The sequence below is a fragment of the Cyprinus carpio genome, chromosome B13, assembly GCF_018340385.1.
Source record: "Cyprinus carpio isolate SPL01 chromosome B13, ASM1834038v1, whole genome shotgun sequence".
Lineage (NCBI taxonomy): Eukaryota > Metazoa > Chordata > Actinopteri > Cypriniformes > Cyprinidae > Cyprinus > Cyprinus carpio.
This window is the reverse complement of record NC_056609.1, coordinates 24,281,968-24,519,310: the sequence shown is the minus strand read 5'-3', so window position 1 is coordinate 24,519,310 and position 237,343 is coordinate 24,281,968. Positions and strand designations below refer to the sequence as shown.

Here is a 237,343-nt window from a genome sequence, read left to right as displayed (position 1 = left end):
AACCTTTTTGCAGTGATTTTGTTGAGTACAATCTCACTTGTGTGTGAATGCTGCCAGTGAGGAAGTCAGTTCAACTGCCTTTGTGTGAGATCTCTCTCGGCTGTGGTCAAAAACAATATTTCAGCACTAATTTCAGCACTGTTACCACAGACTCAACGCACATCCTGTTTATTCACACCACAGTCAGTGTCGCATAGGACAGAACATTCCCATAGAGCTGTGATGCTGCTTAACCACTGATGTCAAATGGATTATGCCATCAATATAAAGGAGTCCAGATGCAAAGAGTTGGCATTTTTCACCCTGACTCAATCATGGATGATTCACATGGACGTAAATGTGTAAACCAGGCTCTGAGCTTTATCTAAATCTATGCCAAAATGACTGCCTGTAAAACCAGAGCTCAGTGCCTGCTGTTTTAAGAATGAATGCTCTTTTTTTTTTTTTTTTTTTTTTTTGCTTTTCTGATGTGGCATAAGTGGTGTTTTTCTTGTTATCTTAGAATAAATGGTAGCTACTAAACTAAAACAGACCTGAGGCCTCATTTATAAAGACATTTCCTAAATGTTCCTATGATTCCTAAAACTCCAAATCCATCTAATCCATCATGCTTTATTTCGGTATCCTACAAAAATCCCACAAATATCCTTATTTAGTAGGAGAGTGTCAGATTCATAAATTATCCCTGTTAGCATACGCATCATAATTTGATTCAAAATCATATTTTATATATATTAGCATTTGTCCAAAAACATAATTCATATTATAATATTAATGTGAATGTAAACGTTTTCACTCATTAATTTATTCAGGCAGTAACTCGTTTGCATCACTTAAAGTCATCAGAAAATTCAGCGTGAAAAAAAGACATTGATCAGATGGCGAATATTTTCACATTAGTTTCTGCCTTTATAAATGATAGTTTGTTCATGGGATTTAGTATCAAGCATGTGCATATCATAAATGAGGCCTTGGTCAGAAAAGTGTGACATTTATGCAAATCAGAGTATTACAGTAGCGACCAAGCCAGATGTTTTAACATGGTATGGTAAAGTAATGCAAAAAATATATATACAGTATATATTTTGTAAATAATCGATATACTGTACACAACAATATTGTTTAGTTTCACCCTTCAACTGCTAGTCCAGGATGATTATTGTGAAGTATCTACTTGACAAGGTTTTTGTGTGCTGTTTTCTGATCAATATGTGGTTGAACTGAAATCCTGAACACTTGGGCCTTTACAAAACATCTTTTAACAGCCATTGAAGACACAACATTTATGTCTAACCCCAAGGATGTCTCTGTTGAAAGAAGTAGCATGTCATTTACTGTGAGCTTGACTACTGAATGGCTGTTATTTGTATGTAATTTCTTGGTGTAAAGATGTCTAAACATCCTTACAAGATGAATTGACTTGAAAAGCAACTTTTGATATAGTATTTACTGGAAAACAAGATAAAAATAATTTTTTGCAGTGCTGTTGGCTACAGTGTAAAAGGACTCAGGATTACAGGAACCCGTTTGGACACGGTTTTGCGAATAATACCTGAAAGCTACTTCAGAAACACAAAGAATCAGGACAAAGGACATTACAGACACAAAATCGTGATTCATTTGATGTGAAGTGTGGAGTGGCGTAGATCTTTGAGAACAAACTCAGGCTGTTGAGATGTATCACTTTGTATCAGTTCTTGTTTCACCTCATCTCAGTCTTTAGCATTTTGGTGATCATGTAAAGTCAAATATCAGTCTTGCTGTCAATGAAATTGAATGCAATTTCAACTACAAATGGATTACAAAATATTTTATGGTCAATATATGCTGTGGGCTAGAAATGATATATTTATTATGAAAAAAAAAATATATTAAATGCAAACTATGAAAGCATATGTAAATTGAAAGAATTGTGAGTTTCCTGTGAAATAGTGAGAAATGAAGTCTGTACTGTGCACATTTGTAAATACACTTGATAATGACTATTTTCACTTTCAAACTATAAACGTGTTTCTGAGTATTATTTTTGTAACATAAAAATATTACAAGTCTGTACTGTATGTCCCTTGAATGAATGACTGACCGAACGACTGACCGAACAAAAGATAGATAACAGAATGCTGACGACCTCCCCAACAAAAGAATGAATGAAGATCCGAACGACTGACCGAACAAAAGATAGATAGATAGATAGATAGATAGATTAGATAGACAACAGAATAATATAACAATAGATAGAAGATAGATACAGATAGATAGATGAAGATAGACTAGATAGATAGATCCTCTCAGAGATGGCAGACAGCTGAAATTCGAACACAAGACATAACTGGATATTGTCAAGACAGTCACAATTACATTTAGAAGGATGCTGCTTTGGAGGAAAGGAAGATCACACACAAATTATTCAGCTTCCTATGAAATTAACAACATACTAAAACTTATTAGCACATGCTTACCAAATTCATTGCCATATTAAACTTACATTGTCTGCGTACAGTAAAACTGGAGATTCCCCCAGCTGCACTTTGTTGTATGTTCGGATCTTACTGAGGCTGGAAACAGTCTATTCTTTTTTTTTTTTTCTGGAGAACTGGAGATTGCAAAACCAGATTTAAAGATTAATAGTTCACATCAAATAAAAAAGTGGTCAAACTTTTTTTTTCCCCTTGAAAAAAATACTAATGGTCTAGTTTTACACTGTGACAGGCATTGCATTTGGAGCTCTAAAAAGTACAATTACTCATGGTAGTAATAAAGTCCATGAAGGCACATAAAATAAATTAACATAAAAATGTAAATTCTGTCATCATTTGGATATGTAGTACACTTGGATACATACAGTACATTCGCATAAAGTAGTTTTTACTACAGTATATAGAAATATATTTTTACAAAATGTTAACTTTGTTATCGCCCAACTACAATCTGGTAAATTACAAATAAAGTTAGAAAGATGAAAAACATAAAGGTATTATAAACATTAACATCACAAGTTTCTATAAAGTTGCTTGAGTATTATATTGTGAAAAGTACAACAACAAATAAAAAATAAATGAACTTAAAAAGATAACCAACATGAACAGCATACAGGTTTTCAACAACATTAGGGCCAAAAAAGCTGACAATTTTTATTTTGGGGTAAAGAATTTTTGTAACACTGAACAACATGCATATTAAATGTATATATCAATTCAAACTAAAGTAAAATATTTTAAGCATTTTTTTATTCTGTCTCTTACTATATGTTTCTTCCTCTGTATGTTCCTCTCCTTCACATTGTGCCACACTCAGAGGACGATGAGTTTTCAGAACGGCACCACTATAATCTAATTACCTGGGAAAATCAAATCACCTACTGGTAACAACCCGCTAAGGAAAATATTTCAAAGGCTCTCACAAGGGCAATGACCCGGACTCTTAAAACAGCTTGATTTAATTGACATTCATTTGAAATCCTGTGTCAAAGACGAAGACAGCCCTTCCATACATAAATAGGTCATTTTTTTCAGCAATAGTGAGCAGCCAATATTAATATTCCCCTTCTCTATGACATCAATAGAGGACAAACACTCACTTCAAACAAACACTCACAAAAACATTGTAGTCACAAGTGACATTCACGTTTACAATATTTGCCCCTTGGAATTGATTTTTGAGGGGCATTTTCTTTCTTCCCTCTCACCACACATAGTTTGCCTTCAACTTCTCTTAGCACTTCTATTGAAAGTAACAAATATAAAGGAACAGGATTAAATACTGCACAAGATATCATAACACAAACATTAACACACACTGCTAATGCATTTTAAATAATTAATCAACCACTATGTAACAGTAGACAACTCTGTATTGTCTAGTGTTCTTTTTTTTTAATCTATTATTTATATTTTTATTTTAGCTTTCTTTTAATTACTGAGAACTGGTACCATCACTTAGTTTTGGAGTTGCTGAGAAGTTTTTCATCACATTCAATGTTGAATGTGAAAACACTGAATGTGAGGAAAAAAATGTTTTTGATGAAATCCACTTCATCTTAGCTACACATTCAACAACACCATCATCTAAGACAGTGAATACTGAAATCTGACAGCTAGACATTGTCTACAGAGACATTAAATCTATAACTACAATGTTGTGACAATATCAGCTGTTAAATAACAAGGAAAAGGAATTTCATGAATGAATGAAACCACAACCCCTTGCATTTTAAATATGTGGGGCATTTTCATCACTTTCATTTTAAATACATTTCTGACCCTGGTATATTAGCACTTTATGGATTTGGAAGAGACACTAAATGTTCCTCTTCAACCTGTTTAGGGTGGAAGGTACTATAAGCAGTTCTACACATGAGATTTTCACTGAAAACCATGCGCTATGATTTCGCATCCTTTATCATACTGGAACACTGAATCACACTAGCAGAATAGAGAAGATTGCTGTTGACAAGAGCACATCGCATGAAGACAATCTGACAATCCCTTTTCTCACATAACAACTCACACTTTAGGTACCATTTTTGCAACTTTATTAGGAACTTTCTCATACCTGTTTTCTTTAGATTGGCTGTCAATGTACATCTGAGATTCATCTCCTTAAAGGAATAGTTCATCCAAAAATTTTAATTAGCTGAGAATATACTCACTCTCAAGCCATCCAAGATGTAGATGTATTTGTTTCTTAATCATAACAGATTTGGAGAAATTAGCATTACATCACATGCTCACAAATGGATCCACTGCAGTACAGTAAATGGGTGCCGTCAGAATGAGAGTCTAAACAGTTGATAAAAACATGTCAACATGAAAAGCTGATGACAACCTGTTTTACTTGTAAAGGATTACAAAAAAGCAAGATTTTTAATTATCAAAAACATGCACTTTTGAATTTCTCACAATAAGAAAGTTAAGAGAGTCAATTAGAACATGAGGTTTTCGATTCTCGCAACAGGTTTCTTGACTTTCATATTCAGCTGTTGACTGATTTGTTTAAAAGAAATCTGCACACTGCTGTCACAGATGAAAAAAAAAAATTAAATAAATAAATATAAAAAAATACAGTATTGCTGAAATACTGAAGTGAAGCCAACATGTGGGACACCAGGATGTTGACATAAAGAGTTTGTCACACAGGGGTAAAATGAACCGTGAAGCATCTTGCCTGCGGACATGTTTTCTTGCTCCCATAGAAGATAGTGCTTTTACACAATCATCTCAAAAAGCTTTTCTATGTTGTGCTTCCCATCTGGATGAAAATTATTTCATTAAAGTACAGATACACACACAGAGTGTCATCATTCAGGATGATCTCTATGCACGGTTTGTTAGCTTGAGATTTTGCATGATTAAATATCAATGAAAATTAAATTAAATATAATCATTTTATTCAAAAAGGATACATTAAACTGATCAGTGACAGCAGTCAACAAAACAACAACAACAACAACAACAACAACAACAAAAATCCCCCAAAAAATGCATCATGGTTTTGACAAAAATAATAAGCAGCACAAATGTTTTTAAACATTGATAATATGAAATGTTTCTTTAGCAGCAAATCGGAATATTAGAATGATTTCTGAAGGATCATCTGAGACTGAAGATTGGAGCAATGATGCTGAAAATTTAGCTTTGCCATAAAGAATAAGTTACATTTTAAAATAAATTAAAAAAGAAAACAGTCATATATATATATATTTATATATGGGGGATTTTTTTGTTGTTGTTGTGGAAAAAAATATATATATATATTTTTATAGTTTGCTATAAGGCATAGTTTGCTGTCACTGATCAGTTTAATGTATCCTTTTGTACTTTAATGAAATCATTTTCATGTATATATATTTTTTGTATTAATAAAAGCACCAGCGCCAAAATTTTAAACGGTAAAATGACAATAACTGGAACGGAACTTTGCTTTGGATAAAACATTTGACAAATTCATATATATTATATCAACCTCACATTAACACATTCTTTAAAACAATCATAGGTGCTGTTAGGTTTTTTTTGTTTGTTTGTTTGGTTTTTTTTTTTTTTTTTAAGAACCCTTTTATTTAATATTCAAGAAGAAAATATCCTAAATAAGAACAGAGCTCTTTCAAACCAAACGCAATTTATCAATCTGCCCATTTGTGTTAAATTTTCTATTTCCACGGTCAAGCTGCTGTTGTTTTTGCCATTTACTCACAAATCCTCAGTGCTAAATGGATCGCAGGCTCTTTGTAGACTGTCAATACACAGCAGATGTCCTGTCACTATGCACTAATCTGTGATGACAGTATTTGCATATCAAAATTAAAACATAAATATGTCCTAATGAATTACGGAATATATTTGAGAATTTATCTAATTACTATAACAAATTATTGTATTTTATGATTTACAGACAGTCTGCTCTGTCCGCATGCAATGTGGCATGGAATAAAAAAACTGATCCCATTATAAGTGCTTGTGGTGTAGACAGCGTTGTTGATTATAATTGGAGAATGTATAGTTTTGCTCACTCTCAGTGTAGACATGCGTTACAGCTGACACGCTCTCTTGCAGCACAGACAGCTTCATTTACTATACCGAGAGCTTTTTGATTTATCACGTCATTCTCTTGCAGTGCAGATACAGAATTTGCATGCAAATTGTCAAAAAATGTAAGCATTATGGCAGCAGGCTGGACTTTCAGTATCCCTATTCTACTCATTGGGCCAGAGGAATTAAAAATTTGTCCCAGGCATAAACAGACCTGATATAAATGCCCTAAAATCTATAAAATCAGAAGCTAAAATGTTGCACACCTTGACCCCAATAATATATTTCACGCAATTTATGGTTGACGATGAAATGCTAGCTGTCACTCAACATAATAAGATTTTTAGCAGTGATATTGGAATTGCCAGCGGTTGAATGATATTAATGTCAGCGCTGACTCTGGAGTATTTGCTGTCTAATAAGCTCACTTCCAGCAGACATCTGTATCATCTGTCACTGTCAGACGCATGCAGGCCTGCTTTCACACTGCTGTTCCTTCTCATATTGAAATCTCACAACCGGACACCACTGACATAACACTCACGTCAAATCTGACACATGCAAGACATTTCACACGCTATCAACATCTTCACATATACACGCTATTAAGTAAGGGCAGATAAACAATAACAGACAAGCAAAATCAAATTTTTTAATGATGTTCATTTATAAATTATTTGAGGGCAGTTGACAGAATTGCTGCGTTGTGTTCATTTGCATGTGTCATTTTAAACACTTAAGCGATTTTAATCCAGGAAAATGTCTCATTGCGCTTAAAAACTGATAAATATCCTATGACAATATCCTCATAAATATCCTTGTGAACACAGTTAGTTATGTCTTAAGTGAATGTAAGCAGCTGAGAAATAAATCAAATGTGTATCATTATACTGGACCCTTGCATTAGGTCTTAAAGTGACAGCAGCCTAAAACTCCTGCTGTTTAATATTAACAAAAGACAAAGAGAAAACCTCTCACAGCCCACAATATACACACACTATACACACACACACACAAAATCTATATTATTTAATTAATTATGTATATGTTTAAGACAGTTTTAGAAACTTATGTCACCCTCTAAGATGCCGCAAAACTGGCAAAATATCAAACCGAGTGGCAGATGTAAATAAATAATGCTACATCTTTTCTCAGAGCTAACGCCACTTGTGCAAAGAGTTTTAATTTTGCAATGACCAACTGGTTCCACTGTGATTTTAAACCTAAAAAATAAACTTAGATTCTGTAAAATGTTTTGCTTGAAAAATTGTGTTTGTGCTAACTGTATTTAAAAATAAATGCTTCTTGGTTTGATATTTTGTTATATAAGACAAGATATTCATACATTTTTAAGTCTGGCTTAAGTGGCCAAATTATTTTTGGACCCACTATATACAGGGTTCAAGAGAAGTGTTATTGGAAACCTGATAACATCCCTTAAAGTTCTCCTGCAGAACAAAACTTTACTCTTAACTTCAGGCTGAAACTATTTTAAAAATATTTTGACATGGTAAAATTAAGACAAGACACTGGTGATGATTTCAGGTGAAACCTGCTATATCCTATCACAATGTTTCTCAATCACAGGAGCCCCTGATTGTACCTGAGCACCACAGGCCAGCGAAAGTGTGAAGATAAGGTCACAAAATTTCAATTACCGATTTCAGCTGAGCAGAAAATTACATCTCAGGGACAAGGAGCAAATAAAACACTGGTAATAGGCAAGTGCAACACTACTGATATGTTTCCTCATTTATGTGGGCAGCAGCAGCTAGTGTGTCATAATACTGCACTGCTTCAAAGAAGTTAGTTAAGGGATACTGGACTTAACTGGTAATCTTACACTAAATGGAAAAAAACATTTATTCTTTCTTTTAAAGAGTTTTTGCTTTGTTAAACAACATATTTTGTGCTCTAAGATACCGTGTATAACAACTAGGAAAATTACTTTGCAAGTTTCTGTTGAACTTTCTTCAGTGTGGGCTGGATATAACCTCACGCTTATGAATCATCACTGACATTTACATGTGAGAAGCAGATAGAGGTTTCTTCATTATATATTTGGTCTCTGACGTTTCACTACACTTTAAAAATCTTTCTGACTATTATTATACTTATATTAAATGTGCCATATTAAGATGTTATTCATTAAGTGTTTTCGTATCAGTTTAATTTTAGATTGATAGAGAAATAGTATGACAGATAGAACAAAAGAACACCAGAGAGATAGACAGATCCGTTATGTCATGTCTTGACTAAGACAGTTTTTCCTCTACAATAAAATTGCAATAAAAAGCAACAGAATTAAATAATAGCTTTTACAAAGGAAAAGAAAGATGTGATGCATAGTGTGTAATTAAAGTTTCATTAGTCTAATTATTCAAACTATATTTTGATTTTGAAACTTTGCTGGAGCTCAAAGGGAAATAGAAAAGAATGTCAACAAACTACTTTATGATGCTGATTTATTTTTATGACTGAATTTTACATGAAAGGGGAAAAAAAATCTGATTCTTCTAAAAAAAATCAAGTTTCGTTAAGTTAAAAAAGCACACACACTAGGCTTAACTTCATAAAGGTAATTTTGTGATGATAAATTTAAGAGAAATTGGAAACTTAATGCAAAAAAGTCTTGTTTTATGTAAACAACTAAAAGCATTTCTGCCCCCTAATTAAATGAAAACATTTTACCTCTCTATAGAAAGTGTACCAAAATATCTGTACAAGTGACTGAAGCGCACACTGCAGACAGTGAAGAGTTAACAGAATCTAATACGGCTGTTACCCAGCACTTAACCCCGGATTGCTCCAGGGAGAATCAACCTGCAATCAGTAGCACTGGACTTAGAATAGCCTGTTAAGTGGCAACTAACTAGTCAACAAGTAACAGCTGAAGCGCTCAGCATAAAACTTAAGAGTTGACCTTTTGATTGCCAGATCAAACTTTCCTAGAGCTGCAGAATAGTCATTACCCTGCCACAGGGCTTAAAAAAAAAAAAAAAAAAAAAAAAAAAAAAAAAAAAAAAAAAACAGTTAGTTCACTCCAAGCAGAATCGATATTTTAACGTTTCTGTTCCAGTGTTCCTCTCATATTATTACTGTTCCGAAACTGGTTCGGGTAGAAGAAATACCGGTTAATAACTTTATTTTTTAAAAACAAATTTCTTTGCCTACAATTTGCCTAATAATAGCCAGCATCATCTTTTCTAGATTTTGGCCAAATGTAGGCTACTAAAAAAAAAAAAAAAAAAAAAAAAAAAAATCTATCAACACTTTAAAGACATCAAAGTATTTTTAAGATATTTAAAAATGTTTGCTGCATTGTTAAAAAAAAAAAAAAAAAAAAAAAAAAAAAAAAAACATTTGTATAAGATTGCGTTTTGAGAGTGAAAAAAATAAGTCGTGACTCACGTTGCACGTACATCACTCACGATGCACGTCGCAAATAATGAAGGCTAAAATGCCTGTCGGCTAAAGCAAAATGTTTACAAACATTATAAAAACAGTTATTAGTTTATCTACAAAACAAATCCTCTAAAATTTAGGCAATAAAAACGTCAATCCAAAAACAAATTAATTCAAGGTGAAGCTGATGCCTACCTCTCTCATTCGGCATGAATCCAAATGTTTTAATATTCCTAACGTATCTGGATGCTAAAATATTATTTATTATATAGTGTTTGTACTTTCATCGACATAAAACATCATCCTTCACATCGGCTATATCAGCACAGTGAGGCGCGGCCAAGCTGAACGCAACACATTTTGTACAACAGAGCAGTGTAACTTTTTATTTGTTTCTTTAACTGTATTTTATTTTAATAATGAACAGGCTTCAATATAGCAAAATTATGTTGTGTGTGCGTGCAAGGTGTTGGTGCGATGGTCATACCAACACTGTCTGGTTATACAGAAGCAAGACATTATTCAAAGTTGTCAAGCTTTTGCAAAATAATTAAAACTGTAAAGCTTTTGCAAAATAAAGAAAAATACTCTTTGCTGTTTCGTTTTCCTTTCCAAAAACTTTGGAACGTGTCACAATGAACCGCAATTTAGCAATTTTTTTCTTTCGTCTCGTTAATCTGTCAATATGATTTAAGTGAAAAATATTTAGTGTATATGCCTACATTCCTTTTTATGTAAGCCTGTAGTTTTTTTGTTTTATACATTCACAGAAGTGCTGCAGGTGCGTGTGATCTGTTGATTCATCTTACACTATCCTCGGTACTATGATGAGTTCACAGATGAGCGGACATTTCACTTGTTGGCTTCAGCGTCACATTTGCATAGGACGTACTACATGAATTCGTGATTGGTTGACAGCAAATTTCAAATATTAAATGGAACGATAAAATAACGTTATTAACCGGTTAATGACCATTTCAAATTTTTGATTCTGTTCGGAACTATAAAATTTGATTTTGTTTCTGGTTCTGTTCCTGTCAAAATTTTGTTCGTTTCCGGTTTTCGTTTTCATTTCTTGAACTGGTTCAGAGCCCTGGCCTGCCATTTGATCCCGTGCTGCTTTCATCTCTACAGGGTTCAGAAATTAGCATGATCAATTGCTGCTGTGGCAAAACAATCTTGTAAAATGTCCATTTATGAAACCATGATAGGTCAGTTCTATCTGTGATCGTGTTAGTATTGAGCTCAGCTCTGGTTTTGAAACACGTTTATTTGATTTTTTTGGACTGGTTTGTCTAAAGTGACATGCTAGCATCAGCTAGCAGAGTTTGAGGTTTAGCATTTAATTCAGTAAGATGACAAACACAGGAGGTCAGTACTAATGAAATCTAGTTTCATGCACTTTAACGAGCAGTTAAAGCAAAATGAGATCTGGTTGTTGTGAAAGGGACAGTCGACTCAAAAATTAAAATCCTTATTTACTAACCCTCCTGTTGCTCCAAAATTGTATGTACTGTATGACTGACTTGCTTCTGTGAAACACAAAAAATCTACTTTGAAAAATGTCTCTGTTATTTTGCAAACCATTCAGTTGTAGTCAATGAGATCTTATGTTATTTAGATCAAGAAATCCTTCAAAATATGTTCTTTTGTGTTCTGCAAGAAAGTCATAGTAAATTATAATGATTTTCTTTTCCTTTTTTATCCCTTTAAATCAGGAAGAAGATTTTATTGCTCAAATATTGCTTATTTCATAGTTCAGGAAATGTAATGAAGATCTAACTGTTTTCATATCAAGGTGTATTTAGCAGTTTTGGATGTTTACATTTGATAACTTGTGTGTTAAATTAAGATATTTACAAAATGAGTAGCCTACATTACTGCCTCCATAAACTCTGGACTTTCTTTAAACCAAGACCTTCTAAGCTGGTGACGTAATTAAAGAATAATAACGGAAACAAACTGATATTGATCATAAGCTTGTGTGCATTTGTATACCGTTACTGAATAGCAATGAAATTTCCAGAAAATACTACTCATTTAGATTTATGAGGAGACAGACTACATTTTCCATCATTCTCTGAAGCAGCATTATAATTATAAAAAATATTCAATTTTCTTCTAATCAAAATTATATAAACATACATAATATTATATGGGTATTTATGGAATTAGTCATAACTCTCTCTCAATACATGAAAAAAGAGAGAAAAATTAAATTAAGCATGTCAAACTTTCTTCCAATCAAAATTACATGCATTATTTTCTTAAAAAAAAAATGGAATTCCACTATTGAACCTAAATCCACTTTATGAAGAGACAGACTACATTTCCCATCATTCTCTGTAATAGCATTATACTGATAAAATACACAGCTTAAAAAAAAATCAATTACACACCAAATGGAGACCCTTTGCTCTTCATGTCTTGCATTAGTGCTACAAAACTCGTTCTATCTCAGTAAGTGAAAAAGAGAGAAGATTATTCAGCATGTAAAATTTTCATCCAATCAAAATGACTTTTTTATGTTTTCCAAACTAGCCATTAGAAACTTTTCAGGAAAGCTTGAATGCATACTCCTACAGGTCATTTTAGATAAATGAGATTTGCTTTTACTGCTAATTATTTAGTTCAAGTTTTTATTTCCTCTTGGAAAGAGGTTGGAAATGGAATCTAATGACGCATTTGTGTCGATTCAGATATTGCTTAGGTCTGGGATGATACACTAATCTGCCGATACTTGTGTGCTGATTAAATATATATATATAATTGAGTATTGTTTGCTTATTAAAGACTAGTCAATGGAAAATACTTGGCCATACCTTTAAAGAAACTGTATATGATGAGACATATTAAAAACAGCGCATCACATCTTTCTGAACTTTTATTTCAGGAGCATACACATACACAGTGTATATTTTAAAGTACCTTGAAACTTTCAAGTAGCCTACCAAAACCCTGAACTTGCACATGAATATAATAGTTAAATGTTCAACAAAATGATAAAACAAAGTGCTATGTTACTTTGCACACTGTTTTAGTCATATTTTGTCATGTTTTCCCAGCAGTGTGTAAAATCCGAAGTGTATTACTTGGGATTCAAAACGTGAAGGTGCAGAAAGAATTCTCAAAGAGGTTTGAGCCTGGTTTTGCTTTCTTGTGGCGGCTTGAAACTTATACAATGTCATCTAATACAGCAGCGCTGAGAAGATTGTTGTAGCTATGATTGATGTATGACAAAGCACCGTGAGAGCTAGAGAGAGCAGATGGCTCTGAATGCTTACTAATCACTTTCGCGGTACTTTGAAACCATACGCCGATCGGTCTGTGCGCTGCTGGCTATAGGTTACATTACGCCCTCTGTTGGAATAAACGCAGTCTCTTCTCCCCACCACCTCTTATGAAAAGTAAAATAATGAAATGTAAATTGATTCTGAGATAAACCAATCGATTTTTAAATCGTTTTAAAAAGAATAGTGATAGTTAGGTGAATCGATTTTTTCTCCCACCCTTACTAATGCTACAGAAAAACTAGTTCCCTTTCAAGGGAACTTCGAACTGCGTCCTCTAGGGGTCGCTATGGGGAACACCTCGTCGTGACCCGTGTCTGAAGCATACAAATGAAAAAACACCAACGAGTTGGCCGGCGACAGCCTCTGACGTCACTACCGGTGCGACTATAAAACAGGCACCGGGGAAAACACGTCATTCTCTTCTTCGTCTTCACTGACTGTTTTGTTTGAAGCGTGCATCTGAAAGAACCGGTAAGAGCGCTCTTTCTCTGTCTATCATGGCGACTACTAGCAAGCGTTTAGACAATGTATGCATCCGTGTCGGCGTTATTTGACACCCGATGACACACACGATCTTTACGTGATTTGTTTGGGTAAAGAGCACGCACACGATGTCTTTGAGGAGGCAATCTGCATGTATTGCGAGCGTTTTTTCAAGGAAAAAGCTCCGCTCTCGTTCGTCTCACTTTCCGAAAAAAAAAAAAAAAAAAAAAAAAAAAAATGCAGCCATCTGCTTCCCGCGGTTCAGGACCCGCCGCTGCTGAGGCACGAAGGAGAATGAGCTCGTGAGAATTTCAGGTGGATCTGTCTGAATGGTTTAAAGAGGGACTTTCCCTTTCGCGCTCAAAATGGCGGCGGACGAGAGAGAGCCCTCGGGAGGATGATGTTATATCTTTAACACTTTCTGATACTGAGGTTAGTGCTCTGCTGGGTTTTTTTTACCCAGGAAAAGCAGGAGATATTTGAGGATGGTGAAGAAGCTGAGGCTGAGCCTTCTCAATTCTCCTGCCCTGCGTATGTAGAGCTGTTGGAGTTTATGGATCGCGCCTCGATGAGCGTTATCTGTCCGACCCATAGCCCTCCAGCTCAGGTAAGCCTTCCATTTCTGCCTGATCTCCATACAGAGATCGAAAGGAAATGAAAGAGGCCGTTTTCTTCTCGCATCCATCGGTTTCAGCATAAGAGTTTTGCCGACATCGAGGCGATGCGCGGGGAAAACGGCTATGAGAGGATGCCCCCTGTAGAAAGAGCTTTCATTCTGCGGGGGAGACATCCTCTCTTAATCTCCCTCCTTGCCATCTAAGCCCCTTCAAGCAATGCATATTACTTAAATGGCAAGGCATACGCAGCAGCAGGTCAGGCTGTGGCTTTATTACAAAATAAATGCTTCAAGCATATCAGACTGATCTGCTAAGAGACCTGGATAGAGGGCGAAGGCCTTTTTCCTGATCAGGTAGCCGAGCTGCGCCGCACCACAGGCCTCTCTCCGGGCTACCAAGCAGGCCGCCTCTGCCAAGCGCAGGACTATGGCGGCCATGGTGGTGGCGGAGAGACATCTGTGGATGAACCTGGCAGACATCGGGAAGAAAGAAAAGGCTTTCTTCTCGATGCTCAGGTTTGGCTTCTGAACTTTTCGGTATTTCCGTTGAGACGGTGATCGAGAAGTTCGGGGAGACGAAGGCGCACTCCGCTGCTTTCAGATCCTTCGTTCCACGAAGGTCCAGGTCTGAGCCCGAACAACATAGGGGTCCTGGACTGTCTCGATCTGAGGATCAAAGACGGGCACAGAAGGCTCGTGTCACGACTCATGCTCCTCCCCCACCTGCGGGCAGGGTTAAGAGGAATTGTGGCGTCACAAGGGGGTAAGCAGAACCTAAGGGATGTGATCCAGACGAGGCAGCGTTCTCGTCTGAGTCAGAGTGATACTGAGGTATCTACTCGTTCCCTTTAGGGATTTTTAACTTCTGCTTTTATCCTCCCCTTCCTAATTCCCCTGTAACCACCAGCTCTCCACCTGATCGAGGTTAGGTGGAAACCTCTAACGCATAACAGTCTCCTATGCTGGACCTATAATGTTTTGGCTGGTTCTATGTTCATAGCAACCACCTTACTGATGGTCCGGACTAAAAGGAGGCGCCCCTTGAGCGGGGCTCCAGCGCAGGAGTGTGGGAGTATAAAAATAACCCTTTCTGTATATACTTATGTGTAAATTGCTGGTGGTTATGTGTCTACTAATAAACTCTGTGAGTTTCCTTTGCAGTGCTCAGTTACAGTGTTTACTAAACACTCGTCAGCACCAGCCATCCGGCTTCATGTTCCGGTATTAGGCGGCTGAGATCACAGGTTTCTGCGGGAGCCTCCTTGATCATCAGGCCTGGCACAGCACTGCAGGGAATTTCATGGATGTCCGGCCAGGTCACCCTGACGGGTCTCCTGGCCGCTTAGGTGCTGTCGCATCCAGCGGGAAGTGAAGGTGGCAGTTACAGAAGTCCTCTTGTATATGCTGCCTCAGGTGATGCTCCCCTCGCTAGAGGTTTATAAAATTCGAGCTTGCCTCTCCCGTGCGGTTCAGCGCCTCTGCGATGCTTAGGAACCTTTAGGTACACACGCTAAGCTCTGTGTACTTTCTGAAAACCACATGGTGGTCAGTGTGCACGTGAACACTTTACGCACTTTCTAAAAATCCACGTATTGGTAAGTGTGCACGCAAGACTCTGCGCACTTTCTGAAATCCTGTATGGTAAGGGTTACGCGCTCCGCCTCGTTCCCTTTCTTGAGATGATTAGACCTTGGTTCCTTGGGCTCCATTCAGCCAGTGTGTATTTGTTTATACACTTCAAGCATCGCTTCCCTCAACATGAGGGGCTATTCGGGCGATTCTCGTGGTAGTTTAGCAGCGCTCCCCTTTTCCAAGAAGGGTCGCCTATGAGCGTGCTACTCTGGATTCAGGAGTTCTCCTCTCATATGAGACTGAGTTCACTGTTTTTCCCAGAGCGCTCCAGCAAATTATTTCCACAGATCGAGTTGATGACTCTCAAACATACTTTTTTGAGATGCACCATTCCATCTATGAGCTGCTCTATCAGAGTGCCAAGACATCCCTAAATCAAAACAGTATTAAGTTCGCACGCTAGTTGGTAAGTGTGCACGTGAAGTCTTTGCACACTTTCTGAAATCCACACTGTGGTAAGTTCGCACGCTAGTACTCTGCGTTCTTTATAAAATCCTATATGGTGAGGGCTTCGCGCGGTTGCTTCGTGCCCTTTCTTGAGCTGGTAAAAGCCCCGTTCATCTTGGGCGCCACTCCACCCATGTATCCTCGGATACCTATCTAAACAGGGTGTTGCTACTGGAGATCTGTTGAGACAGCTCCTTCAGCAAGCTTTTGCGGAAGCAAGCTGTAGCCCCTGTGTGACAGGCTAGACTTAGTATAAAATGCTAGGTTCCTAGCTGTATCCCTTTAAAAGGAATCTTTCCTGATTCCAAGCCTTTAGCTCTACCACCGGGTCGAGGCCCTAATAATTAAGTTGGGTATGTAGCTTAGGCCTTTGGCCGTAAGGGGTATTGTCACAGACAGCCGTCTAAACGTCCCGGGGGCAACTCCCATTGAAATGGTAGAGTTGGTACTTAGTGTTCGCCATGATTTTGGCCTGCACTCCCCTCAGCATGGCAGCGTGGGTATACTGTTCCCCATAGCGACCCCTAGAGGGCGCAGTTCGAAGTTCCCTTGAAAGGAAACGTCTCAGGTTATGAATGTAACCATGGTTCCCTGAGTAGGGAACGAGACACTGCGTCCTCTAGCTCCCTGCCATGCTTCGGACGCAAGCTTCAGACGAAGAAGTGAATGACGTGTTTCCCCGGTGCCTGTTTTATAGTCGCACCGGTAGTGACGTCAGAGGCTGTCGCCGGCCAACTCGTTGGTGTTTTTTCATTTGTATGCTTCAGACACGGGTCACGACGAGGTGTTCCCCATAGCGACCCCTAGAGGACGCAGTGTCTCGTTCCCTACTCAGGGAACCATGGTTACATTCGTAACCTGAGACGTTTTTTGGTAAAACTATGAACGTCACAAACATGCTGTAGAGCTATATTCATTGACGAGTCAGAGAGTTTTGGGATTATCAAAAGCTTTGACTCAGAAAATCACCCCCACGCCCTCCTCAACCTTCCAAGTCACCCTGAGAGGACAAGACTCTTCAAAAGGAACTTCCTGTCTGGCTCCGTTACACACATTACATGCTTGAGTCTCTGCAGAGTGCAGATAGAGTTCTATCATCCTTCATGGGTTACCTTAAGCAGCAGCATGTATCGTGCATTACCCCACCACTGCCTCACGGAGGGAAAGAGAACACAGGTTACAGGCGAAACTGGGGCAGGTATTCTCATGAAACTCAAGTCCACTTCTCTTTAGGGACAAACGGGGGCTATGAGCTATTTTTACCATTTAGGTCTCTGCCTGCATCAGCGTTAGAAACTGCGGGTTTACTACCACCTATTTCATTTCTGCACCTGATGAGGGCTGATGGTAGGCTTTTAAAGTTTTCATATTTTAAGAAAATTCCTTTTTTCCTTTCTCTCTTAGTTTCACTTAATGACAAAGAAAGGAATATTTTGCTTTTTGCACTAATGTGACAAAATGAAGAGCAAAGGATGAGCATTAGTTGAGTAATTGGTACTTTACTTACATATTTTGACTAATTCTGATGCTAGTACGGAGATAGATAGATAGATAGATAGATAGATAGATAGATAGATAGATAGATAGATAGATAGATAGATAGATAGATAGATAGATAGATAGATAGATAGATAGATAGATAGATAGATAGATAGATTCTACAGAACAACAGTTAGACCAACAGACTGATAGAACAGACACGACAGACAGACAGATATTCTATCTGGGCTGTTTGGCATTAACAGTACACAAACTCAATTGTCCAGTCGGCGATCTCAGTTACAGACTCAGATAAGCACACAAACAGCTCATGGACTCTGCTGCTCCTCTATTTGGCAGCATCTGAATTTAAGCTGCCCTGAAGAATGACCCTGCGAGGCTGTCACAGAGGTGTCAACACTTCCCAAGTCATTTATCTCACATAATGTCACTGCTGTCAATCACAGAGCTGCTCAAATCTCCAGCAGCGTGATGTGGGAGCCGTGCTAATGAGAAATGCATTGTTATTCTATGACAAAATCACCCCAAACCATATTCTCCAACTGAGGACACCAAACACCACAGGACTGCTGCTATTTAAAACACACTCAGAACACTATGCGCTGAATTCTGTGAGCAAATGAGGATGTATAACTGCACATGCTATCATTTATTTATGTAGCTAGTATTGCATTTAGTGAATGTGTCCAATAGAAACTCAGGGGGTCTACTGAAATAGAGATAGCAGTATTCAGTCAGTCATGTGATCTTGACATGAGGCCACCCCTCAGTTAGCAGGCTACTTCATCTAATGTGTACTGTACAGAATTTGAAAAAAAATATTTTTTAAAAAGCACTATTAATATCTAACTGTAAAAGTTAATTATAATTAAGAAAAAAAAAAAGGTCACTGAAAAATGTAAATAAAAACAATTTAAATAATAAATGTGATTATTTAATAAATTATTACAAATTAAATAGAATGAATAATAATAAATAGCTAAATTTTATATATATATATATATATATATATATATATATATATATATATATATATATATATCTATATATATATATATATATATATATATATATATATATATAATTAAAATCAAATAAAAGTGTGACACTTACTCATGGTCTTCCATTCTTATTAACTGACTATCCTAAAAGCACACAGATATGAAGAAACCCAGCACAAATCACAGTTACATACGGATGAGAAGCCAGCAGCACAATAATCAATTTAAAGGAGTTATTGGTGACATACTTCTATCTGTCCCATGATTGCATTTATACAATCTCCTTCACCATGGAAGATTTATGGATATCAGGGGGAATCTGCATTCTTCATTTTGCTCTTCTGTGTGTCCTTTTTTATCACCACAATCACAGCATGCTTAATTTGATTGATCAAACATCTAATTCTCTTTCCATCCTCACAAAGGCCTCTTAAAGATTTTATTGACTGAAGACACTAGAGGGTCTGTCAGATTGAGTATTGCCTGTGAGGGACAGTCATTTCTATTAGCGGCCTATTTCAGCAGGCGTTTGACTGAAGGGGAGCGGGAGGTCAGATCTATCTGACCATTGAAAGCTCGACAATGGCACTGAAGACCCAATGGAATGCAAGATGTGTACAAATCGATACAAAAAGAGGAATTGACGTTTGCCCTAGTCCTTGGGGTCAACAACAGCCACTATAGTCTCAGCATGGAAGTCTGTAAATGTTCACCTTACAGTAGGACACACACAGTGAGCAATGAAGCTGAGAGCTACTGGCTAGAGAGATTGAGGTGAAAAGGTTCAGATGTACATAAAAGGTCTTCAGATACCAAATGACAAGAGATTTGTCGCATTTGTCTAGGAGTATCAGAAACTCATATGAGAACAGACCGGTTTGATGTCCCTTAATGTCCATCAACACATCAGCATGCTTCTCTGAGGGGATGGACGCCCGTTTACATACAAAAACAAGGTCGAGGGTGACAAGGTTTATAATTGACCATGACAACTGATTAGTGCTGCTAACCGCAGGCAAAAGCCCTCCACAGAGCTGGCTGCAGTTTATTTAAAAACAGCAATAACAATACAGCTGCATTTAGATATTAAAAGCAGCATCATCATATTCCACAAGGGTCAACATGGTCAAATCTCTCTGAGGATGCAAAAATAATATAATATAAAATATAAATTATTATTATTATTGTTGATGTTGTTGTTGTTGTTGCTGATGCTGCTGTTGTTGAATATGCTGTAATACTCAGAAATAAAATAAGTAAACCTCATTAATGAGCCACACAGCTCAGGTTTTTGTGTTCATATTGACATGCTCCAGTAGAGGGTATAATACCTAAACCAAATAATAAAGCACCATCCCATATTTAACTGAATCTATTTAGGGGGAAAAATATATATCAAGCAGACAGAAATTGAATTGCTTGAGTTTATTCTTATATACTGTTTATTTGAGTGTATAATGTAACATTTGCTAATTAGTTGTTTTGTCTGGCTTGAGCAAAAAAATAATGCATAGAAACCATCTGTTGGGGAAACATTTATGAAACGTAAATAATTTAGTTATAATGATCTGGCAATGAAATTGAATATTTTACTTTGTCATATAAAATGTGGAAACATCTCAAAGCTTCCAATTTTCAGTGCTTATATCAGTGCTTCATACAAATATATCTTCACTACATACTGGTTTATATATTTAATAATAATAATAATAATAATAATAATAAATCAATAAAAGTAATAGTACCATGTTAAAACATTATATATATATATATATATATATATATATATATATATATATATATATATATATATATATATATATATATATATATATACATACATTTGAATACTTAAACAATGTAAATTATATTCATCAAAACTGTGGAGTCCTAATAATAGCAAAGTAATTAAAATCCTAAAGGACATACATATTGATAATATGTATACCTTGTGATTGTGCACTATATATAATGTCTATAATGAAAAATGCTATTGTCAAATGAAATTATGCACACGCTGAATTAGTACCTCACTGCAAGTTCTGGGAAGCATGCAACGCAGGTGATTTTAAGTCAACACTGCAGAGCCTTGTCTCTGAACACCTTCATTTATCCACATGCCTTTTGGTGTAACGTTAAACACTCATACAACAATCTTCTCCAAGGGACTGAAATATCCAGGGGAACCTATTAAGAGCATATCCATGCATTTATAAATATGCAAGCAAAGAATTTGCATAGCATTCATACTGAAGACGTGATTACATTATGCTTGTCAGGATCAGCCAGCACTGCTAATGTAAAATTAATGTCTGCACATAAATCTGTTTTGATGACTTGATGAAGGTTAAAGGAGCATGTCAGGCAGACCGACTGACATAAATAAAACCAACACTAACCATGTTAGTGCAAAGAGTCAAATTATGAATATAAAGAGAATTACATTTGACTGAAATGCGTACATTCACCTTTTTTGCCTGGATTTTTTTTCACATGAAGTCTTTTTATCTGAAAATCCAGGAACTCTTTAATTAGGGGGTCTGAAGGTGGTGAATTACAACTTTTTTTTTTTCCGCATTTAGTTCTTTTTTCATATTAAAAATGATTTTCCATTAATACTCCTACTCTCATAGTGGGTCTTTTTTGCTATTTAGCAGGGTATTGTATGCCATATGCCTTCTAGAGTTTACCAAGACAATAAATCTGGTGAACATTCAAATGTTTTGTAGAAGTTTCGGTCCAGTGAAGTGGCAAAATGAAATTATGCAAACAGTTTGGATATCTTACCTATTACATTAGATATCTCAATACCTTTGGATAATATTAGCTTCTGAACAACACTGCAGTAACAGTTTTAAACAAGATTTACTATCTATATTTGCACCAGCAGTCAAAATGACAAATAAATCATAAAAAAAAACATAAAAAATATTACATTTTAAGAAGCTCATATGAAGTTCGAGAGATACATATACAGTATTTCAAAACTACCATAAATGTAAATAATGTACTGTGTTCTCTCAGTCTGTTGGATGTAATGAGTTTCCCTGGCAAACTATCATAAATTGCGTAATGCCTTCATACTGGACTTAAAAACTTCCTCTAGATTTAATGTGTCAAAGAGCTTGCAGGTTATAAGTTTGCATGCATAATACTGCATGCTAATAGACAATAACCAAAAATATTTTAAATAACCACTGGAACTACTGGTGCTGGAACCCAAATAATCTGCCACTGGTTCTCCAAAACTTTGGAGAGAAGAACAATACAAACTTACAAAATAAGGCCAAAATAATCAAGACATTCAAACATTCTAATGAGCTGTTTAGCATTTTAATGAGGAGCAGAAGTGTTGTTGTTCTAGAAAACTTGGGGGGTGGGGGGGGTGCAAGTATATCCAAACTCAGACCAACAAAATATGATGTTAGAGTTATGGTGACAATAAAAGTAATTCTCAACTTTCAAATGTGCATAATTTAAAATTTTAAATACTTTCTCCAGCTGTATATGCAGAAATAAACACAAAACATGCATTTATCACATTTGTGCATAACGGCATCAAAGGTGGCTTTTGTGAGCATCTTTCTTGAACTTAAAAAGACAAAGACATGACTTTAAGGATGCATGTGAATAAAGACCACAAGACTGCATGTCTATATCATAACAGATACTCACTGTACAGCCAAACTCAGTTTGGAGAGAATTGTTATTATTATTATTATTATTATTATTATTATTATTATTATTATTATTAAGAAATTAATTTATAATTATATTTACATTTAGAATATTTTTTAATAAAAAATACTGATCTTGCATTAAAAATAGCCTGATTATTATTATTTTTATCATCATCATCATTATTGTTATTATTTTTATTGTACAATTTTAATAGTGTGTGGGAACAGATTCTCTCAATATAAATATGATTATATAAAATACTGATCTTGCATTAAAAAAAATCTATTTAGAATTTTTTAATAGTCTGTGGCAACAGATTTTAGAATCAAATGAATTTAGAATCAAATGTAAATAAAAATAATGTTAATATAAAATAATACTACTATTGTTATTTAAAAAACAAATGCTTCTAAAACACAACTCCTAACAGTCCTATATATAAAAAAAATATATATAATAATAAAAAAGAAAAACTGAAAATAGCCTGGTTTTTTTAAGCACACGTTATTTTGTGTATTCTAGCTTTGGGAAGGCTGACAGGAAGACTATGAACAGGAGTTGCAGCTTATTTTTGTCTGTGTTCACTAGCGTGTCTCAGCACACTGCAAAGCATCCATATTTAGTTTGCGCCGTAAATGAGTGAGTGCGGCGGAGTTCTTCGTGTTTGTTTTGGTCTGTTTGTTTATTGAGTCAGCTGGCCTCTGGGGAAGAGGCAGGATCTGATGGAAATGCAGACGGGAGAACAGTGCTTAAAAGTGTGTAAAACGGGGGGAGGCGTGTTTTGGGAAGACCAGCAGTCATTTGGCTGCCGAGGCTGAAAAGAATCAAATCTCTGAAAGCATTAAGGGAGCTCAGAGCTCCAATTCTGTCTGATCCACGAGTGTCTGTGGGCAAACACTTGCATAGAGAGTAAAGCACAAGGTCAGCGGAAATCATGACAGAATGAGGATGTTTGAGTGCATGGGTCTGGGTTGAAATGCATTGGCCACTATGCTACTGATCCACAATCCCATGAGGCTGTGCACCTGGGCCCTTATAGCCACATGATTGTGAGCATAGAGCTGACAGCTCCCTGCAGAGAGTTCATTACACACATACATGCACAACATGCATTACCATGCAACTACACACAGCTGCTACATCAGGAGATGAGCGATTTCATCTGTTTACTGTACACACATCATGGTGGCAGCTATGATGCTAATCAGGCCCCAAGATATTCTGTCACTCTCCTATATTTTACTATTTATATTATACTGACCTAGTCTCACCTTTGACTAAAAACTGATCCACATTGAAGCTTATTTTGGCCAAAAACTGACAGGAAATTATCCCCTAACTGAGAATAAACAACAACAATTGAAATCTGAAAATGTATTTATAGACTATTGGACGATAAAATAATGACATGGGGAAAAAAAATATTTAAAAACTGGGATTCTCATGAAAGCTACAGAATAATAGCAACTACAACTAATGCTTATTTTGATCATTATCAATAATAATAATAAATACACATACAAATACATTAAAAAATGTCTGCTCATAGTTTGCAAGCAGAAGGAAATTACTACTAAATTACTAAAATAATAGGATACATTATACTACATTATGAATAATAATAAATAAAAATAAATGTAAAAATCAAAAGCACTCCTCTGATCATAGTAATGCATTACTATCACTTTTCTTGTAAATGTTACAGACCTCTTGCATTTTTTAATCCAATTACAGTTATAATCCTGTTACTGTTCTCATACAAATAATGCTACTTGCATTACATGCAAATTTTTTATTTAAAAGTAATGCCTGACAACAAACATTTCATCAAACTGAATATTTTTTTTTTAACATGAAATAGTTTTTTTCCTACTCCATCTAACTGAGACTCACTCAATTTTAGCATGGGTCTTTATAAAAGTTGGAAATACTGACTTATATTTATATATTATATGTTACATATATTATTACGTTAAATTTAAATATTATACAGGTTACCCATGTGAAACTATATGAGTGTCTTTGAAGTTTAATTAAGTTCTTTCCTGTTTTAAACAGGTTAGATTGTAAAAAAAAATGTCAAAATGTGCATATCTATATGCATTGTTATGCATTTTTAACTACTGTAAACTAAAGTCATGTAACTGACAGAGCACACGGACACAACTAATTAATAATGAGCTTTGCAGTCTATTATTTTCATTATACACTATTACTGATTTTATAGTTGCTGCAGCAGTAATACATTTCTAGTGTAACTACAAGTAATTGGAGGTAGTTTCCTCCAGATACTGACTGTTAAAATAGCTTTTCAGGTGGAAAAAACTTGACTGGACAGTCAGTTATCATTCTATGCACACTATAGGTGACCCAAACTACCAAGAACCAGAATTTAATTGCAGAGTTCTTAACACAGAAAACATCTCAGAATATTAGTTCATTTAATCGTTCTTCTGAATAATTCGTAAGGGATTTCAATGTGTTCCAGCACAGGAGGAAACGGAAGGAAAGGCCTGATGAAACATTGTACAGAACAGACCTGAATTCTGCTGAATGATCACTTGGTTAGGATGGCTGGTTGATTGACTGGAGACGGATGATGATGCAAGAAGAATGTAACATAGTTGATGTGTCTCTACAGGGTCGGCCTGTCAGTAATTCTTCCACTTACAGACTTGAAAAGCAAGATAAAAGACATCAGTCTGATCTAATGAGGAACAGTCTCCTCTGGCGTAACCACAGCCAGGGTTCAAAACTAACTTTTCGCCACATCTGCCAAATGTGAGCAAATTGAGAAAATGACTTGCCATGTTTATTTTTTACTGGTCATGGAAATGTGTTCAGTTTTATTTTTGTCCTTATGACAGTTGGATTATTTAGTCAGTATATAATTTCATTTTAAATTATGCAGTATATTGGTTAAATACAAAGTCCAACTGGCAAGTAAATTCTTAGCTGTGCTTGGCAATTAGAGAATGTTCATTTGGTCACTGCATATTTACTGCTTCACTGAATCTTGGTTGTTTCTCATTATTCAGCAATGGGATTAAATGACTTTTGTTTGTTTCTCCTGTGAAAAAGACTCGTACATGTCACATAACCTCCTGTGGAGTCCCTGAAAAGATCAAAAGTGTGTCTCTGAAAACAAAGTAATGAATTCAAACAGACATTCATATTCATTTGACAGATTTTTGAAATTATTTTAATGTGTTCATTGAGGTTGACCTATAACATAAATAAAAGTGTTTTGCATATATTCACAAATAAATAATATTTTCAACCCTCATTCATGACCCTCTGTCCGAAATCAATGTTTAATGCGTGGCTCCTTTAAGGATTGCCAGTAAACAGCCACTGTTATGACTGGCTAACATCGTTGCATAGGAAAATGTATCAACGTCTCCTCACTATTCCGCTTGAGCAAGTGTTTTGAAATCATTATCCATATAAATGATTGAATGACATTGGGTGGGGCTACATTTAAAAACTAAATCTGATGTAAGGTTTTTTTCTTGCTTTAAGACAGCTTATTTACCTGAGGTGATGTAAAACAATTCATCAATGTCTTGCTCTAGAGGCAGCCTTATGCAAATGTATTATCCCGTGTGAAGTCATTATTTCACAATATCCAAACAAGCCATTTTGGAGCTTGCTTAAATGCTTTTTTTGGTACTTGTTTTAAGATATGATGCTTGCAGGACACTTTAATGGTACAAAGACCACTTATATGTCAAGAGATTAATTGGATTTCTTATATCATGACCCCTATAAAGTGGAGTTAAAATAACCATGATGTCAAAACTGACTAAACTTTTACAAATAAAAGTGCCAAGCAAGACATTTTGGGTTACCCAAAGATTATTTCAGTGGACAATTCTTAAAGAACCATTTTGTCAAAGAAACTTCTGTGCAAAGAAAAGTTTTCATTGATGGTAAAGTTTCTTCATGGACCCATAGATGCCTATTTTTAAGAGTGTATTCTAATTTCTTATAAAATATTGCAGAGTTTATTATAAATGATTCATCCATGCACATCATTATTTTTTTTAATTCATGTGCTCTCGTAATCCCATAATCATAATCAAAATTCTCCTTTGAGATAGCTTTTCCCGCAGATATACGTCACAATAGAGAAAAGACGATCACACTTTTCCATTTAAACTTTAAATGAAGCAAAATTAAGAACTCCATGAAGTCTTCTGAGACATGAAAGAGTAATCTCAGTGCAATAAAATAATCCTTTGAGATTAGATAAATATACTGCATGTACAAAACTGCTTTATGTTTGATGTGTCAACTTCGAATTTGATTCTCCAAAATGTATGTTTGGGTGTATTTATAAGTCCTGAATCACTAGTGTTTTTGTTTTTGGTCCATGGGGAATATCAGTCAGAAAGCTGATTATATTGGGCAGATGGCATCATCAAGTGTTCTCTTGCTATCTTGGGAAGGACTTGATTAATTTAATTTGAAGACAGGACATTGCGCTTTGCCGGCAGGCTTAATATTTTATGACGGGTTACATTGGAGCTGTTGGCTGCACCTGTGAGCGGGTAAATAAGTTGGCTTAAAGGCAGAAAAAACCTTGCATCAAATTTAGCATGATGGATCAGTAAGACAGTAAAAGCAGTATCCCCATGATTACTTACAAGCTCACATTAAGTGTAAATCCCAGTTTCCACCACCTGTCAAAACAGAACTGCAGACCCACACACAGAATGCAAAGCACAAGGCGACAACTATTCACATGTCAGCTTTAGGGAAATCCTTACAGCCTATGAGATTCTTAGCATCATTACTTTGATGTGTTGGATATAATTTACCATATTAGTTGCTGTGGGATAGGCATGTTTTTTAAAGCATCAGAGTCTTATTCAGGTGCGAAGAGTTTCATTAAACTGAAATCCGATGGATGGTGGGAGGCCCGCTGTGCTCTCAGCTGGTGCCGTGTGTATGGAGACGGGCCCAGTAGAGCAGAGGGATTCAGAATCCAGCTGGCATCAGTCAATAATTCATTTCTGCCAAATCTCTTCCTGACCTTTTCCAGCGATGTGCATGACAATAGATGTGATGGAGCTCAGTGATGTCCATTAGATGGAAATAAGGAGGCTGTATTGTGTCGCTGTAGCATAGAAAAACTGTGTTCTGATTCACAGAGTGCTCACTATTCCCTACACACTCCGCAGGGGATATCTGTAGGAGTTAACTTCACTTGACAAAATTTGCTTATTTGGAAAGCTCTAGAAGATCACATACTGTAATATTAAGGTCATGTGGATTAGGGGATTTGATTATGATGTGTTTTGCTAATGTGCACATATATTACATGCACACATATTACAGTGTATATTTTTGTAAAAGAAAGGATGCATTAAACTGATCAAAAGTGACAGAATGTTTTGGTAAAATTATAAATTTATTTACTATTTAAATTGTGGCCAAATGCATCACAGTTTGGTAATAAATAAAAATAAGATTAAATTAACTGTTTTCAACATTCAAATTTCCTTTGAGCATGAAATTATCAAATTAGAATCATTTCTGAAGGATTAAGTGACACTGAAGTCTAGTTGCTGAAATTACAGCCATCACAGCAAAAAAAATTTTTAAATATATTAAAATAGTTTATTTCAGTTATAACAACATTCACAATATTACTGTTTTTACTGTATTTTTATCAAATTAATGCAGGCTTGATGAGCATAAGAGACTTGCTTCAAACACAACAACAACACAATTTTTAAAATAAAAATATAAAAATAAAAATAAAAATATTTAAAAATATTTTTGGTAATAAATTAATAACAAAGCATAAAAAATTAGTTTAAGTAAATTTAGGCATCAGAACATTACTCATCATATTTAAAATGTACTGTCTGAAAAAAATGGATATTATTTTAGGAACTGAAGGGGTAAATAAATACCATACATATACAGTACATACAAACATACACACATACATACGTATATATACACACACATACACATACTGTATATACTGTATCCTAATAATACACCAATATTACATTGTCACCCACACAACAATTTCAATCACTTAATCAATAATTTGACAGATTATGGAATTAGAGAAAATTTGTATCTATTCATCTTGCAGATTGGAACCCTATATCTCCTGTCTGAGGGTATTAGCTCATACTCCTTATGTAGAATAAGACTCTGCTTCCTAACAGACCTCTCAAAAATGTCCTGAAGAGAAAGTGGAGACAACATACCAATTATTTTTCCAACTCTGCTAACCACATTTTGAAGTTGTGACCTAAGTTTAACAGTCAAATTGCCAAACCATATTGTAAAACCATAACATATTATAGATTCAATAGCTGATCTGTCAAACAGTAGCATTATAGTTTTATCCACCCCATAAACCCTGAGCCTTCTCAGAAAATTCAAGCGCTGACAAGCTCGTGTACAAACATAGTCCACCTGATGACTCCATTGCAACTGAGAATCAAAGTAAATACCTAAATACTTATATGTTGTTACCTGCTTAACTTCCTCCTGTTTAACTAAAATTGGACTATGATCACCCACCAACCTCGGGTCAAAGATCATTTCTTTAGTTTTTTGACATTCAACATCAAGTTGTGTTCCTCACACCACTGCACAACCCCTTCTATAATCAATCTACAATTGCTTTTCTATTCTATTTGTGGTGCATACACACTCCCTATGATTCTTAAATGTTACTTAAGCTGGCCGAATAACCTGTGAAGTCCACTTTGTATGGACCTATCAGTGATTGGAACGTTCCCAGAGTGTCTGACAGAAGGTGCGTGAGTCAGATGGAGGGTGAGGACAGTCTCTGAAGATGGAGCAGTTGGTGAAGGCTGTTGTGCGATCTCTGTGTGGCAGAACACTGCTATGAGAGAAAGCCACTCTGACACTTTTAAAGCCATTATGTAACCGGCCGTCTGCGTGATTGAGACAGTTCCAGCCATTAAAACACCCAGAGACGAGTAGAACAAACTGGACAGGGTTATTCAGAAATTCTATGACACCTTCTCAGCCAAAAGCAGTGTGTAGAAGGCCAGTCCAAACTCTCCTCTCCATGAAGAAACATAACCACACTACAGAGTTACTGCACAAAAGAGGAGAAAAGAGGAGTAAAATATGAATGAACGAATGAATAAATCCACCAAAGCTGAAATCTCAGCTTCTTCTCCAGAGAGCGTGACAAAAGCAATCACATCATTCCTGTCCTGTTGCAGCCTGTCTGAGCATCACAGCACTTCCATATTTAATGTTGCTTCCTCTCATCTGTGAATATTGCGTGCTGCCTGACACCCTAGAAGCTCTCTTTCCTCTCTGCCACTGATCAGAGTGCATTCCTGCTCTCTTCTCCTCCCTCACGCTCTAGCAGTCAGCCCAGCTCATGGTCTGTCGAGTTTGTTCCCTCTAACACACGCTCAACACTAAGAGGGAGATTAGTCGAGGAAGCCTACTGCCCAGATCTATGCAAAATGGCATGCTAATCTCACATTCATGAATGCTTTTAATCAATAAGTCATCTACATCTGCTGATTGTCTGGGTCCTTCTGTGATGGCTGCTAAGTGGGACATTCATTCTGTTTAGTCTCATTGAAGTTAGACTTATAAAAAGAACTAGAAAACATAAAGAAGCTGCACTGATGCATGCAAACGACCTGCATTTTCTTGTTAGTCTATACTTTAATTGCTGAATTGTAAACAATTTCAGCACAATAGAATGTGCTAAAGTGGCAAAACAAAAAATTTTAATCAAGATCGATTGAGCCCTATTCGCAAAACTTGGTGCTTGGTGCATTTAACATTAACAAAAGTTAATTTATTAAATATGTTAAAATACATTCTGTCTATCTGTCCATCCATCTGTTTGTCCGCCTTTCTGTCCATCTGTCCATACGTAAGTCATAAGTAATGTCACAACATAAGTCATGTAAGGTTACCTTTCCTATAGAACAGGTCTATACCTTGTTGTTTTATTAAAAAAACTAAATAGCCTTGTGTTATTTATCTTATTTACACAACGCCATGTAATTTCTGTCTCTACATGGTCGCGCATTTACAATTCTCCTCTGCTTTCTGTATTGTGCATGGCGGAGTTCAGCCCCGATGTGCACAAAAAAACTGCACACAAAGGTAAGGCTCTATACAATATGAAATTGTATACGTTTCATGATTTTAATTAATTAGACATGCTTTTTGATTAATAAAATTTAATTTAACCATTAAAAAGGAGTCCAGAAAAAAGTGGAATCCAGAAAAATTAAAACGGAAAAAATGGAATTTGGAAGAAACATAAAATGGAATTTGGGTAAAAATAAAACAGATTTCATAGGGCCCTACACAGGTGAGCACACTCCCACCAGCGGAGAGAGAGTACGCTCGGAAAATATGTCATGTCAATCATCATTGAATTTCACTTCCTTATATTCAAATTGTGTTTTTTTTTTTTTTACTTCACTGTAATTTAAAAGACATTATCAGTTCAAATAATGGCACTCAAACAAACTGATTGCAATTCCATTTAGTGTCACTAGTGGTGTAGATATTACACACTTCACATTTAAACTCATCGTCAACCGCAGTATAATTCAGTAAGTATTTTATAATCCCAAAACAAGTACTACTGCCTCCAAGCGCTTCTGACAAAAGATGAGTCATTCATATTTTCATAGCAGTCTTGAAACACTTTAGTTTCGTAAATGTTTTAGTGTTTTGGAATAAAGTTTTGGGAAGGGAATGCTTAAGTGGATGTTTGTCTGCTATATTTTTAACTGCTGTGTCTTGGCTCTAAATGAGAGGCAGGTTTAGCCCATTAGCAGGCACATTTTAAAGGGTTTTGGCTGACCTGCGTAATCTAAAACGAGACACATTGCTTCTATGCATTGTTCGGTCCCATGTCTGTGTTCCTAATGCTTATGACGCAGAGCTGGTGGTTGTGCCATTATGTCAAGCAATTTTCAAGGCCACTTTTATTTAAAGTCAAAGTAATCTCTTGGCTGCTTCACGACACACAAACAACATTAATGACGGCAACAATACACCACAATTAAAGCAATAGGTCGTATACTTCCAGTTCTACATACACACACCAATTGAGCAAATGTACATAAGATGAAATGCTAATGGAGTTATTTGGTTTAAATGCAAAGCAAAAGATAGTGTGGCAATGAATGGATGCACGGATGAAAGGATAGATGGATATACTGGGGCACAGAAATGAGGAAGGTGGCTGGCACTTTATTTCATCACTGTGGTTGTGAAAACTGAAGGGCTCTTTTCCCTCCTCGAGCACCTTCTGCCCCGCTGATCCATTTTTCCTCTCGCTCTCATACATTGATTGGAACTCATGAATATTTCACTTCTTTTGTAAAAAAAAAAATAATTTTTAAAAAGTGGCCCGACATATTAACAGGAAACTCTCTTGTACTCTATTTTCAGAAAATATGAACTTGAAGAAAATGAACCTGGAAATGAAGTGCTGTACTATAAGCTGACTCAAGGATATGTTTACAACACATTTGTATGAATCTAGCTATCTAGTTTAACCTGCCACTAAATGCACTATAAAAAATTTTATCAAAAGTTACAGTAAAGGTTTTATGGCCTTTCGCACCGCTTTAGTTCCAGAACTGTTTCCCAGTACCATTTAAAGGGTTGCATTCACAGCGAGAGTGTGTACTAGGACGTGACGTAAGCCGGTCGACAGCGATGTCATTTGTGCATGGCTTTCAACAAAGAAAACAAAGAAGAACAACGTTAACCACAGGAGGATGGAGGACACTGTGATCAGAGCTTTGTTTTTGTTGTGTCTCACGGGTTTCACAATAATGGACATGGAATGTTGACGTGTACGTAAAGCGATTGAAAGAACGGAAAGGAGGACTAAGAATCTCCAACGACAACTGGCAGTGCTACATTTGCTACAAGTGCCTGCACTTCAGCGTTTATTGCTGTTCGTCATACTTGCGAAATAAGTTGACACAATGTTTACAGTATGTTACATGACTTTTTAAATCATGGCTGGTGAGGGCGTATTCGAACGTGTTTGGCCAATCAATGTCTACTTACGTCACGGGTAGTACCAGTTGTGCTGGTTAGACCCTGCTCCAGAGTAGGAGCTAATTTGGTTCTCGAAAAAAGCAGTCCGGTACTAAAACTAAAACGCCCAAAAGTGGGTAGTTTCACGATTACTTCTGGTACTATGAAAAGGTTTCTGCGGTGCGAAAGGCCCTAATGATAATGTTACAAAAACCTTTATTTCAAAAGCTTTTATTTCATATAAATACTGTTTTTTCAATTCATCAAAGAATCCTGGAAAAAAAAATGCATTACAGTTTCCACAAAAATAAAAAAATTGGTTTTATCAATGATAATAATAAGAAATGTTTTTTTGAGCACCAAATTAGCATTTTAGAATCATTTTTGAAGGATCATGTGACACTGAAGACTTTAGTAATGGGTGCTGAAAATTCAAGCTTTGAACCACAGGAATAAATAGTTTAAAAAATAAAATAAAATAAAATAGAAAACAGTTATTTTAAGTTATAATATTTCACACTATTTTTCCATTTTAGGTTAGACTTCTTTAATCTTACCGACCCCTAACTTTTGAATGATATTTTCTAAGCTACAATGTGCTGCAACAGAATATTTGTTCTTATTAAATTTACCCTTTAGTCTTTCAGTAAAGTCGAGGCTAGATCTGTAGGGCAAACAAGGGGTCAAAAATAGTGTCAACTCTCCAGTGTCACTTCAGAACACTGTTACTAGGCGGATTTGAAACTAGGTCATAACCACCGAAGAGAGGAGTTCAAGCAGGCTGTTGCTTTTCTGGAGTAAATGATGGAGTTATAATAGTCGTCTTGCTGACATGGGTACCAATATTAGGCACATGATGATAGAAACCTTCAGGAGCTGCTTATTGCTTTTAGAAAAGTATGAGAATCTGATATCACTGTACAGAAGAACTGCTGTAACACCTCCTCACAGGACTTTGAATAATTGTAAGTGGAACATTATTGGTCCTGACAAGCAGATGCCTCTGAACGCACACCTTCAGTGGTCTGGATAATTATGATTTCATAATGTTCGCAAAAATCTGAATAGAGCAAAGGTGCTGCTTTATGAAAGAGATCAAGTACTAACGCCCCGTGTTACAGAAGCTTTCTCCTTGAGTCTTCCATGTTTCTCTCTTCCTTTTCTTCAGAAGGTCCCAGGGACTGATCCATAAAACATCCAAAGCCTATCCTGTTCCTCAGCAGATGGTATATTTAATAAATGAAAACATCTGAAGTTCTAACACTTTGTAAAAAACAATTTTCTCAGAACAGCAGTGAAACTCTTTCTTACCTTGAAACTTTCTCTACCTAGAATGAAATTTTACTGTAATCTCAGTGTTAAACCTACTTACTAATTATCCAGTACCTCCAGTCCGTTTTTAGCTATTTGGCGATTATGGAACCCAACGCAAAATGAACAAAATATTGCATTCGTTGTAAAATGTAGTATTCAAGTACAAAATATTAAACATACCTGAACAAAAAATTGCACTCTTAATTTGATTTGTATCTTTTTTCCTGTTGTTTTTAATTTTCTTATTAAGTTTTCTAAATGTTTTCTTCAATTTACAAAATACTGTCAAAATTGAATTAATACAGTAATAATGAATCATGATATTTACGTACTTAGCAAAGTGACTTGATAAAATATATGATAATTACAATTGAGTATATTTAATTAAACTTGATTATCATGCCTGTTCTCATATTAAACTCACTAACAAAAAAAAAAAAAATCAATAATTGCATTGATATGAAAGACAATACAATGACTACAAATGCAAAAAAAAAAAAAAAAAAAAAAAAAAAAAAAACACCACACTCCTATTTTTGAAAATGTGGTGGCCTCATCTGACCTTGTCACCATATTTTGACCCATCGTCCCATAGCCTATGTGGGACTTCCCAGTTGGAGGGTGTTTGCTGTGAGGGAATTGTCAAATCTAATGAATTAGTTTCCTGACAGGAAGAGACAGAAACGTTTGGCCTGTGAAAGAGTCGTACTGATTGCTTTGAAGCCAGAGAGCCAAGTCAAATACGCGCTGCAGAAACACTTTGTCAAATCGGATGTGAAAGGTTAAGTTAAGCAGACCGTAGGACTAAACGCACCTCTCTGTCTGCATTATTTTCAGTGCTTCAATGAGTGGTGGAGCTGAAACTAACGCAGTGGACTGTTTTCAAATCACAGCTATAATCAAATCAGCACGTCTGACTTCACAGTTACACTGAGCTACTGAATGAGTCATTTCTATCACGTCCAGACTAGATTAGCTCAACAACAGAGCAAGGAAGCTGCAGACGTAAAGAAGTCATTTATCACGATTGGTACATAATATCACAGTAGGTTGTTAAAACCAGGTAACGAGGCAATATTTCAGCAGTTACACAGTGTGAACCTCACTGAGAATGTAATGCGGCTCATTTATCACACAAGGAGGCAATATCCTATTTTAATAATGGACATGAACACCTTTGTCCAAATCAGAATGTGCCCTAACAGCTAAATATTCAGTTGAGCTCATCAGTTAACAATATACTTTTTGCCTAAATATTCTAAAGCATTCTTCTCAGGCACAGTTGGTCACACATACCTGTCCAGATCTTGACACCTTGCACCCTACAGGGCAGCGCTAAGTTCACTGCTAATTGTAATTCACTAGATGTACTGTATCACTCTTTTATTCCACCAAATGATGTCAAAAGCCAAAAGAATGGAAGAAAAAATAAAGAATGAGGCCAAGTTCCTCCTCAAAGCTTAGAAGGTTACAACAGCCAAAACAAAATCAGAAATGGTATATATTGCTAAAAACTAAAATGTCACTATATTTTGACAACAAATACAGCTGTTTTATTACTGCTAAAACATTTTGGATGAGAAGGTGTTTGAATGTATTGTATTGAATGTGTATAAAACAATTATAAATGTAAATGAATAACTTACAGCTGCATTGTCACTACAAATAGTTGTCAGTAAGAACGTCCTTTACATACAGTACAGCCAAATATACAGTAGGCTATACGTGATAAGCAATTATAAGTAGGTTTTAGAAAATCAGATGAAACAGATGAGTAGTAAGAAATGAGCAATTTTATTCAATTTCAAACACTGTTTAATAATAAATTAAAGAATTGTGATAAAATGAGATGCAACATGCTATTCCTGCGAGGACATCTGAGCATGGAAACACACAGAGACTCATCTGTGTGACGAGATCTAAGCTGGCTACCCCATCATATGCAGCAACATCATGAATTTCATTTAAATATTCTCATGTGCAAAAAAAAAAAAAAAAAAAAGAAAAGAAAGAAAAAAAAACCCTCAGGTGTCAAAGTCTGAAAGAAAGATCTCAGCGAGAAAATCTTGAGGGTAATTCAATTTTGAGGTGTCACTGCCTTCTTTGACCTCTATGCAAATCCTTGGATATTTTTAACTGGATTCATATTTTCAAAATTTCCATTTTTTGTCTGCTAAGTGTTCAGGGAATACAACTGTGTAAAATAAAATAAAATAAAATAAAATAAAATAAAAAAAAATAAAATAATAAAATAAAATAAAATAAAATAAAATAAAATAAAATAAAATAATAAAATAAAATAAAATAAAATAAAATAAAATAAAATAAAATAAAATAAAACAAAACAAAACAAAACAAAACAAAACAAAACAAAACAAAACAAAACACAATACAATACAATACAATACAATACAATACAATACAATAAAATTAGAGAAATATATGTTTAATAATCCTTTAACAAAAAAATTGGCTAAAAGAGTTTGAGAAAGCAGAGCTGAGCTTGAGAAAGCAATGCATAATTTGTGTAACAACTGTGAGAAAAAAAAGAGATTTGTTTGTCCTACTGTACACAGAGTCCAAAGGATGTTATTTCTTCTGTGTCACAGTTTTAAAAAATGTTTTTGTAATAGGAAGAAGCCGTGCGATAGCTCTACCGCTGGTAATAAAGTAAGATGCTTGAAGCAAAACATTCTTTAATGTATATTTGTAGTTTTTAATGGTTTTTAGATATGAAAGTACTTTTGTGACTCATATCATCTAAAGATTCTTGCCCCTCAGGTCAGGTAATTGAGGTCAGTAACTGCTGAGCTACTAATTCAAACATTTTGAAATGTGCCTCAGATTGCAGCATGACACAGTTCCTCAAAAGTAATGAATAAATCATAAACAGCAATGACATGGTGGGAGGACTTCCCTGCTTCTCAGAAACCCCAGAGAATCAATTAATCCTGATTACCAGCTCAACCATTTCCATCATCGCTCTCCAAGAGCAGTATGTGAGCCAAAGCATCAGCTAGTCCAGTATGCAATATTTATCAGCTAGATTTCTACATTTCCAAATGAATATTGTGCATGATGCTTGCCCATGTGTGGTTGCTAAGGTATTCTGAGCATATCTAGCACATTTCTGAGCAGCCTTCCTTTCCTCCTAGCTAAAATTGTGTATACATTTTTGATTTATTATTCTGGCATGTAGCATTACATTAAATTCAAAATTAATGAAACGTAGTTCAAGAAAAGATGACGCCAAATGAACAACCTGTTTTTCATAATTTCCAATCAGCTTTGGTTCAGTGTCTGGCCACCGCATCTTTTGTGGTGTGGAATGGAGCTAAATTATTGAAGGGAAAGAAAAGATCCTTCTCAGAAGAAAGTGAAACTGCTATGGCAACCAGCAAAGTGCAACTCAAGAGAGCTTAAATCATAAAAGCTTTATTACATACTCCAAACAAGTATGCATCTGATGCGTTCCACAAATCAGTGCAAAATAAGGCCTGATTTATATGAATAAGGCCTCATTTTATATGCTTTGCAAATTTTGTACATCTTAATAAACTCTAAATATAGTTTTGGTAATAAACATGAACGGAATTTAAATTAAACCACTCCTTAGCAGAATGATTTATTCAAAAGAAACAATATAAATATAACAATAAGAGAAGTTCTCAGCATTTGAGTAATCACTTTTCTCTTACAAGACAGTCATGGGACCTCAGCAATATTCAGGATTTAGTGGTTGAAAACAGATTCTTTTTTTTTTTTTTTTTTGGCTGGTTATCTCCAGTTAAACCTTCACTATGATTAACTGCATCTGCAGGGTAAAGTTTCTTAGCAGTGTGGCATAGGCCAGCCCAAGTCCGATTCTGAGCTCAGAGGGTGGGCTTGCTGACTCCAGTCTGACCTGAGACAAGATATATAGAGCCCAACAACAACTGCTCCCTCTCTGCACCCTATAACATTATTAATAGCTTCCACTTTTGGCCTGAACATTTTTCAAAGGGCACAGCAGTACATATATAATACACTGACAATAGATTATTCTTATTGGTTTCATTTTATTAGAGAAAAAAAAATTAAACTTAAATATAATATATATATATATATATATATATATATATATATATATATATTATAGTATTTATAACACTATTATTAGTATCTCTATAATATGTGATCATTATATGTACAATTTATTTATAAATTAATATTTAAAGGTGGTATACAGGTAATCAGAACCATTAATCTTGCAGCTGAGTCTCTTTATTATCTTTAAGAACAAGGAAGATGCTACAATATGCAAATTGGCTATTTTGTAAAAGGTAGTTAAATTAGCCAAAATGACATTAAACTGTACAATTATGTTGTTTGATTACAAAGACAAAGCTGGATTTATTTTTCCTTTTTTTATTTGGAAATAAAATTTAAATCGGCAGAACGGACAGGGCTGTAAAAAAATAAAAAATCCAGTCTCCTGGCAAGCACAGGGTCTCGGCACACAGCCGCATATTTCAGTAGATGAATCCAGTGCTGGCAGCAGGCACTACGCAGGGCATCACATGCCTTCACAGATGCCACTCACACTCACATTCCTGCTGTTTGTTTCTCTCACAAGTCAGGGTTTGTTGTTTTTAAGTGCACCAACTGTGTGTGGTTTTATTAAATATGAACAGTAATACAAAATACAGTATGCTGGGAGAAATTCCATTCAAACCATTATCAGATCCTACAAACATTGCAAAACTGAATATTTATTGATCAGTACTTCTCTCATCAAAATGGTCTCATCTCTGTTCTTCTATCCTCATTTTATGGTTCCCTATCTTTCCTCTGCACTTAACACTTTAGATCTTTCCCCTGCAATCATTATCTACCTGTCACCATCAACAACCTCCCAGACCAGGAAGAAACAACACACCAATAGCAACCACTCTGAACACTTTAGCAACTCCATGGCAACACCCTAGTAATTTCCTGTCATTTTGACTATGTAAACCAATTTTTGGACCAGTTAGACTTGGACCAGGAAGAAACTATATAGCAACAACCCTGCACCCCCTCTGAAAATTTTAGGTTGTTGCTAGGGTGTTGCTAAGCAGCTGCTAAAGAAAGAAATGGCCAAGAAAACATTCTGAAAAGCCCAGCAGTGCCTTCAAATAGTTTTCAAAATATGATTTACATTTTAGTTCAAAACGTAACACCTTTGAACACAAGATGTCTTCAGTCTTGTTTAGACTGATTTTTCTGAATGCTCGGTAGACCAATCAGAACATGATTGCTGCTTCTCCACTCTCTCTGTTTTATACTGCTTCTGATGTAAGTCATTCTGGACATTTACACTGAATGCAATTTTCCTCTGCCTTGCAAGTAAACATAATCAGAACAGCCTAATCTGTAATTATCATATGAAGTATGGAAATTTCCCTTCTTCTTCTTTTTTTTTTTTTTTTTGGCCATACAGTGAAAGTTATTGGGCTCAAATTATGTTTAGATACCAAAATTGTTCAAAATGTCTTTTCCTATAAACACAGAGGAAAGAAAATCACACACGTTTAGAACAACTTAAAGGCATAGTTCACCCAAAAATGAAAATTCTGTCATTAATTACCTCACCCAGAGAGGTAGCAAGGACATCTGTAAAATAATCATGTGACATCAGTGGTTCAACTGTAATGTTACGAAGCTACGAGAATACTTTTTGTGCACAAATTCTTATCAAAATTTTAACAATGTCTTTACTATCTTTTTGGGCCTTGAACGTGGTAGCTCTGTTGCTGTCTATGCTGTCTATGGGTAAGAAAGCTCCCGGATTTCATCAAAAATATCTTATCTTGTGTTCTGAAGATGAACGAAGATGTTACAGGTTTGGAACGCCATGAGGGTGAGTAATTAATGCCAGAATTTACATTTTTGGGTGAACTATCCATTTAAGGGTGAGTAAATGATGGTTTTTGGGTGAAGATATTTTTTATCAGTTTTGAGTTAAGACTGCTTCATTTTGCAGCTTATTGTTGTCAATCTCAGCCCAAAAAGACAAAAAAAAAAAATAGAATCATAGCATCACAGCATGCAATACAACAAAAAAATAAATAAAAAAAAAAAAAAAAAACAGTAAACAGAAAAAAAACATTTGCAGCAACCCAATAACCAGTAGAAACAACAGTTGTACAATTAAAACTTTGAGAACATAGTTAATACAAGTCTTTGTTCACTCAGTGAGATACCTGTAATTTTAGCAAAAAAGTTGCAAGCCCTTCTGTTCAAACAGTAAAGCAGCAGCATGACAGTTAATTTTATGTTGTGTATGAAATTCCAGACAAAACATTGTTTTAAAGGCAAGTGATAAAATAAACCAGACAACTCTGTTCCTTTCATGTAGAGATGTGCACCATTTCTGAAGAACCCAGGAGTGAACTAGATACAGAGACCTTTGATATGTCTTCCTGTTTTCCCTCTGTCAGAGCCTCTATCTCAAACATAATGCTCTGTTTCGAGAGCTCACCGCTGAGAAAACATTTCTTCATGACTTTTTTCTACTCTGAATTTCTTTTATTTTTTTTTCATGCTGTGTGCCCTCAATTCCTAGCAGGATTTCAAACATTACTCTGTAAAAAAAAAAAAAAAATGTGCAAAAAAAATTCAAAATGTGCAGTTTGTACACTAAGGAATGATTTTTACCTGGCCTGACCCTTAATTTTTTTTATTTAGTCAACCAACCTAATATATTCAAGTTTATCAAATAATAATAAATAATTTATATGACTTAAATCAGGGTTATTATCAGTGTTATTTGGCCATTTAAAAAAAAAGGTTTAATTATTTAAAACAAAAAAAGTGAACTTAAATAAAATAAACTTTAACTTGAAGTACTAAAATATATATTTTTAAACTATATATAGATAAAGAAAACAACAATTACAAAAGTAAACCAAATAAAACTTTAAATTGAAGTGAAAACAGAAAATATAAAAACAAAATATAATTCAAAATATTAACAAAAAAAATCTAAGATACTAAAATACTGACTTGAATAAAACTTTATTTAGCTAATGTATTTGTTAGCTTTCCCATGGGAACATTTCAGCCTTCCAAAAATATAAAGGAATTGAGATTAATCTTGTTACAGTATGTATAGTACATAAAGTACAACAATATATAGTGATATTCTCAGTGTTACTCAGAAAACAGGATACAGGTTTAACTCATTCGAAATACTTCTGCTTAATGTTACACTGTCAGATATGCAAAAGAAATCTATCGTATCTCTTGCTCTGGCTACTGTGTATAGACCACCAGGGCCGTACAAAGAATTTGCAGATTTCCTCTCAGACCTATTGGTTACCATTAATAACCATGGGGGAAGTTGTGGCCTAATGGTAAAAGTGTTTGACTCCTAACCCTAAGGTTGTGGGTTCGAATCTCAGCCAGCAATACCACGACTGAGGTGCCCTTGAGCAAGGCACCAAACCCCAAACTGCTCCCCGGGTGCTGCAGCATAAATGGCTGCCCACTGCTCCGGGTGTGTGTTCACTGCTGTGTGTGTGCACTTTGGATGGATTAAATGCAGAGCACCAATTCTTTAGGTTTAATGATATCGCATGGAATTATTCTTACTGATATAGATATCACACCTCAAAGTGATGATGTATCTGACCATTTCCTTATATCGTGCATGCTGCGTATTACTGATATTAACTATATGGCTCCACGTTATTGTCCTGGCAGAACTATTGTTCCAGCCACCAAAGACAGATTCACAAATAACCTGCCTGATTTATCTCAGCTGCTCTGTGTACCCATAAATAGACATGAACTATAGACGAAATGACTAGTAACATGGGCACTATCTTCTCTAATACGTTAGAATCTGTTGCCCCCATCAAACTGAAAAAGGTTAGAGAAAAATGTACTGTGCCATGGTACAACAGTAATAACCATTCTCTCAAGAAAGATGAATGGAAGTTTTTATAATTGCGTGGAAAAACAGTATGTCCAGCTAAAGACAGGCTCTAAAAGCTGCCAGGACCGAGCATATCCACAAACTCATAGAAAATAACTAAAACAATCCAGTTTTTATTTAGCACAGTGGCTAGATTAACAAATAACCAGATGCCACCTGATCTAAATATCCCCTCATAGTTTAATAGTAATGACTTTATGAATTTCTTCACCGATAAAATAGATAACATCAGAAATACAATAACAAATGTAGATTCTACAGCGTCTAATACTTCAGCTTCTTTCATCGCACCCAAAGATAAACTGCAGTGCTTTACAACTATAGGACAGGATGAGCTAAATAAACTTATCACTGCATCTAAACCAACAACATCGTTATCTTTAGGTCACGTCCCAAAACTATTCAAGCTGGCGGTTATTAAGCCTCTTATTAAGAAACCACAACTACTGTAGATCCTAGTGAACTGGCAAATTACAGACCCATTTCAAATCTTCCGTTTAAGTCTAAAACTTTAGAAAAAGTTGTGTCTGCTCAATTGTGCTTCTTCCTGTAAAAAAAATCTCTATGAAGAATTTCAGGCGCCACTATAGCACAGAAACTCCACTTGTTAAAATTACAAATGACTTGCTTCTTGCGTCAGACTAAAGCAGCATCTCATTGCTAGTTTAACTTGATCTTAGTGCTGCGGTCGACACTATAGATCATGACATACTTATAGACCGATTACAAAAGTCGTGGAAGTCGTGGTCTAATGGTTAGAGAGTCGGAGTCATAACCCAGAAGTTACCGATTCGAGTCTCGTACCGGCAGGGATTGTAGGTGGGGGGAGTAAATGTACAGCACTCTCTCCCACCTTCAATACCACAACTGAGGTGCCCTTGAGCGAGGCACCAAACCCCAACTTCTCACCGGGTGCCGCAGCGAAAAATGGCTGCCCACTGCTCCGAGTGTGTGTTCACGGTGTGTGTGTGTTCACTGCTGTGTGTGTGCACTTTGGATGGGGTAAATGCAGAGCACTAATTCTGAGTATGGGTCACCATACATGGCCATATGGCATGTCACTTTCACTTTTTCACTTTCAGAACTATACAGGTATTCAAGGGCAGGCTTTAAAATGGTTTAGATCCAACCTGTCTGATCGCTACCACTTTGTTTATTTAAATGGGGAGTCATTTCAATTATCACCAGTAAAATGTGGAGTGCCACAAGGATCTGTCCTAGGTCCTCTGCTATTTACAATATACATGTTGCCCCTTGGTAATATTATTAGAAAATATGGGATTAGTTTCCACTGTTATGCTGATGATACTCTATACTCTATATATCTCAACAAGACCAGATGAAACTTCTAAATTATCTAAGCAAACAGAGTGTGTTAAAAATGTAAAAGATTGGATGACCAATAATTTCTCCTATTAAATACAGATAAGAAAGTGATATCACTTATTGGACCAAAAAACAGTATACAGAATCTCTTGGATTACAATATGCAACAAGATGAATGTACTGTTACTTTCTCTACAGTCAAAATTCTGGGTGTTATATTAGACCGCAACTTGTCATTTGGAAATCATATTTCCCATGTTAAAAAAACCAGCATAGAAACATTGCCAAACTACGAAACATGTTCCCTGTTTCCGATGCAAAAAAAATTGTTCATGCATTCATGACCTCTAGACTGGACTATTGTAATGCACTGCTATATGGTTGTCCTGCATCTTCAGTAAACAAGCTACAGGTAGTCCAAAATGCAGTCCTTACCAAGTCAAGAAAATATGATCATATTACCCCAATTTTACAGTTTTTGCACTGGCTACCTATTAAGTTCCGTATCAGTTACAAAATATTTTTACTTACCTACAAGGCCCTTAATGGTTTAACTCCTGCATACCTTACTAGTCTTCTACCACGCTACAATCCATCACGCTATCTAAGGTCGCAAAACTCTGGACTTTTGGTAGTAACTAGGATAGCAAAGTCCACTAAAGGAGGTAGAGCTTTTTCGCATGTGGCTCCCAAACTCTGGAATAGCCTTCCTGATAACGTTTGAGGTTCAGACACACTCTCTCTGTTTAAATTTAGATTAAAGACACATCTCTTTGGCCAAGCATTCAAATAATGCATCTTATAATCTTGTATTGCAGTACTTGTACTATATCTATCTTTAATAGTGACTTATCTTTAATATTTATATCTTTTGCCATCCTTTCATTAGTGACAATAATGCAGAAACTCTCATCCATGCTTTTGTTTCATCTCGTTTTAATAACTGTAATGCCCTTTTTATTGGTTTACCAGCTACCTCCATTGCTAAATTACAGTATATTCAAAATTCAGCGTGCTCTGCCCACATCACCCCTATTCTGGCTGATCTGCATTGGCTACCAGTGGCCTATCATATTAAGTTTAAAATTATCCTGCTTACTTTTAATGCTTTGCATGGTCTGGCTCCTAACTATCTCTGGGTGTCTGATGTTCTCTTTACTTTACTTTCTGTATTATTGTTTGATTGTTGTTTGATGTTATCATCACATTTCTGATGTTTATTGTAAAGTGTCCTTGAGCGCTGGAAAGGCGCTATATAAATAAAATGTATTATTATCTGATCAAATGCACATTATTATTCTTTATCTTGGTTTAAACAAATTCATTTGAACAAATTAACAAATTAATTAGCAGCTACGCTAATTATGTCTCTATTTGTTTCTCTGTTTCTGCCACGGGTAACTAGGATTTACACAAGCTTCAATCTGGAACCAGAATACCTGAGAAGAAATGATGCCAACCCCTCAGAGGACCTCAGATGATGCCAACCCTGAAACAACATGCAGAACTACCAAATGTTGCTCTAAGTTTGATTGCATCATAAAATAATTGCTGTTAAGAGTGCTCATCTTCTGTTTGATTACGCCTTTAATTGATTTTTCGATACATTTCTGCCATATGTACTTAAACTGACAGTCACAACTGATAAGCTACTAAATACTAAATATAGTAGAAACTTAATTTTCTGTAAAGTTGCTTTGCAACCATTTGTATCGTAAAAAGCGCTATACAAATAAACTTGAATTAAATCGAACTGAATTGAAACTGAATTGAATAAAGCTTTTTCATGTCAAAATATGATGTAAAAGTTTGATTCATCATGATATAACACCATATTATGTTTTCCATTTGGATGAATTACTGGTGTGGGTGTTGTTCTGTGGGTGAATACTCATTACATTCAATCATAAACTATATTAATGACTCCCAGAGATATAAACAAGATGTTCTCTGTGAGTTAAGCTGTTTACTTGATCATTCTGAGTGTTGTTTATCATTTATCATTAAACTCTATGTAGAAGCAACACCCACCGTATCTGAAGTATATGAGACAAATGTTAAGGCTTATCAGTCATCAAAATTCCCTTTAGGCATATGCATTTACATTGTCTTATTTAGTATAAAAAATGTATACCTCAAGATCCCTTTTCCTTAATGATGCAGTACAAAAAGATTTCTTTAAGCATTTTGTTGTTGTTGTTGTTGTTGTTTTTGTTTCTCCTATGGATACAAGTTTATTTAAAAAAGTGTTTAAAAAATGCATTTTGTGCATTTACTGTATGCATACTGTAACTGTACTTTTTTTACACATGCCATCTAATTATTTTCTAAACAATCAGCTCTCTCATGTGATTCCGGATAAAGCAATGATAAAAAGCAAAAGATAAACCTCCCCAGGTTGCTAAATCCCCGAAGGACCCAGCTGTACACTGAAGGCAGTATTTCCAGATATATAAATATGAATTTCCAGTGACAAAACAGAGAAATAGATAATTTTATCTTAAACCTGCGTGCAGCTTGTTCTCCTGCCAGATTGTATGGCTTTAGGGCTCGTTTTGCATCAGGACTTGATTTGCTTAAGCCCAGCACGTCATTAACTCTGACGGCTCTTTCCCAAACATCAAAGGTGCTTCTGCTGAAGGTGCTTTGCAAACACACACACATTCTGACATAGCACTTGTCTCCTTTGAATGCAAAATAACATCTCAACTTGCACATCATAGTTTGTCCATTCTTTAGGACATTCTGCCTCCTTTATACACAGCAGAAATGGAAAAACTGTAACCTTAAAGAGCTATTTTAGCCTGTCTTGATCCTGTAGGATATTAAGTGATGTTTCATTCAGTAATATTTTGTGACGTGCATAAAACCAGTTCATACAGATAATAGGGTTCAATGACACCATGTTGCTTTATTTTCTCCTAAAACACTAGTTTGCACGAAAACAGCACTAAATCTGAACACTCTCCTATTTTTCATTATACATTGTAATATTTTACTGAGCCATGAGGTCATTGCTTACAATTACAAAAGATTGAATTTTACATAATTTGATCCAATATTTAATATTTTTTTGAATGTCACATATTCAAAACATGTCAAAATATCACATATTTTAAGTTAAGTTTCATTACAGGTGATTAAATGCATAGTTTTTCAAATAAGTGAACATTTGATGGTAAAAATCAACCTATTTATCGGGACTAACTTGCATAATTAACGTGCATGCATATGATTTTTAAATATGCTTTTTATTGATACCATGATATGAAAATTCACAGTCTACTTTCTAAATGCATTCTATAATCCTCATTGTGAACAGTTCATCTGTGCATAGGATTCCTTTTTTTACCTTATTACATAACCTTTCAGTAAAAATTATGGTGATGTAGTCTGCTTTTTTAAGTGTTGCTACATGATTCTTTGTGACTTTTAGCAAAATATATTCCTTAGGGAGCAAGAAATTTAAGAAAAAAATTACAGATCAATAAAATTATTCTAAAAATAAAAAATAAGTACAATATTAAAAAAGTAAACATTTATGAAAATATAAATAGAAAATAACATATAGCCATCAATAATAAAAAAAAACATGCCCACTGTAAACATGTACAGTAGTTACAACACTGATCAACATGGTTTAACTGGATAGTGATAACAAGCCAAATCTAAACCTTAGTATAAAGATGCTCATCATTTGAGCCCCTAAAACACAAGTACAGTTCTCTTCTTTTAAACGAACAAGACATGGTGTAACAAGCTTAAACTAAATCATTTTTCTCCCCCTGCAGTGTGCAGTCAGTCCTGAGTCTGTTTTCAGCCATCATAATAACGTGCCCAGAAGCACAATGTCCAAATTTGTCAGGTCTATCCTCAGCAGTGTGTTTAATCTCACAGCTTTATCCCTGAACTTCAACCTAACAGCAGCCAGTCAGCAAATGAAGGTTAACTTTAGTCAGCATAAATCAAATGCCTGTGAGCAAGCTTTCATTTTTCTATTTATATGACCTTATGTCATGCTCACGTTAACCTGTGTGCGGTTTCTCTCACTCTGTCAACACTGCACAGACTCACACCACACATGCGCACAGTATAGTTTTGCTCCCATTTTAACTCCAGCTGTAGTTTTACTTTCTCTTGCATTTATCAATTATCTCAGTGCTCACTAAGGAAAATTTTCCTTTGTTTAAAATGCATGGCCCCATTTAGAAATCGTGTGCTTGTTAATTATTCAGACTGGTTTTCCTTCACTGTGCAAGCTAAATGGCACACATTAGCCGCACATTTGACAGTTCTGTTATAGTGACATTTACATGCAAAATAGGCTATCCAACAGAGAACAATTTTCTTTGTCGTTATTTTTTAACAGTTGTGGCATGGGGTATAAAAAGAACACTACGCTACAAAGTCTGCTGTCTGTGTCAAGTTGTGATCCGATTTGAAGTAAATCTGATTTGAATCAATGTTCTAAGTTCAATATGATAATCTTCATTTTGTTCAATCCTCACAACTCTTTCAGTCTTTAAAAAAAAAACATTTTCCCTGAGTTTTGAGTTTGCAAGAGAGTGATTATACACACAACAAGGCTATGAATGTGGTCTAGATGAGTTTACCTGTTCATTGTGTGATGACATTTAATGTCTTAGAAAACCTTTGTAGTACCATTTATCAACCTGTTAGCAGCTGCTTTTTTTCTAAGAAGTAAAAGCTTAAAACACACACACACAAGGGGCTATTACATGATCTTGAGCTTGTATTAAAGGAATAGTTCATAATCAATAATAGTGCTTTTGCTGATGAAAAAGTCATCTTGTCAGAATCAGGAGAGAAATATGCACAAATCAAGCACCGTTCACAAACTAAAGCAGTTTTAAACAAATGCATCAGTGGATTTTAATATGACAAGACAACAGGGGATTAACCTTTTCACAGAGGAAAGCATTGTTATGGATAATGGACTCATATTTAAACCAGAAATAGTTTTTAGTTAATTTCTTACAAATGCACAGATTTTTGCTGCACAAGATGTTATTTGATGGATTGGAGTTGTGTGGATTGGATTACGGTGATGGTTTTTAATCACTAAATGTTGTTTGTGATGTGATGTTTGGACTCTAATTCTGATGGCACCCATTCAGTGCAGAGGGAATCCATTGGCACCCATTCACTGCAGAGGATCCATTGGTGAGCAAGTTCATTTAGTACATTTTCAGCAAATTTTCATTTCTGGATAAACTATTACTTGAACCACATACATTATTTCAAGCATTTAACCAAATATGCATTCAAAAAAACTATTGGAAACTAATTTGGAACGACGAAACTGGGAGTGCTAAAATGCTGACACATTTCTGGGTTTGGCCTTCAGAAATGCATAATCCCTGTGCCACAAATGCTGTCAATAAAATTCAAGCAAATTTGTCCTTGAAACAAAAACACATAAAATAAATGTTAAACTTCAGCCAATCAGAGGACAGTGTGTCAGCAAGCACATTGTAATTTAATCATGGCCAGCTCCTCCCTGCTGCTCTTATTACTTTTTCATTTTGCCACTGATTGCTTTCTAATGAACAGAGGTTTGACTGTGTATTACAACCTCTGTTTATAATGATGACGCCCCCAGTCAGAGCACAGGCCCATACATTCAACCAGCTCGGAGCGGCCGGCAGGTGAGAGAACGCAGCATTAGTGTTTTCATGAGTGCCGATTCTGTTCATCAAGACGAAAGAAAATATTTTAATGAATGCATAATATGTTGCTCTGAGGTCAGCAGATTGAAGGTTTCATGTGTAATTACTGGTAAGCAGAGAAACGAGTTCATAAGCTCAGCGGTAGGAAACATAAATGCACCTAGTGATCCAATTTGCATAAAATACCAGATGCTGTGAGCGCTTTCACTCCGTCAAGCTAGTGTTTTCTTGTATTTTCTACAAGCGTGTTGACCATGAATGGTTCTTTATGTAGATAAAGTACCCAAGTGCTAATTACGAGAATGCAGTAGGGGTATGTGTAATCAATCATTAGTGTAATTTCAGGTCTGTAGTTTATTTATGTAATTAGCATAGTAACATAATTACAATATTATTCATACAATAATTACTTCGCTGCCAAAAAAAAAAAAAAAAAAAAAACTATCTCAAGTAGTTTAACAGTTGCAGAGTAAACTACAATGATAGGCAAACCCAAAAGTGAACATTGGGTGGTATACATTTTGTGTAGTTATAAAAATGTTTTATGAAAAAATTTGATTTGAAATTCTGCTTTTTCCCCCATACAAATAATATTGGACCACACTGACTTTCATTGTGTAGACAAAAACTCATGGAATATTTTTATAAATATCTTTTTTCACAGAAAAGAAAGTCAGTCATAGAGGTTTGGAATGATATTAGAATGTTCATTTATAGGCGAACCATCCCTTTGAACCAAACAGAAACCATGGCTCTTTCTGAAATAAAATAAACAAGGCAACTAAAAATAAACAAGGCAAAAACACAATACTTTAACTTACGGAACACAGGTTGAGAACATGATCTTGAATGGCTGCTCATGTACGAATCTTCACGATGACCCTCATGATAAATGAGTTTAAAACCTGGTTTAATACCTCTCATTCTATGTGCTTGTTTATTTCATTAAGAAACTATATATTTCTTTCTGTCATTAACATCATTCCTCATTATATGCACTTCATCCAAATGTCTCGTTCAGACAAGCGTAGGTTCTGCATGCTCTGAGCATAAACCCTTCAGATGAGGTTTCTCTCTTTAATCTATGGCAGGAGAATTTACCGACCTCAATCAATGAACCTTTGTACAACAGGGCAAAATTATTGCTTGTGACAAAAGAAGCAAATTAGTGGTTAATCTCCTCCATTGCTACCCCATGGGATTTTCATTAGCCTGACATTGTGCCCACAGCGGGAAGCAAATGAGATGTCATGCAACCTGGAGCATAAAGTCCTGAATGGTCCAGTGATAAACGAATCATTAAAGAAAAAAAAACCTGACTGAGCATTTCTGAACTGTAGTATGAAGAGTTTAAGGAATATTCTCCAGGGTAAACCAAGGACTCATTATTATGATGCTTGTTAAACCAAACATCACAATTATTGTTGCTCATATATGATTTGAACAACTCCCTAACCCTATCTATTAAACCCTGGTGAGTAACTTGCATATCATTTGTGTTCAGATTGCGCAGCTTGTTGAGAAGTGTGCTACTACATTTCAGGGTGAAAAGGTTTATGATTACCACCTGCCAGCCAATAAAAATTGGCAGACGCTATTTCTAGACACCAGAAGATCATAAAAACCTAGATTCTTTTGAATTGGACCTGTTACTGCCTACTGTAGTAACCAACAAATGTAGCAATACCCTAGCAAACACTCAGCACACTCTAGCATAGCAACACCAAAAACAAAACAAAACACTCTGAACAGTATAAATAAATGAATGAATGAATGAATAAATAAATAGACTTTTGTGACAAAGAAAAAAAAAAGAAAAAAAAAACTCGAAACACAACATAAACAAAAACAAAATAAAACAAACCACCCAAAAAAAGCTCTAAACAACTTTGTAACAAAACAAAATAATAATATCAAAACAAAGACACTCCAAAAAAGGTCTAAACACATTTGTAACATAATAACACCCTCAAAAAAGCTCTAAACACTTTTGCAACAACAACAAAAACAAATAAACAAAGAAATAAATAAAGAAACAAGAAAGAAAGAAAGAAAGCAAAACCAAAATAAAATCAGAACACCAAAGCAGTGCCCTAAAAACCACACACAACACCCTAGCAACAAAAAAACACCTCCAAAAAAACCCTAAACACTTTTACAAACAAACAAACAAGCAAGCAAAACCACAATAAATTCAGAACACCATAGCAGCACCTTGGAAATCGGCCACAACACCATAGCAACAACTGCCCTAAAGCCATTTTGAACAAATTAGCAACACCCTAACAAGTCAACTCTTGCCTCACTCACAATTTATCTAGTCTCATTATGCCGTTATTAATGAGGGTCATGTTTTAATCAAAAAGTACGGTATTTGCTAGGATGTTCATTACAAAGACTTTGAAACATCAGTCATGTGTTTGAAACAGCAGGCTGGTGATAACAGATGTGTGTCAGTGAACTAGTTCAAATCCCAGTACTGTACACAAGAATGAAAGAAGATTCCTCGCTGAGAGATGTTCATAAGCAAAATCCTACTGTGGCTACTTCTTATAAGCTACACTGCAGCGTGTCCTTTTCTATGACCTCAATCTCTTTGTGCCGCTCTGCATTACCATAGTAACAGTCTGAGAGAAAGATCAGGCCTGTATAAATACATTCATCCAAAGAATAATGAATCAGCCCGCCAAGCTTGTTAGTGTTACCAGACAATGCATTTGTCTTAGAAACTATCTGGCAAATTCTGTCATACAGACACACAATTATCAGAGAGCTGAGGACGGGGAAATTAAGGCAGTGGTTCTCAACCATGGGGCCAGGGCTGAAGCCAAATAGGAGGTCTTAGCATCTTCCAAGAAGGGCTGCAAGTTAAATAAAATAATCAAATTTAAATGATACCAAAGTATATTAGTAAAATATTAAACATATGATACTAAAAATAATCAAAAAGTGACATTTCAATAATAGTAAAATATATATAAAATGAATGCGATTAAAAAAAAATTGAAAATAGAATAAATCAATTCATTCATTTATACATCTTAGCCTATCTTGGACAATCTGGAGATATGGAGAGTCAAAAAGGCTGAGAAAAACTGGTTTACAGTGAATTACCCTGGGTTATTGTGGGTTATTTGATCTTCCTGGAGTTCAAAAGTCTCTTCATGGGCCGTGAGCTATAAAAAACTATTAACTTTTGCAGTAAATAAATCTCTTATGTCGACTAGCTTTTAATGGCTGACATTTGTTGTCGAGAAAAAAAAAAAAAAAAAACTCTCAATGATATCAAGTTCCTAAAGACCTTTAAAAAAAAAAAAAAAACATTTGATAGCATTTCAGTGACAAACACTTGATGTTAAGACAAGGTGATTCTACAGACCATTAAAACAAAACTTGAGATTCAAAACAATTAATTAGCATTTCATATTTAGAGCCTGTCAAGAATTTCTGCAGCAAACCTATAAATCTGTCCAAAAAAACAACAACAAAACACATCAAGAAAACATAAAACCTAAGATAAAACCTAAGATAAAAAGTTCATGAAGCAAAAAGGAGGAAGACATTTTACAACTGTTTTACTGCTACATAAAGTGGAACTGTTTTCCTGTTGATACTGCGGCTTTCAGCTGTATCCCTAGTGCCGTTTATCACTGCTGGCATTACAAACAGGTTGTGTAATGAAGCTGTTTTCAGTTTTGCTGTTTAAATGGGTCAGGAAAATATATAAATAAAAGTATAGAATACTTAAGGTTTTCTATCTGTATTATTACAAATGTAGACTTTATTGATTTATGCATTTACATATTTTACAATAAGTGACCAAAAAGTGAATAATAGACACATTTTTTTTTTCAATCTTTACTGCAGAAGTGCAATACCAGTGTCTTGACTCAATGCTTTAAAAACTTGAAGAAATATTGAACTTCTCAAAATCATTACTGTGTGACAGTGCTAATCATTCTCAGCTCACACAGATGAGCCAAACACCACCATTCTATAATCCTGTAAAGCTACAAATATCAAACTGAACATTGTGTGTGGATAATCTCAGTCTTTTTGCTGTCACTAGCAGCTGTTTTATGTAAGAGACAATCCTGACACCTAGAGGAAGACTTGAGAAATTACAGCTTCTCAGCAACAACCTAATTATTTAGTAGTATTACCTGACAGAAATCAAAGTCATCCTGTTCTTATTTAAAATAGTATTTTGTTCTTAAATTTACTGGATTCATGCGACTTTGGCTTATGAGTGTTAATAAGTATGGAGTGGTTTTGTCAAACAACCCAAGTAATATTCAAGAACAAATTTTAATCACAGTAGAATGATGTCTGATAAGGTTGAAGGTCTAGGAGGTCAAGGGGTCAAAATTTTACTACCCTCGTTAGACTTCAATACAGTCAAAAACAATCTTACAATATTTAAAGCTGCTTGGTTTGACATGTACAGTGAAGCTATCATTCATACGTTGTTCTTATACATGGCATAGGTAGGCTATATTATTATACCACATTAGCACAGAAAAAAATTAAAAATAAATAATGGCACAACAATCTCAAAAATGTAAATTTCTTTTAGAGATTTGCAACATGCAAAACCTCCAGTGATTACTTGACCTTCATACATAAATGTAAACCATTTTAATTTGTAAACCAGCCAATTAAAAAATTAACTATACAATAGCTGCTTTCTAGTTTTCTATGTAATATACATCAGATTTACGCATGCACTTACCCTGCTAGTAGATGTTGTATTACACATACTGTATCTTTGCATCTTTTTACAGCCATTCAAAAGTAGTTGTGTATTCTGACTAAATAAACCTTTTTGCTAGCAGCATATACTTACAGTATATATTATATATATATAAATATAATGTAGATACTCAACAGTGCCCAATTATTTTGTAATGCTTTTAAAAGCTGCTTTTCACGTCAAAGCTAGAGCTTGAGAGCAAGAAGGTCTATAATCGATGAGGAAAGTCATTCTTTAAAATTCCCCATTCATGTAAATTCCAGTTGCTACTGCCACTGTGATGAACGGATAACAATAACAGTTCTCTCCAAGATATTATAGACCTCCTTGGGAGTGAAAGCCAAATAGTCCCACCTGCTGGAGTTTTATTCAGTGTAGTTGTGTGTACAGGTATTAAAAGTTAAGAGAATTGTTGGACAATATGGAATCCTACTATTTTACATGATAAAAAAAGAAGAAAATAAGATACAATTACATTTTTCACTTCATGTCATTTTCAATCATTTTCAAGTGTGTGTGTGTGTGTGTGTGTGTGTGTGTGTGTGTGTGTGTGTGTGTGTGTGTGTGTGTGTGTGTGTGTGTGTGTGTGTGTGTGTTTGTGACCTATCAGGACACAACTTTGTATAATGACATGGGTATGACACAGGTATTACAAGGAGTGGGTGACTTATGAGGACATAACCCATGTCCCCATTTTTCAAAACGCTTATAAACCATACCGAATGAGTTTTTTTTTGAGAAAGTAAAAATTCACAAAGTTTCCTGTAAGGGGTAGGGTTAGGTGTAGGGCAACAGAATATACAGTTTGTACAGTACAAAAACCATTACGCCTATGGGATGTCCCCACTTTTCACAAAAATATGGTGTGTGTGTGTGTGTGTGTGTGTTTGTGTGTGTGCGTGTGTGTGTGTCTGTGTGTGCGTGTGTGTCTGTGTGTGTGTTTGTGTTTGTGTGTGTGTGTGTGTGTGTGTGTGTGTGTGTGTGTGTGTGTGTGTGTGTGTCAAGATGTTAAATGTGTAAAAAAACACAAAATGAGGGACTAATGATCAGAACTTTTTTTTCATTATAGCAACACATTTTTATCTCTGAAAATGAGTCTAGTCACACCGCTGAATGACACCAAGCTAACTTTGTTTATTGGAGCTGCATTTAGTCAAACAAAAGCTTAAATATATACCCAAAAGCCTGACACATCATCACAAATGTGGAAAAAGAGACTTTAAAAAATAATAGTTCTGTGGAAACCACAGCCGTCTTTTGCTAAATTAACACATTTGATTTGCTGGTTTAAGGCTCATAATATCCAGATACAGATCATGCCATGTCCTGCCCCAGGGTTTTCCTTCAAGTCCAGACAATTCTAGAAACTCTGAGAATAAACACATAAAAAGTTGTTTAAACCATGTTGTTTATGCACTTACTCTTACCAATGGAAATATGTGTGCCTTCTATGCACTGTTTATTATAAAAGTTAGTAATTAAGTTAATTCTAACAAAGTTAAAAGGATATAAATGTAAAGTAACATTTCAATTATATACTATTAAAATGAACTAAACGTCAGCTTTATTATATTTAAAACTGGATTACATCTATTGACAAAGCAGTCACCCTAGATCAACAGGGAAATGTTTGGTCATATGGGTGCAAATATTCTGTGAATGTGAGAGTATGTCTGGCCCTGTTCTGAACAAAGCGAGCTTGTTTGGCTTTCCATAACAAGCATGCCAAAGTCTAGAAGGGCTGTTTCCTTCTAAGGGCTTCAGAAAGCCTCCCTCTGCATTTATTGAACTAGACACGTCTGTTTGTTGTTTTCCCTCGCAAAGGGGTGCAGAGAGCTGTAGATCAAAACGCAGTAAAGCTAGCTGAAATATTGATGTACTGTACATGAGGAGAATTCTCCACAAATACAGCCAGCGTATTTGCAGCACTTGTGCTCCCCCGATTACAATTAGCAAAGTCTTAGTTAAAGCCGAGTTAATAACACATTCTTGCCATCTGCTATGGGCTGGCAGCAAAAAGGATGTATTGGTATTTCCAGAACTCTATAAATAGGCCTCACAACCCACAAGCCGCACTGCCCTCTGCCACAATCTGCTTGAACACAGCCCCAATTCAGACTGCTCCAAAACAGGATGTGACATCATTTCCTTTTGCCCATAATGTGATTCTGTCTCCTGGGATTCAGGTTGTAGGAAAATGTTATAGTTACAAGACTTGCACAAAAGATTACTCACTAAAACAAGAACATTACATGACATGGATTGTAAAACTGGGGGCAACAGCTTTAGGTAGACTTTGAGTAGATAGATTGATACATAATGTTCATAAGAAAGAAGGGGGAAAAAAAGATCTCTTTAAAAAAATCTATTTTTTTAATAGACAGCGGTGAGATTAAATGGAGAGCAAACTGTCTAAACAAAACATGAAACAAAAAAACAAACAAAAACAAAACAAAAAAACATAAAAGAAAAACAAAACTATGGAAGTCTGTTTCCGCCACTGAATAAAAAAAAATGATATAAACTCACAGTTTCCCAAAAAAAGTTAGAATTGCAAGTTTATAATCACACAATTCTGAACTTATAATTCCCAATTGCGAGTTACTATCATGTAATTGAGAAAAAAAAAACTCAGAATTGCCAAATTTCAACACACAATTGTGAGAAAAAAGTCAGTATTGTGAGAAAAAAATGGTCAGATTACCTTTTATTTTTTTATTCGGTGTCAAAAACAAGCTTCCATAAAAAATAAATAGATTGTAAAAAATAAAAAATAAAGTAAAAATTGCAAAATAAATCACAAAAATACTACATCTTTCTGGGGAAAAAAAAATTCAGAAATCACGAGATTAATTAAATTTTGTATTTGGAGTAATTTTTTTCCTGTTCAGGTTTACACATCTAAAGGTAATCTAATGCAGAGTAGACAAATAGTGTCAGGTTAATATTTCCCAACACAAATTTAGCTAATTCTACATTTTTTCCCCCCATTTTTCTTCAAAGAAGATCATGTTTGGAGTTCTGCGTCATCAAAAATAATCCTCCCTCAAGTTGTTCAAATCCTGCATTTTATTTTTTTTTTTTCTGTCGAACACAAAATATGATATTTTGAAAAATATGGGTAACCAAACAGTTGATGGTAACCATCATAATTTTTTCCAGTCTATGCGAGTCAATGTTTACCAGTTTGGTTTCCAACATTCAAAATGTCTTTTGTGTGTGTGTGTGTGTGTGTGTGTGTGTGTGTGTGTGTGTGTGTGTGTGTGTGTGTGTGTGTGTGTGTGTGTGTGTGTGTGTGTGTGTGTGTGTGTTTGTGTTTGACAGAAAGAAACCAATTAATATGATTTGGAACAACATGAGGGTGAGTAAATGATGACAACATTTCCATTTGTGGAGGAACTATCCACTTAAATAGAACATATATGGGAACTATGGGAGCTGTGAAAGAGCAAGCACTCAGCAAAACCTTTTCTTCTGGGTGGATTTAAAATAAGCTCTTGTTCCTTAAACACAGTTTCTCACTGTTCAGAAGTTCTGAATCACTTGCAACTAATAAATACAAAATCAGAGGAAATGACATCATGACGACATGAATGGTCCATCGCTAGCAACTGTCCCGAGCTGTGACGTCAAAAGCAGCAGACAAGAAAAAGTCATGCTTTTAAGAGCCATTATAAATAATCCATCAGGCACTGGTATAACATTTACTGTAACACAATGAAATATTACCCTTTCCTTACCATCATTTTGTCAAAGATCTTGCATAATACTTCTTTCCTTTTAGACTTAGTCTGTCGATTCACTGATTTACAGTTTTTTTTTTTTTTCTCGTGTGAAGCGTGTCACACAGGAATGTGCGTCTCAGCACTCTGCACAGAGCGTGTGGTTAACGATCCACATGTGCAGGTCTGCTCTCATTGAAGCTCTGATGGCTTATTCTGTGAATACAGGGCCCACATGGAGCAATTAAACAAACAACTCCTTTAGTCATGGGAGATAAAGCCAACAGCTTCAAAACACTAGAAGAGGTACCTTGATGATTTGCAAATGAGAATATACAATGAAGTCAGTCTCTATTCAGGTTTTTTTTGACAAAGTCATGACTTTACAGCCATTTTAGTTAAAGTCTTGGCATACATACAATAATGTGTTACATGGTTTTCATCAGTTAACGACATCCATGTGTTTCTGTCAGCATGTTTGAACCGGAGCACTTCCCCTGAATGCTGTACCCCCCTCGAAGCTCCTGAGGGAATTCCTGCTGCTTCCTGCTTCCAAGCTGGACAGCCAAACTGCGTAATTCCTGTGGAATGATCATTTGTTGACCTTACCTCTGGCCATATATGAGTCATTATACATTCATTTATTTATATAGCCTTGCTTCATAACCAGTGCTGGTAGTGAATGTTGGACAAATGTGTCCAAGCATTCTTAGTCTTTCATTATTTCATATAGTGAGTATGCGCCAATGGCCCATTCCAATAGATAAATTCAGTTCATATTGTTTGGCTCACTCTCTACCACCTTTTGCTCTGTTGCTAGAGTGATAAAAATAACAATTTCCAAAACATCTCTCGACACAACTATGTTCACTGAATGTCTAATGCATATTTCACACAAAAAAGTGCAAGTGCTGCCTGGAAATGAAAGCGTCACAAAATACTAGGTTGAAACAATGAACACTTCTGAAGAAGAACATGTTTGATTTACCAAAATTTGGGTTGGAGGCATCAGTTCATTTAAAGATACTGAGTTTTGCTTAAAAGTAAAGTAATCTATTATGTCTGAATTATATCTGTATTGAAATAATCTAGAATGATTGCTTTCAGATAGGAATATTTATATATTTATTTATTTTATTTATTTATGCATGCATGCTGTTGTTTACGCATAAATGCTGCAAATCAAAAGTTTGGCTCAAGACTAGGATGACATTAATGAGCAGAAAAAATCCTGCTTTGCCAGAGAGAAAGAGAATGCTTAAAGTGAAAGAGACACAGAGCTCTTCACCAGCAGGAAATGTCTTTCAAGTTCAACAGTTTGTGTAAACACTGATCCTCCAGCATTGAGAAATTTATAATAACTTCTTCTTTTTTCTTTCTTTTTTCAGGGACTGTGAACATACTGTTCTGTATTGCTAGAGGAAGCAATTACAATCACAGCACTCCATTTAAAGGAACAGGACAGTAGACAAAACATGCAAAAACAGGTTGAAGAAATGTTTGTGCAGCAATCTGTTCTGCTAGTGAAGTGTTTTATATTCAGATTTGTGTTTTTTGTTTGTTTTTGAAAGAATGCTCACCAAGGCTGTATTTATTTGATCAAAATATAAAACTGTCATTTCAATATATTTTAAAACGTAAGGAATTTTCAGCAGTCAGTCCTCAATGTCACATGATCCTTTAGAAAACATTCAAATGTGTGGATTTGGATTTTTGTTATTGGTGTTCAATTATTACTAATAGTTATTATCTTCGAAGTTGAAAGCTGCTGCTGTTATAATATAATATATTGTTGTGAAAACCATAATGCATTTCTTTCAGGATTCTTTGATGAAAGGTACAAAAGAACAGCAACTATTTGAAACAGAAATCTTTTTGTACTATTATAAATGTCTGTCACATTTGGTCTATTTAATGTGTAAAACTAAAAAGCAATTAATTTTTACTTGCGCCAAACTTGTGAATGTGTATCATGGTTTTCACAAAAACATTAACCCACAAAAACTATTTTCAACATTTATAAGAAGAAGAGTTTCTTGAGCACCAAATCAGCATATTATGTAATTTCTGAAGGATCACGTGACACTGAAGATTGGAGTAATGACTGCTCAAAAATACAAAATAAAAAAAGAAAAAACTTAAATAATAAATTATAATAACATTTCTCAATATTACTGTTTTCACTTATTTTTCATCCAATAAATACAGCATTGGTGAACATAAAAGACTTATTTAAAAACAGCTTAATAATTCCAATCTTTTGACCAGTACTGTATTAAACAAAGAACTGTATGTTATGACATAACATTCTGAAATGTAGAAACACATTCACACACAATTTGCGGTTTGGACTTGCACTGTATTTCTCCTAAAACTCATGACTGCATAAAAACTGATCACAGGCAGCTGTCCCAGCACCTCTGCACATTATATTGTGGTCTGGCTAATGTATTCCTAAATTTACCAAGCAAATTAGGAAACCATTTATTTAAACATCATACAAAACAAAGAAAAGAAGTTGCATTTACTTTCGTTCTTATTCATTCATTTTCTAACAGCCACATACAGTATAACACTTCATTCTAAAAAATTATTGTCTGCATTAAATATTTCTTCTCTTTAAAAGTGGATCAAGTGGAGATATTTGATGTGGTGCGATTCATTCTAGGATTGTCAAACAGTCAAGTACACACACATTTCATGAAAGACACTGACATGAAGCAGAGCCTTATTGTTTAATCGCTCAATGTCATATCAAAGGTTAAAAGAACAAAACATGAAGAATATGGTTTCGTCAAGCAACAAACCGCTCTTTGAGTTGTCAGTTATTTAATACAAAAAAAATAAAACTACTTGTATATAGAGCTCCGGCAACATAAACACAAGTGTAAAATAGACTTCATGTGTTACTGCAGTACAAAAGCTCTATAAATTACTGTATAAAAAGCAACAAACAAACCTGAAAGCCTGAGGCAAGAGGATCAACCCTCTACTTTGATAAAAAAAAAAAAGAGAGATTTTTAAGTCTCCAAAAAGCTTTCCAAAATGTCTCACAGTGGCAGGGTGTGAGGTTGAAGTCAGTTTTCAGATGACTGTCCGCTCACCTCGACATTTCCTGCAGCTGCCGTAGATGGCGGAGAGCAGATAGACGCCAGCGGTGAGGCAGGCAAAGACGGAGGCAGTGAGGTAGACCTTGTACAAGCAGTGATGTTTGTAGACGTCCAGGTTGCAGTAGGAGTTCTTTTGGGTTTTGTAGATCATGATCCCAATGGTGGACAGATACAGCAGAGTGGCGGCAACGTCATGGATGACGTTGCTTAACAACCACCGTTCTCCTCCGAGGACGGGAACGAGGTCCTGCTTGTCCAGAAGCGTGAGGATGAAGATGGCTAATGTGAGGAGCCAAAAAAGCACAGCCACAAACAGCACATAGTGAATGGAGCCCTCATACTTGTTGGCTGCGATGGTGACCCAAAGCCCGGCTCCCAGGAGGATCTGGAGGACCCGTACAATCCCGATAAAGCTCTTGAGGAATTCCAGGAAACTTCTCTTCACATGTGGCTGAGGGGGCATCTCCTCTTTTTGTTGAAGAGATCTTCTCCTGGAGGTCAGGGTGGGGGCTGGTTGCCACAAAAAGAGAAAGGAGGAGAAGAAGGAGCCAGTAGGAGAGGTAAGGAGCGGCTGATAAGGGTTTTGGAGGAGGAGAACCCTGCAAACGCAAACGGAGTGATTCTTCTACTCGGCCCCAGGGTTTTGAAATGACTTCTGTCTGTCGGTCTCTTCCGTTTCCTGTGGTAACTGTTGAATCGTGTCTCCTTCCCCCTCTTTCCAAGCAGAGAGCAGGAGGAGAAACAGAACAGAGGGCAGGACTTGAAACACTAAGCCCTTTCTCCTCCTCCCCTTCCTTGTCGTCCATCACTCTCTCAGTCGGCTAGTTAGAAAATTCCTGTGTCTGCATACAGTGGCCCCAAAAAGTGTTCGGATACTTTAGGTACACTAAAGATTGTGAATGCATTTAAATTAAAGTAAAAAAACAACTAACTTGGTGGCATTTATTTTAAACAAGACATTTTAGGATAAATAATTCATAAGAAATGGCTTTTAATAATAATAAAAATAAAAAAAAAAATATATATGTCAATTTTATTTCATATATATAGATATAGATAGATAGATAGATAGAGATAGATAGATAGATAGATAGATAGATATTATAACAGTAGAGTAAGTATTTGCTTACTTTCTACTTGTCATATCTGTTGGGAACTGATTTCATATTCACTTAAAGTTACCTTTTCTTAGCTGAAAATACCCTAGAAAAGTTCTGAGAAAACTTTAGCCTCATTTGCTTTTAGATGCCACTTTGTATAGGGTTATATTTCTAGATACATTACTTAAACACATTGAAAAACATATGTTTTACACTCTTGTTTCAAAGCCAGTACATTTTTTAATGTTAAGTTTCTTATATTTAACAAGGCTGCATTTATTATATCAAAAATACACTTAAAATACAGATGTTTTCTATTTGAATATATTTTAATTTACTCTTGTGATGACAAAGCTGAATTTTCGGCATTATTACTCTAGACTTCAAAGTCACATGGTCCTTCAGAAATCATTCTAATAAGCTGATTTGTTGCTCAAGAAACATTTCTTATTATCAATGGTGAAAACAGATGAATACGTTCAAAATAACAGCAAAAAAACAAGATTTATATTTCAAATCATGTAAAACTGTCACTTTTGATCAATTTAAAGCATCCTTGCTGCATAAAGTATGAATTTCTTTATGAATAAATAAATAAATAAATAATTTTGTTAACATCATACTATTGACTGAAATATGTCCTCAGGACAATAACATTTTTTCATAAATGTTAGGTTGGGCCAAGCAGTCATATTTTATAAAGTTTTATACAATTTAGAAATTATAATTTCTATTGGCAAAAACAAAACGTTTAATATAAAACATTGTACTTGTTTCCTGCAAATGTGGCTACAAAGCTTATAATTAATGTTTTAATGGCAGCTTTCCACTGTGACAACGTACCTCACATGTAGTGTAATGCGGTTAATCACAAAAGTTTTTTTTTTTTCATCATCTGTGAAATTATTCAAAACCTATGTACAAGAAATGGCTTTTGGATAAATTTATAAATTAACCTGAGAAATATTTACCAGAGTAAAAAGTGACATCTAGCCCCAGTTAAATCTAAAACAAAGCATTGTGGGGTCTCCAAGCTTATCATTTAAGTCTGCATCAAAGTGCGATTTGGCTCTCAATTTCTTGTTGTTGACAGTATTCTGCGTTTCCCAAACACACTCATCCAAAATAGACTTTCAGTCATAAGCCTCTTTTGCATGGTAATATATGTCTGGGGGATATCCATGAAATGCACTACATCATCCTTCACTATATTCAGGCTTTGTGACAAAGAAATATGCATCAAATTTAACTTGTGCACTCAGACCATGAAAGAAGCAAGAATGTGGGATCCTTTAGTCTTTTCCAAACTAAACAGTCTTATCACCACTGGTATGTTGCGTCCATGAAATCAGTGAGATAAGAGGCTGATGCCCTTACATCAGTGAATACAGACACACCCCTCAAACGTGGCCATGTTAGTGCGCCGCCCCTTTAAAGAATCTGGCCACAGAGAGACCCAGTGGGCGGGGTAAGTTTTAGATTTACATTCTCATTGGTTGATTTATTATGTTTCCAGCTTGGAGCAAAATTCTGCTGTACAGCCGAGTGTGAATTACTGTTAAGACAGTCCGCTGCAGACTGAGAAAAGATGTAGTGCAACTGATTCAATCCTCTAATGCTCACAATGCAATGAAACAATGATTAGAACACTAGTATTTTCACCAGCTAAAGATGGTTTTAAGTCAGTTATTTCTATCTTTTGCTGTAGTGTGTCAGTAGGAAATATCGGTTTACTTTTTTAAACATTAATTTTGCCATTAATTGTAATAACCCAATGAGATTTTTGTTTGCACAAAGGAGTCTGACAACAGCCAGCGCTCCACACAGAGCTCTGATCTCATCATCATCCAATATGTCTGGAATGTCATTCCAGACAGACTGGATGATAATGAGATCAGATCTCTGACTTAAAATTAATAACTGATTTAAAACCATCTTTAGCTAGTGAAAACACTAGTGTTGTAATCATTTTGGCCACCACTGTAATTTGTTTTGAAAACATCTGTCTGTATATAAATGAAAGCACTACTAAAACATCCTGCTAAAAGCAAAACATTTTCAATAACGTTCTACAATATACAGAAGTCAGATGAGGTTGCCTTATAACGCTCCTCTTGCACTTCCTGTGAGAAATAGCTCAGAGGACATTGCACCACACGAAGTATGCAAAAGTTCTGAGAGCATCACTGAATGTAAACCTTACATTACTGGAAGGTTATTCTTTCTAAAACATTAGAAGCTATTAAACGGAACCAAATACTGCAAGAAATTGTGCAAGTGCTTATAAGGTCCTGGATGGTGACTGGACCAGTTAATTTAAGTTCCAGTCCTGAATTTTTTGGAGAAAGTGGCCATTTTATCTTCTTCCTGCAGTTACAGGCCAATGTTTATGTCTCAAAAATAAAACAAAGTTAAACATGTCCTAGTCAGGGTGCTACAAATATAAGCAGCAAAATTTCAGTTTTAAAGTTTCTGTCTGGATTGTTGCAACATACTCTAATCTCTACAGTGTTATGTATTTTCAAACAGATATTATTCTCTTAATCGTGTATAACACAGACATAGAAGAAAAGAGCAATAAGGACTTAGCATTTGTGATCAGGTTTGTGTTGATGATGGATCGCTGGGGTGCTGTTTCCCACAATGTAATGTGATTAATGTCTATTTTACTGTACATGTGGAGGCTGTTCACACCGGGATGAATTTCGCCACGCGATATTTGCCGACGTTTAACGCCTCGTGACTAAACAAAGGGCGGCCAATGTGCGTGTGCACACCGACGCGAGCAACGCCACGCGTAAAAGCGTCATTTTTTAAAAAAACGCCTCGGGTTCGTTTTTTTGGTTTGACGCACCGCGTCAAAAACTACACGACCAATGAGAATGGCGCTTTTTCACACGTGTCCGGAGCTTCTGAAGTTACAGTAAAACACAACTTGGGGGCGCTCAAACACAAAACTGTCTTGCTGAGCACACATACGTAACGGCGAAGAAGATATACGCCAAGTAGCGTCTACACTGCCGGGAAGAAATAAGACGAAGAAGATGCAAGGCAAGATGAATGTAGAGTTGCTGGTCTCGTTGGTGTCGGAACACAAAGAACTATATGACAAACGCGACAGCGATTATAAAAATCTTGATAAAAGAGAACTAGTATTTCTAGTATTTCTGTTTTACATTAAGCGCCATCTAATGTCAGGGAAAGAATTTGCATGTTCACTCGGCTCATCGTCAGCGAAAATCGCTTGGGTGTGAACACAAAAAACGCGTTGAAAAACGCTGGCGAATAACAGCGCCGATATTCGTCCCGGTGTGTACGGCCCTTAAGGCTGGGGTGCTGTTTCCCACAATGTAATGTGATTAATGTCTATTTTACTGTACATGTGGCAAATGATCCAGGAGCAGCATCAGCCATGGTTTTGGGTCAAGGTTTGGCCCTCTGGCCCCTGGTGGGAGATGCCTACTAACACAAAACTTCTTCTGTACAGAATCTGCACACAAAAATATGGTTTTAACATCTTTTTCTTGATTGGACTTAACTGACAAATGTTTTTACACAAACCTGAGAAAAGAAAAAAAAAACTTGAATGCTATTTGCTGAATTAAAAGTGCAACATGATAAATGCAGTGCAAATAATCTAACACACAGCTCAATAATAAGAACAGACTACTAAAAATAGGAACTCAATCCCTTCAGCGATGTAAATTCTATGTACATTGATATACGCTCAGTGTTAAATAAGTAATAGAGAACAAGCTTGCAGCTCCATTCTGACTGGCCTGGCTTTTACTTATCCATTATAAAACAAAGTCGGGTTTAAAAAAAGTACTAGGCTGCTACAATAAACCCTTCTGGAAGAACGTAGGATGGCAATGTTTATTAGATTTAATACTTAAACAGCAAAGTACACAAAATATCCTCAAACCTATAAATTCTGCTTTGTGTGCACACATTTTCTACTTATGTCGTCAGTTTTGTCTGTACAAGTGCTTGATGAACCATTACTTCAACTACTTCAGTTATCAATAGTGGAAATGATTGCCTTTAAAATTATCTAATGAGGAGAGAAGGACCTCTAACGGTGAACTGGAGAAAGTGCAGGTGTTAATGTGATAAAGGAAGCTTCGGGCATCTGCTCTCACTTGAGTAGTTGATATATCCATGGGCTTGTAAACCAGTTGTGCTAATCAGGTCAATGGCCAAACTCTTCTTAAAATAACTAAAATGCTCCCTTTCTGTCATGGATGGAATCAGGATGCATAATTCATGTTTTTATATCTTTAAATGAACAGCCTAATTCATTTATACATTCATGAAGAATAATCCCTCTTTACCAGCACTGGGAATAAACAGAAACAGTAAAAATAGATAACGAATATACAAATAGAATCTTCAAGTGGAATAAAGATCTCTGAGGTGGAGCAGTATAATGTGAGGTGCATTGACTGGTGAATGTGTGACAGCTCCACATAAGTTTTATTACAGGTAAGCGTGAACAATACAGTATGAAATGTGTCACAAGCATTCTGATGCCTGTTTATTTTACCGTTCATTGCTAGCTCATAAACTGATACTGTACTATGTTAATATACCATTAAACTGTCCTCATTAAAGAGTTATGAGCCATAAACCAAACCAATCCAGCTGAGGTAAATCACATAACAAACTTTGATTTGAAGCAAAATAATAATAATAATAATAATAATAATTTTAAAAAGACAAAACGTACAAGACAGGTAGGCTTTGGGTAAGAACTACAATCCCATGAAGCACTGTGAATGACAATTATGTATGGTAACCATATATATCACATTTATTTCAAAATATGCACATATATGGAAATATTCAAGTAGTCTGAGAGCATAGAGAGACAGCGATTTGCAGTACTTTATGGGAGTGGGTGCTAAAGAGTTTACTGGTACAATTTTTGATAGGATTTCTTTGTAGAATTATTGGTAATTTGCTTTCTCACCAGGAATTTCACTGTTAAACACTATTCATTAAAAATGTATAAATAATGCAGACATTTTACTTCAGTCTTATCATCACTTCACTGGTTGCCAGTTCATTTTAGAGTTGATTTTAAAATCCTTTTTATTTGTTTACAAATGTTTCAACAATTTGGCGCCCCCTACCTCTGTACTTTATTAGTTTTACACAATCCTTCCAGAGCTCTGAGACAGGGACACAAAGCCTTCTATCGGCTCCTATTTTTCCCCCATTTACTTAAGTGAAGAATACAAAAAAAAAAATTTCTAACCCATTAGTCAGAATAATCTCCACTGCTATCTTAACATCTTTAGCAGGCCTCAAATTCCCGGTGACACGTGGGTTTGTATATGTGTGCAGAAAAATATATTGAATATGATGGAACCCTACATATCTTACAGATTCTCTGGAAACGCCATTAAATATTAACTCCACTGATGGTCTACTGATCTCTGATGCTGCCTTAACAAGGACTGGAGAGCAAAGATGCTGGTATAGACCCCATAAGGTCCTTTTTCTTTCTTTTTCTCTTTCTCTCTCTTTCTCCCTCCCTAACGGTCTGACTCTGCTGGTTCTAGAAGAGGTCTATATTTATCCCGAGAGAGTAAGAGAAGGAGTGAGAGAGAGCAGTGACTGCAGAAGGCCTGCAGTGCTAAATACATCCCTCCCATCACTTTATGCCAATGTCCTGATTTCCTCACAGGAACATCGAATGGGATGAACGTTTCATGTCATACCATTTAAATGTCTCATTTTCCTCCTGTGTGTAATAGTCTTTATTCCAGATATGTCCTCTAATACATGACCTTTGCTTTGGGAATGAAGCACGGATGAAAACAATCAACAAGAAATCTGCCAAGTCAAAATAAGCCTCTGTGGATTTATGGAGGCGTTTAGCTGGCGGGGTAAAAGACGCATTTACACGTGTGCATACATTCAAACCAGTACACACCCACGCAAAAACACACATACTACATACAGTACTTGTGCTTCTAGGTTTGAAGAACAGCTGAGACAAAGTGACAGCGGGGAGAATAGAAAAGGGAAGGAGAGGAGAACAGATAAAGACCTTCTGAGCTGGGTGTCATGTGATACAAGGCTGTACTATGAGCCTTCGAGGAAAAAAATACACTCTCTGTAACTGCTATCCAGGTTGCCATAGCAGCTACAGAAACTATCAAATCTCAGAAAGCAGATTTACAGTATTCCTTTAAAGTAATCTCAGTAATTGTGACTCTGATATGAGAGACTTGGGAAAAATTTTGCTGTAATGAGCGCCTCAATGCATCTTTACACAACAGTTAAGTCTGCTTAGTGTCTGCTCAAAATTCTGTGTAGGGACGTAATGCTGCATAAAAGTCACTAAATTATGCCAGCTCTGACCCACATCAGTCCCTAAGTATATGGATCATTGCTGTGTAAATGGATTTATGCACCTCTGAGCAGCATTAAACAGTCTGTGTAAAGACACCAAAATGCTACTTCAGAAGCACTTCTATGGCACCTTTGCAGTGACAATTCGGCATTATCCCGCTTATTGCATATGAACCAACCCAAATAAATAATGCCACACTTAGGCCTACATATGATAACAAATACCATTATATTAAGCAGTAGCTATAACACAACTGTTCACCTGCTCTGGTGAGTTTTATCAGTCTTTTCCATCATTCTTAGAGGTACTTCCTTCATCCATACTGCTTTTCTGACTAAAGTATACTAGACCTTGTCTCTAGACATCGTGGGAGACTAGACTATGTCTCTAGACATCGCAATGTAGGCCCATGCTTCAAAATATTCAGTGATTGGTAGGCGCAGTAAAGCTTTACACCATAATTTGTATACTCAACAGCTTCCTTGGCCAAGTTGTCCATGCAGTCCAGACGAAATAAAGCATCCAAGGCCTTCAAAAGATTTTCCAACCTATCTCATTCCAGTCAGGTGGATGCCAGCATCCCAAGAATATAAATTTGTTTATATCCAATACAATACGAAAGTAAAATTTATATTCTAGCACTAATATTCAACAGCAAATAATCATTTTAAGCTAATCCGTTTGAAGAAGCAATTAGAAAACCGTAAGTCTCAACCTGTTAAAAACACCTGTTAAGAGGCTGTCTGCCTGAATTGAACTAATCTGAGTGTGCAGTGAGCGATATATACAGTAGGTGGCAGGAGGGTGGAAAGATGAAAAGTCATTATATATACAGTCAAACCAAAAATTATTCAGACACCAGATATAAGGTTTCTATATATTTTTTTTTTTTTTTTTTTTTTTTTTTACTAGTGGGTGCAGGACACTATAGTTCAATTATGTAAGAAAGGATAGCAAAATTAATTAAAGTAAACCATGATTATTATTATTATACCCAAAATTCTTCAAATTCCAAATATCCAAATTTCATTCAGTGGACTACCAGTAAAATTGACCTGACCATGATTTGCTTAATTGTTTTTTTTTTTTTTAATTGCTAATGCAACCTTTTTACACCACAGACTAATAAAGAAAATTAAGCATTGCTTGGTAATTGGTTGACCTAAATTGGTATTATCTAATTGTGCACTTAAATTTAACAGCTGACAGTTTACAGCTATTCAAGCTAATTCATTACATACCTTTCTATCAAAGTTATCTGACATTATCAAGATGAATTTGTTCCGACACAATTTAACTCAGAGTTCTTGTCATATTTTATTACATTTTCTAAACTATAGTGAATAAACTGTGATAATGTGAGAAATGTTGACGGTGTCTGAATTAATTTTGGTTTGACTGTGTGTGTGTGTGTGTGTGTGTATATATATACAGTATGTATATATATATATATATATATATATATATATATATATATATATATATATATATATATATACAGAGCTGGAAGTTGACTGCCATTGAAATACACTATATCAATGTATATGGCAATGAAATATCACTATGGTCTCTGCAAAAGGCAATAAAACTGTAGCCTCCAAGTATCGAAACTGGTTTAAAAGTGGCCTGTTACTGACAGAAAGCTATTTCAGCTTGAAAGAGTCCTTGATCAACGTCAAAAATGAACCCACTCATCCATGACGAGAGAGTATGTATTGAGCTAAAAATGGCTTTTGCTACTTCCAGACCAAAAGAAAGCAGCTTATAATTTGACAGAACAAGTCAGAAAAAAAATAATAATGCATGGCCGCAAAGCAACAGATATATATATATATATATATTAGTTCACATTCAAGGCCCACACTGTGAAAATGCCCAGGAGACTTCACAGGTCATTTTCTCCTTTGAGAACTCCGGGCCTGATGCATTCTCACAAAAATGCCTAAGCACACACAGACATGCTTGTTTATTTTCCCACACACATATTTCTAGATACACACATCACCACAACTTTCTTTTCTCAGAGCACAGTCCACCTCTCACCTCTCCACACACACATTCAAACAAGAGTACGTAATATCTGCCAAAAGTACTGGCTGTGAAATTGGAAGATGTCTGCGTGCCACGAGCATTTGGACACAGAGCTCACGGCTCGGCCCTGGGAGTCCAATTATCCCCCAGCCTACCCTGACATATCAACACACAACACACTTTGTTTTATGCAAAACAAAGCTTTGTGATATTTTGGCTGAATTCCCACTGTTGAGGGCTCCAGATTGGCTCTTTTTGAATCTCTTTTTATCTTACTCAGATAGAGTTCCTAATGAACAGCATCAGTTAGATTTGTTAATTTATTTGTGAGGTTTCCATTTATTAAGCTTATACACAATTCATAACACTGTATGCACTTTTTAAAATAGTTTTATTAGTCTTATGAAAAGTTATTTAATCAAACATATTTGGCTTAATGTAAATATACTATATATAATAATAATTACTAATAGTATAATATTCAAGCCATGGCTTTAAAGCAGGAGTGTGTGGATAAAGCTATTTAATCATACACATCTGATTAAATATTAATATAATCATTATTACTTAATATTCAAAGCCAGGGTTAGAATCAGGGGTGTGTGGACCCCTGGAGGTTCATGAAGGTACTGCAGAAGTCAGATCATGTTCAGCATAATTTCATAATATTTGTTTGTGTTATATCTAAAACTTGTTACAGAGAATGATATATTCGTATTATTTATACCTAATTTTATTTTCATATATTGAGATTTTTTATTATTATTATTAAAAGTTTTAGTAAATTTATGTGCTTTTGTCATTTTATTTTACTATTTAGGTTCAATTTATTTTTATTTATATTTAATTTTGCTATCTAAAGTCACAAATCTAATTACCACAACCTCTCGCTCTCTACAGTATATATATATTATTATTATTATTTACTTTTCCTGATAATAACCCTGAGAACATGTACTCTATATATATATATATATATATATATTATATAATGATATACTTATAGTTTAAATATGATTAGATAATTATTATTTACTTTTCCTGATAATAACCCTGAGAACATGTAACATTTTTGTGACCAAAAAGAGAGAGAGAGACTTATATATATTCTAATTTTTAACATCAGCATTGTACTGCATGGAGTTCACAAAGAATCCGCAGATCTCCACTTAACACCACTTAAAATGTATCTCCATTCTACCTCTCTCTTCGTTTCTCTCTTCCTGACAGCATATCATCTGCTGCGCTCAGCTTTGTGTCACTTGTGAATCTCATCAGTGTTGCAGTGATACTCCAGGGCTCTGATACCCACCATCCTGCTCTTACAGTCTTACACTTCAGCCCAGAGAGTAGAGGCCTGTCACCATGCATACCGCCATGCATTAAATATTACATATTAAATATTTACACAAGCTCAGTGTTTACATTACGCTGTTGAATTATGTGATGGAGGAAGCAGATTTCTTAAAACATGCAATATGTTGTTTATACTGAATGTTTTGTGAGTGAAATTTGAGGGAAATCTTAGTGCTGGGGTTAAGTTAGTAATTTAAATATGATCGTTAGCCGCCTTCTCTCCCACAGCACTGATTGTATCCCTCCTTCTCCTAATGCTGTTTTGGTGGCCATAACTCGACCTGTGTCATGCCTTCATCTGCATCCCACTTTATCAGCTCTCTTCTCTCACCACCACTTAATTTGGTTCTCCATCTGTTACAAGCTTCATAGGCTGTCATCGATCTACTACCTGCCTTTAAATGCGTATTTCTGTATAAATTTCTGTTAAATCTGTATTTTTCTTTTGTATCTACTGTACCATATACAGTAGGCTAAATATTTCAGAAATTAATATATGAATGTTATATGAATGTTTTATATATATATATAAATATATATATATATATATATATATATGTGTGTGTGTTTGTGTGTGTGTGTAAGTATGAACTATCTATCTAGTGGAGCTTGTGAGCCATTTAGAATTTTGTATACTGGAAATTTTTTTCAAAGAGAACCCCGTCAAACAACTGATACACAAATGCTTTGTCATTTATTTTTCTGGAAAGTCATCCACTTTACACATCTGTGAGTGCCAAAAGAATGTGAATCTCTAGGAGATTCACTTATGAATTCACTTATGCTCGTCTTTTAGTACTTTACATATTGAATTCTTCTGTGCATATAACTCTATCTGCTGCATAAACAGTAGGGTGAAGAGTCTGAGACCGAAAAACTGTTTGTTCTCTTTGTTTCATTGGAACTTTGGATTAAACAGAGTAGAACACAGCACAAAAGTGCACATTTATGCACTTTTTTATAGGTCACTAATATAAAATAAGCTAATCTTTGGCTATGGTTATGTGAACTCATTTGTGCAGAAGCACAAGATGCTCTTCGGAGCATCTCAAATCATCCTGGTGAACAAACTTGGAGAGGTCATACAGCTTTAAAATAAAAAAAAAAAAAAAAAAATAAAATAAAAAAAAAAAAATAAAATAAAATAAAATAAAATAAAATAAAATAAAATAAAATAAAAAAAAAAAAAAAAAAAAAAAAACAAAAATAAAAAAAAAAAAAAAATAAAAAAAAAAAAAAATAAATAAATAAATAAAATAAAATAAAAATAAAATAAAATAAAATAAAATAAAATAAAATAAAATAAAATAAAATAAAATAAAAAATGAACAAAACAAACCAAATACTAAAACATTATTTAAAAATCTTTAAAAATCTCCAATTAATCCAGAATGTGGCTGCAAGATTAGTCTTTAACAGGCTGAAAAGAGTGCATGTCACACCTCTGATCATCAATTTGCACTGGCTACCAATAGCTGCTCGCATAAAATTTAAGGCATTAATGTTTGCCTACAAACCCACCATAAGCTCTGCACCCCTTTACCTCAATTCACTACTTCAGACTTATGTGCCCTCTAGATGCTGGTGTTCTGCAAGTGAATGATGCATTATATTGACATCCCAAAAATCCGAAAAATCACTTTCACAGACTTTTACATTAACTGTTCCCTCCTGGTGTAATGACCTGCCCAACTCAATCCAAGCAACAAGAAACAGTTTAAAACACATCTCTTCCATCTTCATTTGACCCTCTAACTCTAGCACTCTCTATTCTAATTCTATTTTATATATGTTTTCTTTTTTATTTATAAAAAAATAAATAAAAATAAAAACAACACTTGACCCTCACTTGCACTCTCTATATTTTTATTCTAACTACTTGTTTTCTGTTTATTTATTATAAAAATGACCCTCTAACACAAGCATTCTCTATTCTTTTTCTATTCTTTCGACTTGTTTTATTTTAATTTTAAAAAAGACCCTCAAACACCCTCTTTTTTTCCCCTTGTTTTCTTTTTATTTATTATATAAAAAACCCATACACACTGCATTAGGCTAACTGAGACTTGTCACAGCACTCACATACTATTGCTCTTTTGTTGATTTTGATTGCTTCTATTGTCCTCATTTAAGTTGCTTTGGATAGAAGTGTCTGCTAAAAATCTGTATTTTTCTTTTGTATCTACTGTACCATATACAGTAGGCTAAATATTTCAGAAATTAATATATGAATGTTATATGAATGTTTTATTTATATATTAAATATATTATATATATATATACATCTATATAATATATACATATATATATATATATACATATATATATATATATACATATATATATATATATATATATATATATAATATATATATATATATATATTCGAGTATATATATATATATATAATACATTATATATGATATATATAGTGTATATATTTTATTTGTATACTGGATATATAAATAAAACATTCAATAAACCTTCATATATTAATTTCTGAAATATTTAGCCTACTGTATATGGTACAGTAGATACAAAAGAAAAATACAGATTTTTAACCCATACAGACTGCATTAGTCTAACTGAGACTTGTCACAGCACTCACATACTATTGCTCTTTTGTTGATTTTGATTGCTTCTATTGTCCTCATTTAAGTTGCTTTGGATAAAAGTGTCTGCTAAATGACTAAATGTAAATATTAATCTGAAAAAAATACAATATATATTATATTTTTTATTTCAACTTGTGAATTTTTATGCATATAATGCATAGTTACATTTCAAAAGACTTTTGTGCCCCTACATATGCACATATATACTACATATTTCAATACTTCATATTTAATACTCTTAGTTCACCTCTTCTCCTCTTGGTCTATTTTTTTTTTTTTTTTTTTTTTTTTTTTTTTTTTTTTTTTTTGACCACTTCACTTCTGCTTTTCGCTTTTTGTACCCAGAGTCCTCTGATTCTGCCTGTCCTGGTTTCCTTTAATCTCTGTGTTCATGAAGAAGACCCTATTGAAGAAGGCCTCAATAAATTATAGCTGCTCTGGACTGTCTTTCTTTGGCACCGCAGGCCACCTCAATTTACTGTATAGTGCAGAAACATTGCCTGTTCTTCATTCAGGAGTTAAAAACTCAATGGTTTAAAAAGAAACACGTGAGCTTTGTACTAACCAGTATAGCTCTGTATATAGTCACAAATTTCATACCTGACTTTGACAAACCTAAGTCAAGATGAACACTGAACAACTGCACAGAGAGCTGCTTACACATTTCAAAAGAAAAGATTAGAACTTTTAGATTGCAAAAGTGTGACCACATGGTTACTGCCTATTAACCTGTTGCTGCATTCAGGTCATAAATTATTCATCTTTTAATATGGATGTGTAATTTAATACCAGATTGGCATCTTTTTGTGCTACAGTAGCTGCACATGCTACCATAAAAAAACACACAGAAATAAATAACGGATGGGTGAAAATTTGCATAATTCTTAGTTCAAGGTTAACTTGACAGCTCTCAGTGATTTCCACCAGCACTGAAGCACAACTCCCATTATATCTAGTCAGATTAGTTGTGTAGTTGTATATGTATGATGCATATTTCATTGCCTCAGAGCTGAACATTGATGCTGGGTTTTGGACTCAAGGGCCAGTCGAGAGCCCATCAGCAGGCAGCGTCTTCAGTTACATGGCAACAGGGAAAGTTGGTGACCTAAATACAATACCAGCCACATCAAGAAATTTAGGACGAAAACACAGCCACAAAAGATTAGCTTTAATTTATGTCTTTAAATATGGGTGTAAAGGGACTGCTGTGAACTCAACACACAAGCCAAACCTTTTCTAGCTCTCCTTACAACAAGCTGCCTTGGTAAACTAGACAACAGACAATAATATACAATAAACAAGCATAATATAACCCAAATTAAAAACAATAAATAGACCATAACCGCACCAAAGCAGGATGTTCTCTCTTCAGTTTTGATTCTAACAAGAATAGTCACCATGAAAACTGTTTGTGACGTAGATTGGATACTATACAGCCTTGTAGGTGGGTTTCTGTGGGAAACAGCAAGAACATTTCATCCTACCTTCTCACATAGTTTCAACAGTCATAAATCTGACCAGCTACAACAGACAAGCAACATCAGACTCATTTGACACGTGTTAACTATGGCTTTTTGGGTCTGAAAGACTGAAAGCTACCTTATTCTTTGAAATATTATTTGAGGGAGACTGTGGCAAACTCAAGATTTTTATCAAATTTGAATGACAGATCTTTTCTAATTTCTTTTATCCCTATATTACAACATTTGATTTGATACTATAATGGGGACGCTGTGTTTTTCTTGCTGGAAAACAGACATGAGCAGGATAAATTGCGAGCTCTTAAGATGTCATCTATTTTAGCCCCTAAAGAGTGCTTGTACCATATAATAAGGACACAGTGATTTTGGTGTGTAAACTGCTCAGTGGAAAAATAATAAGTTAGAGGTGTTCACTGAAAACAACACAGAGCACAGCAATATGATGAATTGTTCTTTCCAGCTGCTCATATTTTGTTTGGAGACTTTCTGAAACTTAGTTCCTCTGCATTTTCTACTGTGAGCCTTTACTTAGAGGACCAGCATATTGTTTTTCTATCTTCTGTATTTATACTGAGCTAATGCTATTTTTATAATCTACCTAACCCCCCAAAGAAACACTTTCATTAAGACATAGTTTAGCATAGTCATTAAGCTGTTTTCACAAAGTAGTTGATGGGTTTTTTTTAAAAAACATTTTGCTAGATCATTAAATTTAATAATACAGGTAATTTTCAAGGGACAGTCTGTAGACAAACAGTGCAACATAAACAGTAATTTGGTTAGAGAAACATATATTATCTAAAATACTTTAAACATCTAATATAATTTTTGGTAAAAACAAACAAACAAACAAACAAACAAACAAATGTAAAAAGCAAACAAACAAACAAACAAACAAACAAAACTAAAATTAATGTTTCAAGAACGTTATTATTTGGTTCCCAAATATAACCAAACAGGAACCAAATACTAACGTTAGGGGAAAGTTCTGTGTTTGGCTGATTATGGAAATATATTTTAGTGAAAGTGATATATTTACAGTATCAGCAGTCCTTTTCGACGCTTCTGACTAACTTTTATCATTAAAATGTTTGCAATCCAGTTAAAACCTACTGAGAAAAATAGCTTTGAAACAATTTTCACTTAGATTTACAAAGAAAAAAGTAACAGTGCATTAAACATGACTAAAAAGACTGAAACTGTAGCTATTTTCTTGTAAAAAGTACTCCTGTAAACTTTATTTACATCTTCGAAAAATTATTTTGTTACAGTATAGCTACACTACCAGTCAAAAGTTTTTGAACAGAAAGATTTTTAATGTTTTTTAAAGAATTCTCTTCTGCTTTTATTTGATCCAAAATACAGAAAAGGCAGTAAAATTGTGAAATATTTGTACAGTTTAAAATAATTGGTTTCTGTTTGAATATGCTTTAAAATGTAATTTATTCCTGTGATCAAAGCTAAATTTTCAGCATCGTGCTAAGAGGCCTACGAGTTTGGTAAAAAAAAAAAAAAAAAAAAAAAAAAAAACACTGAATAATATCTTAGATCATTTCGATTTGCTGTTACTGTGAACAAGTGGACTGTCTTTCTCCTCAAGTTGCAGCACGAAACTGCATCCACCGTCAGATGGCGCTGTGGTTCTGAGAAACCGCTGGAGGTGTGACAGCTGATACTATCTGAAAATCTGTAAATGCCACGGCTGGAGTGCGCGTGAGAGTGGGTGAGCGGACCATTCCAGTCCGTGTGTCTCTGTGCGTGTGAGCAGTGATCTGCTGTCATTCATGGGGATCATGTATGGAGATGGAGACCTGCTCGGACGGCCCCGGAGGGACTGCATGTGTTACCTGGGACCCCCGACCACCTTGATGCCCATGTAAGAATTTTAAAAAGCACCTATGCATGAGTAGAATACGTATTGTGTTGTGACATATGTAGTAGGTGTCTTTCTATTAAGGAACTGAGAAAAAAATAAGCTTCTAAAACAAAGCCCAGTTAGTCAGTCGTGATGACAGTATTAAACAAAAAAAAAAAAAAAAAAAACACCACTAAGCGCATTACGCACAAGTCTATAGATGGTGCTGTAAGTCTGATGCGCACCTGGGTTTTCTTAACGATTTCTATTCATTAGAATATTACAGTTCACAGTTATTTGAAAGTTAATGCCGTTTTATTTCATCAGAAGTATGTAGATTTCAAATGCTATTCATTTGAGACTATGTAATGCCAGTTTCCTTGCATGTACACTTTCATGCTAAAAGCGTAAGCAAACACTTTAAAAGGACTCACCATATTAAACTGTAAAATAAAGTTAGATTGTAAACACGGCATTTGTGAGAAGCACCAACAGTGGCGTTAATTGTTCCACACGTGAACGGAGCGTCAGTGGAGTTGGTGCGTAAAGCTGAATCGCGCACGCCTCCCTGTGGCCATATAGACTGCAGCATAAGAAACTACCCTAACTAATCTGCCATATGCTGTCAAGCACTTTTCCCCCCCTTTCTTTTCTTTTTTCATTAGTAAAAGCAAATTCACTCAGTTCTTATCTATCATATTGCGAATGTAACTGCCAGCCTAATCGAAGATCATGACCTGATAACCATGGTCCAAAAACAGCTTCTGGTTTGTTTGTTTGTTTGTTTGTTTATTTGTTTCTACCCAATATGTTATCTTACATATTTTAATTAAAAAATAATTATTTATTCTACCGCGAAATTATGTTTTGATGAATGATTTTAGTTTTGTTGTTATTATGTGATTACCCAATCGTTATTATCACTGTTATTTTTAGTAGCCTATTATTAATTTAACTTAAGAAATGGTCTACACTGGGGGAAAAAATGGTGTAGGATTTACTTTAAAACACTTTCACTCCTAAATTGCTTATGAATTAACAAGTATTTACGAATAAACGGCAAGTTACACATTGTATTAAATATAACATTTTAGAAAGGCTTGAAATAGTATTTTTCTTGTAATACGTACTCCAATAATTGTTGTTTTACAGATTCGAAAAATATTTTTAGTGCACTAAACATTACATATATGACATTTTATTTCAATTATTTGTGTATTTCACAGTTGCATTATCTATACTTTCCATCAAATGATTCGTGGCCTACTGTACCAGTAGAGTGTTACACTGTACGGAGCAGCAGTCATGTCTGGTTATCATCTCTCAGCCCCTCTGCCTCCTCCGCTCGCAGTGCCTGTTAGTGGAGGGTGAAGATTCGCGCACCCACCCTCTTACGCTCAGAAACAAAGCTGCGCGCTCGGAAGCCGTTTTACGCGGGGTGTTTGTGTTTGAGAAACACCCTATCCTCTGTTTAAAGAGGTGGACTATCCGAATCCCAATGTAATGAGAAGGTCTGTTCGTGTGCCACGCTCTCACTGGCACACCTCGCTGTCGGTGTCAAGCGCTCGAAGCCAACGCGATTCCAACTTTGTGCTCTTGTCTCCAGCGGAATGCGTAAATCCCCCGAGGTGAGTCCCAGAAGGCTGTCCGACATCAGCCCCCAACTCCGCCAGCTCAAGTACCTGGTGGTGGATGAATCGATTAAAGAGGACCTGAAGTCATCTCGATCAGTTGAGGACATCAACAGCGCGTCCATCGAGGAGAGGATCTTGAGAATCACGGGCTATTATGGCTACCAGCCGTGGAATGCCGTTTATAAGAGTAAGCAACTCGTTTTTACTAATGAATTGATTGCGTGGAACAGGTGTTGAGAGTCTCCCAGAGGAACATTTTATTGCTTAGATGTTTTTTCGGAGCTTAGCAGATGGAGTTTCAACGTTGTCTCAAGATGTTTGTCCTAAAAAAATCATTTGGAGAAATGTAAGAATAATCCAGAGCTACAAAATGAATGCCAGTAGATCAGATCATTTGGTCTTGGAAGAAATTGAGAATGTTTGAGTTCATAATGAGATCTCTGATTTTTTGCTTGCAAAGTTCAATTTGATAATTGTTGAGATTTCTTTGTATATTTCTGCTTACTAGTCGTTGATTGATTAAACATACAGTCACAATGAGCTATATAGACAGAGCCATGAAGTATTTCAGTTGATTGATTTGCACTAACACTAGGCCTATGGGTTGAGAACAAACAGAAGTTGAACTGAATTGAGCTGGGTGATGACCAGTGTTGGGTGTAATGCATTACAGAGTAATTAATTACTGTATTAATTACTTTCCCCTTGAAAAAGTACAGTAAGGGATTACTCTTCATTTTTCATTTTGAATTTCTGATGCAATGGCATTAAAGTGCCCCTATTATGGGTTATTAAAGGTTCATATTTTGGTTTTGGGAGTCCCCAACAATAGGTCGACATGCATGCAAGGTCAAAAAACACTTTCATTGTCTTATAATATGCATTTGTGATTGGTCCGATTGGTTCAGTTGGTCTCATTGTCATTTCATCATGCCTGTAATGCCTGATAAAGCAGCGTTGGTGAGCGCAGTGCTGCTTTGTGTACAGCGTTACAGGAGAAACCACTATTTTTACTGCTCCAAAAGCGCCACCTAGTGGCAAAGAATGAATTTGCATTTTCATTCAGACCAATGCGAAAAGACGCAGTGGGCTATGCTAATATTTCATGTGTCAACATGAAATGGCTTGGGGATTTAATATTAAAATTTTATTATATAATGTTATGGTTTTTAAATACCTTGGTTAGTTCAATTTATGCAATTATGTTTGCAATTTTGTATTATTTATTTGAAAGAAATACACTCCTTGTATTGTTCAAACTGGTCGAGGATGATATGGGATATAGAAAGAAATTAGTATTAAGTAATGCAATATTTTTGAGAGAGTGCCTAATTAGTACAAATCTAATTACACTGTTGAACATTTACATTTACATTTAATCATTTAGCAGACGCTTTTATCCAAAGCGACTTACAAATGAGAAAGATGTAATTAGTAGCTAGTAATTATTTACTTTTTAGAGTAATTTACCCCAAAATAAGGATGGCACTGTTGCTTTATAACTGAATCTAATCTGTTGATAATTGACCAGTTTTGGAACATCAGTAGTTACTGATCTGAATTTGAAACAAGGTTGTACTGACTCAAGCTCAATAATGACACTATTGTCTTCTATAGAGCTGCTTACAGCTGAAAGGACTTTGTTTTATTATTGATGAACTTTACACAGTTATTGAACCGAACCTGAATCAACATTGAACTGACTTCAAGTGAATAATGACACTATTGTTTTTGTAGAGCTGCTTTGCAGAGTAAAAAAAAATTTAAAAAAACTACACAACTTAAATCAAACAAAATTCACAAATTTTACAATATTCACAAAAAACATCAAAGAAAGCAACTCGACTTCTGAAATTTTACAAGAGGCACACATGGGTCTTTTTTCAGGAGAAACATCAAAGAAGCCTACGACTTAAACTCAGTCTTGATTTATGACAGCACACGTATGCAATCACGCTGTGGTTTTTGAATTTTGACACTTTCAGCTATTTGGTTCATAGAAATTGATTGATTGATTGATTGATTGATTGATTTATTGAGATGCAGAGAGTTATTGCAAATATTGCATGGAGCATTAAGACATTTGATGATGCCTAAATCCCTTAAAACAACCATAACGTTTAAGTACATGGACACAATCTTGGCACAGGTGAGGTGGGTGTTTATGCTTTACAGATATAAAGAAAAGAGCTTCCCATCCCAATCCTGTTTATCCTCTTTTGTGCAACTGTTCCCTCTAGATAAAGGAGCTGTCTGCATGTTTTGGGACCCACTGTGTGCTCAGAAACAGACACAGTAATGCGTGGTGAGGCTGTATTCTGACTCTTATAAAACACCATCCAATTGACCTTTCTTTGGGACACACCAAGAAATGCTTTTGTTACACGATGCATTGAAATTCTGTATTTAACTTTTCATTATTTATTCATCATCGCAGGAGTCTTAGCCACAATGAAAAAGGTTGTATTTTATATATAATATGTATTTATATATATATTATATATACACGATTAAACCATATAGATATATTAAAACCATTTAACAGATATATCAAACCATAGATATATTGTTCAAAAATAATACAAAATTATTGCATATACTGCATATCATTTTGATATTGGTTTATTTTTTGCTGTCATTTTTTTATCTAATGCATTAAATTCATATTTTTAAAGTTTGAAAATAGTTTTTAAGTCTACTGTACAAATAACGTATAGATGTTATAGGCGAACTGTAGTTGTCAAAGTTTTGATTGGGTTCCCAACGGTCACAGGTTCAACACATAGAAAGAGTGATGCATGAACAGTTCCATTGTCACTATTTTGCCCTCCAGCAAAACACTGAACCATAGTCTCTGAAGCAAGTTTACTGTACAGTAAGTCCCTTTGGATAACATTGCATAATGCATGATCAGTGTGTGTATTGAGTAGCACTACTGTTATTGCTGAATGTCAAATTTAGATGCAGAATTCAGAGTCCTCATTTTCTTGTGTAATCCTCAGTTTGCTTCCTGTGTTGTGTATTTACTGCCCAGGCATCCGTGAAATCAGTCCCCTGATTTAAGTGGAAGTGAAATTTGATTGGTAAGAGAAGCTTTCATACATTGGATGCTGATGCAGAGTCTATTTAGCAAAAAAAGAGATGAAGATTGTGTGTATATATATATGGAAACTCAGGAAAAGTCAAATGTTTGTCATATGTACAGTATAAGTTTGGGGTTGGTTTGATTTTTCAAATGTTTTTGAAAGAAGTCACTTATGCTTTTTAAATGCTGCATTTATTTGATCATGAATACAGTAACTGTAATACTGTGAAATTTTATTCTATTCCTATATTGGCAAAGCTGAATTTTCAGCATCATTACTCATTACTACTCTATATTACTCACTTGATCCTTCAGAAATCATTCTAATATGCTGATTTTCTGCTCAAGACAAATGTATTATTATCAATGTTGAAAACAGTTGTGCTGCTTAATATTTAAAAAATGTCTTTGATGATAGAAATATCAAAAGAGCAGCATTTGAAAAATATTTTGTAATATTTTAAATATCTTGACTCTCACTTTTGATTTTTGAATGATTGTTAATGCTGTTATAAAAGCATAAAACATATTTCTGCATCAGAAACAACAGAATCATGTTAGTGTCTGTTTGTCTGAATAAAAGAGACTCACTGTAAGAGACAGAGAGAGACATTTTCCTTGTAACCCTGGGCTTGTAATCACACTAGTTTCTTGCACAGCACTGAGCAAAAGCACACCGTTTTCTTGCCTGAGTTGATTTGATAAAGCGCTGAGGTTTCCATCACTGTCAGCATTACAAGATTGTGATAAATGCTTCTCAAACTTACAAAACATTGTCTGTTGCCTCTCAGCACTGTAGAGCTACACCCTCTCTGTGCTCCTAAATCAGTTTCTGTAAACACTTCGTGCCTGTGACTGTTATTTGTGTGCTGCAGGGTCTGAAGTTTATTGGAATATTGCCTGTAATGTGTATGGTCCCATCAGTGTAAACTGATTCCATTGCAATGATTATTTTTGACTGAGGAATCAAATTATGTTGGACTCCTATATTTTTAAACATGGGTTTAACTTCTGACTTTACTGAATTTACTAAATTTAAATTCCTTTCGTCTGCTGAACACAAAAGCTATTTGGAAGAATGTTGAAAACCAAACTGCTGGTAGCCATTCACTTAGTATTTTTTACATACTATTGAAGTCAATGGCTACCAGCAACTGTCCTATAAACACATTAGCAGTGGCTTTGCAGATACTTGCAAAGTTGTAAGGCAGCACATTGTGAGCTTTTGTTTCATACCTTTGTCAGTTTTGTTTACTTAAGCCTACATTTTGTGATTTTTATCTTATGCTCTGTTTTGCACATTGTGATTTGGGCTTTAATAATGGACTAGAAGTGATGTGTTTGAAAATATGACAGTATCTTTTACAGTTTTAGTTGTCGGTTATATCCTTGACCAACATCTGTCACATTTGTCATTCTCACCCTTCAATCAATCATGGACTGAGAATAAAATTGGACACCAGAAATTGGCTTCAGGGGAGAAAGGCCTGTCAGAGGGCCGTGGAGAATGGCAAAGACATATTTCTTTAATGGTCTTTATGTAGACTAGAGTGACGCATCTGGCAGCAAATAAGAGTGAATATATACACTCTAAATTCATATTTAATTCCGTTCCTGTCAGGGTTTGGTGAATATACAACACCCCAAGAAAACATCAAGCAGCTAATCGCAGTTAGGTCATGTAAGTCATGTAAGTTCGATTACTGTTTGAAAATCTGAATTAGCTCTAAGTAAGGCCTGACAAATAGCACTTTTCATCAGTTTTCAAGGCAACACGAGGCAGCTCACAGAGGTCCAAATAGGCCAAGCGGTCCGTGCCTGAACCGCTGGAGCATCAGTCAGCAGAAATAAAGAGAGTGTGTTTTGATGCTGGTTCAGAGCCAAGTGTAACCCACGAGAATCATTGCTTTCGTACTTTACAAGAGAGTTTGTTTAACTCCAGCAGAGTCAAGTTCTGCACTCTGTAATATTCTCTTTCACTGTAGTAAAGCCCTTGGGTTTGGCTCACACAGCTAAAAAGAACTGCTTGGCTTTGGAGAGCTCCCGGCACTTTCCACAAATAGAGTACAAAACAGGGCCTGAAACTGAAAAAAAAAAAAAAAAAAAAAATAATATATATATATATATATATATATATATATATATATATATATATATATATATATATATATATATATATATATATCTTTCATTTTCATGGCCAATGAAAGAATGTGCTTAACCTTCAAAAAATGTTGAGGTTACTTAATAATTACAGTATATGCATTATATAAAAAAGCCATTTTATTTTATTGCAATAATCATTTAACTTTACAAAGTTTGTTAGTTAAAAAATTTGATTTTCTAATGAGAAATATTAAAAGAAAAGCTAAATGTAGTATACAAAATGTAAAAAGATATTATTGCAATAATTTTGGACCTTGACACTGTTATTTTCTTGGGACAGCTTTTGTTAAAAAGAACATTATTTTGTGTATTTGGTGTAATGAAATGCGTTTATGTGGTTTAAGGTTAAAAAAAACACATTATTTTCCTCATACTGTACATTATTGTTGCTCCTCTATGCCCCGCCTTTCTGAAACACATCGATTTTTACAAAGCTCATAGGTCTAAAAAGCAAGGTGTGCTCTGATTGGCCAGCTATCCAATACACCCCTTAAGATACTGTGATGCCGTGTCCCGGTGCGACGAGACAAAACCAATAAAACCCATTACAAATAAGGCATTTGTTGCATCCAGTGAGGACATAATTACTGATTATAATGACTTATACTGTCTTTTTACGTGTTACATTGCGTATCGCGCCGTGTAAACATAAAGGCATGTCTGAATTTGTGATCGAAGAAATGACAAACAACCAGCGCTACTCTACACTGCTCAAAACTCGCATTTGAATCATGAGTGGCAAATTCTTTAAATATAAAAACGTACTTAGAGGCTGTGTGTCAGAAGCGCCAGACTGTCAAATTCCAAATTTTGGAATTCCCCCAGTTTATAGAAACAGCCTTTGTGCATGGCATTGTAGACTACTCTCCCAGAATCAAGAAACAGTCCTCCATAAAATGTGCTCTACACACTCAAATATTTGGGTTGAACTGTTCTGGAACAGTGTTGTAAATACAACTTAACCACTGATTTCTAGTTGAGTTCTTTTGGAAGACCAGATAAATTAGTTTCGCTTTCACAACGAAACACAGTGTCTCCACGACATGGCGGCGGCAACAATACTACATCGAGAATCAAATTTACACCTTCTTTCTTTTTTGCGTAAACATTTGGGCAGCGTTATGCAAATCTTCCCACACAGTGACATAGACGTGGGGGCGTGTTTAAACGAGGCAGTGAGTGCTCCACGAGTCCACTTTTTTCTTTTATAAAGGCGGGTTTCAAACTTTAGCTTTGCAACAGGGATCTTATCTATGCACAAACAGCAGAGAATCAAAGCCAAAGGGACACCTTTTTATTTCATATGACCCCTTTAGCGTAAAGCATTGCACAGAGAAGGTGTTATGCTCCAATCTTCCCACAAAAAGTGCACCCAGAGACTAAATAGATCGTCAGATATTCTACATGTGTTTTAAAGGTGGAAATGTTGCTTTAGAACAGTTGTCAGAGTGATTTATTTGCAGATTTTCTACCTGTGTTCTGCAGTCAGAGGTCCTGTAAGAAGATGAACACTGTTATTACCCTCAATACAGTTGCAGAGGAAGAGGAGCTATATATATATATTTTCTCTCTCTGTAACGGTGGGTTATGTAAGATGGGCTTAATGAATTATTTGTGACATGCATCTGCCACTTTGCATCATCCTATGCTGCATACAGGAGCCTTTGAACTTTTTATTAAAGTTCTACCGGTTGCTGCCTGATGAAACTCCCTTAATTTACTTTGGGAGAGATTATATATACTGAATTATTGTTCTTTTTTAATTTTAGTTAAACTAATGTAATTAAAAAGTGAATTCATTTAATTTAGTTTATTCCAAAAATGTAGAAAAGTAGCAATGACTTACTTTGTAGAAAAACATTATAATGTAGAAAAGCAGCTATAACTTACTGTTCTCACATATGAAGCATATTACAGTAATATTGTCACAGATGACATAACAGAGTTCCAAACTAAAGTTTAAAGGAATAGTTCACACCCAAAATAAGGGATCTCATCCTTTACCAAAGTGTTCCATTGTATGAACAAAAAACTCAAAATATCTCCTTTTTTGATCAGTAGAACATGTTTGGAACAACACTGGTGAGTAATTGATCCCAGATTTTTAATTTTCAGGTGAACTATCCTTTTAAAAGCGTATATTCCATATGTTTATTACAGCCCACAACAGAAGCCCGTCAGCCCTTTTGCACTCTTTTCACCCTTTTAACAGACTTTATTTACTCTGCAACTGAAACCAGTTATTGTGCTGCAAATAACGCTGTTTTTGATTACTGTCATCAGTTCTTGGTTTGATGGAGTGCATTAGCCTGTAGGTGAATTGGAGTGCTAATGTAATCACAGTCTTACTCTGTTGCTGTGGTGCTCTTGAGCACAGCAGCATCACTCCAGGCTACGCCAGGGGAAGCCATCCTTGCAATTAGTGTTCTGTGAGTCACTTTAGATAAAAAGCATTCACTCAGTAATAACTAACTAACAAGCTGATGAAAGTCTAAATGCAAAACTCCAATAAATGTGTCATTAGCAGTAATGTAAACAAATAGAGATGCTAACAGAAGTTTTACAAGTAGACAATTTAGTGCTTGTGTCCCCAGTATCACTGAAATGAGACACTGTAATGTTTTTTGCATGTATCTAATCACATACGAGTCTTGTGTGTAGGAGGATCACCAGAGCAATGTATGACTAATAACATGAATCATTCTGAAGTACAATACTAATCTGTTTATTCTGAAATTCCTATGTGTTTGAAAGTATGTAGTATGAAGTTTTTGTCTTGGTTTGCAGCTGACCTGAGTGATCAATTATAAACCGATTTATCTTATTGTTGTGCTCATTATAGGACTAGCTTATATCTCTCGGATATGATTAACTTGTACGTTCATGAATTATGTACTGAGGTCTGGAGGGGATAGACTGGGAAAAGATTATCGCATGACTTCATGTCTGTCAGCATCTTGGGGCATGATCTGCCTCAGTGTTTTATTTATTTATTTAAGTAAGAAAGAGACTTAAAACATTGTAGCTGAAATATAATCTTAATATAGTAAAACACACCTGCAGAAAACCAGAAAAACTAGACTGTGGAGAAATACGAAAGGAATAAATTAACAGGGTTGTGCTGTTATGTTCAAGCATAAGCTAGGTTAAGATGTTCATTTAATATTTATAAATTCTGAGTTTTAGCTATTTATAAAGTCATTTTAGTGCAAAGCTTGTTCAGTGGAAGTGATGGTTGCTCAGATGCTGGCAAAAATGTGAGAGACAGCAGATAAAATGCCTGCTTAAAATGATTATAAGAGAAACGTGTGACAGGAATTAATAGAACCACAGTGATTACAAAGTGACATTAACTTAAAACATTCTTTAAAGCTTAACCCTTGCATGGGTTACTTTTGATCCTCTTTTTATTTATTTTTTTCCAATAGCCAAATTTGAAATGCCAAAATGCATAATTCACCCAAATATAAAAAAAATTGTCATTTACTCAACCTCATGTTGTTCTAAAACTTAATGACTTGCTTTCTTTTGTGAAGCATTTAAGAATATATTTTGAAATATATTGAATATGTTAAAAAAAATCCAATATCAAAATCAAATCTGTAAAACAACATGAGTGTGAATAAACAATGACAGCTTTCATTTTTTGGGTGAACTATCCTTTTAACGTGACTGGATATCAAATAATATGAAAGATAAATCACCTGGAAATCAAAACAAGGAAAATACTACTGGTAACGGCAGAGACGAGCATGTAAACCATTGTAAACAATTTTGTTCTGTTTCCCTGTGGTCCACTTATCTTGGCTTTTACACCAAAAACAGCCATAATTTTGTTTTTCATGATCATTTTCCACTCTTTCTCTCTCTCTCTGACCCATTAAATAAAACTGGCAGACAATTACACGAGCTGTGACATGTAAGGCAGCAGCCAGGGAAAAACATTACTCTATTTCAAGCTTAAAAGAGCTCTTCAAAAGGTATGGCACTGGCAAAACATTATAATACAATTAAATAAATACTTGAAAAAGGTAAAAACTTTCTTAAGAATTTAATTATAATGATTTTTGAAGGATCATGTGACATTGGAGTAATGGCTGCTGAAAATTCAGCTTTGCCATCACAGGGATAAATTACATTTTAAGATATATATTAAAATAGAAAGCAGTTCTCTTAAACTGTAATAATATTACTGTTTTTACTGTAATTTTGATCAGATAAATGCAGTCTTGGTGAACATAACAGACTTTAAAAATAAAGAAATAAAGAAATAAATAACAATTTTTCCAAAACCTTTCACCATTTTTTCCCTCATTAATAGAAACCTTGAATTGCTGATGTTATGCCTAAAAGTGTAGTTACAACTTCTACCAGTAGGGGTTAACGGGTGAAGCTAATCAGTCAAACCTGGACTTTTCTCTTTTTTTCTCTTTTTTTCTTGTTTTGTAAGAAGAAGAACTGTGGAAATGTATACAGTAAGATTGTTGTGCATTGCTTTAATTTTAATTTCATAAAGACTTTTTTTTTTTTTAAGTTCTTGTATTAGTTTTTTTATAACAACCTTGGTTTTTCACTGTTGGTGATTGTCTCTCTCAGTGTGACCCACAGATTTGATTTGTTATTTTACAGTATCTCTCTCTCGCTCTCGCTCTTTGAACTCATGCTTGTATGGAGTGTTTTTCCATTGATTGGCCCCTCCAAAAGTTCCAGCTCTGCTCTAAACAAGGTCAGACTGAACTCCAATGAAACAGCCTCAGTCTCTCTCTCTCTCTCTCTCTCTCGTGCACACACACACACACACACACACACACACACAATCACACGTGCACTTCTCTCATCACTTTTTCACACTGTCTGTCAATCACTTAGTTTATCTTTTTTAGCAGCACAGTGTTAAAAAGAAGAGAAGGTCTCAGCATTCCTTGCTGCCACCTCTGTGAAAATCCAAGTGTTTGGTGTATGTCAACCAAGATTAATTTTAAGCAGAGCCTTGAATCTGAGAAAAGCATAAAAACAAACAAGAGCTGAAAAGATGCACAAAGTAATGGAAAAAACCCTTGTTTACCTCTTCTCAGGAGCTTTGTGTACTGTCACTGGGAAATGGGGTTATGCATATGCGCATATGGATCTTTTCCCAACAGAGGCTTTGGATCAAATAAAGGTCAAAGTCTTCAGCAGAGTGGGTTTGATCCCTGAGCTGTGGCAGTGAATCTTCTAAAACAATCTTTAACACTTGATTCACTTGAGTTGTCAAGATTAAAGCATTTGTTGTAATTATTCTTTGGATATTTTTTAAAGCTTGTGTAACGATTCTATTGTTTTCTTGCACTGATCTCGAAATTTGACTTGTACAGTAAATAATTAATTGTGTTAGCTTATAATCAATGTAACATGATAACATTTTCATTAATCATCAGTTAAAGGAGCTATAAGTTCTACTGTATATGCCAACTGCTCACCAAGGTTGCATTTATTTAACTAAAAATACAGTAAAAACTTTATATTGTAAAATATTACAAATTAAAATGCTAGTTAGCAAGTTTCGTGGCTAAATGCAGCTAAAGTAAACAGTATGGCTCGTCACCCCCACAAGGAAGAGAGGGGCAGGGTGAGCAGAGCTCAATAGCATTTAAAGAGACATGCAACAAAACGAGTTGCTGTGAAAAGAGCTGTTTTTGACAGGGTAAAAATGTTGTTGTTTTACACTACCATTGAGAAATTTTAACCAAAGTATGTTACAGACTTTTCCTTAAGACCCTAAAGAATCATATCAACTTGTGGAAAATGGGCATCTGATGACCCCTTTAAGAATTTTATACTGTCACTTCTGATCAATTTAATGCATTCTTGATGAACTCAGATGAACATGAACACAAAATCAATCTTTGTGGAAAACCGTTGCTAACACTGGCTCTCTGTGTCTTTTTGATTTATATCCTACCCTTAAAACACTCTCACATACTATGTGGGTGGTTAAACCCTCCTGCTGGGTCGTCTGTTTGATGGTTACCAGGAAAGAATGATAGTTATCCCAGAAAGGTCAACTAGGTGCTAGAAAACCCAAACCAATAGAAGTAAAGTCAGGATAAAGCAGTGGGAGAGATTTCAAAGAGAGGATGAGAAAGAGCTGCTTTATCTCTGAACTTTGTCTTCTGTCCCCAGTGAGTCTCTCCTCGCTTGATGTTCCCTTCAGCCTGGAGTGACAGAGAAACGCCTCACCTTGTGGCTTCTCTCTCACTCTTTTATATTCAGAATGACACTGTGTTTGGTGTCTTTGATCAATAGGTTGTAGCTGCACTGAATAAAATGACTGACTTTACCTCAAGGCTCAACAATTACTCACTTCAAAACGGAGCTATACGGTCAGAAACAACTGTCTGCTTGTGAAAAGAAATATATCAATCACTTACTCTTTTCAGAAAAACAATAAAATGCCTCATGAACAAACGTATGCAATGAATGTGCTTTCAAATGATAAATAACCATTTTCATATTATGAAAATATAGCAGGGCTGAGTAAAAATTTATTTTCCAATTAACTGTGATTTCAAGTTTACTTTTAACATAAATGTCCGCTTTCTTCAGTGTACGAATGGAAATTTTTGTTAAACAATATTACACCATGCACAAACTGGACAAACAATACACTTTTAAATGCTATTCAGTTGTATGCGAATGTGCCCTGTTTAAAGTCAAAAATATGTACATTTGGACCATTTTAGGCATTGAAATATTCTCTATATCTTCCTGAAGGGCTCTGTATGAAATTGAATCAGAAAATTTAAATCCGTACTGATTCCCAGCCTTAGCAGTTGATTCTATAGATATCAATATTCTTTATGCTCAAGTACAAGAAAAATGACATTCACTCAACTGAAATGCACAAGCATTACTGCTCCTTGCATTTAAGAAGCCAAAAATGAGCATTTTCATTTTGCGTAAAAATGAAATTGCTTCAGAAAGAATCAGAAATGAACACTTTGGTCTCTAATTACCAATTCTCTTTCTGATCAAAAAAAAATAAAAATAATTACATATATCTTATTTCTGATATCAAAAAATATATAATAATAATAATAATAATATATATATATATATATAATATATATATATTTTAAAAATAAAATGAGTGTTTCTAGAGAAGGTGTTGTGCAGATGGACCTTGAGTGGCTTTGGAACGTGGATTAACTTTAAATAAATGCCTGCTTTATTTTGAGCATCATTTTGTGTTTTCTTTCTGTCTGTTTCCATCTATTTCTTGCACTCATGGGACAATGAAGGGTGATTACTACTTGATTACCTATTACAGCTGAAACAAAGCTCAAAAGTTAACTAATAATATCAACGGAGGTTTCATTGAAAGAATTTTTAAATTTTGCAATAGACTAGTGGATTTAGTGATGCTCACAACAACAACAACTATACAACAACCAACTATATAACCAACTATCTATCTATCTATCTATCTATCTATCTATCATTTTCTATTCATCAAGCCACGTATTGAAAATAAAAAACCACAAATCGAATAAAAAATAAATTTACACTACAGGCTTTAAAATTTTTGACTCATATAAGTCTTTATCAAGCCACGTATTGAAAATCAAACATTGCTTTTCTATTCAAAATTACAGTTATATGAACTTAGTTTGTTGCTTCCTGTTTGCATCCTCTTTCAAATTCAATTCAAATTAATGGACAGCATTCTCAATTTAATTTTGATTGATTGATTGATTGATTGATTGATTGATTGATTGATTGATTGATTGATTGATTGTTATTATACTTCTTTTTTGTATCATAATAAAACTTGTTATTAGATTTTAAATCATCCTTACATATTTGTAGTTTTGTGAACCAGTTTAGTCACAGGCTATAGGTGAACACACGAAACCTCTTGCTAACTTATTTATTGAAATAACCTTGTTAATATTTTAGCCTGTCCTCTTAGTGGACTGAGACACTTGTCCTGTACATTTTTATCTTGAATTGTAACATTCATATTTCCATCGCCACCAGGCACATGGGCAGATGCTTGGGCCAAACTGATCACTGATTAGTAGAAGAAATTAGCAACGCTTTAAAACACAGATCAGAAGCCAGCCTGCCAGGACATGTCAGCGAGCTCTGACCAGCATGTCAGTGTGTGTAAATCAGTGCGGTCCCAGCGCGTGTAATACGCACCACAGCCCAGCTCCATGCACACTGGAAAAGCAGGCAATTAGAGCAATGCTGGTGACATATCCAACACGACAGACAATGGGGGAAGAGAGTAAGAAGAGGCAGAAACAAAACACCCCACCCCCTCCACAGCCCCTCTTGGCCAGGCCTGCCCCTGCCCACCCAGTCTCATTCTGCATTAGTACCATGACTTTCCATCATCTTTTTCATCATCATCCACACCAACTAGAAATTAACCCCATTTCTTAGACTGACTGCATGCTGTATGTCAATACAGATTTGAACAGCATATTTCCAGTGGCATTTTGAAAAAGACATTTGAAAAGCACATTTTTTATTGCCCTGTCTTTTCAGCATTGGAAAGGTCATCCGTTTACTTTCTGGACAGGTTGGCAGGTACCAGAATCATGACTCATGGAATTGCCACAATCGAGAAAACTTAGAAAATGGACTTGAAGGCAAGGTGTTTATTTATTTAAAATATTTTCTTGAGTCCAGTGTTTAGAGGAATTTGAAATTCGCCATTTATAGACTGTTTTCTTTGAAAATCATTATATTCAGTGACTTTGAATTGCACTCATGGATAGCACCATTTATTTGCATTTGTTTTAGTACCAGATACACTAAAGGAATCATGCAAACCAGCCAACAAAAACAGCAATAGTGGCTCAACCAATGGTTTGAGTTCGTCCGACCAGACAGGGAGGTGTGTTCTGGAAACAGACACTAGAGACACTTTGCTGACACTAGTAACAAAGAAATGACACATTTCACCTTTAATTAAGCATGAATACCACTGAAATGTGAATGCCGAATCAATGGAGTTTGAGAGTGGAGAAGGTTTAAACAACTGTGGTGAAAGATCTTCTTTTAAATCTTCACTGTTCATAGATTTTCACTCATTTTGAATGTACAATGAATAGTTTATGAATTTATAATGTTGACTTAAGATGTTGTCACCTTACATTTCTTCACCCCAAACCATAGAGACTCTTAGTCCAACAAAAACTGTCAAGAAAAGAAGTTGGAATGTCTTGATAATAATACATCAAAATCTCAGTGAAATGTTCTATAATTAATTCTTATATGAATAGACTTTTGGAGATGATTCCCAGAATACATAATTTTTAAGTCCTCATCATTGCTCATTTACTGCAAAGACTATAGAATACCCAAGACATGTCACTCGTATAGTTTTGAATGGGGGAAAATGCAACGCTCAATCACAGGAAGACCCACCTTCTGAATGAAGGAGCCAATCGCTAATCGCTAAAGTCAGCGCGTCACTACAGCTGCCGTTAGAAGTGTCCCGGTTGCTATAGAAACAGTCAGTGTTCTTAGGGGTGCGCTCAGGACTGCGCATGCGCACTGGCTGATCTAGCCCGAATAATAAGCTTTTATATCATTATTGGAGCAAAATAAACAACATTTATGACACAGTTGTTATCAGATTTCTTGAGTGATTTCAAATATTACATTTAATCGCAAGCCTAGTGAACAGTTTTGTAGAATTTGATGTTTCCCCATTCAAAGAGATAGGAGTTGCACTTGGATGCCAGAGAGGCGTTTCAAAGATGGCCGCCAGGTGACATGACTTGTCTTAAAGGGACTTTGTTTAATGTACAGTATCATGTCTGTATATGCAGTTTAAATAATACATACTGGTTATTACCCATCTCTGTGGGTTGCAACCCAAACATGCATTCTAGGTCTGATAGGATTGCAGACAGCAAGGGAAACTTGTGCATAGTTAGAATAACAGATTATAGGTTATTCCTTCATGTGCATATTCATAGCTCATTCATACTCAACAGTATTTGGGCTATAGAGATTGTTTCACGTGTTAGGCTGATATATCATTGTGCTGTTGTTTATGCATTTACAAAATTGACTTTTGTTCCATTCATTGCAATATTAATCAAATTCAATGTTGTATTTTAAGGGCAATTTGTTTACTTTTGTACAGCAAGCAAGTCTATAGTGCTGTTTGGTTGCTATTGATGTTCACTGTAAAATCTGGGTACTGAAGCAAAGCTTTAGTCTAGTTTCAGAGTCAGATTGATCTTGCCTTTATAGCTTGTTATTCAGCATGAGATGATGGATTGTAGCATCTTTCTGATTTTCTCCTCTTCAGCTTTCCAAGTGAGAGTATGGGTACACCTGCTCTGGTTCTTTTGAAAACAGGCCAAAAGCACCATCGTGATTAGACCCCTGCTTGATCATTGTTGAAAGCGCTCAGTCTGAACGACAAAATACAATCAGAGCACAGAGGGAGATCAAACGGCAATGGGACAGGCAAGATGCTAATGTATAAAACTCTAGTGAAAAAAGCTTCTCTTCCCAGCTAATATTTGTAAAGCTGATGAGCTGTAAACTTTTAGCACATCAGTAGATGAGATGTGACATCTCTATGATTCTGAGCTCTGTGTTACATATTCACCCTCATAATAATATTAATATTAATAATAATATTAAAAAATAAAAATTTGCTTAAAATGTACTCACCCTCAGGTCATCCAAGATGCAGATGAGTTTGTTTCTTCATCAGAACAGATTTGGAGAAATTTAGCATTACATCACTTGTTCCCCAGTGGATCCTTTGCGGTGAATGGGTGCCGTCAGAATTAGTGTCCAAAAAGCTGTTAAAACATCACAATTTGTATGTTATTTGATGACTTTTTTTTTTTTTTTTTTTTTTTAGAAAAAAGTAACCATGAAGGTCCCAACCTATTTTTAACCTAACTGTCAGTGGGGCGTAATTTTATAAAAATGTATGAATGCGATTACAAATTCATATGAATCAGCCTCCAAATCTGCAAAATTTTATATTCTTTATATTCAAAATTTGTTTAAAATTTTGTCACCCTCAGGCCATCCAAATTATAGATGAGTTTGTTTTCTACATCAGAAAAGATTTGGAGAAATTTAGCATTACATCACTTACTCACCAATGGATCCTCTGCAGTGAATGGGTGCCGTCAGAATGAGTGTCAAAACAGCTGATAAAAACATCACAATAATCCATAAGTAATCTACATGACGCCATTCTACAAATTAACATCTTATATAGTGAAAAGCATGCTTTTAAGAAATTAATCTATCAAGACGTTTAAACAAGTAAACCACATAACTCTAGTCCCTCAATTAATATCTTGCTGTTTTTATAATAATTCCATCAAGACAAAAATTGTTTAAACGTCTTGATGGATTAATAAAGATATTAATTTGAAGAATGGAGTCACATAGATTATTGTGATATTTTTATCAGCTGTTTTGTTTTATCGTCTCATTCTGATGGCACCCATTCACTGCAGAGGATCCATTGGTGAGTAAGTGATGTAATGCTAAATTTCTCCAAATCTTTTCTGATGTAGAAACGAACTTATCTATAATTTTGATGGCCTGAGGGTGACATAATTTTAAACAAATTTTGAATAATAAGAATATGAAATTTTGCTGAATGGGAGGCTTCATATGAATTTGTAATTGCATTCATACATTTTTATAAGTTCTGCTTACGCCCCTCTGACAGTTAGGTTTAAGACAGTTAGGACCTTCATGGTTCCTTTTTTTCTAAAAAAAAAAAAAATGTCATCAAATAACATCATACAAATTCATATGAAATCACCTCATAAAATACTTTTTTTTTTCTTCATAACATCGGGTTGTTTCAGTCCATTTAAAAGCGTTTCTCTTGAGGTCATTTTCAGTAAAAGACAAATTATTAAAGTACAAATATCTAAAGATTGAAAGTTGTTACCTGGATATTATTGCATTTACTACAGTATGTTGTACTTGACTTTACTGGAGTTACATAAGCAGGTTTCATTAGACTGAAGTTTATTCCTGCTTTAATTTTTAACCACGCTAAATGGAACATGTTCTGTATCTGTTCTGTTGAACTTGACCAACCTCAGTTTAAATGCAAGCCCTCCTCCGCATCACTCCGACTCTGTCAGATTTCATTCTGAGGCTTTCCAAGTCTTGCTATTTTATTTATTTTTTCTCTTTATCTGATGTGTCTGCATCGTTGCTTTAATTTCCTCATTTCCTCAGTGCCTTCTGATAATGCAGACATGACAAGAAAACTACATTTTATTTTCCTTTGTGATGGATGCCCACTAAAGTATTAGAATGACTCAAAGGAAAAGAAATGGAATTTTAGATCAGGACTTTAATTCACCATTATTAGTATTTCAGACTATTTAAATACAGTTTCTGGTCATGTCTGATTTCATCCTATATAGACTGGCTCTAAACTGCCAACACCAGATTACACGCAGCAGCACTGGCCCAGAAAACAGCCTTCTGGCTAATGTCACTCCATCAAATTGACCACGCTTTCATGTCTAAATGATGTCAGTGATCAAAAATTGTGTTATCTGCTGCACAGTTATTGGATTTAGCTCAAAGTGACTAATGAAGGTTTATAATTTATTTATATTTTGTATATGGGATGTGTAACGGAAGCTACAAAAACACAAGATGAAAGGAAGAAGAAGCATTATGTTTTGTTTTTAGTTTGGTTCCATGGGCTACTATAACTCATCACAAAGAATGAGTCAAAATATACAAAATCACTCTACAAAATCAAGACTTTGAATGAATATGTTATAAGAATGAATATACACTTAATCAAATTCCGATATGGACTAGTGTCTGTGAATATTAAACCGCAAAAGATTGCAATTAATATATATGTCTGCTTGTTCTTCATGTCAATCATTTCAACATTTCATTTGATAAAAACTGAAAGAACATATACAGTCATATACACACAGAAACTCAAAGGTCTTCACTAAACCGCAAAAATAAATGTTTGGTTTATTAAAGATATATTACTATTGTACAATAGAATGTATTTCTCAAAGTAACAATAACAACTAATCATTTTATTAAAACATTATTTTTTTAAGAATATCACACAATATTTCATCCATGTTTAAATTTAACAGGATGCAATGCACTTTATTTGCCAAAGGAATTGTTCAAGCAATTAATTTGATTGCATTTTAAAGGCATACAACTTTTTATGCATTCACTTGATGGCCACCATTTCTGATATTTATAGGACAATATTATTGTTAAAATTGCAACAACAAAAAAATTATAATTAAATTATTAACTTTTATGAATTTCATTGATTAGACATCCTTATTTGATTAATAAAATTAAATACAAATCCAGAAAAATTACATTTAGTACATTAGCTTGTGTATGTATAGTTTATAAATATAGTAATTATTATAATACAGATTAGCAGCTTGTAGACGGGTTTGCATGGTTTAAATTCAAAGTTCAAATGCATTTTTTTTTAGAGCAATGCCACTACACTTTGGCCATTATGTCTCGTGCTGTCTTTTGAACATCTTTTGAAGGGTTGATTATGATGTTCGAGTTAAAAATAGTTTTAAAAAACATCTTGAGACCCTTGCATTTGTTCCTGTGAACTGACATCTGAGGGGCGTAAACAGGTCTGGTTGATTGATTACACCCAGTGATTCTCCCACTGTGTGTGGTAATAGTGTGTCCCTGTGGAAAACCGCCACAGCAGCAGGATGTAGATAGCTGCTAATATCAGAACATGTGTGTCAGACTCTGATATGCAAGCAAACAGTGAATCCCACTGAAGAGCCCTATTGCTCTCTACCCGTCAGCCGCACAGCTACAAGATTTATCAGGGAGGAGAACGAGAGCATCCCTGGGAACAAGAAAGGAAAAACAGGGAGATGTACAAGAGGACTTCTCTAATGACTCTGTGAATTGTGTATGAGAGAAAGAAATAAGAGATGGGGAGAAACATGACAAAGCTGACAAATATATATTTTTAAAAGACTGTATATAATTAAGTGTTATGCCACTGTATTTCTGTTCCAGATGATTTGACAATGAAAAGCTAAGCTTATCTATCTATCTATCTTTCTTTCTTTCTGGCCAAATTGCATTGTTTTGGAAGTGACATTTGAATTTAAATGACTCAAATCGTCTAGATTATTGTTAGCATGTGCACAAAACAGAATACAAGAGTCACTCCCAAAAGATTTCCCGGTCTCTTTTTGTGCCGATTTGATTCGTGGCACTCTTTTTCTTTCTTCTTTCTTGTTTTTCATGTGAGAATTGTATGTGATGTGTGTGAAAACTGTATGACAGGATAAAAGAGAAAACATACAGCTCCTCTCCCAGGAGACCCCGTTATAAATATCCAGATCTCTATCTCTCTCTCTCTCACTCTCTGTCTCTCACTTTCTCTTATATCTTCCTATACTCTGTTTCTCAGAAGCTGCACTACACTATATCACCACACACTGAGACTCCTCTATCCTGTTAAATCAGAGATAGGTTTTTTTTTTCTATTTAATCCCTTAGTTCTTGTCTTTCTGCCTTCACAGTCATTGTTCTGGTGACTCAATACAGTAAGTCCACAGCGCCCCCTACTGCTCTGTCAGTCGATATGAAATCTAGTGGTGCTTCTTTGTGTGGAGCTTTTGTGTGTGTGTGTGTGTGTGTGTGTGTGTGTGTGTGTGTGTGTGTGTGTGTGTGTGTGTGTGTGTGTGTGTGTGTGTGTGATAGTGTGTGTGTGTGTGTGTGTGTGTGTTTGGGTTTAAACATTTGCTGATGGAAAATATAGGAAGAAAACTGATAACCATAGTTTTTCTGAGAGTAAAGTGATGCTACCATGGTTCAGCAGTGGTATCAGTTGGTAAGACTATGATATTTTGATATATACTATGGTACTGAATGATTACAATGTTCATGTACTTGCTGTGGTGCATACTGTTTTATGCTGAAATACATAAGAAAATAAAATTAAAATTTGAACATCGAACAACATCTAATATAAACTAAAAAGGAATAGTTCATCCAAAAATGAAAAACTGCAGAAGATTTACTCGCCCTCAGTATATGTAGATTAGATGTAGATGAGTTGTTCTCCTTCAGAACAAATTTGGAGAAATTTAGCATTACATCACTTGCTTTCCAATTGATCCTCTGCAGTGAAGGGGTGCTGTCAGAATAAGAGTCCAAAAAGCTGATAAAATATCACAAAATCCAACATATAGCCCAAAACCTTGTGAAGTGAAAAGCTGTGTGCTTGTAAGACATAAATCCATCAAGACGAATTTAAACCCCTGTTTCTGAGTACTCTATTAATGGCAATGTTTTTTCCAGTAACAAAGTCCATCCCCTGTTGTTCTCTCACATCATTGTCCCACTGACATATTTGTTAAGAATTGGTTTGATCTGTGCAAACTTCCTTCCTGATTTAAACAAGATGACTTTTCCCCCAGATAAAGCAATATTATGGATAGAGGATTCATATTTTACCCAGGAAGCTTTTCACTTCACAGAATGTTAACTGATGGACTGCAGTCATGTGGATTTGTGGATTATTGTGGAGATTTTATCAGCTGTTTGGACTCTCATTCTGACGGCACCCATTCACTGCAGAGGATTCGTTGGTGAAATATTCAAATTTACTGCATCTTTGAAGGCCTGAGTAAATTTTCAGAATATTTTCAGCATATTTACAAATAACTATTCCTTTAAATATCTGTTTGTAGTACATTTTCACATTGTTTTCTTGTGATTTATGACCTGAAATAGGACCTGGACATGTTCTTGATGGTTTTAAGCGATTCACTATCTCTTGTTTTAGTGTAGAATCACTTTACATGTCATAGCTATAGATACACCCACCAGATGTCCCCCTTGTCTTTAACCTGTCTTTATCTTCTGTGCATTGTGCTATATAATGTTGAACCCACTATGTTTCACATAAGGAAAGAATATAGGTATGCAAAGGAACAAAAGGAAAATATTATACCAGGAAAGGCTAATAAATAGAAATACAGTACCTATTATATTCTATTATACAGTATATATCCTATTATATATATACTGAGCATAACAGCAGTAATGGAGACAGTACGTTTATTATTCACCCCCTTCAATAGTTTTTATGCAATAAAAGATGACACATTTGCAAAGTAGCTTGTCAAATATTACTTAAAACTCTGTCTAGTTTTGTTGTGTTCGAAGAAAAGATGTAAAAGCAATTGCAAATGGTGAAATAGATTACGAGTTACAGGCCTTATCGATATCAATGGACAGGTCTTGTTTTTCTTTAAAGGGATAGTTCACACAAAAATGAACCTTCTCTCATAATTTACTAATGCTCATGTTGTTCCAAACCTACAGGAGTTTTTTTTTTTTTTTGAAGAAACAAGAACAAGCCACAATAAAAAAAACGAAGAAAAACTTAATAATAAAGTAACTAAACAACATCAACAATTTGGTTACCAACATTCTTCAAGGAAGTCAGTGGCTAACAGCAACTGTTTGGTTACCAACATTCTTCAAAATATCTTCTTTTGTGTTCAACAGACAAATGAACACATGCAGGTTTGGAACAACTTGAGGGTGAGTAAAAGATGACCTGATGAACTGTCTCTTTAAGTTAATTATCTAAGCTATGTGACTATTCATGCTGGAGCCAGGTTTTAGCAAATAATTATTCAAAATAATTAAATCATTATTAAATAATTGGCATTCATGGTGGTGCCATTGTCTTAAAGACAACATCTGGAAATGTCTGAAAAATATAGAATTTATTTTTTTTGTACGGTGCTTATGTACTGTATAAAGTTTATATACAACTTCCATTAAGATGAAAAAGGAGTGCTAACATTTGTTACCAATTTTATTACAAATAAATGAGCTGGATAGTGTTCCTAGTTGTCATTGTCTTACAGCAGATATATTTGCTCCGGTGTTGTTGTTTGTTATTATTATGAGTGAGATTATCTGGACATCAGTTATTGGACTTGCTCACTGAACTGTTTCATTCATCTTCCTGTTTAAATGTTTCAAGCATGACCTGAATATTTGAATATGAATATTTACTGAAGACCTTTGTTTGGTGAAGCATGCATCATCGAGCAGTTTGATGGAGTTTTGTTTCTCTATTGTTTTATTTAAGCCACCTGTCTTCTTCCAGGTTGGAAAATGTGAGTAGGACAAAGGAACTTCCTGTGCTGGAGTGTGTTTCCTGATGGGATAATTATAACACAGATCAGTGACAACTTCTGTATCATGTTAAATCTGGCAGAACATGGAGTCCAAGCAGCACCACATAGTTTCATATATTATCTGCTGTATTTGTATGCTCATTTTTATAGTCTGTCAGCTTTAGGGTGATGTTTAACAGGACTACCTGTGTCCTCAAAGAGTTATTGTTGCTGTATTTATATTGAACCTTTGTGATATGAAGGTCTTGTCATATGAAATAATGTTCACAGGTAGTGCTTTATTTTGGCAGCTTTTTACTTTCATTTAAAATTTGAAATGAGCTTGTCTTACCCAGTAACAGTCTTTTCTCATTAGTATTTTCACAATATAATATTTTGCACTACAGTTGATAACTCACAAAAATCCTGTCCCATTTTGGTAATTGGTTAGACAAACCATAATTTAAAAATACAATATTGCTTGTACAATTGCTGCCCCGAGGACTATTTTAGTCTTTTTTTATTTCACCTCAAATGTATATATAGAAGTATATGTTCACCAAGGCTGCATTTACTTGATCAAAAATACAGGAAAGTCAATAATATTTGTGAAATATCATTGATTTCAAATAACCATTTTTCTTATTTTAATATATTAAAATAATAATAAAAACATAAAAACATTTAAATATTTGTAATAATAAAACTAATACCTAATACGTAATTTATTCCTGTGATGGCAAAGTTGAATTTTTAGCATCATTACTCCAGTCTTCACAGTCACAAGATCCTTCAGAAATCATTCTAATATGCTGATTTGGTGCTCAAACAAACAAACAAAATCTTTATAGTATCAATGTTAAAACCACAATACTTTTTTTTAAAAGAGTTAGCCATAATTTAAAAATAAATAAATAAATAAAGTGTCATTCAGATCATGTTGTTCCGAGTATTTAAGTGCCATAAATGTTTGGAACAATATGAGGAAATTTTACTTTTAAGCTTTTTGTGAACTATTCCTTAGTAAGTGGATAAGAAAATCCACCGCCAACCATCACCAAACCAGTGAGATGACAGGGATGCAGATATTTATGCCCACACATTTGAGTTTAGGAGGGGTTTTGTGGGTACTGAAGTGTAGGAGATTGATGCTGTATGTTTGATGTTTTGCATACTCATCCATATTACACTCTCTGCTCTGTACGCTTCCCTTTCTCTTTCTCTCTCCTTCACTGGGTTCATTAGTTATGCTCAAGTGAATTTTCAAAGACTAGATTTTCAAAGTATTGGTTAAAGGCATCTGGACTGGTGAGAAAGGACCCCTATAACCTGCACATGCACGCTCATGAATTGAGTTGGTTCTTTTCTTTTCTGTGTAGTAAATAATAGATAAGCTGTCGTGACCAAGCGAGGCTTCCCTCCACCCACTCAAATAATGGTGGATTCTGCTGTGTGCTTCCCAGCAAGCAAATCCACTTCACACTGTCGCACACACACACAATTCCCACACAGTTTGCAAATGACTGTCAAAATAAGATTTTTTTTTTTTAAATGCACATCTACATATGTTCTAGTTTACATTATTCTTTTTAAATAATATTCATTTCCCATCTTTACCGCCCACAACTGACTAGTGACAGTAACAGCCAACGTCTATTGTTTCTGTTAACATGAGAAAAATGTTACCCATGTTGCATGTACTTACTACTATAATAACAATTTTATATATGTGTGTGTGTGTGTGTGTGTGTGTGTGTGTGTGTATTTTTCTTCAAATGTTAAGTTTTTATTAGAAATAGAATTTGCATTAATAGCTGGAAGAGGATGCATGTGGCAGAAAATGTCACTTTTCCTTGAATGTTCAGTTTTGCAATAGTTGCTGGAAATGATGCTTAGGTTTATTTTAAATCTATTCATACTGATTTAAAAATATTAATAAATCTTTAAAAAAAATATCATGGAGATGAACTACTATTGCTAACAAATATGCATACTGCATGTAAATAAATGCAGTGATGAATCTACACAAGATGCTGGGAGGAAGGTTGAAATACTGCTGCTGTCATTATATGTATCCATCAACCTTCATCGAACCACTCACACTCATCAACCTAAGGTTTAATATAAAGATGTTAACTTTATGATGCTAATTAAAACATAGCTTGAAGGAAGTAATTTTACATGACTTCTAGCTTCTCCAAGAAGGTTTTACATTAGACTTCTAGCTCTGCAAGATGGTTGATTAGGATGCTTGATTACCTATACAAAAACATTTTTGAAAAATTCTTATAATTAATGGAAAGGAAGAACTTATAAAAAAAGATGGACAAAAACATTTAAGCTTGACCTTATGAGTAAAGTGGCAGAATCTCTTTTATTTGATGGATCTGACTGGGTCAGAGAACAATATTGGCTCAAACATTGGTGTAAGTTTGTCTGTTTTTCCAAACAATGGCAGACAGAGATCTGAAAGTCAGTTTTTAAACAGTGGTGCAGAAATTACCCAATTCACCTTTAAGGCCCTGTCACATGATTTGTATCAACGTTCTCTAATGCACTGAACTCTGACCCAGTGTCAAGAGACCATATAACATAACATTCAGAGAAGGGGGGTGGGGGGGGTATATTGCAGAATGTCAAAATTGGAGTGCCTCATAAAAATCCCCATTCCATGATGCTAATTTTGCAGTATTTTTTATGTGGAGGCCAAAGTGGAGCATGACCTTTAGGTGACTCATGATAGATCAGATACAGTATATATTCCACTCCTGAAATCCTGTTCTGGTTTCCTTCATGATAGTCCATGTTCGTTTTAAATTATGTGTACAGTCATTCAGCTTTAAACACATGTCTAGCTGTGATGAAAACAGGAGTGGAGAATGGTCAGGAATCCAGTAAATGAAACAGAAGAGAGAGAGCAGAAAGGTGAATGGGAAGGTTAGCTCTTGGAGGAGTCTCTCGCCCCTGTTAAGGGCTGGATTAAATCTTCTTTTGAGGTTCTGGAAACTGAATAATTCAAGTGATTTCTCAGAGCAGGTAGGAAACACTCCCACACCGTCTCCTGATCTCTCTGATGATCTACTAAATCAATGAGACTATAAAGCAGTATATGCCTGCCAAGTTTTATAATGGAGGAGAATTTTACCTCAAAAGGAAACACTTTTAGACCTCAGTTTATTTAAAAATGATGCAAATATATGTTTGGGAAAATTATTTACAGTAAATTCAAAATTGATCTACCATTTCAACGTTGAGTAAATAGGAGCTGTACATCCCTAAAAATAGCTGTCCATAGGCATCACTAAGATAGCCAGTGAGTGAACCAACTTGCCTTAGATTGACCTCTGACCCCTGACTTCACAGACCCGATGTTATTTTTTGTGACAGATGCCAAACTGTTGAAATTAAATTTTAAAGCAGTATTTTGAAGAAATGTATTATTATTAATAATAATAATATCTAAAATAAACATATGTTTAGGTAACTCCCCATGTAATGGTTAACAAATTGCAGAGTAAATATAGAATAAAAGTTAGTTAACTTTATTATTATTGCTATTGAATTTGAAAATTAATTTTCAAAATTAAGGCATGTCCCTCCCATGAACTAATTGTTATTTTTTTGCAAAAGATAAATACTATTAAAATTGGAAATAAAAGCAGCATTAAAAGAAATGAATTATTTTATTAATTTTATTTTAATGAAATAATACAGTTGTAATAGTTATTAATAGTTATATGTAATAGTTATTATTATTATTATTATTAAAATTTAATTCTGAAAAATAATTTAAATATTGTGTAGGCTGTTTTATTTTAAAAGGTATATATATATATATCTTATCAGCCCACCATTTTTATGTTTCTCCTCGTGTAACTGTTAACACGTTGTGTTTGTTGTGTAGGCTGTTTTATTTTAAAAGGTTTTAGTTAGCATTTTCTTGGTTTAATATTCATTTTACTTTGGTTACATTTACAAATAAAGGGGTTAATGTCTTGGATTACAGCGACGCAGCTGGCAGAATCAACATCATTGCAGAGGTTTATTTACCTAAGCTTGAAAACTCGTGTGCAATTCTCTATAGGGCAAAAGAAATGAATTGCAGCACCGTGACTGTCCCGCGTGGAGAATGCAGGAGGATACCGCAGTGTTTAGTGGGAGGGGAGAGCACAGATCAGGGGGTGAGGAGGCGCACGAGACATTGACAGCAGTTCGGTCACAATCAGCTTTAGGGATGTAGTCGATGCAGCTTGAGCTCCGTCTGTCCGAGCTCGTCAATATGAAGAAACATTCGGCCCGGGTCGCGCCGCTGTCCGCCTGTAACAGTCCGGTGCTCACCCTGACCAAAGTGAGAGGTACGTCCGCAACACGATTCGTGATTTAACCTCATTCTGTACTGCGATCTGCTTTAATACACGTCTTAACGTGCAGTTGCGTGTGCTCTGTTGCTTTAAAACAGTCTTTGTAATTTAAATCGAACTGTAGTGCATGCGAAACATATCTAGCATAATAACACGGAGAAACACCTGTCTCCTTTACGCATCACCAGTGCAGATGTTAGGCTGTTCTCTGCGCCTTTTATGAATAGAATACCAATATAAGCAGACTATCGTTGAGGTTAAAATACATCAGACACAAAAACACCTGTCTGTGTTAAAATCCTAAAGGTATGCCTATAGAATTTTTGTCATAATTTGGACTCAATCCTAATAGTATAATTTCTCCAAAAGTATTTTAACATCTCTGCTTCCAAATTAATCTGCTTGTTATTGCAGACAAACTTCACAGTAGTCATTTAGATGCTGGCTTCTTTCCATTGGCTGAGACTGTTAAATTACTAGAAAACTGATATTATATACTTTTTTACACAATATTTGCAGTAAAATGAGTTGTAATTTTAAATACAGTATAATTTTCACTTTTTTTTGTGTGTGTGTGTGCATATTATTGTTATTATTTTAATTATTATTGATCAGATAGGTGCGACCTGATTTGATGGCAGTACAATCATGTGAGCAGTGAGCTGCTTGGTATCAGGTTGATTGCATGTCCCATACTTTCCCATTTCTGTGATGTATGAACCCTGTACATGCTGTTTCCCCAAAAGCTGAGTGTGTGTGCATTTGTGCTCCAAACCATTATTTATATTAATTCTTCTTGCATTAGCTTGTATTTTCTGGATGCCTACGAAGCATGATTTTTTTTTTTTTTTAAATCTAAAAAATAAAAAAGGACAGAAGACAGGTACTTTGAGCTCACATTTTCCTCAGGTTTTGTGGTCTGTATCAAACTTGTATGAGCAGCACAGACAGCAATATCAGCAGTTTTTGTGAAGGTTTCACTCAGAAAATTGTTGCAGGCAGTTTTATCATACCCTGACATCTCATTTATGCACACTTCATAGTATGAGTAACCATCTTCCCCAAGTGTCCAATCTGATGTGATGACCAGCACCAGCTGGAGAAATGAACTACAAATCGAGTCACTGATGAGCTCATGCTTTCGAGACCGATCCACACTTGTTATCGATAGTTGCTTTTTATTTGGCTAGTCTAATTGTTTTCTTTTGCATTTATATGTGTGCAGATATATGGTCTCTGGATCTTCAAAGGGTCTGGTTCAGAGGCTGAGGCAAAATGGACAGAAACTGCTATACTCTAGAGTATGTTTATGTGTAATATGGTGAATGAGGTGGGATGTTAAACACTCATTGATCTTTGGTTTCAGCTCTGGCTCAGACCCAGCGGTCTACTCTTTCTGTTGCAATGGTTTAGGCCTGCCTGCAGCCAAATTCTGGCAACTTCTATGATTATTAAAAGCTTTAAGTTGGCAGTTCAGAGATCTGTTGGGCCTTTTGAGCTTCCTTTGAGATGAGGTACAGAAAATATGAAAACGAGTCATTTTTAAGATGTTAATAATCTTTCTCATATCCCACATTGATACTTTACAAAGGTATCTTCAAGTAAACAACTGTAGGTTGATTTCCCTAAAAAGTACATGCTGCGGTGCTTTTATATTGGCTCAAAAATGGCATGAGTTTTTTTTTTTTATGCTATTTCTTTGTCCAGCCAATAGAAACCTGTTTGACATTTGGCCAAACCCCTTACAGGTGACTTGACATTACAATTGGACCTTGTTCGATAACATTTTTGTAAAATATCTTTTTACAACACTATCATTAATTTATAACACAAACTGTGAATGTTGTGAAAAGGTATCAACACATTTGATATTCACAACCAATCAGTAAATGGATGAAAGTAAGTCTAACAAACACAGTTCTCAGTTCATTTTCAATCAAACATTAAAAAAAATGACTTGCAGTTCAGTGAGGGAGTCATCTATGAACATTTGTGAGAGATTTACTGACTGACTGAGACAGTTCACAAACTACCTGAATAACCCATTAAACAGTGAATTCTTTTGACTGACTCGTTAGTGAGAAATGGAGTCATTTATTCGCAAATTGGACACTGAGTTTTTGTTTGCAGGAAACACTGGACACAAACAGATTTCCCGACTACATTTTTTCTTTTCATCTTCACATTTGGAGCCCTGTATATCCAGAAATCACCAACTACAGCTTTAATAAAAACAGAATATTTCTGTTTTACTTGTTAAACAACCACATTGCTATATGGAGATATGCAATGTTTAGTTATTAGCCTACTTATAAGTACTGAGATTCATTTCAGCTTGAATGTTAAGCCAGAGGAATCTGTAAACCTGAGCTGATCCTCCATCAGGCGCTAAATCTAATGCAGGGTGGCAGAAGTAAGAGTCTGTAATAAACCTGCAGTGAGTCATTACACTGATGTGACTCAAGCACCTTCACTGCCAAACTCTTTCTGTTGACATCTTGGCTTTCGTAAGAACTCTGCGTCCCTGTTTGGAAGCCAGTGGGCCGTTTTAACTTGGTTTTTGGTACATATCCAGCCATTTAATTGAAGCATTTTAATCAAATATATTTCACAGCAGTCAGCCGTGGCACAAAACATCTCTGTTTTTCTGTCTGACATCAATCAGTTTGATACAGAGCTTCAGTCTAAGAATAACTTTCGCATGTTGCTTGTTATATGTTTGTTTGGATGCACGTAATCCCGGCTAAGAGGCGTTTTGTGTGAGTGGAAACGGGTGCTCTTGTCTCTTGTTGAGTGCACAAGTGAGGGGGAGAGATTTCATCTGAGCTTTAATCCAGACGTTTTCTTGAGTGAATTACAGAACAAAGATATTTAGAAAGTCTTGGCAAAATTATTATTCATTATATATCATCAGACATTTTTATTCCATCAGTAATATATAGGCCTATGTATGTATACATTTAAATAAACGTTGTAATTGCAGACCATATATGTTTTGTATAACACTATAAAACTATATTAACCACAGCAGAATTAACCGCACATCTCAGAGTGACACCGATGTTTTTTTAACAAATTGTTTGAGTGAATGATTCAATGACTTACTAGAATGAATCTGTGTAGGCCTGTTTGAACAAATCGGTTTGATAATTCATTCAAAAAGACTTGTCACCAACTACTGAAGTTTTAATATATTTACTACACCTTGAGGCTTGTCTTTTTTTCTTTCTTTAAAATGCGTCCTTGTTTTGTTTGTTAATTTTGTTATTTTTTTCTTGCTCCACAAATTAATTCTCCTGAAGTGCTACTTATTTACATGAAGAGGACTTTATACATCTAGCAAGGCAGCATTTTATTGATGGGTTTTGGCACACTTGTCTCAGTGTTTACAGACTGAGTTGGATTAGTATTGTATAATTAAGTCGAAAACTGCAAGCTAACTGTCAGATTACTTGGGCACTTCACACTGTCAGGACATTAGTGTGGAAAGCTGTGTTTGGGGAGACACCTGCAGCGCAAGCTCATCAATTAGTTTCAGCAGGGGACTTACGGTCAATCTATTATGTATTGATCTAGAGCAGGAACTCTGGCATGACTCCAGTCTGTTAAACTGCAGTCCTTCTTCTGCAGGATCTATAGGCTGCAGTGGAGAAAGGGACAGAGAGGGGTTAGGATAGACTTTAAGATATATAGAGGCCTATATATATATATAATATATATATATATATATATATATTGTTGGTAAACGAACAGGTGAACAAACTGTCGAACAAAGTAATTCATGTTTTTTTTTTTTTTTATTAATCAGTTGACTGAATAATAGAATGACACTCAATTATAATATTTGGCCACCTGCTGGTGTAATGATGTAATGTACAGAAAGAGTCACTGAACGAATCAGTAAACAAGTCTTTTTGATAAACAGAAGAGATTCAATGAATCAAAAATCCACACTACTGCCCACTTAGATGCCTCTGATGCTCAGTGCTACAGTACACAGTTACACACACACACACACACACACACACACACACACACAAACAGTGGGCAACTGGCAGGGTTATGCTTCTCCCTGTGATGTCCGTGAGCTGTAAGCAGGGCACAACAGAGTGTGACATCCAGGGCATCTGTTCTTCTAGCTGGACACTTCAGGGTTCACTGACCTGCTGCACCAACACACACACACACACACACACACACACACACACACACACACACACACACACACACACACACACACACACACACACACAGTCTACGCATGCCACTTGTTTTCATAGACTTCTTCTGACACACACACGTAAATTTGGCAAGTAAATATCAAAGTGAACTGAAATATCTGCATACAGAGAGATATGGTCTGACCGTGATCAGAATGTTTGAACATACTGTAACAGTGTATTTAAGTGAGTGTAACTTTAAGCCATGTCTTGCTGTATATTGCTGAATAATGTTTTCCTTTATTTGCAAATGGAGAGATCGTCTTCTTTACAAACTAGGACCAGCACTGCTGCAGACCCTAAACAATGAATTAGAAAACATATGGGTGGTGTCAGCATAAATTAATGGTAATTTGTGAGGGCATTTATCATGCTACAGCAAAGCATCTGCCACTCTTAGCAGTTCTGGATGGCTGGAATGGAGAAATTTACACCCAATTACAAACATATGCAAAGTAGTACTTGCATTTTGATGTATAATGGGGGACAAAAGAGGCTAACTAATGATTAAAAAAATTATTAGAACATTAAAGAAATTATATTTTGTTAAATGCAGGTTAATGTGACACGGTTGATTCTGAAAAATATATATATACACACTATACCATTCAAACGTTTGTGGTTGGTAAGATTGAATCATTGTTTTAGTTTTTTTTTTTTTAATAAGTCTCTTAATCTTACCAAGGTTGTATTTATTTAAACAAAATACAGTAAAATAATAATAATCATATAAAAAAGTAATATTGCAAAAAAAATTTTTGAACAGTAGTGTACTTTTATATGAAATAGCTGAAGAACAAATATCTCTATATTTTTCAGCCATCTGACACTATTCAGTACAAATGTGGCCTATTTGCTCTGAATTAGTCAGAGGAACCATCACACCAACATTCATTAGTACATTTTTGAGTTAAACACAAATCAATGAATCAGTTTTAAACTGATTCACTGAACTGATCAATGGAAATAAATCAAACCATTCATCAAGACAACGCAAAATAAAAAGCCCACTAAAATCATAAAAATATTCAATGTTGCTCAGTTTGATATCCCCAAGTAAATCATTGCAAATACTGTATACTGTAAAAATTCCATATATATCAGCCAGAGTCAGTATTTCTGTAGTAATCGACAGCATGGCTCTAATTCTTTCACCAGAACTTAACTTGCATGTAACATGGTATATTCCTTCAAGGACATGTTACGCATCTAGGGAAATCCTCTAAAAACCGAGCTGTTCCCAGAATCCATGGGATGCTGCACTGCAGAGCTGTACCACCGTCACCCAGATGGCAACACATTCATATTTCATCTCCAACTGTTTGAAGTCATGTGCCGATGTCCCAGACACGCTCATGATGCCATTACAAAATAACATGGACCTGCTCCGTAGCACGTGTGAGAGAGGAGACTGTGCTCTTTCATGCTGCTTGAGCTCAGTGCAGAGTTGGCACTACAAAGAACTGGCAGTTACCAGCAAATGAGATCTGCACTGCAGAGACAAACATAGGAGGAAAAAGGCTACCAAAGGCTACAGATGAATTCAAAAAGAGGTAGAAATGGGCAAGGAAAATGGCTTTGGGTTTTTGTGCAATTTAGAGATATATATTTGCCATACGTGATTTCAAATTGACACAATTATAACAATTACATCTTTACTTTTGAGTTTAGCAGTGCACATGGGCACATTATCATGTTGGAATAGGGAATCATTAAGGGTAATCCTGTGCATTCTTTTACAATTTTTGTAAAAAAATGGTCGCAATTACCTTTTTTATGGTGGAAAGAAAAAACTGAATTGCGAGATATAAACTTGGAATCGTGAGGGGGAAAAAGTCTAAATTGTGAGATAAAAGGTCACAAGTACCTTTTTAATTCCTCAATTCCCAGAAACAGGCTTCCATAAATTTTATAATTTTTTCAGTTTCAGTTTTAGAACATCACCTTAAACTAAATGAAAATGAGAAATATTTCCTTGGCAACTAGTTAAAATACAATAAGTTTTTTTTTTAATATTTCATTTGATTACTTGTTTATTTTTTATGGTTCCAAAAGAAAATTTTTGCAATGATGCCATAGAAGAACCATGCTTGGCTCCCCAAATAACCTTTTAAGTGAACAGAATTATTTCTTTCTTAGCATGGAGAACATTTTAATTGTCTAAAGAACTTTTTTCCACTTCCACTAAAAAAAAAAAAAAAAAAAAAAAAAAGATGATGCTCACTGTGTCAGTTTTTGCTGAGTCTGGGTCGCAGAGGTTCTGATTCAAATCTGTCACATCTTTGAGGCTGAACTTCTGTGGCATTTTGAGACTTTGAGCTCTGACCACTGCCCTCATTGCCGATGCACTTTGTCTGAGCTCCACTTGACACATCGATTCATTTTGAAAAGCTTTTTGTGAGAAACACTCACTGGCCTGGTTCAGCATCAAGCCTCTGGCGCAGACAGATTTTAATCTTCCCTGTCAAAAAGAAGAACTGTTACTTGAAGCGGTGATGCCTTCAAAATAACCTCTTCAGAAGTGTTCAGGCATAAAGAAACAAATGGCGAATTAGGCACTCTATAGAGTCCAATAGTAATTGAGCTTGAAAACCTTTTGATACCAAGGACCCCCCAGAAATTAGTGATTCTTTCTGAAGAACCAGCATTTAAAGGTTAAAGATCAAAATATTTTTAAGGTCCATTTGAGAGAAATATTAAGTGACATCATAAAGACAATAAAAATCAATAAGTTAAATAAATTTAATAATTCTATCGTATTTGTACAATTTTGGAAGTATTTCCTGTTTTTCAAATCTTTTATATGAAATTTTCCACTGGCCTCCCAGTGCAGTGCACTCCCCTGCAGTCTGCTCTATGATCTCATTCTGATGGTAAAAAATGTAAATGGCCATTCACGTAATTTAGTCTTTTAGAAATTAAATCCAAAGATTTCTGTAAAATCCTTTTAATAATTTTAAATTGCTATGAAGGTCAAGTACTTAGTCATTAGCATTAAGTGACATTCAGACTCCATCAGTCCAGCTGAAGATGTTCTTCTGAAGTCAAGGACCTTCTCTTACTGGTAATTACACAGAATATTTTTGCAGAAACTGCATGCCACTTTTCTCTGGTGGAGAACACTTCATTGATGATAATAATAATAATAATAATATGATAAAAGAGTCATGTAAGCATCTCTTTGTTGCAGGCGAATCACATGCAGCATTGTTTTAATGGTGTGTTGATGGAAGAGTTAAAGGGGGGCTACAATGGTGTTTCATGTATTCAGAGTTGTTCACAGTGTTAAAGAGATGGATTCTCATGCTAAACATGGCCAAAGTTGTAAAAAATAATTTGGACGAATGACGGGGAATTTCTGTGCCGAAAATCTTACTTCCGGGATGGTACAAGTTTCGACTGTTTTTTTTCGATCGTGGATCTAATGACGTAGACAATGGTGGAACTCCTTATATGAGCATTTCTCTCTGAAAAGCGCGCCCGCGCACACGTAGACCAGAGGAGAGCGATACCACGCCCATCAACGCGCGTCATCGGGAAATCGTCGGCAGCGCTGCATAGGATTTGTTCGAGAATGTCTCCAAATAAGTGTGTTTTTGGATGAGAGGGAAAGTTTACCGTGTTCAGCTTCCCAAAGAATCCAGAGTTACACGAACAGTGGATGCAGTTTGTTCTTCCGGGGCTGCAACGGATTTTAGCAAGTGCGTTTGTGTGTTCTTGTCATTTCAGTGACGAATGTTTTATAAACAAGGCCCTGATCGTAACTGGATTTGCACATTGTTTGCTATTAAAACATGGAGCGGTCCCAATAATAATAGACCCCATTCATGTAAAGTACAACTGCATCAGATTTCTTTCCTTTGTTGGAATTCAGCACATAAGTGAATATATGTTAATGGAAACAACACGAAACATCAGTATTATAGCTCCGCCCACGTCACGCCTCCAGGAGCTCGGCTTTTTCCGGAGAGAATCGGAAAGCTGTATTTTTCTTTTATAAATATGATCAAACAAAAGACTTTTTGGAGATATAAAAGATGCAGTACTACTCTATAGGTACTCAAGATTAACATGAGATTAGGTGAAACTGTGTATGTTATGTACCCTTTAATGAATGTAGATCTGGTTTTGGCTGAAAAGTGCTTAGCTTGGTCTTGTTTGGTGTAGGAGTTGATCGGTCCTGCTTGCCAGAGTTTGATGATCTAGCTAGATGGCCAATGTCTGGAACAGTGGTCAGCAACATAAGAAAAAGCCTTCAAGGGATACTCCACCCCAAAATGAAAATTTTGTCATTATTCACTTACCCCCATGTCGTTCCAAACCCATAAAAGCTTTGCTTGTCTTCGGAACACAAGTTAAGATATTTTGGATGAAAACCGGGAGGCCTGTGACTGTCCCATAGACTGGGGTAAACCAAGGTCCATAAAAGGTATGAAAGTTGTCGTCAGAATACTCCATCTGCCATCAGATGTGCAATCTGGGTTATATAAGGCGACGGGAACAATTTTTGTAGGCGAAGAAAACAAAAATAACGACTTTATTCAACAATTCCTTTGCCAACAGTCTCCTCTGTGTCTCTCCATATCACCGTATGATGCGTGTGCTCTTCTGTACCACAAGGATGCACTGTTTTCTTTCAAAGCTAAATACACATAGAAACAGTGCAATGGTACAGAAGAGCATACGCAGCATATGGTGATAAGGTTTATAGGGTCAGAATCTGAAGGTGACACTGAGATCAGTTTCATCCGAGTTGAACTTGGATCCCCTAAACCAGTGGTTTTTAGAGTGTGGTATGCATTACACCCTCTGCTGGTGCAAAACAGAGACTTTTGACATTTATAATAATAATATTATTATTATTATTATTATTATTATTATTATACTTATGTATATATAATAATAATAATAATAATAATAATAATATGTATACTTGTGTAATTATACTAATATAATAATAATAATACTTTTTTATTATTGAGTATTTTTATTTTAGATTTTACATTGTGTATTTATTTATCTCTCGCTCTCTCCCACATTGAAAATGTATTATCTTTATAATAAAAAAAAATAATTTATCAATTAAATAATTAATTTTATTTTCTCTTCCACATTGCAAATTTATTTAATTATTCTTATTCTTAGAATAATAATAATTATTATTTATATTGCTATATATTTACTTCTTTATCTTTTCTTTCAATTTTTCACAGAGCAAATTTCTTTATGATTTCTGCTGAGCTTGTGTATCGAGTACCGTAAATATTTGTAAGCATGTGTCTCCAGAGTTTTCTGTCCGCATTATACTGATTATCAGTCTCTATGGTTACTACACACGTTCACTGCTTTTAGATAATCACCCACATGTTAAATACTCAGTGGTAGAACAGTTCATTATGAGGGGACAGGGAAACAGTGCGTAGGTTTGAATACATATACAGTGCTGGCAGAGTGCAGTGACAGCTAGCTTTTGTATTCAAGGGCAGCTTCAGACAGCCATGCACACACCTTTGAACGGTTTGCATTTCATGGGTCATTTAAAAGGGGTTTGAGATCGAGTCCCTTGAATAGTCTGACATGGAAAATACTCCTCATGGAAGTTTTGGCTCTTTGGGTTTCCCATAAAGATTCAGTGTTCTTACAATAAAAAAAAGAAGCTTGCTATCCTATTTAAAAAATATATATATAATGAAATAGTATTGCATTAAACCCAAATGTAAGGTTGAGCAAAAAATAACTAACTATCTTTGGCAGGAAAAGAATTAGACATTTACTGTGGTGTATGATATGACAAGATCCTCCACAGCGAGTGTGTGTAAAAACAGAATAGTGTACACTATAGTGTCGGTTTACACATACAACCTCATGTGGGTGGTGTTATTTGACTGCGGGTTATTTGATTCCTTCTGTATGGAAACTGTAACTTCTGTCAACAGAAACAGATCTACCGATGTGCAAACTGTGTTGAGCTTTGGATGTTGAAGGCTTCTCTAGGCACATCCCTATAGGGGTGCAGGTACATGAAGCCTACAAGTTTGCTTAAGAGGACTGATGAACTCTAGAAATATAATCAGGGCTCTGCAGAAAAAAAGAATCTTACATAACACCAGCAAATTATTGAGTTGGTTCAAAGAGTCTCAGAGTTTGGGATATGGATTCTAATACATTTTCTGTACTTCAGGAGAAAGCATTGTTTTGATCACTTAAACCAGTGTTTCCCAACCCTGCACATTTTCTTTGTCTCCCTAATCAAACACACCTGATTCAACTCATCAGCTCATTAACCCATGTGATAACGAGCTGATGAGTTGAATCAGGTGTGTTTGATTAGGGAGACAAAGAAACCGTGCAGTGTTGGGGGTCCTTCCGGAGCAGGGTTGGGAAACACTGACTTAAACTACCTAAAATACTTTTAAAAAGAATTGAGGATCACCTTAAACACTAGTTTATGCTGTATACAGTGTTGCTTCACGATAGATTTATTGTGTGGTGATAGGTGCTGTCTTACAGTCTTGACTCAGAATCTGTCTGTGTGAAATATCTCTAGGCTGTTGAGGGTCTCAAGAGAAAATCATCTTTTAGTTTGAATCACTTGCGAAAGATTAGGATTCAGGCTAGTTTGTGATATTATTAGACCTGTGCATGAATACATGATGATCAAGATCCTGTTTGAAATGGTACCTGCTTCTATTTTAAATAAATCCAAAGTTCTGTCATGAAACTCTAGGTGATGTAGTGCAATAGGTCTACCTCAATCTGATGTAATGACATCATCACAGGGCGCAGCTGATTGAGTCTTTTTGTATCTGCAGCCAATGAGTTTGCTTCTCAACATTCAAATACTTAGCTAGTTGCAGCACATTTCAGAAATCCTCCACCTTCTCTAGCTCCACCTGTATAGATCTGCTACGGGGTGATTCATATGCTATATATGGGGGTAATTTCATATATGCTTTAGCCTGTGGGCAGCAGCAGTATTTCTTACATGCTTACAGCAGCATGTTGTGGATGTATTGGCAGTAGTCTCAGTACTTGCTCTGCCATAGCAGATAGATCTATTCTTGATTCAGTGATTCAACCGTAACGTTATGACGAGAATGGTGCTAAGCTGATTTGGAGAGACACAGAGGAGAGGAATTGTTGAATAATGTTGTTATTTTTGTTTTCTTTGTGTACAAAAAGTATTCTCATTGCTTCATAACATTACGGTTGAATCACTGATGGCAGATGGACTATTCTGACGACGGTTTTTATACTTTCTTGGACCTTGACACTGTTGTTTATTTGGCAGTCTATGGGACAGTCTCAAGTTTTCATCCAAAATACTGTATCTTAAATTGTGTTCCGAAGACGAACAAAGATTTTACGGGTTTTGAACGACATGGGGGTAAATGAATAATGACAATTTTCATTCTGGGATGGAGTATCCCTTTAATATGCTATTGTCCGTATATATTTGAGTTTTTTTTTTTCTTTTGAACAGTGTTGGGTGTAACTTGTCACTAAGTAATTACTGTAATTTAATTACTTTTGCCTTGAAAAAGTAAAGTAAGGGATTACTCTATTTTTTCTGTAATTTAATTACAGATACTTCTTATGTAATTGAACTTAATACTGTTTATAGGCTGTAGAACATTTATATACAATACAATAGTGGATTTAACATCAAAAAGTCTAACCTTAAAATGCACTGAAATAGGATTATGAAAGTAATTAGTAAATTAGTATTTAAAGTTATTAAATACTTTTTGTAGAAAGTAATTTGTACAGTAATCTAACTACACTGCTGAAGATGTAATTAGTAACTAGTAACTAATAAAATTTTTTAGAGTAACTTACCCAACACTACTTCTGAATAGTTTTGCAAAAAAAAAAAAAATCTTTAAGTATGTTATTAGAGTACTCAGATGCTTCAGTACTAAGGATGCACCTCGTTCTCTTTATGGATAAACAGATCGAATCCTCCACCAGACGCTGGCAGGGTAATTACTCCACTCATTTATTCTGTGTGTGAATAGATGAAGGGCTACTAAGAGCCATTAAGAGCATTTTTGAATGAATGGTGGGCTTGCAATGTGCTTATCTGATCTGAACAATAGCACTGCAGTTCTTGAGAGACTGCAGACAGATTCCATTCAGAGTTTCTGTATTATAAAATATTCTTGGTTTTCAAGTATTTCCCCCGACACAGATTTACTGCGCTGAATGAATAAACCATGCTATTGATTTCCTCTTGGATGTTTCAGGGAACGCTGGTGAGAGGCATTGTTGGGAAGTCAATGGATTATACATCTATCATGTCATCTGAGGGAATTTTCAAACGACAGAACCCAAGGGTGGAGGAGTGTGTTCATTAACAAGAAATTCTTCTGGAACAAGAAAATACTCTAAAACACAAATTTTTAACTTAATTCTGGAACAAGAAAATACTCTTAAAGACAAAAATTTTAAAGGGGTCATATGATGTGATTTCAGGTTTTCCTTTCTTTTTTGAGTGTTACAAGCTGTTCGTGAATAGACAAGATCCCACCAAAAGAAAAAACCAAAATAAAAAACCAAAACACACAATCTTTATAAAAGTTAAGACTCGTCCTCATCCTAAACGCCTCATTTAGACACGCCCCCATGTGTCTGCATCACGATGTAGGAAGATTTGCATAACACCACCCAAATGTCCACGCAAAGAAAGAAAGCGTGACTTTTATTCTCGCTGTTGCTGCCAGCACCATGTTGTGGAGACGCTGTTTCATTGTGAAAGCGAAAATACTTAGTTTGGCCTTCCAAAAGAGGACACAATTAGAAATCAGTGGTTAAGTTACATTTACAACACTGTCCCAGAACAGTTCAAAACAAAAATTCAGATGTGTGTGGCACGTTTTATGGAGGATTGTTACCTGATCCTGGGAGAGTAGACTACAATGCCGGCTGTTCTGACTTACAGTCTGTAAGTACGTTTACATATGTAAAGGATTTGTCACTGATGATTCAAACACGAGTTTTGAGCAGTGGTTTTTTAATTCCAGTCCTTGCGCCCCCTGCTCTGTACTTTTTATATGTTTCTCTTATGGCTTCAGAAGTATGGCTTCAAACGTAAGTACCCTGCGAAGTGGACACCACAGGATAATCCACCATGATTCCATTTCAAAGCGAACATATATGTTCCATTCAAAGTGCACTGAAGTGTGCGAGACATGAATTTAAATTGTATTTATTCATAGAGGTATATGATGTCACACTTGTCCTTGTGTGAAGACATTGTGCAGCGCAAATGAGCTCTGTGCATGAACTGTGTTCCCATTGACATGGTCCCTACACAGTGTTCATTGCTCCCTACTCCCTGAATGAGGACCTTGAGGGGAAAATCTGTTGAAGTTTACCTCACTTGGGACACATTCAAATCACGGGGAATAAACACTGTTAATGGGAAAAATGACAGTTCATGCACGGAGCTCACTTCTAATTGCTCCCTTTGTTGTTTGACGTTTCTCCGATCACAGTCAACAAAGAGAGACATGCAAAATATGCAGAGCTCGGGAGCACAAGGACTGGAAATTAGAATCGCTGGTACTGAGTAGCGCTTGTTGTTTGACGTTTCTCCGATCACAAATGGAGACATGGTTTTATGTTTAAGTGGCGCGATACAATGCAACACGTAAAAAGACAGTACAAGTCATTATAATCCATAATTATGGCCCCACTGGATACAACAAATGCCTCGTTTGTAATGGGTTTTATTGTTTTTGTCTTGTGGCGCCGGTGTTCTGGCCAGGACACACATCACAGTATGGCAAAGGGTGTAACATTTCCGTCACACACTTGAGGACAATCAGAGCACACCTCACTTTTCAGACTAAAGAGCTTTGTAAAAAACGACGCATTTCAGAAAGGTGAGGCATAGAGGAGAAACAATAATCTACAGAAAACACTGTGTTTTTTAACCTTAAACCGCATAAACACATTTCATCACACCAAATACACAAAATAATGTTCTTTTTAGCAACATCGTATGACCCCTTTAAACGTGTTTAAAAGTTTTTGGTTTATATATATATATATATATATATATATTATATATATATATATATATAATATATTTATATATATATATATATATATATATATATATATATACACACACACACACACACACACACGCCCTAATTTGCACATAGCCTAATTTAATGCAAATATGTATATAAAATAAAGATATACAAATAAAAATCCAATTTTTAATCTTTTGAAGTTGAATCTTTTGAAACTGTCACATGCAAAAAAAATAAAAAAAATTAAGATGACCCAATTGAAAAGCATATAATGAGAGCCAAAAACGTGAAAATATGATATTTACAACAAGAGTAACTTCAGTTGTTAATACTGCATCCAAATGTGTACTGCATTGCTGAAAACATTCACTGTACATCTGTAATGGTGCAATCTGCTGTTTTACAGCAGTCATGGGGAGTATTTTTACAGTGTCAAGTGATTTGATTGACTCGTTTCACTGTTTGCTCAAAACCATAATAAAAAAAAATGCTAATAAATATCACAGGCTGATAGTGTAGCTTTTGCAACTCTACTGGCTAGGCGTCTTATTCATATGAATTGGAAGTCAGCAGCTCCCCCTCCTTATTGCCAATGGGTTTTTGATTTCTTACAAGCTCTCAGGATGGAAAAGATTCGGTTTGCAATAAAACAAAAGCCTAAACTTTTTTTAAAGTCTGGAGCCCTTTTCTGAAATATTTTAAGAGACAACTGTATCTTAATTTTATTTTGTCTATTTATTTTATTTATTAATTAATTTATTCTTTTTCTTTTCCTCTTCGTTTTGTCTCTTTCTTTATTTGATTGTATATCTATGATTGCCTGTTTCTTTTTTTCTCTTCATCTGAATTAATGTATGGTTGCATGTTTGTGGAAATGTGTATATCTATTATTTATAGCATATTACTATATTTACGTTATTGTTACTTTCTGTTTGACCCAAGATTAACCAAATAAAAGCTTAAAAAAATGCTAATAAAACAGTTCATAAATCAGCAACTGATGTCATTTTGTTTGCTTATAGGGGAGGACCGCCCGAGGGAGAACATTGTGGGCACTGCCGATGGACAGGCGATGGTGGGCGGAGCAGGGGCAGAGTCAGGGGCAGGAAGGCAGAGTTTAAACTGCTGTGTGCGAGTGACAGCCGTCCAAGTGCGAAAAGCAATATGGGGCGTGGCCATGGTGATGTGCGTGTGCTCGTCATGGGCAGGCTCCACCCAGCTGGCCAAGCTGACCTTCAAGCAGTACGACGCACCGTTCACTCTCACATGGTTCGCCACCACGTGGAACTGCCTCTTCTTTCCTCTGTATTACATCGGCCATCTGTGCAAGAGTCCTGAGAGACAGACACCAAAACAGAGGTTTAGGTAAGAATCTGGTCCCGTGAGATTTATCCAGCAGTGCACTCTGGGATTGCCTTCTTGGTGAAGAATACACAGCTTATTAGGTTCTGGAGCAGAGCGAAAGATTAAAATGTAGTACAGCTGAAATATGCAACTGTTTTGTGTGAGCATCACCGAAATCTGATGAATCTGTTCAGTGAAACCCCTTTCTCTTGAGGGGGACACTGAGGAAATTCCACGCTGTAGCATGATGCACGGACAGTTTGTCCTTTCTGGGTTTCTCCTTTAATCTTCTATGTGCTGAATACTAAGCAGGCTCATTGCTTATTTAAATGAAGTCGTTGATGAAAAATATCTTTTTGCTCTGTCTAGGAAGACCAATGTAGAGAGTGTTGGGAAGTAAAACAGTAGATTCTGGGGAAGTGATTCTTTTAATTTAATCACTTAGCAAATACTTTTGTGTAAAATGTGGGAAAAGCCCAAGCAATTTATCATACAGGAGAAAGCAATATTAGCCGCACTGCAGTACAGGATTTAAAGAGTAAACACCAGCTGTGGAGTACAAAGGCTGTGCAAAAATGGAGGGGAAAAAAGGCAGAAAGAGATTTTTGGTTACATGAAGTGCCTTTATTTATAGTTTCGCATTAATTATGATGCAGTTTAGCCAACTCAATTCATCCAAAGCCTAGTGTTATTAAAAATAGTAGAAGTGGATGATTTTCTTGACATGTAGCCCAGAGAACCAATTAACATTTTAGAGAATATCAGTGAAGAGGCAGTAATGGTCCTGCTGTACCCATAATCTTGCTCTCTTTCTGTGGGTATCAGCCAATATGCTGACCTTAAAAAGTGATTGTCAGCCAACCATGACATGTAGTAAACTATACAGAGACTTTGAAGTAAATGGACCTCTGACTGCATATTAGGGCTGTGTATTGCCAAGAATCTGGCGATACGATACGTACTGTATCACGATACAGGGGTTCCGATACGATATGTTGCAATACATTTCGATACTGTCAGCAAGGTGATATATTGGGATATTTCTTATTTTAGGAATAGAATAGAATTGCCTGATTTCATCTGGAAGCATGCACTGCAGTTACTTGTAACTCCAAGACACTGAAGATTGCAAAATATCATTGAACTGATGTGTTCAGACAGTCATATATTTGTCAAGCACAGAAACTGACGGGTGGGAAAATGCCATCTGACACAAGTTCTTTGAGATTTGAGAAATGGTTGATTTTCACTTATTGATGGCTTAGAAGCTAACAGACATGGGATCTTCAAGATACAATGCGTCACGTAAGGACACAGGTCAAGCAATTGAAAAGAAAGCTTGAGTAATTTCTTAATTTTACTTTTTACTCTCAGTTGTATTTACAGTTCATTATCCCGCATGGATGTGAATGCAGCACAGAGTTTAATGTAAAGACAAGAAAAGTACAAAAAAAAAAAGCACCTATTTTACATCACAACACAACACACCAAACACAAAACATAACAATTTAATTGAGGGAACAAAGCTTTAAAAAGAAAGTGAGAAAGGTTTTGAAAGTGCAGTAAAATAATATGTACTAATTTTGAGCCTGAGATCCATATAGCCAAGTACGAAGAAGCATTAACTGAATTTTATTTTTTTATTTTATTTTTTTGTAATACACTATCATTCAAAAGTTTCTTATCAGAGTTATAGAAAAACCCAAAAATGCATTAAAAACAATAATATTGTGAAATATTGCAATTTAATACAGCACTTTTCTGTTTGTATTTTAAAATGTAATTTATTTTTGTAATGCAAAGCTGAATGGCAGCAGCCATTACTCCAGTCTTCAGTGTCGCATGATCCGCAGAAATCATTCTAATACACTGACGTTGTGCTCATAAACTTTTCTTATTATATTAGAAACTGCTTAATTTTTTTATAGAAATGTATTTACTGTGTAGCCCTCTCACCAATGTTATGGCTTAAATTTATAAACACATCTGGGGAAAATTCAGAATAAATGATAACCTGGTGCGATCCACATCCCAAGTTTGATTTAGTTTGTAAAATGAATCACCAACCAAGTAAGCAGTAGTTACTAAATCCACATACATGCCTAGCTGCAGATCTTTTCTTTTTCTAGTTTTTCAGGATATAATTTAAATCAGGAAGTGAAATCCATACATGCCTAGCTGCGATCCTCAAAATGAATGCCCAATGCAAACGAAGATTTGCAAACCATACGAATTATTCAATCAAAAAATGAATCCAAAAACAAAACGAAGATTTGCAAACCATACGAATTATTCAAATCACATTAAACAGATTACCAAACTGGGATTTCAGTCTACTTAAGTGCGTTTTTTGAGCTTATACGTATCAATGTGAAACCTTATTGAATACTCACAGATTCCAAAGACACGATGTAACAGTGAAGAAAAAACCCTATCGTCAGGAGCACAATCCACGAGCCACCCACTGCGTCATCTTCTCACGCCGCATGCACGCGCTCACTTTGTTCACTCAACTCTCAAATTTAAATTCCCTTTACAAACTCAGTCTGTTCCTTACTCAGTTCATTTTTCGCAACATCTGGTCACTTTCTTTACTCACACTCAGAAATCTCTTCTTTTTAAAGTTTCTCGTAGTTCTAACATCAAGCTCTGAATGAGTAAAAACCGCATCATACACCAACAAAGTCCCCACCAAGACACAGTCACTGACAGCTTTCATTGGCCAAGGCCCGCCCATGAGGCCGTTTGACCGACATGTCAAACAACCAATCACAGTTTGTTTCGTTCATCGTCATGTTTCGGGGCGTGGAAATCGCCACAAGACCAGATGTTTAGCTGATCCTGATAAGCGCTCGTCGTCACAGTTGTAAACACGGCGAACATACTTTTGAAAATCCAGTGTTTAGCTGATCCTGATAAGCGCTCGTCGTCACAGTTGTAAACACGGCGGCTTTCTTCTTTCGTGAGTGGTTTTGGCGCCATAGTATCTTTGTTTCAAGGCAGAATGTTAAAAAACGCGACACACACGTCTCGCGGAAATCCTGTAGAATTCAACCAATCCGATGACGACTTCGACACTCCTGAAGTGTTTCCACTTTGGGGTCCCAGTTCAGCCAACGGTCCGTGGGCGTGGCGTCTAAAGGCTGAGACTAAACTGCACCCAAAGCGTCGCCACTTTTTCTGTAAGACCCCGCCCCTTAAACTCCAGTGGTTACACTAAAACAATTTTAAATAAAACGAAGACATTTTCTAACTACACTAAACTTAACAAAACCATTAAAAACATAAAAAAAATAAAATAAATAAAAGAAAAAAAAGAAAAAAATTACAAAAATAACATAAGAAACGTCAGTAACGATTCCAAAATATGAATCCATATTCCACATTTTTTATGTGAATATAGAAAATAGAAAATCTCAATTTGAAAAGGGCTCCACAACTGTCACTTTTTATGATTTTAATTTATTCTTGCTGAATAAGTGTGTTAATTTCCCTTTTAAAAAATGCACTGACCTATATAGTTTTTAATGGTTGCCTAATGTACATAAGGCAGATTGGATGTGCATTATGTGCGGAGGACAATTAATTAATTTTTTGTCTCTGTGGTATTTCAGAGAGTGCTGTCGGTTCTTCGGAGACGATGGACTGACGACAAAGGTGTTCTTCACTAAAGTGGCCCCTTTCGGCCTGCTGTGGATTATGACAAACTACCTTTACCTTCAGGCTCTAAGAAAGATCAACAGCACCGATGTATCGGCCCTCTTCTGCTGTAACAAGGCCTTTGTCTTTCTTTTGTCGTGGATCGTGCTGCGGGATCGCTTCATGGGGGTCAGGGTGAGTGAGTGAGTGGATGCATGGATGGATTGTTGGATAGATGAATAAAACTCTAGATATTGATTTGACAGGTTTTTTTTCATAATGATTAATCGCTGAAGTGTTGCTAAAAGAGTTTAATGATAGATAGATAGATAGATAGATAGATAGATAGATAGATAGATAGATAGATAGATAGATAGATAGATAGAAAGAAAGAAAGATAGATAGTGAGTGAAGTGACATACAGCCAAGTATGGTGACCCATACTCAGAATTTGTGCTCTGCATATAACCCATCCAAAGTGCACACACACAGCAGTAAACACACACACACCCAGCAGTGGGCAGCCATTTTTATGCTACGGCGCCCAGGGAGCAGTTGGGGGTTCGGTGCCTTGCTCAAGGGCATCTCAGTGGTGGTATTGCTGGCCCGAGACTCGAACCCACAACCTTAGGGTTAGGAGTTAAACTCTCTAACCATTAACACAACAATAATATAAAAAAAAAAAAAAAAAAAAAAAAAAAAAAAAAAAAAAAAAAAAAAATGTAATCCCATGAGTCAGCAGTGCCAGCACAATACTTTGCTTTTACAATCACCTTTTCCTGTCTTTTTCCTTTGTGTTCGTCCTTTCTCCTACTTCCTGTTCCCATTTTTTTTTCTCGGCTCAAAGGAACCAAAGTGCTGTGTAACAATTTCTTTGTCTCTTTGTTTTCCTGTTCCTTTCTCTCTCTCGCTCTCTCTTTCACACACACACACACACTGGCACTGCAGTGCTGGACAGATTTTGGTGAGTCAGGGTGTTTGGACGTCCATGGCGCAGTAGAAGTTAAGTGGGTTTCCATCTAGAGGACATGATAAGATGACAGAGAGACCATTAGCTCACGTGATTTAACGAGAGTGTTCAGTTCATGATACAGTTCAGATGTAAGGTGCTGCTAGCCCAACAGAAACTAAAATAGCTCAACATATTCACTTCTTTCTTTTAGCTATGGTTTTCCATATTTATATGAAACTATTTCTTATTTCTTGCTTGTGATTTTTATGGTGAAATATGCCCTGGAGATGTTTCAGGTTTCATGATGTTCACTCGTGTATTTCTGTTTTCCTGGTAAGATGATGGTACAGTAATATGAATATAGCAACATCCATGAGAATACAAAACCATAATCCTGCAAACAGAGGACACAGAACAGAGTCAGTTGGACCAAAACAAAAGGCAGAGCAGGAAAAGTGTGTTAGAGGAAAGCTGTTCAGGAGAGACGCTGGGTGGGAGTAATCGGTCTTTCTGACACCCTCATAATGTTTCTGTACTGCACTCAATTCAGCTACGCTCTGGAAACATTTTTCATTTGGGCACACATGTAAACATAAACGCGCATGCACACACACACACACACACACAGACACATACACACACACACACACACACACACACACAGTCTATAAAGCAGGCCTTTTTCTGTTTCTTCATACTTCCTTGAATTCTCATTATCTGTGTATGAAAAGAGAAATAACAAGAAAGGCCTATGATAAAAATGAAAGAGGTTGGTAATCAATCTCTTTTTACTTCAATCATCAATATTCTCTGAAGGATATGATCTGCTCTGATTCATATATGATTCATAAATGATTATATTGTTTATATACAGTCTATATCTAATAAAGTAGCTGTATTTATCAAATTCTAAAATAATTTCCCTAAACATGAGAAATTATTGTCTAGATCGCTTTGCTCTTGATCCACAATTTGTGTTTAAAATCATGTTTTGTACTAACCCTGTTATATTTAAAATGTCTCAAAACCTCTTTGTCTCTGTCTACAGGCCATATGTGTGCTGTTTGATATAACACATTGTGAATGCAATGACCTTTATTTTGTTCTGTTACAAGATTGTTGCTGCCATTCTGGCCATCGCTGGAATCGTGATGCTGACCTACGCTGATGGCTTTCACAGTCACTCTGTTATCGGCATAACGCTTGTAGTGGCCTCTGCATCTGCCTCTGCCCTCTATAAGGTAACCCTGCTTCAACAGTCATGACCCTTTAGCTATTCATCAGATGCTTTTCAGTTCACTCATGGCATTCGGTTTTGTGTCATTGAAACTATAGTTATCAATAACTGCATCTCTTCACATAGTCATGGAGTGATGTGTCCTGGAAGTTCTTTGTTTTCTGTAATTAAAATGACCTCACTAATTTATTTGTCTTGATTGATTTGCGATGTACTTTCAACTCCTGCGGTCATCTGAAAAGGACAGATCAATAAGGGAACTGGACAGAAAGATCAGTTTTAGCTCATCAGTTGGCTAACACTTCCAACATATCATGAGCTAAAAACCAGCCATGTTATACCCACATCTTCTGACATTTGAAAGATAAAACCATGTTCTTTTCTATATTTACTCTGGCCAATGTTGGGAAAGTTGCTTTGAATCTGTAGTTTGCTAATGTAGTTACATACGGTCATAAATAACTAATAAAACTAACACCAAATGAGCAGTATTTAACCAAATATGTATTTTGCTATAAAACAGAACAAGTAAAATATGCGTACTGTGATAATTCCATATGAATTTGCACACTATAATTAATTAATTAAATGAACCAATTCACAGATGAAGAAAAAGAATCTGACCTGGTCTTGTTTTTATTTCTCAGGTGCTTTTCAAGCTCGTCTTGGGCAGTGCCAAGTTTGGAGAGGCGGCTCTGTTTCTGACCATTGTAGGTGGTGCAAACTTTGTCTTTATGAGCTTTGTGCCAGTCATACTGTACTTCACACACGTCGAGTACTTCACATCCATAGCTGATCTTCCCTGGGCCTACCTGTGTGGAGTAGCTGGACTCTTACTAGGTAGCTAAAATACTGACAGAAAAAAAGGTGCAGTATATATGCACACAATTGTATTTGATATTAACTGTGCATTTTTTTTTCTTTGACAGCGTTCAATATTCTGGTGAATTTTGGCATTGCCATTACATACCCTACGCTGATTTCACTTGGCATTGTGCTGAGTGTCCCAGTCAATGCAAGTGAGTTGATTTTGTTCAAAGTAAAAAGCAAACTTGTTTACAGAAGTATATTTTGTGCTACTGACTGATTTAAAGGGATAGTTTGTGTCTCTTAAAAAAATATAAAAATTACACTTAAAAAAAAAAAAAAGATTATAACAACCTTAAAAAACTTTTCCTTGAACCAGTTGAAAGTGGAAAGTCATTGTAACTTCATCTAGACAGTTTGTGCTGGATGAAATTGGGTCTAAATGTGTGTTTGGTTCACGTTGCAGTGGTGGACCTGTACACCTGTGATATCCACTTCAACACAGTGCGACTCATCGCTGTGTTCATCATCTGTCTGGGCTTCCTGATGCTGCTGTTACCGGAGGACTGGGATCAGTGTTTGATTGAGCTCAGCACCAAACTCAGAAAGCGGGAACAACCTGTTGAGCCGGCTGAGACTGCAAACAGCTCAGGCCTCAACTGGACCCGACGGGCCAGGACCTCCATGTCCACATTTTCCCACTGACACACATTTAACTTTTCCATAAAATCCATAATATTTCTCATTCAACGAGGCTCCATATGCCATAATTCACCATCATGCACATTACAACAGAAGTTTTCCGAAAGCAAATAATGTTTTTCAGTTCTCCCAACTGTAAGTGAATTTGAACAATGATTTGGGTCTTTTATTTTGAAACTCAAGAGCGGGGGTCTCAAACTACTAATATATGAGCCACTGGGTTAATAGTTTATTTTTAAATGCAGCCCAAAAATCAGTTTATAGACTTTAGTTTTTTACATTTACTGTTTGTTTGTTTTTTTCAAATTAAAACTTTGATAAATTAATATTTATTACATTTAATATTTCAACTTTATTTTATATCTTAATTTAATGTATATTATATATTGTGATTTAATTATGTATAGCCTATTGCTTATTCTCCACATGGGTTTTACAAGCCTAAAACTTGAATGTAAATGAACAGAAAAGTTTGGGTTACATGCATCTATATAAAACTAGATGGCTCTTATTACAATCGATGTAGTGGTTTACACTGAGAGCGCTTGTTGTGGCACATCCACAACATATAAAATTCTATATTTTATACACAATATATACAACACCAAAACTTCTCTTTTTTTTTTTTATTATTCCCCCCTTCTGATATGCAGTATATATATTTATATATGTATATATATATATATAAATATTTTTAAATCATATATGTAGACTGATTGCTATCCATTTGTCATTTTATATTGAAAAATGTCTGATTGTTACGTCAATGCCAGGATGTGTTATTTCCAATGTGCTACCTGCCTGTGCAAGGAGAAAATTGCAGTTGTAGTAATGCAATTTCAGGCATCATTACTCCACTAAACATGAGCACCATGCTAGGTATGAAGGAAAGATGTATCCATGCCTCACTAACTGTATGTAGTTGAAATGTAAGGTCATAAAACATTTGTATTTGTTGTAACCGTTCAATTGGCCCAAATGGGAAAACATCAGGTAGTTTGAGTTTGAGACCTCTGCTCGAGAGACCCATCTAACAAATATTTCCACAATAAAGAGTCCCTGCTGGTCTTGAGATTGTTTAACTTCCCTTCAGAGCTCAGAGAAGTACGTCTGTCACTTTAAAGATTTCACTGGCACGAATCACTGCCAGTGTCCATTAGAACATGTGCCAAACATTAATATAGACATTAAGAACTGCAACTTGTGCCATCTTCTCGTACAACAAAGTTCTACCTTGCAAAAGGTGCATCTGAGGGATTTCCCCTGCCAAACTGTGACTGAAGATGTTTTGGATAATGGCAATCTCGATGGTTTTGGAGAAAAGGTGATCCAGGAATAGCCTCAGGATACAGTGGTGCAGAGGTTGGCTGGGATGCCGGAGGAGTGCAGACGTCCAGCTGGCCTCATACAAAGTGCATCTGAGGTCTAGAGGGATTTCATCTCCTAAACTGTGAACAAAGATATATGTGGGTAAACGACAGCATCCAGACTGTTTACACTGAAGCTATAATTGGTTTCCATCACATTTTTCTGAGTCACATATGCTAACCACTGTGAGGACATTTCAGGGGCAGTATTGGCAAACAGAAAAGGCAATCTTCCACAAGTTGTGTTAACGTAAAGGGTGCCATGTGTATCCTGTGAATGTATGACCATTTCTGAAAAGTGCACCCACGCTATGTGCTCCGCAAAAGGTGGTGACTGGAACTGAAACACCGTCTTTACATACACAAAACACATCCTGCACTTCATAAGACTCAAGTCGCTTTTCTTGAACACTGCATTGCATTTTTTTAATCTTACGGACTGTTCCATTGGAAGGGAATTAGTTCTACAGGAAAACGCATGCAGAAAATGCCAATAGATGCTAGATGACGGCTTCACTGCCTTTTCTTTGATTTGCAATTGAATCTCATCAGCACTGTCTCCCATTGTCATTGTTACAATGACAATAAATATAATATTGTATTCCTCTGGAATTATTGCTAGATATTATTGTAAACCTTTGTAAGGAATGATTTTTACACCGAAATGCATTCTGATCACATTTGAGGAAAATGACGATAAAAATAAATGAAAACATCCATTTAACAGATCTGCTTTGTCTGTTTTCACATGTACCATGTAAACCTTTACATTTTCTCCTGTTTAAAATGTCAGCAGGCTTAGACCCCTACAGACTGGTTTGTTTAAACATGATTCATTTCACTGAGAGCATTTGAAAGGGTTCAATAAAATTTGTGAAATGTTTTAGGAAATGGAATAAACATTGTCAAAATTTGTTGAGACAAGCCAATCATGTTGATAAAATCATTCAATATTTAGTCATTTTCTATAATATTACCTAGAATTAGATTCATCAGAGAAGACAAAGATCAGTTTAAAAACCTTGATGAAAAGAGATTCGTAAGAGAAGTTATTTAATTTGTTGACTTGAATGTCACAATTATGTAACATGAGTAAAACCGAGTAATCAAGACAAGAAGCCACAACCAACAGAAATCATGTCAGCAAAACAACCTCAAGTTCATCCACACAAAAAGGAGGACCACCTAAAAAAAAGAAAGTTAAAACTCAAATAAAAACAGGTTTTACTGAATAATTCATGTGCTTTAACAAAAAATATGACCTTCACTTATTCCGCTTTAGAACCCTCTGAAACACATAAGCAAAAAAACATTTGCTTCAAATGTACATAAAATGATCCATATAACAGTATACAGACTATATATAACATATAAAATCAATATAAACAAGTTTTAAAAACATTTATTTTATATAAAATACATATTATATACAGATTACTGGTCAAATGTTTGAAATAAGTTTTTAAATATTAAAAAAAAAGCATCTTACACCAAGGCTGCAATTATTTGGTTAAAAATGCAGTAAAAACAGCAATATTGTAAAATACTATTATGATTTAAAACATGTGATAAACTCAGCAAATATCATGTTCTACTCTTACTGTGATCTGTCCATAAAAGAACGTGGCTTGTTTCTTTTTAGTAGCAGCAGAGTAAGGAAGTCTGTTCCGCTCACACTGTTTGGAGGGAACCTGCAGGTGGTCCACCGTCCTAGAACCTTGTCCGCCACATTTATGACAAACAGGACGAGAAGAAGTGGCCACAGGAAGAACATTATTCAGCTGCTCCTTGAAGCTGTTGGGTAACTGAGAGCTGAGAGTGAAGACAGAAGGGTATGCTGGTTCCCCGTCGTTTCTGGAGTGTGCTGTGGAGCTGTGGGTCGTTCCATTAGTGGGGTCACTCTCACCTCCACCTCCACCTGTAGACCTCTCAGCTCCTCCTCCTCGTCCCACAACACTCCCCAACCTGGCCAGAATCTTCCATCTCAAACTCTGGAAAGCAACTTGGAAACGCTTGCTGAGGAGCGCATACAACAACGGGTTGATATCAGAATTTAACAGCACCAGCCAATAGGACAAAGTGACTGCAGATGGGGGAACGAGGCTGCTGGGTCGGGACAGGGCAGTTTCAGTGGCCTGCACCAGAGCTACACTAATGTAGGGCGTCCAGCACAAGAAGAAAGCGGCAATGACCAAGAACAACCTCAAGACTCCATGATGTTGAGTTTGGTTGGGATTCTGCAGGCTACTGCTATGGATTTGAGCCAAGAATGAGTGCAGACGTCCACCAGCTGACTTGGAAGACATCTCAGATGGTGCATCTGGAGAAATTTCACCAGGAACATCTAACTGATCCATCACAAACTTCCCACTCACATGGTACACCAGCTTGGATGGCGTGAAGGAGTCCATGAAAGAGTGTTGGAGATTCAAGACAGATGGGGTCCTGCTACGTTGGAGATGTTCTTCCAGACTGTGAATCCTCCTAGCGTGGTACCGTGCCACACGGACAATCTTCACATAGCAGAACAGGATGACTATAGCTGGTAGAAGAAATGTTAATGAGGCCATAATGATGGTGTAGCTTGGGCTGTTGGCCCAGTTCACTGCACAGCTGTACATGGGAGCCACAAAACTAATGTTGCTCCAGCCCAAGAGAGGAGGACAGCTGGTCACCATAGCTTGCAGCCAGATCCATAGCACTGCCAAACCTGTTCTCCAAATAGTGCAGCGGGAATCGTACCGCAGACAGTCCACAATGGCGAAATAACGGTCCAGGGCGATAGCAGCAAGTGTTAAGACTGATGCTGTGCAGTATACTGAAGATGTGTAGCCGACATATAGACATAGATCCTGAAAGAGCAACAAAGATTACAAAAACACCAAAAAAACCAATAAATGTAATTCATAAAACTAAAAAAAACAAAGTAAACTGTCGATCGTGACTAAACCATAAACATTTTTTTTCAAAATCAGTTAAGTCCAGGAACCTTTAGCCAATGGCACAAGTTTGGGGGTGGAATAATTGGTTTGGTCGACCAATGGTAAATAGTGGGGACTTGTTTGGAAACAGTGATTACTTTTGTGATTCTGTTTGGTGGTGCTAGGACTTGGGAAATTACACACTTCCCCTTTAAGGTATTCATGTTTGATGATGTTTAAAAGAAATATAATATTCAGTAATATTATCGATTGAACTTTATTGACACTATAAGGTGAAAATTAATGTTTGTATTGAATTGAGCTAGACACTAATTTTGAAACATCAAAACTGAAATTGAACTGAACTTAATCAACATTGCTTTCTGTAGTGCAGCTTATAGCTGAACTGAACTTGTTTCATAATTAATTGATTTTACAGCATTAACACTGATTTTCCTGTTTACTAACCCTGATTCTGCTTTGAAACCTTCTGTATTGTATAAAGCACTATGTAAACAAATGTGAAATGTAAAGAATTTCCTACTTACATTGCCTTTGACCCATCCGTTGTTCATAATGGAAACAGCCACAAATGGCATTACTCCTATTCCCACTAAGAAATCACTAATGGCCAGATTGATGATGAGGACAGAGGTCACAGTAAGGAATTTTTTGCTGCAACAAACAAAAAAAATAACCAGTATCCTTACAAAAAAGAAAAAAAAAAAAAAAAATAAAATAATAAATAATTTTTTTAAATTCAATTAAAAAAAAATACATATTTTTATATTATATTATATTATATTATATTATATTATATTATATTATATTATATTATATTATATTATATTATATTATATTATATTTGGACTGAGTAAAGTGTTCTCAGTTCTGAAATTCATAGCAAAGTATGTTTTAATTTATGTTTTTTATTTCATAAATGATATAGAATTACTGTTGGTAACAATTTATGTAAAAATATTAGTAGTTCATTAATTAAAACTCATCATCACTCACACTTGGACATTAACCAATAATCTAACCTACTATATAATTAATCATTCCTGTTATGCAATAAATAATGAGCTCTATATAAACAAACATAAAGCTCTACATTTACCACATTACATTTTGCTGCACAAAACAAGAAATTTCATGAAAAATAATCTTAGTTCAAGATACATTCTCTGAAAACCAGGCGTAAAAAAATCTTAGTTTTCTTTCACAAACACTTATTTCAAGTGTTTCAAATTATTTCATGTATTTTTTTTTTGTAATAAATCCTTTCAAATTCTAAAATTATCATACTAGTTTCTGTTATTTTAATCTAATAAAGGGGAATGTTTAAGGGAGACAAAACCTCATAACGCCACAAAGCATGACAAAATTCATCAAATTGTTTGCTAACACTTACTAATGTTTGTCATATCTCGATTTTGTTAGCATTATTTTAATTATCAATTAAAACAATATTCACAATGTATATTCTTTTTAAATATTCCCTTTTCTGTGTTACAACTAATAGAAATTAACTAATCATCTGAATTTACTTACACCCTATTAATTCCTCAGATATTGTTAGAAATCAAATGCAAAACTTTCTCACGTCCACATGACGACTCTAACATTCGCAGACATTAATGAATTGTGTTGTTGAGTAGAGTACTGCTCACCCGTCACTGCGCCCAGACTCATCAGCACCATCAGAGTCTCCAGCACCAGACGCGCCCGAGGCCACAAAACCGTCGCGTTCCTCACCGCCGTCCGCATCTGAAACTGAGCCTCATCTGAATCAAACCCCTCCTGAGCGGAGGACTCCATTTAAAAACATTCAGTCTGATATGGAAACTCTCTGAAGAGGGATCCTGATCTCATGTGCGTCACAAGCAACCTGGCCATTTACAGCTTTAAATAAACAAATCTTCCATCATGAAAAATTCCTGAGAATATATTAAAATATTCAATCAAAACAACTTATATACACTCAAAGCAGACAGTTTGCTTCTCACTGCTCTCTGGTTCTTCATCTGCCGTGTGAGCACCTGACTGCAGTTTAGTATCTCCAGGGTCCCTCCATCAACCATCGGTTTATCTACAGTGATGACAACATGGAAAATCAAACGCTTGACTTGCCAATTACACAGCAAGAGAAAACAGACCAGTTTAATAACTGGTTCATTTAAATAGTCTATTTACACAGACAGTTAGTTTGCAAGGGCTTACAATAATTACGGATGTAATTAATTGTCACTTTTGCATTGCATTTTTCCATAATAAATGTGTGGGAACAAATATGATTCATGCAAATATGTATTAAATATTAACAATACACTCATTCTGAGATAGAAATGTTTTAAAACTTTTTATTTAACCTAAATTCAAAGCAATATTAAAATATAAGATAATATACAAATTCATCAAACATCACTTTTAAATGTAATAGAGAGTAAAGAGAAGAGAAAAAGGAAGAACATATGTGTATAGATGTCATATTTAAACACGAATGCTGCGGTTTTCCAACTTTCTAATCAGATTTGGGAAGTCTTGTCAAGCAAAATGCCTCTTATGACTTACTTGATTTGCATAAACACACCTTTTCCTTAGAAAAAGTGGTGTGCAATGCAATCTCCCAAATACTGACGGATATTTTCTGCTAAAACACAGAAAACTGTTCTGCAGTTTTATGACCCAGTGTTCTGTCCTAGTGTATATTCCCACACCAGCAGGGCGGCGCTGACGTGCACATTGAGGGAGCGGGTGACACCGTGCTGAAGAATCTCCACACACACGTCCACCAGCTGCGGCAGGTTTGCAGGAATGCCTTCTCTTTCATTACTGTTCCGAGACAAACAAACACAAGCACCAGAGTCACGCACTAGGCTAACAATCTGGCTAATCTGATTATTCTACTACCAAAAAGAATACAGCAGTAACATTTGACCATGTTTAAAGGCCAGTACTTGTTTCAACAGAAATATGGAACACATAAACCATGAAAACTTTGAATACAACTCTGTGGACAAGATGAGTCAGCAGTATTTTTGGTTCATTTTCCTGGAAGAGAAAGATTGTACATTTTAAAATGTATATCTACAAAAAAAATCGTCAACTTTTAGAATTACGCTAGCATAAAATAAAAATAAAATTAAATTTCCTGAAAGAAAGGGACTGTATATTTTAATGTGTATATATAAGCTTAATTTGTTTACTTTTAGCATATTTACACTAGCATATGGATGACCAAAAAAAGCTTAAAAACTAAAATATTATTAAAATAATTATAATATTATATAATTTGTTATTTATATAATATTATTATAAAAAAAAAAAAAAATATATATATATATATATATATATATATATATATATATATATATATTAATGGGCTTTAAAATGGATTATGTAAAAAAAAAAAGCAGAAAATGTTACAAACTTTTAAATAATAAGTCTGACTCGCACTCTCATCCTGGAAGAAACATATATATCTAATATATACTAATATATCTACTAAAAAAAGTTTATTTTGTGACCTGTTATACATACACTACTATATAGCTGACTTAAAAGTTCAAATTAAAAACAAAATAAATTAAAGTAAAAAAAAAAAATAGTATTGGTTAGTACAGTGTATTAAATATATTCTGTAAAAATGCAGAAAATGTGAAAGTCAGTAGTGCTGTTAACGCCTGCCGCTCGGTGCACGGGTGCAGACTGAACTAATAAACAAAGCTTTTAAATAATAAGTCTGGTTTAAACTGCTGCTCAATAGCTTTGAATCAGTGGGATAATCAGGCATAATAATACAGTGATTCACACACCTGCTGCGTACAAAACATCAGGTGGCTTTACTGCCTCAAAGACAAATGACTCAGCAAGAGCAATGATGAAAACCACACACACATACACAATAATTGTGATTAATATACTGAATCAGTGCTGTTTCATAACAAACTGTATGACAAGTTGATCATGAACACAACATATGGTCAACAAAACAGCTCTCCTTGAGAAATATAAAATATATTTTTTATAACTTTATAAAAAAGAAACCATTTCAAAGAAGCTTGACATTAAATATTCAAGTATTCACTGCATTAACAGCTACTGTAAAATGTGAGATTCTGCTCCTTTATTGCTCGCTTGTAACAATCACTGCCAAAGCATCACTGATCTTAGACTGACTAATGGTTGATGCTTGTTATATTGTGCAAAACTACACTAAAATCAAATAAAATAACATTGAAGCTTCTACAGCATTGCTCTCAGACTGAATGATGCTTGATGCCTGTTGTAGGTGTAAATTGTGCATTTATGTTAGGTGGTTTTAATGATGAGCGCTCGGCATGTCAGGACATGCACGTCTCTATCTCCAGCAGTATTCTGAGGTGAGGAAGTCTCATGGGAAGAGACACATCAATTAACCTCACATCGTTAAACTGCACTGTCAGCCTACACTGAGAAGCTTCTATTTTCACATCCCTTCACAAAGACTATTCTGCCCTTCAAAACAAGTCATCAAATCAAAGACCACTTGTTTGTGTGCTGTATTCTAGTGTTAATTTCGTTAACGGAAACTATGACGAAAAATGTTCAAAAACCTCTTTTTATTTTAGTCAAAAGGAGACTAAATGTTATTGCGGACTGCTGTACATTCCTCTATGCGGGCTTTTATGTGTGTGATTGGCAGATATCAATAGTTCAAATCCCTGAATCAGAGCTTTGCTGTAACAAGGAGTCATTTTCTGCCCGGTGTTTTGCTTATTTTAAACAATCTGGCAACCATGCGCACGCGCTCGCTCCTCATTGAGGAAGCGCCGCGACGATGATCTGAAAACAGCAACAAAACAAGCTGGAGTTTAGCGATCTAAATTCTAAATGAAAGTGTCACTCAGCTGATCTGTGTTCTGTCATGAGATCTCGACTATATTGTTTGGGATTGTGGTGGCTGAATGAATGTATTTACTCAACTGCTGTTGTCTTAATAGAGAAATAGGCTACTGCAATTCGGAATTACTAGGAATTTCACAATTATAATATTTTCTGTTTGTTTTTACCAGTTTTCAGAATGTATACAGAGTGAGTGCAAAAGTCTTTGGTATTAGTTTATATAATAAAAAGCCTATAATTAAATCAGAACACTGGATGAGGTAAAATAAACCATGTACTGTAGGCCTATGAGTCCACATTCTATTGACATGCGCTTACTGGTGAAAGTGCAATACCTGGAATGCAAAAGTACATTTCTCAAATGACAACAAACATTACAAATATAATTTTAAGCAAAAATAATATTTTTTTTTTATCAGTTTAATCATTATACAGCATGACAAAAATGTGACTAAGATTTCATTGACTAAAATCTGACTAAAATGCTCATACATTTTGTTGACTTAACCTTGACTAAACAAAAACAAGACAAAGCTGACTAAATATGTTAACTAAAATACAAGTACATTTGAGTAAGACTAAGACTAAATTACAAATGGCTGTTAAAAAATACTGCTGTGGGTCTACGGTTAATTAATAATAATCTTATTGCTAAAATGTCAAGTTTCCATTGACTAAAACTAGACTAAAATACATTAGATTATCTTTGACTAAAATGTTAAGACTTTTAGTCGACTAAAGCTTGACTAAAACTAAATAGGATAAGGTTGGCTAAATATGATAAAAACTAACAAGGACATTCGATGCGGGACTAAGACTAAGACTAAAATTGAAAATAACTGATAAAATGAACGCTACTGCATTTATATAAAATGGCATCAAAAAGTATTTGAACAATTAAAGGTCAGTGATTTAAAATATATATATATATATATATATATATATAAAAACCAAATATGATATTTCTAAAAATCTGTTGTTTAAAATCAAGTTTTCTTTTTCATCATCTCAGTCAATGATCTTTAATGTATAAATATCTTTGCATTACATAAAGCATCAAGCCAAAAATTTGTCAAGCATTACTATAGTTACACTATTTAAAAATATCAGTAAAAACTCATTTTAAATTATTATTTAAAAACAAAAACAATTCATCAATTGTACAGCCAAATTTAATTATACTTCAAATTTAAGGCAGCGACTGATTTTTAACAGTGCACATTATCTAATATGATTGAAATGCATATACTTTCGTGTATATAGACAAAATCTGTTCAGTACGCTGGAGGTGTTGGTTTACTCTAGTGGTAGTAGGAGGCTTCTATCAGGAAACGTGTAATCTTGTAAACTCTGGCTGTTGGATGTTTGCTCCATGCCTATTACCCAGTATCCCTCTCTCTTCTTCAGCTGCAGGAAATCTGACAACTCAGCTGGCTTCACATGGAAAATGAAGGCATATAACGTGAAATTTCTGATCGGCTTCATTAATCTTGACAGATTCAATCAATGTACTGCTCATATTCTACATCTCGCTCCACAAAACCGGGCTAGAGCTTTTGACGGTTCTGTGTAGTGTGTATTTGGCTGATGTAATGCACGATTGCGACGAATAACATCTCTAGGCTTGTTTCAGCCCACACTCAGGAAATATGAAAATATGAGTATGTCTTTAAAGATGGAGTGTGTAATTTCTGCACTACTAGTGGCACCAAATGGAATTGCAATCTGTTTGTTTAAGCAACATGAATTTATGGTGTCAGTTTGTGGGCAGAGTTGCCAAGTAATGTATAGCACTGAAATTTGTGTGAAGGAAGTCACTATTTTTGCAATACTGATTGGTGTCAGATCTGATATTAAGCAACAGATATATTCGTTAGGTCAAAATAAACGGAATAGGACTGACCGTACAAATACAAAACACACACACACACACCTCCAGCATCAGCAGCCACAACTCTGAAGACACACTAAGGGCCTGGAACTGTTTGTCATTAACATGTCGCAGACTGTCCAAAACCAGAGCTTTGGCCCCAAAGATCTCACAAGTTTTGCAGAGACCTGGAACAGACACACAAACACTTGTAGTTAACAGTAACATATATTAAATTCATTAAAAAAATGGATGCCTTAAATTGATAAAAAGTGACAGCCAAGACATTTATAATGTTACAAAAGATTTCCATTTCAAATAAATGCTGTTCTTTTCAACTTTCCATTCAGCAAAGAATCATGGTTTCCACAAAAATTTTAAGCAGCACAAAGGTTTTCAACTTTAATAAGAAGAAATGTTTCATGAGCAGCAAATCAGCATATTAGAATGATTTCTGAAGGATCATGTAACATTGAAGACTGAAGTAAAGGCTACTGAAAATTCTGCTTTTCAGTCACAGGAATAAATTACATTATAAAATATATTAAAATAGAAAACAGTTATTTTAAATTGCAATAATATTTCACAATAATACAGTTTTTACTGTTTGATCAAATATATATATAGCCTTGGTGAGCATAAAAGACTTTTAAAAAACTAAAACAAAAAAGTGGTTTCTTCTATCATTAAATTAAAACCAAACTAATATCAACAAAACAATTAATGGAATGAACAATGTAAAAGAGAATAAAATGAATGAAATGTATAATATCAAACCAACAATAACCGGCTTGTGCAATGTTTGAATGAATGAGATGAATGAGCCTTTTATAATGAGCTTGTGTTAAAACTGATTTGTTTTGTGACTCAGAAGAGATGATGATTGAGTTGAATGTCTGTTGCAGCAGCTATGATGACATTCAGAATAAAATAAGACCAAATTTAATGTAAACAGAGTGAGGCACTTTAAAAATCCAGCACAGAAAGGAGAATGAAGGCCATCACATGATGTGTCCTTGTGTTAAAAATCAGTAGATGGAGCACAATGCAACTGAACAGAAGTGCATTTATAGGCATGTCCGGCACACACAATTAAAGTGACTAATAAAACTGCCACTCATTTTTATTGAAAGGTATAATAACAGTAACAATACTACTACTGCTGCTACTTTGTTAATATTACTTCCAAAAATAATAAAACATGTGCATTTTGAATGTTATTTTTAATTTTTTTGTGGCATTCAATGAAAGCCAACAATTGCCTCTTTGTTTATAATTTGATTATGGTTTAACGATCATAAAGCACCACCGGTAGGTTGCTGGTGAGTTTGCCCAGGCGTGCTGCTCTCTGCTGGGCCAAGAGCTCATGGCTCCTGCTCCTGGACTCTCAGCTTCCACGGGGTGATTTTCTTCTAAACTTCTGCCCAGCGCTCTTCCTGCTCCAAGTCACCTGTCAGACATAAAACTTGTGTTTGCTTAACATTTCAAATATTGTACTCTTAATAAACTGAACATGAGAGCTGACAAGACAGAGAAGACGGTCTTGTTCAGCCCCATCTCACTAATGTTTATTGAAACAAGGAGAACAACTCTAGACGTTTAGTTTCTCACTGTGGTGTGGTTCCAGAGCTCTGCTGCCCTCATGTGGTAATAACCTTTGTCCTGCTGGATCCAGTCACCAGGCTGGAGTTCACAGAGATCCGTCACAGGGTTCTTCAAGAGCAAGGTGGCACCCATCGGGAAGTCAACAAAACTCTCAAATTTCCACAGTGGAAGCCATCTTCTGCCAGCTCCAAGAGACGAGGAAAGATCTGGAGAAGCAGAGAATGTGAATTTAACAGCACAGATTGGATCAGATTACACACTGGAGATAGAGAAAAAAGAGAGAGAGAGAGAGAGAGAGAGAGAGAGAGAGAGAGTGAGAGAAAGTTCTCACCTCAACACTGTAGTCCCTGATTCAGTTGAAAGCACTAAAGAAGAAATGGTCCTGAATTCTAGACCAATTTTTCATTGCATTTCTGTGTGTATGTGTGTGTGTGTGGGGGGGGTCAGTCCACCCAGGTTTTCCTCTGGTAGAGAACGGGCGTCCTCCAGCTCCCAAACCCTCTTAAGGTCGAGCAGGGTATACAAACGGATGCTGATATTATAACTGAAACACTGCTGCAGGCTCACCTCCACCGCTCTGTGCCACTGCTCCTCCTGAGAAAAACACCAGCAATACAGATAATGCATAAAATGTTCATATTGTTCTCACAGAAATAAATATTACTGCCCTATCTTGCAGTTTTGGGAGGAGTATATTCAGGTGCACAAGGACAGAGAGAAAAGAGCAAATGCTTGTTTTTTGTCTTCTCATGATCCTGCAAAACAAAGAACCATATGGCTAACAAGAAAATGTCAGCCATGTCTACATAATTAAAACTGATGTTTCAGATGTTAAAATACTTTCTCCTGCCCTAGTTTAAACAAGTTTTTTTTTTATACCCTGTTTGATTAATAGGATACATTCAGGACCGGTTTTGTTCCATATATGCAGCATCTGTTTGTAGGTTACGGTTTGTGTGCTGATGAGTTCAGACTCACCAGGCTGAAGCAGTTCCACAGGTTCTGGATGCAAGACAGTTTCTGGTGGAGGACCAGGACCAGGGTCCACTCTATCAGATACTTGACAGATGCTTGGTTGCTGCAGAACCCAGCCTCACACACGTGTCTCAACACACACTCTGACACAAACTCCTGTGACAGATAATATCAAAATAGACATAAAAACACAAAAAAAATTAAACATAAATGACATTTTAAAAAACAATAATTATCGTTTCTATTTAAATAAATTCGAATTATTTATTCTATTTCAATGAATTAAATAAATAATTAGTTAAATTCAATAAATGCAACTTATTACATTTTACCAACAATGACATTTTAACAAACAATAAAATCTTTTTTTTTTATAAAATGGAGCTTTGGTGTACCAAATTAATACTTTTTCTGAATCAATTATCAATTAAAATAAAATATTAAAAACACTATAAAAGCAAAAATATAACATACAACATCAATAATCAATAAAAATAAAAAAATAAAACATTTTAGCAGCACAAATATAACAGCCACTATAAAAATAACATATAACATATTACATATCTATTTAATTATTATTAATTATTTATTAATAATATTAATTATTTGTCTTTTTATTGCATGTCTCACAATGTAGGCCTGTTACACATCCAACAGATTCAAATCGAAACGAGTTAATATAACTACCTCTTTAAATGAGTCATATTAGATTAAGGTTTATTTAATTATTATTTATTAATAATTATTATTATTGTTATTAACAAACAATATTACCTTTAACACATAACAAACTTGGCCTGTTACACAGATTAAAATCATAACTACCTCTATAAAATAGTCATATTAGATCAATATTTATTTAATAATTATTATTTATTCATAATAATTATTAATTTCCATCATTGCACTTTTTACAACGTAGGCCTGTTACACATCCAACAGATTCAAATCAGTGCCATTCAGTAGAAACAAGTTAATATAACTACCTCTTTGTAGGGTGTAATCACATAATGTTTATTTAAAAGCATAATTCAGAAGCAACACAGTCATATGACAATATCAGAATTTGAACTGACCAAAAATCCTGAAATCAGAGCATCTCTAGTACAAAGTGGATTAATATGCATGCGTGTGTTGGTGTAGAGATCTAACCAGTCTGAGTTTATGCAGCAGCAGCGTCAGCCACACGCTGTTCTTCACTCTGTGCTGGATGGAGTTGCTATAGTAACGCACTTTGGATTTCGAAATCTCGGCATCCTAAGGGAAAGGAAGAGAGACGAAGGAGGGAACTTTAATCAAAAACACATGCAAAAACCATGAGATGGGACATTCAAAACAAAATCGATTTCAAACAGGCTCATTGTTTTCAGGAAGTGCTTTCGTTAAGAATTGAACACCCAATTTCCAGTAAGAGCTGTGTTTAAGAATTAAACACAAACCTTCTTCCGTAATCGTTTCACGAGCTCTTCTATCAGATGCTGGTGTAGCTGATTAGATGGATTCAAGCGGCAGAGGAAAGCCAGAAACACTCATGGAAACTGATCATCCCCGTTATCACTAGAAACAAGATTCAGAATAACATACAGTATATTTGAACATGCTAAGGAAAACATATTCTGATTCATGTAGTTTGGTAGCACAAAAGTAGTCAATTTGCAAAAGTCCGCAATGCTTAGTCAATAGCCATGTTTCCATCCACCTATTTTATACACATTTTGGGATATTGCATAAAAAAAAAGGCTGGAAGGAAACACCAAGATGCACATAAATTCTAAAAATGTGCATAAAACAAAAACATATGCGCTCAACTTAGGATACATTTCTTATCCATTAGAAAACATGCGCATAAACTATGGAAACACCGAAAAAACTCCATAAATGCGCATCAAAAAACAGACATGTGACTGCGATGGGACAGCATAAAATTGGACTGACTGATCTCATTGCACAGCATCTGAAATGCTAGTTTTGTCATTTTAAAATGCTTGAGCAAAGTCTCGTCATAGTGCTTTATAATTAACTTGCGCGTTTTGTCTGCGCACTCTGAAGCTCGTAATTTATTGTGCACACAAATTATTATATGCCTTTTCCTGCTGCTGCAAATTTAGTTTTCTTCATGATATTTAGCGCAAGTTAATCAGGAAGTGACGATTTTGTCCGCATAAGTTTAATTCGTAATTGGATGGAAACATAGCAAATGTCAGCTTCAGCTGTATAGTCATATACCTGTTGGTTTCCTCAGCTACAATATTTTTTCAAGAAGGTTTTTTTTTGTTTGTTTTTTTTTTTTTTGCAAGTTTCCATTCTATTAGACTCATTACAAACGGTTAGTGTTGTGGTTTACCTGTTGATAGCTGTGTTTGCTGCACAACTATCACCAAGTTGCTCAACATAGCTTTGAACCTCTTGAACAAGCCTGAAAGCAAAAGAGAGAAAATCATCATCATCATCATCTAGTATCTTTTTCCTTAAAAATTCTTAACATCTATATATATAAATAAATAAATAACTGTAGCTATGGAAGGGTGTGTTATATTAGGCTAAGTTTTGTCCATGGTTACTTCATAACTAAAAATGAATATGAAAGGGTGTGTTATATTAGGCTAAGTTTTGTCATCAGGACAACAGATTTATATCAATGTAATTTTTTTGTAATTGAGGGTTTATATCAATGTAATTGAGGATGTAATAATATTATTTCTTATTTTGTTTTTAATAACTCAGTTTAGGAAAGGGAAATCTATCTATCTATCTATCTATCTATCTATCTATCTATCTATCCATGACAGGGTGGACATATCTTATGGTTTATGCGTTTAATAATGGCCCATAATTATCTAAAAAAAAATAATTAAAAAAACAAAAAAGTGTGGGAGCTCAGCTTATATGTTTCTATAGTACTTGAGTCTCTACTATTTACAGTGGTGTGAAAAAGCATTGGCCCTCTTCCTGATACCTCATTTTTTATTTAATTTTATATTTGTTTCTGAAGTTTCAGATTTTTAGTCAAAGATAACACAAGTATGTTTAAAGATCAAAACTACATTGCCCTGTGTGAATGTTAGTGTTAAACTGATAATCACAAGGTGCTCACAACACCCATGGTGGTGGTGTTCGAATCGATGGTCTCTTAAATAAGGCTTGCTGCAAAGTGACCAAAAGGAAGAAAAATTGCTGTGTGATAAATGGAAAAAGAACATCATGAAGTAAAATCCTGGTGGTGAGTGATGCTGGGGGCTGTTTTGCTGCTTCACCAAAAAATCCTGCTGTGAAAATGGAGAATTCTGCCGGCCCAAAAAAATCTGTGTCCAGCCATCTGTGACCTCAAGCTGAAGCAAACTTGGGTTCTGCAGCAGGACAATGATCCAAAACACACCAGCAAGTCCACCTCTGAATGGCTGAAGAAAAACAATGAAGACTTTGAAAGTGGCCTAGTCAAAGTCCTGACCTGAATCCTATTGAGATGCTGTGGCATGACCTTAAAAAGGCAGTTCATGCTCAAAACCCCTCCAATGCGGCTGAATTACAATTCTGCATAGATGAGTGGACCAAAATTCCTCCACAGCACTGTAACAGACTCATTGCAAGTTATCGCAAACGCTTGCTTGCAGTTGTTGCTGCTAAGGGTGGCCCAACCAGTTATTAGGTTTAGGGGGCAAACACTTTTTCCACACAGGGCCATGTAGTTTTGGATTTTTTTCCCTTATTAAAAACATTCATTTAAAAACTGCATGTTGTGTTCACTTGCATTCTCTTTTACTAATATTTAAATTTTTTGATGATCTGAAACCTTAAAGTGTGACAAACAAAAAAAAAAAATCAGGAAGGGGGCCAACAATTTTTCACACCACTGTATGGGAAAATAAATCCAACATTTGAGTATTGTGACGGTTAAAAGGCACTCCATGGTGATATTGACCCATTTATATTTAAATAGATTATTATTATTATTATTATGAACAAAAATATGAAGTACCTAAATAAACGCATTTTACTAGTTTGAATACAAAAATACTTTAACATCTGTTTTATTATGTGCACACTCACCTTTGGTCTCTTCTGAACACTGGGTCGTGCACAGAGGCCTCAGTCAGGATGTCGAGGTGTAAGAGAGCTGTACTTAACAGCGTCTGACTGGACACCCTCAGCTGCCCCAGAGGGAAGCCAAGCATCGCAGCAATGCTGGATCAGAACATTAAACACTCCGGTTCAGACTTGAGCCAATTCCATGATCTCACTCACAATCTGGCCAAAACCAGAAAGCTTTTAATATATACACCAAGCTATGCGTTTTTTGATCACAAATGGGCAAGTGGTCTTTCAGGCTTTTCCCTGACCTGTTGTATGCAGGCTGTGATTCTTGGGTTTTGTTCCTCCATGAGCTGCAGAAGGCCCTGGTGAAAAGCGGAGCACACAAATCCATGCAGTGTGCTCAGAGACTGAACCACCTTCCATGATGCACATATGCCCTCAGTGCACAGAGATTCACTCTGCACCACCTGGTGGAGAAAATAGACCCAACAACTAAACAAGTTCACATCACACAATGTCCACAAAAAAAATAACACATTTAGTAAATTTACCATTTAAAAATAAAATAGCTTAATTACAACTAGATAAAAAAAAAAAACCGTACCGTACCACAACGAGATACAGATCAGATCCTCTCCACATCACATAACTAGAGAAAGAGTAGGATTTAACTAAAGAATTCGGATTTAGTTAATAGATTTTCAGTATAACTACTCGCTGGTCATTAAACAGTCCACATTCAGTTTACCTCTTTCTATAGTTCTGTGCCCTGATATGCGGACACATCAGCTAGAAAACGTACATGAAATCCAAATCTCTCATCTAGAGACAGCGCTGACTGCCAAAAACAAGAAAATCAGTTAGAAATCCATTCTGTCTGATCATTAAATTAACCATTGTGACCATATATAATAACACAAGCGTAATAAACAGAATATGAACAATAAAATCTTTAATTCCACATAATGTCAGGGATCTAGAAGGAGGACCCAATTGCAGTGTGAGTAAAAAGGGTTTGACAACAGACTGATACAAGAGGGTAGTGAAGAGCACAAGTGATACCACAACAGGAACACAGTAAACGGAAACAGCTAGGGAAGGCCAATGGAACAGATTTTAAGACATCAAGACTGGCAACCAATACTACAAAGCAGCAGAGGGGGGCGGCAAAGACCCAGGCTGATGGAGAAAACCACACAAGGCACCATTGAGATGGACTCAGATACTGGTTGACTGCCGACTCTAAAACAGACCAAGAGCCAGGCAGGTAGAACCAGTGGCCTCACTCACAGGAAGTTCAGGTCAGGAACTCTAACACAAAGAGACAAGACAGGACAAGGCTCCATAGGAACACAAATTACTCACAAACAAGGGGATTCTAAAAAAAACAAAGATACTGGTTTGAGAGTAAAAGTAACAAATAGAAAAAATTTAGACCATAACACATACCTTAAAGAATAGTCAAACTAAAATAGATCAAAGATCAGGATAGAACAAAATAAATATTAAAAACTAAAGCAAAAAAAAAACAAGAACAGACAGAGGGGGTAAAACAAGGAGCAAGTCAAGAACATGGAACTACAAAGGACTAGATAAAACAAGGGCCCAAGACCAGCCAGGCAGGGAGACACGGACACATACTCAGCCACATCCACAGACAGAGACAAAGACAGTGACAGAAGGGGTGAGAATGACCACGAACTGGTAAAGACAATAGGGCAAGGGGCACTATAAATAGGGGAGGAACACACAAGAAACAGGTGAGCACAATTAGACCAACAAGGCTAACAAGAAGGTGTGGTAAAAAAAAAAGAGGGGCTAAAGCACATTGCTGAGAAAACAATCCACTAGGCCATGTGCTGACACGGGGAGAAAAAAAATGTTTCAGGCAAAACCCTGACACTACACCCCTCCCAAAGGACACCTCCTGGTGTCCAATTCTACCAAACAGATCATAATTGAAAGAGTAGAAAATGCAGGCAGCGGTAGGAGGGGGTGTGGGGTTGAAGTCAGAGTCATAAGCAGTTATCACTGGGCTGGAGCAGACTGTACAGGAACATCTTCTGAGGTCATGACAGGAAGCAGTATACTCGGGGACAGCCTCCACAGGTGGAACATGACTAGCCGGAACATCCTCTGAGGGACTCGTCAGAAACAGCCGAAAGCTGGTCTGGTATGATCTCAGTGGATACCACTTGACTAGCAGGAACAACCTCTGAGGGCTTGACAAGACAAACAGGAACACCTCTCCATGGCCATGACCCAACTGCCAAGGACGACCTCAGAGGACATAACAGGACAGACAGGAACATTTTATATGGCCATAACTTGACAGGCAGAAACACCGTCTCTGGCCATGACCCAACCGGCAGGAACGACCTCTGTAGGCCTGACGTGACAGACAGGAACACTTTGTATGGCCCAGACAAAATGGGTAGGGACAACCTCTGAAGGCATGACTTGACAGACAGGAATAGTCTCCATGAACCTGACTGGCAGGAACCACTTCTGTGGATCTGACATAACAGGCAAAAAACCATCTCCATGGACTGGACATGATGCCAGGAGTGACTTGACAACATCTTCTGTGGACATGACAGGAGAAAATTCAACGGGCATGGCTGACAGGATCGACTTCTGATGACATGTGAAAGGCTAGAACTGTCTCTGGTACTACTTCTGTAACAGTCAAAATAGTCAAGGAGAGTCTTCATCTTTAGAATACCGCTTTAAACAGAAAAAAAGATTGCATCAAAGCAACTGACCCAACATGTAACTTGAGGTTCTGACAACAAGGCCACCAAACTAGACTGTAACTTGAGGTTCTGACAACAAGGCCACCGAACTAGACACCTCTGGACTCACAGGGCTAGAGGGTTCTTGAATTGCATCCTCCTGGACCCATGAGTTGAGTGTTCAGAAGGAAGGCCCATAAGTTGATATGCATGTCCCCTTCTCCACATCTGGGTCAACAGGAATGACTTTACTGCAATTGGGATGGCCGCATTGGTCTGGATCAACTCGAAAGTCTGGAACAGACTTGGATAACTGTAATTGTCTCAGGAATGATTAGAACAGACTTGCTGATTCAGGCTACAGCTCAGGAGTATCTGGTATGGACTTGACTAGATCAGGGATAGCTGCAACAAACTTGGTCAAATCAAGGATGCCTGGAACAGGTTTGACTGGCCCAGGGATGCCTACAGCAGTCTCAGTCAACTCTGGGGTATCTGGAACTGACAAGACATTATTAATGAAAATCAGGGTAAAAATTCACTGGATAAAAGAAAAAAAAAATGGAGTAGTGAAGCTCATCTGCTGGGTCCTGACCTTGGCCAGTTCGTAATGTCAGGGGTCTAGAAGGAGGACCCAATTGCAGTGTGAGTAACAAGGGTTTGACAACAGACACATACAAGAATCAAAATAAAAGCAAAATAAATACCACAACAGGAACACAGTAAACAGAAACAGCTAGGGAAGGCCACTGGAACAGCGTCAGACATCAACTGGCAGAATACTACAGCAGCAGAGGGGGGCGGCAAGACCAGGCTGATGGAGAAGACCACACAAGGCACCATAGAGCAGGACTCAGATACTGGTTCACCGCCGACTCTGAAACAGACCATGTGCCAGGCAGGTAGAACCAGTGGCAGGACTCACAGGAACAGGTCAGGAACTCTAACACAAAGAGACAAGACAGGACAAAGCTCCACAGGAACACAAATTACTCACAAGACAAGGGGATAAATAAAACACAGAACTGGTAAAGAGTAAAGTAACAATCATTACCAATTTAACCAACACACTAACTAATGTAAAAGACTAACATTAACTAATATATAAGAAATACATGTAGCACTGAACCAGTCATAAGGGTCTTTTTTTTTAAATTTAGATTTATACATCAATAAATTCTAATAAATAAGCTTTCCAATTATGTACGGTTTGTTAGGATAGGACAATATTTGACCGAGATACAACTATTTAAAAGTTCTTAGCAACGCATATTACTAATCAAAAATTAAGTTTTGATATATTTACGGTAGGAAAATTACAAAATATCTTCATGTAACATGATCTTAATATCCTATTAATATCCTAATAAATTTGACCCATACAATGTATTGTTGGCTATAGTTAAAAATACACCCGTGCGACTTAAGACTGGTTCTGTGGTCCAGGGACACATATATACATTTAGATTTTTTACTATTATTTCATATGACAGGCTTTACAGGGGTAGCTACAGTACCACATCTGTCAGGCAGAGAGCAGCTTATTTCATATGACAGGCTTTACAGGTGTAGCTACAGTACCACATCTGTCAGGCAGAGAGCAGCATGGAGCAGAAAACACTGTGACGCTCCTCTCAGAAGAATATAATAATAATCAGAAGAATAGAATAGAATAATATGCTTTATTATAGATAAAGGAGTAGCATCTCTTCTTTAATTTGCACTTAACACTCATTACATTTCTTCAACTGAGGGATCATTTGATTCCAGCAGATAGTAGTTTGTACCTGAATGCATGAAGTCCATCAGATCCTAGTAAAGGACAGGGCCTGGGACAGAAAGAGCAGTGGGACTGCGCACAAGTGCCATGAACCCACCCGCTGAATGAGCTGCAGCAACACTGAACCTGATCGCAACAACAAAAACAACAGTATGAATTCTGCTGTGAAACTGCACATTTCAGACCAGCCTACAATATCCCGGAGCCTTGTTCACTGTTTTATTGAATAGCCTAAAACCCAGGGACCAAAACATGTCCACAGACATAAACTGGTTCTCTTTACTTCTGTTCTCTGGGAAACTGTTGAAGAAGTTCACCATAAACATTTGGAGTTTTACTCCAAGCTCTGGACGATCTCTGATGTTCTGCTGTGGTGTTCTGGGAAACAAACATTTTAAGATTGAGACCAAACAAACTATTATGTAATATGTAATAAAACCTTACCTAGTATGAAAATGAACTCCTGACAATAATTAACTGTGATAGAGAGAGCTCTCTGTAAGAACATCCATGAGAGGACCGATTACAAACTGACAACCAGAAGAACATTCATTATCAATAAGTGTATCTGCAAATTATTTTACTTTCATAATGTGACATATTTCTGGGTTTTTAGTTCCAGTATCTTATGAAGCATAACATGGATGGATGGATGCCTGTGAGAATGCCAAAGCAAATGCAGGACGATGCAGTGATTTCAGTTCTAACAGGTGATTAACTCCTTCTTTCATTACTGCCTTGTTTACAGTGAAACATGCGCTGATACACACACAGCAGCCAGGATGGAGGAAACAACCACCATGGTTCTTCTAGAGTCTCTAATACTAAAGCATAATCTTCCCAGAATTCCCTCAGTAACTGCTTTTTCGGGAGTCCATCTGAACAGGATTTCATCTGCAGAGATCCAAGAGATGTTTATGATTTCTTACACTGCTCACACACACATCTTACACACTGTGGGAAACACTGACCGTTGTCTTACCCATGTCAGGTTCCTCGCTGGTGAACACATCTTCTTTCTTGATTTCCGGCAGGGCAACACACCTGGTGAGCAGGTAAAGCGTCCGTTTGCGGGTCACACCGTCCTTGTGGGTCAATCCAGCCTGAAGCGTCCCAAGAAACCTTTGAGATCTTCTAGGGTCGGATCTGAGAGGTTTCCGATAGGTAGAGGTGGTCAGAGAGGGCAGTGAGACACAACAGAACCTGAGCTGATACTGATTCTGTTTGATCTCTCTGATGCCATGACAGTAAATCCTCCCATATCTGATGTAGGACCTCTGATTACAAAATGGAGTCAGTTACGTTACTTTTGAGTTTGATTTTTGAGAATATGGAGTCAGTTACGTTACTTTTGAGCTTGTTTGTTTTTCTTGTTTGTTTTTCTTATTTGTACAAAAGTTATTATTTTGGACCTAAAAAACCCTTTTCACAACAGAAGTGAAATGAATACGCCTCAGGCTGAAGGAAATGTAAATTCAGGTCTGTACAGTAGAGGGTGGAGCTCAAACAAATCGCATGAAGAATATGACGCAGGAGAAGAAGGTTCAACACTATACATCAATCACAAAAATTAAACACAAATGTGTCATTTTGACTTAGTAGTATGGTTGAATTAAATCATCGAAGTTAGCAGAGACATTTGTTAATAAAATGGGATTAAATACATATATGATATTTGTCTTATTTAACATAATTAAGGTTTATATTCCGAGTTTGCATGAAAAACACACACATATTGTACTACTGAATTTAACACCAGCTATGTTTATTCATACTATTCATTCTTATTGTTTTTCCTTTCACTGAAAGGAACACATATATGGGCATACTTTTAATAGGATGTGTGTTTACAATACATAGATAAAGAAATTACACCCACCATTATGTACACAACCTCTGAGGGCTTGATGTGTGTTTTGTAATTATCGAAATCAAAAGAGCTCCATGTATCCTGTACAAAACAAACATGATTTGTATAGAGCGAACAAGTCTTTGTTCTTATTTGTTCTTTTAAAAGTTCATCACAGTTTAACATACTTATGTAGTAAAGAACTATGTCATATTATATTAAACCAGTGGTTAGATCTCATAAAAAATTATTAAAAAAACATACATGGAATATTTTGGTTTGACCTTTTAACCTCGTTCCAATCCTGATTGCAGGTTTAAGTGAAATTTACACATGCTTTGTAACTTGGGAACAAGAGTACTGTCTGTACACAATTATAACAGGAGAACAGATGATGCATATTCAGTGTGTTTCATGACCAAAAATGACTCCAAAGACAGTGAACATGAATTTTTGTATCATATTTGATATGATTAACCACTGCGCTATTGTACGTGGCTGAATAAGTTGATGTACTGACATTAGTAATGTAACTGAGATGTCAGACATTAACTGGAACTCCAAGTTAAAAGTCTTTGTTTAAAGGAACGCTTGCCATTTTATTGCATGAGTACAAGACATGTTTTTGTCTTCTTAGTGGATTTTCTGGTAGCTTCTGTCTGTATTCATAATGTAATTCAGAGAGTGTTCCTCCAAGTTTGACATTCTCAAGCCATTTTAGAGAAAATATGAAATTTAGAGGTCCAACGTTTCCTTCCCTAAACAAACTTTGTAGCATAACATGTTACACCATGTCCTTACTAGGTGTGAACCAACAGGTAATTTGTCTGGCCACAAAGAATGTGAAAATGTTTCATTTTGATGTTTAATTTACAGTTCAGCCATGCAGAACAGGATTTGAACCAATGAAAGTTCACTGTGGGCGGAGCCTCTTGCTGACACAGTTTTAGCATAGTAATCCCTGATTCATCTAACTTTATTTATTAACATTCTGTAGAAAGTTCTACATGTTGTATAATCTGTAAAACAACCCACAATTGTTCATATTGTCCTGTTGTTGAACAGCATAGAAACACATCTGAGCGTTGGTTATGTTTTAACAAAATTCCTGATGAAAATGTGTCCTGTTAGCGCTTCAGACAACAGGAAGCTGTAGTCTTCTCAGTTTCTTAAAGGACAAGGTCAAGCGGCTGATTATCATCCAGCAGGTCCAGAGATAGGCAGTTCGAGGAGCGCTGGACACAAAATGAGGTATTGTCTGGACACAGGCTGGTTGGGGAATGCGGAAGCCCAAACGTGTAGCTGAGAGAGGTGTCTGGAACCGTTGACGTTCCCAGAGGGAGAAGAGGGGTATACAGTCGCACGTCATCCAGACTTAGACTGTAGCGGTCGGCTGGGTGACGAGACTTCTGATTTGAAACCTGTAATGGATAATGAGCAATTATTGACATGCTGAAGGAATCAAAAGGGAAAGACTGGAGAGGACAGAGATGGCAAACCTGTTTCATGCTGTCTGGATCACAATGGTCCACTTGATTGTTGACTGCAACTGAACTCATTTGTAGACCTAGAAACAGATGTTACAGTAAACAGGAGCAGATTTATATTCTCATCACAGTCTGCAGGCAAATATTGATTTACTGTATTTAAAATTTCCCCAAAAAAAGCATTTATGCTTTTAAGTCCTAATGCACTAACGCAATATTGTGACATGCTGATTTGTGGTCCCATTTGTTTACATTAAATTTTTACACTGCCATTTAAAAGTTTAGGAAATAAATTAATCATTTTATTGAGCAAATATGCATTAAAGTGATCAAAAGGGACAAAAAACAAACAAAAAAAAACATTTAAATTTAAATAAAATAACGGTTTCCACAAAAATATTAAGCAGCACACTTAGTTTCAATAAAAATGTAATTAATTTCTTTAGCAATCAGAATATTAGAATGACTTCTGTAGGATCACGTGACACTGAACACTTGAAGACTGAAGAAAATTCAGCTTTGCAATCACAGGACTAGATTACATTTTAAATATATTAAAATAGAAAACAGCTATTTTGAATTGTAATAATATTTCACAACATTACTGTTTTTACTGTAGTTTTGATTAGATGAACTCAGCCTCGCTGAACACTTGTTTTAGAACTCTTTCAAAAACATTAATAACAAATAAACATTAATTGTATGACAATGGCTAAAAAAAAAATCATATCAATCATATAATTAAAATATATAATATAATAATATAACATAAATATACAGAGCCCCGCACATGAATTGTGCGCACAATATACTAATTCGTTCCCTCCATGTACTAAAACGCTGACACGATTTACTATTTTGTTCCCTCGATTTATACATTGTGGGCACGATTTATTAATTTGTTTCCTCAATTTGCTAAATCGTGCACACATTTTACTAATTCGTTCTCTCGATTTATAAATTGTGTGCACGATTTAGCAAATCGAGGGAACAAATTAGTAAATCGTGCCACCAATTTATAAATCAAGGGAATGAAATAGTAAATTGTGCACACAATTTAGCCTACTATTTTTTCCTGCATGCCATGTGTGGGGCTCCGTATAAATATGATAATCATCATGATCATAATAAATTTTAATACCAGTAGTGGTATGCATGCACCTTCTTCATGATTTCACATTTAGTAACTTCATTTTTTTTATGCAACAATAATAAAAAAAAATAATTAAAGAATTAAAAACAAATGAATCAAAAACAGATTAAATAATGTAGATAAGGTTTGAACGTGCCCTAAATCAGATTGTTTTTTAAATCGTCATCACCTTTGAATTCAGTGTCTGATTGGATGGTGGGACAGTCGACTGACACGCCCTCCAGCAGCTCAGCTAATCGTAAGATATCCAAAGGATCGTCCACAGAGACCTCCCCAGGCTCCTTCACCACATCCTGCAAATCTACATTCAGATTCCATCACAATCTGTGCTTAACCTTGTCGTACATCTAACGTGTTGTGACAAAAGATTTTGTCTTTCACTGTCAGTGCGAACGTGACATTTTGCAAGTCAAGCTGGCTGAGTAAATAAACTAAATAACTTCCGAACAACCTCTACAATTTCATCTATGTCTTTTCAGCACTACATATGCAAGGAATCCTAGAAATCTGTCAGCAGACCATGTCAAATTGACGAGCGTGACATTTTATACTGTTGCGAAACAACTGCATAGGTATTAAAGCGCAGCAAATGATATGTGACTCTACAGCTGGCAGATGAGTTTAGAGAAATGTTGATTTTAAATATAGTTGTATATATTTTTTAATACTGATTATGACTAAAGTTGTTTGACTCTCACCTTCCTCCTGCCACTCATCTTCATCCATCCGAGCTTTGCTGCTCGTGTCGATGCCAGAGGTGTGTGAGGAGCCATGACTGACAGCAGAGATGAAGGACTTTTCCTTCTCCTCCATAGAAACCATCTCTACAGAGACGCTGTTTTGCCTGGTGTCCGCCTCAATGCCAGAGCTGCTGGTGGAGTGTCGCGACAGACGAGGACTGCCCTCGCTGCACGGTTGATCCATGTCTAGCTCATCACTGATATACGATTCACGGTACCTCCTCTTCTCTGGATCCGAAAAAAAAATATTTCAACAATGGCCTGACATGGCAGAATAATTATTTTACTAATAAGGGTGATTCTCACAAATACTTTAACATATTTAAGTCTTACTTTAACAAAAATGAAAGGAAAAAATAAATGATATTTTTCAATTTGGTAACCAGACGTCTTTGTTTTCATGGGAAACAGGGTGCCTAAAAAGGTAGTAATTTCTGTATACAGCATATTCACAGTTTGTGAAAATATTAAATCCAATCAGAAAATATACATTCAATACAATTTTATCTAATTAATTTTATTTTTGTGATATATTTGTAAAGTCAGAATTTTGTTAAAATACTGTTTTGAATGGTTTGCTCCAATATTTACTGTTTTTCATTGTGTGATTTGCCGTATTATATTAATGTAATTAAATATTACTTAATATTAATGAAGTTTTATAATCTAATAGGAGTCCAAAATGTAAAACTGTGTTGTCCCCATCTTTAGCTTTATAGGCAACAAGAAGTGAGATTTCAATGATATTTTGACCACTCATTATATTTCAGAAATCTAGTCACCTTATTTTTCCATTCAGTTCAGGTATATTTGTATAGCACTTTTCACAATACAAACCATTTCAAAGCATATTTATAAAAAATGCTTGATTCAAGTATTGCAATCAAAAAGCCGGAGGTGACTGTGTCAAAGAAAAAGAATATTAAAAAAAATAAAGTTTATTCTTTTAGAATCTATTTCCTTGACACTGTCACCTCCATTTAGTGTTAAAGAAAATTAAGTCTATTTTTTTTTTTTTTGAAGAAAACAAAAACCTAAATCATACTACAAAAGCAAGCATGAAGGGCCTGTAGATGAATATTACGTGGACACACACCCTCTGACTCCTCAAGCTGCCGCAGGTGTTTGAGCGCAGGTTGCAAACTGAGGTACAATCGGTGACAGGAACTTAAATGCAGCAAAAGGTGTCGGGAACGAAAAGCCGAACCCGTGTAGTACACCAGCTTCCTCGCTGAGGGCAAACCATCCGGCTGGATCTCAAACTTCTTCCCCTGTGCAGAGAGCAGAAGACAGAACCTCTGTATTTAAAAAAAATACTTTTAATGTTAGAGCAACACGTTTCAAATCACATCAAAGAGTTCAGATAAATCAACCAAAAATCACTTGAAATGAGGGAGAAACTGAGGTCTGGTGTGATCTAATAATGTAACAAGCAATAACATTAAATGTTACCAGAAAGGTGAGTCGTCCCACATGAAACCAGGGGAAGTCATACAGCAGATCACGCATATTGTTCACCTCCTGCAAATAAAAGAAACAAGGCCTGTCACATAAAAAAGGGTCAAATCAGAAGAATGAGATTTGTTAGAAAATTAAATGGCTCAGATTCCGATTCAACTAAATGGGTCAGGTTCCTTTACGATTCTATTACTGATTTTTTATTACTTTTAAGAAAGCCAAAAAAACTGGTCCTAATTATATTTCATAAAACTCTAAAAAACAATATTAGTTTTAATATTTTTAAGTTTTTATATTAATATTACAATAATATTTGTATTAGATAACAAATATTACTATTTATATAAGAAAAAAATAAGTATACATAACATTTTTATAGAATTTTATAATTTATTTTATTGCAAATACAGTTCATTCCAACCAAAATTATTCAGTTGAAGTAGTTTCTTGAAAATGGAACAAACATTTAGATCTCCTAACCCTACTTGCTACAAAACCCACTTCCACAGATAATTTGTTAATATAAGCTTATTTGGCAGTGTGAGAAAGGAGTAATATATAAATCCTGTTCTTTATCAAAGCAGAAAGGGAACCCATTTAAGGTTGGGGTCGGGGCCTTACCACACTGGGTCTTTGATCTCTTAGACACAGGGCCCTTGGTTTAATCCAACCCAGACGCTTTAATGGGCAGATCAGAGGACTCAAGGGAAAGGCATGCACTCCAAATCCCTGTTTATGGACTGGACCATCTAATATATGCATTCCAGTCAGGCCTATCTGGAGCGCTCTATCATTGTGATTTGCTCAAAGAGAAAGCACAGGAATGCACTGAATCACAGAATAATGCACAATGAAGTAGGCCATTCACGTGTGCTTTGCAGTGAAAAGTCCATAATTTTCAATGTTTCAGGTAATGTGCAACAACTACTGTTGCAATGTTGCTGTGTCCGATTTTTGCACTGCTACAATTTATATACAAGAAGTGTTTTCCCGTTTTTAGTGGCAAGAAAAGTGCTTCATGCATTCACAGACACACACCTGATACACTTGCATTCCTCGTAGAGTGAGTCCAAGGAGCGCTGAACCTTTTTCTTCTTTCTTGTCCTACAGGAAAGAGACACAGGCTTTAATGTATATCATATACATATAAAAAATCCTTAATTCCTTATTCAAATCTATATATTTATATAGTATTGTATTACATGCACATACAACACTGAAAGTTTAGGGTCAGAAAATTGTGTCTTCTTTTTTCAAAGAGGTCTCTTGCGCTCACAAAGGCTGCATTCATTTGATCAAATACAAAGTAAAACAGTAACATTGAAATATTGTTACAATGTATCCTGTAATGGAAGAACTAAATTTCCAGCAGACATTACTCCAGTCTTCAGTGTCACATGATCCTTCAGAGATCATTCTAGCATTGGCTGAGCTGCTGTTGTAATATTACTCAATCAAGCACACTGCAGTTCCATCAGGTGCCACTAGTAGTGCAGAAATTACTTCACCTTTAACTCCTACTTTGGTGAAAACATTTTCAAAATCTCCCTACATTCCACAGCTGAGAATGTGTTGACCTACAGCAAGACATTCTGATAACTGTGCGTGACCTCTGACCTTCTGTAGGCGATAAAAGGTGACTGGGACATCCTCCAGACGGCAGGATTCTCTGATAAAGAGCAGAATAGCATCACGCGAAGACATCCCCCACAGCTCTTTATGAACCTTGGGCCCATGACACAGCAGGTAGTCAATTCCACGCTTTGCAATTATCTATAAGAGAGCAGACACAGGTCATGAGTGATAATGAAAAGGAGTGTGGGCGCTCACCATGCTTTATAAGACTTTAATTAAACTTTAATCAAACCTTCAAAACTAAAGAATTTGCTGGTTTGGTGCTTTTCAAAAAATGCTTGTCTATCAGCATGGTCTTTCTGGTGTAGCTGGTTGTCCAAAAAGTCTTGTTAGTTAAAAACGTTGGTGAGGACATTAGTATACCAATGTCCAAATACCACAAATACTGGACTTTTCCATTTAAACCAAATCTTACTATGATTAAAAACAAAGTAAGCACCTCTTGCTTGGATGCAAATGTATGTGATTGTATTTCATACACTCTAATGAAGATTTACCCAGGGTGGAAAGTATTCTTTGGGTTGGAAATACGCAGGATGTCCCTGACTGTGGCTGTCCGAGGGGTGGTCAGAGTGATCGGCCTGTAGGGCGTATCCTGCCAGCTGGAAATACACTTCCTCCTGCTGTCGGCATTCTGAGCGCAGGACACGTTCTCGCAGATCATAGTAGTACAGTTTTCTCGCTTTACGCTCACTGAGAACACAGAAAAAAAAGAGTCAGAAAAAGAGCATGAGAAAAATAAACTAGACATCAAATATAAATGTTTTAGCAAGAATTCTTTTCTATTTATAATTCTATTTCCAATAAATCCTGTTCTTTTGAACTCTCCATTTATTAAAGGTTTAGTCCACTCAAATGAAGATTTTGGTCATTAATTACTCACCCTCATGCTGTTCCAGACCTGTAAGACCTTTGTTCATCTTCGGGACACAAATTAAGATATTTTTGATAAAATCCGAGAGCTTTCTGACCCTGCATAGAGAGCAGCAGCGCAACTGAAATGTTCCCAGACCCAGAAACCCAGTAAGGACATTAGTAAAATAGTCCATTGAGGGTTAGAAAGCTGTAAGATTTAATCAAAAATATCTTAATTTGTGTTCTGAAGATAAACAAAGGTCTTACTGGTTTGGAACGGCATGAGGGTGAGTAATTGATCACAGAAAATTAAATTATTTTTAAAACAACACACAAAAAAATACAAAAAAATCCTAATTACAAAAAAATATTAAGCAGCAAAAAAATTTACAACAAATAAAATGTTACAAAATGATTCTTGAGCAGCAAATAAGCATATTAGAATGATTTCTGAAGGATCATGTGACACTGAAGACTGGAGTAATGATGCTGAAAATTTAGCTTTACCATCACAAAAATAAATTACATTTAAAAAAAAAAAAAATAGAAAGTGTTATTTTTAAATTGTAATAATATTTAACATTATTACTGTTAAATAAATGCAGCCTTGGTGAATGTGACTTCTTTCAAAACCATTAAAACGGGCTCTAAACTGAAAAATTAAATGTTTAAAATGAAATTCACATCAAGCCTAATTTAAAATAGAACAAAATAAATTCTGCAATCATTTTCTAATTTAACTATATTAATCCTGCAGAACTAAATATATGACATAAAATCAATTCAAAAATAAATTGACTCTCCTCTGTCATTTCTTCAAAATCCTCCACTAATTTCCCACATTCAATAAAATCTAAAGTTAGGCTGAGTTTCATTATAAGCAGTTTTCAGTTACACCAAATTCTTCCTAATAAAAAGAGCTTTCAAACACAGGCCACATTAAAACCAGATCACATGCCCACTCAAACTGGCCTCACACCCTGGTGGATTAAAATTAATGAAGAGGCCAAGGAGAGGATTCCTCTCTTCAAACGTTCGGGAATCTCTGGCCTGTTTCTTACCAGATGAGTCTGCCATTCTCCACATAATACTGGACCTTCAGACAGAGCAGGGGAGGGATTGACCTCCTCTGTGAACCCTGCCGAGAGAAAGAACAGGCTTGACTAGGTTACTGTGGCAACCCCCTCATTATGACGTCACTCCCACATCCCGACCGGCCTACTAGTGTTTATCTGTATACTGTAACCGCCCTGATGACCACAGAGAACACTGAGCACATGGTACAGTGATACTGTGATGGAATCAGTAGAATCACAACACTATTTATATTTATATGATTATCACATTAATGAACCATGGTATTTTACAGATATTTAAAAGAACACCATGGTACTTTTGATAATGATGGAGGACTGTGTTAGCTCACCTTCCCTGAGTCCTGTTTCCACTCCTTAGGAAAGTACTGAGAAAGTTTCTCTTCCAAGTCCAGAAAGATGTGCTCATTGTCTAAAACAGCCCAGAAAGGACACACAGGAAACAAGCGTAAATGCTTTCGGCACGCAAACAATGGCATCATGAATTCATGCATGAAATCTGCCCAACAATGAGCTCAATTAGGGGGACGGCTGGAATGAAAAGACCCGTTGAGCCATTGGTGAACGCAGGGCCCGGTATGCAACAACCCCAACCGCAGACAAAACTTACCCCAGTAAAAACTAGCAGTCTCATGCCAGAGCGATTGTGATTGCAAAAGAATTCTAGCGCTTTGAGTAAATCGTGTAAACACTTCTAAAAAGGAGCTTGTGCAAGAATGGAATTAAGAAGGTTTAAATAAATGTCACAGTGGAAAAAATGAAAGAAGATTTAGCTAAGACCAATAAATAGATGTTATTTCCCAAATGTTTCAAGCACATCCTTTTCATTCAAGTGGTCCATGTGATTTATTTCATTTGCCAATGTGACCTCTTTAGTATTTGTATGCAAAGTAGTGATACACACATACATTATCATATGTTTGAACAGGCACTGACATGTACAATAGCAATGTACTGTCAGCATCAAAAATGCAAATCATTACACTAAAAATATTTTTATAATTTATACAAAGAACATTATTATTAGGGTTAGGATTATTATTTCTTCATATATTTTGGTAAAATAATCAATTAATAAAATTAAGTCATTTTATTTTTAAAATATGCACATATAACACATTGTTCATATTTATAGTCTATTATTTTCATAAATATAGTCTATATTCACTACTGGTCAAATGTCTGGAATGAATAAGATTATTTTATGTTTTTAAAAGAAGTCTCTTATGCTCACAAAGGCTGCATTTATTTGATTAAAAATATAGTAAAACCATAATATTGTGAAATATCAATGCAGTTGGAAATAAGTGTATTGTTTCTGAATATATTTTATAGTGTAATTTATTTCAGCAGTTTTATATTTCAGAGTTTTCAGCATCATTACCACAGCTTTACATTCACACTAAAACCCTCATAAACCACTCAAAAAACCACATCTTCTCATCAAGAAATTTGCGGATTTGCGGATCAAGAAACACTGCTTTTCATGCACACTTGAGTTTAGAAATAAATTTTTAAAAATGATTAAAAAAATAACTTTCTTTTTATTATTAATGTTGAAAACAGTTGTGCTGCTTAGTATTTTTGTGGGAACCATCATACATTTTTTCCAGGAATCATTTAATGAAATGAAAGTTCAAAAGAACAGAATTTATTGCAAATAAAAAATTTTAACATAGTTTTGATAACTTTTGATCAGTTTAATGTATTTCTGGATAAACATTTTTTTTTAAAAAAAGAAATCATATTTCCTCTTGACTTCTGAATGGTAGTGTATCACAGTTTACGCAAAAATATTAAGCAGCAAAAACTCTTTTAATCTGTCTTATATATACAGTAATTCATATTAAGTTTTAGATGCTGTCAGAATGTTTATATTGTATGTTTCACTATCTATACAAACACAGAAAAAATTTATGTGAACTTGTTAACTTGTTTTTACAAGCGCAAGTTCACATTCCATTCAGTTTATTCATCCTTTATCACTGCTAACTTCACATCACTACCTCCTTCACTAAATGACTCAAACTCTGACTCACTGTCTCTTTATCCAAGGTTCATGACGAGAAGGTTGTGACCCTACTAAATGCAAAGCCAATATCAATTGCTCTCTCCTGCTGCCTCTCTGCAGTGAAGTGGTGAATCATGGTGAATTCCATGCTTAAAGTTAATATAACTTGATTCCAAGCCTCAGGGGTCACCAGCCCTCAAATACACAAAAACAAAGATGCTCGTCCAAGAGGAGAGTGACACAAAATCGTAAAAATGTATTCAAGGGAAGAAGAAGCTGGAATGAGGCTTTTGAATGAGAGGTTGAAAATGAGAGCAAAAAGAGAAAAAACTCATCTTAATAGAGAGAGCCTGATTGGAATGGCAAAAGAGAAATATTCAATGCCACATTAGTTTTAAATGGATTTAATTAATATTTCCCTGGGAACAAATGCAAGTTTGTGTCTTTGCAGATTATGTCATTCAGGAGCAGTTCATACATTGCTTGAATTGGCAAACAACCTGAAGGCCTTGAGCTGTAAGCATTTGTATTTAAAAGTCTTCAGTGAACGACAAATAAAGCAACTCAAATGTGGTTACAATTTCTATTTACAGTAGATACAAAAACATACGTCCTTTAAGATTCACATACAGTACACTCTAAAAATAAAGGATCTTTTGCATCGATGGTTCCATGAAGAACCTTTTACATTCATGGAACCTTTCCATTGCACAAAAGGTTTTCATAGGGGAAAAAGTTCTATAGATTATTATAATGCCCTTTACACTAAGAAAACAATGGTTCTTTTAAGAAATGTTCACTGAAAGATTCTCTGGTGAACTAAAAAAAGATTCTGGTATGACATCACTGCCAATCCCCCTGTTGCAATCTTTAAAAGGGTACACTGTAATTGGGAAGAATCAATTCTTACTTTTGACTAAAGTCAATCCAAAGTAGTGCAGCTCTTTAACCCCGAGAAGCTCACAGACACGATGAAACACATCTTGACCCGTCGCTTTTAGCTTGGAGGAAACGAAAAACAGATTTGACAATTAATCAGGTACAAAAACATGATTTTTAAATGCATTCTGATTCTAAATGCTTGCATTCAACTCAATAAACACACATCTGCACATTTTATATACTGTATATTACAATATAAAGTACAGCCTTCCGTAGGTTATTACTTTTTTGTCATTTGTCATTGCTGCAAATCACAATATGAAATATTACAAGAGCTGAATATTTACCCCCACTGTGATGTCCAATGTCTCCTTGGTGGGAAGGAGGACACATACTGTCCTCTCTAGTTTGGTGGGGACAGACATGGCCTATGAAATCTCATCCACATACACGCATGCGTACACACACATACAGTCACACACTCACACTGGCCTCTTTCTCTTCAAGATGCTTTGCCTACAGGTATTGACTCCTTCATTTTGAATATCTGCAAAAGAACACAAACAAACCAGACTCTCCTTCAGTGTAAGTCTATAGAATTTTATGCCCATTTTATCATCTGCCAGGTGGAAAACATACGCTTGAAAAGTAATAGCACATCTCTCCTCAACAAACTTTATGATATATGATATCATCCACGTCAAAAATACAAATGTGTGGGACAGTTTATGAAATGACCTTAAGTGTAAGCCATTGTAATAGTGTTGCTTGCCAATATCTACTAATATCTTTTCTCATATTTCAAAACAAGGCAAAAAACAGAAACACTGGGGTAATTAAAATGTCTAGACTGTCCAGAAATGTTGATGACGTCTGTGGTGGAATATGAGGTTTTATCCTGCTCTCATATTTCATGCAAACATCATGCAATAAAAGCTTATTAGATTGCACAATCTGCCCAACTGAGTGAGTCTGATTATATAAACATCCAATTATGTAATACTGAAATTAATGCTAAACAATGAGTCTTGCAGATCCTGTGGTGAATTTTATTGGGTGATCTTATTGCGTTTGTGGAACTTCACTTTTCTTATAATGTAGATAAGCTCACCTGTGAAAACATCACAGGCAGCAGATGTATTCCCACATTTTTTGGCTAATTCCATCTGCTGTATGTTTTCACTGAACTGAAATACCTCAGCATTGTCCTGTTGATAACAAAACTAACCCTATAATTTGTTATTTTGCACCCATTATATAATGCTGTACAGTGAATGTATTTAGACACTTAAGTCACACTTAAAATGTATGACTGTAAATGCAATTTTTGTCATTACTTTTAACCAAAAATTATTTTCACACAGGTGTTCTAGCAAAGTACCCTCACCCTCAGGCTATCCAAGATGGTAACATATCTGGCGTATTTTAGCATTGCATCACTTGTTCACCAATGGATCCTCTGCAGTAAATGGGTGCCATCAGAATGAGAGTCCAAACAGCTGATAAAAACATCACAGTAGTCCACAATCAATCCATACGACTTGTGAAGCTAAAAGCTGCATGTTTGTAATCAGTGTTGGGAAGGTTACTTTGGAAATGTAATAGGTTACAGATTACAAGTTACTCTATGTAAAATGTAATAAGTAGTGTAACCTTTCAATTACTTTATTGAAGTAAAGTAACTGATTACATTTGATTACTTTTTGATTACTTTTCTACATTTCTAATGTTTTCAACTGTTAATTATTTTCAACCAGACAGGGTTAACCTTACTGTAGCACTCAACACTGATTACTGTCAGACTTTCAAAACCCTTTATCACTTGAATTAAGATTATAATACTTTAATTTTAATGGGGATATTGGATGCAAAATTCACTTTTACATGGTGTTTGCATATAAATGTGTCTTAGCAGGGTGTGAACATAACCACCCTACAATGACAAATATCAATTCACTTTTTTTATTTTATTTGGATGGTAATGTGCCACCAAGTACACCTAAATTTGTTATTGTCTTTATGTCTATGTTCTTTCTGAATGAGGGACATTCAAAGCAAGTTTTGCTAAAAAGTTAAAACTCAAGGATGGATCCACTGTTCATGATCCAGAGCTGCACCTGCAGAAGAATTAAATCTCACACTTTATATTTTTATGATTACTTGCAAATCACCTTTGTGGGTTGAGCAGCAGGTCATTATGTTGCAGACATTTCACGAAGACCCTAAAGAATCATACCAACTTGTGGAAAAGGGGCATCCAATGTCCCCTTTAAACATAGCCTCCACAAAACCATACTTACTTTGAGATCAATCTGAGGTTAATTACTTTCACACGCTTGGACGTTTGGTTGTGTTTTGATCCCCCATGTGTTCTGTGTGACCTAGCTGTCCCTCATGTTTGATTGTGTCATTTAGTTCAGGTGTGTTTGGTTAATGATTCTCATTGCTCAACTATACAGTATTAGTTGTGTTCCGTTCACTGTTTGTGGTCCGGTCTACTAAGTCCATACGCATGTTTCCTGCCTGTCTGTTTTGGAATTACCCACTTGTGGATTTATTAAAGACTATTTGCATTCATCTTCATCTTCTTTGTGCAATTATCTCACTGTAGTGTGACAATTACAGACCTAAAATCATAACAATAAATAGTTTAATAGCTGAAAATGATACTGTTTTTTTTTTTAAATATATATACATAAACCCAAATTAAACAGTTATCAAATAATCATGTGTCCTATTCTGTGTACTAAATTCCTGAAACATTGGCATCTCATATTTTAGAGCAGTCAATGCAATTTGGGAAAGAAATTGCGTGTGTGTGCGCGTCTGTGGTGTGTGTGTGTGTGTGTGTGTGTCAGATTTAACCCCCTTTTTATTCATTAACATTTTCATAAGCAACTTTTATAAAAAAAATTTCAGATGTAACCCCCTTTGTATTCATTAACATTTCATAAGTAACATTTATTACAATTATAATTACACATTTACTGTCTGTAACTGATTACAAATTCATTTATTTTGTAATTAAGTTTGTAATAAACAAAGATTTTAACTTTAAATCGTTGGCTCCATGAAAAACTACAGGTCCTCTATCTATGACATTGCTTTCTCCAATGAAAAAGTCTTATCTGAATCAGAGGACAAATATGCACAGATCATGCAATGTTTTGTTTCAAATTATACTACGGGGCCGTTGAATGCTTGAATCTAATTGGCTAATGAACTTTCTGATGTGTGCAATTATTTTCAGGGAAACGCCCGGCGAACGTAGTACCAGGCAGCTCTCTTGACCGCATTACAATTCTATATAACGTCACATAGTTAATTGTAATAACGGAAATTAGTATACAGTACCTATACAGCACACAGGACTAACAAAAACAACAACATGACAGACGACTTTCCGAAAGTAAATACACATGACATTTCTCACTAGCGAGGTAATAACAGCGCTGTTTAGAGACTCTGCTGCAGAACACTGTTGAGGGATGCACAGAGGTAGCCTAATTCACACAAGCTCGCTCTCTCTCTCTTTCTCTTTCTCTTTCTCTGTGTGTCTCTGTCTCTCTCGCTCGCTTTCTAATAACTTCATTAATAACTGAGTAGAATGCTATCAACAGCACAAGCCTCCATTACCAACTTTAAAATGATGTTTTGGATCTAGCAAAAGAGGCATTGGATGAGATGCAGAAGAAATTATCCTACTCACAATAGCGATTTAAGTACAAAAACCTGATGAATCCCTTTAAATATAGCATCTGATCTGATCGGTGTGGTAACCATAGTATAAGCAGATTAATTGACTCTGGGCCGTTGAATTGTTAGAAAAATAATGCACACCCGAGGTGTAACTCACCACCTGAGGTGTGCATTATTTTTCTAATAATTCAATGGCCCATCGTCAATTATTCCTTACATAGTTCTAAACAAATATGTTTGTGGATTTTGATGTGAGAGGACAACAGAGAACAGATATGTTTTCACTGGAGAAATATTATAGATTTTGGACAGTATATGGACAGTGTTTTGTTCAGAAGCAATGGTTTAAAGTTAAAAATGTCCTAATGATGGATTTGTTTATTACAAACATGCAGCTTTACACTTCATAAGAAGTTAATTGATGGACTGGAGTCGTGTGGATTATTTGTGGATTATTGTAATGTTTTTATCAGATGTTTGGTCTCTCGTTCTAACGGCATTCATTCTTCACTGCAGAGGATCCAATGGTGAGTATGATGCAATGCTAAATTTATCCAAATCTGTTCAGATGAAGAAATAAATTAATCTACATTTTGAATAGCCAGAGGGGGAGTAAACTATTTTGGGTGAACAATTTAACATTTAACAACCACAAAGTGGTGGGTTTAATCCCTTATAAACTGTAATGCGTTTCTTAAAGTCTGAACCTAAAAATGTTATTTACGTTCAAATACCATATGTATTTTAAATGTTTACATACATCTCTGTATATTAATTAGCTATTGGCTGTAATTATGCTGTTTCTCTCTCACATTCCGTTTACAGGGGTGTGTTTAATTTCAGGTGATTCAGAGCCATAGTGATGTCAGTCCACACCTGTGAATCAAGACAATATATATACTGTTAACCGCTGAAGCCCCAGGGGAATCCAGCTGCTAGCTGCTAGTTGAAGACTGAGATATGATGATAAAGGTATAGGCCTTAACCCCCAAAAAAATGAAGATTCTGTCATGTTGTTGCAAACCTGTTTAACTTAGTTTCTTCTATGGAACACTACAGGAGATATTAGGCAGGAAGTTAATGACAATCACATTTCCTTTTATTGCACATTTTTTCCATACAATGACAATGAAGGTTGACCAAAGTTGTCGTTCTGCCTTTTGTGCTCCACAGAAGAATCATCACTTACTGGGAACAACACCAGAAACAAACACTAAGTGAACTACACAACTCTAATGATGCCATTTTAAAGGTGTAATGAAGCAAAAAAAAAAACCCAAAAAACAGACAAGAACTGTATAAAGACCAACATATCATCCAAGCCAACAATTCAGCTAATGTCTGGTCGTTTTGAGATTATTTTGATCAGTTAACATCAGCATTATCTCTCCCTTCATACACACTTTTGTTGCATGGCATGCAGTGCAAAACATAACTTAGGCCTATTTGTTTGATGCTTCCAAGACTATCACAACTCTTCTCACATTTTTTTTAAAAAGCCAAATCTAAACTAGCCAACACACAGCTAGTTAACCATGGTGCTATTTTAAAATCAGAAAATGCAAAAACAATGTAAAATACTTCAAACAAAACCAATTATATAAGTCTGAATGCCATAAAACCCAAGCAGTCAACAGTTGTAAGTTGAAACAGTTGAAACTTAAATGTTTTTGCCCAAATCATCTGGGCATCCTTATTTTTGAGTAGGGATGCAACGATCCGATATTTATATTGGGTATCGGCTCTAATACTGCTATTTTTTGTCAGATCGGGTATCGGTCAGAGAGGGCCGATCCAAATCCGAGATTGTGTGTATTATTCTGTGTTACTTCTGAAGCTATATGATAGCTAAATGTGAGCTACATATGAATATTTAAGTCCTTACATTAAAGTTCACACAAACTCTTCAGTCAGTCATTTGCTCAGCCTTTAAACCCTGGTCGCGTTCGGTTACGACAGTCAGCTCGGTAATGTAAGTTTAGGTAAGTTTAATGTTGTTCTGTTACTTGCTAGCGGGTGTCTGTGAGAACAAAACATGGGCGTAGGAAAGACTATAAATAGTTTTTAACGTGCACAGTAACTGAAATTTAAAACTGTTGAAAGAAATGCTCAATAACTGTTGCACAGATATAACAGTGTTAAATGGACTTGGCAACACTGGCTGTGACTCTGTGTTGCTTCAAGCGCATCATTATGCACACTGGATGCGCATATTGTAAGCGCTTCGTGCCGCACTGTATTTGGTTTGTCCTATCATATCTATCATATGTTGTTGCCTTATTAAAAAATATGCTATCCACCTTTTTCCTCAACGCGGAAGTAAGCCTATGGGTGAGACTTCCGTTTCATTAGCCACTATAGGTAAATAACGAGGAGAATAACAACATGCAGTAAACGGTAAAACTGTTTGCAGTACAAACCAGTTTGTTCTTAATTAAGATAACAGATTCAAATAATATGATAGGACACATCGATTGTCAATATCAAGCAGTAAAACGAACTGTTTTGTACATCTAACAATAGCTGGACGCAAATGAGACCGGAAGCTAGACCCATAGAATTTACAAATGGCGGCGCCCATTTTTACGTCAGGAAAAAGGTGGATACATTTAAAAGAAATGTATTTTAACTTTATAGTACTTCATGAATGTTTTTAATGAATGGATTTTATAATAATACAAATAATAATGTGTAACATTTTACCATATATAGTGCAACACTTTTATTTGTTCCCCACAAAATATTGTTTTTTCACTAAATGTTTGGATTTCTAAAATTATTGTGCACTGATTTTTCTAGAATAACTTTCGTGCTGATTTATCCACTAACCTAGTTTATGGTAAATTTTTGTCATAGATTATGAATATACATAGGCCTATATTTTTTCATATTTAGGGCCCGAGCACCGATGGTGTGAGGACCCTATTGTATCTGCTTTGTTTATTATTATTATTAGGGCCCGAGCACCGATGGTGTGAGGACCCTCTTGTATCTGCTTCGTTTATTAGGGCCCGAGCACCGATGGTGTGAGGACCCTCTTGTATCTGCTTTGTTTATTATTATTATTATTATTCTTCTTCTTCTTCTTCTTCTTCTTCTTCTTCTTCTTCTCCAAAATGAATCGCATTTTTGAGGGCCTAAACATGCTCGAAAAGTCCTGAAACTTTGCACACGCGTCAGACCTGGTGAAAATTTACGTCTGATATAGGTTTCAGAAGAGGGTGTGGCAAAATGGCTCGACAGCGCCACCTATCGTAAAAAAATCAACAGCCCTCGAGCTGTGTTTCACGTACATGCACGAAAATTGGCACACATATGTAAAGCATCAGTACCTACAAAAAAGACTCTTGGAGCAATATCCGAAAACCAACAGGAAGTCGGTTATTTTTAATTTTATGAGCAAATTTTGCATCATTTTTTGTCATTTGCATGCCTTGTATTTTAACGAACTCCTCCTAGAGATTTATTCAGATCAAACACCAAATTTGGTATGCCTAATCTAAAGGCCCTTGCGATGTTAAATTGCGAAGATCTTGAGTTTTCGTTGACGGGCGTGTCCGTGGCGGCCTGACGAATTTCGATGATTCGCCATGAAAAATGAAGTTGCTATAACTCAGACATACAATGTCCAATCTGCCACAAACTTCTCAAGTTTGATAAGACTCCTGACCTGAACAGATTGATATGCCTATATTCAGTTAAAGTCATAGCGCCACCTACTGGCAACAGGAAGTGACATATTTTTACACTGTAACAAACTACCCCGAGAAATTTTATGACATAAATTTTTTTTTTTTCAGTCACTCTATTCTAAAGGCCTGTGCGATGTTAAATTGTGAAGATCTTGAGTTTTCGTTAATGGCCGTGTCCATGGCGCCGTCACAAAGTTCGATGTCTCGCCATGGGAATAAAAGTTATTGTAACTCAGGCATAAAATGTCCGATCTTGCCCAAACTTCACATGTTCGATAAGAGTCCTGGCCTGAACAAATCTGAAGGCCAATATTCCATTGGGTGTGGCAAAATGTCTCGATAGCGCCACCTATACATTTTCAACAGAGTACGCCTCGAGCTACGTTTCGCGTACATGTACAAAAATCGGTACACACATGTAACACACCAATACCTACAAAAAAGTCTCTTGGTACGAATTCAAATCCCAACAGGAAGTCAGTTATTTTGAATTTTCTCTGCAAAATTTGTGTCGTTTTTGCCATTTTCAGGGGTTGTACTTTAACGAACTCCTCCTAGAGATTTATTCAGATCAACACCAAACTTTGTCTGTGTAATATAAAGGCCTTTGCGATGTTAAATTGCGAAGATCTTGAGGTCTCGTTTAAGGGCGTGTCTGTGTCGCGGCCTTACAAATTTCGATGTTTCGCCATGAGAAAAGAAGTTGCTATAACTCAGACATACAATGTCCAATCTGCCCCAAACTTCACATGTTTGAGAAGACTCCTGACCTGAATATATCTACATGCCAATATTCAGAATATCGCTATAGCGGCCACCTGCTGTCAACAGGAAGTGACATGTTTTACGCCGTAACAAACTACTCCTACATATTTTATGACATTTTATCATTTTTTTTGGTCAGTCTAATGTAAAGGCCTTTGCGATGTTAAATTGTGAACATCTTGAGGTTTCATTAAAGGGTGTGGCCATGGCGCCGTGACAAAGTTTGATGTCTCGCCATGGGAATAGAATTTGTTGTAACTCAGGCATAAGATGTCCGATCTTCCCCAAACTTCACATGTTCGAAAAGAGTCTTGGCCTGAACACATCTGAAGGTCATTATTCCACTATAATCATAGCGCCACCTGCTGACAACAGAAAATGGCTTATTTTACACTAACTTAAACATGCAATCTGCACCAAACTTCAAATATTTGGAAAGAGTCATGGCCTGAAGATATCTAAAGGCCAATATTCAGTTATAATCATAGCGCCACCTGTTGTCAATAGGACACCTCATGCCTTATACTAACTCAAACATTCCATGTTCAATCTGCACTAAATTTCATATGCTTGATAAAAGTGCTGGACTGAAGAAATGTACATGCTGAAATCCAGTTATAATCATAGCGCCACCAGCTGGCAGCTGGAAGATTGGCACACATAAATGACTTTGATATATTTCTCTTATATTTACCACATTAAACGCATATATCTCGCCTTTCGCTGTTTTACAAAAGCCACCCGCTGGCGGTGAGCCCGGGTGCGAGGGCCCGTTCATCGCTGCTTGCAGCTTTAATTATTATTATTATTATTATTATTCTTCTTCTTCTCCAAAATGAATCACATTTTTGAGGGCCTAAACATGCTCGAAAAGTCCTGAAACTTTGCACACGAGTCAGACCTGGTGAAAATTTACGTCTGATATAGGTTTCAGAAGAGGGTGTGGCAAAATGGCTCGACAGCACCACCTATCGTAAAAAAATCAACAGCCCTCCCGCTGTGTTTCACGTACATGCACGAAAATTGGCACACATATGTAAAGCATCAGTACCTACAAAAAAGACTCTTGGAGCAATATCCCAAACCCAACAGGAAGTCGGTTATTTTTAATTTTATGAGCAAATTTTGCATCATTTTTGTCATTTGCATGCCTTGTATTTTAACGAACTCCTCCTAGAGATTTATTCAGATCAACACCACATTTGGTATGCCTAATCTAAAGGCCTTTGCGATGTTAAATTGCGAAGATCTTGAGTTTTCGTTGAAGGGCGTGTCCGTGGCGGCCTGACGAATTTCGATGTTTCGCCATGAAAAATGAAGTTGCTATAACTCAGACATACAATGTCCAATCTGCCCCAAACTTCACATGTTTGATAAGACTCCTGACCTGAACAGATTGACATGTCTATATTCAGTTATAGTCATAGCACCACCTACTGGCAACAGGAAGTGACATATTTTACGCTGTAACAAACTACTCCGAGAAATTTTACTACATCAATTTTTTTTTTCAGTCACTCTATTCTAAAGGCCTGTGCGATGTTAAATTGTGAAGATCTTGAGTTTTCGTTAAAGGGCGTGTCCATGGCGCCGTCACAAAGTTCGATGTCTCGCCATGGGACCAAAAGTTATTTGTAACTCAGGCATAAAATGTCCGATCTTGCCCAAACTTCACATGTTTGATAAGAGTCCTGGCCTGAACACATCTGAATACCAATATTCTATCGGGTGTGGCAAAATGCCTCGATAGCGCCACCTATACATTTTCAACGGAGTGCGCCTCGAGCTACGTTTCACGTACATGTACAAAAATCGGTACACACATGTAACACACCAATACCTACAATAAAGTCTCTTGGTGCGACATTCGAATCCCAACAGGAAGTCGGTTATTTTGAATTTTCTCCGCAAAATTTGTGTCGTTTTTGCCATTTTCAGGGGTTGTACTTTAACGAACTCCTCCTAGAGATTTATTCAGATCAACACCAAACTTTGTCAGTGTAATCTAAAGGCCTTTGCAATGTTAAATTGCGAAGATCTTGAGGTTTCGTTGAAGGGCGTGTCTCTGGCGGCCTTACAAATATCGATGTTGCGCCATGAGAAAGGAAGTTGTTATAACTCAGACATACAATATTCAATCTGCCCCAAACTTCACATGTTTGAGAAGACTCCTGACCTGAACATATCTACATGCCCAAATTCAGTTATAACCATAGCACCACCTGCTGGCAACAGGAAGTGACATGTTTTACGCTGTAACGAACTACTCCTAGAAATTTTATGACAGTTTCTAATTTTTTTTGGTCAGTCTAATCTAAAGGCCTTTGCGATGTTAAATTGTGAACATCTTGAGGTTTCATTAAAGGGTGTGTCCATGGCGCCTTGACAAAGTTCGATGTCTCGCCATGGGAATAGAAGTTGTTGTAACTCAGGCATAAAATGTCCGATCTTCCCCAAACTTCACATGTTTGAAAAGAGTCTTGACCTGAACACATCTGAAGGTCAATATTCTACTATAATCATAGCGCCACCTGCTGGCAACAAGAAATGGCTTGTTTTACACCAACTTAAACATGCAATGTCCAATGTGCACCAAACTTCAGATATTTGGAAAGAGTCCTGGCCTGAAGATATCTAAAGGCCAATTTTCAGTTATAATCATTGCGCCACCTGTTGGCAATAGGACACATCATGCTTTATACTAACTCAATCATTCCATGTTCAATCTGCACTAAATTTCATATGCTTGATAAAAGTGCTGGACTGAAGAAATCTACATGACAAAATCCAGTTATAGTTATAGCGCCACCAGCTGGCAGCAGCAAGATTGGCACATATAAATGCCTTTGAAATATTCCTCTTATATTTACCACATTAAACGCATATTTCTCACTGTTAGCTATTTTACTAAAGCCACACAATGGCGGTGAGCCCGGGTGCGAGGGCCCGTTCATCGCTGCTTGCAGCTTTAATTATTATTCTTCTTCTTCTTCTTCTCCAAACTGAATCGCATTTTTGAAGGCCTAAACATGCTCGAAAAGTCCTGAAACTTAGCACACGCGTCAGACCTGGTGAAAATTTACGTCTGATATAGGTTTCAGAAGAAGGTGTGGCAAAATGGCTCGACAGCGCCACCTATCGTAAAAAAATCAACAGCCCTCGAGCTGTGTTTCACGTACATGCACGAAAATTGGCACACATATGTAAAGCCTCAGTACCTACAAAAAAGACTCTTGGAGCAATATCCGAAACCCAACAGGAAGTCGGTTATTTTTAATTTTATGAGCAAATTTTGCCTCATTTTTGTCATTTGCATGCATTGTATTTTAACGAACTCCTCCTAGAGATTTATTCAGATCAACACCAAATTTGGTATGCCTAATCTAAAGGCCTTTGCGTTTTTAAATTGCGAAGATCTTGAGTTTTCGTTGAAGGGCGTGGCCGTGGCGGCCTGACGAATTTCGATGATTCGCCATGAAAAATGAAGTTGCTATAACTCAGACATACAATATCCAATCTGCCCCAAACTTCACATGATTGATAAGACTCCTGACCTGAACAGATTGATATGCCCATATTCAGTCATTGTCATAGCGCCACCTACTGGCAACAGGAAGTGACATATTTTACGCTGTGACAAACCCGCTACCCCGAGAAATTTTATGACATAAATTTATTTTTTTCAGTCACTCTATTCTAAAGGCCTGTACGATGTTAAATTGTGAAGATCTTGAGTTTTCGTTAAAGGGCGTGTCCATGGCGCCGTAACAAAGTTCGATGTCTCGCCATGGGAATAAAAGTTATTGTAACTCAGGCATAAAACGTCCGATCTTGCCCAAACTTCACATGTTTGATAAGAGTCCTGACCTGAACACATCTGAAGGCCAATATTCCATTGGGTGTGGCAAAATGCCTCGATAGCGCCACCTATACATTTTCAACAGAGTGCGCCCTGAGCTACGTTTCACGTACATGTACAAAAATCGGTACACACATGTAACACACCAATACCTACAAAAAAGTATCTTGGTATGAAATTCGAATCCCAACAGGAAGTCAGTTATTTTGAATTTTCTCTGCAAAACTTGTGTCGTTTTTGTCATTTTCAGGGGTTGTACTTTAACGAACTCCTCCTAGAGATTTATTCAGATCAACACCAAACTTTGTCAGTGTAATCTAAAGGCCTTTGCGATGTTAAATTGCGAAGATCTTGAGGTTTCGTTTAAGGTTGTGTCTGTGGTGGCCTTACAAATTTCGATGTTTCGCCATGAGAAAGGAAGTTGCTATAACTCAGACATACAATGTCCAATATGCCCCAAACTTCACATGTTTGAGAAGACTCCTGACCTGAATATATCTACATGCCAACATTCAGATATCGCTATAGCGCCACCTGCTGGCAACAGGAAGTGACATGTTTTACGCCGTAACAAATTACTCCTAGAAATTTTGACATTTTATAACTTTTTTTGGTCAGTCTAATCTAAAGGCCTTTGCGATGTTAAATTGTGAACATCTTGAGGTTTCATTAAAGGGTGTGGCCATGGCGCCGTGACAAAGTTCGATGTCTCGCCGTGGGAATAGAAGTTGTTGTAACTCAGGCATAAGATGTCCGATCTTCTCCAAACTTCACATGTTCGAAAAGAGTCTTGGCCTGAACACATCTGAAGGTCATTATTCCACTATAATCATAGCGCCACCTGCTGACAACAGAAAATGGCTTGTTTTACACTAACTTAAACATGCAATGTCCAATCTGCACCAAACTTCAAATATTTGATAAGAGTCTTGGCCTGAAGATATCTAAAGGCCAATGTTCAGTTATAATCATAGCGCCACCTGTTGGCAATAGGACACAACATGCTTTATACTAACTCAAACATTCCATATTCAATCTGCACTAAATTTCATATGCTTGATAAAAGTGCTGGACTGAAGAAATCTACATGACAAAATCCAGTTATAGTCATAGCGCCACCAGCTGGCAGCAGGAAGATTGGCACATATAAATGACTTTGACATATTCCTCTTATATTTACCAAATTAAACGCATATTTCGCACCGTTCGCTGTTTTACAAAAGCCACCCGGTGGTGGTGAGCCCGGGTGCGAGGGCTCGTTCATCGCTGCTTGCAGCTTTAATTATTGTTTATTTTATATTTCTATATTATGAATTAGTTTGTATCTAGTAGACTGTGAAAGAATGATTATCAGTTCCACACACAGAGATATATAAATTCTACATTTATTTAAATGGGGGAGGGGGGGGGGGCTTCACTGGTATCGGTATCGGTATCAGTATCGGAGGCGAAAAAGACAGATTGGAGCATCCCTATTTTTGAGCCCTGATATATTAACATCCCATTTGCTATAATTCTATTGTCAATAGCATACATATCAGCATGTTTTTACAGAGATATCAAGAAACTCATAAACAACAAGAAGCGAAAGAAATTTAATGGCTGTTTAACACTTCAAGCCAACTCAAAATCCACAGTCCTGTTTGTTCAACCTGAAAGTGAATGAGACATGAACACCTCCACAAACAGTCCCAGGAGGAAGTGTGTGAGGTCAGAGAGAGGGTTTGCCAATCTCCCAACAGAACTTTAGGTGGTACAACTCTCCGCCGGGTGGGATTTATGTTGGTTAATCTTTAAATCAATTAATCAGATTAAATCTGACCCGTCTGGAGACCTCTACGCTGGACCAGTCTTAGATTTGAGGGGGCAAGTGCAAGACCTCTTAAAGAAACAGTTCAGAAAAATGAAACTTCTGTCATCATTTACATACCCTCTTGTTGGGCAAAACCAAGGTTATTATCACGATTAAAACTAGAACTATTAAAACATTTTGTTAAACGAAAATTAGAAATGCCTTGGCAGCTAACTGAAATAAGTTTAAACTGAAGCACTAAAAATTACAGGCTAGAAATAAATAAAAACTGAAATGAAGTGAATTACTAAAATTAAAAAGAAAACTGAAAATATGTAAAATAATAATAATAATATTAATAATAGTAATAAACAATAATAGTATAATACCAAAATTGTAACACAAAAGAAGAAATTATATGGACTGCTTGTCACTGTTTTTAATTGACTTTTACATTACATTTACATTTAGTCATTTAGCAGACACTTTTATCCAAACGACTTACAAATGATGACAATAGAAGCAATCAAAACCAACACATTTCATTACAAGCTTCAATTTCAATCTTCATAAAAGGATGCAGAATCCCCATAAAGTATCATAACAACTAAAATATCGATTTTGTGTAAGACTCAGAATATTAAGTCATTATGCACTGATAAATTTTTCCCTCCAGTGCTGTTAGCCACTGTGATCAAATGACTGAATCAATGAGCTGAACACAAGTACCAAATCCATCAATCTGTGAATGAAATCATTCAGACATGGTTTGTGAACCAGGTGAAAAAAAAATGAAAAAGATTAATTGAAAATATCCAACTCAAAAGAGCGGTATTTCTTCTATTAACCAATGAAGTTTAGGTAATAGCTGTCTTTCCATCACACACACACACACACACACAAAAAAAACAGTCTTGGAACAACTGAGTGAATAAATAAAGAGAATTTTCTCTAACTTTTGATTTGATTCATTTTTTTGAACATTTAGTTCAGGCACACATGCCTTTCTGAGAACAATAATTGTAAATCAATCTTCTAGCATGCATTCTTCAGACTGGAAAAGCCACTTACTCTGCAAGGACAGATAAAGGAGGATCACTCAAGCCTTGAAGCAAGAACAAATCTTCAGCACAACAACACCAACAGACTGCGGCTATGTGCTTAAGGAGTTTTTCTTCCTATGTCACAATCCCAACACCTCTGAAGACATGCAAATTACACTGTGTGTGCCATTTATAGGACCATTCCAGTGAAAATAGATTCAGATAAGCCTCAGGGCAACAGGTACACGATGAGCTTGTTTGTTAAGGAAAAATTAGACCAATGATGGTGCAATGGTGCATCCAAGCATAAAGCAGGCACTTCAAGTGAAATGAGGTTCCTACTGGACAGCACCTTGAGTTATTGCACAATGCCATTCACAGGGCTTTACCAACTACTAAGATCTAAGAACAAGTCAAAAGCCGGTTTTCCAACTCACCTGTGGCTGTGAAAAAAAACACTCATCATCTTGTCATGAACCATCATACCTCTCTGCCCGTTGAATGTGCATTCATGTTTAGACCTGTCAGAGGGTGAGTCTGTTATATCCAATTGCTTTCCTTTCTGTACCATTCACACAGCCAAAAAGTTCAATTCAGCTATGTTTAATATGATCAAAGACTATATATTTTTTCATCTATGATACATTTTTTGTAGTCTTGTGCATTAAATCCAATGAATGACAATTTGACAATGACAATTTATTTATATAGCACAATTAATTACAACTTCAGCTGACCAATGTGCTTTCCAGCAAATCATAAAAACAGAAAAAACACAACAAACAAGCAGAAAAGTTATAAAATCATACAAATATCCCATCAGCCATATGCTTTAGAAAATATAAATGTCTTTAGTCTGGACTTAAATATATTTGCAAAAGAAGCTTGTCTAATGAATAGTGGCAAGGCGTTCCAAATCCAGTTCATTGTCTGAACTGGTGTCCTCATACACCATTATCTCACTATTTATATGAAGAAACAACCTGCAGAACAACTTCATGGGTGGGAAAGTAACTGTAGAAGTTTCAGTATCACTCATGAAAACACACAAATCAGCGTAATTTCCAGCTTTAGAATAGATATATCAGTCTTAAATCTGTAATGACCAATGAAAAGTTAACCAAAGGTTTTGCACTAGTTTTATACCGTCAACAACAGTGAAGTGGAAGTTCAACTGTAAAGACTGTACAAAGGGAAAATGTAAAAATGACTATGAAGAGAAAAGAATTGCAAAACGACCATGAATTAATTAATTACTTGGCAAAATATTGCAGAAGGAAAACAACAGCAACAAACCGAACCGAAGTGTGATCTGTTAAAATAGTCTTATAATTGTAGTTAAAATTATACCTACTAAACTACAATTAAGTTACCACTCTCCAGAACATATTAATACAACTACGAGTGCATTAGATTTTCATATATAAATAAATGCTCTTAAAAGGTGAAAAATGCACTTACCGCTAATTAAAATCCCAAGTGTGTGTTTGTTTTGAGGTTTGATGCTGTTGTACTAGAACTCAACTCACATAAACACAGACCCGCGCTCACTGACTGACTGACTGACTGATGAGAGACTCAAGCTGTGGATCGGACTGAACCAAATTATCACTGTGAGGGGGGAGGATTCATCACACCGCACTAACAACCAACACATTACTACTAATTTAAATACGTAGCATTTTCAGCGAGAGCAATTAATACACACTAATACTGAAATAGTGAGGGAAAACTGTAAAACTCTAGCTGTCCGTGGTAAAAACCTATATAAACAAAATCCCCCTCCATTAAAATTCATGAATATGTATGACCCTTCTTTAAACTGATACACAACAACAACAACGGTGTGTGTGAGAGATGTTTAAACTGTATGCATTGCATTTTGTTGCGGTGATGAAAGAATGCAGTAAAGATCTGTTCAAAGTGTATAAAGTGTAAAATGCATTAATTACTCTAGGTTTTACTACAAGCTTGTTTACTGGCCTTGTAAAACACGATGCTGAACTACAAAAATGTATCATGAATAAAACTCTTTTCGCCTAAAAACGTAGTTGATCGTCCGTCGTAATTCTTTTTATTCAGTGAAACTGTGGGAACATAGCCATCACTGTCAAATAAACAATTTCATAAAATATTTACAAGGATCATGAAACCTTTTCATAATTCTTATAGAAAGAAAGAAAGAAAAGAATGAGAGAGCTAACAAGGGTTGTGTTACCTTATTATAGTCATAAAAATAATAAATTTTTATGACTATAATAAGATTTTATGACTATTTTATGGGTGTAATCAGAAGTTACAACCTGGCAAGGATCCTGAAACCTTTCTACAGTCATAAAAAATAAGCAATTTCAAAGAACATGAAACCTACATAAAAATATAAATAAAAAGTTAACATAGATCTCAGCCATTGATTGTTGTTAGTTGCCTTAAACTAACTTACACTATACTAAAATATTTTTTGTTCATGACTGTAATAAGCTGACAATTCTGAAACCTTCTTACCACGATCATAAAAAATAAATAAAATCGAATACCATGAAACCTCTAACCATAATAAATAAATAAATAAAATTATGAAACTTTAATTGATTTAAGGAAAGCTCATAATTTTAAAACAGTAACAATATCTGTAGTAACCAAGGTCACAGAAGCTAGGGACATGTCCCTACCATGTTCATAGATTTGTGTTGGATGAATGAAAATATTTACATTTACATTTCTTCATTTAGCAGACGCTTTTATCCAAAGTGACTTACAATTGATGAATACAATAAGCGATTCATGATAAAGAGGCAAATAAATACAGGAAGTGCTTGCAATACACAAAGTTTCAGGCATTGTTCAGATTAGTACAAGCCAGACAACGAGAGATTAAGCAAAGAGAAAGCAAAGTTTTTTTTGTTGTTTAATTTTTTTTTAAGATGAAGTCAAATGGTGACAAAAGAGATGAGTTTTCAGGTGTAGTTTGAATATTGTCAGTGATTCAGCATTATGGATAGGGGTGGGAAGTTCATTCCACCAGCCAGGAACGGTGAACGAAAAAGTTCTGGAAAGTGATTTTGTGCTTCTCTGTGATGGTACGTCACTCACTAGCGGATCTCAGACTTCTGGAGGGGATGTAGATTTGTAATAGTGAGTGGAAGTGGGCGGGTGCTGAGGCTGTGGCTGTTCTATATGCAAGCATCAATGTCTTGAACTTGATGTGAGCTGCAACCGGGAGCCAGTGCAGGGAGATAAAGAGAGGTGTGACATGGGCCTTTTTGGGTTTGTTGAAGACCAGTCATGCCGCTGCATTCTGAATCATTTGTAAAGATTTGATTGTGCATGATGGAAGTCCAGCCAGAAGAGCATTGTAGTAGTCCAGTCTAGAAATGACAAGGGCCTGGACAAGAAGTTGTGCAGCATGCTCTGTTAGAAAGGGCCTGATCTTTCTGATGTTGTGCAATGCAAACCTGCAAGATCGAGCAGTCTTTGCAATGTGGTCTTTAAATGTCAGCTGGTCATCAAAGATTACACCAAGATTTCTGACTGAACTTGATGGAGTAATTGTAGAAGAACCTAGCAGGATGATGAAATCATGCTGTAAAGTTGGAGTGGCAGGGGAGACAAGAAGCTCAGTCTTTGCCAGTTTGAGCTGTAGCTGATGTTCTTTCATCCATGCCGAGATGTCTGCCAGGCAGCCTGAGATCCGTGTAGCTACCATTGGATCATTTGGTTGAAATGAAAGATAGAGCTGTGTGTCATCAGCATAGCAATGGTAGGGGAAGCATGTGTCTGTATGATGGGACCCACTGATGTAGTGTATATGGAGAAGAGGAGGGGTCCAAGAACTGATCCATGAGGAACCCCAGTAAGCAGTTGATGTGCTTTGGAAACCTCCCCTCCCCAGGTCACCTTGAAAGGCCAACTAGTGAGATAGGATTCAAACGAGCAAAGTGGAATCCCTGTGATTCCCAGTGATGAGAGGGTGGACAGAAGGATCTGATGATTCACAGTGTCAAAAGCAGCAGACAGATCCAGCAAAATGAGAACTGATGATTTGTAACCAGCTTTTTGAAATCTGCAAGGCTTCAGTGACTGACAGTAGCACAGTCTCAGTTGAATGTAAACTTCTGATACCTGATTGGTTAGCGTCTAATTTGCATTCTGTGAAAGAAATGATGATAAGGATATTTTACTTGTAAAATATGGATATTTTATTTGTAAACATCATTCTTGTTTTTACTTATTTCAGTTAATGACATAAAACTAGTAAGCTAAGCCAGTGTTAGTACTAACAGTGTCATGTAAACATTGCTGAAGATGCAGAAAGTGAGGAACAGACCGGATTTTTCTCTCAGTTTTATAAAAACCATGATTAAACTATGTTTAGTGGAAACAAAACCAAATTTGGTTATTTTGTGGTTACCATTGTTTAATGACAGTAACCAATTTTTTTTTTCACCTTAAGAGAACACATAAGATGAGGACACATACGATGGAGATGAAGGTTTCACTGCTTTAATTAGGATTAACAGAATTTTGGATATTTTCAATATACTTGTCTCAACTAGACTTGTTTTAATTTCTCATATTTATGTTACATTCAAATAATAATAATAATAAAAATATATATATATATATATATATATGATTTTCAAGGCCGTGTAGAATTTAGTAGGGACGTTGACATGTTCCTGCCAATATCCAGTGACTACTAAATTGACCCTAGCAATAATTTTGATCAAACAATTAAATGTTGGTTGTCTGCTGTTATGTCCCCAAATGCCAAAATCAAACCTACACCCTTGATAGTAGTAACTACATTATTTTGGTGGAAATTATTATTTTCCAGTTAAATACGAGGAGTGCGCTGCAGTATAGGCTCATGAATCAGCTGCCAGCTTTGTGCCAGTGTGTTGTTCAACATGCATGCAAAACTGTGCAGAAATTAGAGATCACCCTCATTTATTCTGTATTCCTTTTTCTTCACTTCTGCAGGGTTTCTTCTTCTTTGGGCAAAAACAATAAAGTCTCTGGACCTGTCTGGGTCAGATTAAATCCATAAAAATCAGATTACTAATCAAGATCAGCATTAACCTGTCTGAGATTACACTAATTCAGGGCAGTGGAGACCACCGCCATCCCACAATTAACCACTCAAACGTCTGATCATAGTGCAGAATTATCAAATCAAACAATTAAAGTTAGATCAAATGGTGATTTGGCAAATAAAATATTTAAATGTGTGTGACTGACATTGCAGCATGAAAACAGGAGTGTATGATAAGCTGTGCTGTTTGTGTGGGGTGATTAAGGGCTGGTTAGGGGTCATGACAGGCCATTAGGGATTATCTTCTGCTTCCAATGAGCAAAAAAGATGTCCGCTGTCTTGCCAATTTCAGCCTCTTAAGAGTCTCCAGGAAAATAGCTGTGTGTTGTTTTCAACCACTGACCCCTGCTGTGATCATATTCACATGATTTTCAATCCCTGGCTTTTTCCCTGCCTGGACCTCATGGCATCATCCCGCATCACCGTCCGGCACTCTGAGAGGGAGTCTGGAGAACTGGGGGTGGTGCTGCTCAACAGGCTGCTTTCATTTAGGTCTTTAAGGTTTCCATGGTGACCCCACATTCCAAAGATCAGCTGGTTTCAAGAGGCCATATGCAGCAAAACACTAGGAGCTAAACAGAGGGGGAAAACATTTCTATTATACAGGATCATTCCATGCACACAAAAAAAATGTTTTTAGTAGCAATGAAATTCAAAATTTTTAATTCCAAAATAAATAAACTAAGTACCAGAGTTTTTAATTTAGAGTTAGCTTAAAGTTAAATAAGAAAAATAAAATAAACATCAACTTATTTCAGCTAGATGTCAAGGCAACATTTCTCGTTTTCATTTCACAAATTTAAATTAATATTCAGTAAAAATTACATAAACTAAAACCCTAAAACAAATAAAAAAAGAACTAAATTATTATAACTAAAATAAACACATTAAAATTTCAATAAAAACATTAAAACTAGAAAATATAAAAATTTAAAATAATGGCGAAATATTACCAAAAACTATAATAGTATCGCAATGATACAAAAAATAACACTAAGTACAATATGAAATGCATCAAAAGTTTACCAGCATAAGATGTCTTTCATACCAAGATCTAGTAAACAGTGCCATCTAGAGAAGAAAATGTGTCAATGACCCAACATGCAACTCTTTTTCATACAAGGACAGTTTATAGAAAGACCAAAAATACCATAAAAGTGGTGTGTTTTATAAGTATAATATTACCTTGTATTAATGTGCCTTACGCAATGCTTTTGTATGACTTCAAAATACTCATGATATAGCACACAAGTCATCACCTGAAATCAAGTCACAAATGGAAGATATAAAATTACAAAATGGGACAACTAAATTTACAACTGTGAGATTGTAATTACCTACCATTATGGAAATAGCCTTCCACAGGTTTGGAACTATTCCTTTAATTTAAAATAAATACAGTAATCCATGAAAACAAAGTTTCTATTAAAAAAAAATAAAAAAATAAAGAGGACAAAAACATTTATTGCGAATACATTTAATGAAATGTGGAGTTCATGTTACAAAACCATTTTAACAAAAACAGGATAATTCCAATGTTTTATTTAAAGTATTTTGCACACAAGCATCCATAGGAAACTGAACATAAATATTTTCCCACAACTATGTGATCCGATTACTAGTAATTGTGCTGTTTTAAACTGACTAACCCTCTAGCCCATACACCTGGCCCATTGTTAATTTGTTACCTGTATCTCCTTTAATAAAAAGTAAATACTAACATGCTAAGCGTGCGTTTTCTCCACCCAACTCCAGGCTGGGTTGATATTGTGCATGAGAATGCAATGGGCACCAGAGACATCGTATAAAACCAACACGCGGTCCAAGGCTGCTTCGTTTCAGCTACAATCATGTTCGTCTAGGTTCAGGAAGCCTTTGACGTTGTAAAAAAAAAAAAAAAAGTAAAAAAATGTGTAGTCAAATGGCAATTTCTTAATAGAAAATATGTTTATGCAGTTCGGATGCAAGCCAAACCTAGATTCCAAAGTGTTCAAGTGAACATGCTTTTACCATGAAAACGACCTGGATTTCCACCCCGAATAAATAGTTCATTCTTTTTTAGCAGCTACACTTCCAGTTCACCATAAGATCGTTTCATAGAATGAATTGTTAAATGAAAATGGTAAAAATTAAAGTTGTACATAAATAACACTGAAAAAAAAAAATACCACAAGGAGGTTTGATTTTCTTAATGAATAGACGATTAAAAAAAAAGGCAGTAGAAAAGTAAAAACTGTAAGTTCCACATTCACAACAGACTAAATAGAAACGAAATCAACAACAAAAATAACACTGATATATTTTGCTTTACCTCCAAGAGCATACTTAAAACCGAGAGGAAAAAAGAACCAGAAAAACGTCCGTTTGCAGTGAGGTATTCACTTCCGATCTAGCAAAGCTACTGAAAAAACTTGAGCCCTGCCACCAGGAAGAACTTTTCCAGAAAAATCTCAGAGTCCAGGACGGCGATGTGGGCTGCCCGGCCAATCAGGGAGTTGGCGGTGTTGGGCAGCGCATGGATGACATCGTAACGCACCAGGTTGCAGTCTTTGTTCTGAAGCACAGGGAGTAGAAGGTTCTCGATCATCTCAGCATAGACTGGACCTGATCACACAAAAAGATAAAGGAGAGAAATATGTTGTTAGAAGCAGTAAAACAATCCTAAAACCTAAGATCTTTATCGTTGCCAAGTATTCATTTAAATTTCATTGACCCAAAACTTTTGGTAGTAAAAGTTACACGGGTTTGGAAAGATATGAGGGTAAATAAATGAGGAAAACTCTTCCTTTATTTCTCACCAGTCTGTTTGTCCTTTAAGGCTGTTTTACACATCTCTATTCGAGCAGAGTGATAGGGGACGTATCTGTCCTGAAGAGACCCCACCAACACCACGTTCTTAAAGAAGTGAAGACCTGAAACAGAGTTTAAGAGTTTCTATATGGAGAAAATCGAACTAACATCAACTTGGTGGAACCAAAATAACGTCACACTCACCTGCTTTCTTGCTTAGCTTATAGAGGAAGGTCTGGCGTGGGTCAGAGTGGTCGCGACAGGTCAGCTGCAGCAGAGAGCCCGATTTCTTCCACTTCTGCATAAACCACAACCCTGACACAGAGAAAAACGAGAGGAACAGTTTAAAAATGAATGGCTCGTAAAGGACTGTCTACAGAAAACTGCTGAGTTCATGAGGATGGGTTACCGGTATTGACGAGGGCTGAGCTGTTGTACAGCGTGCCAAGATGTGGTCCAGACAGAGATAGAAACGTGTGCAGTCTGCTGAGATAACACTTAAACCTGGGCCTCGTCAGCACTGAGCGCACGATCAGATTTCCCAGAGAATGACCCACAAAACTGAGAAAGACAACATGGTGATTCTGTCATCCTAAGGCTAGATGCGTTTTACTTTTGACAAGCTCATATTTTCAACCAGGTTAAAAGAAAATTCAATTTAAGGCCCAGTGCAAACTGGCATACTTGGATTGACCTCCATTTGCATGTTTGTAAAATTCATTTTAAATTCACGTTATTTGTCATTTTATAGTGCACAATAGTGCTCAAGTGCGCCCCCTATGAGGCCAGAATGTACCATGATGCACACTGGTTCAGACCTCATAGTCTTAGAAGAGAGGGGAGGGGTGAGGGATTCTTTTGGGCCAAAGCCAGAGTCAAAAATTTACCAAGGCTGAGGGCAAAAAGTTCCCCAGTATTTAAAATATGTCCCTGTGGTGAATTTGTGTATTTTTTTTAGTGTTTGTTTTTTTAGACTATTTTTTTGACCCCACAACAATATTTAATTTATTTAATAAAAATATGTAAGATAACTGGACAAAAGTGGGTGTCTAAAACCCTCAAAATCAATCGTTGTAAATTGTCACACTGGACAGGGATATTAAAGGCATACTCCATCCCAAAATGAAAATTTTAATCAATCACTTACCCCCATGTCATTCCAAACCCGTAAAAGCTTTGTTAGTCTTCAGAACACAATTAAAGATATTTTGGATGAAAACTTGTAGGCCTGTGACTGTCCCATATACTGCCGAATAAATAACAGTGTCAAGGTCCAGGAAAGTATGAAAAGCATCGTCAGAATAGTCCATCTGCCATCAGTGATTCAACCATAACGTTATGAAGCGACGAGAATATTTTTGTACACGAAGAAAACAAAAAAAACGACTTTATTCAAACAGAATAATTTTTTTTTTTTTTATTGAAAGCAAACAGCGCACCGGCCCAGCGAGGCTGACACAGAAGAGCGTACGCCACCTGCGTCCAGCTCAGAATTGCCAAAATGGCGCTACACTGATTTGGAGAGACACATAGGAGAGGAATTGTTGAATAAAGTCGTTATTTTTGTTTTATTCGTGTACAAAGAGTATTCTCGTCGCTTCATAACGATGAATCACTGATGGCAGATGGACTATTCTGACGATGCTTTTCATACTTTCCTGGACCTTGACACTGTTATTTATTTGGCAGTCTATGGGACAGTCTCAAGCCTCCCGGTTTTCATTAAAAATATCTTAAATTGTGTTCTGAAGACGAAAGAAGCTTTTACGGGTTTGCAACGACATGGGTGTAAGTGAATAATGACAAAATTTTCATTTTGCGGTGGAGTAACCCTTTAAAAATGTTGTCTGTAAAAATACTGTTATGCTTTCTCATATCTGAGTTTTACTTTCTCATATATTTGAGTTTGAGGAAAAGATCTTACCTTATCTTGGAAACTGTGAGGTTAAAGATTTGTATGTACTGCACAATTTCATCCAAAAGTCTGTCAGTCATGGATTCAAAATCAGCAAATGTGTCATTCTTGAATAACAACCAAATATAAAGAAGGTTAATATTTCTAAATATATCACATTTAAATTTCTTTTCCGAGCCTATTGAATTTTAATCAGTGATTAAACATACACTTTATACCTTTCAGAAGCACTTATTAATTATTTTTTCTTATTTGTATAATACATAATTTATTAATTCTAGAAACAGCCCAAACCAAGTGCTTGTTCTGCAGTTTACCTGATTGCGTTCTGACATTAGGAAATCTATACGAGCCCCAGGCAAACCAAGCTCCAAATAAGTCTTCACTAGACGCAAATCCGCACTGTTACCTAAAGAAATAGTTTTTATTTTAAGAAAAATTTGTCTGAATCTGTCAATGTAGACTCAGGTTTATATATAGGATTTACCAACATTAAGACTGTGACTGCTTACCATCCAGACCATGTACACAAACTATTAAGTGTATGCCCTCATCACTGTTTTCATCCTCATCCATGCTGAAATATGGCATAGTGGACGCCAGATGTGCCACCTCGCTGTACAGGAAGCCTGGCAACTTTAGTTGCTTCAACTCCTCTTTTGCTTGAGCAAACCTAAAGATTGAAACACACCATCAAACAGTGACACAATAAAAGGAACTATTAGTTCATGCATCTACAATCTGCAGCAACATGAACTCTTTTAATGCTTCTCCTTTTTATGTACTTCTAATAAATGTCTTAATGCAGTAACAGAATCCCAGCTTACAATCAATGTGAAAGAGCATTTAAAATATTTTTCAAATCTACAGTTATTTGCCATTATTTGTTGTAACATTTATTATAATAATTTGCATTAAATTACTGCAAAACATTTTGCAAAGATTATATAAAGATGGCATTACCTAGGAAAGTAGCCTAATATAATGCCTAAATAGCTAGCTGGTTATCATTAAAATTCACATTAACATATTAATATATTATAGTGTGACCTAGTTGATTTTAGGCAAAAAGGAAATGAGAAATGAAGCAAGTCATTTAAGTTTATTAAAAGACTATGAAGGCAAAGACACTTTATTGTTTGGAATAACATATACTGGTGTTCAATGGTTAGGGGCCAGTACTTTTATTGAGGAGGGATGTATTAAATTAATCAAAAGTGGCATTAAAGACATTTATTTAAAAATTTTAATTTACAAAAAACAGTTCTTTTGAACTTTCTATTCAAACAATCCTGAAAAATTGTCTCACAGTTTAAAAAAACATTGACCTCTGGCAATATATATATATATATATATATATATATATATATATATATATATATATATATATATATATATATATATATATATATATATATTGTGCATGGAAAACTCCAAAACTAAAGGGCTAGAAAAAAAAAAGAAAACTCACGCCATCATCTGAGCAGTGGGGGCGCTCTTGTACCAGCACAGGTCGTTGCTGGTTGGTGCTGGTCCAGAAGGCAGTGTATCCAGGCTTGCTGAGGGGATGTATGTTTCCTGGAGCTGTTCCAAACCCAGGTGATCATAAAAAAGGGTCCTTCCCTCTGCTCCCTCATCCTCACACTTTCCTTCATCCCCTGGGAGTCCATTAACATAAACCAGCCCATCTGTCTCCTCGTAGTAACCGTTCTCAATCATCTCATGTTCCTGCTCTTCCTCCTCGTCCTCTTCGTCATTAGCATTGGGGCAAGTCTGAATCCCCAGCGTTACAGCTGCAGTCTCCAATGGGCTGATCTCCGATACATCAGTGCTGGAACGGGAGCCAAAGTAGTTCTCCACAAAGCCTTTCTTCACCAGGTCCGTGCTGCTTGTGACCGATGTACTGGACTGGGCAGCCGTCTGAGGCTCACTACATGCTTCTGGCCCCGAAGGTGCACCACCTGGAACATCGGTCTCACTAGATCCTGTCGGCCTGTCAGGAGCATTAGTTTCACAGCGGGGCTGGAGAGCAGAGTCCTCATTGTAAGACACCAGCCTATCTCCATGACTGATAGAGGCTTTTTGTTGAGCCAAAACTCTAAAGCTCGATAACGGGAGGTTATGAGATTCTCCTGAAAATATGAGGCTCTGCTCCTGCAGCAGGATGCTGGACTTTCTGCTAGTGACTTCCGTCTCCACCTCATCATCCGAGGGGAGCGAATTAATGGAGGTGAGGGAAGACTGGACTCCGCTGATGCCGCTGGTGCTCTCTGGATTGAGACCCTCCAAGGTGGTGGCTCCTCTGGAGGCAGGGCTGAGCGGAGATGGTCTCTGGAGGGCACTCTGTAGAATGGGCTCTGTAGGTGCCTCCAGGCTAGTATTCGCAAAAGGAGATGGAGAAACCGGTGCTAACTGTGTTGCAGAGCTGGGCTCGCTCTCGATTCCGGAGTCTGAGAGCCTGGAGGAAGCTTGAGGAACACAATCACTTCTCAACGCGGCTCCACAAGCTCTGATTAATGTGGCACCATCCCCAACTCGACTCTTGAACTCAGAGAAATTGGTCTGTGTGATCTCTGAAACATCCCTCTTGGCGGTCGGATCTGAGTGGTGCGGTAAGAGAATGGTGACCTTATCGCCTTGGTAGGGGTCCTTGTCGCTCGGTTTGACATCAATATGTCTGAGCCCAGCGGGTGGATGTGTGGAATCAATTCTGGCAGCTGCGCTTTCTGCGGCTTCTGCTCCAGTACCTGCCTGGGGCCTAGCCTGCATATGCAAACTCAAAAGATTGGAAAAGCTGTCACTCTGGATACTGGCGTCCCCTTGAATGTCGCTTGTGGTGCAGTGTTTAGTATTCTGAGCACAATGCGTGGTTGCAGTTTCATTCTGGTGGATGTATTTGCCTACATCATCTAGCTCGTCTTTTGGATTGCACTGAGTGTCAACTTCTTTGGACTTGGTGGTCGGTTCACCATGAGGAACCTTTAAATTCTTGAAGCCTGTGAGGACCACAGAGTCTTTCGAGCTCTGCCTGATCAGCTTCTTTGAATTTTCAGTCTTGGCATTCTTCTTTAGCTTGATAGATTTGGCTTTGGATTTGAGGGGAGGCTCATTCTGTTCAGGCCAAGCCGTGGCAAGGGCAGCTTGCTGCTTATCTGGGTACAGGCTGAGGCCTCCCAATTCACTAGCAATACAATCCTTTGAGTTGGATCTGTCTGCTTTAGTGGACACAGAGCTGCTCCTGGTGTTGTGAAGACCAAGCCATGGACCATCGCGATCTCAGGGTAGAAGAAATATGGTAAGTAGTAATTTAGCAGACTATTTATCCTAAGTGAATAGTCCCTTAACTACAGGGACTGTTTCCATTGTGCAAACTAACATTAAAGGGATAGTTCATCAGAAAATAAAAATTCTGTCATTAATTACTCACCCTCATATCGTTCCAAACCTGTAAGACCTTCGTTCAACTTTGGAACACAAATTAAGATATCTTTGAATTCTGTGAGCTCTCTGACCCTCCCATAGACAGCAAGGATCCTTACATGAAGGTCCAGAAACGTAGTAAGGACATTGTTAAAATAATCCATGTGACACCAGTGGTTCAACCGTAATTTTACAAAGCTACAAAAATACTTTTTGTAAGCAAAGAAAACAAAAACAACAACTTTATTCAATAATTTGCTCAGATCAAACCATAAACAACTTATCCTTGTACATACATTGCATACGTTGTTTACGTATGTGATACACTCCAAAATGGTGCCAGAGAGATGTGGAGAACACAAATTGTTGAATAAAGTATTTTTTTTTTTTTTGTATTTTTTTTTTTTTTTTTACTATGTTTCTGGACCTTGCTTGTGATAGGATCCTTGTTGTCTATGGGAGGGGCAGAGAGTTCTCAGAATTCACCAAAAATATCTTAATTTGTGTTTCGAAGATGAACGAAGGTCTTACAGGTTTGACACGACATGAGGGTGAGTAATTAATGACAATTTTAATTTTTGGGTGAACTTTCCCTTTAAGGAAATAATGGTGAATTGCCTTATGAAGAGTCTGAACCTTTAAGCTTTTTATAACCAAACCTATTCACTAAATTTAGTTCATATGTTCAGCACTGCTCCTGGAGGGCCACAGTCCTGCAGAGTTAGACTCTAACCCTTATAAAACACATAACTGAACCAGATAGGTTGGAGTTAATCTATCTATGAAGGTGGTCCTGCAGAAGCAGGATCAAACACCACTGATTTATATTTATTATAATGTTATTGATCCAGAAGTGCTGTTACACATACCTTCAGTAACTGATTCCAAATATCTGTCCTCAAAGATGATTGGTAGGGAGTTCACATCCCCATCAAGATCAGCACATTCAACAGGAAGAGGTGGCAAGGACAAGAAGTAGGAGGAGTTCTTGATAGCTGTGGTCATCTGTTGGTGACTGTGAGCACTGTTGAATAAAGTAGTTCATTTGAATTATCATGATAATTCAAATCTTCACTGTGTGCTAAATAACTACATTACAGTAATGATATTTGAAGCCGTACTGCAGTTCCTGGTAGGCCAGTGCACTCTGTCTTGGGTGTTCAAGACAAAAAAAAGCTTCTGCAAATCTTTGCACCTAAAAATTGTAAATGCAACATAAGTAAAGCCAGAAATATACTGTGCACAAACACTCCTAACTATGCAACATCAATTTCATGCATCTTTGTGTTACAAAATGTGTCAGAATGCAACGCATAACACAATGAAAGTATGCGATTAGAATATGCATATGATAAAAATCTCAAACTCACCCGTAGTGTATGGTGCTCCTGTGCCAACAGCGCAGAGACCCGCTCATTCAGGGACACCAATTCCAGGAAATTCCCCCATAATGCCATGAGCAGAGAGCACAGCTGTGCCAAATTCATGTTCACCAGTTCAGCCAACTCATCTGGGCTCTCTGCCCTCTGCTACAAGATACATACACACAACCATAAATATAAAAGAGTGTAGTGCACCATCATGATACACCAGCCAAGCAACAACCACAGCGGTGAGAGGTATAACCTTAACTTATGGATTGAGTAATGTTATATTACAATAATGGTATTTCTCACAATGTATTTATTTTTGCTGGAAATTCAACAAAAATTATTTATACATTAAATTTCCAAGTTGTAATGCCTATGTTTGTACAATTCAGTGAATTAAGTACTTGAGAATTGATGGATGCAAAGCAAAACACATCATTATTCATATTCATTTTATCTGATTTGTTGATTCACATTCCAACCTTTTGGCCTATAACTTATAAATGAGCAACATTACTCATTAACTGTAAAATAACCAAATTCTGCTTTACAGATGTTGCCAGATGGTAACAAGACCCTTCAATAAAATTCTATAACATTCTATAAAGTTTAATAAAGATATTGACTTGTTTGGGACACATCCTGCTCTGTATTTTTTTGGTATTAAATGGTACTAACTTCCCTTGACATACCTTGACTTGTTCACAAAGCTCATTAAGTCGGGCCTCCACATCAAGTTCCTCTATAAAAAAAAATTAAAAAACACACAGCAGAGTGAAAATGTTGGTCCTACAGCAGCAGTATGGAGTGAATGAGAGAGAGAAGGGTCTGTCTGAAGAGCCAGTGATTGACAGCACATGAGAGGGATCTAGAGGATCAACAGCACAGGAAGTAGGAGTCAAAGGACAGAGAATACCAACAATGTTTCAGCAATAAGACTGATCCCAAGTCAGCCTGAGATCTGAGACACTACTAAAGGAAAGGAGGACTAAGTTAGAGCTCCCTCACTGAAGGACACTTGCCAAACAAGTGACAAACGTCCAAGTTACAGGGAACTGAAGAAAGACAGAAAGCTAAAAAAAAGACACGAATGAAAGGCAAGAGGCATGTGGAGCGATTTTGAGGGGCGGTTTTGGAGGGACATACCTATGTAGACGTGGCTTTGGCCTGGAGGGTAAGGTCTTCTGAGAACTCGTTCATAAAGGACCTGCATGCTGGGCTTGGCTAGTGGTGGGATTGCACATATAGGCACGTTTAAAACTTTCACTCTCCCCTATTGCTGTTTGAGCTTAAAATTAACCCTTAAATACATGCAGGTTCAGTCACTGTCAGAAGCAGCAAGGGGTGAGTAGTTTAGCTTTGACTGAGTGAGTGAGGGTGAATGTTCTGGAGGGAAAGACGTATTATAGACTAGATCTGAGGTCCAAACACACAAAAATGGGAGAATAAAGCATCCGCATGCTGACTCATACATAAGAGAGGGCAGAGGCATATACTACGCAGTTAAATAAACATTAAAACATAAAAGTCCAGAACAGCAGCTCTTCAAAAGTCTCTAAATAGATTTTCAAGTGAATGGTTACATTAGTGTAAGTGAGTATTCAGTGATCTGATGGGCTCTGATGAGATTAAAACATATATATTAATATGTGAAAGCAAATGATCTAAAGCATACACAACAAGACAGATTTACAGATATATATAAGGCAATAAGCATAAAATAAACATTAATATATAAAAGTTTAAATGTAATAAATATCATTTACACAATCACTTACAATGGAAAAAAACTATTTTATATATATATACATATATTATATATATATATACAGTATATACACACACATATATAATATATATATATATATATACACACACACAACACACATATATTATGGTGCACTGAAAATACAGCACACAACCAAATCAAATATTCCATGGTGCACTGAAAAATGTAATTGTCTTTTAGCCACAGGGTTTTCAATATTATATTATATTCTCTAAATGTACTTCCAATTAGGTATTATATATTATATTATATTATATTATATTATATATTTTTTCCCTAACAAGATCGTCTAAATATTCTCCCTAAATTTAAATTTCTACCACACTAATTTCTTAAGGTCTTCTGTTCAAAAGATTGGGTTGGAGGGATTTTTTTTACAATGTTTTAGATTTTTTTCCAAAATTTTTCTCTTTTGCCCAACAAGGATGCATTCATTTGGTCAAAGTTAAGTAATTATTGTAATACTGTGAAATGTAAAATTTTTATATATTTTCAAATATAATTTGTTCCTGTGATGGCCAATTTTCAGTAATAATTACTCCAGTCTTCGGTGTTACATGATTCTTCTGAAATCATTCTAAATTGCTTATTTAGTACTCAATAAACTTTTTTCCCCTTTATTTTAATCAATGTTAAAAACATTTGTGCTGCTTAATATTTTTTTTTTGTGGAAACCATGATACACTGTTGGATTTATATGAGAACTATAAAATATTTAAAACAGTTTTTTTGGTCACTTTTATGATCAATTTATTAAATCCTTTCTGATTAACAAAGCATAAAAAATTTACAGTCCCCAAATTTTTGGACAGTAGTGTATATTGCTCAACCCAGAACACATACTGAAGCTCAGCAATTAAACTGTCTTTAGTAATCAAAGTTTGTTGAAATTACACCCTGCATAGCAAATTAAAGCAAAACTTCATGACAACCAGCTACAAAAAAGCTTTATACAGGGTCAAAGATTGAAGTGCTGTGTAAAAATGTTTTAAAATAAATCATTTCAGTCTTGCAACTCAGGTTGGAAACAAGACTATTATTCTCTCAGCTCTGACAGACTACATACCTAGCTCTATGCGCTGGGATGCGGGAAGATTCTTGGTCAGGGAGGTTAAATAGCAGAACAGGCCCTGATATGCCCGCAGCAAGCTGGCACACATGTTCTGGTGCAGGCTCAAGGCGTGCTGTAGGCACTGATCCGACACCAGGAAGGTTTTGCCCTGCAAATCATGAAAGAGGACTTGATGAATCACTGAACGCTGCCTCAACAGCAGGAACATTAAAAGTTTTTGCATTATGATAATACCCAATTCCCTTTTGTGATAAAAATCTTTTGCATTTGAGAAAAGTTTCTTATTCAATGAAGGCAAAAAGATGATCTCAGCTAGAGCTCACTATGGTCCTTCAAAAACCTACATGACATCTTAATGTGACTGGGGTCTCAAGAGAATTGCCGTAATGTAAAAATCACATCATCTTATTTACAGCAACAGCTCAAGCCTTTCAGTTACATAATGATGTCTATTTATGGACACATTTAAAACTCTCACTGATATGAGAAAATCACTGCCTCTGTACTTTGCTTTGCAAATGTTAAGTAATAAAAGACTAAAACAAAAAAAAAACAAAACAAAAAAAACAACACCATCCCAAATAAACCTCATAAAAAAAAAACCAATAAAAAAAATACATAATATGGAAGTGCCAGTATATGTGTGTACGCATCACCACTGTGTGTGTGTGTGTGTGTGTACGCTTGTATTTTTACATCTGGGGACAGCTGCTTGACGTAGGTGGTCCCGAACACCACAGACTCCAGCGTTGGAATGAGAGAGTCTTTGCTCTGTGCCGGAGCATTACGATTCAACCAGGTGCTTTTGACTGGCCGTGGGAAACTGAGGGGACAAACACTGCAAGTCAAATACAGTATTACACATTTCGACTGCTTTTAAAATAAAGGCACAATTTTGATATAACACATTTATTTCACCACACCGAGTATTTTCTGTCCTGGGAAGCACAGCAGTCTACAGTCTCCACTGTTGTGACATATTCAAAATGACTACTATGACCTGCAGGTCCAGTTCTCAGTGTACTGCTGACCTGATTAGAGGCTGATGCAGGGCCACCAGTGATGCATGGATTGTGGCAGAGATGACAGACAGGTGGAAGTAGTCAAACATGACGTTGACGTGCTGGTGGATGCCTCTGTGGAGGCTAAAGTGCAAACGCAGCGTTCGACTGCTGATGCTCTGGAGAGAAGTTGGGTCCTCGGGCCTGGACACAGACAAAAACAAACACTGTTATATGTGAAACAACTGTTTTAGGTAATAGTGTTGTTCAAATCCCTAACTCTAAATATAAGCAACGGTAAAATCTTCAGGGTTGTTTTTTTTTTTTTTCAGTTATTCTTCTACATACGAGTAGTCGCCATCGGTAAAGAACAGGTCCAAAGACAGCTGAAAGTCCATTTCATTTAAGAACTCTTCCACCTGCAGGGGAAGAAAAGACTATCACCACCCACCAGTGACGCATACAGAGGCCGATTTTATCACTGAACTCTTATTGTGCGTGATGTTTGAGTCATGAGATTCGCTTACCTTCTTTACATCTAGCAGCATCATCACTTTGAATACGAGGACGTCGTTGACTACAATCTCCTCGTTTTTATAAAGGATCTGAAAGGTTTTGCTGCAGACCACATCATCTTGAACTGATGCTGGAAAAGCCAGATCCGAACCTGTGTGAAAACACACATTCGCAGGGCTTTACAAAGCTTAGAGATATGTTCTATTCATCCCCATAAAACTATATAAAAAAATTTATCAAACAGCCCATTGATTAATTATTAATTAGTTATTTTTTCCATTTTATATCATTCTGTTCTCTGTAAATCTTTCCACCTTATTTGTGTACATGCAAATATGGCGTGACAAAGTGCACCAACACAAGTTTGACATTAATGGAGTCAACGTCAAACTTATTTAGTGTTAGTACATCTGGCATCTGACTGTTATCAATGTCAATCAACATTACACATGCTTTTTAAACACAAAGCTAAAACACTGCCCTGATACTTGTATTAGGAAAGAATTTGAGGAATCACTGGACAGATAATGATGCTTCTCACCACATTTCACCACAGGGTGTAAGACATTACACACTCCAACAGACACAGAGCCTGTTAAAGCACAGGCAAATATTCTTTCAACCCACTGTGTCAATCACTGTAAGCCCTGAGGTGATTGTTGATGTAATGTTAAGAGAGCCAAAGGCTAAAGCTGTGAGAACTGTTAGAAAGGGAAGGCAAGACATTTAACCCTCATAACTGAAGATAAGCTGCATTCCTTTGAAATATACAGCCTAAAGACAGCTCTGTAGATATAAAAACTGATAATTTACCTGGTTGAAACATTTTATTTGTCTTTAGAAAATACAGCCTCAGCACATCCACATTAATGGCAAATTGGAATAACGTATCAGTACAAATAAATACTCCCAAACAATGATCCAGGAATGATACAGAACTCATACAATATATCCAAGACTGACATTGCAAAACTGGTAGCAGCATAGTTTCAAACTCAATTAATATTTTTCTTAAATGAATACACTTATATATTGTAAGTGTTATTATTATTATTTTTTTTTAAATTATTTTTACCAAATAACCAAAATCTCAAAAGTCAGCTTCAAACAACATTTTTAGACAAAAAATAAACCAAACACATATATAACATTTTATGAAGGTTAAATACCAACTCAGTTTGTTTTGTACGAACTAAGGAGTAGTTTTGGTTCCTTGTTTTATATTTCTGTGGTATCGTGACATGACAGGACATGTTCATCTGAGATGTAGAAGTGTTTTTACCTGTGGGATGCAGCAGACTGGCTTCCACCCTCTGCGGGATCCGTGGCGGCACTTTCATACTGGCTCGGATCTGATAGAACCTGTTATCACATACAAGAAAACAAGAGTGTTCATAATAAGCATAAGAATTCAAGACAAGAATTCAAGACTTCTTGCAGATGTAAAAATGTATGCCTGCTTTGTTACTATAAAACCCAACACCAGATTTTATTATGGATTGCTATCTAAACGACCCTTTTTGATTATATTTTTCTTCTTACTGAGTGCAGTCCATGTATGAAAAGCCTGAAGCCCAGTTCAGAGACTTACTTTCTTTGAAGGTACGGTAAGGGATTAGAATCTCAAAGAATTTAACTATACTGAGTCTAATTCTATTTAATTATTATTTTTTAGAGAGTTAGTTTGCAAAAGTCTTGTATTTCAAATAAATGCTGTTCTTTTGTACTTTTTCTATAAATAAAAATAATTTATTAATTCATCACAGTTTCCTTAAAAACATAACTTCAAAACTTTCTGTCATTGACAATAACAAGAAATGTTTCTTGAGCAGCAAATCAGCATATTTGAATGATTTCTAAAGACTCTATGTGACACTGAAGACTACTGGAAATTCAGCTTAGACAATATACAGAAATAAACCAAATAAAACTTCACAGACTTAAATATATATTTAAATTACAAACAAACATAATAAACCAAAATCATGCTAGACATTAGACAGAATTAGGCTAATGGTAACTGCTCAGACTGATTTATTTAGTGATTCAGTGAGTCATTTTAACCAGTGAGTTTGTTTGGTGAGTCACTTTGGAAGATTCCAAATTATTCATAACACATCATAACATTTAAAATTGAGTTGTCTATTTATTTTTTTATTTGAATTATTATTAATACCATATTCAGCACAGAAAAATTCAGTTTATGAACTAATAACACAAACAAACCTCTTGAAAAAAATAGTTTCTGCATTTTTTTTTTTTTTTTTTTTTTTTTTTTTTTTTTTAAGAAACTGGTCAGTTTTTCTCCTTACTGCGGTTCTTAGAAAGGAAGAAGCTGCTGTGACGGCAAATACATTTCACACCCTCTCAGTTCCTCATTTCTACTCATCAGAGCTTGGCTGAATAATCCGGACACACTGATCTCATCAGAGACGTCCAGCACATGGCTGTATCCAAACAGCTCGTGTTTACATCCTGTGCTCCATCCTCCTATACATTTGCACTGAAAGACGACGTTCAGGCAACCAAAATAGAGCTGCAATTTTCCTTCTGACAAGAATATCATGACATCAAAAGCACACAGAGGCACTTATGTGGGAGCGAGGAGATATGCAAGAATACAACCGGCTGGCCGGAACACAGATCTGGGAACAGGAACAAACAACTAGTCCCCCTGCAGGACCTGAAGAGGAGAATGATGGTTGCGTTGTGCTTCCTGTCGCACAGCTGAGCAAACTCAATGGCTCTGTGTTTTAGTTAGACCCGCGGTGACAATGTCAGCAGATGTGGAATGTTAACCTGAGAATGCAAACTGCTGTGTTGACACCAAACAACCCTACTGAGCACTGACCATAACCTAGTGTTTCTTCCTTTGCTTTGAAAACGGACTCTTTAGACATTTACATTGTGACATAGAAAGCGTAAAGCTGCATAAATGTATTACTAACTTAAAGGGATAGATCATCTAAAAATGAAAATAACTCAACTGTATAATCTTCTGCGGAACATAAAAAATATATTTTTAAAGAAATGTAGCATCCAAACAGTTTCAGTTCCCATTGACCTCCATTTTATTTTCTATCCACATAATGGAAGTAAATGGGAACTGAGGCCATTTGATTACCAACATTCTTCAATATATTTTCTTTTATGTTCTGCAGAAGATACAAGTTTGGAATGACATTAGGGTGAATAAATGATGACAGAAAACTATATTATACACATATTTTACCACACAACAACACATTTTTGATATGGATATCCAGCAAAAATAACTTTATATGCTAATAACGACCTGTTTTATACTCATAACACCCACCTCTAGTTATATCTAGTGACTGGTTTTGAAATGTGGGCAGCACTTGTAACTTAAATCTTACCTGTACCGAATAAAACTGTGGCTCTTCATAGCGCACAATGGCCTCTAGAGATCACATTACAGGAATGGGCCATTAGGCTCTCCTGTGTTGAAATGCCCATGTTTCCATGCTTAGGATAAGACTAGCTATGGAGTGTTCAAATACCTGTACCGCATGCTGGGTCATTTCAGGTTTCTGGCACATACTGAAACTGGTGCAATCTGCAGTTAACCTCAATTGTATTCTGAGACTGTCTGCTAATAGAAATGGCATCTTCATGTTAAATATGGAAATGCATTTATTTTGTCTATATCTATGATCTATGCATACTTAGCTGTTTAAACTGCTAACCCAAAGCTAACTTTGTGTCCTGCACCATAGACATGACTGAAAACTCAAATTGTACAGGCTCATAAAGGGACAGTTCACCCCAAAATGAAAATTCTGTCATTAATTACTCACTCTCATGTCATTCCAAACCCATAAGATCTTTGTTCATCTTGAGAACGCAAATAAGATATTTTTGGAGAAATCCAAGAGCTCTCTGACCCTGCATAAGCAGCAATGCAACTGAAATTATCGGCCCCCCTGCTTTCCAAGATATCAGCATCGGCTGTCAAAAAACAATATCAAGATTCAAGATTTTTTTATTTGTCACATACACAATTATGTAGAGCATATATAACCAGCAGTGAAATATCAGTTGACCACTATACAAAAACATCCACACCGTTTTCTGATTTTTAAACATGCAGTGCTCATGTTTATTCAATGAAGTCAAAGCCTTTTATAAAATCTATTTGTGGCGGTCAGTTTTTATATTGTGGGTGGGAAATATATTTTATATATATAAAATGCGTGGGATATATATATATATGTGTATATATATATATATATATATATATATATATATATATATATATATATATATATATATATATATATATATATAGACAAGCTTGTAGACAAGACAAGCTTGTACAAAATGTAGTTGTAGTTCATGCATCTTTTCTGCAAAGATACTTAAGTGATTTGTTTAACTTAATGTGTGGTGCACTTGGAATATAATTTTCTTTAAATAGAGGGGTAATGAAGAAAAAGTTACTTGAATCATGTTGTAGTTACATTTTCAAGTTGACTAGTTAAAAATCTTAAAAAAATTAAAATAAAAAAAATTTGAGAATCAGTCAAACATTCTGAAAAAAATAAATCCAGATGTAAATTTTTTTGACAAATCGCCGGCCCTAACTTGATTAACCACCATTATCAAGTTAGGGCCGGGCGATTTGTCAAAAAATTTTACATCAATTTACAATTTTTAGTCAACTAAAATTGGGGCTAAACCACTGATGTCACATGGACTGTTTTACCAATGTCCATATTTTGCAGCCTATGACTACATCAGAAAGCTCTGGGATTTCATCAAAAAAAATCTTAATTTGTGTTCTGAAGATGAACAAAGGTCTTACGGGTTTGGAAAGACATGAGGGTGAGTAATTAATGACAGAATTTAAATTTTTGGGGTAACTATCCCTTTAAAGAGAAGTATGCTACTACTTAGTAGGGGTGGGTGATATACCGGGTAGACAGATCTGCATGGGAAACTTTTTTTCCATCACACAAAACTCCCAACTGCACAGATTTCTATTGAAATGACTGGACTTTGTCCAATAAATTTCACCAAGCATCCAGCAACAGTACCTCTCTACTGCACCATAATGTACATATTGCAGTAACTCTGTTGAATTTACTCCCATTTGGGAATCAGATTAGGGTCGGTATTGGGCCGTGGCTATTAAAAAAAAAAAAAAAAAAAAAATACACTTTAGAAACAGCGAGGTATTTTGAGGTGTCCCTCTCTGCTAGCCAACTCAGGGAGAATAAAACTGTGCAACATTAAACACAACCGTACAAGCAGACATGTGTGACATGCCTGAACAAAAATAGTTGTGAGAAGACTCCTAAATTATGAATTCTAAGAAAAGCTCGTGCAGATTTAGATGGAGAAGCTGAGACTCGTGCCGGCAAGCAATGGCAGGAATGACAACGAGACTGTAAAGACTGTAAATGGGCACTGCATGTTATTAATATCAGTGAAGATGATCTCATATAGATTGCCTAAATGAAGATGAGAGCTGCAGGCTGCAAGTTTCTGTATTGCATTTTACAGTTAACAAAACAGTTTTATAACAAAACAGACGTCAAGAACAAAACAGGGTTTACCAATTAGGCTCAACATTAATACAAACTAAGACCAAAAAAGCAATATACAAAGGGATGTGAAACACATTTATACCCTTTTGCATGAATATCATTTAACTATTAACTTCCTTATGTATCTTACTACAAACACATGCCACCGTTACCACCATTTGTCTACATAAACTAGACAATCTTTGCTCATTCTACAGAAAAAGATTCATCTTGTTGAGGAGCAGGAGCCTGATAAAACATTGCAACACTTTAAAACATTTTCAAATGCAGTTCATTCCTATTCCTGTTGTTTTAGTCATGGCTTCTAACCAAGATCAACCTTGAAAATATTTTATTTGTGTATGCAACCCAACCTGGAATGACACTTTATCCGGGATAAGAACATGTTCTTACCCTCTTTGGAAGAGATCCACATTATAGAACTTGTGGAGCTCCACAGAGAACTCCACTGTGGCCTGGACCTCCGTCATGCTGGATTCAGGGCTGGAGGAGGGCCTGTCTCAAACGATCGGCAGCAAAACTGTGGAAAAACAGATAAACGGTTGAACAGTTGTGTCATAACGTGGAAGAACCGGAGAAGAAGTGGGAACATTTCTACACTGAAATATAATTTAAAAATGCATTAAAGTGAAATGTGTGAAAATGTTTAAGAAAATATACACACACATGTGCAACCAAAGCAGATGCCTGTCATGTTTTTAAAAGTCTTTTATGGCTGTATTTATTTGATCAGAAACACAGTCAAATACAGCAATATTGTGAAATGTGACTACACTTTAAAATAATTGTTTTCTTTTTTTAATATATTTTAAAATGTCATTTATTTATGTGACAGCAAAGCTGAAAATCATTCTAATAAGCTGATTTGCTGCTCAAGAAACATTTCTTGTTATCAATGTTGAAAACTGTTGTGCTGCTTAATATTTCTGTGGAAATCATGATAAATAAACAATATAAACTAAAAAATAAAAAAAAAAAAAAAAAAAAAAAACATTTATTAATAAAAAAAAATAAAAAAAAAAAAAAAAAAAAAAATATATTAAAAAATATAATATATATATATATATATATATATATATATATATATATATATATATATAAATATATAAATAAATAAAACAACTGACCCAAAACTTATGAATAGTAGTGCAAGTTAAGCAATAATCATAATAAAAAAATAAAAATAAAAACCTATACAGATTTGAAATAATTATTATTGTTTACTAACTATACCTAATAAATTACACTAAACATACCAATACAAAAAACAGAACATTTCATTACACAACACAAAATCATAAAAAAAAAACAAACATCACAAAAAAACAAAACATCACACAGTAACAAAAAATCAGAAAGTGGCTTGTAGGATTACTGTAAAGAAAACAGAAAAAAAAATGTTACAAAAGAAACCTCATGCACTTCCACTTCGCTAAGCATCTCTGACCAAAGTTCATAAGACAAGCCTGACTACCTCTTGACATTTAAGCCCCACAAATATAGCAATGGCATTCACATCTATTCCTACACATCTATTCCTTCGCAATGCTCTTCACCATAATATCGTTAAGCTTTGTTTTGAATTACCACAGAATGCTTTCACACACCCCACAGGTTTTCAGAATGATTCACCCTTATCTGCAAGTCACAGTTACAGTACTGAGGTGTGATGCAAGATCCTGACAAGTCCAGCACACTTCAGACGCTTCGATGCAAATACCTCCACTAACGCTGGCTAGACTGCCCGGCGGGGGTCTCTGGAGGATTTCTTGTGCTTTGTGGCATCATCAGGGATTTTAGCTTTCATTAATACAGATTAGCTACCTTAAATGAGAGGCAAGCTGCAGTCGCCTATCACATGCAAACCAGATCAACCACAGCAAGATTTTCCTTCCAAACATATGTTAAGCTGGTGATAAGAGCACAAGAGCCCCGTCCCACCATCTCAGCACTTCTTGCACAGATACGAATAACAAAAAAACAGGCCTTATTTGTTTAAGGGCAGCTACTTTCCATCCTCTGAGCAGTGCCTGTAAAAATTAAGTTATGATATCACTGTTGCCCTACTGCTTGGCATATGTTTATATTCTTTAAAGTCCTACTGTTTTATGCTTTCTTCTGCTCACTCTCTCTCAATGACACAAGAGTCAGGATCTGAAGTAACCTTTCATTTCCTTCATAGAGAAACTGTTTTTAGCAATAACAAATATTTCGAGATCTACCATGAGCTTAGTATGCCATATGTTTCTGTATATCCAAAAGCCTGTTATTTCATCCTAAATACTGTGCTTATCTGCCAAATTCTTAAGATCACAATACATAGGAATAATTTTTGTACACTCTACTGTACCTTTTTCAGACTTTTTGGTCATCAAATCAAATGGCTTCATTTAATCTACATTATTTATTTAAAGGGGTGGTGGACTGTATTTTTTCTAGGCTTGATTGTGTTTATGGGGTGCAGTCTAACATATGTTCATGCTTCGTTTTTTAAAAAACTGATTATTTTTTACATAATTTTCCTTTATTCCACACCGATCTGTCCCTTCTTTGACAAGCGCCTCGATTATTTCCTGTTTTTATGAAGCCCCTCCCTCAGAAATACGTGATGGGCTGAGATTGGTCAGCTGGCTCAGTGTGTTGTGATTCCCTAAACCGCCTCTAGAGCACATCTGAACATCCCGCCCCTCAAGCTCAGAATGTGCTCCGGTTGTATTGACTTCCTCTATATTGCTTATCAATTTGAGCTCGATTGAGACGCAGATATTAATGAAGAGGATCGCACAGAACCTGTGCAAGCATGGGTCTTAATGGTATGTTTTTTTGTTTGTTGTTGTCTCATACTTTTAGATACGCTGTTGTTTGTAAATGTTCCTGCTTCTGTTAGCTTTTAATATACGGTTTTATTCTGATTAAAGATGTAATACAGCACAGCATCCGTACGCGCGTCCATGTATAATGCTTCTCTTTGCTATGTGAAAATAAGTGTATAAATGGAAGAGTTTGTTGGAGCTGATCTGACGATCTGAATGAGAGAGAGAGAGAGAGAGAGATGCAGAGCAGGGGGACACGAGAAACAGGATTGAGAACCGCTGCTTTAGAACATTGGTTTTGAAACTTGTGAATCCATTAGAATCGTTAAAAGACGGAATCGCGATTCATATGAACAGATTTTTACATGCACCCCTAGTTTTCTCTTCCTCTTCTCTAAAGCAGCACAACATGGTCTAGCCCCCTTTGTTGCGTGTTCCTGGGGGCGGGGTTTTATTTGGGTTCGTGACGGGAAGAAGCTCGTTGTAGTCCCTTACCAGCCGTTTTTGTAGGAATTATACTGACAGAATTTTTAAAGATCAAACTTTCAGCGCTGCAACTTTGCAGATATTGTTTATGCTCAAACAGCAACATTACACACCAACTAAGGTTAAAAAAGTGAAATCGCAATCAACCACCCCTTTAAAAAGTTTAAGCAATCAAAACAATGACAGTTTAATGAAAGCTTTAATTTTTTCCTCATACATTAGAATGTGTCCTGTTTAATAAAAAAAAAATTCTGAGCAAAAATGAATGACTATCATATATTTTACCATGACTTACAGAAAAAAATTGTTATTTAGTGTAACTTTATAAAAAGAAATATTGTCAGGCATATTTAGAACAAGAATCATTAGATGACATTAAAAGGATCACAGTGCAGCCACAAAAAAACTAGTTGTAATTTTAAATCTTTTCCAATCTTTGCTTTAACCTTCAAACAACTAGGTTTTACCCATTTGTCAGTAAGAATTTGTGAGTCACTTGAAATATACTAAAATTTAGTATACAAGTACAGGGCAGAATGAGTATATTGTTTCGTTTTTTTATAGAAATATGTTTGTTACACAGTGGGGAGGGACCGTTAATTCACTAATACTTCGGTGTTTTATTTTCACAAAATTATAGCCTATACACACATTATTACATATTATAAGTGATTCGAGAATATTATTAGTATAAACGACTCACCCGTCCTGACTCGGTTTAGTATCTTCTCTCCTCATGTCAACTGATAAACACAACCCTATATAAAAAGACATAAAAACATATTAAACACATATAAGCCTGACTAATAACAATTAAATAAAGTTTCTCAAATAACACATTCGTACACGCATTTGATTACATTTGATAATGCAACTAAACGTTAGTAACGTTACCCATTTTATTATAAATTACATTTTTAAAAAACACACATTTAAACATGGTGTGTTGAAACAGCTTTTGTTTTTAATTCATGTCGTGTGAATTTACGTCCTAAAAGGCAGTTAGCTCTAGCGTTAGCCTGTTTTGCTTGTCAAATGACCAGCCTTCACAAACATAACACTATTTGCGTAGGTTAACGGATGCGTTATCAAACCTACAATATGAAACGCAAAAAAAGGAACTGTTATAGTTCACCAAATATCTGTCTGGTATATAATTAAAAAAAAAAAACCGTACATTTAACCGCTTCGGGAATTTAGGCCTCAATCCGCGGGTTGGATTTCAGAGCGATCCTGCTCTCGGCGCTCCGATCACCCGGCTGCTTAATTCTTCGGCATGCCGTTGAAAAATTCGCTTACGCTCCGTCTTCACAGCCGAGTTGAAACAACAGATCGGTCAGACTGGATGGGGGAAAAATGAATCACATCTCCATACGGTCAGCGGTGAGAGTCGTAGATCGTAAATATTGTCCAAACTTGTGTTTTGTGTGCTGTAAGAGTGAGTTCAAGGGAGGCGCTCACACAAGCCGGTACAACACCGGTTCCTATCACAGGCGATAGTAGGCTATATGATTCCTGCCCTTATTATTTATTGAAAATGTTGTTCACTCCCTTCCTTATCATATTGATTCACTTCAGACATTTTAGTTTTCAGAAGGTGCTGGAGAAGACAGGTATGTCGAATAAAGATAAATATTATATTAGAAACGATTATACTATATTGTTTACGAAACAAAACAGCAAAACTCATAATCCTAATAAGAGCCTAATTATATATATATATATATATATATATATATATATATATATATATATATATATATATATATATATACACACACACACACATATACAGGTGCATCTCAATAAATTAGAATGTCGTGGAAAAGTTCATTTAGTTCAGTAATTCAACTCAAATTGTGAAACTCGTGTATTAAATAAATTCAGTGCACACAGACTGAAGTAGTTTTAGTCTTTGGTTCTTTTAATTGTGACGATTTTGACTCACATTTAACAAAAACCCACCAATTCACTATCTCAACAAATTAGAATATGGTGACATGCCAATCTGCTAATCAACTCACAACACCTGCACAAACATTCATTGCCAAAGAAGCTGGCTGTTCACAGAGTGCTGTATCCAAGCATGTTAACAGAAAGTTGAGTGGAAGGACAAAGTGTGGAAGAAACAGAACAACCAACCGAGAGAACCGCAGCCTTATGAGGATTGTCAATAAAATCGATTCAAGAATTTGAGTGAACTTCACAAGGAATGGACTGAGGGTGGGGTCAAGGCATCAAGACCCACCACACACAGATGTGTCAAGGAATTTGGCTACAGTTGTCTTATTCCTCTTGTTAAGCCACTCCTGAAGCATCTTACCTGGGATAAGGAGAAGAAGAACTGGACTGTTGCCCAGTGGTCCAAAGTCCTCTTTTCAGATGAGAGCAAGTTTTGTATTTCATTTGGAAACCAAAGTCCTAGAGTCTGGAGGAATGGTGGAGAAGCTCATAGCGCAAGTTGCTTGAAGTAGAGTGTTAAGTTTCCACAGTCTGTGATGGTTTGGGGTGCAATGTCGTCTGCTGGTGTTGGTCCATTGTATTTTTTGAAAACCAAAGTCACTGCACCCGTTTACCAAGAAATTTTGGAGCACTTCATGCTTCCTTCTGCTGACCAGCTTTTTGAAGATGCTGATTTCATTTTCCAGCAGGATTTGGCACCCGTCCACACTGCCAAAAGCACCAAAAGTTGGTTAAATGACCATGGTGTTGGTGTGCTTGACTGGCCAGCAAACTCACTAGACCTGAAACCCATAGAGAATCTGTGGGGTATTGTCAAGAGGAAAATGAGAAACAAGAAACCAAAAAATACAGATGAGCTGAAGGCCACTGTCAAAGAAACCTGGGCTTCCATACCACCTCAGCAGTGCCACAAACTGATCACCTCCATGCCACGCCGAATTTATGGAGTAATTAAAGCAAAAGGAGCCCCTACCAAGTATTGAGTACATGTACAGTAAATGAACATACTTTCCAGAAGGCCATCAATTCACTAAAAATGTTTTTTTTTTTTTTTTTATGGTCTTATGAAGTATTCTAATTTGTTGAGATTGGTGGGTTTTTGTTAAATGTGAGCCAAAATCATCACAATTAAACGAACCAAAGACTTAAACTACTTCAGTCTGTGTGCATAGAATTTATTTAATACACCAGTTTCACAATTTGAGTTGAATTACTGAAATTAATGAACTTTTCCATGACATTCTAATTTATTGAGATGCACCTATACATAGTTTTTTGGTCCCTTGCTGGTCTCCCAGTCTGGTCAGTTGGGTCCTGGTTTAAAGTAGTTGTGCCACATTACAGCTGACCACCAGACTAATAATGACCATACTGGAAGACAATAAACCATGCTTAGACTAGCAAACCATCACTGGCTGTTTATTGATTGACTGATCGATCGATTGACTGAAGACCTGAAACTTTTTATTATATTATATTGTTAAATAAATAATAATAATTAGCTGTGGTGTTCTAAACAATAGATAAAACAGGATAACAAGAAACGAATCAAATGCATTTACCCAGAATATTTTGAAAGTATCAATATTATGTGCATTTCTTATTGTATATTAAGACTGAATCTGAAAGCATTTCTTTACATGTGAATTTGAGTCTTTGTCCAGTTTTAAACCACAGACAGGACACACGCATTGCATTATTTTAAGTCTTGGGGACAACGTTTCAGCAGTTCCTCTGCAGTGGTATTCAAATTACTTATCACCAACTGGTTTATCTGGTTTTAATTTAATATTATGCAGTTATCTCTTGTCACAAAGCTGATCCTCCTAGCAAAGCAAAGATCAAATTTACAGGTGATTAAACATACTAGTATAACCTAAATTAGCAGCTGGTTAAAAAGACTGTCATTAGGAGTAAGACAATCCTGTACTTTCTGTTGTGTTCTTACAAACCTTTTATTTAGATGCACGTTTAGCAGATGATTTTACTGGTGTGCTATCCCACATAAGAAGGAAGCAAATGTCATGAAGCATAAAAACTGCCAAAAAAAGAAAAGTCATAAGTTCTTGAAGGAGCCTGTGGGTACACCATATGTGCTGCCATATGACTCTCTCTCTCTCTCTCTCTCTCTCTCTCTCTCTCTCTCTGGTTAATGCAATAAGAACATTTCTGTAAGCACAGTCAGGTTTAATTTGAAATGCTGAAACAGAGCAAATCCTGTCGAATTTTGATCCTTCTAGTGTGTATTGTTAAAGTCTGTGGTGGCAATTACCAGCAACACTTGTAGGCAAACTTGCAGTTATGTATTCTGTAAAAGATGTTCTTTGGATGCCAGAGCAAAATATGGAACCCAGTGCAAAATTAATATTTAATTTTGTGTTCATAAATTATTGCACAGATCTCCTATTTTGCAAGTCATCAATTATGCATATTATTTAAAGTATTTATTGTCATTGCAATGTAGTGTTCCTAACCAAATGAAGACACAACATTTACTGGATAATATAACACAAACAGCCAGTCAGGTGTGGCGTCCATTTGTGTACCTCTGCAGGCAATTTGTGAAACTAGACCAACATGAAAATTTTCCATCCTCATCTGTGACATTGTATTCGCCCTGGATGTTACCAAGGGAACTGCTGTGTTTTAAAGCAATTAATTGTCAACTGGGTTTTCACAATTAAAATTCAAAATTCTAATCTTGTCTCAACCATTAGATGTTCATCAATAATTCTTAAAGTCCAAGATGTCACACTTTACCTTTGATTTTCATTAAAGGAACTAAATGACCAGTTCCCTCCTCCAGGACTAATGAGTAGCAGCATCATGTTTGGGGTTGTCAGCTGTTCCTCTCCTCACTGGACAGCAGCAGATCATGTTCAGTTAGTTGGATTGGTGACATCTGGGTGGGCTCCTCAGATCAGATGCCTCCTGTGTGAGACCAACATCTGTGGGAATTCGGAAAAATGATGTGGAGGTAATGCATAACATGCTTCTTCATTTTTGTATGTATTGGATATTTAAAGAGGTTCATTCAATTAACTTTAATTATAATTGGATACCTAAATGCACAAATTTATTTACATTATGTTTATATATTTGATGCATACTAAAAATATGTATTGTTCATTCACAAAGAATTCATATACTTTTATTTTCTAGGGAAGTTTGTCTCTACCTTTTGTGTAATGTGATCAAACAATGCTTCTGCACTGGTCTTCATGCACACAGTGAGTACCTTCAAGATTAATGATTTAGAACTATAAGTGATTTTGGTGGGTTTCTGGTTTGGTTTAAAATAAGAATTCAGAGCATTAAGATTTTAGCCAGACTTGGGGAAACAATAAAATGCTTGAACTCAAAGGAGACAAGGTGGCTCAGCTTTTCAAACACAGTGTGATTGTGTAGCTCACACAGTCAACAAAGGTCTCCCACAAGCAAAGTGTGTTCATCAAACTCACAAACACAGGGAGGAGGAGTAAAGAAACAAAAGGAAAGACTGAGCAAAGCAATAAAGGTCTCATTTGCTATTTAACAATAATGCAATTTTTTCAAAGTCATGCCATTTTCCAGTATGAGTCACCTGCAGACGCACCAAACTCTGTGTCCTCAAACTAAAGATGGGAATGGCCAATTTCCAGGTAAACATCTTAAAAACAGTACATACATTTGGACTAACTATGTTGTTCTTTAACTTGAGTTTCTCTAATATCCCATAGGATTTTACATAATGACTCAGTTCAACATTGCCGAGTTGGCCAGGAGAGGGACGGTGAAGAAGGTGCCCGGAACGACATCTCAGCATGTTGCATATATGATTGGCCCCGAGTTCAACTTCAGGATAAACACCAGGTAAACAACTTTGACAGAGACCCTCCTCCTAAGGGAGACTAAAGCTTATGCTCAAGAACAGTGAGATATCCCAAAAGGGAAACTACAAGCTGTTTTACCTGAATAGTGACCAGTTATGGAGATGTTAAACTGCTTTTTTGTGGTGACAGTAGTGTTTGCATGACATATTCATTTTAGATAGAGCTATATTTGGAGTCTGCTTCCAAGAATATATTTGCTTTATAAGAAAAGCCAAGTAAATATTGCAAAAGGTTTGATTAATTTAAGGAAAAGCTTTAAGTGTGACTGCGAGTGTGATTTATTTTCTTACAATAGTTCAAAGGACAAGAAGTTCATTTATATACAATACTGCCAGTTACACTACAATCAAAGTCAAAGAATAATCAATGTGTGTTACAATTGCTTTCCTGAATTAATAAGTGATGTTGAATGGATGAGCAAATGATTACTCACTCACAGACATTATATCAGCACTCTTTGAACACCTGCCTTGCTAATTAAATTTGAGAAATAGAACTGTTGTCGTAGACATGGAATAGTAAATAGAAAAAAAAAAAAAAAAAAAAAAAAATCCTGCAGCCAGAGTAGCTTATAAGACTTACCAAACTGATGGTTCAGTGTGGTTCACAACCTTTTTAGCTCCAGGGCTCCTCATTGGAGTGGCAATAGAGTAAAATAATTATATTAAAAGATTTAAAGATTATAAGTAATTTAAATAATTAAATTCCATAATTCCAATAAATGTCCTGCATGGTTTACAGTTTTTATTACCAACGACTTTACATGACTTTTCTAGACTGTGATAACATTATTATTTACTCACACATAGCAATTTTTTTCCTAATAAAATATTTTAGAGCTTGACTACATCTATATAAATACTTAAAAAAAATATATGTTCATTATAAAATAATTTAATGACTTGGCAGTGTCATGTCATTCATGTCAATTACTTTTCATGGTCTACAAACCAACATTTTTAAATTCCCTCATATCCAGGTTTTCCAAGATCATATGAACCCTGGAGCTTAAAAATGGCTGTTGTTACTGCAAAAATTTTAATTAAGAACTATGATTCCAGTTCATATTTTAATTTTAGTTGTGTTAGCTTATTTTAAATCTGGTGTTGTCTTTAAATAATTTTAAGCCATCTTGTGGCTTCTGTGGAAGTGTGCTGAGGCCCCCTAGTGGGCCTTGGGCCCCTGATTGAGGGCCACTGTTCTATTGCTTTCCCCAGTGATACATACTTGTGTTTGCAATTTCTCCCTTATCAGAAAATCTCTAACCCAGTAACCAGGGCAACGCTTGAAAATGACTTGTACTGTTGACATGTGGTGACATCTACTGGTCATTGATGGAACTTCCTCTGTCCATGGTGCTGAATTAGAAAACGAAATTACTGGCATAATTATTATTATTATTATATTTTAAATGAATTGATAACAAACCAATACAAAAATATTGCATCATTCCATGGAACAATTGCAGCAGTATTTTTCAAATTTAAAATTTTTTGAAGACTGAGACATAAATACTATGGTACATGATTACAATAATCATTCAGTGCCATGGTGTGATATTTCCATCTGATACCATTACAGTTCCATTATAACCACTACAATGTCTTTTTTGTAGATAGTAACCATGCTAATAATGTTCAGCTTAGTATGTTTCCATGTCATCTAAATATTGTAAAATATGTTATTGACTTCAATCAGTATAGTCGGATAAGTCCAGATATCATTTCTGTTCGTAATCTGGTCTAATTTAGTCTTGATATTGTTCCTTCAATCAGATCTGCATTTCCCATGGGGCTGCCTGAGGAATATGCATTTTCTGCAACCTATCGAATGAGTGGAAATACACAGAGTAAGATTTGGAATTTGTGGCAAATGCAAGATCTGAATGGAAACGAACAGCTTGCAGTCAGACTCAACGGGGAGGCCCTGTCTGTAGAGTTCTCCTACAGAACCCAAGAGAACAGACAGATGACGGCTTTATTCCCTTACCAAACCCTCCTCTTCAATTCTCAGTGGCACAAGATTGTATTGCTTGTCAAAAAAGCTTCTGTGAGCCTGATAACTGACTGTACAGCAACAGATTCACAGCAGCTGGCACCCAGAGGACAAGTAAACCTAGATGGATTTACGCATATTGGAAAACTGAAGGACAATTCAGCAATAGCTGTGCCGGTAAACTTTTCTTTCTTATCCATATTTACACATTTACAAGTCTATTTATGTGTTTCCATAAGGCCTTCAATTACTGTTTTAACACCCTGATAATTAAATGTTCCTCAAAGCCCTTTAAAATATACATTATGTCCAAAACAACATGTTATAAGTACATTTTCTTCTTGAGGTCACAATGATTTTGGAGTTTGGAGGCAGTTTGAAGGCTCAGCAGCAGACTGTCTCTTTAAATGGATTTGGATTTTGCCAAATACATTTCAGCAGATAGGTGGGAATTTTAGCAGTGAGGTTCTAGTCGGACAGCTGACCTGCTGTCAGAATTTTTCCTCGCAGCAATATAATTTGAATTCATTGAGTTAGATGGAAACCAAACATCTGCACTTCTCTTTCTTTTAGCCTAATAAGAATCTGTATGTCATAAAATCAATCAAATCATAAAGTCTTAAATGTCAATTTTTGTATAAATATACATTTTGCTCTATATGTCTGCAGAACTATTTATGTAGCTGTTTAGAAACTTCATAAGTTATAATTTTCAAGTTTGTGGGGAACTGGTGCATTAAAGCATATTATATTATCAACATTAAGTATGTACACTGCCATTCAAACTGTGTTTTTTAAAAGAATAAAGACTTCCACCAAGGCTGCATTTTATCTAAAATATAGTAAAAGCAGTATTATTGTGAAATATTCCTTATTATCCTATTATCCTTATTCCATATTCCTATGCTGGCAAAGCTGAATTTTCAGCAGCCATTGATTACACCAGTCTTCAGTGACATATGATCCTTCAGAAATCCTTCTAATTTCTTCTTATTATCTATTTTGAAAACAGATTTGCAGCTTAATATTTTTGTAGAAACCATGATACATTTTTTTTCTTGAGGATTCTTTGATAAACAGGAAGATTAAGAGAACAGCATTTATTTGTGAAATAAAAAGTTTTGTAAGAAATGTTTTTACTGCCACTTCTGATCAATTTAGTTCTTCCTTGCTGAATGAAAGTATTAATTTCTTTCAAAAAAAAAAAAAAAAAACTTTCTGACCACAAACTTTTAACAAGTAGTGTAAAAAACTTAGCGTGTATATTTATATTGACAGGCATGAGGTTTGTGTCTTCCGTAAAGTAATGATCGCAGTAACTTTTGTGTAGCTTTTAAATTAAGTGTCACTGAATGATATATTCACATATGAGCTCAATCTACCACTACCATCAACAAGAAAACTCATTTAAATTCATTGTTCTGCAAAAATAATTTTCAACTAAAAGAGCAGCACAAAAACATTCTTTTTTAACAAAAAAACTAATCAATCTCTTTTTGAACATTACACATTTTTGAACATAAGTCAATGATAAACGAGCCAATACACCCCACAGGCTCACATTATCATGATGCTTTTTGATGGTTGTTTGTCTGTTGTTTCAGTTTGAGCTGCAGTCAATGCTGATCCACTGCGACTTATTAAACATCCCGCAGAGAGACACATGCAGCGACCTTCCTGCAAAGAGAGAGGTGAGACATGTCTAACATCACAATTTTAATCTAAGAAACTAAAACCCAAAAACTGGAATGTAATGGTACAGCTCTACTATTTTCCAGCATTCCCACTCTGTCTCCCAAAGACCAGTTAATGTTTGTTAACAGAGGTCAAATGTCACCGTCTAGTAAAATTTCCCGCCGTCTATTCGAATGTCTGCCGGACTCCTCCTCTCACTGTGCCACTGTCCTCCAATCACAGACCCAGAACAAACCACCTCATGCATATGTATGAGCGCTCTGTGGTTATGGTCTCCCTTGAGTTCAGATAGTTGAAAGCGGATTTAGTTGGGTTTCTTGGTCGGGGGGTCTGTCAACCCAACTGATCCCAGAAAACAGGGGCTTTTGTGTCTTCGGGGAAATTATGGCTCGCGCTGCAGGAGTGCACGGGCCCTTTTTACTGATTTTGTTGGAGATAACCATCATTTGCACGGCACAGGTAAATGCAACCATTCTTTGTTCTTTTTCTTTTAGATATCCGAGGCAGAGTTTCAGGTGAGCGCTTTTTTTTAGCATATGTAAGAGAAAGAAACTATATGCATTCATAAATAGAATCACAAATGCTGTAAGATATTATAGGCTGCACTGCATTTTTGCATCTGTATGGTCCATATGTTGTAAGATGCAAATGCACACCTGTTGTACGGCAGGTGTTTGAACTGTTTTCTAAAACTTTTTTGCATGCTTAAACTTAAAAATGATTTGTAGTATATTTTTACATTTTAGTTTTCATATTGCATGAATGTTGTATTAATGCATATAAAACATGTGACCTCACTGTAGGAATATGACAGCATTGTTTACTTACTATTTTTGAACAGAGGGCTGGAGCCGGCCCTCCTGGTCCTCCCGGTGTGCCTGGAGTAGACGGTATTGATGTGAGTTGAATTTCACAAATGTGAATATAATTTAAAATATAAAGCAATTCAGTGACCAAAACATTATGGAACATGTTTTTCTTGCAGGGCGAGAGAGGTGACCCCGGTGAAGATGGTTCTGCTGTAAATATCAGTGTTCTTGTGTCATGCATTGATATTATAATTTGCTACATTTAGGATATTGTTGCATCTTACACACTGTCATTTGAAACCAAAGGGTCCTGATGGAGATCTTGGAAAACCAGGTTCTGCTGGACTTCCTGGACTACCTGGAGCTGATGTAAGGAAACACATTAAAACATCTTTTGGATTCTCTTCATAACGTTAAAACTGACATAGCCTTCTATGAGAAAACAAAACCTCAGTTTTGCAGAGTTCAGTCAATGGTGGGCAGCACTCTTAGACGGTTAAAAAAAAAAATGCAGGGAATTTCTCATGCTGGACTGAAGCAAAGTCCAACAGACAACAGGGTTTTTGTTTAAGCATGGACACCCGAAGCCTGGACTTAATTAAAGTGGATTCCCTGTGAAAATGGAACTAGGGGTCAAGAAAATATCCACACTGGTTTGAGACGGAAGGTCTTCTAAAGGTGCTGAATGACAGGTGTTTTTGTTTTGGCATCAAATTCTGTGGCTAATTGAGTAGTCATTGGTTGGTTAATGTTCGAAACTTCAGCTTGCAAAGTGACTAAACAAAGTTTCATGCAGCAAACCCTCCCCTAAAACATCCTTTTCAATTAAAGTCTGTCCTCGTTTGCTGTTGTAAGAGGTAATCATGTAATATTTCCCCTCTGTGTTCTTCAGGGATTGACTGGCCCCATAGGAGAACTAGGCCTCGATGGCCTACCAGGACAAAAGGTGAGCAACTAATGAGCTTCTCAGTTTTCTGCTTCAGTAGGGACCAGAGCTCAAATCAGTGTACTACTGACTGGCCTTGCAGAGGGAATTATAAGTATTTTCCCATGACCACAAGATCCTAATCCTGTCTGTGTGCTCACTGATCTGTGCAGCCAGAAGTCAGATTCAATCACTTAACGATGCTCAAGCATCCTACCTAACTCTGACTGTGAAAATTCTCTGGCTTTACAGTGTGTGACTTTCATAACAGGAATTGTGCAGCAATGTGATTTTCTGTGACTTTCAGAACAGTATTTGCATATATAAGTTGTGTCCCAAATTATGCAATATGTACTTTGTACTCAACTGTCTAGTGTGTGAATGTATAAGGTTATTTTGTCATACAACATCAGAGTCTGATAGCTCCACCCCCTCCAGTACGTAATTAAAGATGCGAGTGCATTAAGTGTCCAATGTTTCACACTTAGTTTTGGTTAATTAAGTGCATCATTGTTACATTGAAGTGTACTTTTTCTTTTTGTCACACTAATCACACTTTTTATACTAAAAACAGCATAGAATAGTGTGATTTGGGACACACATTTATACGGTATATAAAATTAAATTATGCATAATTAAATGATGTTTAAGTCTAAAACGTGACTTTGTGTAATCGAAACAGGGAGAACCTGGCAAACCTGGACCCAGAGGAGGGGTGGTAAGCCTAATCTTGCCATCTTTCGACATCTTTGAAGCCCTTGTATTTAATAAAAACACAACTGAGCAGATAAGTAGTTGTAAACAGGCTTAAAGCTGATCTGTACACAAAGCACTGCATCTTTGCCTTAATGCTGACAGCTGCTAATGAATACAGTTAATCAAAAGAAATTTATGTTTTACATATATATAAATTCTTTTTGCATAAACATAACTCAGAAATGGGAAAACAATGTATAATTACATAATCCTTCTCTGTCTTTTTAGGGTGTTGGACCTGATGGACCAATTGTAAGTGGCTTTTGTTTTTATATGATGACTAAAAGAGCAGTGTGTGGAGTGGGGTTTTCTTTGGGTGGTGGAAACAAAGGTTTAAATTTGATACTTGTTTGCACAGGGACCACCAGGACCAGGAGGACTTCCGGGTGAGCAGGGAAAAGTGGGACCCCCTGTAAGTGACTCTTCTGATTGGTCTCTGGGTTTTTCCTTGTCATTTGTTAATGTAAACAAGCAGCAACAAGTATCTTTCTTTTGCTTTCTTTTTATACTTGTTTCTACTGATATAGTATAGTTTAGTATAGTATAGTTTTACAGTTCAAATCTCACTCTGTCCATCAAAAATCGACAATAGAGTTCATTGTAAAGGCATGGAGCTGCTGCTTCAATAGTTCAGTGTACTTCCTCTCATGCTAGGCAAGGCTTTGAGATATTTAAGTTTCAGTTTAAAACTTTAAAAGTTTAGTATAAAACTTAGTTTTATTTTATTTAGCTATTTATTTTATGGTGAACTCATACTGTAGTATTTCTTAAAAACTTGGTATTTTGTAATTTTACTCAAAAAGTGAGCAATCTAAATGCTTGCATTCAAATATCAATTAAAATGTTTCTCTCTGTATAACAGGGAGCCATGGGAGTGAGAGGGCCACAGGGACCCCTTGGACCAACAGGCCCCCGTGTGAGTATTGATGTGATGTTTTAAGAGTTACACAAGGGCAGTGACCTTTCATCCGTTTCATTTGGAGAGAAAAATATGAATCATGACTTAACATGAATTATCCTGACTTCATTATGCTATGCCAACAAAAAGTCATTTTAAAAAGTCAGATCATTTTTATGTTAGATACTAAGGTACAAGATTATAAGGTAGATAATATAAGGTAAAAACTGTACATTTTCTAGAATGTACGACTGAGACATCAGTATACACAGACTAATTAGGAACACCATGTAGAGCAGCAGCAGTTACAATTACGAAACAACAGGGTGTCCCAATTCAACTAATTGCCCTTTATTTCCTTCAAAATGGGTGCAAACTGTTCTAAAGTGAATCTGTTTACAGGGTGCTGCAGGGATGCTGGGTGGAACAATGGAACTGGTAAGAAGAAATTTTACTAGGTGCTCCATCAAAACTTTTGTTGCAAACCATATGAAAGCCATATTGTTTTCAACATCCACATTGAAATATGTTGTGATAAACAATGTGTTTTTAGTCAAGTTCTCCAAGACAACTATTAGATATGGCTGGACTGAGTGACATAAAATGACTCTAAATTGTTTTTCTGATGTTAAGTGCTCTAACGCATGCCCACCTGGTGCTCCTGGTCATCCTGGCTTGCCTGGAATGAAGGTGAGTTTTCCTGTAGATAGTATTTCAAAAGGAACTGATATAAATCAACATATAGTAAAATGTAATGGATATTAATTAATATAAATTTAAAGTAAATAAAAAATAAATTATAAAATAAAATATACATTTTATAAATTAATATACATACAAAATTATTATTATTTTATAAAAAATAAATGCCCATGCTTTTGAATATATATTTTTTAAATAATATATTTTATAAACTGTCCTCCTGTCCACTGTCAGGGTCATAAAGGGGTGAAAGGAGAAGCTGGAGAGCCTGGTAAACAAGGACACAAGGTAAGAACTTTACAAAATTTACAAAAAGTCTCATAAATTTTACAAAGCAGGAAAAAGAAGCATCTGGGTTTTGTGTGTATGTGTGTGTGAATGCGTGTGTTTGAGGTCAGCATTTGTCATGAAGTTCTGCAGAGAGAATGTGAATATGAATTAAGCAATCGGTCTGTTGTAATGAGAAAACATCGCATTTGAGACATTTTTTCTCCAACTGTGACATTTTCAATATTATTACGAAGCTTCATTTTTAATTAAGGACTGATGTTTGGGCTGAATTAAGGTGCAGGATGCATTTAAATGATGTCTATTAAGGTTCTGTATAAGAATTACACTCCACTGGGGCATGAAGAATTGAGATTTGAGTATTGTAAGAATAAGTTAGTGTGATGACATTTTCATTTTACAGTATTACGCTAAACATTGTCCTCCATATAGCACGTTTACACATCAGTTACCTCAATCAAAACTTTGCAGTTCATTTTACAGTATTACGCTAAGCGTAGACTATCTATCTTTCTTTCTCCTATCTATCTAGTCATTGTGTATTTTGAGGATTTACAATTTCATTGTCTAAAATAGCTTTCTTTCTCTTTTTAGGGAGAGGAGGGAGATCAGGGGGCACCTGGAGAGGTCGGAGCTCAAGGCCCAAATGTATGTGCATTTCCTGTTTATTTAAGCAATCTACACTAAATGACTGATCCAGCAGCTATATGTTGATCTGGTCTTTTAAAGTCTTGTTTTGATTATGTGCTCTCAGGGATCGCAGGGAATTCGAGGTGCCACTGGTATGATTGGCTCCAAAGGAGAAACGGTAAGATTTGGATTAAATAAACAGTCGAGGAATATAATATTTTGCCTGTTCTTTTTAAAATATTCAGTTATCTTTAGTTTATTTCACAACATAGTAAAAGCATGTGGCATCAGGGAGAGGGACATTCTCATTCTAGAGAGCATTTGATTGGACAAATATTTGTATACAGCCTAGTGCATACAAGATGAGAAATTAATATTTTTGTCCATTTCCATGGAAAGGAAAGATTACATTTGTAAATGCATTTATAGAAACTAAAACGTATAATCTCATTTATATTGTATGGGTTTACTATTCATAGATTTAAAATGCTACTAATTAAAGAAATAGTTTACCCAAACATGAAAATTGTGTCACTCACCCTCATGTTGTTCCAAACCGGCATGAGTTTCTTATAAAGATATTTTGAAGAATTTTGAAGAACCAAACAGTTGTTGGTCCCTCATTGACTTCCATATAAGGGAAAAAAATACTATGGAACTCAACAGGGACCATCAACTGTTTGATTACCAGCATTCTTCAAAATCTCTTCTTTTATTCTCAACATAAGAAAGAAACTCATGATGACAAAATGTTCATTTTTGGGAGAACTATCAATTTTTTTCTTACAAAAAAAGAAACTTAGAATGGCATTAGATGGTATGCTGCAGCACTGCAACTGGCATTAAAAGCTGACAACGGAGAAAAAAAATGTAATACAAAACACAGAAAATAAATAAATCTGAAAATAAATAACATGTTGCTATTTTTTACAGGGGCCTCGAGGTGTTGATGGGGACCCTGGAACTCAGGGTGTTGCAGGAGCCACGGTAAGTTCTTCAAACGAAACCAATCTAATCTAAAACTGTAAACAATCATGAAACAGGAAAGTTCTGCTTTGTTCGAGACAGTCCGTTTCAGCAGTGGGCATGACTTGAAGTTGCCTTGGGTGTAAATAAACAAATCAATATTAGCAGATATCTGTGGTGTGTGCTTATTTTTATCAAGGGGATCGAGGCCAAAGAGGATTAATGGGAGAAACTGGCCCTAAAGGCGAACAGGTATGTGTATAACTATCATTATAACAACAAAAATTGCACACAGTAGAAGTATAAGAGGTTTTTGTTTATTAAATTAGCCTTTGAGAAGCCAAGTAGGACATGATCCAGGATCAACATCCAACCAACGTTGATCCAAGAACATGCCCTATTTGGCTATATGGTAATATGCATTGATTTATATTAATCAGAGTTAATGAAATTATCTCTTTCTGCAGGGACCTCCAGGGACAAGAGGCAACACTGGTCTTCCAGGGTCAAAGGGAGACAGTGTATGTGGTTCACCATATAAATAAACTTTCACTTCCTTTAATGAAAATGTGTGAAAATGTGGCTGGTACCATGGTAAAGTGATGGTGTCAGATGGTAACAAAATGAAAAATATGGCAGTATGGTACTTTTTGTCAGAGTAGATAAAAGGATTTACTTAAAGACTTACTTGTATGCATCCAAACAGCACCAATCTGTGTCTTTCTCCAGGGTTTGCCAGGTGTGGATGGACGTGAGGGAATCCCTGGCATGCCAGGTGCCAAGGTACAGCAAAATCTGGCTTTCGTCATTCAAACATGGCCATGTAAAAAGAGTGACAGTGGTAATAATGGCGTTTTTTAAAAACTTATTACAGGGTGCTGCCGGAAAACCTGGAAGCCCTGGGGAAGTTGGCCTTCAAGGACTCCCTGTAAGTCTTAATGTAGAAATAAAGAAATACATTTAATATAAGAACTGCCATAATGACTGTGAAGAAGGTCAAAAACATTTGCCAGGAAATAATAAAGTTCAAATACAGTATGCAAATGTTCAATGGTTTGAGCTCAGTAAGTTTTTTTTTGTGTGTGTGTGCTTTTTTTAGATTGAAATATTACACCTTATTACTGTATTTTTGATCCAATAAATGCAGAGTTGGTTAGCATAAGTACCTTCTTTCAAAAACCTTAAAAAGTTAAGTTTAAATGGTAGTGTATTCTAACTTTCACCTACAGGATGCAACACAATGAGTCACTTTTATTTTATCCTCGTCAGACATACATAATTGAATTCTGAACTTTTTGTTACAATCTCATGTCTCCTTTAAAGCTATTAAGCAGATAAAAATGTCAATAATTTATTTCGATTTCAAATTTGTGCTCCATTTCATGGCAGGGCAAGATTATAAAACACTTCTGACTTTATCCAGCATGATGTCAGGTCTTCATGACTAATTCACATCATCATTAATTTTGAGACTGTTCAAATCCACCCTTTGGATTTGTCTTTGATCTAACAGAACAAAGAAAAGGCTTCAGGAGATGTAGCCTTGACAACTGCATTTTGATATTTAGTGACTTTTATTTAATGTCTGCAGGGTTTACCAGGAAGCCCAGGACCAAAAGGTGGAGGTGGAGAGAAGGTGAGAGATGTTGCTAAATTTATCTGTGCTCGGTGAAAAGTCATCACGTTTTTTAACACCCTGAACTGACAAAAGTTTTATCAGGACAATGAAGCAAAAATAATTTTCCTTATGTCTCAGAACCACAGGCTGTTAAAGCTGAAGCTGCTATTTTTATTTTAAGATGTTTTCTCCCATCTCAGTCTTTATATTTAAAGTTAAGGATTACATTTAAGTGTTATTTTATAATAAAAAATATTAGCTTTTTTAAGATTTAAAGATTAAAAGATTTAAAGATTAGTGTAATTAAAACAACAGATTTTAAGATAATTTATTGTATATGAAAAAATAGGGGAATAAGCATGCAAAACAAAATATCTAATATCAATATTTGACAATAAATAAAAAAAATCTGTATTATCAGCCAATAACTGATATAATAGCAATGTATTGCACATCCCTAGTAGTTTTTTTTTCCTCTTCTTTTTTGAAATGTGTGACACTGTGGCTCTTTCAGCATTGTTTGTTTCAGTGGCCCAAAACAGAAACCCTGGCTTATTATTTTTGCAATTTTCGATTTGATGCTATTTTAAGCTACTTTCAAGCTTTAAGCTACTATGTCACACACAATCCTACTCTGCCTGATGGTTATTATGAACACTATATGATATACTTGCTCCAATTACAGGGTAATGCAGGACAGCCGGGCCTCATCGGTACTATGGGATCTGTAGGTAAACCGGTAAGTAAACCATCCAATGGCTTTTCCATTAGTGTGCAGGAATAGATTATCTGACACTAAATGTCTCTGTTCAGGGTGAACGTGGAGAACAAGGAGAATTTGGACCCATTGGGCCTATTGGACAACCTGTGAGTACCCAATACAGTATGACTAACAGCTAATGGACAGGCTGGATGTGTCTGTATTTACTCACCCAGGAATATTTCCCAAATGATGATAGTTTCCTTCTGTTTAGGGAGACCGAGGAGAGCAGGGGCCACCTGGGCCATTGGGAAAACCAGGAGCCAGAGTAAGTGCATAATCTGTATAATGATATGGTTGTGGTTTTAAAGCAAGCATCTTCGGTACTTTACTTTCATCATGCAAATTACTGAACAAAGTAAAAGCCCTTTCCTGTAGAGAGACGGGGGTTCTAAAGTTGCCTTTGTTGCTCAGAGGTTTCTCTTTGAGGCTCAGCATAACACCCAGTTTTAGATGTTTCTCCTTAAAAAGAAATAAAAATAGGCACAAATTACAGTATATCAAATATTTGCTGGCTATACAATTAATGTGGATAGTATAGTTCAGATGATTTGCTTCTAAAAGAGTTTAATAAGAAATGTAGGAATTCAGATTGAAATGTCAAATTTTATGTGCAGAAATAATAAAATGCAGTAGACTTCAGGATTATATGTCTTACCATTTTGTCTACATGCAAAAATATTCGATCTTAATCAGTATTTTTTGCCTTTTGTCCAAAACAAATATCATAACATCCATAAATTACATTCATTTTGACTGCAAAGTGATTTTTTTTTGTTTTTTTGTTTTTTTTAGCATCATTGGTAAATTGTTGTTTCTTGTTTTAAGTTTGAAATATTCTACATTTATTTATTTATTTATTTATTTATTTCTGAAAAAGAAAAAATGTCACAGTTTTGCTTGTCAAGTAAATTCATCTTGTATTAAGGATGTTTAGATATTTAGTTACTGGAAAATGAGACAAACACACTGAATAAGAAAATGATTTTGTGCTGTGTAGAGAAACTACTGACTTTAAAGAGATCTCATTTGCAATTTTTCTTTCCTAAGCTGGCAGCAAACCCAAAGTTCAAAACAAGTCATAGGCAGCACTACATTTAAATTATTCTATTATCCCTGTGTTCAAAGAGAAAGCAAGTCATTTTGACATCCACTAAACTCAATCGCTTTTACTTATTTAGACGGTTTGGTGCGCAGTGAATTCAAAACACTTTTCACTAATAGTCTTTTAGGGGAATTTGTGACTTTTATATTATGCTAATTTGAGGGTCAAACCAAGGCAAATATTCATAGTACTGAAACGCAGACACTGCGGGTAAGAAGGGAAACATCATGCTGTGGCCCATGGAAGAGATTGGAGCCAGCAGTCTCTCTCTTGAATGGGATTTCACAGTAAAGAGTAAACAGTCAAAAGAATGTCTCACAGCAGTGTCTCTCAAACAGCCCTCTGTTCCCCTGCCATTCCCATGAGCACACACTTATCTACACACACAAACACCCACCATTACACTTTAAATATTTAAACATGGTTATGTCAATATTGTAAACAAATTGTTACCTTATATTAATTAAAAATACAGGGTTTTAGCAGGTTTTATGAAGTAAAAAAAAAGGAAAATGGAATGGAACACACAATATATTTTATTAGCAACAGCTCAAAGTTTGAAAATACAACAGATCTCCATTACTGAAAAAAAAAAGCTTAAGTCTTGAATAGTTCTGCTACTGACCACTGGAATATGGAAATATGGAAATAACTGTACCTTCTGACCACACTGCAAAAAAGTGCAAAAAGTGATGTAATTCCCATGTTTTATATATATATATATATATATATATATATATATATATATATATATATATATATATATATATATATATATATATATATATATATATATATGTGTGTGTGTGTGTGTGTGTGTGTCTTGTTTTCCAGTGCAAATGTATAAAGATTCTTAAATCAGGAGGAGAAATTTATCAAAATTAAGAGTTTATGATACAACAAGAATGAATATTTGCCAATGGGCTCATATCATAACATTTCCAATAACAATTGTTTAATTTCTTAGAAAAAAAAGACTTTATGTGTTCAATTTGCATCCCAGGGAAAGGTATGTTGGATTAAGGATGTTTAGATATTTGGTAACAAAAAACTTTAGATTACAAAAATACTGAGGAAGTTTTTTTTTTTCATGCAACATTTAATACCACAACTTGAATTGTACACTTTCTGCTTAAGGCCCTAATTTGTGGAATTAAGTCTTTTTAAGGATCGCAGAAACCATGAAATATAATTTCATGACACAACTTTGAAATGCAGTATTAACAAACATGTATTCAAATGTACATTTATATATTACAATTTTAACTATATATTCAGATTTATATCTACATATTCAACTGTTATAATGTATATAATTGTATAGAATTATCCTGCATACTTAGTTATTTTCTGTCTATATATATAAATCAGTTAATAAAACAATCAATAAGTAACATTTCTAACAAATATATATATATATATATATATATATATATATATATATATATTTGTTAGAAATGTTACTTATTGATTGTTTGATTAACTGATTGATTTACAATAAAATACCATTTATAATGACAAAACACTGTTTTGGCAGATCTGTAGAATAATAATAAAAAACATTCAATTAAAAAAATGCATCCATTGAATGACTTTGAACATACAGATATGTAACTGTAGATTAAATCAGCAGTGCAGGAAACACTGGTGTACATCCACATACCAAATTTATCAGCATTTGCCACTTTGTCCTGATCTTGCTTTTTCTCAGACCGCACTCTCTTTTTAAATATGCATGAGAGTGTTTTTGCAGGGGAACTAAAGGATTCTGCAGTCTTTGCTCTTTATTGACAAAGGTATTCGAACCTTTCCCATCTATTTGGAAATCCTGCAGTGGGGCAAGAAGGAATAAAAAAGACATCAACCAGAATTTTACAATAAATCCCAGACCCAGACTTCATTTCATCTTACATTGTTTGTCTTTTCAGGGTCCTAAAGGTGACTTGGGCTTGCCTGGACTTCCTGGACCACCAGGCCTGCCAGGAATAAAAGGAGACAGGGTGAGGATGTCTCTGCCTACCATATTTGAAGAGATTTTTGTAATCTTAAAATATCCCAAAACAATCTCTTTAAATTGCTCTTAACTTTTTCAACATGATTTTGTTCCCTGGTGAACTGATTAAAAACCTGTGCACCCTGACTTGTTGCAGTCAGGAAATCTGATAGGTGTTTGTATCCCTATTTTTATATTTATTAAGGAACAGCAAAGTGTACTTGGAGTTCTGCTTCATAAATATCCCTGTAACTATTACAAAACAAATCTTTAAAAAACAGCTAACCTCTTTATATTCACTGTTCTTGCTCAATTAGACAGTGAGGGTTCTACTTTTCTAGCCTTTAAGGCACTGCAATTAGTATGTGCTCCCATTGGTGTTTTAAAGTTTAAAAAGCTTTGAAAGTACAATGAGGCTTTTGAAAATCAAATTGGACCATTTTAGACTCAATGATTTCCTTAATGCATTTAAAAAAAGAACTTGAGCACCTCTTACAGATGTAGGATTTATAGAAAGAGTAAAATGCTAGACATACATTATTGCAAGTCACATACTTTCAGTTAAATATTCAAGGGAATGAATTTCTGAATGTGATATTACACAGGGTGAAGCAGGAGAACCTGGACCAAAGGGAGAACAGGTAAGAGCATGATTCACATTATCAGCAGATACTGCACTGCAGAACTAAACTGAATGCATTGGATACCTTAAAAACGAACGTAAGAAAGACTCAATTTAGAACCAAAACTATCCATTCAAGACGCTTTACAATACCAGAACTTGTGCATATGAATTGATCTCCCTCACGGTGATGTGTTTTATTGTAGGGTGCTCAAGGTGATGAGGGAACACCAGGAGACAAGGGAGATGTTGTGAGTAGCTCTGAACTTCATAGCTAAAAATATAATAAGAATGCAGTAAGCTAATGTACACTGAGATTTTTGAGATATTGCAGTGCACTTTAATTCTCTTGCTGTTTCTACACTTAGGGTGACCCTGGCCAACTTGGAGCTAAAGGCGAAGTGAGTTTTTGATCAGTATTCTTTCTTGAATATGTATGAATTTTTGACAACAATCTATTAGGCGGTTGGCTCTGATTTCAGATATCCATGAAAATATTCTTTGGCTTTATCTAGCCCTCAGATATGACACTGTATTGAAACTATTTACTATACGAAGACACTAGTATTACATCTATGTGTGTATACTTACATCTCTGGTGTAAACTCAGGTTGGTAACCAGGGGGATCCAGGTAATAGAGGACCAGAGGGTGCCCGTGGGCAGCCTGGCATTGAGGGGCCTCCTGGTAGTTCTGGACCACGTGGCATGCAGGGGAACAGAGGAGCTCCAGGACCTCGTGGCACCCAGGGACCAGCGGTATGTTATCAACCTTTCAAAGATAGAGTGATTAGCAATTACACTTCATAAGCCAAGACTGTCTACGGTTATGAAAAAAAAAACACTTAATTCCAGTTCCAATTTTTTTCTTTGTTATTTTCTGAGGCAGAGCTAATTAGTGGTCTGAAATGAGATGAAATGATCAGAATACAGTCAGAATTTGTGATTTTCTTCTAAACAACTCCTCCTGTGTTTACAGGGTAAAGAACCAAGTGATCAACACATCAGACAAGTGTGCATGCGCGTTATGCAGGGTGAGTCTGGAAGCAAAGATTTTTATCATTTCAGAAATAAACGTAATTTCCCTTTTAAGCATGCAGAGCTGCGCTTTGCCATCAGAGAATCTGAACTTTCCAGGCAGAACAACACAAGCACGAACCACTGAAGGAAAGACTTAGATGAATAGAAGGGAAATTTGTGTTTTGTTTCAAAGATTCTTTTTGATTCTACTCTGATGAGCAGAGACACTTTACTAAAGTTAGCCATCAGTTCTGCCTCTCTCTAAGTCCTCTGGAGCACACACCGCCGATTCCCTCATGACTTTTTCATTCACTGAAAGATTCATTTTCGTTTCAGCTGATCTGCACTTTTGCCTCATGGTGATGAGTTTCCTCCTTCAGCCTCTGCTTTCCTCTGCCAAACCCTCCCTGAAAAAGCTCAGTCAAGCATTGTGCTGCATACATTTTCAGGACGTTTTCCGACTGAAAGTTGAAATTCACTGTACCCTAGCTCTTGCTCAATGGCTCAGGGCCTGGGATTGGATTCTTTACATCATGAATAAATCGGTCTGCCCTTTTATCCCTTAACACAATGGAAAAGGAAGTTGTAAAAACGGCAGCAATGCTCTTTCTTTATGCTCAATTTCCCATAGCAAATTGAAAACGTACAAGAACACCATTCAAAGGATGAATGAGGACAAATGAAAGGAGTGGGCTTTAACAGCGTTCACAGCTTTTAGTGAATATTGAAAGCTGGCAAATTATCTGCTTAATCACATCAAAATATTAGAGCTATAATAAAATAAAATTAGTCTAGGGTCTTATTTTACTTCCAAAAACATAAAGCAACTTACAATGTGTGCAATAAAAAGTTAGAAATGTGGCTTCTTTAGTATTGCACCTGGTTTGACACATTTACATTACATTTACACATTCAGCATTGATCCAAAGTGATATACATAAGGTACACATTTGAGCCTAAATTGAGGTACTGAAGGTGTTAAGTATGAAATAACTGCAGTGCTATAATGTTAAGGGCAAAAGAATCAAGTCATGAACAATCTTAATAATTAATTAGGCCTATTCATGCGATTTGTAGTAGTGATGGGGGGAAAAAACTTTACGAATCATTTGTTTTCATTTTTTATTGCTTCAGAGCGCTTAACGACAAGTCAAGCAATTTCATGAAACGAGGCTTATGTCATATTGTTTTATTACTTGTGTTAATAAAAGCATTTTATTTGCACACGGCAGATGTCCTCAGTGTGCCGAATTTCAAGTGTTTCGAAATACTTTGTACATTAACTTTCACGACACGTTCATGTTCTTTACATGACTGAGGAAATAAATAAATAAATAAATAGAACAGTGACTGCAAACTAGGTAACTGGGATGAAAAAGAGATTATTTTACGATATATATCAGATGACTTACCACAAATATAGTGGATCTCTGTAGCGACATTTCCACACTAATGAATTTATATATTTTGTTAAGTTTTTTTTTTTTGGTCTATACAATTGACGTCAATGATAACCAAAACTGTTTGGTTACAAGTGCTCAAAATATCTTCCTTTATGTTACACAGAAGGAAAGTCAGGCATAAAGGTTTGGAACCACATTAAGTAAATGATGGCAGATATCCCTTTTGCATATTTCAGATGTTTAAGGAATCTCAACCATGGGTTTCCAAATGTACCGTGTGAAATATATATATATAACGTAGCATAATTTTCAAATAACGTTGAGGCTGTAAAAAGCACATGAATGAGGTAAGCAGTGAAGCACTTTCTCATTGGTTGTTTTAATGTTAAACAACTGTTCATAACATTTCAGCATTTCATGGACTTCTCATAAACTAAGATTAAATAAATGAAGATTCACCTTATATTCTAAATGCATGTTTTAGATCGTATTTTGAACAATTTGTCCGTGCATGAATTGACCTCGTAATGTTTCTTTCAAATATCATAACTGGATCTTCCAGTGAAACAACAGATTTCTCTCTGGTGATGTATGCAGGATTTATCCAATCATATAATCCGCTTAAACCCCACCCCTGTAACCTCACATTCATCTGCCCCATTTGGGTGTGCAATGCCTTCATTTTAAAATCCAATTAGCAACCGATGCATAGAACCAAGTCCCTGGCCTGCATTTTTTTTTTTTTTTTGATAATCCATTACCCACAAATGTACATCATAATAATGGAAGAAAAGATCTGTCGCTACTTCTGTTTCACTGCCACTTTAAGTGTAGTGTAAAGTGAAGGAATCATGAAGACAGAACAGGAAGATGGATCGTCCTCTAGGAGGCGCCCTTACATTAGTACAGAAACACAATAGACAAAACACAAAACAGTTGGTGTGCAGTTACTCTAATTAGTGAGTGCAACTGCAAAATCAGTGGATAAATGAAATAAAAATGAGCTGTGCTAATAGCAGGGGGCTGTTCACACTCATTAGCGCATTTGGTCTTTGCCATTTCAGAGCAGCTGGCCCAGTTGGCTGCCAGTCTGAGGAGACCAGAGTCTGGAGCGGTCGGACTGCCAGGCAGACCTGGTCCCCCTGGTCCTCCAGGACCCCAAGGTGACAGCGGCTTCCCTGGGCATGCTGGTGCAAGAGGGCTCCCGGGACTCAAAGGGCCTCTGGGAATGTTGGGTCTCAAGGGGCCGAAAGGTGAGTCATTATGGGACTGTGAGTTCAGACTGCTTTACTAGAGCAGGGTATCACAAATAGGAGTTCATGACTTGATGAAAAGCTAATAATTCAATTTAATGTAAATTTAAAATAAATAAGATACAAATAAAACACTTACTAAAAAATATCAAATATTTGTACTTGTTTACTTGCATGTGATCATTAACTAACATCAGAGCAGCGTTATTTTAGTATTATTCAGAAACTAATATAGTTTTTATTAATATTTTGAATCGGTTTGTTTTTAGATTTTCCATTTTCATTTCAGTTAGTTTTAGTAATTTTATTGTGTCTTTGTATTTTTTTTTTACTTTGTCATTTTAGTATAAATTAAACAAAATCATGAGAAATGTTGCAAACTAGCTGTAATATTATTTTATTATTAAATTTCATTTCATTTATCATTTTTAAATCATTTAAAGTGGTTTTTTTAATTTATTTATTTTAGGTTCAGTTTAAGTTTTAATAACCCTGCATGCAGAAAATATGCGTGTGAAGTTACCTTTTTTAAAATATTAACTTAAAATCTCAGGGTGTACTTCAAGTAAATATTTTACTTGATGGTCTGCTAACAAATAAAGTTTGGAACCCCCTGAACCAGAGTCATGGGTGTATAGGCACAGCCATATCAGTATTTCTAGTACTGAACTAGTGTGTGTGTGTTGCAGGTGAGATGGGAGACAGAGGGGACAGGGGACCTACAAGTCGGGGACCCAAAGGCATGCCGGGACCTCCTGGACTACCAGGTCAGTTCTGACTCAGTCTCATATCCTACTTCCTCTTGTCAAAGAAAATCATAGTATTATTGCATAAATGGAAGGGGTGTTAATGAATATCATCTGCAAACCAATTCAGTCTGAAACAACTCAATTTATTTCTAAAATGATGTTGGAGATATATTTAGCTCCATCCTGGTAATAGACTTTTGAAAGCAAAGTTAAATTGGTGTTAAATGAAGCTGTCAGATGTCTGATGAATTGGAGGTATATGAAGCCTTCTGTTGTCTTTGTATCTGTGTCACTGACACTTACTGTCATTCGAATGAAGCTGTCTGATTAAACAGGATTTCTTGCAGTCGTTACCCAGTGCTCTATTTGTAACCGACAGATCTGCAGCAGTGCCATGTGCTGGTGTCATACAGTTTCTCAGCTTTATATTTTTAAGCCTTTATTTCTATAGCAAAAAACAAGCATCCATATAATTCAGTTAGATTAAAAATAAATAAATAAAAAAGGTATGCTAAAAAAGTAATCACCCAAATTCTGGTATTTATTTACTCACCTTCGTGTCATCTCAAACCTGTATGACTTCAGTATAACACTAAAGGAAATGTTTAGGAGAACTGAAGTGTTTTCCTTTTTCTTAAACGACAAGAAATAAATGTGGACAGATACTAAAAAATACAAATATAATGCAAAAAGCCATAGCGGTAGTTCATGTGTAATATAAAAACACCATGAAAATTGGTTATTTGACTTCCATGACTCTCAAATTTCAATCCCGTTTTTGTCCATGTGGAAATGCAAATGAGAATGAACTTAAGCGTTGGCCTTTTGCAATCTAAATGAGAGATTTTAATGGGAAATGTAGTGAGCTTGAAAGATGACTGACCTGTTTCCGTCTTGCAGGTGAACCTGGAAAACCAGGATACGGTCAAGATGGGCGTGATGGAGAACGGGGTCCACCTGGTACCCCGGGTCAGCCGGGCGTTCCTGGACCTCCTGGTTCAGCCGGACCACCCGGTTACTGCGATCCTTCGGCCTGTAATCTGAGCGCAGGTGCCGCCCACCAGTCCCTCAAAGACACTAGCATGAAGGGACCAGGCGGAAACTAAGAACCTTACTGCATAGACTTAAAACATTCAGAGAGGCTCCGTGAAGAGCACAAAACGTCATTGCCTTTGCAGATAGTTTTACAGATGTAATGCCTAAAAAAATTTACCAACTTCCTGTGTACAGAAAATGGCAACATTTCTTGATCCAAACAAATGATTTTACCTTTTATTGCACACCTCAAGTTATCTGCTGGTGCAAATGAACTTTCACAGAACTTATTGTCCATCTAATGTACTCATGAAAGCCATTTCCTGTAGAATTTAGAAATGTTTTTTTCTCAGCTCATACTAAATCTATTCTAGGAAGTGAACAAACATCAATGTGGCCTTCAGACCGGAGGCCTTTTTAATTTCTGTGTACCAAAGATTCATAACCGAAACTGCTGCCAGAGACCTGCTGTCAGAAACAAAAAGGAGAGAGGATATATATATATAGATATGCTGCAATCTATTCTGTACATCCATCTAAATGATTTAAATGTGGTTTTGTAAGAAATTCACTTCCACTGCTAAATAACATTGGTGTGATTTATTGTTCCAGGACTGTTGACGCATGACCTTTTTGTGACATATACACACAAGAGAAATGCAGATGTGTCATTTCATGGTATTTCTATTTATTTTACATAGGTGTTTGATGACGATGAAGTTTGTACAGAGATCCAAGGGAAACACATTTGAATAAATGTGATGTTTTTATATGAATTCAAAATAAATGTAGTTCTCAAACATTCTTATGCCTTTCCCCTTTCAAGTAACACTTCCTTGTTGAATAGCCCGGCTGCACTTACAGTATCACCTCTTTTTCCACACTCTTTCTCATTTAAATAACTCATTACATGCCAGTGCAGAAATGTTGGCACAAACACATTTCGATTGCTCTTTCAGATGCTAATTTAGAGATGCAGGCAAACCGAAGTCAGCAATAATCAGAAAGGAAATCAAGTGAGGGAGATAGAATCACATAAAATGTCATTCACTTCAATTAAAACTTAAAACATCAGTACAATGGTTAAGCATTAAGTTAATGCATGTTTAATTAATTTGAATGTTAATTAAAATGAGAAATTTCATTAATATATAAAGTGGCCTCAAAGAGCAGTTGGACACTTTAGACATGCTATTGAATTAGAAAACAAACATTTCACAAAACAAAGTTATGTTTTAAACAATAATTATTTTAAAGGAATAGTTGACTGAGATGATGTAGAGAAGTTTGTTTCTTCATCAGAACAAATTTGGAGAAGTTTAGCATTATATCACTTCCTCACCAATGAATCCTCTGCAGTGAATGGGTGCCGTCAGAATAAGAGTCCAAATAGCTGATAAATATATCACAATAATCTACAAGTAATTAACATCTTGTGAAGTGAAAAGCTGTGTTCTTAAACAAATTCATTAAGGCATTTTAACTTTAAATCATCGCTTCTGGCCAAGTCCATAATCATGCTTTCCTCCAGCGAAAAAGTCATTCCCCTGTTGTCAGCTCACATCAAAAACCTACCAACACATTTTATAACCGTTTTAGACTGTTCTTGCCGGTAAACGATGCTTGATCTCTGCATATTTCTCTCCTGATTCAGACAAGACAACTTTTTCCCTGAAAAAACAATATTATTGATAGAGGACTTACATTATTATTTTAACTGGAAGCAACAGTCTGAAGTTAAAAAAAGTCATAATGATGGATTTGTTTATAACAAACATGCAGCTTTTTTGGAGTCATGTGGATTACATTGTGGTGTTTTTATCAGCTGTTTGGACTATTATTTTGACGGCACCCATTCACTGCAAAGGATCCACTGGTGAGCAAGTGTTGGTAAATTTCTCCAAATCTGTTCTGATGAAGAAAAGCATCTACACTATATCGTAGATGGCCTGAAAGTCAACACTTTTATTTTTTTTAAGCAAATGTTCATTTTTGGGTGCACTATTCCTTTAAGTGCCAAAATTCTTTCTGAGGCCACTGGTCATATTCATATCTAATGCACTCAACAATCTAAACAACAGCAGTGTAAGTGGAATGCTGAAAGACTGAACATGAGCATCCTAAAACACAATCTAATGCATACAATTAACAAAATAGCAAATCTTTGTACAGCACATAATCTAAGCTAAATATTAAAGGTATTGCAATTTGGCATAGAGTCACACATGCATGAGAAACACCCAATACAGTTAAATTAATATTAACAAATATTATACATCACACAACAAAAAGTACAAACATTTCTCAAATCGGGTATCTACCTCTAAAATAATAGTAATGAACCAAACATGTTAGTACATTCATAGTTTAATCTACAACAGTCTCCAATGGCAATAATTCTCAACTTTTGCCTACCATTTAAATCGAACCCATGCTTATATTGTCTCTCATAAAGTACATATTGATTGACCACATTTCACAATGGATTGTCATTAAGTCAGAATAATACAGTTGCATATTGAGAGACATGTAAGACACTACTGTTTCACAATGAATGTTAAATTAAACACATTTATTAAAACAATGTACAATTATATAAATATGCAAACCAAATGCATTTGCACAAGCACAAAAAGGCAAAGCAACTGACAAAGGATGTGTGGTACTGTATCTGACCACAATGAGAACAGAACTATATTGAAACAGAATCATCTTCCAGATATTCCATCAGGTGATGCAATGCATATCAGGTAGATGTGGTGTTTTGTCTTAAGACTGTCCTTCAAGTAAGTCCACAGGTTTAGCCCTTGAGAAGAATATTGTATCCATGCTACATGTCATTAATAGCCCATTTCTGTAAATTAAACATCTGTGGTTGATGGAAAAACAACACATATATCCCATGATAAATAAAACGGACAAAACAAGTTAACTGTACTAATATAAAGGAGACAAAAGATGCTTACTTGGAAGGATACTCTCTAATGTGTGTTAAACAAGCAGTTCAACAATCTCTCACAGGAGTCTTATGTCCTGAACCATCAAAAAAAAAAAAAAAAAAAAAAAGCTTTAACTCTCAGCAGAGGTAATCTGGTACATATAAAAATAAGAAGCATGAAATGAATGAGTTAAACAGCAAAAAAAAAAAAAAAACCTATTAAGAGTTTGCTTTGTCACACTTAACCGTAGGTGCAATAGAAAGAAAGAAAGAAAGAAAGAAAGAAAGAAAGAAAGATTTCTGCAGTTCTTAAAAGGTCTTATTTTGACCTTCCACAAATTGAGGCCTAAAAATGTCTTAAATCAGAGCTTAAATCATCAAGTCATGGCTTTAAATTTGACATGCTTTTAAAAAAAATTCTATATCTTCCTCAGTATTTTTGTTTTGATTTCCAAAATAAATATCTAAACATCCTTTAATCAAGATAGATTACTTTGGAAGCAAAGTGGACATATCAAATCTTGTTTCCTGAGAAACTGACAAAAAATTGTGACATTATGCTTAAAGCTCACTGTCAGTTATTGTTCGTTTTAATCATAAATTAAATTCTTTTTGATCAATTTCTCATAAAACAAGA

At 35.8% G+C, this 237,343-nt stretch overlaps 6 protein-coding genes, 1 long non-coding RNA gene and 1 pseudogene across 14 annotated transcripts; 2 read left to right on the top strand and 6 right to left on the bottom strand.

Moving 5' to 3' along the window:
- Positions 1-60,110: 60,110 nt before the first annotated feature.
- marveld1 (MARVEL domain containing 1) lies at positions 60,111-61,310 on the bottom strand. The gene has a single exon (XM_019093403.2). It carries the CDS (start codon positions 60,965-60,967, stop codon positions 60,479-60,481), a length of 489 nt encoding a protein of 162 aa, XP_018948948.1. The 5' UTR covers positions 60,968-61,310; the 3' UTR covers positions 60,111-60,478.
- A 15,762-nt stretch (positions 61,311-77,072) lies between these two features.
- On the top strand, positions 77,073-129,235 carry slc35f3b (solute carrier family 35 member F3b). Of its 2 annotated transcripts, XM_042737400.1 has the most exons (8): positions 77,073-77,327; positions 78,913-79,127; positions 121,027-121,369; positions 124,963-125,182; positions 127,055-127,180; positions 127,824-128,016; positions 128,106-128,195; positions 128,450-129,235. In XM_042737400.1, the coding sequence occupies exons 1-8, from the start codon at positions 77,236-77,238 to the stop codon at positions 128,686-128,688; spliced, it is 1,518 nt and encodes a 505-aa protein (XP_042593334.1). In that variant the 5' UTR covers positions 77,073-77,235; the 3' UTR covers positions 128,689-129,235. The 2 variants fall into 2 exon arrangements, with proteins under 2 accessions (XP_042593334.1, XP_042593335.1); XM_042737401.1 differs by lacking the exons at positions 77,073-77,327; positions 78,913-79,127 and adding an exon at positions 105,400-105,735.
- Positions 94,965-124,007, bottom strand: LOC122139463. Of its 4 annotated transcripts, XR_006156324.1 has the most exons (5): positions 123,742-124,007; positions 121,238-121,338; positions 112,186-112,422; positions 109,292-109,381; positions 94,965-95,011 (listed from the first exon to the last, which is right to left on the bottom strand). It is a non-coding gene; the product is annotated as an uncharacterized LOC122139463 (long non-coding RNA). The 4 variants fall into 4 exon arrangements; XR_006156322.1 differs by lacking the exon at positions 94,965-95,011 and having other exon boundaries at positions 108,985-109,381; XR_006156321.1 differs by lacking the exons at positions 94,965-95,011; positions 109,292-109,381 and adding an exon at positions 109,537-110,260.
- A 2,270-nt stretch (positions 129,236-131,505) lies between the features above and the next one.
- On the bottom strand, positions 131,506-135,282 carry LOC109109374 (alpha-1A adrenergic receptor). Its single transcript, XM_042737399.1, has 3 exons — positions 134,643-135,282; positions 133,522-133,678; positions 131,506-132,904 (listed from the first exon to the last, which is right to left on the bottom strand). The coding sequence occupies exons 1-3, from the start codon at positions 134,792-134,794 to the stop codon at positions 131,627-131,629; spliced, it is 1,587 nt and encodes a 528-aa protein (XP_042593333.1). The 5' UTR covers positions 134,795-135,282; the 3' UTR covers positions 131,506-131,626.
- A 173-nt stretch (positions 135,283-135,455) lies between these two features.
- LOC122139333 lies at positions 135,456-148,964 on the bottom strand (annotated as a pseudogene).
- Positions 148,965-152,595: 3,631 nt separating this feature from the next.
- zgc:172136 (uncharacterized protein LOC566376 homolog) lies at positions 152,596-180,488 on the bottom strand. 2 transcript variants are annotated; one of them, XM_019114382.2, is made up of 15 exons: positions 180,336-180,467; positions 179,312-179,395; positions 164,372-164,571; positions 164,053-164,143; positions 161,464-161,543; positions 161,099-161,175; positions 159,680-159,875; positions 159,165-159,320; positions 158,586-158,651; positions 157,542-157,610; positions 157,186-157,360; positions 156,048-156,317; positions 155,519-155,650; positions 154,209-154,276; positions 152,596-154,130 (listed from the first exon to the last, which is right to left on the bottom strand). In XM_019114382.2, exons 3-15 carry the CDS (start codon positions 164,447-164,449, stop codon positions 153,879-153,881), a joined length of 1,710 nt encoding a protein of 569 aa, XP_018969927.2. In that variant the 5' UTR covers positions 164,450-164,571; positions 179,312-179,395; positions 180,336-180,467; the 3' UTR covers positions 152,596-153,878. The 2 variants fall into 2 exon arrangements, with proteins under 2 accessions (XP_018969927.2, XP_018969926.2); XM_019114381.2 differs by lacking the exon at positions 179,312-179,395 and having other exon boundaries at positions 180,336-180,488.
- Positions 180,489-185,430: 4,942 nt separating this feature from the next.
- On the bottom strand, positions 185,431-208,221 carry fam135a (family with sequence similarity 135 member A). Of its 2 annotated transcripts, XM_042737395.1 has the most exons (22): positions 207,892-208,221; positions 207,418-207,474; positions 203,809-203,935; positions 199,125-199,204; positions 197,854-197,993; positions 197,675-197,745; positions 197,357-197,530; positions 197,022-197,148; positions 196,320-196,473; positions 194,611-194,688; positions 194,157-194,206; positions 193,465-193,623; positions 193,216-193,289; positions 192,964-193,118; positions 190,146-191,949; positions 189,187-189,347; positions 188,992-189,083; positions 188,684-188,781; positions 187,169-187,320; positions 186,964-187,074; positions 186,768-186,881; positions 185,431-186,573 (listed from the first exon to the last, which is right to left on the bottom strand). In XM_042737395.1, exons 3-22 carry the CDS (start codon positions 203,883-203,885, stop codon positions 186,368-186,370), a joined length of 4,077 nt encoding a protein of 1,358 aa, XP_042593329.1. In that variant the 5' UTR covers positions 203,886-203,935; positions 207,418-207,474; positions 207,892-208,221; the 3' UTR covers positions 185,431-186,367. The 2 variants fall into 2 exon arrangements, with proteins under 2 accessions (XP_042593329.1, XP_042593330.1); XM_042737396.1 differs by lacking the exon at positions 194,611-194,688 and having other exon boundaries at positions 207,418-207,472.
- Positions 208,222-211,502: 3,281 nt separating this feature from the next.
- Positions 211,503-234,570, top strand: LOC109101235 (collagen alpha-1(IX) chain-like). Of its 2 annotated transcripts, XM_042737397.1 has the most exons (38): positions 211,503-211,653; positions 211,839-211,906; positions 212,234-212,317; positions 212,396-212,528; positions 214,324-214,720; positions 216,148-216,234; positions 216,733-216,753; positions 217,080-217,136; positions 217,224-217,259; positions 217,354-217,416; positions 217,940-217,993; positions 218,655-218,690; positions 218,957-218,980; positions 219,087-219,140; positions 219,591-219,644; positions 220,029-220,064; positions 220,260-220,316; positions 220,563-220,616; positions 221,211-221,264; positions 221,371-221,424; positions 222,180-222,233; positions 222,411-222,464; positions 222,680-222,733; positions 222,942-222,995; positions 223,087-223,140; positions 223,804-223,848; positions 224,516-224,569; positions 224,644-224,697; positions 224,805-224,858; positions 227,624-227,695; positions 228,294-228,329; positions 228,517-228,561; positions 228,679-228,711; positions 228,921-229,067; positions 229,288-229,342; positions 231,796-231,984; positions 232,674-232,751; positions 233,634-234,570. In XM_042737397.1, the coding sequence occupies exons 1-38, from the start codon at positions 211,643-211,645 to the stop codon at positions 233,837-233,839; spliced, it is 2,772 nt and encodes a 923-aa protein (XP_042593331.1). In that variant the 5' UTR covers positions 211,503-211,642; the 3' UTR covers positions 233,840-234,570. The 2 variants fall into 2 exon arrangements, with proteins under 2 accessions (XP_042593331.1, XP_042593332.1); XM_042737398.1 differs by lacking the exons at positions 211,503-211,653; positions 211,839-211,906; positions 212,234-212,317; ... (2 more) ...; positions 216,148-216,234; positions 216,733-216,753 and adding an exon at positions 216,517-216,697.
- The last annotated feature ends 2,773 nt before the right edge of the window (positions 234,571-237,343 follow it).

Excerpts from the sequence above, each read along its gene's own strand:
- marveld1 (XM_019093403.2), bottom strand. The coding sequence starts at position 60,967 with ATGCCCCCTCAGCCACATGTGAAGAGAAGTTTCCTGGAATTCCTCAAG.
- slc35f3b (XM_042737400.1), top strand. The coding sequence starts at position 77,236 with ATGGGGATCATGTATGGAGATGGAGACCTGCTCGGACGGCCCCGGAGG. Across the intron at positions 128,017-128,105 it reads AGTAGCTGGACTCTTACTAG|CGTTCAATATTCTGGTGAAT; the intron begins GTAGCTAAAATA and ends TTTCTTTGACAG. Across the intron at positions 128,196-128,449 it reads GAGTGTCCCAGTCAATGCAA|TGGTGGACCTGTACACCTGT; the intron begins GTGAGTTGATTT and ends TTCACGTTGCAG.
- LOC109109374 (XM_042737399.1), bottom strand. The coding sequence starts at position 134,794 with ATGGAGTCCTCCGCTCAGGAGGGGTTTGATTCAGATGAGGCTCAGTTT. Across the intron at positions 133,679-134,642 it reads CTGGGCGCAGTGACGGGTGA|GATACTGGTTATTTTTTTTG; the intron begins GCAGTACTCTAC and ends CTTTTTTGTAAG. Across the intron at positions 132,905-133,521 it reads ACGGATGGGTCAAAGGCAAT|GATCTATGTCTATATGTCGG; the intron begins GTAAGTAGGAAA and ends TTGCTCTTTCAG.
- zgc:172136 (XM_019114381.2), bottom strand. The coding sequence starts at position 164,449 with ATGTCTGTCCCCACCAAACTAGAGAGGACAGTATGTGTCCTCCTTCCC. Across the intron at positions 158,652-159,164 it reads CCTTTTATCGCCTACAGAAG|GACAAGAAAGAAGAAAAAGG; the intron begins GTCAGAGGTCAC and ends TCTTTCCTGTAG. Across the intron at positions 157,361-157,541 it reads TGGGACGACTCACCTTTCTG|GGGAAGAAGTTTGAGATCCA; the intron begins GTAACATTTAAT and ends CTCTCTGCACAG.
- fam135a (XM_042737395.1), bottom strand. The coding sequence starts at position 203,885 with ATGACGGAGGTCCAGGCCACAGTGGAGTTCTCTGTGGAGCTCCACAAG. Across the intron at positions 188,782-188,991 it reads TAATGTCAGAACGCAATCAG|AATGACACATTTGCTGATTT; the intron begins GTAAACTGCAGA and ends TTGTTATTCAAG. Across the intron at positions 186,882-186,963 it reads TAAGCTAAGCAAGAAAGCAG|GTCTTCACTTCTTTAAGAAC; the intron begins GTGAGTGTGACG and ends ACTCTGTTTCAG.
- LOC109101235 (XM_042737397.1), top strand. Across the intron at positions 224,570-224,643 it reads TGGGATCTGTAGGTAAACCG|GGTGAACGTGGAGAACAAGG; the intron begins GTAAGTAAACCA and ends GTCTCTGTTCAG. Across the intron at positions 229,068-229,287 it reads GTGGCACCCAGGGACCAGCG|GGTAAAGAACCAAGTGATCA; the intron begins GTATGTTATCAA and ends CTGTGTTTACAG.